The 288,358-nt window shown below is 45.6% G+C and overlaps 1 protein-coding gene, 1 long non-coding RNA gene and 11 other non-coding genes across 14 annotated transcripts; 2 read left to right on the top strand and 11 right to left on the bottom strand.

The window, feature by feature from the left end:
• Positions 1–110,213: 110,213 nt before the first annotated feature.
• LOC142770398 (uncharacterized) lies at positions 110,214–279,855 on the top strand. 2 transcript variants are annotated; one of them, XM_075872681.1, is made up of 4 exons: positions 110,214–110,505; positions 199,484–202,202; positions 263,761–264,843; positions 277,417–279,855. In XM_075872681.1, the coding sequence occupies exons 1-4, from the start codon at positions 110,381–110,383 to the stop codon at positions 279,709–279,711; spliced, it is 6,222 nt and encodes a 2,073-aa protein (XP_075728796.1). In that variant the 5' UTR covers positions 110,214–110,380; the 3' UTR covers positions 279,712–279,855. The 2 variants fall into 2 exon arrangements, with proteins under 2 accessions (XP_075728796.1, XP_075728799.1); XM_075872684.1 differs by lacking the exon at positions 277,417–279,855 and adding an exon at positions 266,784–266,851.
• On the bottom strand, positions 119,775–119,847 carry TRNAT-CGU (transfer RNA threonine (anticodon CGU)). The gene has a single exon. It is a non-coding gene; the product is annotated as a tRNA-Thr (tRNA).
• On the bottom strand, positions 120,229–120,301 carry TRNAT-CGU (transfer RNA threonine (anticodon CGU)). Its single transcript has one exon. It is a non-coding gene; the product is annotated as a tRNA-Thr (tRNA).
• TRNAT-CGU (transfer RNA threonine (anticodon CGU)) lies at positions 121,137–121,209 on the bottom strand. The gene has a single exon. It is a non-coding gene; the product is annotated as a tRNA-Thr (tRNA).
• TRNAT-CGU (transfer RNA threonine (anticodon CGU)) lies at positions 122,045–122,117 on the bottom strand. The gene has a single exon. It is a non-coding gene; the product is annotated as a tRNA-Thr (tRNA).
• TRNAT-CGU (transfer RNA threonine (anticodon CGU)) lies at positions 122,499–122,571 on the bottom strand. The gene has a single exon. It is a non-coding gene; the product is annotated as a tRNA-Thr (tRNA).
• TRNAT-CGU (transfer RNA threonine (anticodon CGU)) lies at positions 123,407–123,479 on the bottom strand. The gene has a single exon. It is a non-coding gene; the product is annotated as a tRNA-Thr (tRNA).
• TRNAT-CGU (transfer RNA threonine (anticodon CGU)) lies at positions 124,315–124,387 on the bottom strand. The gene has a single exon. It is a non-coding gene; the product is annotated as a tRNA-Thr (tRNA).
• Positions 124,769–124,841, bottom strand: TRNAT-CGU (transfer RNA threonine (anticodon CGU)). The gene has a single exon. It is a non-coding gene; the product is annotated as a tRNA-Thr (tRNA).
• Positions 125,223–125,295, bottom strand: TRNAT-CGU (transfer RNA threonine (anticodon CGU)). The gene has a single exon. It is a non-coding gene; the product is annotated as a tRNA-Thr (tRNA).
• Positions 125,676–125,748, bottom strand: TRNAT-CGU (transfer RNA threonine (anticodon CGU)). The gene has a single exon. It is a non-coding gene; the product is annotated as a tRNA-Thr (tRNA).
• On the bottom strand, positions 126,129–126,201 carry TRNAT-CGU (transfer RNA threonine (anticodon CGU)). The gene has a single exon. It is a non-coding gene; the product is annotated as a tRNA-Thr (tRNA).
• On the top strand, positions 165,280–169,968 carry LOC142767906 (uncharacterized). Its single transcript, XR_012885138.1, has 2 exons — positions 165,280–167,181; positions 168,453–169,968. It is a non-coding gene; the product is annotated as an uncharacterized LOC142767906 (long non-coding RNA).
• Positions 279,856–288,358: the final 8,503 nt, after the last annotated feature.

The raw sequence follows: 288,358 nt of genomic DNA, 5'->3' as shown, positions 1-288,358 counted from the left end.
AACGAGGCCACTTTCAAAAAGATTGCGCGTGTTCATGTGAAACTGCCACTCATACAGCCGAAGTTTTGTGCGTGGCTTACCACAATAAGCGACCATTTGAAAGCCGAGTCGCACCGTTGCGACCCTCCCCCATTTTACAAAAGTCGCTCATGAGGGATCCGCAGATTGAGATTCTCGTGAGAGGCAAGTCCTGTTTTGCACGCGTTGACACATGTGCGGATGTTACGGTGGTACGAGAGAATGAAGTGTCCGCTGAAGTTATAGACCAGAGTAGGGGCACAATAAGGCTAACAGACGCTTTCGGTCATGATGTTACTGCACGTCTGCTGTACGTACCTCTGGCTCTCCCAACCTCGTCGGGAAGCGCTGCTCAGACTGTAAAATTGCGATGCGCAGTGACCGACCAGTTGAATACGGGTGTGTCGGTATTGCTCAGTCCCGCTGATTATGAGTGCCTTCGCCATCACCGGCAACAGCCACTGCGCGACCTAAATGAAAGTAATAAGGGAGAAATCAGCTGTTCAAGACAGGGCATTACACCGAAGCAGTATTCACCGATGAGAAAGCCAGAGCATGTGCCTCGAGGTTTTAGCGTTAGTGCTAACGCCCTGCAGCGCACAGTGGAGAAACAGAACGGCCGAGCAAGGAAGCCGCAAACTATTAGGTCCGCTTCGTTTGTAGAGCAGGCGCAGTTGAACAGTTGCAATTCTGCTGCGGAATGTGGTGTGGACAGCGAGCGGCTTGGTCCATTTCGTGGAAATTATCGCGACGGGGAACAGGAACGCGATGAGCGTCTGGCTGATGTGCGGCATCAGGTGAAAAAGGGGTCGCACGTCAAGAGAACTGATAGAAAGCAGTTAGACCAGAAGCAGCCATGCCATTTAGTGAAACGAAAGTCGTACCGAGACAAAGTGCTAACACACAACGACTCTTCCGGTGGTAAGTCGTCAGGAAAGATGAGGAAGCACGTTAGCGCATACATTGCCAAAAGCGTCTGGCATTGGGTTTCAGCGGTGGAACGAGGGGGTTCTACGTCTTGCGTATTCTCCATTTAAAAGGAAAAGTTCCAGATTAGGACCATCGCATGCTCGACTGAAGTGTAAGATGAAGCCGTAAGTTCTTTGGAGAATTGAACTACCGTATTTGTTGAAGGTAATTTGGTTTGGTTTGTTTTTTAAGGTTTGAAACAGATATTTTTGTGTAAGCGCCGCGGAGAGAAGTTATTTCAGTAACTAGTTTTTTGCTTTCTTTTTTTAGTGTTTAGGTCTGGTGTGTTACCGATGAGTGGTGACATTGTTAAAGGCTTTAGTGAAAAGTCGGCGATTTGTCGGTTGCAGTGGTTCGAAAGTGTTGAACACGCTGCTGTGCAACGTAGAGGCACAAGTAGCGCTTGATTGAGGTAGAGGGCTTGGCGTTGTTTTCTAAGTTGACGGCAACCAACCCCAGCAAAGATTTTTGTTTCGCCACAGACGCATCGGAAAGGGCAATTAGAGGTTGCCTCTCTGAAACGATAGGTGAATGTGAAGGATCAGTCACATCAATCAGTAAGAGGCTGTGCCAGTCGCAAAGGGGGTGTCCACAGTTGAAAGAGAGGTGATGTGAAACAAAAATTGTTCGCAATTAGGGCGCTCGGAGCGAGGCTGCTGATGTTCTTTCGCGTTTCGGCTGATCCTTGGATTCAGTGATTGTAACTGTTTGGTGGCAATAGGATGTTTTGTCTGCTTAATATGGCTTAGTATTTTTTCTATTAATGTTGTTGTTGTTATTGATATGTAGCCATTGAAGCAGTTCATGTGCATTGAAAACTGTACAGGAGTTTGCATCGCACGTTTAAGTGTTATGCGTGATGTTAATTGTGTCAAACACACTAATAGTTCCGGTGTGATGTGAAATTGTTTTTTTTTGTTGTACCAGACATTTTTTTGTTGTGTTGTTGTTGTAGATATGCGAGCTTGCATCTAAGTGGTAGAACTACTTTTAGGCGTAGTTTTTGTGTTCTATAGGAATAATTTTGTAGATAAAATAGGGTAGCGTTTGGGACGTAAGTTTATTATCATTTTTTTTCTTGGTGCGATCCATTCAGACTGAGGTATACCTATAGCGCTGGGTCCGTCGCTCTCTTTGAGTGTGCTATGCGGGGCCTGGAGGGCGCATGGAGTGGGTCTGCCATGTTGGGACAATGACCGCGTGGTGTTGTGAATTTAAAAGACAATATGCCGCCAGACTATCCACGATGCGTGTGCCCGGTGCCAAGCTATTGCGAAGTGACTAGTGCTAAGGACTTCATCCTAAGTGCATTATTCAGTGCTGTGCATTACGAGAGTGCTTTCTGTCGGAGGACTATTTGAGGGCATTATGTATATATGTTGCGGTGTCTATTTCGCAGAAGGACGCGAAAGTTCTCCTGTTGAGATGGAAGTGATAATCGGTTCACGCATGTGCGTGCACCGAGAGTAAGTTTATTTTGAGCAATTATTTGTTTGTTTTTGTATCGCGTTACTGGACATCGAGTATCCAGTAACACTCTTGAGGCTGGAGGAGTTAATATGAGGCACCAATTACGGCATGTTGGGTGTAGCGCAATCAATGCGGCTGATGTAGAGCGCGTAGCCAGTTCCCGACCCGTCAACTAAGGAAGCTGACCGGTTCCGCGAAGGCGAACGCGGAAGACCCGAGCGCGGGAAAGAAAAGAGATTTCTTCGTTCACACGGTTCACAAGCGGAGCAGTCAAGGTCGCCCCCGTTCGGGATCAGAAGGACAAGCTTACTCGGAAAAGCGTCTGGCAAGAGGCAGGTCAGGCGCCACCGTCCAAGTTTAAGCCATTGTTGGCATGCACGCGTGTCATTGAGAATGACGCGGGGACGCGACCACTTAACTGACCGAGATATAGTGGCGGCAGGGAAACGACCATAATCGCCCCCGCTGTTGTTAGGATGTCGGGGCGCCTCGCTGTCGCATGTACACCTGGTAAGCGCACAGAGCGCAACGGTGTACTCACCGCTCTTAAGGACGCTTCTACGAAGCAACATTTAATGAGAGAGCCGACGGGGCTCGAGCGTGAGAACGGCCACCGAGGGAAGTCGGCCGACAGAGGCAGCACGGCCTGGCATGGGAGAGAGTGTCACACGCGGAGAACCTATCCCTTTGCGTGTTGTAGTTGGTAACGTGGTTTTTACCAAGGCAGTGTCTATAACGAAAGTGTTTCTGCAATTGGTTGTGACGATGCGAGTCCGAACATGTGATTGGTTTTTGTGAAGACTCTTTGTTCGACCAAGCGTTGAAAAGAGGATGGATGAATTCGAAATGCGAGCGGATGTTCGGGCTTGGACTCGGGTGGTAGCCTGAGGCCGCAATAAAGCGTCTCTTCACCGGAGTACGGCTCTTCCCTCGCGCTGCCACCATGCACTCGAGTCATCGAGGGGACCCATTCCGAACATCAAACATCTTCCCTCCGTAGCTAGTGTTGAAGGTATTAGAGGAGGAGGAAATTAACTGATGCCACCAAGGTACTTGATGTGACAGGAGAAGCAGTGGGAGGAGCAGAAGGTGGCTAAAAAGAAGCTGAACTCGTGTTCAGCTTCAGAAACAGCCCTCAGCATGCAAAATAACATCGGTAAAGATACCAGGGGAAGCATAAATAAATGCAATGCTTCAGGAGAACACCACCTGGAATACCTTAAAACAAGCCTCCTGACTACTAGGAACATGAAGCAATGAACAGTACACAGACAAGGAAGCGTCCGGCACCGGTCACTGATGAAGCATCAGCGAGTGCGCCAGACACGACAAAGCAAGTGTCTTCATGTGGTTCACGTGTCGCCTCTTTTGGGGACCAAGGGACGCGCCGCCTATGCCAGCGTCCTTAAAAAGGTATTGCTGAAAGGGCAAAGGAGGTAAATCCACAGGTTGCCCTGTGGCTAAAGGTGACCTACAAAATTTCAAGGGCTCATTCAGCAAATCATTGATGGCAAACAGCGATGCAAACTACTGGTATGTAGCTGCTGATGTAGTTTTGTATGTCAGGGAATATTGTTTGAGAAGGCAGCATGTTCATAGCAAATGTTGTGTGCATTTCTAAATAAAGGCTGAGCTACCAGTCAGCATAGCTCTGTGCTACATATGATTATATTCCACGTCACCTGCTTGTATCAAAACACTTTTTTAAAATGCAGGGCATGCGAACACTCACAAAAGAAGTGAGGACACCATGCCCTACTTTTTGAATGAATACTTATCAACTAGTTCAGCTGTACGTTATTACTATGGCACAATTATTATTTACACCTTTCGATTCCCTCAGTAGAGTGGTGTAAGTTGGCTTGCTGAAGGTAGATCCTTCATCAAAACATGAAGAGTCGTTCTAACAGTTTTCATCAAATATCTCAATTCACACTCATGCGAAACTCCACATAGTTTGGCAGTGATGAACAAATTAAGGTCAAGGAAAGGCAGTAACTGGCCGTAATTATTAATGTACGGTAATTAAAGCAAAATCACAGACACAAGAGAGAGCACAAGGACATGCAGGTGTGTTCATCCCATTTATTGTGTCTTTCTGTCTGTTCTCGCTAATATACCTAGGCAGATAAGGCACTACCAATTAGTCAGACAATTTATTTTGGTCAAACAATTGATTTTTTAAGAAAAATCAGCTTTGCTGTACCATTGTTGTATGGTAAACAGTATGCTTAAATTGAACAGATGCCCAGAAATGATTGTTCTGACTAGTGTTTATGCAATTAAGCTATACGGCATGACAATTTCTTCAAAATGCAACGTGGAATCCCAATGAATGGTGCCTGTAAAACATCCATGCTACCATTTAGATTTATTTTTTTTTGCCCTCTAGCTTTCTGTATGTGGAGATTGGTCACAACGGAAGTAAGTCAGATAGAGGCATATTCAGCTGACGCAAGCTGCAACCCATAATGACCAATGGCACCCTTGAAATTCCACCAGACGCCTGTCTTGCAAGTATTGGCAACATGCCGTATTTTTTGTTGGTGACGAGGCATTTCTTCTAAAGACATACATGATGAGGCCATATTCTAAGAAAAGTAACTGGAGATATCATAAAGGTACATTTCGTTTATAGTATAGCCGTGGCTTTGACATTGTTGAAGCAATGGTCCAGTTCAGCATAAATTGATCACTTGACAAATTTGCTTGCTTCATACTGCATATTAACCGCACATTCATTTCGTCAACATATATGCGAGTGCATACCTTATAAATGAGTGTTCTTTTGTTATTGTACCAGCACTACTGAGAACCTTGAATTCAAGCCTTGAAATGCACAATAGTGCCTCAAATATGTTCGTTCGAACAGAGGTTTCTGCACAGCTTTAATGTTTCATAGGTCAAGCTAATATTGTAAGAAGCATCAGAGGAGCTTTGAAGTTGAATGTCAATTCTGTGTTTCAGATATCTGTATTAGAGCAGAAGTGCAAATAATTGGGTGCAACTAGTTTCGCTAATGCCTACACACTAATGGTGCTTTGTACTTATAGTACTTTAGCTTCATTCCAAAACATGTATTTTCTTACAGGTCTTTATCCTGTTGTCTCTGGAAACACCACAACTTCTACGACCCAGTCTTCCTCTATACAAAGTGGTGCAACCAGCCAATTTGAGGAGCACCACCAAAAAAGGATATACAATTATACATTGAGCAGGGCTCGAAGAGTAGTCGAAAATTGTTTAGGTATACTCGCACAGAAGTAGCGAATTCTTCGTCGGCCATTTAAAGCAAAAGAAGAGAACATAACAAAAATTGTGTCTGCCTGTGTGGCTTTGCAAAACTTTGTTCTGAAGGAGTCACCTGCATCACGAAATAGGTACTGTCCTCCAGAAACTACAGACAGTGAAGACTGGCAAGCCAACCGTACAGATGGGAGCTGGAGAAACGAGGGTGTAGTCAACGGTGCACTGACTGCATTAGCCAGCACAGGTGGAAACTCGGCAAGGTAAACATGGCTTAGGTACATGTTTTATTTCGCATGCATCTCAGGTATAGTCATATTTGAAAGCACATTGAGAAATTGTTCTGCCTCAATATCACAACCTTCTTGAAATACCTTTTGCAGGCACGCTCATGCCGCTCGTGATAAGCTGTGCAGGCATTTCATAACACAGGGCAAGGTGCCATGGCAGGTGAAAAATGTGAAACAGTGCAGATGGTAACCAGTCAAGTAAGTTTACGCCTTCTTAGCACATCTCTGTAGCATGGACAGCATCACGGCACAACAATACTACACAACAAAGGTAAACAGCATAATACAAAAGAAGAGCTATTTTTTAATGTTGACGTTTCACTGCCTTCATCATGATTGGCTATCAGATGAAAAATCACTTGAAACTATGCATGTCTGTATTAAAACGTGCAAACATATCTACACAAATATGGCCAAAAACAAATTAACTTTTAAAAACAGGCGACACCATCCGAAGTAATGTGAGCAAACTAATGTTGTATTATGAAAGCACAACTTGTGTAGAATCTGAGCAAATTCAGGCTTTATTTGCATTCCAAGTACTCCAATTTTTTGCGATCCCTAACCTCCTTCACTTTATGGTAAGCCACATTTTGCACCTCACGCATTGTGTCTAAGTGGTCGTCTAAAGGCAGCGTGCGAAGCATGCCAACTATCGTGAGTCTAAAATGATAGAGGACGTCTTTTTGTTGTTCTCGGTCTTGGCGTGCTGTTTTTAGATGGTCTAAACATGCCGCTGCCACATCCAAAGATGTAGCTGCTTCATTGGAAATCCTGCAAATGAGAAGATGTGTGTTTTTACAACGTTCTGCTCCGAAATAGGTCACAGCTTACGTCTTTCGGTTTTTTTACCCTCTACGACACTTCCTGGGCCTTGGTGCACTGTAAAAAACGTAAATTAGAAAAGACATTATCTATGATTAGAACACACCATGTGCAGCAACTACTACAGTGTTCTTGCCTTGTATTTGCCTCCACTTTTTCTGTTTCAAGGACATCAGTCTCTTGTTGGCTGCATGGTTAATTTTCAAAATTATTAGCTGCGAGTGCCTTACAAACCCACGAGACAATACTTAATGCTCTACTTATAAATGTCAGCCAATATTACATGCTAAACCATTACTACGTTTCAGGACTGTCGGTGGTTTCTGCCTGACGACCGCTAAGGTCTGACGTGCTGCTGCCGCACATATTGAGGTCGTAGTCGACTTCAAGAATGTCACTGTATATAAATTCTTCAACTTCATCTTTGGCCTTCGTCTTCTTCCTTGTAACATCCTGACCTGCATCAAGAAAAAATAATCTCCTTTTTCATATTTACTCTAACAATGTTCAAATTGCTCTTACCAGATGTATGCACTTGAAATAAATGAGTTCCAAATGCAGTGCGTGCTCAAAGTGCACGTGAGGTCAGCACTGCAAAAGCAATTCTGACCTGCTATGTCAGCACTGCAAAACCAGTGCTGACATAGCAAAATTTGTTCAAGCTTGCTGGTATACTACTGGTATTATTGAAACAAATTTTACATTTACCAGTTCAGGCTTGCGGCTCCTTCGACGGTGGTCAATGTGTCACTACTCAAATTGAGCACAACTGTACATATTGCACAGCAGAGGAAATCAACGTTCTCTAAAATTACCTGGGTACAGTATGACACCACTAACAGTTTTGCAACCACGGATACACTTTAAGGTTCAATTCAAGTTACTTACCCTGTGGCCTGTTTAAAACTAATGTTACTGCATGTGCTGCAAGAACAGATGAAAAAACATAAAATTATTGTACTTATCCATAAAATGCGTCGAGTTCACACTGCACATGTGGCATATGTGATGTCGCAGCATTTGACGACACTAACTAGAATCAACAATAACTTAACGGAACGCTGTGGAAGCTAGGAACTTGGTGAGACGGGTAAGGACATTCACATGGGCTCTAAAAACTTTCTACATTATGGGCACCATGGCCTCGAATTGCCTCCACTTCACGGAAGGAATGTCTGTGGCTCCAGCCCCACTTTTGTTTTATCCTTAATTTTTGTTTTCACTCTAGTGAAACTATTCTTTTGTTTTTTATTTTGTTTGGCACAATGCTGCTGAAAATGAAGAAAAACATTTTCACAACTTAGTAAGATGTTGCACAGCTGTGCTACCCAATCTGAAGCAGTGTATGTCCTATTTTTTACAATCGGAAAGCAAAGCAATTTAGATCTTTTTTCATGCATAAACTGGAGTGAATCGGCAGTCTCACTTAAGAAAACTAATTATCTTTTAATTTACATGCCGCATCATCTCTTTTGCCAGTAGCCCGATCGCAGGTCAAGGCTGGAAAAATACTCATTTCCATGCAACGAATCTAGTGCAACATCAAATTGTAAGAGAGGGTAAACATCTTTGCGCGTTATTTTGTGCAGTGCCCGGTAATCAACGCAAAAACGTACCGTTCCGTCTTTCTTTTGCACCAACACAAGTGGTGAAGACCTTGGACTCGAGGAAGCACGTATGATATTCCGTCGAATCATGTCTGATACGTTTTTCTCGATTATCTTCCTTTCTGCGAGAGACACGTGTTATGGGCGCCAGTGAATAATTCGAGAGCCGTCAGTCTGAATTGGGTGAGTCGCAGAACTTGTCATACCAAGGACAGCAGAATGAACGCCAAACAAAGGGTGATGTCTGTTAATAAATTCAGCAATTCTCGACTCTGGCCTGCTGTCAGATAAGGGCTTATCGTCACATATAGAGGAGTGGGAGAGTTGAGTGGCGTGCTTGGCTCTGGTAGGTCCTCTTGACTTGGAAGGGCGAAATTGCAACGGGATGCGGGTCAATGGCGCATGTGACTGTTTATTCACAGGGCAACAATAAAGGTTCGGGGGTCTGATTTAACGCAGTAATAAAAGCAGACCCTTCAGAAAAAATTGCCCGCAGCTTCCCTCGGGGGAACACTGAGGAGGATGCGGAGCATATAATTGGTTAACGGGGTGTTAAAGTGCGACTTACTTGGGTCGATGGCTAAATTGGTTAACGTGGTTGTGAAATGGGGTGTTAAATTGCGGCTTACTTGGGTCGCTGTCTAAATTGGTTAACGTGGTTGTAGGAGGGGTGTTAAATGAGTGAACACGTACGACACGTATGCGAAAGGGCGTGCGACGAACTTTGAGCACGATGGCTTTTTGGTCGGTAAAGTGAAGAGTGAGTGGATCGGGAAGCGAGCGTTGGGCGTGGCATACTGCTTGGCGCGCCACGCCGCTACCTCGGCGCGCTTGCGCTCGCGGGCAGCATCGGGATCGGCCTCTCGTCGCCGACGCTTGCACTCGGCTTCCCGTTTTCGAAAGTCCGGGTCCTCTTGTCGACGCTTACGTTTCAAAGCGGCCGAATCCGGTGCTGCTGCTCGACGCTGACGTCTCTCAGCGGCTTCACGTTCTCTAAGTTGAGAATCTTCCGCTCGACGCCGACGTTTACGTTCGGCGTCGCGAGCTCTTCTCCGCGCTGCCTTGTCTTCGGACGACGACTTGGTTGCGGTTCCGCCAACACTTTGGCCGGTGCTGGTCGAAGGGACGTCGATCATTGCGACCTCGGACGTCGACGCGCCGTACAAACCAACCGACGAGCGGCAACTGAGCGAGCGAGCACCGACCTTGAGTATATATACAGCGCGACGGCGCATGCACTGTCAGCTGTCGAATGTTCGAGAAGGGGGAGAAGCGCAACGGCGCATGCGCGCGCGTCAGCTGCCGATGTTCTCGAAGCGTGACGGCGCATGCGCGCTACATTATACAGCTAGCGAATGTTCGTGAAGAGGAGAAGCGCACGCGGTGTGTAGAGGAGGAAGGGTGCACAGATGGTGGAGGAGTGAAGCGCGCGCGGTGTGTAGAGGAGGAAGGGATGCACAGATGGTGGAAGAAGGAGGAGGAAGCTTGCGGACGGCGCCGCACTACAAGCCTCGAGTATTAGATGCTCCGCATCTAAAACGAACAAGGCCTGGAATGATCATAATGCCTGCATGTACCGTATGGCCATAAGGTAGTAGAAGCACGTTGCCATCCACAATGTTGTTGCAATCAATGCTAATTACTTCTTCTAGGGATGGCCAAAGAACCTAATCTGAAGTGGTGACGAAACGAATGCGCTCTTCTGGCACCGATACAGAAGAGTCGGTGGAATTGAGGTGGATGAGGCGCTGACAAGATATAGAAGCGCCTGCAGACGACAGAAAATCCCTGCCAGAACGAGTTCGTGGGTACACTCACAGAGAACTGCAACAGCAATATGTTGCAACAGCAACAACGTCTATGAAAACATGAACTGTACACTGGGCGAGTGGGCGACAAATAGCGTTCGTCGCAGCACGGAGAGACGGGCCCGAGTAAGGTGTTGTTACTTTGCGGAGACGGAAGCAAAGGTCAGAGCGAATGTAGCAAATACCAGCGCCAGTATCCACTATAGCTTCGACGCGTATACCTTCTACTAACACTGTTAACAAGTTCAATGGTTTGTCTTGAGGAATGGCAGGCTGTCCGGTGGATGCAGTTTCACCTCCTAAAATTGCATTGGAGAGTTTTCTGAGTGGGCATTCAGAACATTGGAGGTGGGTCGCAGAGGCGACACGGAACGGTGATTGGGACGTGGTGGTGTTGGATGGAGCAGGATTGTCTTGCACTGCAATGTCAAGTGGTAGTAGAACACGACCCGAGCGGAGCTGCAGTGGTAACGTGCGAGGAATACCCGTAGTATCTCTTAATTTACATGAAAAGTGGAAGAAAACGCCACCATATACATCTATTTGTACATTCATGTGTGTGAGTGTTGCGCAGACTGCTCAACGGTCATAAATTGCAGAAAGGAGGGTTGGTAGGTTCAGCGTTCTATGCCGTATTGAGGCAAAATTAGAATAAGCTGCAGCGAGTCATGAAATCTCCTGCTGTGCCTGCGGACTGACGCCGTGAGCAAGCCACCAGATATGGCGACTGTGCCGAACTTGCGTGGTTTTTGAACGCCGAATTTATATTTTTCTAGCGGAAACGCAGTGATTGCCCAATAAAACGCGGAACTCCACAAAGCTTCCGAATTAGGTGGAGACGCTTTCCGCGTACTGATATCGAAATATCTCGTACTGGCTGTTGAAAGGCACGCTACGGAGAGAATTTAGAAATGGGGTTTTTTAAGCAGAGTATTGCTTACGCTCAGCCAGCCGCACATGTAGCGTACCGAGAGAGTGCATGGAACTGCATAGATATTGGGTTCTTGACGAGCGACACAACGAGCTTGAATGCTCACATACACTACACTTCCTTGAGCACGTTTGTGTGTCTGACCAGACGGAGTTCAAAATTTCCCCATGCAATGAACGATGGGCTGTGCATTTAACAGTAACTCCCATGTCCGCTGCTATATTCATCCACAGCTCCTATTTGTACTCCACTTCCTTGTATCGCGGATGGCATTAGTCAAAGAGCACCGGGTAGTGCTTAATAGCGTCGATTAAAAGCTCCGCGGAGAAGGCTGTTTGCTCGGATATGGTTGACGCCATTTTGAATAATCTCAACCCGACATTTACTTCAAGAATACACCAGCGCCACCACAGCGAGGTGTTGTGATTGGCTGCGGAAAAGCGGCGACCCGCGGCAGGCGTTAAAAAATAGCTCCGAGAAATCGACCATGCCGCCTGTTTTTTCTCCCGCTTTCGCCGCCAGGCGAGAAAGTTTTCGCCGCTTCCCGCGTTGCCGCCTCGCCGCTATGGCAGCCCCGCCTTCGGTGTGCACGAGGCTTAAGCCTTCCTCTTCTAGTCCCAAACGGGGGCGATCTTGACGGCCCCGCTCGTGAACCATGTGCATGAAGGAGTCTCCATTCTTTCCAGTGCTCGGGTCTTCCGCGTTTGCCCTTGCGGAACCAATCAGCTTTATTAGTTGATGGGTCGGGAGCTGGCTCCGCGGTCTGCATCAGCCGCAACAATTGCGCTACACACAACACGTAGGTATTTGTTGCCTCATACTAACTCCTAATCCCTGAAGAGTGTTAGGTAAATAGGCGCAGCGAGATATATACATATCGCGCGAATGGTCCTCCGAATTAAAACAGTCTCGTAATGCACAACAATAAGGAACACACTCTGAATGAAGTCAACCACGCCAGTCAGTTCGCATTGACTTGAAACAGGGCACGCGCACCATGCATAGTATGGCGATATTTTGTCTTTTGAATTCACAACACCACACGGTCATTGTCCCAACATGGCAGACCCACTCCATGCGCCCTCCAGGCCCCACATTACACACTTAAAGAGAGCGACGGACCCAGCGCTATAGGTTTACCTCAGTCTCAATAGAATACACAAAGAAAAAAAAATATAATGAACTTCACAAATGCTACTCTATTTGATCAGCAAAATTATTCCTACACAACACATCTACTACACCTAAAAGCAGTTCTACAACTCAGAGGAAAGCTCGAATCTCAACAACAACACAACAAAAAATGCCTGGTGAAAGAAACAAAATATTTTCACATTACGCCGGAACTATTAGTCCTTTCGCCCCACTTAACATCACGCATAACACTTTCACGTGCGATGCGAACTCCTATACAGTCATTTAACTAACAGAAACTACTTGAGTGGCTACATAACAACAACAACAAAAACCTCAATCATAAGAAACAGGCAAAACATCCTATTGCCACTAAACAGTTACAATCACTGAATCCAATGATTGTCCGAGACGCGAAAGAGCATCGCAGCCATGTGCAATGCGTCTTTGCTACGGATTTTTTTTCACATTCGCCTCTTATTTAACTGTGGATGCCTTCCGTCGCAACTGGGTCAGCCTTTTACTGAAGAATGCCATTGATGATGCAAAATCACCTATCGTTTGGGAGAGGCAATCTCTAATTGCCTTTTCCAATACGTGCGTGGTCAGACAAGTTTTGCTGGGGTTGGTTGCCGTTAACTCAGAAAGCAACGCGAAGGCCTCTAACTCAATCAAACGCTACCTGCTCCTCTACGTTTCACGGCAGCGTGTTCAACCCTCTCGAACAGCCGTTATCGATAAATAACCGACTTTTGACTAAAAGCCTTCCACAATGTCACCACTCTTTGGTAACATGCCATAAATAAACACTAACAAAACGAAAAACTGTTTGCAAAAATAACTTCTCGCCGTGGCGATCACGTGAAAAAAAGACTGTTTCAGAACATAAGATCAACAACTCAGAACAAAAATTACCTTCAACAAACACGGTAGCTCGATTCTCCGAAGAACTTACGGCTTCATGTCACACTTCAGGCGCACATATGATGGTCCTCATTTGATCAAAAGTGTTGTGGCTCGGGCGAGTTGGTTATCCATGAACTTAGCTTCTATTAGCGCGGCACATATGAAAAGGAAAGAGGAAAGAATACAGAGACGTCAAGACAGGTAGGCGCTAAAAGTTGGAAGTTTAGCGCCTACCTGTCTTGACGTCTCTGTATTCTTTCCTCTTTCCTTTTCATATGTGCCGCGCTAATAGAAGCTAAGTCCTCATTTGATGACTTCTATTTTCGAACAGGGAATACGCCTGACGTGAAACCCTTTCGTTCGACCGCTCAGCCCCAACGCTAGCCACTTTTTAACGCACTTTTTCGTTTTCTTTTCTGGGAAGTTACCACCACAAAGCTGTCGTGCACTGACATTTTGTCTGGGCGCGACTCTTGCCCTACTGACTTCTGTAACTGCTTCCCGTCTAATGGCCCCTTACGGTAGAGCCCACCAGTTACCTTGACGTGCGACTCTTCTTTCACCTGATTCCGTGCATCGGCAAGTGACTCATCACGTTCCTGTTCTCCGTTGCAATAATTTCCACAAAATGGACCGACGTATACGTCGAGAACGACGTATCACGTCGAGTTCAGTTCTCGACGTATACGTCGAGAACTGAACAGCACGTGATAAGAAACGTATGTGGACGTACACGGACAGTTGGTTTCGTTCTCAGTAGTGACAGTGGTTCTTCCTCTTTTTTACTTTCTTTCTTTACTTTATTTTTCCTTTTTTAGTTCCCTCTCACTTTCGCAAACATGTTTTAAGGCGAGAGGGACGCGGCAGAAACGAAGTTTGGAAATCCATGTCAGTATAACTCATCCCCTGATGAAGGGAGGACCCCTCTGTTGGGAAATAAATATATTTTTCCGTGTTGACAACGCTCCCGTTGTGCCATATCCCATACCTATATATCTATCTATATATATATATATATATATATATATATATATATATATATATATATATATATATATATATATATATATATATATATAAGCAAGCTTACTGAAATGCAATGATATTACTCAAAACCTTACTCAAAACCTTCTTTGTAAAGCCGACTATAGAAATTCAGACTCTTTTATGGTCATACAAATAAATACACATATTTAGTGTTGAATAGCTTAAGCATCTCGGTTATATCAATTGGTTGCTCAGTGAGTCGATACAGCAAGGGTGCTTGGTAAGCATACGTTTGTGTAGACACACAAAACACATTATATTGAAAACAATAGTACCCGTACTAGGGCACACGTCTCATGCAGGATGCAGACGTATAAATATTTCAGCAACTTAATTTGCAGTTACACTTGGTATCGCGAAACCATGCGAGTTCAGCCTCACCTAGTTCATTTCTAACATTCTGATTATACAAAAATAACAGAGCTGCTTTGGTAGACATTGTTTCCACTTATTGATAAATATCTTTTCCCACCTCCTAAAAGTAGACATATATTGGCATATGATAAATGTCAAGAACATGTACCGCAACACAGGTTTTCTCTCAACTGAAAGAAAACCATTTATTATGATATTTCATACATTTTATCTTCAATTCTACTACAGTTAGAGCATTATACCGCCAATATCCGAACAGGTAAGGTCAGTGGCTGAAGAAAGTTGATTAACAGATCAGCCCTCACCCCATGAAGCTTCACCACATATTAAAATTTCAAGTTTTATTTTTCATCATCTGTCTAGAAAATCGAGACTGCATCCATTTCTCAAAAACACACTCTTCACAACAAAATGTTAATGGGAGCCGACAGGTGGAAATACCTCAGAAAGGCTGACCAACGTTTCAATAGGATAAACTTCAAGGGTGCCTAGCCTTCTCATCCTTGGCATATTAGTTTCAAGGGGGTTAGTGGAGACTTCATCTCCTGGTGGTGGCATGTGTCCCTGTTGGCAATCGTAGTCTGAAAAAAAAACTATAAAGCAGAGGAGTGCAGTTCTTGCTTCATTTCAAGTTGACTGGTAGTGATTCAAAATGTTCTCGGAGGGTGGAGAAACAAAGAAAGAAAAAAAGAGGAAACACACAAAGTAGGAGCGATGTGCTGCCAAGGGGTGGCCGCTACAGACACTAAACAATCAAACAGCTTGAAAGTTCGAAGCCAGCAGACGGTCCCCGCGTTTGGCCATCGCAAAGGGTTGCCGACGATAACGGCCTATGCTGTTCTCAAACATTTATGAATGGGACTCATAAGAAAGCCGTTACAAAAAGGCGCGTGAGAGAAGCGGGCGGCTACTTTTAAATGCCAAAATGTCAAAGGTAAGCGACACCAGATATGTTTGGAAGAGCATGTGTTTAATTGGGAAAGTCATTGGTTAAAATATGCTTCAACTACCCCCGTAGGTAGCCCACTCAACAGAAACACCTAAAGAATTTGGCGGCATGTTGGTAGAGAAATAGAGAAACTCAGAATGCAAACGAAATAAGCATCAATGAGAGAATAACAAAAAGAAAAGAAAATGAAAAAAAGGCAGGTTGAAGGTAGCTGACACGCTAGAGTTAACAGACGAGGAAAGGAAAAAAAAGAGATGCAGAGAAACTTGTGCGTTGGAAATGACATAAAGATGCACGGTAGGAGTGTTTTTTGAAGCGACAAAAGAGGAAAGAAAGCTGTGGTTGAAAGGTTCTGGAAAATAAAAACTTCGTAGTTGTGTGTATATAGACACATGTATATCTATATTTATAATATAAAAAAAATTGAGAGAATATCAATAGTACAACTTGTAGTCTTGGAGCGATTCCATGTAATACCGGTTATGTCTATTTGAAGGTTGAACCTTTGTCGTTTCTTAATGCTGTCGTAATTATGCTAAGGCTTTCAGCGATTTCAAATTGTGACGTGCTACATTGAATCGTGATTGGTGTAGATGCTTACATTTGTGTATCACATATCATTCAATGTATTTCCTCTCTCATGGTGAGCAGAAATGTGCAGAACATAAAGCTTTGCTTGGTCAAAATTGTGGCCCTGTTGGTTGAAGTGACTAGCTACTGCTTTCGGTAAATTGTGTTTTGTGTCTGCACAGTGGCCGTTCAGTCTTACTTGAATTGGTTGCCTAGTTTTGCCTATATATTGTTGTCTACAGGTGGCACACTTAAGACAGTAAATTAGGTTGTTTGAAGTGCAGATGAAGATCGATGGGACCTTGCGAATGTAGTCAGATTCTGTGCTTTTTAAGTTGTTAGCCAGCTATATACTTTTACGGGTGGAGCATCTGGGCCGGCCACAGGGACCAGACGTCCTATTGTTTGCTTTAAATTTTGCGGGAATTCGCAATGCGTGACACGTGGCATTTGCAACGCCAACTTAGTCATGCTTGTTCACGCAAACTTAGACTAGGACGTCTGATCCCTGTGGCCGGCCCGGGTGCTCACCGTGCAAACATATACAGCCGGCTATCAACATAAAAAGCACAGCATCTGACTACACTCACAAGGTCATATCGAGCTTCAGCTGCACTTTTAAACAACTTAATATACTTTTCTGAGTGTGCCAGCTGTAGCGAACATTATATAGGCGAACTGGGCCGCCAATTCACGTAAGACTGAATGGCCACCGTACAGACACAAAGCACAATTTACCGAAAATAGTAGCCGGTCACTTCCACCAACAGGACCACAATTTCGACAAAGCAAAGCTTTACGCTCTACAAAATAACTTCCGGTCACCACGAGAGAACAAATAAATAAAATCACACTTTATACACAAATTTATGCCACTACACCAATCAGGAATCAATGTGGCACGTGGTAATTTGGAATCGCTGAAAGCCATTGCATAATTGCTGCCGTATTTAGGGATTAGAAACGTTCAACCTTCAAATAGACATAACTGGTATTACATGGAATCACTCTTAACCTACATTTGTATTATTAAAATTCACTCAGAATTTTTAATATTTTATTTATACATATGTATGTGTCTATAATACATACTAGGAAGTTTTTATTTTCTAGAACCTTTCAACCTCGGCTTTCTTTCCTCATTTGTCGCTTCGATAAACATTCCTACCATGCATCGTTAAAGTCATTGCCAACCCACAAAGTTCTCTTCGTCTCCTTTTTCTCCCTCGTCTGTTAACGCTAGCGTGCTACCTACCACCAATCCACCTTTTTTTATTTTTTATTTTCTATTGTGTTTCTCTCGTCGTTGCTTATTTCATTTGCATCTGAACTTGCCTATTTCTCTGCCAACATATCGCCAAATTCTTGAGGCAATTCCGTTGAGCGGGACTTCTACGGGGATAGTGAAAGCATATTTTAACCAATGACCTTCTCTAATAAACACGTGGTCTTCCGAACACATCTGGTGTCGCTTACCTTTGACATCTTGGCATTTTAAAGTAGCCGCGTGTTTCTCTCTCGCGCCTTTTTGTAACCGCTTTCTTATGAGTCCCATTCATAGATGTTTGAGAACAGCATAGGCCGTTATCGTCGGCAAACCTTTGCGATGGCCAAACACGGGGACCGTCTGCTGGCTTCGAACTTTCAAGCTCTTCGCTTTTTTTGAGTCTGTAGCGGCCACCCCTTGGCAGCACATCGCTCCTACTTTGGGTGTTTCCTCTTTGTTTCTTTCTTTGTTTCTCCACCCTCCGAGAACATTTAAAATCACTACCACTCAACTTGAATTGAAGCAAGGTCTGCACTCCTCTGCTTTAGTTTTTTTTTTAGACTACGATTGCCAACAGGGACACATGCCACCGCCAAGAGAAGAAGTCTATACTAACCCCCTTGAAACTAATATGCCAAGAATGAGAACGCTAGGCACCTTTGACGTTTCTCCTACCGAAACGTTGGTCAGGGTTTCTGAGGTATTTCCACCTGTCGGCTCCCAATATCATTTTGTTGTGAAGAGTGTGTTTTTGAGAAATGGATGCAGTCTCGATTCTCTAGAAAGATGCTGAAAAATAAAACTTGAAATTTTATTATGTGATGAAGCTTCATGGGGTGAGGGCCGATCTTTTAATCAACATTCTTGAGGCACTGACCTCACCTGTTCGGATATTGGAGGTAAAATGCTCTAACTGTAGTATAACTGAAAATAAAATGTATGAAATATCATAATAAATGTAATTTCTTTCAGTTGAGAGAAAACCTGTGTTGTGATACATGTTCTTGACATTTATCATATGCCAATATATGTCTACTTTTAGGAGGTGGGAAAAGATATTTATCAATAAGTGGAAACAATATCTACCAAAGCAGCACTGTTATTTTTGTATAATCAGAAAGTTTGAAATGAACTAGGTGAGGCTGAACTCGCCTGGTTTCCCGATACCAAGTGTAACTGCAAATTATGTTGCTGAATTATGTATACGTCTGCATCCTGCATGAGACGGGTGCACTGGTACGGGTAATAATGTTTTCAATATAATGTGTTTGTGTGTCTACACAAACGTATGCATACCAAGCACCCTTGCTGTATTGACTCACTGAGCAACCAATTGATATAACCGAGATGCTTATGCTATTCAACACTAAATATGTGTATTTATTTGTATAACCATAAAAGGCAGTCTGAATTTCTATAGTCGGCTTTACAAAGAAGGTTGTGAGTAATATTGCATTTCAGTAAGCTTGCTTAAATATATATATATATATATATATATATATATATATATATATATATATATATATATATATATATATATATATATATATATATATATATATATATATATATATATATATATATATAAATGAGAAAAAACAGACAAATATTGCCAAGGGAAGAATGGGGGAAGTTATTAGAACGAATTGTAATGTAAATGTGAAGAAAGAAATGTGGGTCAAAAGACAACTTGCCAAGGACAGGAACCGAACCTGCGACCTTCGAATAACGCGTTACTCGTAGGTCGCACACACTTTTCAACACCCTTTTAGTAGGTTGTATCTGACAACACCCCTAGGGTGTCCCTCTGGCGACAAGCTAGTTTACACCCTTAAGGATGTAAAAAGTTTACTGTGTTGGTTGAGGCCCATGGATATTGCGGAAGTAGCCGCCAATTTCAAAGAAAGCCTCGCCAGCAGCAGGCGGGACGGCTACCGCAATGCAGGGCCAGGAAATTTGAATTCTAGGTCGCCAGCTAAACTATTGGCTACTTCTAACTTTAGCCCTAATTCATGAGTATGTTTTTGCTGCGGAAAATTGGGCCACTTTTAAGAAGATTGCGAGTTTTCCCGTGATACTGCTGCTGATACAGCCGAAGATTCATGCGTGACTTCCCAGAAGAAGCAATCATTTGAAAGCCGAGCCACACCATCGCGACACTGCGGTTATGAAAAACTCGCTGATGAGAGGTCTGCAGATCGAGATTTTTGTTGCAAACAGCCCTGTTTCGCACGCGTTGACTCAGGTGCGGATATCGCGGTGGTACGGGCGAATGAAGTGCCCAATGAAATTGTGGTTCATAAAGGCACAATAACGATAAAAGGCTCTTCTGGGCATGGTATTACTGCACGTCTGTTGTGTGTACCTCTTGGTCTTCCAACCACGTCGGGAAGCGCTGCTCAGCCTGTGCAATTGCGGTGCGCAGTGACTTCTGATCAGCTAACTACTAGTGTGCCGGTATTGCTTACTCGCGCAGACTACGAATATCTTCGTCGTAACTGGCTAAAGCCAATGAATGATGTAAATGATGGTAATGCGAGCAAGATCAACTGTATAATAGGAAAATAAGACTGGAGCAGTATTCACCGACGAGAGAGCCAGATCATGTGCCTCGAGGTTCTAGCTTTAGTGCTAACGCTGTGAAGCACACAGTGGAGAAACAGGACGGCCGAGCAAGAGAGCTGAAACCAACTAAGTTCGCGTCACTTGACAGCAGGCGCAGTTGAGAAGTTCGTGGACAGCGTGTGGCTTGGTCCGTTTTGTGGAAATTATTGCAACGGAGAACAGGAACTCGATGAGTCACTTGCCGATGCACGGAATCAGGTGAAAGAAGAGTCGCACGTCAAGGTAACTGGTGGGCTCTACCGTAAGGGGCCATTAGACGGGAAGCAGTTACAGAAGTCAGTAGGGCAAGAGTCGCGCCCATGGAGACAAAATGTCAGCGCACGACAGCTTTGTGGTGATAACTTCCCAGAAAAAAAAAAACGAGAAAGTGCGTTAAAAAGCAGCTAGCGTTGGGGTTGAGCGGTCGAACGAAAAGGTTCTACGTCAGGCGTATTCCCTGTTCGAAAATAAAAGTTATCAAATTAGGACCATCATGCGTGCGACTGAAGTGTGACATGGAGCCGTAAGTTCTTCGGAGAATCGAGCTACCGTGTTTTTTGAAGGTAGTTTTTGTTCTGAGTTGTTGATCTTATGTTCTGAAACAGTCTTTTTTTCACGTGATCGCCACGGCGAGAAGTTATTTTTGCAAACAATTTTTCGTTTTTTGAGTGTTTATTTATGGCATGTTACCAAAGAGCGGTGACATTGTGGAAGGCTTTCAGTCAAAAGTCGGTTATTTATCGATAACGGCTGTTCGAGAGGGTTGAACACGCTGCCGTGAAACGTAGAGGAGCAGGTAGCGTTTGATTGAGTTAGAGGCCTTCGCGTTGCTTTCTGAGTTAACGGCAACCAACCCCAGCAAAACTTGTCTGACCACGCACGTATTGGAAAAGGCAATTAGAGATTGCCTCTCCCAAACGATAGGTGATTTTGCATCATCAGTCGCATTCTTCAGTAAAAGGCTGACCCAGTTGCGACGGAAGGCATCCACAGTTAAATAAGAGGCGATTGTGAAAAAAAAGTCCGTAGCAAAGACGCATTGCACAAGGCTGCGATGCTCTTTCGCGTCTCGGACAATCATTGGATTCAGTGATTGTAACTGTTTAGTGGCAATAGGATGTTTTGTCTGTTTCTTATGGTTGAGTTTTTTGTTGTTGTTGTTGTGTAGCCACTCAAGTAATTTCTGTGAATTAAATGACTGTACAGGAGTTCGCATCGAACGTTAAAGTGTTATGCGTGATGTTAAGTGGTACGAAAAGACTAATAGCTCCGGCGTAATGTGAAAATACTTTTTTTTATTTTACCAGGCATTTTTATTGTGTTGTAATTGAGATTCGAGCTTTCCTCTGAGTGGAAAAACTGCTTCTAAGTGTAGTAGATGTGTTCTGTAGGAATAATTTTGTTGATCAAATAGAGTAGTGTTTGTGAAGTTCATTATAATTTTTTTCGTGGTGCCATTCGTTGAGACTGAGGCAAACCTATAGCGCTGGGTCCGTCGCTCTCTTTAAGTGTGTAATGCGGGGCCTGGAGGGCGCATGGAGTGGGTCTGCCATGTTGGGACAATGACCGTGTGGTGTTGTGAGTTTAAAAGACAAAATACCGCCACACTATGCATGATGCGCGTGCCCTGTTTCAAGTCAATGCGAACTGACTGGCGTGGTTGAGTTCATTCAGAGTGTGTTCTTCTGTGTTGTGCATTACGAGACTGTTTTATTTGGGAGCACCATTCGCGCGATATGTATATATGTCGCTACGCCTATTTATGTAACACTCTTGAGGGAGGAGGAGTTAGTATGAGGCAACAAATACCTACGTGTTGTGTGTAGCGCAATTATTCCGGCTGATGAAGACCGCGGAGCCAGCTCCCGACCCATCATCTAACAAAGCTGATTGGTTCCACGAAGGCAAACGCGGAAGACCCGAGCACTGGAAAGAAAGGAGACTCCTTCATTCACATGGTTCACGAGCGGAGCCGTAAAGGTCGCCCCCGTTTGGGACTAGAAGGGGAGGCTTAAGCGTCGTGCACACCGAAGGCGGGACTGCCAAAGCGGCGAGGCGGCAACGCGGGAAGCGGCGAAAACCTCGCCAGGCGGCAAAAGCGGGAGAAAAACCAGGTGGCATGGCCGATTGCTCTCGGAGCAATTTTTTACTGCCTGCCGCGGGTCGCCGCTTTGCCGCAGCCAATCACAACACCTCGCAGTGGTGGCGCTAGTGTAATCTTGAAATAAATGTCGGGTTGAGATTATTCAAAATGGCGTCAACCATGTCCGAGCAAACAGCCTTATCCGGGGAGCTCTTAATTGATGCTATTAAGCACTACCCATTGCTCTTTGACAATTGTCATCCGCGATGCAAGGAAGTAGAGTACAAAAAGGAGCTGTGGATGAAAATAGCAGTGGACTTGGGAGTTACCGGTAAGTGCACAGACCATCGTTTATTGCATCGGGAAATTTTCAACTCCGTCTGGTCAGACACACAAACGCGCTCAAGGAAGTGTAGTGTATGTGAGCATTCAAGCTCGTCGTGTCGCTCGTCAAGAACCCAATATCTATGCACTTCCATGCACTCTCTCGGTACGCTACATGTGCGGCTGGCTGAGCGTAAGCAATACTCAGCTTAAAAAACCCCATTTCTAAATTCTCTTCGTAGCGTGCCTTTCAACAGCCAGTACGAGATATTTCGATATCAGTACGCGGAAAGCGTCTAATTCGGAAGCTTTGTGGAGTTCCGCGTTTTATTGTGCAATCACTGCGTTTCCGCTAGAAAAATATAAATTGGGCGTTCAAAAACCACGCAAGTTTGGCACAGTCGCCATATCTGGTGGCTTGCTCACGGCGTCAGTCCGCAGGCACAGCAGGAGATTTCATGACTCGCTGCAGCTTATTCTAATCTTGCCTCAATACGGCATAGAACGCTGAACCTACCAACCCCCCTTTTTGCATATTATGACAGTTGAGCAGTCTGCGCAACACTCACACACATGAATGTACAAACAGATGTATAAGGTGCCGTTTTCTTCCACTTTTCATGTAAAGTAAGAGATAATATGGCTATTTCTCGCACGTTACCACTGCAGCTCCGCTCGGGTCGTGTTCTACTACCACCTGACATGGCAGTGCAAGACAATCCTGCTCCATCCAACACCACCATGTCCCAATCGCCGTTCCGTGTCGCCCCTGCGACGCGCCTCCAATGTACTGAATGCTCACTTAGAAAACTCTCCAATGCAGTTTTAGGAGGTGAAACTGCATCCACCGGACAGACAGCAATTCCTCCAGACAATCCATCGAACTTGTTAACAGTGTTAGTAGAAGGTATACGCGTCGAAGCTCTAGTGGATACTGGAGCTGCTATTTGCTTTATTTGCTCTGACCTTTCCTCCCGTCTCCGCAAAGTAACAACACCTTACTCGGGCCCGTCTCTCCGTGCTGCGACGAACGCTATTTGTCGCCCACTCGCCCAGTGTACAGTTCATGTTTTCATAGACGTTGTTGCTGTTGCGACATATTGCTGTTGCAGTTCTCTGTGAGTGTACCCACGAACTCGTTCTGGCAGGGATTTTCTGTCGTCTGCAGGCGCTTCTATATCTTGTTGTCAGCGCCTCATCCACCTCAATTCCACCGACTCTTCTGTATCGGAGCCCAAAGAGCGCATTTGTCTCGTCACCACTTCAGATTAGGTTCTTTGGCCATCCCTAGAAGAAGTAATTAGCATTGATTGCATCAACATTGTGGATAGCAACGTGCTTCTACTACCTTATAGCCACACGGTACATGGAGACATTCTGATCATTTCAGGCCTTGTTCGTTTTTCTGAAGGGTCTGTTTTTATTACTGCGTTGAATCAGACTCCCGAACCTTTATTGTTGCCCTGTGGATAAACAGTCACATGCGCCATTGACCCGCATCCCGTTGCAATTTTTGCCCTTCCAAGTCAAAAGGACCTACCATAACCAAGCACGCCCCTCAACTCTCCCACTCCTCTATCGGTGACGATAAGCCCTTATCTGACAGCAGCCCAGAGTCGAGAATTGCCGAATTTATTAACAGACATCACCCTTTGTTTGATATTCATTCTGCTGTCTTTGGTATGACAACTTTTGTGACTCACCCAATTCAGACTGAAGGCTCCCGAATTATTCACTAGCGCCCATAACACGTGTCTCTCGCAGAAAGGAAGATAATCGATGAAAACGTATCAGGCATGATTCGACGGAATATCATACGTGCTTCCTCGAGTCCATGGTCTTCGCCAGTTGTGTTGGTGCAAAAGAAAGACGAAACAGTACGTTTTTGCGTTGTATACCGGGCACAGAACAAAATAACGCGCAAAGATGTTTACCCTCTCTCACGATTTCATGACGCACTAGATTTGTTGCATGGCAATGAGTATTTTTCCAGCCTTGACGTGCGATCGGGCTACTGGCAAAAGAGATAATGCGGCATGTAAATTAAAAGATAATTAGTTTTCTTAAGTGAGACGGCTGATTCACTCCAGTTTATGAATAAAAAAAGATCTAGATTGCTTTGCTTTGCGATTGTAAAAAATAGGACATACACTGCTTCACATTCGGTAGCACAGCTGTGCAACATCTTACTAAGTTGTGAAAATGTTTTTCTTCATTTTCAGCGGCATTGTGCCGAACAAAATTAAAAAACCTATAGGATAGTTTCACGAAACTTAAAACAAAAATTAAGGACCAAACAAAAAGTGGGGCTGGAGCCACAGACATTCCTTCCGTGAAGAGGAGGCAATTCTAGGCCATGGTTCCCATAATGTAGAAAGTTTTTTTAGAGCCCATGTGAGTGTCCTTACCCGTCTCACAAATTTCTTAGCTTCCACAGCGTTCCGTTAATTTATTGTTGATTCTAGTTAGTATCGTCAAATGCTGCGACATCACATATGCCACTTGTGCAGTGTCAACTCGAAGCATTTTATGGATAAGTACACTAATTTTATGTTTTTTCATCTGTTCTTGCAGCATATGCAGGAACATCAGTTTTAAACAGGCCACAGGGTAAGTAACTTGAAATGAACCTTAAAGTGTATCCGTGGTTGCAAAAGTGTTAGTGGTGTCATACTGTACCCAGGTAAGTTTAGAGAACATTGATTTCCCCTGCTGTGCAATATGTACAGTTGCGCTCAATTTGAGTAGTGACACATTGACCACCGTCGAAGGAGCCGCAAGCCTGAACAGGTAAATGTTAAATTGGTTTCAATAATACCAGTAGTATACTAGTATGCTTGAACAAACTTTGCTATGTCAGCACTGCTTTTGCAGTGCTGACCTCACGTGCACTTTGAGCACGGACTGCATTTGCAACTCATTGAGTTCAACTGCATACATCTGGTAAGGGCAATTTGAACATTGTTAGAGTAAACCTGAAAAAGGAGATTATTTTACTTTGATGAAGGTCAGGATGTTACAAGGAAGAAGACACAGGCCAGGATGAAGTTGAAGAATTTATATACAGTGACATTCTTGAAATCGTTACAGACCTCTAGATGTGCGGCAGCAGCACGTCAGGCCTAACGGTCGTCAGACAGAAACCACCGACAGTCCTGAAACTTAATAATGGTTTCGCATGTGATTTTGGCTGACATATATAAGTAGAGCATTAGGTATTGTCTCGTAAGTTTGTAAGGCACTCGCAGCTAATAATTTTGGAAATTAACCATGCAGGCAACAAGAGACTGATGTCCTTGAAACAAAAGAAGTGAAGGCAAATACAAGGCAAGATCATTGTAGTAGTTGCTGCACATGGTGTGTTCCAATAATAGAGGATGTCTTTACTAATTTAAGTTTTTTACAGTGCACCAAGGCCCAGGAAGTGTCGTATAGGGTCAAAAAACCGAAAGACGTAAGTTGTGACCTATTTCGGTGCAGAACGTTGTATAAACACACGTCTTTTCATTTGCAGGATTTCCAATGAAGCAGCTACATCTTTAGATGTGGCAGCGGCATGTTTAGACCATCTAAAAACAGCACGCGAAGACCGAGAACAACAAAAAGATGTCCTGTACCATTTTAGACTCACGATAATTGGCATGCTTCGCACGCTGCCTTTAGACGACCACTTAGACACAATGCATGAGGGGCAAAATTTGGCTTACCATAAAGTGAAGGAGGTTAGGGATCGCAAAAAATTGGAGTTATTGGAATGCAAATAAAGCCTGAATTTTCCCTGATTCTACACAAGTTGTGCTTTCATAATACAACTTTAGTTTGCTGACAATGCTTCGGATGGTGTCGCCTGTTTTTTAAAGTTAATTTGTTTTTGGCCATATTTGTGTAGATATGTTTGCACGTTTTAATACCTACATGCATAGTTTGAAGGGATTTTGCATCTGGTAGCCAATCATGATGAAGGCAGTGAAACGGCAACATTAAGAAATAGCTCTTCTTTTGTATTATGCTGTTTACCTTTGTTGTGTAGTATTGTTGTGCCTTGATGCTGTCCATGCTACGGAGATGTGCTAAGAAGGCGTAAACTTGCTTGACTGGTTGCCATCTGAACTTTTCCACATGTTTCACCTGCCATGGCACCTTGCCCTGTGTTATGAAATGCCTGCACAGCTTATCACGAACGGCATAAGCGTGCCTGCAAAAGGTAGTTTGAGCAGGTTGTGATATTGAGGCAGAACAATTTCTCAATGAGCTTTCAAAGATGACTATACCTGAGATGCATTCGAAATAAAACATGTACCTAAGCCATGTTTACCTTGCCGAGTTTCCACCTGTGCCGGCTATTGCAGTCAGTGCACTGTTGACTACACCCTCGGTTCTCCAGCTCCCATCTGTACGGTTGGCTTGCCAGTCTTCACTGTCTGTAGTTCCTGGGGGACAGTACATATTTCGTAATGCAGGTGACTCCTTCAGAAGAAAGTTTTGCGAAGCCACACAGTCAGATACAATTTTTGTTATGTTCTCTTCTTTTGCTTTAAATGGCCGACGAAGAATTCGCTACTTCTGGGCGAGTATACCTAAACAATTTTCGACTACTCTTCGAGCCCTGCCTAATGTATAATTGTATATCCTTTTTTGGTGGTGCTCCTCAAATTGACTGGTTGCACCACTTTTTATAGAGGAAGACTGGGTTGTGGAAGTTGTGGTGTTTCCAGAGAGAACAGGATAAAGACCTGTAAGAAAATACATGTTTTGGAATGAAGCTAAAGTACTATAAGTACAAAGCACCACTTGTGTGTATGCATTAGCGAAACTAGATGCACCCAATTATTTGCACTTCTGCTGTAATACAGATATCTGAAACACAGAATTGACATTCAACAGCATAGCTCCTCTGATGCTTCTTACAATATTAGCTTGACCTATGAAACACTAAAGTTGTGAAGAAACCTCTGTCCGAACGAGCATATTTGAGGCACTATTGTGCATATCAAGACTTGAATTCAAGGTTGTCAGTAGTGCTGGTACAATAACAAAAGAACACTCATTTACAAGGTTTGCAACATATATGCACTTGCATATATGTTGACGAAATGAATGTGCGGTTAATATGCAGTATGAAGCAAGCAAATTTGTGAAGTGATCAATTTATGCTGAACTGGACCATTGCTTCAGCAATGTCAAGGCCACGGCTATACTATAAACGAAATGTACCTTTATGATATCTCCAGTTGCTTTTCTTAGAATATGGCCTCATCATGTATATCTTTAGAGGAAATGCCTCGTCACCAACAAAAAATACGGCATGTTGCCAATACTTCCAAGACAGGCGTCTGGTGGAATTCCAAGAGTGCCATTGGTCACTATGGGTTGCAGCTTGCGTCAGCTGAATATGCCTCCATCTGACTCACTTCCGTTGTGACCAATCTCTACATACAGAAAGCTAGAGTGCAAAAAATAAATTTAAATGTTAGCACTGTTGTTTTACATGCACCATTCACTGGGATTCCACGTTACATTTTGAACCAATTGTCGTGCCGTATAGCTTAATTTAATAAATACTAGTAAGAACAAACATTTCTGGGCATCTGTGCAATTTAAGCATACTGTTTACCATTCAACGATGGTACAGCAAAGCTGATTTTTCTTCAAGAATCAACAGTATGACTAAAATAAATTGTCTGACTAATTGGTAGTGCCTTATCTGCCCAGGTATAATAGCGAGAACAGACAGAAAGACACAAGAAATGGGATGAACACACCTATATGTCCTTGTGCTCTTTCTCGTGTCTGTGATTTTGCTCTAATTACCATACATTACTAATTTCAGCCAGTTACTGCCTTTCCTTGACCGTAATTTGTTAATCACTGCGAAACTATGTGGAGTTTCGCATGAGTGTGAATTGAGATATTTGATGAAAACTGTTACTCATGTTTTGATGAAATTTCTTCATGTTTTGATGAAGGATCTTTCTTTAGCAAGCAGACCAACACCACTCTATTGAGGGAATTGAAAGATGTAAATAATAATTGTGCCATAGTAATAACGTACAGCTGAGCTAGTTCATAAGTATTCATTCAAAAATTAGCGCATGGTGTCCTCACTTTTTTTGTGAGGGTTTGCATGCCCTGCAATTTAGAAACTGCCTCGATACAAGCAGATGACGTGGAATATAATCATATGTAGCACAGAGCTATGCTGACCAGTAGCTCAGCCTTTAATTGGAAATGCGCACAGCATTTGCTATGAACATGGCTGCCTTCTCAAACAATATTCACTGACATACAAAACTACATCAGCAGCTACAAACCAGTAGTTTGCATCGCTGATTGCCATCAATGAATTGCTGAATGAGCCCTTTAAATTTCTGTCTCGGCTTCTTGAGTTTGCTGGGCACACCTTAATCACATGTTTGCCGTATATGGCGCCCAGACAGTGTGGCATATCCTACTTCTTTTCAAAGTCTCTCGCAACCTGAAATGAGGTCATAAAAAACAATGTTACCCTCAAAGGATTTCGAAGCTAATGATTATATCAACAAGGTTTCATCGATTGTGATATAAACTAACAAGTGGCGAACATATTCATGTGTAGTGTAAATAGTGTTGGCCAGCTGTTAGAAACAGTTGTCACATAAAGTATCAACTGACACCTTACCTTTGACCGTTCATCTGTGTTGATGGAAGTGCCGCGTATGTGGGGCCAAGTACATCCCAAATTGCCTGGCGTAATTCAGAAACGATGGCAATGGCCGTGGATCTGCCCGTCAGAAAATTGAACGATGATGATCGAAGCGTCTCTCCTGCCACCCAGAATCTAAAAAAAAAACATTCGTAAATTTAAAACTGGTTTGAAACAGCCTTATTAGGTGGCGTTGCATGGTGAAGATAAAAAATAATTTCTGTGCATGACGTAAAAACAAGCAGTTCAACGCGCAAAATGTGTCTATATGAACGCTTGCCTGATTGCTAGAGCTAGCCGGTGTTCTGCAGGGATTGCCTTTCGATAGTTGGTGTCATTTTTTTTTATCCTTGGCCTGAGCATTTCCAAGAGTGTCGAAACAGCTCGAGGACATCCTCAAATAGCTGCGGAATAAACACACGTGCCAGGCAATTCGAACAACACGCACAACTCATTGCTTACAGTGGCAGACATCACTAAAGAAACGTGATGAACTCTCATTAGTTCTTAATGGGTACTCACTCTCTGTAGTATTCCACATCGCGAGACTGAAGGAGTGGAAACAAAATGTAAGCATGCCCCATAGTATCTCACTGCTGCAATACTGGACGAACTCACCAGCGACGTTGGCAGCGTCACTTTTTACCCGCTTTCAGCTGTTCATGATGCGACAATAATGAAGCGACCGTTAGAACGAAAAGTATATCGTCCTCTTCGTCCGAACTTTTCATGGCAGGCGTCGTCCCAAAGCAAAACTGGCGACACCGCTGAGTCGGAAAAGGCGCGAGAACTGCACAGCTGACTCGATTAGGGAGCCTACATGAACGGCCGTTCATGTAGGCTCCCTAGACTCGAAGTTACACAGGCGCCCTTATGTGGAGAGTAGAAGAGTCACATGATGAGAAGTCCCAAAGCGTGCCATGAGATGGCGACACACGGCGAGATGCTCCTCCTCTTCGGCCGCGCGGGCGGCCAAGCGATCCGTGCGGTCTGAACAGGGGCACGCACTCGCCGCCTCGCTGCGTAGAGAAACTCGCTTTGCTGCTTTGCCGCCCCGCCTTCGGTGTGAACCAGGCTTTAAGATTCGTTCACACTGAAGGCGGGGCGCCAAAGCGGCGAGGTGCAACGTAGAAAGCGGGAAAACCTCCTCTCTAGGCGGCGAAAGCGGAAGAAGAAGCAGGCGGCAAGGCCGATTGCTCTCGGAGCAATTTTTTGCCGCCTGCTGAGGCTCGCTGCTTTGCCACAGCCAGTCAGAACGCAACCCAGCGGAGGCGCGGTGGTGGCGCGGGTGTACGTTTCGGAGAAGCACTGACACGTCATACCGACACGTGCGCAATATCACGAGATGGCCGCCTCTTCTGCCACGTGGCCAGACGAAGGAGGCATGCGGTCTGAACAGTTTCACGCACTCACCACCTCGCCGCATCAAAAATCCCGCTTTGCCACGCTGCCTTCGGTGTGAATGAACCTTTACTCGGAAGAGCGTCTGGCAAGAAGCAGTCCAGGTGCCGCCGTCTGAATTAAAGCCATTGTTGGCATGCACGCGTGCCATCGAGAATGACCCGGGGACGCGGCCACTGGGCTGACCGAGACATAGTGGCGGCTGAGGCACGCAGACGAGCTCATTCTCCCCGGCTATACGTCATTACCAACTGTTGTTATGATGGCGGGGCGCCTCGCTGTCACTTGCACACCTGGTCAGTGCACAAGGCCTCACGGTGTACTCTCCGCGCTTAAGGAGGCTTCTATGAAGCGACGTGTAATGACAAAGTTGATGGAGCCCGAGCGTGTGAACGGCTACAGACAGAGATTGGCTCATACACGGCCTGGCATGGGAGAGAGTGTGAAACGCGGACAACCTATCCGCTCTCGTGTTGCACTTCATAATGTGATATTTACCAATGTAGTGCCCACTGTGAAAGCGATTCTGCGATTGGTTGTGATGATGCGAGTCCCAGCGTGTGATTGGTTTGTGTGAAGACCCTTTGTTTAACCGACGCTTGAAAAGAGAAAGTTTGAATCTGAAATGGGAGCGGTGGTTCCGGCTCGGACTCGGGCAGGCGCCTGAGGCTGCAATAAAGCGTCTGTTCACCGCATTACGGCTCTTCCTTCGCGCGGCCACCGTGCACTCGAGTCATCGAGGGGACCCATTCTGAACCTGAACATCTCTCCTTAGCTAAAGTAGAAGCTAGTCAAGGAAGAGGAAATTAACTATATCATTATGAAAACAGCCAGGCTAGGTAAAAGTCCTAGGCAGCGAGATAAATAGACAGACACGCCCAAATTTACCGAAGTTCGCTAAGAAATACTTTGACCTAAAAACTTCATCAGGAATATCTTGTGAAATTTTCACTGCAAGGGTGCACTTTTCTACTCAGTGGAATGACAAGCAAGTTGAGAAACGACAACAAATCGAACAAATCTAACACACAACAAATTGACGCGATACCGCATTCCGTCGTAACCAATGAAACGCAGTGCAATGAAGGGTCGATTTGACTGTTTCGCACTGCTGGCTCATTCGATTGGGTGTTTCGCCACAGCTCGCTAAGATCCCTATAATTTCGCCACGCTTGGGCGATCTGACATAGTGCACATGGTCACGGAGCAAAAAAAATTGCCCACAGCTTCCCTCGGGGGAACACTGAGGAGGATGCGGACCATATAATTGGTTAACGGGGTGTTAAAGTGCGACTTACTTGGGTCGATGGCTAAATTGGTTAACGTGGTTGTGAAATGGGGTGTTAAATTGCGACTTACTTGGGTCGATGGCTAAATTGGTTAACGTGGTTGTAGGAGGGGGTGTTAAATGAGTGAACACGTACACACGTATGCGAAAGGGCGGCGCTGGTCGAAGGGACGTCGATCATTGTGTTTGTGGATTCGTTGGAATTCATTTCACCGCGACCTTGGACGTCGACGCGCCGTACAAACCAACCGACGAGCGGCAACTGAGCGAGCGAGCGCCGACCTTGAGTATATATACAGCACGACGGCGCATGCACTGTCAGCTGTTGAATGTTCTCGAAGCGCGACGCCACATGCGCGTCCACTGGAGAATCAGGAGAATTGTAGATGTCGAACGCGGTGTGTAGAGGAGGAAGGGTGCACAGATGGTGGAGGAGTGAAGCGCGCGCGGTGTGTAGAGGAGGAAGGGATGCACAGATGGTAGAAGAGTGGGCGACGGCGCGACGGCGCATGCGCGCGCGTCAGCTGTCGAATGTTCGAGAAGCGGTGCTGACGGCGCACTACAAGGCGCGAGTATAAGATGCTCCGCATCTAAAAAAAGAAAAAACGCAGGAGGAGAAACTCCGGGCCGGCGCCAACTCGAGCGTCCACCGAGAAAACGTCACCGTGAGAAAGGAGGTTGCCGAACGTGCGCGCAGCGATTCTTGCGGCAACGCACAGAACTATTCGTTTTCCGTAAGAGGAGAGCGCACGCACCCGCAGTCTCCGACGCACCCGAGTGTTGTCTGCTACATCTTGAACCGGCCACTCGCGTTACGTTGCCTTGTGACACAAAAAGATGTTTTAGATGGAAATGTTAGCGATGGGAAGCTAAAGCTGGACGAGTGCATTTTATAGCCAATCTTCTTTATTATTCACAATTGGTATATAATGCTCTTGTATTTAATGGAAGGGACAATCTGGCCCACTCCAGATAGCAGACGATCTGATGATGCGGTGGTGCGGCTTCGCATTTTGTAAGTTTTTCGGTTTACCAAAAGGCAACATTTGTTTCTAGTTTTAATATACGCCAAAAATGGTGATCAGAGCACACTGTACACACCCGATGTTTGTGATAGAATTTTAATCACATTTTCTTCATCACACTTGAACGCACGTGAATAGACGGCGCAACATATGGGCTGGCTTCGAGAATTGGAGAACCAGCACTTCGTAGGTTCGACAATTCCAGCGCTGCTGAATATTGATGACGTTGACTGTGTAAAAGGTTGCCGATAATTGACATGGACTGCCGATGCTTTGTCCTGAACTGCAACAGCGGGTATAAGTCTTGCGCTGAAAAAGTTTGCATCTCCAAAGCTTCAGTTGACCGTAAAGGTTTGCGGGAATGGGCGAGAGCTATTGGCCGAGTGGATCGCGATCTCACAACATGCGACTACGTCTGCGAAAAGCATTTCCACAGTGAAATGGTGAAGGTGCAAATACTATACGCTGATCTTGGAGGCACGGCCATTCTTGACCACCCGAAGATGCCAAGGTTGGTGCCTGAGACAGCCCTTCCGTTTTCCCGGATGTTTCACCGCACTTGCATCCAGCGAAGAATCCCAGAGTAGGTCGGAATGTACTTCAAACTGCCGATGAAAGAAGCCCCAAAATAGTGTGTATCAAGATTCCTTAGCCACCAGCAACCAGAGTAATAGCCTTCAAATAAATATTAACTTCAAGGTGAGCTTCATTGCCCAAGAGGGGTTCACGTCTGAGCACTCGAGCACATTGCACATGAACTCTCCGCCACTGCCAAGCTACAATTCAACTACTTCTGCTAATAAAGATGGGCCGATGCAGAATATAGAGGCAGGAGCTTCTGCCCCTACAGCAAGTTGGTTCCAGCAATTGTCCGGTGAACATCCCAAACTAATGTCATACCCTGTCTGGAACCACCACTACATAAACGTTGATGGTGTCGAATGCCTTTTTTTGTGCACATGGTGAGAGCGTCAGCGTCTTCTGCCACATTCGCATTCAAAATCCTTGAATTGATGTCGTCCCACGAGGGCAGCGAGAGATATCCAGCAGCAAAATGGGCTCTGGGTTGCGAAGTGAGCCGTTTATTGGTGGAAGTACCTTGTGAAGCCGAGTGGACCAGAAATATTATTGGCATGCTTTGGGAATTTCATAACCAAGTCATTTGCCGTAGAAGTCCTGCGAGAAAAAGTTTCCCGACATCCAGTCAGAATGTGCCTCTTGTGACGAGACAGGGGCCTGGAGGCACAACACCGTCCCTGGTCTCCTTAACGTTTCACAGAGACAATGCTAAGAATGCAAAAAAAAAACTGTCCAACATATTGCGTATTCACAAGAAACGAAAAGAAAGCATAAAACTCAAAAAATCTGTTAGGTCTCTTGTTAGCGGTCCCAGTGTGCCGTAATGGTCGATAGTAGAGGTAGTTAGGAAGCAACTAGCTGGGTTGTATCACAAGAAAACTAGACCTATGAAAAGAACCAAAAGATTGAAAGCTCGCTTGAAGTGAGCATAAAAAAACTCAAATTCCTTCCAGACACGCTAGTGTTGGATCTCGCTAAAGAAGCCGGCTTTCCCGAGAACCATGTGGACTGCATGCTTTTGGCAGAGTGTTTAGCTGCCGCAAAGGTCCTGGCGAAACAAGGAAGACGGTTCACGTATGACAGGCTTCTCTTCTGCCTGCTTTTACATTTACGCTCGCCATCTGGCTACAGATGTTTGACAGAACCCAATATCTTGCCATTTCTCTGCGTGAAGATAATCAGAAAATACATTTATAACGTAGAAATGAAGTGTGGCTTCAACAGAGATTTTTTCATCGCCCCGAAAGAGAAACTAGCACCCAAATCATATTTCCAAAAGCACGGAGTGCTGCTTTTCGACGAGATGCAGGTTCGAAAACTTGCGTCGATTCCAAGACACTTACCTACGCCGAATTTGCGGACCATGGTCAGGGAGTGAAGTGTCCTAAAAGTAGCGCAACTGGCCTGGGCAATCATGCACTAGTCTCTATGCTTATTCCGTTTGGGGAGAGCTACGCTCAACCAATCGGTGCGTTTGCCTCCCGAGGCCCAACGAGGAGATCAGTGCTCAGCCAGTTAATTGGTGCTGTAGGCCATCATATTTATAGAGAAGGCAGGTACACTCATCGACGGGATTGTTTGTAATAAGCGAGCACAAACAGAAGGATGTGGACAGAAATCGGCATAAATAGGAAACTCGGATCAAAGAAAAACTTGTTTGAACACCCAATGAACGACGCAAGGATGGTTTGTCTTCTGCGACATGCCACACTTCGGGAAGTGAATTGTAACAGGCTCCTGAAATAGCGCTCTCTGAAAGTTATTGGTAAGGGGGTGGACTGGTTTTGCTATGTTGCTGTCTACAAAGAGGATTGCAAGAATGCAGAAGGCCTGAAGGTTTACCCTAAAGTAACTCATCACCTTATATATACCCATCTGATATGGAACTTATGCGTGTCAACCTGGCCACTCAGGTATTCAGCCGATCTATGACCTCCGCATTAAAATACTACACAGAAGTAGCGGTACTGCACACGGGTGCTACTGACGGCAATATTGCGTTCACCAAGCTGATGAACGACGTCTTCGAAGTGGTGAACAAGCGTCATCATAAGGAAGATCTGCGCATGGGATGCAAAGATTTAGAGTGCATCAAAAATTCCCTGAAGGGGCTCGAAGACTGGGAGCAGGAAGATTGCAGTGGAGCTATTTCCGAAGGTTTGTTTCTGGCTCCATTGACTGCAGACGGCCTCCGAGTCACCATGCTTTTGATGCTAAAACTGTCGGAAGACTTTCTGAACCAGAGTGAGTTCAAGTACGTTTTTACTGCACTGTAAGCAAAAGTTAGCCGAGATGGGAGTTTCTCCAGCACATGAGCCCACAAAACTCCCCTGCCCCAATTATTTACTCCCTGGTAGGAAGTGAACTCGGCACATGTTATCTTAAAACGCCCCCTGCTTAATCACAGAGTTTGTGAACGACATGACCTTGTTAAACTCCCCAGGGAGTTTCAGGTCACATAGTTACAAACTCTCTATAGGAGTTTTAAAAACCCTCTTTGGGCCTGACGTGTGTGTGTGTGCGTGTGTTTGCGTGTGTGTACGTGTGTGTGGTGCGCGTGTGCGTGCGTGCGTGTGTGTGTGTGTGTGTGTGTGTGTGTGTGTGTGTGTGTGTGTGTACGTACGGGCATATGTTTGCACGTCGGTGTGAAACACATGTGCTTTGTGTGGCTAACCGTGTGAACATCTGTCAACAGGCAACAAAATTATAAGTGCGGTAAAGAATAGCAACGACTGGTTGGTATTTACTGCGAACATTTCAATATATTTCGCACCGTTAAACCACGCTGCACATCGGTCCGATTCCTCAACGAAACGCCGTGAATGCCGCGCTTCAAAGGGCCGAGTAACAACAAACTTCGAAGAATAAATAATGGTAGCAAAAGTAAGCTGTTACGATCATCAGCGACTGCTCCTGGAGTTGCACCATCAAAAACTTCAAAGCGGTCTGAAGTCGGCTTCGCTCGATTACGGCAGGCTGGCCGGCAACCGGTCTGAGAGTTGCGCCGGCGACGCGCTCGCCCCGTCTCCACTGATAGTGGCTTCTTGGAGTGTCACCGGTATTTCACCGGCTGTAACATCTAAGTGGTATGAAGGCCTCGCTATGCCGTCGGTATCAAGCCGGCATCGTATCGAGCTCGCACTGCGCGCCGGCCACCGCGGCAAGCGCTACGAGCTATCACCGACCACCGGCGAGGCAAAGAATGTGTTTCATTAAAAAATGAAGGCTGCTGGGATGTATAACAGTCTTCGGCGCCTTGCGACCGCAGCTGTCAATGACTAACTACAAGGCGAGCGCCTAACGAGACGGAGTACGATCGTCGGCGACTGCACCGTAAAACTTCGAAGCGGCTCGAAGTAGGCTTCGCTCGACCACGGCAGGCTGTCAGCAACCGGTGTCTGAGTTGCACCAGCGACGCGCTCGCCCCGTCTCCGCCAACGGTGAGTTCTCAGAGTGTCACCGGTATTTCACCGGCTGCAACATCTAAGCGGTAGGAAGGCCTCACTATGGTGTCGGTATCAAGCCGGCATCCTATCGAGCTCGCACTGCGCACCGGCCGCCGTGGCGAGCTATGGGTGCTATACATGCAATGCATGCGAGCAACGGGAACAGCGACTGCGAACCGTCTCATTCTTTTAAGTCTATCGCTCCGTAGCTTAAACTGCGTGGATAGCAGACACCTATTTCTGTGCATGGGAAAAACAACGAGGCGTAAACTGCACATCAGCAAGCATTTTGTGATCGCCAGCTGTCATTCATCGAATCACTGTGCCGTACTCGTGAGTGAGGCCTATAGTCGTCGAACGCAGTAGCGGCGGTCAACCTCGGTTCATCGCTGGAGCTGCTGAATGTGCCTCGTGAATGTGTTCATGCAAGGCCGCGCGCACTTTGTGTATGATTCAGTGCATTTTACGGGTACACAAATAGTACTGCTCGTGCAAATTCAGCCTGTACGACAGAGTGTCAACTGATAAAACTTTTTCGCTATAGTAAAGATATAATAATTATTAGGCAGAAATAGGATAAAAGGCATGTGTGTTGAAGTGCTAACATCAGACCACCGCAAGTTCATACTTACGCCGTCCGTATTTATTGCTTAATTATTAGAAATAAAGGCTTTCACCAGGGCTACATGGGAGGTCAGAATTTGATGTCTATATATAACCGGTGACTATATGGCAGGTGTGTACTGCATGTGGCAAATTATGGTGTGTGCGATTGTTGTAATATTACGTGAACGTTGTGAGAATGTTTGTGTACTGTAATCAGTGTTGTGCGCATTAAATGTAATGCATATAAAATTACGCTTGCACATAGTACGGCTGCTAACGTAATTTTTTTTTCTCAGTCGATGCAAAAAATTTACTCCCATACTGACCTGAAAGTGTTCCCCAATGAATTTAAATAAAAACCCCTCTGGCACCATGCAAAAACTTCTACTGATGGGGAATAAATTTTCAACTCCCTCCGGACGGTGTTTATAAAACTCCCATCGGGGCGTGCACTAGAGAACAAGGTCATTTACTCCCATCTCGGCTTATTTCTGTTTACAGAGTGGCAAGATGAACCAAGACCCCCTCGAAAGATTCTTCGGTAAAGCTTGACAGGCTGGCTGTGAAAACGACAATCCGAGTATGCAATCGATTATGCAGGTGTACCGAAAGCTCACAGTGTACAGCTTGTTGAAGCCATCAAAGTTTGGAAACTGTGAGGTACGAGAGCAAGAATCAGCGCTGGATCTGTCTTCGTTTCAAGCTGCATTCTTGAAGAAAGATACCTTCGATTCACCCCTCACCGGAATGAAAAGGTGGATGGTTTGGTGGAAACTGAGGAGTGGGAATGCGAGGACTGCGAAGACTTGTTGCAGGAGAGTGAGAGTATCATCGAAGTTGTGGATGCAGTTTTGTACTACGTCACTGGCTTCTTGACACGTAAACTGACAAAAATGTCTCCTTCAAAAAATGCAAGCAGTCTCTGACTGCAGATGCTGCGACCTTGAAAGAAGCCTCTTTCACCTTCTGCAAAATGAGAGGTAGCCTCAGTCACCCCCAAAACACTTGTTGCAGATACTTCGCTGCGCAGAGGACTACTTTTCAAATGATATGGAAGATCATGGCATTTTCTAGGCTACAATCAACCATGTTTTGGATAACTTGAAACTCACGTTTCCCTGTGATGACTACAAAAATGACGCGCTTGCAAAAATACTTTTTTACTACGTCGGCATGCGAATGTGACAACACTGCGTGAACGAAGCATGTGATAAAGACCACACGGCAGCATCAAAGGAAAAAACTCTCCAGGCTTTGCAAAGACTAGGTATTTCAGAAATCGCCGTGTGTCCGCACCACAATTTGGGGTTCAAGCTTCGAAGAAATGAAGAAACTGATAGAGGAACGAATACACGGTCTTCACGAGGCTTTTAGAATAATTTTTGATGTATCTGTGATGTTTTTCGCTTTTGTAGCAGATTGTTGTGGACCGGGGTCTACCCAACACTTCCCCGCTGACGTGGGCAGCCGGAACGTCAGGGTTACGTTGGATCCGGTGGAGGAAACGAACTCTGACAAGATGGGCATACGAAAAACAAACAGGTTTATGGCACTATTTACATTTATTTTGCAGCATAGAGAAGTTAGGAGTTTCACGAACCACGAGCATGGTGGTTGAACCACTACATGGCTCAGAGCAACGTCCAGCACTTTCAAGCCTTCTTTTAAGCCCCTTCGGGCTCCTCCTTTTTGACTGAAGCACCAATCACACACAAACACAAGATACCGCTCTCCAGAGCATCAATCAAATACACTCTGTCCGCCGAATTGTTATTGCACTTCTTCACACAATGCTCCTCGGGTCTGAGTTTCACTGAGGAGAGGGGAAATTGGGTTCTTTAACGGAAAATTTTGGCGGTTGGGTTGCTTCTGGAAGGGCAGCCAAGGAGTAGAGATTAGACACTACCTGCACGGTCGGGCTGCCTCGCCATTCCCCAACCAAGCTAGCCTGTAGGAAAGGCTTGTAGGGCTCACGGACCGTCTTCTGATACTTTTGTCACTCCCAGACACTGGACGCCGGTTCCCAGAGAACTGGGGTTCTTGGCCTGGGAGCGTTGCCCGGCTACATTTCTCAGGGACAGCATGGCGCCTACTAACGAAGGTCACAACGCAGATCTACATTAAATAATGAAAATCACGAAGTTCGAAAACAAAACACACGTCAGAAGAGCAGACATATCAGAATAACTTTTTTTCTGCAATATGCACCAACCCCTATCACTCCCGCTTGCAAGTACACTCTAAAAAAACAGGGAGCGAGAATGAAGAAACGGGCTCCGTTTCTCCTTCGGCGCAGTGACTTCCTCCCTTTCGGGCGCTTTACCCGTCGCGCCCTCTCGCGGCAAGGACCAAAGGAGCAACGTTCCTCCTTCATCGTTCAAGTTTCTCCTCAATCACGGGGGTCTTGCTCGCGCGCATGCGCACGCCAAGCCTATAGCCGGCCACGGCCAGTCGCGAGCGATTGCTTTTACCTAAAATTGTTGTAAGCAATGCAGGAGTGACGTTTTCTTTTGTTTTATTTGTGTAGAGTAAAAGCCTCTCTTTTTTATCGTCAGGCCCTCGCACGATGCTCCGCACACTTCCATGTGTGTCTCGTGTTGTTTCATACTACCAATTTGTCACGAATACAAGGAGCTCTGCTTCCCAAGCCGTCTTGCTTTATTGATTAACTTAGAGTGTAAAAAATAATGAATTTTTTCGGCGTCGACCTACTTGGTAAGCCCACGCATTTTTAGTTTCGCACGGCACCAACAGCACTCATGAATTCTACGAGGCGCGAAAAAAAGCATCACACTTATTTTTTCAACATTGTAGGAAACCTCATACCACTGTACAGTCCATGCGTGAAAGTACGATCATATACAATTGATAGAGTTATACGTGCCACTACCGTCATATGGATGTTCTTTGCAGTTTACCCCCATTCGTATACGGCCGCCGTGGCCGGAAGTCGAACCTGCGTCCTCCAGCATAGTTACACGACACCCAATAAGGCTATGCTACCACAGCAGGTGAAAGCACCAAGGGAAACAGGCTGCGAAGTTTCACCGAGCGTTTATTCGCCAGACTAGATTACAACCATCAGAAACTTTTTAAACATCATCATAACTAAACTTTTGTGAAAAGTGAACCAATGACTTCTGTAGGTGAAATCAAATTCTCAATCGCATTGGCTTTGAATTGCCCCTCCCAGCACTGAGAAGTAGGAAGGAATTATGCACGCGAGCAGTATGCCTTTCTCGTCAATGATTCTCCTTTGTCGCGAGAAACTCAACACAAAATGCACTTCTAGTAACAGCTGTGCACAGCAAGTAAGTTCTAACGCTCACTCACCTTTGTGAAAAGAGTATTCCGATTTCAGAGTAATAACCACCACAGCCACAGCGCTAACAACAAAATTGTGGCACGCGCTATGATTGCAAGTTGACACGCGAGGCGAATTGCGAGAGGCATCTGAAGCAGAAAAGTATGCAAACACAACATTCTATAAAGTTATAGTAAACTTGCGCACTGCAGCGATAGTTCCTCCACTCAAGTATGAGAGCTGCCGCGACGCAAACAGCCACTGTCATAGCTCACGAAAAAATACCGTCGGATGCAAGGTCATCGCTTATTTCTCTCGCAAGACCCGCGTTGTAACGTACATATACACTGCTAGGACGGTCGTTACCGCATCAAAAACATTGTCATTGAAGGGCTAGTGGTGTACTATATTCATGGCTAACGGTCACACTTGTGGTACGCACGTAAAAAGAATATAAGCAAACGTTAAGACGAAACAACTAAACGAGGTCGACGTGACCACAGAACACCTACCGCGACGGAGACAAAGTTTGGTCTGCATGCGTCGCCCTCTCCAAGTAACAAGAAGAAAAAAAAACGTGACCTCCGAAATGGCTAACACGCGGCAAGTGTTTGCACTCTCAGAGGCTTCAAGAAAAAAAAGTAACTGTGGCAGTGGTCGACAGATGGCGCAGCGTTTGAAATGCCGTGGGCTTGGAGGTATTCGCCTTTGTGAAAACCTGATAAGCTCTAGTATTTATTCCGTTCATTATTGTGCAACCATTGAATAACTAAGGTTTGCCTAACCATCAGATACAATATATTTACGTGTGCGCATGTTGTGGTATTGATACAAAACGTAAAAGAAGTGTAAGAAAACGTACTTGTAACCTGTGCCACTCACGTCAGTCAAAATTCATCGCTATATAAGCTGATGCGCTTTCATAGTATGGTGTGAGTAAACACGTCGAGGTGTGGGCCATTGGTGTGAATGGTTGATTGTGCTCTTGTTGCGTACTACTTGTTAGCGTATATGTAGTGTACTTGTTGCGTAATATATGTGTACTACGTGACCATGTGTGCATGTGTAGCCATATGGATTGCATCAGCACATATTAGGCTTTCAGTGTCCGTAAGTATTCCTGAATGGGTTGATGCGTAAACAATCCGCAAGGGAGCCGTGATAGTGAGTGATGACACCGCACGTCTCGGCAGGCAACTTTTTTTTAGTTTCGTTTAGTCTCTCTAGATGGCGCCAGCTACCACCTACTTCATTGCTATGACGCTCTCACACCTCCAGCCATTTAGATAACGTTCAACATCTATCTATCAATGCTGCACTACGGATTCGGAATGGTTTCGCTGCGATCGAGTGTACGGTTTGGAGGCACATCTCGTGACCTGCGGACCCGTAAGCGCATGGATAACGTCGCTACACTATGTGAATCTCTGAGAAATAAAACAGCAAGCCTAGCATGCGCTCTTCAGGTGAGGGCTCTGCAGAATCCGTGTCTTTCGGAGTGAACGTGGCTTCGCTGACCGAACGAAACGTACTTGCTCCGTCGTTCTCTTTCGCGATGTGTTCGCCGCCACAGGTTCGTCTGCTTGTTTTTATAATCATTTCGTTCAATATCAAGCTCAGCGGAACCGTTTTTTGTAACTTTCAGTGCCGTGTACTCCTTACCAGTCGAGAATCGTTGCATTTGCTAAGCCTACTCGCTTCGCCGGGGGGCAGCCATGTTGATTTTCATAAGGAGGAACCAAGGAGGTTATATTAAAACTTCTGGAGTGGCTGAGAGGCTCCGCAGCTGAAGCCGACACCGCCATATTGATCAGGGCAGAAAACGGATGGGCGCATTTTAGCGTGCGTGGCTTTCGTGTTGATTTAGTGCTAGTAATGTTGCGTATCATGCCTCTAATTGAACAAGGCGCTTCTGAACACGTCTGTGATCACATTTTGAGACGACGATGCTGGGCTCTTGGGTAGTATTTGGCTCCACGAATCGTGTGAGGTGGACACTGGGCTCAGCTTTCGATGTTTATAAGTAGGCATGCTTCGCTCATTCGCTTATTCTCTCATATTTTAGCGACTATGCGACTGCATTCATAAATTTTCTTTTGGCGTCCGGGGGCACAATGACACTAAGAATAATTTTTTGCAGGCTCTATGTTTTTGTAGTAATGTTTGTAGGCTATATATATATATATATATATATATATATATATATATATATATATATATATATATATATATAGTGGGAGTAATAACTCAATGGGCCAGTAGTTATTCTTCGTGAAGGTATGGGATATGGCACAACGGGAGCGTTGTCAACAAAGATAAATATATTTATTTCCCAACAGTTTCGGGAGGGGTCCTCCCTTCATCAGGGGATGAGTTTTATATATATATATATATATATATATATATATATATATATATATATATATATATATATATATATATATGTGTGTGTGTGTGTGTGTGTGTGTGTGTGTGTGATATCCCTGAGTACGTTTTTCTTTCTTTTTATAGTGAAAGGTGTTACGAGATCAGAACACGGGTCATGCGTAGAGCCGTGTCCGCCGCCGCCGCCACTCGAAATTAGTATCGAACAAAAAAAAAACTCGGTAAGTAAAGAATATCAATGACACAATGAGAGTCCAATCCGGGTCCGCTGCGTGCCAACCCAGCATTCTACCACTGAGCCGCGCCAGCGCTGGAAATTGTTTCTAAACTGGTTTTAGGCAGGCTTGATGTCTGGAAACGAGTCGCATTAATATGAGTAATAAAGCGTTTTAGACCATCAAGGAACAGCGAGGCGTCACACAATGCGAATTTCGTGACGACTTCGTCGTCCAACACTCCCATCCAATAAAAAACTTGTTCTTGATCACCTATTAACTGTGGTGCATAACCACTTCACGCATATTTCTTCATCGTCATTAGCCACTGCATAAAAAGATGCACTAAACTTCAAACAAGTGTGTAGCGAATACCGCGTACGATTCTCCAATGAATGACGAAGGATAGCATAGTGAATGCTGGCCTACTACAGAAAATGTATGATTATTTATGGCACTGTGGGTACCCAGCAGTGCTCTTGTAGCATCCCAAAGAGTTTTTAGAGAAGGCTTTGAAAGACCACTCTCCCAGCTTTCACTGTGACTGTTCTGCGCGTTCCTTGCAGGTCTGGCGTGTTCTTTTTTTTTTACACGCTTGAAACGCCAAATGTCCAAGAAAAATTAAAGCAGATGTGCATTAAAGTCCTTTCCACGTTCCTTCGCCTACTAAAAATATTAAACAGGTGCTTTTGTAGCAATAACGAAACGCACGGCAAGCATCACGGCGCTTCAAAACAGGTGCCGCCTCCTTCTGCCCTGAGCAATATGGCCGCCGCGGCTTCACTTCGAGACATGGGCGGGTATGCGGGACCGTCACTCCAGAAGATTTAGTATAACCTCCTTGGGAGGAACGTGTTTCTCCGTGGATGAGGGAGCAACGTTTCTCTATATAAAGACGAACATTGGGGACATCGCCGTTCCTCCCTAAATGGAGAGTACGTCACTCCATTTTTTTAAGAGTGTAGGCTACACGACAGGACATTTGTTTCTTTATGAAAGCATTTGGCACGCCAATATACCGCAAATAATGTCTTTAGCCTATAGCATGCGAAGTTAAATAGATTGAAGAAAACAGAAATAGTAAGAGAAACAGACAGATTGGTGAATAAAAGTGAACCACTGAAGGGGTTGTGGACAGCTCCACGGCACAAAATAGTGGCGTTAAAGCACCGAGAACAAGCGCTCGAGCAGATGACAAGAGCGGGCTCGACGCTTCCCACTCCTGCAGCTCCGGCGTGGCAGTTCGGCCGCGGTTCTTTGGGTGGTGCTGTCCCGACGTCCGCCGCCACTCTTCGGGGTGACACTATCACGGCGTAAAAAAGAGCCGAGTTTTCTAACTTGTCTATTCTTCCTCCGTGCCCATAGTAAAGAGTGCATAATATACACTCGGCGCGTGGTTCAATGGGGTCACTTCTCAATAGGGTCATCTTCATGCTAGGTCATACAAGCCCTTGTGAAAATGAATTTTGAGAGTCTAATGTGCAGCTAGTGCACACCTATTGAGTAATTACATTGACATTAGACCTGCAAACCCTAATGTCTTCTAGCATCAGGTGTGCAATAGAGACTCAGATGACAACATGCACCAGGATTTCTGATGATCAAAGTACGCAGACTTTCCAGTGCGTGTCCTAATATCAACACATCACAATAAAAAAAATTCTCGTTAATCTTTTAGAGCCAACAAAAACTCAATTTCTTACTACTAAGTGTAATAATCGCGGGAATTCTAGATCCCCAAACCACTATATGATAACGAAGAACGCCGTAGCGGAGTGCTTCAGAAATTTCGACGATCTGTGAATTCTTAACGTGCACCTAAGTCTAATTCAATTACTTGCTGATCTCGACATTCACGTACATGTTGTCTTTCGGAAATCTAAAACACTAAACAGTTTGTATTCCCATAGATTTTTCGACCATGTTTCTGTAAATATAACATCTACATGAAGGGAATGTCTTCGTACACATGCTTAAGTGTAAATCAGCTAGACCATAAGAGCAATAATAATAATAATAATAATATTAATAATAATAATAATAATAATAATAATAATAATAATAATAATAACCCCGCAGGGGCGCCTGCGCAAGCAGGCGTTTGGTGTGTAGCGACACCACGGACTCGAGCTAACGGGGGAGTTTTGACTACCTCCCACGCCTAGCCGTGCGGGGCTTTGCCGTGTCCGGGGAAAAGGGGATCCTGGCGGTTGAGCTGACGCTGGGTGACTGGACCTTTAAGGCCCCCTGGCAGAGGCACCACACCCCTTTCTTTGGCCCTGGCTTCACGTAGATGGCACCCCCGGATTGACCCACCTAGGGGGAATCAGCAGTCGCCTTTTCCTGTCTCCCCCTCACATCTTCGTCTTTTCTCTTACTTCAAATCTTTCCTATCCTCTACTCTCTTCCGTTGACTTCCGTGTTACCTGGCGGCAAGGGTTAACCCTGTGTGGCTATCCTACCTTGGATACACCATATTCGGTTATAGTGGTGGTGTACAGCTGGCGTCTGCAGGACCTGTGCTTACAGACCCTGCAGCGTCCCCTTGTAGGACTCCATGGTGGGTGGCTGGAGCCACTGTCGAAAATAAACCTTTTCTTATGGCTAGTTTCTTCCCCCCACTCCCTGATCGCCCTCAGAAAAGAGGGCGGACCGATGAAGTCTTCCAGTTTTTTGGTCACCAGAGAGTATCCTTTCCCCGATTCCACGTTATCCACGCTGACACACCCGGCAAACCAGTGCGAACAATTTCGCCTTTTCTTGTTTCGAAGTCTTTGACAGAAATGTTTGGCCCAGGATATAGAGCTTCGAGAATGGCAAGTGGTGACCTCCTGTGGGAGCTCCGCGACCAGAAACATATTGAAAAATTGCCTAATCTAGTGAAATTTGGAGATACCAAATTAATAGTCACCCACACCGAACCATGAACACCACCCGTGGCGTTGTCTCAGATGATGACCTGTTAGGGCTGACGGAGGCTGAACTCCTGGAGGGTTTCAGCGAACAGAATGTCATAAACGTGAAACGAATTAGGATGAGGCGTGATGGCAAAGAAGTCCAGAGTAAACACCTGATACTTACCTTCAATTCAAGTGTTCTGCCCGACTCCGTTGAGGCTGGGTATATCAAGCTTCGAGTGAGGCCATATATACCAAACCCTCTCCGATGTTTCAAATGCGAGCGGTTCGGCCACAGTTCACAGAACTGCCGAGGCCGCCTACCTTGCGCGAAATGCAGTGCTGAAGAGCACACATCAGACGCCTGTGAAAACTCTCTTCACTGTGCGAACTGTAATGGGGAACATGCCTCATACTCGCGGTCATGCTCGCGCTGGAAAAAGGAAAAAGAAATTGTCACAATTAAAGTAAAACAAAACATTTCATTTAAGGAGGCACTAAGGCAGGTGTCCTGCCTACCAGAAACTAGCTTTGCCGAAGTTGCGCGTCAGGGGGCACTGCCACGACGGCCCCCGGCGCCTGTCTGGCACACGCGTAGTGAGGCAGCGGTGACGCCATCCGCCCTCTCGGCGGTTGCAGCCGGTGCTGCTCTGTCATCCAAGAAAGACCCACCAACCTCCGGGCTGAGGGCCGCGAAGGTCTCGTCTTTTGAGGCGAGGCCCTCAAAACAAACGCAGCGCTCGCAAGAGCGCGTGTCCAGCGCCTCGCAAGAGGCAATGGACACAACACCGAGTGTGAGAGCGCAGCCAGCGCCTCAGGATCGGCGCGACTCCGTTGACCGATCCAAAAAAGAAAAAATCTCATGTCACGGCCCCTGGAAAGGTTCTGTGAGCAAACATTCCATCCTTGAGCACACAGCACAAAACACATCTTAAATGGACACACAGATATTACAGTGGAATGTGGGAGGCCTTCTTCATAACCTCGATGATATTACAGAACTTCCTAATAAACATACTCCAAAGGTGGTGTGTGTTCAGGAAACACATCTCAAGTCCACACAAACAAACTTTCTAAAGCAATATGCCATCTTCCGCAAAGACCGTGACGACGCAGCCGTTTCGTCGGGCGGTGTCGCTTTAATAATTGATAAAAGTGTTGCCTGTAAGCAATTTAACCTCCGAACTTATCTTGAGGCAGCTGCTGTCTGAGCAGTGCTGTTCGGGAAGCTACTAACAATTACCCCTATTTACATTCCCCCGTGCTGTCAACTTTCAAAGACACAATTTCAAAGCTTCATTGATGAACTTCCTCCGCCATATATAGTCGTTGGTGATCTAAATGCACATAATCCACTGTGGGGCGACTCCCGTTTAGATGCGCGAGGACGCCTAATAAAAAACTTTCTGTTTTCGTCAGGTGCATGTCTACTAAACAAAAAAGAACCAACGTACTATAGCACTACACACAACACATACTCTTCTATAGGCCTGAGTATTGTCTCGAGTACATTAATTCCATATTTGGAGTGGTTCTTTCTCAAGAATCCCTTTGGGAGTGACCACTTCCCGATTATGTTGAAGCTAACAAAAGAAGATACATGCTTTCCAGACTTTCCTCGCTGGAACACCAAGTCAGCCAACTGGGAACTGTTTCAAGAAATTACATTTTTAGACGGAGATAAGATTGCTGATTTTAACATAGACGATGCTGTAGCATACCTAACAAGTTTTATTATTGACGCTGCAGTGAAATTTATCAAGCAAACTAACGGAATTACCAATAAACGTCGCATCCCATGGTGGAACGACGATTGTCGGAAAGCGCGCAATAGACAAAATAAAGCTTGGAGACTACTCCGAAATTACCCAACGGCTGAAAACCTCGTCAATTTCAAACAGGTCAAGTCCCAAGCCAGAAGAACGCGTCGCCTTGCAAAGAAAGAAAGTTGGAATAGGTACATCATCAGTATAAATTCTTACACCGTTGAAACGAAGGTTTGGAATAGGGTAAACAAGTTATTGGGTCGGGAGTCACACCCCCTACCCTTGGTAAGTAGCCGAGGGGAGAGCCTGGAGGAGCAGGCGGACTACCTAAGCGAATACTTTGAATACGTCTCAAGTACATCGCACTACACAGAAACGTTCTCAAGGTTCAAAGAACGCGAAGAGCGGCAACCCCTTAAATGTAAACGTCCATCCAGGGAGGCTTATAACTGCCCATTTTCATTAGCTGAACTTAAGGCATCTCTTGCGTACTGCAACAACTCGGCGCCAGGTGGCGATCGTATAATGTACGAAATTTTCAAGTATCTTCACCCAGAAGCACTAAAAACACTCCTAACCCTTTTCATTGCCATGTGGGAAGCTGGATATATTCCATTGTCATAGAAAGAAGTGATAGTCATCCCGGTACTTAAACAAGGCAAAGACCCGCCCTTGGCCGCCAGCTACAGGCCAACAACGTTAACAAGCTGTTTATGGAAACTATATGAGAAAATGTTAAACCGGCGCTTAACCCGCTTCCTAGAAAGTAACAGTATACTAGACCCCCTTCAGTGTGGTTTCAGAGAAGGGAGGTCGATAATAGACCACCTTGATTGCATAGAGACATATATCAGAGATGCATTTATTCATAGGCAGTTTGGTAGGCCCGTGTGCTCAGATTTGGGAGCACGTTAAAGAACCCCAGGTAGTCGAAATTCCCGGAGCCCTCCACTACGGCGTCTCTGATAATCATATGGTGGTTCTGGGACGTTAAACCCCACATATCAATCAATCATAGGCAGTTTGTACTTTCGGTATTCTTAGACCTGGAGAAAGCGTACGATACCACATGGCGATTCGGGATTCTACGCGATCTTGCCGCCATGGGCATCCATGGGAACTTGTTAAACACAATTGAAAGCTATCTGTCTAATGGAATTTTTCGCGTAAAAGTGGAAAATGCTCTCTCTAGATCACTTAACCAAGAGACTGGTTTTCCGCAAGGAGGCGTGCTTAGTTGCACACTCTTCCTTGTAAAAATGAACTCCCTGCAGTCAGTAATTCCAAGCGCGATGTTTTATTCCGTGTATGTAGACAATGTGCAGATGAGTTTCAAATCATGCAATTTATCTATCTGCTAACGACAAGTGCAGCTTGGAATGAATAAATTCTCTAAATGGGCGGATGAGGATGGTTTTAATATAAACACCCAGAAAAGTACTTGCGTACTCTTCTCCAACAAACGAGGGGTAATGCCACTACCAAATATTGCGATCAAGAGAGACCAACTCTCTGTGAGCAGCGAGCATGAATTCCTGGGAACCACTTTACATTCTAAGCTCACGTTTATTCCCCATATTAAACATGTAAAATTGAAATGTCTGAAAGTGATGAACCTCCTAAAGCTCCTATCACGTACGACATGATGTAGTGATCGGAAATGTCTCTTGAACTTGTACAAAAGCCTTCTCTGGTCGTGCCTTGATTATGCCTCTATAATTTATCATTCCGCAACGCAAAGTGCTTTGAAAATCCTAGACCTCGTTCAATATCTGGGTATCCGACTGGCAACCGGTGCCTTCAGGACAAGTCCGATCCAGAGTCTCTATGTGGAGTCGAATCAGTGGTCACTTCACCTGCAGCGATATAGTAGTTTCACTTATTTTAAAAGCGTACGCGCCAACATAAAGTATCCTTCTTATTCAGCTATAAACGATATGACCACTGCCATCCTCTACCATAATCTACCCGCAGCGAGAAAGCCGTTCTCTTTGCGTGTGAGAAGCTTAAGTGAGGAAATGGGTGTTCCGCTGCTAGAACTTTGTCCTATGCCCTCAACAAAATATTTACCGCCGTGGCAGTGGCAGCTCATACATTGTGACACTTCATTTGCCGAGATCACTGAACACGCACCAGAAGCACATATTAAAATGCATTTCCGACAACTCCAGTCCAACTACTCATGCGTAGAGTGACGCTTCTAAGTCGCATGCAGGGGTGGCTTATGCAGCCGTCGGACCATCCTTTTCGGAATCCGCTGTGCTGCACCCGGAAACAAGTATATTTACTGCTGAGGGTTATGCACGATTGTCCGCTGTGAAGCATATACGGAAATCAAACATGAAAAAATCAATTATATTCAAAGACTCGTTAAGCGTCGTAAATGCAATAAGATCCCTTTTCAGATTCAGAAATCTTGTAATAATTGAGCTGTATTCAGTTCTGTGTACAGCGTATATGTCCAACCAGCATGTTACTATTTGCTGGGTACCTGGCCACAGAAGTATCGAGGGCAATGTGTTAGCTGACCATATGACCACGTCAATTATATTGCGCGCAATTAACCCCACCGCTACTGTCCCTGCAACAGATCTAAAATCCTTCCTACGTAAGAAACACTGAAACCACTGGCAACGCTTGTGGGACACAGAAATAAATATTAAGCTTCATTTGATTAAGCCGCGGTTGGGTTATTGGCCCTCCGCTACAAGAACACGGCGAACTGATGTCCTATTCTGTCGCCTCAGAATAGGACACACTTATGGTACCCATAGCTTTCTTCTGACTGGCGATGAACCTCCTACTTGTGGTAGATGTGGCGGCAGGCTAACCGTCCTCCACGTCCTCCTGGAGTGTGCGGAAGCTGAAAGGGAAAGAAAGAAATATTTTGCTTTAGCATACCGCTATAATCTTCCTTTACATTCGATTATGTTTCTCGGTGAAGAGCCGCTTTTTGATGCAAAATCAGTTTTAAGCTTTTTAAAGAATGTAGTATTGAATATTTTAGCTCAACATTGAATGTTTTTAGCTCAACAGGTTCATAGCGCAGCCTCTGTTCAGAGGATGCCGCTGTGATAACAGCTTTCAACGAGCCCAGGCCTCTATGCTCTTGTTTTAAGGGCTCTGTCGAGGCACTGGTGCTCCATGCCAAGTTTTTATTTCACATACTTACCACTTTTAAACCATTTTATGTCTCCATAGTTCACATCATTTGTCATTGCCATAATTTTACTATATGTATATTTTTACGCACCTACAGCGACAGTTTTTTAGGCCCATTTACAGCCACGTCACATCTGTTTTACCTACACTGCACATCCCACAGTTCATTATCATCGCTCTGGCGCTGTTTGGCCATATCTGGCCCTTGCGCCAATAAACTCCATTATTCATTAATAATAATAATAATAATAATAATAATAATAATAATAATAATAATAATAATAATAATAATAATAATAATAATAATAATAATAATAATAATAATAATAATCCAGGGTCTCTTATGCATTTATTCACGTAAGACAACTCGAAGGCGATCGCCATCTCTTTCTTTTTTCCAATCAGTTGATGTGTTCATCCTGCCGCCCTTCGAAAACTTCCTGCAACTAATGTGGTTATGCATTGCCTCCACGGTTATAATGACACCACTTTGCGTAGCCAATCAGCCAGCCTGCAGCCTTTGGACAAGCTATGATGGGATTGTGTGCGACGTAATGACTTTATCATGTGGTGCTATAATGACACGTCATATAGTGGTGATTGCTTTTTGCATGTATCTATCGTTCCCTACATTGAAGGATGCGAGACGCTGCCAACGGTGAAATTTTACTTTCAATGGGGCATCTAAGGCTTGCAATTTCATTAGTAATCAATGATTTATTATTTATTTATTCATGTGGCGTGCCCAGAAACAATTATAAGGTTGTACATGTGCATCTAGGAATTAATAACAGTTATTATTATTAATATTATTATTATTATTAATGATGATGATGATGAGATATTCGTGCCAGAAGCGCCATGTGGAGGCGAACTTTACTGGGGCATTCGGGGTGCTTTCCAGCACCTTGCGCGCATAAATTTTGACTATGTATTTAAATCTCACAAGCATAGCATCGATCGCTTACGCTGAAGCGGTACCCCAAACAGTTGCATAGACGTGCCCATTCGCCATTTGCATGAAGGAGGATGGTTCCATTAGCCGATCAGTGGACACCGATGATTGATTGATTTGTGGGGTTTAACGTTCCAAAACCGCGTTATGATTACGAGAGACGCCGTAGTGGGGGGCTCCAGAAAAAATCAAATCTGAGCACACGGGCCTACAACATTTCCGCCTCCATCGAAAATGAAGCCACCGCAGCCGGGATTCTATTCCGTGACCTGCGGGTTTGTGGCCGAGTACCTTAACCTCTAGACCACCACGGGGGGGCTCAGTGGACACCGAGGGCAGCACACAAGATAAACTCATCGTATCATTGGAGTGAGCATATGAAAGCGTATTAGAATATCTATCATACTTTTACAACAAAAATATGGCTGGGAGCGGCAGCTGCCAAATGAGTGCCCCTCTCCCTCCTCCCTGCCACCGGTAGGTGGTGAAGAGTGAAGGCGTGATGGAGAGGAAGAGAGAACTTTTAATGCGCATTCATGCCTCTCACCCCACCACTGTTTTGCTGTCACAACGCTAGCTGTCACGTAGAGACAGCGGCGTAGATAAAAAAAACAAAAAAAACAACGAAGGGTAAGGAAAGATTTCTTTGTTGATCTCGGGGAAGGGTGACGGGGGAAGCGGGCGAATAGTCATTTTGCTCTATGTATACCACGCCAAAAAAAAAAAAAAACCGCCCGAAATGTGCGGGGAGGGGGGAGGGCAGAAAGGGGTAATGAACTCGGTGTGCCAACCCCTAGCTACACCACCACAGAAGCCCATTGCGTAAAGACGTAAAGGAACGGACACCCGGTCAGATACCTTTCTTCTCTGTAGAGCAAAAATGCATGCCATTCATTCTTTTCTACACACGAACAAAGCCGCTGCTGCAAAAGCATTGCCCTTGAGATCTGTACTTATTGGCATTGTGTTGCAGAGACTCAGAGATGGCCATTGCTGTTGACATGAGTTGTGAAACTTCTTTTTGTTATGCAAAACAAAATAAAAACAACTGCATAACTACACATATTGCAAACTAGTAATTAGCAAGGCTTCATTTGGCTTGACAAGTTATAAATACACTTGATTGTTATTTTAAAATACTTATATAGTGACTCGTTAGTGCTGCCACCTGCACACTTATTTTGGTTAAGCTTGTAAATCAGCAGTTACAATAGGCCTCGTTGTACTGCGCGCTCACCACCAGCTTCACGCAAGAACATGTGCAGCAAGTCCGTGGTTGCACAATTGCCGTGTTGATAGTTATTGCGTGATTTGTATACTGACCCTCCTTTGGAATTCGTCTACGGGATTGTTTCCGCGTGTCGGGAAGTTCTACTGCTTTGATTGAGTGGCGGATGAAGACTCGCCGTACGTTGCCTGCTCCAAACAGCCGCATCAGACGCGCGCCTTCGTATTCGCTCTGAAAAGTGATTTCTTCCTCCATTTATCGATTACTCGTGTTGTTCGCGTGATTAAATGTCGAGTGTACTTCCGAAGACAATGCTTGACCCCTGGTGTGGCAAGCAATGACTGATGATTTGACAAGCAGTAACTGGGTTACTTCATTGCGTGACAAATGGTATGCAGAAAGCGATGGCCCAGGCGGCTTGTTGGCACAGCGGGGATGACGAACCAGAGACCCGATAGGCAAGTATGTTTTGAGGTGGCTTATTTTATATCACCGTAAGAAACAGTCGCTGTGTGCGTTAATGTTGCGCTACGTGATCTATCGTTCGGTCATGCAAGCCTCTTCCCGTGCTGTGATTTCTTGGCTGTTTACTGCACGTGATTATCCTTTGATCCTTTGTAGCCCTGTAAAAGTGTCTGCTTTTAAACATACTGGTGTCGCGAGAGCAGTTCACGTTCACCCAACTCGATAGTTTGTGCGTTTTTACGCTCAAAACAATCACACGACTGGGCACGTAGATAAAAAAACGCACAGCCCGGTCAAGCACACACGAATGATGTTTTCGTGGATGTGCTCCAAATCCTTGTGCCAGAAATCCATGTAATTTCTCTATGGTTAGAATTTCACCCTAGCTGCCTCATAAATATTTTAAGAAAGCTAACTTGAAGTATACGCATTTCAGTAATCTACACTATGTGCTGAAACTAAGAGTACACTCCTAGCGCTGCATTCAAGATATGTTGATATATAGTATATATAGTGTTAGTAAAAGAATATGGGAATTCAATTTAGGTAATTAAGCTAACACAATTGTTTCAATATTTGTGTAAAAATTTGTTAGCTATATAAATCTTTGTTTTCTCCTTGAAGCATACCAGGTGCTTCAAGTTGTATTTCCGTGCTTTCTTTTTTTACATCAGTGTTGTACTGATATTGCCTACTAGCTTGTGGGACGAGGATGTATAACCTATGTGTAGCATTCAGGGATTTAGTATTTATTTTGTTTGTGAGGCAGTAAATTAGAAGCAAAAAGATCTTATCCCTATGTTTCCAGATGTTGACAGAGAGTTTCAGAATATTAATAATTTTGCGAAGGGCTTATGTATTAAAAGGAAACGTACAGATAGCTTGTGTGAACAAAAGTCAAACTACATGATAATTTGCTTCAGAGTACCAATAGTTTGTTTTCTGAATAGCTTACATTTCAGATGTAATACAATATACATGGCTCGTTCTTACACACGCCATGTGCGCATAAACCATGCACTCTTTGCAAGTATTGTTTTCATCATTTAGATCACCCACACACATGTGCATGCTCTGCATAGTGTTATTACGTAGTTTTGTGAATGCGAAACATTCATTGGCACTCTGTCAATTGTCAGCAAGAAGGGGCTAGTCCAATATTGCCTGTTTTGATTGTGCCATGATCTCTTTATTCAAGGATTTACCATTTAATGTATCAGTATACCGGGTCCCGCGCAATGGGTTGAGAGTCCTCCAGGCAGACTAAGCTTCACCACTTGGGCGACGCATCACAGCCCCTCGAAGGCCGCCTGTACCCTGTTTAGCTACCGGTTTGTAGCCGGCTGGCACTGGGGATCGAAACCCGCACCTCCCTTAGCTGAAGCGGACGCGTACGTGCAATGCCACAGCTACTGTTAATGTATCAGTATACACTTTGCTAAGACATGTTTGGTACTCGCTATCTGTGTGTGATATAACGTTTGTTGTGTGTGAAAGGAATATTTTGTGGTATATTTTATTTATGTATCAGCGATGGCAGCTGTTTATGGTCCCGACATAGAGGGCAGGTTGCGGTGCGCGATTGGAGCGGTCTTCCTGCCAGCCCTAACGAGCCTTATTAGGTGGTAGGCATTTTTTCTGTTACCATAGAGTGATATTTCGGACACATAGCACCTATTGAGGTATAGCATACACTGTCTTTAGCTTAGGTGTGGGAAGCCTATGTCCTGCACTTCAGTGCAGTATTCCTTGGACATAGAACATGCATCATTTGGTTTGTAATCCTTGAACATGGAATGTTGCCGGAGCCAAGGTTGTGACACTTGGAGGCGTCTTGATAATGGGAACAGCTGTTCCTTGTCACTGCTGTGTGAGCAAGGCAAGAGTTCTCGTTAAAGGGTTGCAAAAGGAGAAACATTCAGCGTTGTTTGTTACACATTTGGTAATATTTAGCTCAATATAACACAAGAATGAGACCGGTGCACATTAAACAAAGTGGTTTATTGCAACAGAAGCACAAAACTTTACGGAATGATGCTCACCCTGTATCTTTTAGTGCTTCGGTTGCAATTACCCATTCTATATAAAGTTGGGGCACATGCTGCGTCCTCTCTCATGGTCTTTGTGTTACATTGTGCTAAATATCACATAAGTTGGAAAGTTGGCTGCAGCGACATTCCCTCTTATAGGATTTGTTGGTCTTTTGAAGTTTCCTCCCCCAACATCTATTTTGTTTGGACTGCCATGAAATTGTTTGCAGTGAAATTTTACTTATAATCATGTTTTGCTTATTGTCGCACAGTAAAAATTTTTGCACCCAAAAGGGTGTAAAAAGGGTGCTTTTACGAGAAATCACCCTTTGCAGCACTCTTTAACACCCATAAATGGTCGATTGAAAAAAAAGCACCCCTTTGTTTGGGTGCTTGCCTCAATAGCACCCTAAAATAGGCTCTAAGGGTGCTTTTGTGCATGAGAAGGGTGTAGGTGCCGATTCATCAGATGGAATATGCAGCATAAGAAGAGCACATAATTATAATATTTAGGATTTTACGTCTCAAAAACCTCGATATGATTATGAGGGTCGTCGTAGTGGAAAGCTGCAGAGATTTTCACCATTTGGTGTTCTTTAATGAGCGCTCATATCGCACAGTGCAAAGGCTTCTACCTTTTCGCCTCCGCCTTAATTCGACTGCCACGGCCGGCATCGAACCCGCGACCTTCTGATTGGCGGCCGAACAGAGCAGCTACTGCACGAATATGTGGACCTTGCGTTAAATGACGGCCTAATTGACTTAGAATGTGTGAAGGTGCTCTCCGAATACAGCAGAATGTCAGCAGAAGCAAGTCGCGTTTCATCTATAAAGGCAATTAACTGCAATCCATGTTACGAAAGCTTTCCTTAACGTTGGTTATAAGCTGCATGTTTGCTATGGATTATATACACACAAATAATGTTCGCCCGAGTATGGGTGGGTGTGTGTGCGTGTAAGCGCGATTGTGTGTACACCCGTGCATGTGTGCGTGCGCGTGTATGTGCGAGTCCGTGCTTGTGTTAAGCGTGCCTGTGCACATGTGTACGCCCATGCATGCGTGCGTTTACGGTCGCGTGTGTGTGTGGCCGTATGTGTGTATACGTGTATGTGTGTGCGCCTGTGAATAAGTATGCGTGTGTATCAGCCCGCGCGCCCTCGAATTTCGTGTGTGTGGTGGGGGGGAGGCAGTGCTTCTTATTGTTTAAGGTCCCACACCTGTTCAGACCGGGAGTCTATATGGGAGGTGGCTTAAGGAATGGCGGTTGTCAACGCAGTACATGGAAAACAGCTGCACATTTTCGTACCTGATCGTTCCTTACGAACTCGCTGTGGTAGCTGATTAGGTCGGCTGAGGTGCTTCTATGCTCGAAAACGTGGGTTATGACCAATTCCCACGGAAAGCTGTCACTGCACTTATGCACAACCATCGTTTATATTAACAACGTTTAACAAGAACGTGCCCTGCCTTTGCTACAGGTGCTTAGCTAGCTCATTGGGTAACCATATGGAATTATGTGCTGATCATGTGGTCAGCAAAAAGTTTGTTATAACAACCTCGGCATGTTTCATGGTGCGTGACAAGCCTTCTAAACATCCGCGACTGTGGATTAATTTGTTCCAGCTTCGACTACGCAATCAGTGTTTGCGGCACCATACGCGGAAGTGCCAGACACAGACAATGCAAAAAGAAATTCCTCTGGAAAAAGGTGCAGCAATGCTTTCCCGCTAATGCCACCGAGGACGAAATACTTATTGTTTCTGGCCATTCCATGGTTCACTTTGTTTTCCGCAAGTTTTGCTTCACTATTTTTCGCCCACTGCAATCGCATTCCGTCAAAATACTCACGGAACCCGAGGCTGGTAAATAAGCTGCGTCGCTGTGCGACTGGCTGGAAGGAGAGTTGCCATTTACAAGGAGTCATTCCGCGAGGAACGGCCGTCCGCCGTATGCGCCATAGCGTTTGCTCTTCGGCGCCGTCCTGGCGGGTTTCCCGCTCCTCCTCCCCCCCCCGCTCACCCCGGCCAACGTTGCTCCCACAACGGCGGCGTAGATAAGCGAATAGTTGCGTCACCGAACACCTGCGTCGACAGCTGCGGCGCCGCCGCGGGGCTTTAGCCGCCGCCAGTGCCTCCTCCTTCTCTCTCTCAACGTCGCTCTCTCTGTCTCATCGTCTTTCAAATGCGTTGCGTTGGTCTGGCGTCTTGGTCGCTGTGTGTGTTCTAGCGAACAGGCGCATGTTCAATGGTGGTCACGCATGACACCGTGTTCGAAGTGACGCTCGGATTAAGGAATATTCATGGAGTGGCGGACACGTACAACGTGGGCCTGTTAACGGTGAGTGTACTGTTTTCGTAAATAGTAATCATACAGCGCTAGCTGGGCGCCTGCAGCAGCTCTGCCGAAGTAGGCTGCCAGCCATTTACAACAGCATACCTTCGCGGGCCTGTTGCAGATGCCCGATTAAACGTGTGACTTAACGAGTTCACACTGCTATGCGCGATGTTGTGTAAGTGCCTGCATCACTCATACAGCGAGTGATGTGATCTCTTAACAAGGGTGGGATTAGTTGCTGATCGCACATTGTCTCTACACTGCACAAAGTGATTGATATTGTTTTAAGATGTGCTTTGGGCTACATCGTAATAACATTTCTATTAATACTCAAATGTGCAACGTGCTTCTGTAGGTGTAAGCGCAAAAAAAGAAAGAAAAAGCAAAAATGATGTACAGAGGCGCACTGTACGAAATGGCTTTTTTTTTGCTTAAAGACGGTATAGTTGGAGGTGCTGATATGCCGCGATGCTCCCAGCACGTGCGCCTCAGTCTTTTAAGCTATTTAGGACAAGTGCCACCAGCAACAGGGAAAGATCTAGCAGACTTCCAAAGGCGCGTTGTTGTGGCCATTGCCGTGCGTTGTTTTCCCTCGTTTATGTTTGCTGTTTTCGTGCTTCGCTTTCATCTGCGATAATGTTCGGCGTTATAACAGAATCGAGAGAGTATACGTGACTGTTGGAGCTATGTGCGGTAGCTCTAGCATAAGCCATGGCTGCTGCAACGTAGTCGGCGTCCGCGCGCGTTGGTGTCGTTCGAGCGCTCTTACTTGCGTGATTGTGTTTAACTGAGTATTTAGGCACGGGTTACGTTTGCAAATCCCGTAGTCAATAATCGCTAATAGCGTGCCCCTGATTGCCATCAGAGGATGGGCTTGGTTGTCGAAATATTCCAGACGCTTTTTCTGAAAGCAAGCTTTCAATTTTTTTTAAAAAAAGAAGTACTTTCATACGTGCAAGGCAGTGCCTATTGCAGGCCCGCAACTCTTTAAAAACTGGACGAGCTATCACATCTTTTATCAAATTACAATGAATTAAGATGATTGAATTATAGATGACGAATTTCTGTGCTAGATTAGTTGCACAAAACACATGTTCGCAGCCCTACGCCTCGAAAACAGGCAAATAGGAAGCACAGCGTCAAATTTGGATTAGATTCCATTGACGGAGCGTCTTGTGAGAGTAGAAAGAACGAGAAAATTGTTCATTTTTGATGCCCTTATAGAGGCAGTCAGAATTGCACTGATTGGTGACTTGTAACAATTCCTCAGATTGTTAGAGGCGTGATTGAAGTCAGTAAATCTTTTACTTATTTTTTTGCAGACCTCTTCGCTAGTGCCACGCCCAAGATCATTTGTTCTCATGCAAAAGAGAAAGCAGAGATGTCTTCACTCTTTGTACATGAAGAGGTAAGTTTCTTGTGCATTTTGATTAATGTTACACGTTCGGAACGTTGTATTTTATGAATTGTTTTTCACACTGGCTCACTACCTTAGAAGGAATTTGATTCTTAGGTGAGTTCAGGCTTTCGTAAGTGCCATTTTTGAGCTGTAGTCTTACACTTCACCTCATTTCGGGAATTTGCTGTATGCTGGAAAACTCTTATCTTTATCATACGAAATTATTGGAATGTATGGGTTGTATGCTTCGAGTTCAGTGTAATGTCAATTACACGCCATTTCGAAGGATACACACTACACATTCTTTATATATGGTGCTGCCAGAACAGCACGAACTTCCTTTTATGAGAAGTCATATTTGCTCTTATTACAGGATGAGAGGGTGCCGCTGACGTCCTGCGTAGTCTACCCCCGGCCCCAGCCTAGAGCAAGCCTACTTCCTGATCCTCCACATGGATAACCGAAAAGTCTTCCGTGTCAGTAATGACGAAGAAGGAGTGACAGCACTGATGAGTTGATTTTTTTTATTTTCAACATTGTCTACGGCCGCAAGGCCTTTAACATCCACCGTGATTGAGCGGCGTTTTCTCGGCGTGAGTTTGGAGTTTATCAAAGAAGTTGTTCAGGCAGTACGACGCTGAAAATTTTAGTGTCACAATGCCTGAACAACTTTTTCTAGTGTGGTCATGGTAGATGAAAAACATTGTTATTTGTGTAAGTTATTTTGCTTAAATATAGCTGGACCATTCCATGCCAAACGTCCCAGCCACTTTGGCGACCATCTGAATTGTATTTGAAAAAAAAAGTGCTGACTTACTGCGTTGAAAACAGTGAACTGCTAGAATATTTCAGCGAGAAAAAAAGTTTTGTTCATGTGGCTGGCTTATAACTTCCTGGCATAATGCCGTCTGTGTGCTGTTTGTGGAAAATTTCGTTGTAAAACTACTGCTTATTTTTTCTAAAGCAAATTCGGTCTACCTGTTAAGTAAATGTGCTTCTGTAAGGTATTTGAAGCTCAATAATAATAGTGCAATTTTTTTGCCACATTTGCTTCCAAGAATAAAGCCAAAATGTGTTATGTTTGCATTTTTTATTGCAATATTGCACTTTGTATGAATACCTGAGCAGTGAATACTTACTCCACAGAAGGTATATTTTGAGGAAAAAATATCTTTAGACCTCTCAAGCTGCTGAAATATACGAGAAAATATCATGAATTTCACAAAATTGTGATTTTTGTCCGTATTGAGATGCAATTTGCTCCATGTTGTGATACAATGAAAACTCATCATTATACCTGAATTGTACGAAAATGAAATTTTCTCTGTAATAAAACTCTTATCGCAACAAGGACAGTAAAGAGCGCTGTCAACTGAATTTTATTGAAGGTTCTACGAGCGTTTTTATACTGAGCACAAGACCAGGGCTCATCTGCAACAACACATGTGTGACCATGACAAAATAATTTTAACCGAGAAAAGAATACTCTCTTTCGGAAAAGATAAGTGAAGGTGTACTAATGTATCGATCCTTGGCCTTCCTGATAAAGGGTTCTAAAATCTCTCATTTTTTTGCTAGCTTTTTTTTTCAAAAACCGTGTTTTATGAAACCTAGGACTACACTTACATTCTTTACGGTGCCCGGCCATGAGACTACTATAGCCCTTCTTAACATTTAAAGTATGCTGTCTTGCTTGATCATTGAAGCATTGCCCAGTTTGTCTTATGTTTACTTTTCCAGATGTTAGCGGCATCTTATACACATTAGATTGGCATTCAGTAAACCTATTCTAGTGACGAATTGTGCAAGATTGACTATTCCTGTTGCTGTAAGTACATGCACTTTTGAAAGCTTGCAAAGGGTGGAAAACAACAATGTCATATCTGCTGGCTTGTTTCCTAAAATTGTGAGACACCTTATGTACGTATAGTACCGTGTGACATGCAAAGGTGATTGGTCATTCTCTTTTTCTTTTGGTCCTGTTTCCTTTAACTTTACTTTCTGCAGGAGGGTTTCGCAAACAAGTGTGATGATGCTGTTGGGGTATTGGCTGGTGCTATCAGCCCAGGAGTGCTAAGAATGTTCTGCCTTTTCATAGTGGGCATTCAAAATTAGTAGAAAGCGGAATTGATACCACATGTACTCAGGCCACCCTTCAGAAGTCATGTTAGCACAAGGGTGAGGTCAGGTTTAAAAACCAGATTAAAAGACTAAAAGATACTGGGTATCCCAACAGAATCATCACACCCGTTTGCAAAACCCTCCTGTAGAAAGTAAAGTTAAAGAAGACAGGACCAACAAAAAACAATGACCAAAACCTTTGCGTGTTATACCACATCATGTGTCTCACAATTAAAAAAATAGCCAGCAGATATGATATTAGCGTGTTGTTTTCCACCCCTTGCAAGCTTTCAAAATTGTGTGTACTAAACAGCAACAGGAATAGTCAATCTTGCCCCATTCGTCACGAGAATAGGTTTACTTAATGCCAATTTAATGTTTGTAGAAGTATTTTTTATCAGGTAAACCAATGATCAGTGCATCACTACACGTTCACTTATCCTTTCCGAGAGGGAGTATTCTTTTCACAGTTAAGATTATTTTGTAGTGCTCACACGTGTCGTCGCGCATGAACACGTTTCTTGTACTCCGTATAAAAGCGCTCGTAGCACATTCATTAAATTCAGTTGACAGTCGGTGCTCTTTCCTGTCCTTTCTGTCTCTTCCTAAAGTTGTCGCGCTGTGACTAGCACACAACCACGATGAACCAACTCTCCCAAATTAAGCTCTTGTTACGTAACACGTAGACCGAGTTTCGTATGCAAAGAAGGAGCGGTGCTTTTAAAATTAAATTTTTCACATACAACACCTAGACGGCATTCCAGGAAGTTCAGAGGGCAGCCACGTGACCAAATATTTTTCCTCTCCTAAATATTCCAGAAGTTCACTATTTTCAGTGCAGCAAGAGTTTTTCGAATACATTTGAGATGGTTGCCAAAGTGGCTGGGACATTTGGCATAAAGTGACCCAGCTGTGTCATTAGCCATAATTATGCATTACCTTTTTTGTTTTCTGTGTGTTTTGACTCAGTTTTGTGTTCGTTTTTAGCTTATTGTGTTTCTGATCATTGTATTGGTTTCTTAAGTATTCGCTAAAATTATATGTGCGAAAACCCGTATATGTTTGCATTGACATCATTTCTCATAAGCAATTTTTATACATCCAGGAATACTAAGCTTAATCCACTGTGATTGTATACATTTGAAAACACTATCCATATATATTTTTGTGTGCATCACTTCTTGGGAACGATTGTGTACATGAAGGCGTATATAGTGAAATCATGGTGATTGTATATATTTGAAAGAATCATAAGTATATATTTGCCGGTATTTCATTCCTATTAACCGATTGTGTACATGAAGGAGTATTAAACTGGAAACCACTGGGATTGTAGATACTTGAAAGAATTATAGGGATATATTAGCGTATATTTCATTTGTAGTCTTTATGTACTTGAAGCAGTATACTAAACTGAAACCAGTGTAATTGTATGTTGCAAAGAATTGTTAATGAAGTGAAAGTGAATAAATATAATAAACATTTGAGTTGTTGCATGTGTAGTGTACGTATACGTGAACGTATATCTGGTGAAAAAGTTGTGTGGCAGAAGAAAAGTTTATGTTTTATTTGCCTATTAAATAAACGCAATATGCAAGGGCAGAAAGGCTTCATTTTCTGTAACGCGCATTGTGCATATACTGTGAAGTATATATAGATCCAGCACAAGTTAATACACGATAGTACGCGTTTATATTTTTGCCCAGACGCAATGAATGGAGCTCGACAGGTGGCGCACCATTGATAATCAGGACCACTTTCTTCAAGTAGTGTGTAATCAGTGCATGCCGATATCTATTAGTGCAGTCTAAAAGAATACTGGCACCCCTGCCATGGGCACTCAACACCCTTGTGCACCCTTCTCGCACCCTCCTCAGAGGGTGCTAAAAAAGTGATGGACATCGAAGGCACCCTTCCTTAAGGGTGTTTTTGTAACACCCTACAGTTTTTTTACATGTACACCCTATTCTAAGGGTGCATGAAAAAGCACCCTTTTTGGAAGGTGCTGAAATAACACCCTTAGAGTGTCGTCCACGGGACAAGCTCATTTACACCCTTCTGGGTGTAAAAATTTTTACTGTGCGTGATGATTGCTTTTACCTTAAATTTTTGTAGCGGAACTAAAGTATGTTTTTAACTAAGTTCTTTTTTACAAGTAGAAGTGTCATTTATTTTTTGTGCTTCCTAAAAGGACTGCAAACAACATTGATGTCTAAAAATTTAATGAATATATTTAAGCACACTTTTGCTATGTGCACACTCTGTCGCAAGAATTCGATGAATTCGTGTTCAAGCAAGTCACGGGGGTTGTTTTTTCAGCTTGTTTCTGAATATTCACGTGTATGAGCAGATTTGTGGTATTTTTAAGTTGTAGTGCAATCTTGTTTTAAGTAACATTGTCGAACATGCAAGCACTTATTCTTTTCTAACAAAGCCTTCTCAGATAATCCTTATGCCTGAGAGTTTGATCATCTGAATTAGGGACAGCTTTTTTAGGGAGGCAACACATACTCATGTTTCATCACTTTGTTTGGAACATGTTCCCACTACAATCTATGACAATATCATGAATGTGTTTATGTAACACAGCTCACAAGACATAGAGGCTTATCATACAGAGAAGCGTAGTCTGTGTGATGGTGCCTTGAATAGCCTTGTTGGACTGCAAAGTTAAATTGTTGAATGAATTCGTGCTCTTTTGGAAGTACAGTACTCACGGATAGAAACAAGACACTCGGAGCGTGTGACCGACGGTACATGTGCCGCCGCTCGTGGGTGCGCGCAGAACGAATGTGTTGCGTTGTGGTATAGGGCGATACGGGGAAGAGCTATTGAGCATGGCTAATCCTTCCGATTGCCAAATTGTCGGCCTGTAGTTCACCACATGTACACTACCAGGGCAGCGCTGCAAGGCTCACGCACATTCGCATGTCTACCAAACTGGCTCGCCGCTGCACACCACTTTTATTGCCACGCCAGCAGACGACCCCCTCGTTCGGCGTGCTTAGGCAATGCAGTAGGCATGCTGTGCAAGTAAGACGCAGGATTCAGTTAGTAGATTGTGCCTTGTGTGCGTTTGTAGACATGATAAACATCTGCACAAAAGCATGAAATGTTTACTTCGTGGTTTCTGTCTCGAAAAGAAAGAAAATGTGTGGCATGCTTTCCTTCGTGCAACATAGAAATAATGTCATGCATCAGGGTCGTTAGGGCAAACTGCGGCCTATTGTTGAATAAAAGTGTGAGAAGCTCGCTCGTTCTTCTGTGGCCGACAGCTCTGCAAATCATTGCCACGTAAAATAGCCGCACTATTCACTGCTTGGGGTGAGACAAAAAAGTGCTTAGTTATTGTTTTATTGCTGCACGGAAACAGGCCCGTGGCTGGAGCTTTTCATTTTCGATGTGACAAAAAGCTTGAAAATGTTTTTGTGCTTTTGTGCAGCTATTTATTATGTCAATGAACGCATTTCAGGCGCAACATCTTAGCGGTATTCAATTACTTACTTGCGCAGCCTACGTGCCCCATCGTCGAAGGGCGCCGATCGAAAGCCTTGTCTGCTGGCGTCACAATATAAATGGTTTGCACAGTCCCCAGCGATTCGGGCTGCATGCATGGAAAAATGCGTGAGCCTTGCAGCGTCACACTGGCAGTGTGCACTTTGTGAACTAAATGCCAACTCTTTAGCGACCGGAAGGAGTAAGCCTGCTCTTTAACTGTTTCTGCCCTCACTCTATACAACAGTGCAACATCCTGGTTCCGCGAGCACCCATGAGCAGCAGCACATGCGTTGGCGGCCACGCGCTACGAATGTCCTGTTTCGATCCGTGAGTACTGTACCAATATGTTGACCATACTGGGCATGTTGGTACGAACTTGGGAGGAAACGGGAGTGCAAGCAAGTACATGAACTGCTGCAAACATTATTCTTTCTGTGTCGGCGTCTTAGCTCATGATGCTGTTCACTCCTGAGTGTACATTTTATTTTCTCGCGGAGCTCCTACATTCACTCTAAATTGTATTATCTCTGTGACGTAAGGGTTCAGGCGATATTTTTGGCATCTGCAGGATCTAAATTAGTCATGAGTTCAACACTGGGACGTGCTATCTTCTTAAATACTTGAGTAACGCAAGTGTTTGGTCAGGTTGGTAATTCATCGCCTAGAAACTTTTGTAAGGTACGGCAAAATATCAACAGAGAAAGGGGAGAGGACACAAAGTAGTGCTAGCTCATGTTGTCGCACTTTTGATTGTGCATGTTTTTTCTACTGTTGAAAGTTTTCTTTAGAAAGAGTTCCTATCCTTGTCCTATCAAGACGTTCAGTAAATGCCAACACACCCCAGTGTAGATTCTTGTGCTTATTAATGACCAGCGATCAATTTCATAATTTGCAATACTGGCTAGTGAACATGGGCAGCTGTGCACTCTAAAACATGGAGCTAGGTAAAAATATTTCCTTTTTTATAAAGCTTTTGTCACCTCTTCTTGGTACTTTAATAATGTATTTTTAGCTATTGAATAACATTAAAAAATAATCAAGGATACAGAAATTTTTTGCTTGCTTCCTCCAATCTGTTGCTTGTAGAAAGATGTGTAGAAACGACCTGTAACTTGTTACAACATGCATATCTGTGTAATATACTGTCGGTTACAAAAAGCACAATTTTTAATTGTTTTCACTAAAGTGGTGTAGCTGTATCACCTAGACGTACCTCTATATTTCATGTGCCTGTTTGTTGCTCAATTTCATCTTGCACATAGGCGTGCGCATGAGAGTGGTGGCAGCCCCCTCACCTCAACTTGTTAACTAAGACGGGCGCTATGAAATTGGTGCTTACTCAACTAAGTAAGGGGAAGTGCCGCGGTGAACCTACCTGCCACCCAAGTGTAGGAAAACCCTGCACACGCCTATGACTTTGCACCTCTGAGAATGAGTGCTCAATATAGTTCTCTGTTAAAGAAAAGAAGAGAGATTTTAATGTGGAAGCTTTGTGTTAAACAAATTTGTGGAATATAGACCCACTGTTGCATGCCGTAGTCATACATTGGGTGCCATTGGAATCGTGAAAGGAGGTTATTCTGCAATAATGCCTTAGAGAAGCTGACTCAGCTGATTCCTCTGCTCGTGATAGCTGGCTTCTTTCCAATTACTGATCAATCGGCAGCCCTCTGAATTGTTGTATAGTGGTTAGTTTTTTTTTCAATGCAGCATGAAGTCAAGGCTATGTTGTTCGACATTAAATCCAGAGGGATTATATAATATAACTCATAAATGTATATCACTATTTAAAAAAGGCATAACTCATCAATTGTAATGACTATTTATGTGCTGCGCTAAAATGTACGCTTCACTGCCTTCTAAGTTTTTATGTTCTCTCTTGCAGGTTTTATATACAGCAGCGGTGCCACCACAACGGTGCTACAATAGACCCTAACATCAGTGCAAAGTCGAAAATTAAATACAAATGCAGTTATTCTTGGAAATGTCTCATTTGGTGTTTCTTGTTTGTTTGTACTTATAAAACAGGACTTTCGCAAGAATTGTAAACAAGGACGAACTAGCTCCATTTATTGTCCTATCTGAACTGAATTGCTTGACAATGTAATGCGTGTTTCCAAATGCAGGCATTATATACTTGCAGTATTATTTATCGGCTTGGAAAGATTCGGTCGTGTAAAAAACTATGATCTATTCGTTGGTGGAAGTGGTCTGATGGTATTTCCTTTATAATCATGTAATTTGTGCACACTTTCATATTAATAATGAAGCGATTTATTGATCAGCTTTTCAGCAAATGTTCTGTTGATGGCATAGGACCTCAATCTACCACGCGAGGTTTGATGTCAACCTAATGCATATGATCGATAGCACTTCACTAGACAACGGCTATCAGAAACTCAGAAGTCAGGACTCTATAGACTAACGCTAGCCAATGGTCATCAGAAACTCTCCTGTTGGGCCTCTATAGACTTACGCTAGACTATAGTCGTCAGAAACTCTAATGTCATAACTCTATAGACAGACCTACGCTAGACTATAGTCATCAAAAACTCTAATGTCATAACTCTATAGACTAATGGTGGCCAATCACTACTAGACTCACATTAGGTACGCATTAGGAAAGTGCATTAGACTGACATTAGACAGTTTAAAAGTTGTGCTGTGATGACATATAAAAGTACATTAGGTTTTTTCATAAGAGAGGGCCAACCATTGGCAGGCGTATTCGTGCGTACGCATGCGTGAACGCGTCAAAAGTATCGTGTCACGCTGTCATAATAAAATGACGGAAAAAAATTTTGCGACACTTAAGCATTGCCTCTAAGAGTTGAACGTGATAGTGATACTCGGCCCCTAGTGCGCCACTCAACCCCTAAGTGCATACTTATTAATAAGTTTTGTTACATACAGACAGACACACGCACGCGCACGCAGTAGACTGTACCAGCGCGCGTGCTGGAATGGTAGATACAGGCATTTGATCTAAAGCAAGAGTCGCCAGATCTCCAAGATACGCACCATGCGCTTGCCATCTCGGGGGCCGTAAAGAGCCTCACAATGCCTCACAGCAGGCAGCACATTATCTAGCATTTGCCGTTTGTTTGATCAACGCCTCTAGAAATGCATGATATGTTTTCCACTAGACGGACAACGTTGTCTATTTTTAGAGCTGTTTTAAAGTTACTGTGTGTTTTTAGCGGTGATGGCTGCACTATCCCGGCCTTTTTCGACGTAGTTGATGGCCCCACAAATGCGCCTACAAATCGCCGAATGGATTCGTCGTGACACCTGTCGAACAAAATGCGATAACGAGACTTCGACCACTACTTGGCATTTATGCAGTGCTTTTTTTTCCGAAGCAGCTGCAAGTAACATCGTGGCTTTGTGCCGAAAACAGGCAATAAAGAAAAAAACAACATCGTGGCTTTGTGGTAGGACACATGCTTGCCACGCGAACGGCGCGTGTTCGATTCTAAATGGGAGCCAAAATTTTATTCTTTATTTTATTTGCTTCTTTCTCGGTTTTTCGCTCACAACTAACGGTGTAGACGCACACGGCGGAATTTCTGCGACACGAGCTCTCTAACGCTAATGTGTTTTAAGGCCCATTGGAAATTTCGCTCAATCAACTGAAGCTAAGTCACCCGCTAACACACCGACATTTGTCTAACACAATCGGTGCCTTTCTTTTATTGCGATAGCAATTATTTGGACACTCTCGGCTGGATTTTGCCGCTGGGATCAGCGTCGATGTCATGTATCGTATATGTATACGTATCTATACATATGAAAACGCGAAAAAGAAAAAAAATTCAGGAAAAGCCATTACGGAATTGAACGTGAGACCCCTGCGTCGTCAAAGCGAGGCGTTAACCACTGAGCTGCCCCAATTTTTTTGTTTATTGTTTGTTCATAGGCGCGTACATGAAACCACAAGCACAACAAAAACAAGCAGTAACAGTCCAATACAAACTAAAATTCCCTAAGTGCTGCCAAGGGCTCTACCCTCGACAACCACTCAGGTACAATCTCCTGAGTTTTCTGCAGTTCCACAAACTTGACCATACATTCACGGAAATACATTCATGCGGGCCGTGCAACCTGATCGTAATAAAAACTCACCATACGGGCCCGGCATATACAGTGAAGGCCACATAGCATAATCAAATCAAAGGGCATTCCCTCATCGTCCTCTATCGGCAGAAATATTATACCATATGAATTTAAAGGTAATTCCTTCTTTAACGTCCTATGAAGCACATACTAAAAATATACTCCTTCCTAACAATGTAAGATAACATGAACTATAGTTTTCGGTTTCTCACAGATAAGGCAATTTGTCTCCCAAAGTGAGTAAAAACCACGATCTGCTTTAAATGTCCTGAGAAATAGTGTACCTGTGTGAAGCTTTATTGACAAGGACTTCGCGGCAGGAGCCACTTGCAGTCCCTTCACTCGTTTGAGCACATATTGCCCTTGAACTCCAGTGTACATGGCAAGATACAGGGGTTCAGGTAATACAACATCACACACACCTTTGTACAACTTTTTGCGAGTCACTGAAAACAAATATTCATTGCAAAATTTAACAGATAAAAACCGTACACTTAGAATAAACTCCTTCAGATACGCGCACAAAGCACCGGTCATGTCATTCGTGCTCCCCACATTAGACTCAGTTGGCACACTGTACGTAAAAAAGAAGGATCCCTTGTGTAGCGAACAAAAAAGAACCTTTTTTTACGACTTGGCGTACGAAAAGATGTGGTGAACCCAGCCCTCCGTGTTTCGGTTTTCAAAACAGATTAGTTCGACTGCATCTCTGCCAGTTCGAGGCCCACACGAACAATACGAAGATACGATAGAGCTTCTGTATGTTTGTCCTTGAACAATATAGGAATTCGCGCAGCTTAGAGGGGTGGGAGGGAGCGTGCCGCTCATACACGATCACCACAGACAGGCACGTTTAGGTTTCTGTCTTACACGTGATTTTCAATGAGAACCCTGACAGATAGATCTTTCAGGGTGCTGGTGCCCGCCACAAATGCACATCACAATGTAACCTTTGCTTGCCGACACACTAAAGGGAATTGCATCGAAGTCAAGCGATATTTCAGCGTCATAATGTTCGTGAATTTACTAACGTACGTATGTTTTCACATCACCCAAATCTGCTAGAAAAAGCGAGGTTTGCGTTCGGCGATGATGAATGCCGATGTTGAAAATAAACACACTGCGCATAAAAATATATCATAGGCGTCACGCCATGTTTCGGGCATCGAAGTAAATTATACCTTTAGCATCATAACCTTAGTATCTATGTTGCGACAGAAGCAAGAGCAGTCAATTTTACTTTTAACGGAATTTCCATTCAACGCACGCCTGTACCGTCTAGTTCACACAGTTACCCGAACTCACTGGTATAAGCCTAGGTTGAATGCAGATGACACGGCTATGACTTGACTTCGTAGTTTTCGAGGGTTCACACTGAAAACGTCGAACCTCCAAAGCAGATTTACAACCGTTCCGAGCAGAGATAAACACAGAACAAAGCACAATAGCACGGACATGTTGCAGTAGTCTGTACAATGCTTTCACTCGGCCGACGATCACAGTCAGGACCTTCGCAATGACACCCGGCAGACATTCGCTGGGTCTCTCGGCGTCGCTCAACGTCGGCGTGATACAGCGTCCCTCTGGTAACACTCGCAATCGTTCGAGGTGTCGTTGTCCTTCAGGATGACGATGCGGTTATTCGGGAACCTTTGGACAGTTGTTTCCACGCTAGCGCCCAGCACTCGGCGGTGCCTTGCCTTCGAAACAACGGCCAATAGGCAGAGCCAGCGGAAGTATCGTGGCCTCTGGTTGTACGGCGCCGCCGTAGGCGTAGTAAAGTCGGCAAAAATATCAGAGATTTCTTGATAACTCGCGCCTCGAGGTGCCTCTCCGCGCAACCGCCTCCGCGGCGGACGGGGTGAAGCGCCACTGACACCATGGAGGAAGGGATGCTATGGAAAGACCCTGACGTAATTTGACGTCCAAGTGCGTGCGTTCGCATGCATTGGCGTGCCAGTGGTTGGGCCTTAATGCTTTCACCGCCAAAGATGCTTCCAGAAACCGCTTCAGAAAGCCTCGACAGGTGAATTTTTGGTGGTGTGATGGAAGCCCCGGTACAAGAGACCGTCACAATCTAGTGATTCAAAGAGGAATGCATCTCGACATGCTGTAAGGGTGGCTAATAACGTGACGAAGAAAACAATCATCATGTCACTTCTGCCAAAACTATAAGAAACGCTCCAAGAAGGGTGACTTATTTTAAAGTTCAACGCGCGCAAAGCCCTGCAAGGCTTCTTTTTCAATATTCGCGCAGGGGTGACGAAGAGTCACTCCCCACCGAAAAAAATAAGGCATAATAGATTTCTCCATCATATAAATTGGTAAAATACAAAAGTAAAAATTATCCTTACCGAAGTAGTGATCTGTTTGTTTACAATATAGATTGATATAAGAAAGCTTGCACTAAGTCTGTTGGTTTCGACAGATATGCATCCACGTTTACGCTTATTGATACATCGATCTCCATCCCGAAGACTGACGTCCATCATTATTCAATAAACAAACCCTTCTGGTCATAGATGCTTGTAGTAGTTGTAAAAGTTAACGGTGAGAGCGGAACCAGAGAAAGCGATGTGACAATCAGAGAGCGTGACTGATGACATGTCAAACATGAGCTTAAGGTCGTTCGCGGCATGTTGGTTGTTTTCAACACCACTTCCCCACTAGACGGCAACGCAACGCGCGTCATGTCTTCTTTCTGAATGACTACGATTGTTTATACAGCAAAGAATTAAAGCGAACTTGTAGCCATGCAGGCAAAGCTGGTGGGTGCTAGAGAGCTATGTTCAGTACACGGTACTTTGGTATGAATGCATGCTATGAGTGATGCCTACGCTTGTGTATGGTCGCCATCGGGCGGTGGGTTTGCGTTTACAAAATTGCACTTCTATACTCGAAAAGCACTGAATAAGACGGATGCTTAAAACAACGAGCTGAAAGAACTAATCCCGGATATCGAGGTCATGATGCATTATTGCACTTCACCAAGAACACTGGTAGAGGACTGCGGTAGATATAAAAAGCTTATTTTCAAGCTGCACAAAGTATGTGACCGTGGTGCACTGAAACTATAAAGCATGTATTTATTGATTGTAAGACGGCCATATTTATCTGGGGCATATTGCCGAGAACTTTAAAGAGAGATTTACCTATTAATCCTCATGAAACAGGATTTTCGCCCTTTGAAAACTTTGTGATATCTTCTTTCTTGGTCTGCAATCGGCATGGCGCAGCATGCTGCCTAACAATGTGATGGCTTAGTACCATGAGTTCTCGAGTGTTTCTTGAGAAGCGTTGTCAAAGTACGTGTTTTGTGTAAGACAACGACTTTGATGAAGATGTGATATTTGTTTGATCTATCTCAGTGTATAAAACGCATACGACGCATGAATTTTAACTACCTTGGCCTGTGTCGGGTTTACAGTGGTGATGCCTCCAGTGAGAGGGGCGCAAATTATTTTTCCATTGTGCTGGCCTCTAGCGCAAACTAGGGCATGATTTAATTATTCTGGGTAACCTCCTTGCCTTCTGTCTTGTTGTTCTTGTCCTTCACTTATGGTCAAAGAGGCAATAAACAATAAAAAGATCGTGGCGTAGGGGATAGTGTGCCCAGAATTTGTCGGCCTAGACTTGGAGTTATGGGTTGGGCTCTCGTAGATGGGTCTCCCAGTCATGCGTAATTTTTTGACGTGATTTCCGTGATGAAAACGCATCACTGAAATATTTGTAGACCCTGCCATAAAATACCCCGTGTTAAAAAGAGAGAGTGAAACAACTTTATTAGGTCCAGAATAGACGCGTGTTAACTCAATGTCACGTTGCACTTTCCTTGAGAGAATGCGACTTTCTTCAGCAGAGGCTGGTCGGCTTCCATGGTCCTGCCAAAGGTGGCACGTTGTGTTCTTTCGCATGGGCTATTCTGTTCCAGAAGAAAATCATCATCGCCCTCCCATGTGAACGACCAAGGTGTGCTTTTGCTTGTTTAGAACAAACAGAACGAAAATAAGTTGCATCGCTTAAGAAGACTTGTCTGAGCCTATTTTCAAAAATAAAAAAAAATAAAAAAGTTACGAGATACTCGGGTCGAGTACCATATAGCGGTATAACCGATAGACCATAATAATATTGCAGTACTAAGATAGGAAGAGATTTTTCAACTGCATCTCGATACAGAAGTACAGGCACTGAAAACATATCTTTGAAGTATTATCACTATAATCTTGTCCTATCGTCAGCGTCGGAGTCTTCACTCTTAACTTGAATGGTCGTTTATCAGCTCCCATGATCCGCCGCAGTGGCGGTCACGGTTCTGCTGCTGACCAGAAGGTCGCAATTCGGATGCAGGTCGTGGCGGTCGCATGTGTGTAGAAAAGGAAATGGTAGAGGCCCATGTGCGGTGCAATGTCAGTGCGCGTTAAAAACCACCAGGTGGTTAAAACTTCCAGAGCCCTTCCGTGGCTTTGGGACGTACGATCCCAGATGTCCTACTTCTTCCAATTATTATTATTATTATTATTATTCTTACTATTTCAGTAGCTACTATTGTTTGAAGTTTAAGAACACATGTAAAAACTAAAAAATTGTAGAAAAATTCATTGCTGGTTCACAGAAGATAACATCAGTGTTTTTTCTCATAGAGACTGGCTATGTAAACGTAGCAGACAGGCACCGAAAATCAGTATTTAAAAATTGAATACAAGATTTCGAGGAATAGAGTCGTTGCTCTCTTAAGGTCAGCGAAAAAGCGGTATTCTTCAGAATGGTTCAGCCAAGCGTACAGAAATCCAGCAAAGGCATGAGCTTTGATGGATAATCTGCGAGGCAAAAAGATCATACCCACTAGTTAACTCAAATACTTTTTCGAAAAACCAGAGATAGTGGTTCATAAGTTCAATATCTTCTTCACGCGTTTTTTCGAGAATGCGCATGCGCATAAGCGCACGTGCACGCCTAAGCAATCTGTTTCTGCATTTTATTGTTTTCTCACACTATTGAAAAATATTCTTAAGAGAATAATATTCAATTTTTGTTCAAATACACAACCATAAATTAACGGGGTAGCTGTGGCCAAGCTTCGACGGAACTGTGAAGCATTGGCAAAAGTACTTATCTTTACGTTGAATGGATATTCATTCAGTCCATCAATGCCCAAGAAATTAAAAGCGGCAATAGTAAAGCCATTGTTTAAGGCAGGGAAAAAGGGTGATTTAAAAAAATAAATGCCGATTTCTATTTTGTCTATACGCTTTCAGATACTCCAAAAACTTTTGCTTCACTGAATGACGTCCTTCTTACAAAAATGTTTGCTATAAACACCCCGGCAATTTGCTTTCATTGCTCATCGGAGTGCTGTAGCAGTATTAGAAGATAGTAGTGCTGAAATATATTCAACTGTAGACAAGAAACTGTTCTGTTGTGTTCTGATTTTAGACTTGGCAAAGCGTGCAGCTGATCAATAGTCCTTCGTATACAACCTAATGACACCAAGTCTGCCAGTAAAATATCCTCGTCAATGAATAAGAGAAAGGAAGTGTATACCTAAGGGCTCGTTTTTCCGTGTTTTAACACAATAATAATGAGATCTAACAGACAGTAATGCCAAGAAATGTATAGGGGAAGTTATTAGAACCAATGGAATCTAAATAAGAAAAAAGAAAAGCTGGTGAAAAAATAGCCAGCCGTGAGCAGGAATCGAACCTTCAACCTTGGAATAACGCGTTCAATGCTCTAACCACTGAGCTATTACAGCGGCCTTCCTTTCATTCACTTTTTTGGGTTTATATGTGAATTTTGAAGTAGGAGTGTCAGTCAGCGCCATCTATAAGCCAAGCGACGAGTGTGAAACACTCTTGTATGCGCATGTGTGGCGTCACGTAGCACGTGAACTTATTACGAGCGGGCAGGTGATCGATAGTCCTTCGTATACAACCTACTGAAACCAACTCTGCCAGTATGAGATCCTCGTTAATGAATAAGGGAAAGAAGTGTATACCTAAGGGCGTGTTTTTCCGTGTTTTGTCACAATAATTATGAGATCTAACAGACAGTATTGCCAAGGAATGTATAGGGGACGTTATTATAACCAATGGAATGTAAATAAGAAGAAAGAAAAGTGGGTGAAAAAATAACGAGTCGTGAGCAGGAATCGAGCCTACGACCTTCGAATAACGCGTTTGATGCTCTAACCACTGAGCGATCTTAGCGGCCTTCCCTCCATGCACTTTTTGGGGTTTATATGTGAATTTAGAAGTAGGAGTGTCAGTCACCGCCATCTATAAGCTAAGCGACGAGTGTGAAACACTCTTTCATGCGCATGTGTGGCGTCACGTAGCACGTGAACTTATTACGAGCGGGCAGCTGATCGATAGTCCTTCCTGCTCATGGCTGGTTACATTTTCACCCCCTTTTTATTCTTCTTATTTACATTTCATTGGTTCTAATAACTTCCAGTATACACTCCTTGGCATTACTGTCTGTTAGATCTCATTATTATTGTGTCAAAACACGAAAAAACAAGCCTTTATGTATACAATTCTTTCCTTTATTCATTAACGAGGGTCGCGTACTGGCAGACTTGGTGTTATTAGTTTGTATACGAACGACTATTCATCAGCTGCCCACTCGTAATAAGTGCAGGTGCTACGTGAAGCCACACATGCGCATAAAAGAGTGTTTCACACTCGTCGCTTGGCTTATAGATGGCACTGACTGACACTCCTACTTATAAATTCACATATAAACGCAGAAAAGTGGATGGAGGAAAGGCCGCTGTGATAGCTCAGTGGCTGGAGCGTCGAACGCGTTATTCGAAGGTCGTAGGTTCGATTCCTGCTCACGGCTGGTTATTTTTTCACCAACCGTTCTTTCTTCTTATTTACATTCCATTGGTTCTAATAACTTCCCCTGTACATTCTTTGGCATTACTCTCTGTTAGATCTTATTATTATTGCGTGAAAACACGGAAAAACGAGTCTTAGGTATACACTTCTTTCCCTTATTCATTAACGATGGTCTCGTACTGGCAGACTTGGTGTTAAAAGGTTGTATACGAAGGACTATTGGTCAGCTGCCCGCTCGTAATAAGTTCACGTGCTACGTGACGCCACACATGCGCATAAAAGAGTGTTAACACTCGTCGCTTGGCTTATAGATGGCGCTGACTGACACTCCTGCTTCTAAATTCACGTACAAACCCAAAAAAGTGAATGGAGGGAAGGCCGCTGTGATAGCTCAGTGGTTAGAGCATCGAACGCGTTATTCGAAGGTCGTAGGTTCGATTCCTGCTCACGGCTGGTTATTTTTTCACCCACTTTCCTTTTTTCTTATTTACATTCCGTTGGTTCTAATAACTTTCCCTATGGATTCCTTGGCATTACTGTCTGTTAGACCTTATATATATATATATATATATATATATATATATATATATATTGCCTCGAGAGGAAACGATAGACAGGAACTCGAAGTGGACTCAGCCACATCAGCGAGCAGTCATTCACTTCTTCTCTCTCGTCTTCTGCCACCAACACAGCGAGGCATTGTTACCATCTACCTAAAAAAAAGAAGAAGAAGCATCGCATGAATACCGCGGCTCCGAAAAACAATGAAAGGTAGTCAAGAATGTCTGTGTCCATTCAAAAGAAAAACGGACGAGATGACAAATAAAGAAGGAAGAAAAAATGTACCATTGTCTTGATGGCTATTGCTACATCACATAGTTCTTGACTTGCAGGCTACGCGAATAGTAAGGTTTCATCCTGAAGACGTGAACCACTTTCGAGGAGCGTGGTCTACGAGAATAGTGTGACGTGTCTGCTGGGACAACTTCGTAGTTCACTTCACCGAGGCGTTGCAGAACTCGGTAGGGTCTGAAGTACCGACATCACAATTTTTCTGAGCGTCCACGTTCACGTATAGGAGTCCAAGCGCAGACTAGGTCACCGGGTACGTAAATTACTGTTCTGTGGTGGGTGTCGTACCAGCGAGCATCTTGATATTGCCGCGATAAAATGCGAAAGCGTTCCAGCTGCCGAAATACATTTACGTCCAGTGTAATCGTGTCTGGCAGAGTTGCTTTCAGCATGGTGTCAAGTATTGTGGTGACTTTGCGGCCGTAAACCCGACGAAAAGGAGCAAAGCCGATTGTTCTCTGCAGAGCCGTATTGTAGGCAAATGTTATATACCGGAGGATTTCATCCCAACTCTTCTGATCCTTGGCGACATGGATCGAAAACATATCTGCCATCGTTTTGTTAAGGCGTTCGGTTAAGCCGTTAGTCAGCGAGTGGTACGCAGTTGTTTTTCGGTGCGTCGTGCCGCTCAGCAACAGGATCTCTCGGAACAACTGTGCCGTAAAAGCAGTACCACGATCTGTGATGGAGACAGCGGGAGTACCATGGCGGAGAACGATGTTTTTAATGAACAAGTCAGCCACCTCGGAAGCAGTTGCTCGCTGGGCGGCTTGTGTTTCGCACTATCTTGTCATGTAGTCGGTGGTAACCACAATCCAGCCGTTACCAGCCGTAGACTTCAAAAATGGGCCAAGTAAGTCTATCCTGACGTTTTCAAAAGGTGCGTGAGGAGGTCGCAAAGGTTGAAGCAGATCGGCTGGTTTTGTTGTTGAATTTTTGCGGTGCTGACAGGCTGTGCATGTCTTGACGTACTTCCGGACAGTTTTCGTAAGTTTCCGCCAGTAGTACTTGTCCTTTATCCGCACCTGACTGACCTGAATGACAAAATGACCTGACAATGGCTCGTCGTATTAAGCACGCAAAATATCATCGCGGAGAGCAGCAGGAACAACGAGGAGGTAAACAGTTTTCGTTGGATGAAAGTTGCGCTTGTAGAGGATGTCTTGGCGTAGACAGAAAGATGGCAAATCACGCGCGAACTAACGTGGGGGCTGTGGACGACGTCCCTCAAGGTATTCGATAAGTGGTTGTAATTGTAAGTATTCGCGTTGCTGCTCAACCAAGTTTACTGATGCAAGAATAGCAAGGAAGCTCAAGTCTTCATTCTTGCTGTCCGCGACGACCTCGATGGGTGCGCGGGAAATACAGTCAGCGTCGGTGTGTTTCTAGCCAGACTTGTAAACCATCGTTATATCGAATTCCTGTAACCAAAGACTCCATCTTGCGAGACGGCCCGAAGGATCTTTCAGATTCCCTAGCCAGCAGAGAAAGTGGTCGTCACTGACGATTCGGAAGGCGCGTCCGTACAAGTAGGGGCTGAATTTCGTTATGGCCCATACAACCGCCACAAATTCTTTTTCAGTCGTCCAGTAGTTCTTCTCCGCAGATGACAACGTGCGGCTAGCGTAGGCGATGACGCGTTTCTCGCCATCTTGATATTGCACGAGAATAGCTCCGAGGCCTACAATCTAAGGCAAAATTATCCGAAAAGGGAGCAACGGAGCCCAATACGCACGCGCGATTAACGGATAGACCGTTGAGGAGCAACCACAGAGAGAACGTGCCGCGCCATACCAAGGGATGAACTGCCCGGGCATTGCAGGCAGCACGAAAAGTGTCGCCGAGTTGACCATCCCTCCTTCTCCTCCCTTCTCCTCGTCTGCTGGCTCAGCCTTTCCCCAAATTTAGCAGGCGACGGTTGGCATTGCGTCGTGCTCGGAGTGCTCGACCATGACCGCCTGGATTAGACGGTCTAAGAATTACGACCTGATGCTTGTGTGTACGCTTGGATGAGCGTGGGCTGCTGCTTTTGCGTTTCGCTGCACCCATGAAGTCTGAAGCAAGTCTCGACACGTCACCACGCCACGCTGTATATCTCTGGCTTCAAGACAGTCACGACCAACACACGACAGCAACAGTTGGGAAGGCCAATATGGCGGCCGAGAAGACAACAGGCCTATCGAATATATACTTCACTTCGACTCAGGGCAGAAAACAGCGCTGGATTCTAAGGCATGTAGGTTATCATTCTTTATTCTACTCTACTTGTCGCGTGTGCGATACGGATCACGCTTGCCGTTAACGGGCTCGGTTGTCTTCTATATCGCACGCACGAAATGCATCGCGACGGTGAACTTTGGCGCCTGCAGTTCGCCTTTGCTTTGCCACCGCCTGGAAATTGGTCGCCATTGCTGTCGGCCTCCCGTTCGTTCGCTCGTCGAGTGCTCGCATGTCATCACCGCCGCGATGAGCTCCGGGCAGACAATATTGGGCTGAGACCTCATCGCTGTGTTGGGAGTCGTCAAAAACACCTTGCGGGTTCTCGCAAAGAGCTTGGTTGTAGTATGTCGCATGCTGTAAGTGCACCAGCACGGGCTGGCGGGGCTTTCGCTAGCGTCGAAACTCACTGAAAATTGGTGGCCATTGCAGTTAGGTTTCCCATCAGCCGGTCGCAAGCAGCTCGGCGCCATCCGTTGGCCGCGGCTGCGGACTCGCGTTTGCGTGCTGCAATCGCTCGAGTTTGTAGAAAAGGGTCGCATTACCGTTGATTTCTTAGGCGCTAGCTCCAAACCAGCTCGGCGAAGTTCGTGGCGGCGGCCAAGCGTACGCTCGCTCTCCTGTTCGAAGTTCGCTGGCGGCAGACACTCCGCGTGCAGCGTCGTGCTTCGTCTAGCGTTCGCTAGCTCGAGCTGAACGACGTCGATCGCTTAAAACTCGCTGACTTGTTAGCGACACGGTGGTTCGCAGAGTCGTGGCTGTGGCCATCGCTCCTAAGCTGCGGCGCTACGGGGATCCAAACGAGTCTTCGGCGATGTGTTGACGATGTTATGATGTGTTACATCTCGGTGAAATTACTAGCATGTCATATCTCACGTATGTTTTCATTTCACCTTGGATGTATTTCTCATATGCATTTGTATTCAGCGTCTGTCACGTGTGACTCACTATTTTACATACTTATTGTGCAGCCGTGGTAACACACCGTGCTGAAGACTGTGTCGCTGGCGTCTGCGATGCCTGTCATCCTTTTCTTTCGTCAAAGCAGCTTCAGAAGACTGCGCGGGTTGTGAAGGTAAAATTATTTTGGTGTCATGTTTCACGGCTTGTTTTTATAATGAAGTGCACGTTCTAGTAATATGCGTGCATCTTCATCTTCTGTCACGTGTGTATAACTATTTTTACTATATTATTGTACGTGCAGCCATGGCAACACAACAGGCAGAAGGCTGCGTGCGCTGGCGTCTGCAATGCCTGTCATCTATCGCTTCCGTCGGAAGAGTTCCCCAAGGAGTGAAGAAGATTTGACAACGAGACTGGACTTGTACACTTAACCATGAATTCACCTAAAAGAACGGAGAAACTTCAAGTGTATGAGAAAAATAAAAGATTTAGATGTCTCACTTTTGTCTTTCGTTGTTGCCGTGACTGCGACGGCAAGTTACACATAGGTGGCTAACTACTTTTTCGTGTGTTCTTTTCCTAGGAATTTGTTGCTCACTGCGCAGAAAAACAGGTGAAAAAGTATTAGGCCTGGCGGAAAATAAAAGAAAATCAATGTTTGAACTGGGGACAAAAAGTTTATTCGATTGGAGTATTTGAGTGGATCAACCATTTGTCCGGCAAGGTGCCACTGTGAGAACTAACGGTTGCCTGGTAAGATGTAAACGTGGAGACTAACAGTTGTTATATAAGGTGCAAATGTGAGGACTAAATGTTAGTCCTTTGGGGTGAACTGTGTGACTACCGGTTACTCACTAAGGTGTAAATGTGAGGACTAATTGTTAGTCTCTGGAGTTCATCTGTGGGGACTAACTGTTGGGCCCAGTGTCGTTAGTCTTTTAAAAAATTAGTGGTTGTGGCAGCCTCATTGGTCCCCAAAAGGACGAACCACACACCCTTTTAACACACTTTTGCGACTTCTGGGTCTGATTTGGTGTCGAAGTGGCCAAGGATTGCTGGCGTTTGTAGGCGTTGTTGAAGGTCACGGAAAGCGTGGGATTTTTTGGGGTTCCAGACGAAAGTGACGTCGTCCTTGACGAGTTTATGTAGAGGGTTTGCGACTTTCGAAAAATTCGGCATGAAGTGACGGTAATAAGCTCAAAGGCCCAGAAATCGGCGTACATCATGCTTTTTTCTCGGTATCAGGAACAAAGCTACTGCCATAGCCTTATCAGAATTGGGGCGAAACATCACTGCTGCTGACAATGTGGCCAAGGAATTTGAGTTCCTCATATCCAGAATTACACTTTCCTGGTTTCTGAGATAGGTCGACAAAGCGAATAGCCACAAGAACCACCTCAAGCTGCCCAATGTGCTGTTCAAAAGTCGTAGAAAAAACGACTACGTCGTCCAAATAAGCTAAACAAGAGTGCCACTTCAGGTCACATAAAACTGTGTCCATAATTCGTTCGAATGTGGCTGGAGCACAGCAGAGGCCAAAAGGGAGAACTTTAAATTCATACAGACCGTCAGGTGTAATAAGCGCTGTTTTTGCTCGGTCCCGTTCATCTACTTCAATCTACCCAAATCCGCTACGGAAATCCATGGAAGAGAAGTAAAAGGCGTGTCGCACGTGATCCAAGGAGTCATCAATACGAGGAAGAGGATGTGCGTCTTTTTCCGTTATCTTCTTCAGTTTGCGGTAGTCGACGCAGAATCGTAATGGACTATCTTTCCTTTTGACCAGAACAACTGGTGACGCACAAGGACTAGTCGATGGTTGAATTACGTCGTCGTCGAGCATTTGTTTCACTTGGTAATGAATAGCATCCTGCTCCTCCTGCGACACGCGGTAAGCATGTTGGTTTAAGGGTTGGACGTTGGGCTCAGTGATAATTTTGTGCTTCGTTAGAAGAGTCTTCCGGACTTTCGAAGTAGTGGCAAAACAGGCCCTGAAGGATGAGAAGAGACTGAGGAGCCTTGCTCTTTTAGGTTCTTCTAACTGGCGATTGACGTTGAGGCGACTAGTCACGTCAGTATCGCAGCTGTTATCAGCCGAGATCGTCGTAATGAAAGGGAAGGCGTCCAAATCATCCAATGCATCCATGTAAGCTATGGTTCTGCGTTTCGCAAAATGCCTGTGTTCGCCACAAAAGTTAGTAACTAAAACCGCAGTGTGGCCATTTCGGAGTTGAACGAGACTTCGAACAATGGCGACTTTCTGATCAAGCAATAACGTCCGGTTACTTTCGGCGATGCCCGTAATCGACTGCTCCCGTGGACACTCAACAAGCACGAAGATGCTACGGGGAGGTGGCAATGTGACGCAATCATCGACTACACGTGAGGTCACGCCACGATGTTCTTCTGGATGTCAGAATCTGGAGAAACACAGGTGGCAAAACTGAATCACGCAGATTAATTATCGCTTCATACTTTTGTAGAAATTCCATGTCCAAAATGACCGGCCGAGAACAACTGAGCAGTACAAAGAGTGACGCTACAATAGCCGACGCACACACCTGAAGCCTGGCGGTGCACCTTCCTAAAGGGGATACGAGGTGTCCTCTAGCGGTGATTAGTTGAGGGCCGTCCCACGTTGTCAGCACCTTGTGTAGACGGGTAGCCAATGAAGAACTCATCACTGAATAATCAGCTTTCGTGTCGACAAGCGCTGTCACTAGATAACAGTCGACGGAAACCATAATGGCAGCGGACGTTCTGTTGGCGGTTTCAGAAACAGGCTTTAACGGCACGTCGTAAGGCCGCGGCGGAGGCTATTTGTCAGTTCGCCTGGCAGTGGCCTCACCTCCGGAGGTCGCCGTTCTCAGTTTCCTTGGCGTGGGCTTGCGCCACTGACACCAGGAGGCCCAAAGGCGGGTCGGGCGCGGTGCGTTGATGCGGACGGACGGGGTGATGATGACCATGACTGTCCTCATGGCGGGACAGGAGCGTGATGACTACCTTCCAAGTAATGCGCAATTTCTTGTAGGCGATCACCATAGTGAGGACAACGGGCATCTGGGTTAAATCCGCTTAGGCCTATTCGTCGGTAGTAACAGTCGCGGTGCATGTGTCCAACGTCGCCACAATGGTAGCACAAGGGACGATTGTAGAGGGTGCTCGCCAGACGGTGGACTTCCGCGGGCCAGGACGAGAATCGGCCTGAGAATGCAGGCGATGGGCTGGATTGGCAAAACGTCTGTGGGTCCCAGAAGGTGGATGAGCAAAATGTGCCGTCGATAGCGTAAAGACGCGTAGGGCATCCGCGTAGGAAAACGTGGGAGGTTTGACTTGCGAAGGTGGTGAGGACTGAACGAACTGCCAGATTTCGTTATGAATGACGTCCGCAAGAGCAGCACTACTGGGAGGAGACGCTGCATGAAATTTCCGAAGTTCTTCCGTACAACTTATCGTATGAGTTCTGTGAGTACCTCCCTGTTATCACCTACTGGTACAAGCGAGCACGCAGAGGACGTGGCCGTCTGACGCTCATACTGCGACAACCACTGCCAAAGCATGCGCTCCATAATTGTGGCTTCACGTATGCACTCCGACACAGTCGTAGGAGGATCTGCCCGGAGCTCATATTGTCTGCCCGGAGCTCATCGCGGCGGTGATGACATGCGAGCGCACGGGAGGCCGACAGCAATGGTGACCAATTTCCAGGCGGTGGCAAAGCACAGGCGAACTGCAGACGCCGAAGTTCACCGTCGCAATGCATTTCGAGCATGCGATATACAACACGACTGAGCCCATTGCCGGCAAGCGCGGTCCGTATCACACACGCGACAAGTAGAGTAGAATAAAGAATGATATTCTATTTGCCTTAGAATCTAGCGCTGTTTTCTGCCATGAGTCAGACTGAAGTATAAAGCCGATAGGCCTGTTGTTTTTCGGCCGTCATATTGGCCTTCCCAACTGTTGCTGTCGTGTGTTGGTCGTGACTATCTTGAAGCCAGAGTTGAAGCGCGGCGTGGTGACCTGTCGAGGTTTGCTCCAGGCTTCATTGGTGCAGCGAAACGATATAGCAGCAGCCCACGCTTATCCAGGCGTACACACAAGCACCACGTCGTAATTCTTAGATTGTCGAATCCAGCCCCGCCGCGGTGGTCTAGTGGCTATGGTACTCGGCTGCTGACCCGCAGGGCGTGGGTTTAAATCCCGGCTGTGGGGGCTGCATTTCCGATGGAGGCGGAAATGTTGTAGGCCCGTGTGCTCAGAGTTGGGTGCACGTTAATGAACCCCAGGTGGTCTAAATTTCCGGAGCCCTGCACTACGGCGTCTGTCATATTCATATAGTGGTTTTGGGACGTTAAACCCCACATATCAATCAATCAATCAGATTTTCGAATCCAGGCGGCCGTGGTCGAGCACTCCGAGCGTGATGCTACGCGACCGCCGCCGGCGAAATACGGGGAAAGACTGAGCCAGCAGAGGAGGAGAAGGAGATGTGGTCTGTGGAGAAGGAGGGTTGGCCACCTTGGCAACGATTTTCGCACTGGCTGTAATAACTGGGCAATTCATCCCAGTGGAGACTGAGTGGTTTCGCGCTGCACGCTTTCCTTTGTGGTTGCTCCTCAACTGTCTATCCGCTCATCGCGCACGTCTATTGGGCTCCGTTACTCCTTTTTCAGGTAATTTTGCCTTAGAGTGTACTAAAAAAAGCTCACAAAAACTCATGTTCTAAATGGGAAGTACTCCGTGCTCTGCCGTGCTCTGGATACATGTATACATGTACAGATCCGGGGCATGATGGTGCCAAAAAGGGCAACGGCCACAACCAGTGGAGTGGCTTATTGGGCGAGCTGGTTCAGAAGTCACGAGTCATATGTGCAAACAAGAATCGATCGAATGTGGGAGGGGAGTAGTTTCTTGTATATCGTTATTGCATCGGAAATGCTACGTCGCGCAGACTGGCCGATGTTTTAAAAACATATTATTGAATAACAGACCATATGGCCTAATCGAGTGGACGCCTTTTCTGAGCTTTTGTGGATTGCAGGGACGGCGGTTGTGCACCCTTGGTAACAAAAGCCGTGGTGCCCTCAAGATTGAAAGAGGAAGTTGTGCGAGAAATTTAGGAAGCGTTTTTGATTAAAAAAACATGTTGAGGCAAGCGTAGCGTGGCCCTTTATCTCCTTGCATGAAACAGAGAGATCACTTGAGTGCATGCTATTAAAATAATTTTTGTTTACTCGTCTGAGTTGTAACTTTGATCAATTATATATGTGTGTACTTTTCGAATAAAATCAGCTGAGAGTTCGCACTGTGTTTGTGTAGTTCTTCTCTCCTCTTCGTTTATTGCGCTAAGTCTGCCGTAAGAATCGACCAATTGGCCCAACAAGGCACTCTGCTGAAGTTTATGATTTGTTTTTTCGCTCTTTTCAGTTTTTCAACCTCTTGTTAATTAATCTCGCTTTTTTTTGTGCCCATTCACGCTGCGTGGTTCTGCGGTGCTGCGATGGCTCTTTGGCAAGTTAGCAGGTACGCCTGCCCAAAGGAGGATTGCTTTGTGGATGGCTTGAATTGTTGCCATCTCACTCAAAGCAGATTTGCTGGATGTTAACGCCAGAATAGTCAGAATGGTGCCGACAGGCTCTGTTATACGACCATTTCTTGCGTTCCGTATATCAATGAGCCGGGGTTGGCAGGCCTCCCCTGTTGCACAAGGAATGAAGTAGAAGAATGTTTTGAATACCTGTGGAATGTTGTGCAACCCACATTGCCTTGGGTGAAGAAGAAGGTTGCTACTTCGCGAAAACTCGTGATGTTGGGGGGTGCCGTCTTGAAGGGTGAGAAAGTTTGGAAGACAATGAAACTCGTGACAACGTTTTCTTTAGGTATCGTCTAAAAGCTGCTGAGACCTTGGTGATGACAAGAATGGGGAGTGATCGGGTACCGGAAGCGGAGAAGGCTCGTTGTATTGCTGAAATCGCTGGTGTCATTTCGACGGCGGGTCACAAATCGCAAATTCCTTTTCGTGGTATCGTAAGGAACATGCACGGCCTTGTCAACTGCTTCGTCAAGAGGAATATTAGGCCTTTGATCGCAAATGAAGAGGGGATCTTCGCTCTCCTGACAGAAGGTCTGTCCTAGGGGAAAGCCGGTGAAGCAGTGCACAAGCACCTAAAGGCGTTCGATGGTAGGCGGGTGAACGTTAAGAAAAAAATGGTAGCCCTTATGCAAGAGATGAACCCCGATAGCCTGTGCTCAGCGCTGATGAAGGTGAAAGGTACAGTGTTAGAAATGTTTTTTTTTCACTGGGCAGACACATAAGGCTGAGTACCCTTTTTGCATTACTGTGTCAGACGGGGGACTTGGCAGAGCTAGGTATCAGAAGCCGCATTCGTCTCTGTGTGGTGGACCCTTTCCGGTTGAAGAATTCAGAATAGGTGGCCCAGTTTCTACTGGAAGGATCAGTAGAAGTACTGTCAGGGTTCAGCGAAAATGTGGAGGACCTCTTCTATTCGTTGCCACATGACAGACGTCGGGTGTGCGTCAGGGATTGCATTCAAGAGGATAATGACAAACAATGGTTAAAAAAAAAAGTCTGCTGTTTCGACGGGTGTCTTACTCTAGCTCCTGTCTGTGTACTTAGTGTATATTGGTATTATTTGGAAAGGGTGATGTTTTTAGTTTCTTTCAGTACATGAACAGAAAATACAACGAAGGCAGAAGTCTTAGGAGTTGGACAATGGGTCTTTGCTCCGAAGGCAATGAGGCACGCAGGCCATCATAAGCACTTAGCAAGATACACTGGATAGGAATGAGAAGCGAAGATAAAAAAGGTACACATGCAAAATATAACAACGCACACATTGACATTAGTGAATTGATACGTGGTGTTAACGTCCCAAAACAGCGACATGATTTTGAGGGACGCTATAGTGGAGGACGTCAGAAATATCGACTAGCGGGGGTTTTTTACCATGCACTCAAATCTGAGCACACAAGCACACAGAATTTTTGCCTCCATTGAGAATGCAGTCGTCGAAGCCGGGATTTGCGAGTCAGCAGCCGAGTGTTTATTCACTGCTGGTATATACACATTAATCTTAGTGTTAAACGTACTTGAGCAGCATTGGCTGTAGGTGCTCAACACCCATATATAAAGCAAGAAGAAAACCTAAAGAAAGAAATCACAGAGATGCTTGAGTCAAAACAAATATATACGTATAGGACATATACCCACACTGTTATATTTGCATTAATAAAACATAATATACAACATTGGCAAGTAGGAAGAAACTAACACTCGAGTAAATTCAATGTTGCTTTGTATTAGTAACCTGTGGATCATTGGCTTGGAGATTGTGCCACCTGTATATAGAAGGTGATCGATCTTGTTTAGGAAGGTAGGTATCTCAAAAGATGCGTGTTGCTGTCTGTAATTTATTCAAATCTTCGGAGTCATTTTCCCGTAAGTACGAATATCATACGGTTTACCACGGCGACCTTGCGAACTATATAGTCTATTGCGGTTAAGATGCTGATAGATTTTAAATAATAAATCTGATTGGCACTGAGGATAAGTTATATCGGAATTAGCGGTTCGGTCCCAGAGTCCCGTATGAGGCCACGGAAATCCTCAAAGGTTCTCAAGACCGTCTTTTGCAAAATAAGCAGTTAGTTTGCACTGTGGTCCCCCACCCAAGCATGCAGTAAGCGAGTCGTGAATAGAAGAGTGTGCAATAAAGTGCGTTTTTCAGCCACAGTGGTGTGAAAGAATTTAACCCTTATAGGCATACAGTACTTTTACTTAGTTCTAGCATTAACTTCATATGATCATTCCAAGACAAGGCTTCTAGAAACCACACATCTGGGAACCTCTGAGACTTACCTCGTTCTAATATATGACCCTGGTAGACGATAGTCATGGTAAAATTTCTTCGCTTACCCACGGATGTAAAGAGTATTTAAAGTGACTTGTTTGCGTTTAAGAACAACTTCTAAAGATTTAGCCATGACGATAGCTCGTTCATAAAACGATTTGCATTCCGTTCCTGATCGAGAAGAACCTTAGAAAAATATGTTACTATCGTGCGCGTAAATTACCAGTTCGAGGTATCCGGAATGCGGCAAAGATAATTAATATAAATTACAAATAGAAGGGTACCCAGAATGGATCCCTGTGGCACTCCTTTCTTCACTACAACGTATTCTGGTGGCTCATTGCTTGTGCTCATAAACTGGCATCGATTTGTTAAATAGCATTGCATTAACTCATGCGCAGTTCTCGTATACCACATGCGGTTAAATTGTGTAAGAAGACGCCATGACATGCGGTATCCATCACTTTGCGTAGATCTATGACTAACCGAACTGTTGCGAACCAAGCTATGACTAACCAAACTGTTCCAAGTCATCCATTATGTCATCTTTTATTTGCAGTAATGGATGTTTGGCAGGCTTGTTTTACAGCGAAAGCTGTTATTAGATCAATAGACTTCCGTCACACGCTGCCGTGGTTGTCCGCTGCCGCCGCCACCGCCGCCACCCTCTCCGGTGTCTGTAACCACATTCCGCGCGGTTAAAAAAAACTAGTAATATTGACACAGTGACCTCGAAGCCAGGTTCGATGCGTGTCCGCCTCGTATTTTACCATTGTGCTATGCCCGTTCATGGGACTTGCTTAGAAAAATTGCCTTAGGCTAGCTAGATTTCGGGAAAGCAATTGCAATAAAGTGACTTATAAAACGTTTTGAAACAGCGAAAGAACAAGCAGTCATAGCACAATGCGAATAGCGTAACGAGTAGTTCGTCCACCACTCCAACCCATTACAAAAGCTTGTTCTAGTTCGTCCGATGGAGGTGGAAATGTTGTAGGCCCGTGTACTCAGATTTGCCTGCACGTTAAAGAACCCCAGGTGGTCAAAATTTCCGGAGCCCTCCACTACGGCGTCTCTCATAATCATATGGTGGTTTTGGGACGTTAAACCCCACAAGTCAATCAATCAGTCAATCAATCAGTCAATTGTTCTAGTTCGGCTAATAACTGTGGTGCATACCCACTTCAGGCGGAATTTATCATCGTCGTTAGGCACTGCATGAGAAGTTGGCACGAAATTTCTTGTAATGAGCGGATACCGTGCTTATAAAAAATGACAAAAATAGCATAACGAATGCCTAACTCCAACTGTAAAATTTTTATTTTATATTACCGTAGTGGGTATTCAGCAAGTGTGCTTGCATCAGTTACACAACGAGCGCTTATAAAAGGCCCTGAAAGGCTGCTCTTCTAGCTTGCACTGTCACTGTGCTGCGCTTTTCGCGCAGGCCTGGCGTTTTTATTTTTTCGGAAGCCAATATGTGCATTTTTCATAATATTGTTTTTATCAAAAAAATCCTCGAGCCTCTTGCTCATTGCAGGTTCATATACTTTCGACAGAACAGGTAGCATTGATGTGGGATGATATCTGGTCATGAGTCATTTCATGCCGAAATTCCCAGCCGTTTTGGCGACCATCTCTAATGGATGGATAAAAAACTTTTATTGGGGTCCTGAAAGATTTCACCCCCGTTTTGTAGGGGTAGGATTACGGGCCGCTCCCACGTTGGGACGGGGAGGCCCAGCCTCACCGCCGCCTCGTGGGCCTTCTGGACAGCCTTGAGTTGTTGTATGAGAACCGGACTCGTGAGCTATAAATGAAAGGAGTTCTCAGAAAATTCCTTATTTTTTCTTTGTAAAGAGGGGCACCTCCAGTATGAGTTTGAAAAAAAAAGCCCTAATTTACTGCATTGAAGACAGTAAAGTGGTACAATACTTCCAAGAGAAAAAAGTTTTGGTCATGGAGCTGCCTTCTGATCTTCCCTGAATGTTGTATGGTTATTGTTTGTGGAAAAATCTATTTTAAAAGTACCGTTCTTTCTTTCTGCATAAAATTTGGTTTACATGTTAAGTAAAGATGCTTGTGTAAGGTGCTTGAAAGTCAGTAATATTAGTGAAACTTTTTAGCATAAACGCCTCCGAGAATTCAGCCAAATTACGTTGTGTTTGTATTTCTTCAATTGCAATACTTCACTTTGGTTGAACATTTTGTAGTGAATACTTACTGCACAAATATTATAGTTCAAGGAAAATTGTTTTGAGACCTCTCAAGCTGCTAAACGTTATGAAAAAAATCAGAAATTTCGCAAAATCATAATTTTTGTCCATATTGAAAAGTAATATGCACCATTTGGTCATCCAAACAAAAATAACATTTATATTTAAATCAAAAGCAAATAAGCAGGTATTTGCATATGCGAAATATTATCATTACAGTTTCTGCTTTCCCATTGACGGCAATAGGTGATATCAAGGTGGCAGCTGTCGCATGACCGATTGGGAAAATAGGCGGCGATAGAAAGCTCAAAAATGTTTTCTTCCTTGAAACAAAAACTGTATTGATAAAATTTCCCATATAAAAATGCGGCCCATTTCTGTTGATTTAGGTGTAAAGGTGACTTTTATTGAACCGCCACATGATGCAAATTGCGTCTCAATATGGACAAAAAAATAAGTTTGCAAAATTTGTGATTTTTTCTCAAAACGTTAGGCAGCTTGAGAGGTCTAAAAATATTTTTTCCTCAAATTGTACTTTTTTCAGTAACGATTCACTACTCCCATATTCATAAAAAAGTGCCGTACTGCAATGAAAAAAATGCAAACGCAACACTTTTTGGCTGAATTCTTGGAGGCGTATATGCCACAAAAATTGCATCAGTATCACTGGGCTTCACATACCTTACACAAGCATGTTTATTTAACACATAGACCAAACTGTGTATAGAAAGAGCAACACTGCTAAAATGAATTTTTTCCGCAAATAACACCCAAACGACATTCCGAGATGTTCAGAAAGCAGCCACACGACCAATTTTTTTCTCTGGAACCTTTTACCATTTCAATGTTTTCAGTGCAGTAAATAGGTAAAATTTTTAAAGACGATAGCCTTTCTTAGGCTGCTTTGACGCAAACATTTTGGTCTGTCTGTCTGTACGTTTGTCTGTTTGTACGCTCCAACATTACCTCAAAAGCCACCAAAGATACCTTTAACGACCGACGCCATCTTCAGCACCCGCCAATACTGCTCGAGTTTCAGCGTTGTGATGTTTGTTGGTGAGGTTCGTCGCGCCGCAGAGCGTGTGACGCGTTGCGGATGGAGGAGACGGTATCTGACGTTAACAACCCACACTACAATTGTATTTGACAGCATACACACACGAAATACATAAAGCGGCAGCGTACACTACTAGTCAATTGTCTCACGTGGCGGTGCTTGGGGGCCAGGAGGCTGTGGGCTGGTTGAGTCCCTGTGATGACGTAATCGTCGTCGGGTAGATGTCCGGTGTGGAAACGACGTAGCAGCAGCAGGGGTTAAGGGCCGAGTGAACGAACCGTCGCTCGGTAGCCGGTAGCCAGACAGGGCTCGTCCGCGCCAGGCCAGGACCTTGCGACGCTCGTCTCGACGGCGGTGGACAATCTGGAACCTCGCGCGTAGGTGCGGGTTCTCCGAGAGCAGCAGGCCGCGTCCCAGGTCTTGCCAGGCGAGGACCGTGAGGCGCTCGCTGTCCCGAAGACAGGCGCCCTGTGTATGCGAACCTCGCGCGTAGATGCGGGTTCTCCAACAACCTGCCGCCCGTTCTGCCGGCGTTCCAAAAAAAAACTGTCTCGCCTGCGCGCGCCCTTCTTAATCTTCTCTGCAGCCCGAGCTCCTTCGTTTTTCTCGCCTTCCAGCGATCGGCCACTCCGTCGTCTGCTCTCGCTTTCCCTGCTTCGTCACATTACCCCCCCACTTAAGAAGGTTCTTCGCCGTGAAGAACTTGCAGCTGCCACTGGACCCCTTGGGACACCGTAGTACACGCGCACTCGGAGCACTGCACTACACTTCCGAGCCCCGCACACTCGGCACACATAAGAGACACAAAAGTTGTCACCAGTGTTCAGGGCCCCGCACACCCGACACTCTCAAAGGTACTCGCAAGACGAGATGAAAGTTGGTCCGTCACGGTAAGTAATGTGCACCGAAAAAAAAATTCCATCAATTATACCCGACACTGCGAAATCCTCAAGCCGTGTAGCGATGATGTTCATGCGCTTGGCAACCGGCTCATATAGTCTGCTCCTACATTCTCACTGCCTTTTATATATTCAACGCTGAAGTCGTACTCCATGAGTATGAGGCTCCAACGTAGAACACGGCTGTTGATGTGTTTGGCGGAGTTGATGTAAACGAGAGGCTTGTGGTCGCTTTGTAGTATGAACGTTCGCCCGAACAAGTAAATATGAAATTTCTGGATGGCCCACGTGAGTGCCAGGGCTTCGCGCTCGATTGTCGAATAGGCAGTTTCTCGTGGTTGCAGTCGTCGGCTAGCGTACGACACTGGGTGTAGCATAGCACCATGCCGCTGCATAAGTATGGCACCTACGCTTGTTGACGAGGCGTCGGTGCGAAGTACAAAAGGCTGAGCGAAATCGGGTGCTCTCAAGACAGGTTGTGTAGACAGCATGGTCTTGAGTGCATCGAAGGCTTTCTGTTCCTGCACTCCCCAAATTACTTTGTTAGGGGCTCTCTTTTTAGTCAGTTCAGTTAATGGTCCTGCTATCTCGGAGTACTTGTGGACGAAATCTCTGTAATAGCCCGTAAGTCCAAGGAAAGAGCGTACTTCTTTTTTCGTCTGTGGGCGCTTGGCTGCCCGTATTTTATCAAGGTTTTCGATCTGGGGTTTGATGATGCCATTTTCGACGTGATGACCGAGGAACTTTACTGACCGCTGACCAATCTCACTTTTCGTTGGTCGAATCGTCAACCCGGATTCGCTAACTCGTTGAAGAAAGGCTTCAAGTGTGGCCACGTGTTCTGTCCACGTCTCGGTTGCAACGAGCACATCGTCGAAGTAAAAGTAAATATGGGGTATATCTGCTACCACCTTCCTCATTAGACGGTTGAAGACAGCTGGGGCGGTTTTAATGCCAAACGGCATGAAACGAAACTGATAAAGGCCTGCTGATGTAGAAAACGCTGTCATTGCTTTGGACTCTTCATGCATCGGGACTTGCCAATACCCTTTAGCAAAGTCGAACTTAGAAAAATATCGTGCCTTCCCCAGTTGTCCAAAAATAACATCAACTCGAGGTATGGGCTCATTGTCGTTCAGCAGTATCTTGTTGAGTTGCCGGAAGTCAATGCATAGACGTATTGTCCCGTCTTTTTTCTTGACAACTACTATCGGCGACTGGTAGGGAGACTCAGATGGCTCGATGATGCCTTGCTTCAGCATGTCTCTAATTTCTTGTTGAACTGCCTCTTTGGTAGCAAACGGTAGTGGATACGGCCGTATGTTCACTGGTGTATCCGTTGCGACATTCAACTTGCACTGGGTGAGATGTGTTCTGCCGGGAATGTCGGTGAATACATTCTCGTAGGTATGCAGTATTCTAGCGATCTGCGTGCGCTGTTTAGTAGAGAGTGCTTCCGATATGTTCACATCGGCAGCAGATTCTTTTTGCTGAAAAGGTACGCATGGTAGATCGTCGTGCTCAGTATCATCAGCCAGACACGCGACTGACGCTTCTTTTGTTGGCTGTGGTACCGATGGTCGTTCTTGATATTTTTTGAGGAGGTTGACGTGAAACAGAGATGTTCGCGTTCCTAAATCAATAACGTAATCCACGTCATTCTTCCTCTCTAGAACTGTGAAAGGCCCTTTCCATGTTAGAATCAGTTTGTTGTTGTCCGACGGGAGTAGCAGCAGCACCTTGTCTCCAACAGCTAAACGCCGTGGTCTAGTCTTCATGTCATAGTGCTTCTTCTGCACAAGTTTGGCTTTCTGCAGCTCCTCCTTGGCTAGACGACAAGTGTTTTCAAGACGTCTCCGCAGGTCAACTACATAGCCGTACGAGGTCTTCGTCTCATCATCTAGATGATTACCAGTCCACATCTCTTTCAATATTGACATGGGCCCTCTGACGTAACGGCCATACAGTAAGTCAAACGGGGCGAAGCCCAAACTTGACTGCGGAACTTCTCTATATGCGAAAAGTAAAGGCGCTAAGTACCGGTCCCAACTTTTCGGGCACTCTTGACACATTCGTCTTATCATTCGTTTAAGTGTGCCATTGAACCTCTCGACAAGACCATTTGCCATGGGATGATATGGTGTCGTCGGCAACTGTGTGAAGGATAGAAGCCTGCTGAATTCGCGCATTAGGTGGGACGTAAAAGACGTGCCTCGGTCGCTGATGATTTCCTGAGGTACCCCCACTCGCGAGAACATCTCCAACAGTGCTTCAGCGATCCTTTCTGTTTCAATGCTTGGCAGCGCCACCGCATCAGGATACCGCGTTGCCATGTCCACCATTGTCAAAACGTATCTATTCCCTTTTTCTGACTTGGGAGATAATGGTCCCACAATGTCAATGGCCACTCTCTTAAACGGTGTATCAATGACGGGGGTTTTACCCAACGGTACTCGCCCAACTAAGTGTTTTGGGAAAGTTCTCTGGCACGTGTCGCACGATTTCACAAATCGTGTGATGTCAGAAAGTACCCCTGGCCAATAGAACTCCTCGAGGATACGGTCTGTTGTGCGTTTTATACCCTGATGGCCCGCAAGAATTCCTTCATGAGCCATTTGCATTACACAATGGCGGAGGGCTGTAGGTACAACAAGTTGTTCAGTTTCTCTCTTCGATCTGAGCTTGTACCTCCTGTATAGAATTTCTTCTTTTGTGAAGAAAAGAATCTCGGCAAACCTGGTCTGGATGGGTTTATCGACGGCCTCAAAGCATTTCTGTAAGCTAGCGTCATCCCTCTGACTTTTCTGCAAGTCACGTGCACTCATATCTAGGGGACTTATTGTTGGTACCGGCAGGCGACGAGAACTCCGTCCGACTGTCGCGGCGACTTCGTTTTCCTTTGATTGCCTCGCAACCGAAGTGAATGCATCTGTAGTATAAGATCCAGTCAGCGATCCGTCGTCCGCTCCCACCCTAGATGATATTTTCATCGGACTAGCTGGACGTAGGTGTCTTTTCCAATCTTGATCAGGATCGGAGGCGTCACGGACCCCTTGGACGTTTCCCAGAACGACGTCATACAGTGGGTCATCCATGCAGATCGCGCGAGTCTTGCCTGAGAAAAAGGGTGAAATAATTCGCACGTCTGCCTCCGGCAGTTTCAGTACCCTTCGATCAAGAAGACACACAGAGGAAACTTTCCCCGTCAGATTGCTGACTGGTACAAGGGACCTTCTCACAATAACCGAGTCGCATCCTGTATCCCGTAAGACCGTAACGGGCTGGTTTTCAAGGACGCCTTCGGCCGTAGGCATAGACTTGTCCTCCCGCTTGATTCTCGTACGTTTCGAGCAATCAGTACCTTGCCGGGAAGCCTGTGTCTCCTGGTTTGATGCTTTCGGACCTTCTGCTTGCTCTTTCAGGCACGAGGCTTTACCGCTTCCCTTGTTAGGGCAGTCCTCTTTGCTATGCCCACTACGTCTACATTTTCCGCAGAAGGCTGGTTTTGTCCTTGGCCCTTTAGTATTTGCCCAGCAATCTGAGGCCTTATGACCGCTCTTTCCACAAAGCAAACAATGTGGTTTGTCCTTTTCCTCTTTCCGTAGTGCGGCCTGCGCTCGATCTGGTGGCTTTTTATGGTCCTTGTCGTCCTTACCTTTACCAAGGTTGACGAAACCCTGCGCCTCCATATAATGATCAGTAGCTTCTACTAGCTTTTCAATTCCTCGGCAATCCCTTTCCCGCAGGAAGATTGCCAGCTTCTCGTGGCACTGCGTGATGAATTGCTCTGAAACAATAACGTCTCGTAGAGCTTCGTACGTCCGTTCGGTCTTGGCCATCTCTTGCCAATGGTCGAAATAACCTAGTAATCGCCCAGCGAACTGTCGACCCGTTTCGCAGTCCTCAGGCTTCGCCGACCGAAACTTAGTGCGGTAGCCCTCCTCTGTAAACCGGAAGCGCTGCAACAACGTTTTCTTTAACGTTGCGTAATCCATGGCATGGTCAGGTGCCATCCTGCCAACAACACTTAGCGCTTCACCTGTCAAACAAAGGCTCAGTGAAAGGGCCCACTTGTCTTGCGGCCAATCCTGGCTCCTGGCGACGCGTTCAAAGCGCTGGATGTACGCGTCCAGCTCGTCGCGAACTTCGTTGAAGGGCGGTATGAGTTTGTGCGGACTTTCGTAGCTTTGAGGAGAACCCATGTGCGGACCCTCTACTGATTGACCTGTAGTCACGCTACCCGTTGTCGCATCTAACTCTCGGAGCTTCAACCTTAGTTCGAGAACCTCCTTTTCTGCTTGTAGCCTCGCCAGTGCCTCGGCATCAGCTTCTTTTGCCGCATTGCGTTCGGCTAAACGTACTTCCCGCGCTTCTCGTTCACGTACGCGCTCCTCATCGATCCACTGCTTTAGCCCTGGACCGCTCAACCCCAGTTCCTTTCCAATTGCTGTGAGCTTGTCCGTCTCCATCGTCAACCGTCAGACCCGCATAAGCGACGCGCTGCTCTTTTATAGGATAAGAGCGGTCCTGTCGCGCGGACGCCAGATGTGATGTTTGTTGGTGAGGTTCGTCGCGCCGCAGAGCGTGTGACGCGTTGCGGATGGAGGAGACGGTATCTGACGTTAACAACCCACACTACAATTGTATTTGACAGCATACACACACGAAATACATAAAGCGGCAGCGTACACTACTAGTCAATTGTCTCACGTGGCGGTGCTTGGGGGCCAGGAGGCTGTGGGCTGGTTGAGTCCCTGTGATGACGTAATCGTCGTCGGGTAGATGTCCGGTGTGGAAACGACGTAGCAGCAGCAGGGGTTAAGGGCCGAGTGAACGAACCGTCGCTCGGTAGCCGGTAGCCAGACAGGGCTCGTCCGCGCCAGGCCAGGACCTTGCGACGCTCGTCTCGACGGCGGTGGACAATCTGGAACCTCGCGCGTAGGTGCGGGTTCTCCGAGAGCAGCAGGCCGCGTCCCAGGTCTTGCCAGGCGAGGACCGTGAGGCGCTCGCTGTCCCGAAGACAGGCGCCCTGTGTATGCGAACCTCGCGCGTAGATGCGGGTTCTCCAACAACCTGCCGCCCGTTCTGCCGGCGTTCCAAAAAAAAACTGTCTCGCCTGCGCGCGCCCTTCTTAATCTTCTCTGCAGCCCGAGCTCCTTCGTTTTTCTCGCCTTCCAGCGATCGGCCACTCCGTCGTCTGCTCTCGCTTTCCCTGCTTCGTCACAAGCGTCCATACTTCTGCGATTGTCAAATGAAAAGCAATATAATTGCGCATATTTGAGGCACCACAACAGCACGTCGATGTTTGCTATGTGTGGCTTTATACTAGAGAAGGCAAACATAAGTAATTTTAAGGGCTAGATCGTTTATCACGCTGCGCTCTCATTGCTACGCGATGCTTAAAGAGGCAAGGGTTTCAAACGCTTTGCTAAGACGACACGGGGGTGGCACCTGCCACATCAAACTTGTCAACTACTTCCAACTTGTCTGGGAAGATAACCGTAGTAAAAAATAGGTTGATAATATGCGCCAGTGGAACGAATAACACACCGGTCACGTACTTCATCGGCGTAAGGCTATTTCGTCTTACCCTGCTGCACATCTATTTTTTTTATTTTCCTAATACTTTTTTCGATTTTGGTGCATGTCACCAAAGTTATTTTAGTCCCTCTACATCTTCAGGCTTAAGAGCTTTAGCATTTATATAGGAAGCTGCGATCTCTTCCTGGCTAATACCTGAGTTTGGAGTTCCCGTGCATTCGCCGAGCTCAGATTAAATTCCTTCCGGCACCTTTAGAGTGAGGTTCACAGCTCTCTCACGTTTTAAGTAAAGCTTTATCAGGTTACAATGGTAGATTTTCACTCATACTTTGCGTCAGAAAGCTTATGCATCACTTTGACAGGCCCATTCCAATCAACTTTTCATTTATTTTCTAGAGACGGTTTGAAAATCATTACCTGGTCCCTTGTGGTAAAGGTTCAAAATCTCGCATTTATGTCATAGTAATGATTGGTCGTCTTTGAACTCTCTGCGTGTTCTTTTCTAACAGCCCTTGCGTTTTACTTCGCCGTTCTAGCAACGTGAGACAGTATTCGACCACTGTTTGACTCTCCTCTTTTTCTTCCCACATTTATTTATCATTCTAAGTGGGGAACGCAGCGTTCTGCCTAACACTAACTCTGCTGGCGAGAACCCCGTGGCCTCATGAGGAACCGCACGCAAGGCGAACAAAGTAGCCGGAGAAAAAGCTTTTCCAGCCTTCCTGATACTCATAAGAGAGTGCGCGCAACCCTCGCTTCAGCACTGAATGCCATCTTTGGACGCTGTTTGATTGAGGATGCTGCATGGAGCTATGTTTCAGTTTTATCTCAAACTTCGGTAGAAACGTTGCAGAATGAGCTCGTGAAAATTGACCTTTTCTGAGCCTATATTTCCGCCGGAAAGCCGACTCTGGTGAAGACTGCAGAAGCGCGTCTACTATTTATGTCGAAAAGAGCTGCTTCAGAGGGGCTCTTTTTGGAAACTTCTAGGCTGGGCATAACTTGCTGAACAAATAGTTGCAACCAGACTTATATGCCGGTAGGGGACCCGCTGTGTCGATCACCATAAGTCCGAATGGCTCCGACATTATAGGTACCATTTTCAGCGGAGCTTTCCACTTTTTCCCATGCGTACCCGTGTGTTTACACGTGTCACATGATCTTATGCTTTCCTCTATTTTTGGAGCACCCCAGCCGATAGTACTCGTTTGGCAATCTCTCTGTTGTTTCGTTTATTCCTAGGTGACCAAACCAGCCCTTTCCGTGGAAGAGCTGTTCAAAAGATACTCACAGTATTTCCTAAGAACGACCAACTGATCTAGAACCATTCCTTTCTTATCTCTCTAGTGCCGATACAACAAGCCTCCTTTCTTACGCAGTGTCACGTTGACCCTAGCAATCATTTCTTTAGCGATAAACTGCAGTTTAGTTAGGCTAGGTTTACTGTCTTGCTCAGCGGCCAGCGATTGTCTGTTTACCTGCACTTGCCGGTCAACATTTTTCGTCGCCGGGGACAGTACCGGCCCTTTTCACTTGTAAGTACGTCAGCTGGCTCTCTCTCTGAATCTCCATCTAGCTCTGCTGATAAAGCCTTATGTTGCCAATCAGCTGGCTTTCTATCTAGGTTATCGACTAGCTCTGTCGATAAAACCTCATTATGCTGATCAGCTACAGGCTCTCTCTACGCCCTTGAGTGGTGATCTAAGCCAGTGTTTGTTGACATTGGGATTGTTTTTTCCGATGCCATAAACGTGACCTAGCGTGCTTTGGAACGATTCAGTGCTGGAACCGTTCCTTCTTCAAGTTTCTGACCCCACTCACGCAGTATTAATCTGTCTGACTGATTTTAAAATATTTACGGATATTGTACTGACAGTGATGTTGAGATGGCTGCCTCTGTCATGAGTTCTCTGAACGGCCCAGTGATCGTTACTTTCGCTATAGCAAGACAGACGCTGTTTTCCTCTACAGCCTGTTTGATCCATGCCACTACTTCTGTGAAGTCATCTACAGTAATGTACGACGGGTGGACAATGTCCATGTTGGCCCTACTGTCACTGAGTACGTTACAGGGTTTACCGTTATCATCCAGGTACTGGAGATACGGGCGCAAACGCTCTAAGTTCTCGTCACTTTCATCTGTGCAGGATAAAACTACATTTAGCTTTGTGCAGTTACTGCAATAAGGCCGGTCTTTTGAGAGGTATAGCGTCTTATGGGTTTGTAAGCACACTGTTCTAGACTTCCGCCTTATTTTCTGGCATAGTTGTTTCCACCTTATGATTGCTCGGTGTTTCGCCTGCGAGCCTTCCCTGAATGAAAGCTCTTTTCGCGGCCCCTTTCTACCGTCCGGCCCTCCGTACTCAACGCTCAGTTTTCGACAGTGTTTACACTGTCTTCAGTGTTTACACTAGCGACAGTGTTTACACTAGCTCTTTCTTGCACCCATAGTCTCATGTTCTGAGGTATGCGTCTATAAAACTGCTCGAGAGAGATTGTTTCGATAACCTTTTCTCTAGCCTCGTAGACTTCCGCGCCTTCTAATATCTCGATCAGCTTTGTCTTTATGCCGCAAGCATACTCCAGATATCCCTCTCTATACTTCTTTTCTCCATTTCGAAACCTCTGGCGAAGTGCTTCGGCTGAAAGGCACTACTTCTTTTAAAGTGCCCTAAAACACTTTTTGAAGTAACCATGGAATGAACTCGCTGGAAGAGCTTATTGCCTATGTAATTCAACGCCAAAAAATATTTAAGAATTCGTTTAGAGAGAGTGGAGTTAAGAAGGTTTGTCGCATGCTGCAATTGCACTCTCTATTCTCTTGTACATACGAAAGCGCTGGAAGCTAAACAGGGAAAGATAACAGGGCCACAGAAAAACGTCACGCGCGCCTTGTGACCTTCAGCACTTCAGCGGGCACACAGCGTCCAAGCCTGTGTGCCCGCTCAATATTCACTGGCGGTAGTCCTAAACCGGATATAATTTCTTGTACTCTTTTTCTCTGAAGAAGGGAAAAGTTCGCAACTTTCATTATCAGCGAGGCCATAAAATATCAAGTTACATCGCCTACTGCGGTTTTCCGATTCCTCAACTTTAAAGAATAAATCCTTTATGACACTGCGCGTATCTTCAGTTTTCTTTCTACATTCTGTCACAGCTTCTTTTATGTTTGTGAACTGTGCTATCGCGCTTTCAGTTTCAGTTTATTTCGGACATAGTTACATGACATGAAATATGTTCACAAGGCAAGGCAAAAGGACACTCGTATGTCTCCTGACGAGGCCTTCACACCGGACTTACACGTTGAACAGCCGGGAGCAAAATCATAGAAATAAGTACAATGCTCATTGCACAACTTATATAAACAAAAAGCGAACAGTAAAAAACACATTAGGACAAAATTTAGACAAAGTGTAATTTATTCAGGTTCAACAGTTTTACAAAGTTACATAAATATGCAAAATTACATAGTTTTGTGTTCAAAGCAAAATAATTGTAATTTCAAGGAGGCAGGAAAAGTAGCTTTACTTGTTTTTTAAAACGAGACATACTTGAGTTCTGATTAGCCAATTCGATTAGGGATGGGTATGCACTCAGCGATGTAATAATCTGATAATCTATAGTTTTAGTACCATAATTAGTTCTTGGTCTTGATCCCGTCAATGAAATAGTGCGAAGGTCCTATGCCACTTGTCTGTTTAGGTATTTGCTTGAGAACAGGGTGCGATCACGTTTGAATTCGCGGAAAATCATTGCTGCCAAAGAAAGCTGATATAACTCTGAGAATGGTGGCACGTTCAGACTTTTATGCAGTGAGTCAGTTGATTGGGGTAGGAAAGAAATCATTTGTAGGCTCCTTTTTTGTATAAAGGAAACACGTTCAGCATCCGTATCGTTGCACGTACCGCAGACTAGGTGACAATATGTTAAGTGTGAATGAATAAAAGCGAAGTACAATAGTTTTCTAACACGGAACGGCAATAAATAATTTAGCCTGTATAACATAGCAAGAGATCTAGATAGCTTAGCACCAACATACCTTATGTGCTCAGACCAGCTGAGGTCAAACCTAAAAACGACTCCCAAGAAGCAGCAAGAGTTGACGGGCGTTGTTATGTTGCTATTGATACTCAATTCTATGTTATGAAGAAGTGGTTCATTTTTTGGACGAAATATTACGTACTGTGTTTTCTTTACGTTTATTTTGTTCACATTAAGCCAGGTATGAAGTTCGTTTAGCCCTATATTAGCACGGTGCTCTAAAAAATTTAGATCTGGACCAGAAAAGAAAACGTTAGTGTCATCGGCGTACATAGCAATGGCGGGAGTAAAAGAAATGTTAGCAATATCATTAATATATAAAAGAAAGAGCCAAGGACCCAAAGTAGATCCCTGTGGGACCCCAAAGTTTATTTCACCTACGTCTGACTTTAATTCCTGACGCTGTGTATATTGCATTCTGCCTTCGAGGTAACTCTTTAATAATGTAAGGGCCAGTCCACGGATACCATATGTCGTTAGCTTATGAAACAAGATTTGATGTTTGATCGAATCAAACGCTTTTCGAAAGTCAGGAAAAATTACAACTGTAAAATATCGCTGTTCCAAATTACTAAGTATCTTTTCTTTAACCTGCAGTAGAGCAGACCTCACTGATTTTCCACATTGAAAGCCGTACTGGTGTTTCGAGATATTTTTAACTTGAATAAAATCATACAATCGTTTATGAATAATACGCTCTGCGATTTTTGAAAAAAGGGGCAGTACCAATATTCTTCGATAATTATTCAGGTCATTTTTACTGCCACCTTTATGACTGACAGTAACACGCGCAACCTTCATTTTCTCAGGCAAAATGCCAGTCTCCAACATTCTGTTGCAGATATAAGTTAATGGGGCGGAAATGTCACAGATAGCAGCTTTAATCGGCGAAACGCTGATTTCATCGTAACTGGGCGAGCACGTGTCTTTCAGTGCGAACACCGCAGATGCTATCTCTACATCTGAGGTGGGTGTTAAAAACATAGAAACCTTGTAGGCTGTAGAAATGTAGGAAACAGCAGATTTCGGAGATGATGCTACGTTAGGGCCACGAAAAGCACCTGATGTCAAAAATGCATATTAAACTGGTTTGCAAGTGTCGTGCCAGAGATGGCTGTTCCATTTATGTGTAGTTCAGTAGGTATACGTGGTCGTTCAATTCCTATAGTTTTGGTAACAGCACCCCAAAGCCGTTAAGGGTTATTAATTTGCGGCGAAATCTTATTTTGATAATATGCATTTGTTTGCCTTCTTTAGGTCCAAGCTTAATTTATTCCTATACTTTTTAAACGCGACTAAATCTGCCTCATTCTTTGTTTTCAAGAAACGAGCGAACATGAAGTCTTTTTCTTTAATGCGTTTAAATAATGACGGTGTGATCCACTCTTTCCTAGCTTTTCTGTGCTTCTTAGCCTTAACACGTGGAAAAGCGTAAATATAGTTCTCATTGATTTTTCGAATAAAGATATCATAGGCTTTTGATGTATCAGATTCGCGGTACAATTCAACCCAGCTATTTTTACTCATTAAGGAACACAAGTTCACTTCTCTTCACCTCACTTTATTACCTTAAAGACCCCCTGGAGGGGGTATTACATAAGAGGTGGGAAACTAAGAACAAATGTAATACATGTACAGGATCAGTATACATATTAACAGGCGTAACACCTTGCCAAAAAAAGAAGACAAAGTGGGAACCAGTGGCACAAAAAGGAACAATGTAATGTATTCAAATTGAAAAGAAACTAGTGACATTTTGTGTGAATGTTGAGTGGCACATTTTGGTGGCGAGATCAGTGGAAAGGCCATTCAAGTCGGAAGCTGCACGAAAAAAGAAGGAGACGGAAAATGTCGTGGTACGGGCGCGTGGCCGGCCGACATGAAAGGAATGAGTGGTGCGGTGAGATGTGCGGGCAGGAGGCAAGAGATAGAGCTTGTGGAACAAAATGAGGCTGGCAACTCGGCGACGAATGATAAGGTTTGAAAGATTAGACTCTTGTTTAAGAGATGAAATACTCACGTTATACGAATACAAAGAATGAATGATTCTAGCTGCTATATTCTGGAGGGATTATAGTGCAACGGTTAAGTATGCTTGATGAGGGCTCCAGAAAGGCGACGCGTATTCAAGTTGGGTGTGAATTAATGATTTATATGCTCGTAGTTTTACAGGAGAGGGAGCATGACGTAAGTGCCACTTTAAGAACCCAAGCGATCTGTTAGCTGAGGATATGATATTGGTAATGTGGACGCGCCATGATAAATTGTTACTCAAAGTGACTCCCATATACTTATATGTGATGACATTTTCCAATGCAACTTAACCGATTTGATAAGAATAGGTAAGGGGGCTGAGCCAACGGTAAAGCGAGAGGGACTTGCAGTTATTAGGGTTTAGTGTCATTAGCCAACGATTGCACCAGTTAAGCACATGGTTAATGTCATCTCGCAATGCAACTTGGGCTGATGTGTTAGTAATAGTACGGTATATTACGCAATCGTCTGCAAACATACGAATATTGCTGGATACACAAAAAGGTAGATCATTAATGTATATTAGGAATAATAGGGGTCCAAGAACAGATCCTTGCAGGACGCTTGATGTTACTGCCAGAGAGTAAGAGTTATGTCCATTAACGGTAACGAATTGGTAACGATTAGTAAAAAATTCTTGAATCCATATTAAAATTTTAGGGTCTAAGTTTAATTTCGAAAGTTTTAACATCAGGCGGTTGTGGGGTACTTTGCCAATGCCTTTGCAAAGTCAAGAAAAATAGCGTCAGTCTAGGTTATTGTCCAGGTTAGTGTGCAGATCATGAACGAAAAGGGCAAGTTGGGTTTCACAAGTAAATTTTCTTGAAATCCATGCTGTGAGGAATGAAAAAAGTTACTAGTGTCCAAGAAGTGCATGACTTTGGTGTAAATGACGTGTTCCATGAGCTTGCAAGGCACGCTTGTTAAGGAAATGGGGCGATAATTGAGAGCACATGATCTATTGCCTGATTTGAAGACTGGAATGACCTTTCCTATTTTCCAGTTTATTGGTAGGTTACCTGTGGATAATGACTGACAGAACAATAAGGCAGACATGTGCTTGGTATTTTTCAGAAATTTTGAGGTAATATCATCTGACCCGCTGAAGAAGAGAGATTGGGTTTGTCTATTAAAGATATTATTCCGGAAGTAACGAAATCAATACTGGGCATTACAGAGACGATGCTAGACGGAAAAATCGGAAGGGGACTGTTAGTTTCGTTTGTGAACACAGAAGCGAATACTGAGGTAAATATTTCTGCGCATTCAGAATCACTAACTTCCCCGCCCGAAGGATTATTCAATATAACTCCTGGAATGCTCTTAGGGTTAATTACCTCCCAAAATTTTCTAGGGTTATTTACCAAGATCTTCGGAAGATCAGTATGAAAATATGTTCTTTTTGCGGTTCGAATGGCATTATAGTAAAAGGTTTCAGCTTCGTTATACCTATCCCATGCGCTGGCGGTAGCTGCGTGTTTAGCTGCACGAAAAAGTCGTAATTCAAGTTCGCAATGCTGGTGGGGTTTATTATCCGACGCGCGTAATTAGATTTGATACTTTTTTTAGGGCGAACAGAGCAAAAAATGGCAAGTGGTCACTCACTCCCGACGAAAACACACCAGACACTATGTTTTCCGGATGAAAACTTGTATAACAGACATCAAGCAATGTGGCAGATTGTTTAGTGACCCTTGTGGGCCGATTAACGACATTTTCACACCCATAAGACGACTTTACCTCAATAAGAATTGTTTTAACATTGCTGTTTGCAAGTAAATCTATATTTAGATCACCAAATATTATCACGTTGCGTTTGTTGAGAGCAGTGAATTCCAAAAAAACACTCAACAAGTTCTAAAAATGTTTCTACATTACCATGAGGAGGACGATATAATAAAAGAACAGCGAATCTGTTAGTAACAATACAAGTTGCTTTATAGGCATCATTGATAACAGTAAACTCATGAACAATGTCATAAAGCATGTTTGCTTTTACATACGGGGCTACACCACCTCCCCGTTTATTTTCACGGAACATAGAATTGTTGTTGTAACCAGGAAAATGCCTGGCATCCATATTGGATCTAAACCACGTCTCTGAGAAGCCAATGATGTCAAAGCAGTATTTTATGATTTGCAAATTTGCCTCACATTCCTCTGCTTTGTTTTTAAGGCTTTACGCGTTTAAATGGTATAGGGAAAGGGTGCCATTAGGAGGGTGACTATCGTTGCTTATTAAATTATTAAAGAGGTATGCATCATAGTACGACGTCATGGCTACTGAAGATTACAGTCACTTCTTGCTGCTCTTGGCAGCAGTTCACGAGATCTTAGCTACATCGTCTTCTGAGACGATCCTTATCGCATGGGCGTTAGGTTCTTTTCTTGCAAAGATCCTGCCCTTGGAAGACCACACGAAGCGATAGTTTGCTTCCCTAGCTTTTTCTTTAGCAAGCCACAGCAATTTTTCGTTCAGGACCGTCAGATTGGGAAAAAACTGAATATTGTCTCCAATGTATTTCAGACTACCACGTTTTGCAAGCCAAGCATCTTTGGTAGCCAACGCATGAAAGCGTATTATTGTAACTGGCACTTTGTCTTTGTTTTTGTCGAGCGGTAGACGATGGAGTGTTTTTGAGTTATTGTCGCTTAAGGGTGGTAATCCAAGCCTTTAAGCAAGGTTGTACAATTTTTCACGAAGGTTCTCGTTTTCGCTGTAGGGCAAGCCATGAACCTCCAAGTTGTGGCGTCAGCTATACTGCTGCAAATCGTTCAATTCTTGCTTTAGTTTGGTTATTTCTTGTTTTTCTTGGCTATTTTCGACAGCATCGACTCTTTTTCGAAGGCTCTGAATGTCCTTCTCATGTCTTGTAGATACTTCAAGCAACTTATGCTTTTCTGATATGTATTTCGCTGACTTTTCAATGTTTGCTACTGTTTGTTTTAGAACGGACAGGTCGTCTACTTTTGTTGTAAGTATTAAATGGAATCTATTCGGGACTTTAGCTCTTGTATAGCTGTGTTACGTTGATTCTGTGACGTCTCAATAGCCTGTAGTTTGGCCTTTATGCCTTTCTGGCCACTCATAATTTGATTTAGTGCGCCTGCCGGTGACGTTCCAGGGTTTAAATGAACGTCATCCCAGAGAACAAAAGTAAAAAATAAAACGCGTATCTGCGTAGTAAAACAAAGCGACGTCCGGTATCACAACACACAGCACGACACTTTAAATTCACGCTTTAACTAAGAGCGTGACCGGCACCACGAATACATAAAGAGTGAAACCCTCATTTGAACTACTAAAAACCTGCGTTAGCAGAAGAAAACGCGTGAGTGGCATGCTGATGTTGGTGCCGGCGTCACGCCGCGTTGCTGCACTGAACCAGTCCAGCATTTGTACACGGTAGACACGGCTACACTTCTAGTAGACTGTACCACGGCATTCATCGGCCCAGGGTTTGTTGATCGGCAGTCTACACTGTCCAAAATGGGTGGCCAAGCATTCACCGCAATCGACGTGATCCTGGCGTTCGTCCTCAGCTCTGCATAGTGTAGTCGCCGATGTATGATGCTCAGTGCCTGTGCTGCCATTGCGATGATGTGCATTCGCGACGGAGCAGTAGATAACCTGCGTTAGCAGAAGAAAATGCGTAAGTGCACGCTCATGTTGGTGCTTGCGAACACCCCCATTTGGTATATTCATTGGGTATCTCATAGGTAGAAATAAATGGGCCCTGCGTTCGGGTGCAATTTGGTTTTTCCTGCTGCAAACAGGCTTGGTTGGACTTGCGCGGCTGTTGGTAAGAATTCATTAAAGCAAAGCAAGCGTGGTACCACAGGTGTGCTATTGCGCACTGCGATAAATAGGCCGAGTGTGGCAGGGGAGTAATTTATCATATACCGTTATTGTACAAAACATTTCATGTCAAAAATGCAGGCCGGTGTTTAAATAACCTATCGTTAGACCGTAGCTTCATTGATTTGGACACCTTATTCTGAACTTTCTTTCCATTGCAGGGGGGGCAGCTGTGCATCCTTGATATCAAAAGCTATGATGCCCTCGAGATTAAAAAGGGAAGTTGCGCGAAAAATTTATCAACATGTTTTTTATCAACATATCTGGCGACACATGCGTAGTGAGGCCCTCTATTAAGTAGCATGCCACTGATATAGACTACTAATGCGCATGCTGCTAATAAAATTCTTCTTTGCTGATGCGCCTTGTCACTTTGATCAAGTGTATATGTACGGGTTCTTTTCAAATGAAATCACTTGATAGTTTGCGCAGTGTTTGTGTAGTTCTTCCCTCGTCTTCTATTTTTTTTTGCGCTGAGTGTATACCATTAGGCGAAAATCAGCTGATGGTATTTGCTACCGCGTTAATAAAACAGTGCTTAGTTCGCACTTATATCTCGTATACTTGTGTCTTTCATGCATCTTGTTTTGTGTGCAATCAGTGCGTCACAAGTGTCAGCGCTTAGTCAGATTCGGGATTAATTTTTAATTTTTTATTTACAGATACTGCAGGCCCTGCACGGGCCCATGCAGAATTGAATACAAGAAATATAAACTGGAAAATAATACATATACAAAATACAGAAATAAATACAAATACTAATTATAACTACGATATGAATATAAAAGACGTCATCGTAGGGAGCTCATCAAATTTTTATCATTTGGTGTTGTTTAACAATACACGAAACATTTCGCTTCCATCGCCTCAGCATTTTGCCGCCAAAAAAATGTGAACGCCACCGACAGGATCCAAGCCATGACATACGGGCCAGCAAGCGAGTGCCATAACCACAACACAGCCTTGGGGGACAAAACTACAATTGCACATAAAATGGGAACAGATTAAGGCACGCACACAGATATGCAGTAGTTATGTCTGTGTCATCATTTCGTCCTGCCTTCGGCGCTTTTTGTTTTTCATTAGCTAGACACCATCAACTCATTCAAGCACATTTGTCGAGCACGGAATACTACATCATTTGTTGCTGACCAGGACATCTTTTGAGTTCATCCGCAACAGGTAGAAAAATACTTTGAGAAACAGCTTCACATCATATTAGAATATATTTTTGTGTGCCCGTAACGTTTCCTTTCGGACCCTTCATTTCTCAGTTATTCAATAAAATGGTATCCGTGGCTGTGTGCGTGGATGAAACCAATCGGCCATTCAGATAAACGTGTTTCTTATCCGCCAAAATATACACATAAACGTATCCTAAATTAAGGTAATATTTGATTTTTATTGTCATACAATAGTATATTGGGAAAAATTCTGTTTTTGAACGGTTAGTGATGATCAAAATATACTTGATAACTCTGTAGCGTTTTTGTTCCACAAGGTGCCTTATTCTAAAGATTTGTGAAATTTCATAAAATCACTCAGTTCATGAAATAATCAAGAGAGTTTATTTCCAACAGTGGTTTTTAGTGGTCACCTTAAGTAAAAAGCGGCAGAAATGCAGATTGCATGTACCTGGAGGCCCTATACAAGGCTGTGTTAACATACATTTTCGTCAACAAACGTGTCTATAGTAATGAAACAATATTTTCATTGCATCACAGACAAATTAGGAAGGTGCGAAATCCGGCACGTATGAAAAATACACTCTAGACATGCGAATGCAGAAAGTTAATTGTGCAGAAAAACAATCACGCTGGAAAGTATCTTAAAACATTCTTGCTCTTGGTGTTTTTATATTACTACATAAACTTCTAGCACAAGTATTCACAAAAAGATATTACTATATACAGTGAATGAAATTGTACTAGCAGAAGCTGACAGTTCTGCTCAGTTTAGTTTATATTTGGCACATTCCCCATAGTGGGTGTGAGCCATAGTTAACAGGTTACCAGCAACAACACTACGATTTTCATGGTGGCGCTACCGATGCCACATCAGGGAGAAAGCCCATCTTCATTGGCAGTGGATGAGCCGTTGAAAGCATCAATTTACAAAATAGGCTCTGCAACAACGAAAACAAAAACAAGGGCAGCGGCAGGATATAGCACAAGATTAACAGCAACTGTGAGCCTGTCGTCCCGAAAGCATCATCAACTTTTTGACAACATTATGCATCAGAATGAGCACATAGAAGATGTGGAGGTTTTACCGGCAGAATTCGTAATCACGCTCACAAACTGAACAAATGTGTTTAAAAAGGCACCAGAGAATGAAGTATCACATAGGACGGGCGTTGCTAGGATGTTGGGGACTTTTTGTCGTGTCTGTGTTTCACAAGATGTTCGAACCTATTGCCAAAACTAACACTTTGTGACTATTGTAGGTTCTGAGGGGCAAGAAGGGGTTAATCAGTTATGCTTTGAAGAAAAGAAATGTCTTCGTGCCAGCATATAAAAAACATAGAGCAGCATGGAGAAAGACGACGAGGAAGAGTGTGAGTCGCCAGCGGCTCCCCGCTTGCACGGACCCGTTGTTATGGGCGCCTGGTACCGACGGCAGCGACGGACCCTGACGCCGACGTCTCGAGGCATTTACCTGTAGCTGAACAGCCGCCCGCTGCCGACGTTGACACAGCTGGGACACAGGAGGTGGGTCACCCATGGCGGCGCAGCAACAACAGCAGCAGCAGCAGCAGCAGCATGCCGCTGGCACGGTATCGGAACCAAAGTTGACGCCCCTCACCCACAGGCCAGTGGTTGCAGATGAGGCTGGTTACCACTACAGGTAAGGATGACTGCAATTCTTTTGGCTGAAACGCTCTTCTAATAATGCCAGTGGTCGTTCACGTTTAACAAAACAGACTTCACTCAACCAGCTCTGTTGATCACGTCTAGTTTTTGTGCACACATGGCCCTATAGGCTGCCATGGCATGAGGCTTTTTTAGTACAATAGCGAGTTTCACACGAATGATAAAGCGTACAGGGTGAGTGTGCGAAAATCAAGACCACCGAGGGCTTTTAGGAAAGCCTTTGCTCGAGAATAATTATATTGGGACAGCTCCACTTTGCACAGCAGTAGGAGATTTCGCAATGTTTGTCGAGGGCAAAAAGAAAAAAAATCTCCTTACGTGCTTGAGACAAGAAGGTTGGCCCGAACAAAACTATTGTAGTTATCTTGGTGGTCATGAAATCGTACGTGGTCAGAGATACGATTGAGTGATGCCGTATACCGCTTCCCCGGCTTATGATAGCACAGTCATACTCGCGTTAAAAGGTTACAATACACAGTCCTGTATGCGCATGATTTATATCCATGTGTCCATGAGTTTTTTCTTATAATAACCTCTTTTTATAGCACTGTAATACCTTTTATTTGCAAGAAATATTTTGACATCGCCTTAAAGTATATGTCCAAAAAAGGGTGTGAGCCTAAAATATTATTTTCATATCGCTTTTCTATAAGCTTCCACGAAACCTACATATTTCAGGTTGAATCTAGCAAACGCATCTTCTCTTCAAGTTTTCAAGGCTCGGTAGATAAGGCTGCACTAAACCCCGCTCACGACGTGCATAGAGAAAACGTGTAACGTCACGCTGTTATTGTTTCGAATCTAATGCCATCTTTACCTAGTCGTTCTGGAGCGTTTTAGAGCGCTCTCGCAAACGGCGATATATTCGGCTGGTTAAAAGAAAACGTAGTACACTTCCCGTTCGGCTAAATCTTTTAGATCGCTTGCCTCTCTCATCGAGCGCTCTGAACTGCTACGAGCCCTATCTACGGGGCAGTGCGAGCGCTCCCGGTCATGGCCCCAAATCGCCCGGTAACCCATAGGTGACCGGGGTGGCTTGACCATGCAGTTTCCGACAAATATACCCATAGAGAATTAATTGGACGTTACCGCAGTCTGTTCGATGTTTTTGAAAGATGCCGTTTGAACACTGCCAGTGAGGGTATATGTGCCTGTGAGTCTTGTGTTCGGTGGTGTTCAGCGAGGCTTGAGCCTAATAAGTGAACACGACTGCGCAATAAAGCTTCTCTAAAACAAAATATTTACAAGCGAAGTCCTTTCATATATTTTAAAATAAAAGTCCACTCGCCTTGACAGCATCACCAAACGGCGAAAGAACGATACAGACGACGAACAGGGGCAGAAAGAACGCTGGCTTTGTCGTCTACCTGCCACGTTTAGTGGCCGTTCGTTACATTTTATGCTTCGTAAATTCGTACATTGACGCGGAAATTTTATTGTTAATTACAGCTTGTTTTTGTGCAATGATAGAGAATGGGTAGCTCTGTACGTGCTTCTTGATGCCCAAATCGGCTATTTTGACGCAAGCAAATCATTGGAGCCCGATGTGCTTTCAGATGATGACTTTATACGTGGGGTTCACCGTGCCAAAACCATATGATTATGAGTGGAGGGATTCACGAATTTTGTAGATCCGGGGTTCTTTAACGTGCACCCCAATCTGAGCACACGGGCCCACAGAATTTTCGCCTCTATTGAAAATGCAGCCGCATCGCGTTTTGAGATGTTCGGGCCCAACGTGAACAATACAAGTCGGAGTCAAGTTCGAAGTTCACATATCCTGGCATTCGAATGAGTTTAACTACTTGCTGTGCCCTTTCCTTCTATGGAATAAGAAAAATAAAGGAGAGAGCATGACGTCGCACAGCCAGCCGTGGCAGGTTAAGTCGTTGCGGAGACAGCAGTGTGGGCCCAACACGTGACCTTTTCTGTGAAGATTACGCAAGCAACAAGACTTGCCGAGACTTCAAGGTATGGTGGCCAGTAGCTTTTTATGGAAGAGTGCTGGTTGGGCGCAGGCCGGCCAGCTCAGAAACGGATCACCGACGGTCAAAAAGAGATTCAAAAGTAAATAGCAACCGAGGCTACTGAAATATACCTCGTGGTCTGATAAATTCGATACGTGTTGGGCCGACACGGTCGGCTTCACTTGTGTCAAGTAATGCTCCCGTCTTCTTTACTGCTCCCTCTTTAGTTCTAGATAAATGTAGGAAACTCTAGAAGATTGATAGAGTGTTGATAGCTTCGGCTGAGCTTCGACATGGCTTCGACTTAAAACAGGATTTTTGTGTAGACACGTGGTTTCGTCTGCGCCAGTTTTCCCCCGGAAGTGTGTTTCACGTTATGCTCCGTTCTTCTCGGGCAACAATGCTCTGTCTCCGAGTTCAGGAAAGTAAAGCCGCTATACCTTCGGAAAAGTACAGTGCTCTTTTTATCTGCAATGCTTTCTTTTCTCGATCGCTCGAAATCAAACTGCAAGCTCATGGTGCGTTACAGGGGGCGCCACTGTCGCAAGCAAAAGAAAAGAAATTGGCCTGAATCCGCATGTTACACTACAAATGTCGTCGAAAGACAATAGTATTGCGTCTGGAGAGAGAGAACAAAACGTTTTGTTGATGTTCTGCGCCTGAAAATCGGTGAATAAAATTATAGAGGCGCTGCGTTAGACTGCCTCGAGCGAGTAGCGGAGGCGAAAGAGTGCACTGAGGAACGTTACACACGAGCGCCATCTGACAGATATCTTCGAAAACACAGGCGTGCGCCCCCGCGGTGAAACATGCGCGCCAGTCTCGGAGATGACAAGGTGTAGAATTCAAAGCGACCGGCAGGTTCCAGCACCGTGTCGTCGTAGCAAAGCATTGCAAACGCTTACTTTTTTGAGCATCGCGTTGCACGGTCAGCGCAGTGCGATAAACGCTACAATCCTTAGAGTTACTTGTGTGTGTCTCTTTAGTATAAAGGCAGACATACAAACATGAACGTGTTGTTATGGCATCTCAGTTATGCGCAATAATTACTTTTTAATTGACAAGCACACAACTATGAACGCTAAACCTTGAGCGATATTGGTGGGCGCTGCAGATAAGGTTGGTTGTTTGGTGCCGTTTCAGTTATAGAGAAGGGCGGACAAACAAACAAATTTAAAGACAGACAGCCGTGCAGACAGACCAAATATTTTCTGCTGAAGGTCCCCAGAAATGACTAGCGTCGTTGAAAGCAACGCACCGAAGAGGTGGCGGCGAGGGGGAGAGCAGATGGTGGTATTTTTACGAAGTATAGAGGCTTTTCAGGAAACGCTGTATCTGTCGACCTCTTGTCGGAAGACGGAGGCGACCAGCCGGAGACACGATTAGCGTCGTTGTACATGAGCAAACCGGCTTCGGCAAGCGTAAACAAATAGAGACGTTGAAAATTTGGCAGTCACATGCATATTTGTACGTGCCTTTTTCCAACAATTGCAACACACTTGATTGTGCGCCAGTCAGCGACACGCCATTCCCCTTGTGGCAAATTTATGTCTTTTTTTTCAATTCGCTTTGTCATTTCACGTTGGCACATTTCAATTTTTGTCTGAATATGACCATGCCTATTTTTAATTTATTTTAACGAACAGCAGCTCAGCTCTACGGCTATCGCAGGAGTAATTACAGTGCGATAATTAACGAAAGCCACAAATTTGTGGGATACAAGCAATCTCAGCTCAAAGAAATACGGAAATCCCCAAGAACACTGAATTGTAAACATCGGGGACAATTTGAACACGATAGGGTAGTCGGACCCCACATTCTCAAATGCTATCATAAATTTATTTCAGGGTGCATGCCTCAGTCGGGTCGCAAAGAAACGAACCTCTTTGCGTGTATCATTGGCTGAAAACTACCCTGAAACTCTTACAGCATGTCAAGTTGCGCCGAGCCCACTATGCTATAATCGTTAGTTTTCCGAATCAATGTAGAACCGCCTATCTCTGCCGTTCATTAGACAGAATAACGACGCTCTTTTAGGAACGCTTTGCTCCACACCGCAAGCGTGCAGAATGTGACGCCGCTCGCACCCTGCATTGAGAGAGTGTTCATTCATGTCAATCTGTACATTGCCATTTCTTCCTGTTCGCTTGGTGTAATCCTCGGGTGGGCCTTAGTTTACCGCCATCATGATCTGTGCACGCGCTGATGTTGAGCTTTTGCTATTGTGCAATGCCCCTTTACGTGAAGCTCTTCAACAGCAGCAGAAGTGGCTCGGCCATGTAGATAATAGCACTTCCGCACTTTTTCCCGTTTTTTGCGATGCCAATGCTACACGCTTTTCGCCACCGCCCGATGTCTTAACGATCTGTAAGGGTCTATCACTACCTTTCGCAACGCATGATATTGCCGCCGGCAGCAGCAATATATTCATTTTCAATCCTTTCTCTGAATCTGTTACGCTGTTAGTAGGTGAATGTCTCGTCGTCATCTCTGTTTGACGTCCCGGATGACTACTGCGGCCCACCGAACGCCCTGTAGATGCTTTGGAAGTCGTCCTGCGATGTGTTTTCCAATGTTATCGCCGACACACTGATGCCGAACTTGCCGACCTACTTATAGGAGCGATGCTTCTTAAGGCATGAGCTGAGCGTCCCGTTGCAATCGTATGTAACCACCTCCCGTTAGTTCTTGAACTGGCAGTTCAGTACGGTACCTGTACATATAACTAAATGCATGTACGCTGAGAATGATAAATGGCTCAATACTAGCGGACGTTACTTGTAGTATAATAAATAGTAAAAGTCACAGCATATTCAAGGAGTGAATGATGATGAGTGGGTCGAAGCGTCTCTAAATCCATCCGCGCTTCCGGCAGTTCGTTCGTTCCTGCTTCCATGCGTCCATGGAACTGTCCATGCGTCCATCCATTTATACTGTCCATGCGTCCAACTGTCCATGCGTCCATCCATTTATACATGCATCCATCCGCCCATCTGTGCGTCCGTATATTCGTGCATCCGTCCATGCATTCATCCATGCATCCGTCCGTCCATCCGCTCGTGCGTCCATTCGTGTGTCTGTCCGTCCATGTGTCCGTTCCTTCTTTCTCCCAAGCGCCCATTCGTCCCTTCATTCGTACATGTGTCGTGCGTGCGGCCATTCGTCCGTGCGTCAAACAGACGGACAGACGATGAACGAATGCGGCCACCAGATAATTCATGGTTTGCCGATAAAAAGTATGATACGCGTAAGGCAGCGGCGGCTCGCACTAGTAGACGAAACTCCGATATCTGAGCGCGTGAGAAAATAGGAATGACATTACAAGAAGACATTGGCGACTGCGTGTTCGTGCGCGCGTTGAAAAGATCAGCCGATGAACTAGGCTGCAGAGCGGCGTGCGCGCAAGGCGGTGGCGGATGGCGCTCCAAGATGGAACCCCGATGTGCGAACGCGCTAGGCAGAGGTGTGGCGTGAAGCTGCACGGCGGTGCCGACAAGATCCCGGCGTACGAGAACGGGAGGCTGAAGCGGTGGGGCAGTGGCGTGAGGACCCGGCTTCAATCCACTCCCCATCATTCACCTTGTGAATATACTGTATTTTTTTTTCTATATGAGTTACGGAATTCTTTTGATTTATCACAACCTGAACAGCACCGCACGTCACAAGTGCAACACTACGGGGACACCGGTCTTCATCATAGAGCTACTGTGTCAAAGAACATACTGCAGCTCGCTGAATAGTGCCACGTCATTAATGAACTAGTCGAAGATGTTTCATAGATACAAAATTGGACAATCTCACAGACACTTGGCATCTGTCATTGTGGTGCGCAATAACGATGCATCTATACGGTGTCACGTAAACTCGGCGTAGCGTGAATACGCGCAAGGGCATTTGTACTTTGGCAACCACTAAGGACGCCATCGACCCTCTCCTAGAGCGATTCATTTCGTCCCTGGACATCCGGTCTGGCCACTGGCAAGTCGCAATGACTGAGACAGACTGCTAGAAAACGCATTAATTACAGTTGACAGCCTTTACGAGTTTCACATCATGCTAATTGGTGTGCAGTGTGGCAAATGAAGATTAATGAAAAGAAAACGGTTGCTATGACCGTTACGCGCAAGCGGCTTCCTTTGAAACACTCGTATTCCATCAATGGTCAAAAACTATCGTTTGTTAAAACCTATAAATATTTGGGGGTTGTATTAAGTGCAGATTTCAAGTGGAATGAGCATGTTGCCTACATTGAAAAGAAAGCTTTACAGAAACTAGCATTTCTAAGACGTTCTTTGCGCAAATCTACTCCAAAGTTAATATAATTGCGTATAAAACTTTTATCCGTCCAATCCTCGAGTACTCATCTGTGGTTTGGGACCCTTATAGCCAAGTAAATATTAAAACATTTGAAATGATTCAAAGAAAAGCAATCCGATTTGTATATAATCGTTACAGTGCTCTTACATCACCCAGTTAACTGTTAAAAAAAGCTGACTTGGATACATTGCAGGCAAGACGGCAACACGATCGATTAAAGTACATGTTTCTACTTTATTACGACAAGCTACGCATAGACAAGCACGCGTACATAAAAACGGTTCACCGCCGATCAACTCGTTCCGAGCATCCAAAAAAACTGAAGGAATATTCCTGTCAAACGAAAGCCTTTAAAAACTCATTTTTTCCACGCACTGTCACTGATTGAAATGCTCTTTCTGCCGATCTGGTGAACTGCGAGACCGTTCAGTCGTTCGTGGAAAAACTTAAACACCAGCAACCCACTTGACTTTGATCTTTCTTTGCGCTTCGCCCTCTATTATTTCACCGCGCATCCTGAACAGGCTTACATTTATGTTCCACTTTCTATCACTTTTCTCATATCAATGCGTTGTATTTTTGAAATGTTGCGGATTTTTGAACTGTTATATGATGTTTGTTTCTTAGTTCAGAGTGTACAGATGTTTGTCATCATAGTTTTTTTTGTACGTATACGCGTAAACCACTACAATTGTGTAAGTACTAGCGTTTTACTTTGATGCACTAGTTCTTGATGATATAGCTTTACGTGACGTGTTTCCTTTCCTGTTGTATATTCATATGTTTCCTTTTTTGTATCACCCACCCCTGCCTAAGGCCTCATGTGTGAGGCTGGCAGTACTTCTGAAATAAAAATAAAAATAATTGAGCTCTGCATTAAGCCTACCACGTTTGAACACCTTATGGATATTACGCTATGTGACCGCAAATTCGCAATGTACCTGTTAACACTATGACGTTGTGCTTTTCTCGCATGATTTCTTTACACCCCTGCTTCGCCTCAGGCATGTTTGGTCTTTTAATTCCGAGAAACTCTGGCCTTCGGCTCAGCCTCAAGAAATCTGTATCATGGGGTGTACTTATCGGTACTTAGCCGTCGCCCTTAGTTTACAGTAAGTTTATTGACAGCATAAAGCTTCACTACCCTCATTGCAATGAGAGACGATGCACGTTATCCCACATGCTCTGGCAATGCACGGCGCTGCGCGATGGTGAGCCTCTCAGCACAGAGGACGTCTGGACGACTCCAGACACCAGCTCGGACCGGGACGTCCTAATACGGGCTGTCTAGAGGTTCCGCAGTTTGAGAGAGCGGCATGCTCTTCCTGTTCCGACATAAGTGCGGCCTTCTGCTGACCCTCCTTCTTGAGCTGCATGGCTCTTCGGGACAATTTTTGAATAATGTTCGTTGGCTTATTGACTGACAAAATGGTAATGAGTGCAAACCAACAAAACTGACAGGAGGGGGCTGAAGAAAAGACACAGAGTGCTCTGTGGCCTGTCTATTTTCTCCTCGTGTCGATTTAGCTGATTTGCACACATAATGATTCGAACAATTACCGCTTTTATCCATGGGATTTCACCTTATATTCTAAAACTTCGGGTATTCCCTGAACCTTCTAAACTTCGTGCAGTGGCGGAATTCCCCAAATTGATGATCCTGATGGAGCTTCGCAGTTTTCTAGGGTAACATTTTAGGTGGTATGTTGGCAGTTTTGTTTCCATCATGTCACCAATAACCCACACTCGCGGCGTGGTCTTCTCCTTCTGGCCTCCTGTATGAATGTCCCCTTCACTAGGCTACGCAGCCTTCTCACCACCCCACCTATTTTTCACCTCTTTGATCACACGGCACGTAAAGGGATACACGCAGAGGCCAGCGGCATCGGGTTTCGCCATGTCCTCGCTCAACAAAAGCCCGGTAATTCCGAATATACCGTAGGCTACGCAGGTCACACGCTGACAAAAGCCGAAACAAGTGACAGCGTGACGAAAAGAGAGTGTTTAGCTACAACGTGGGGTTTCGAAAAGTTCCGGACTAGTATGTCAAACAATCATATAAAATGCCGAGTACCAAACAGGCCTATCAGATTAGAACAAATGGTATGGTACTCATAGTATGACGATTACACGGAATGTGTAGGGAACGTTATTAGAAGTAATTGTAATATTATGTGAAGAAAGAAAAGTTGATGAAAAAACAACTTGCCTTGGCCAGGAACCGAACCTGCGTCCTTGAAGAACGTGTTTGATACTCTAACAACTGAGCCGCTATGGCGGCAATCTACCCGTCTACTTTATGGAATAAATATATATATATATATATATATATATATATATATATATATAAGGGAAAGAAGTGTATACCTAAGGGCTCGTTTTTCCGTGTTTTAACACAATATTAATGAGATATAACAGACAGTAATGCCAAGGAATGTACAGGGGAAGTTATTAAAACCAATGGAATGTAAATAAGAAGAAAGAAAAGTGGATGAAAAACTTACCAACTGTGAGCAGGAATCGAGCCTACGACCTTCGAATTACGCGTTCGATGCTCTAACCACTGAGCTATCACAGCGGCCCTCCCTCCATCCACTTTTTGGGGTTTATCTGTGAATTTAGAAGTAGGAGCGACAGTCAGCGCCATCTATAAGCCAAACAACGAGTGTGAAACACTCTTATGCGCATGTTTGGCGTCACGTAGCACGTGAACTTATTATGAGCGGGCAGCTGATTAATTGTCCCTCTTATACAACCTAAACACACCAAGTCTGCCAGTACGAGACCCTCGTTCAATGAAATAAGGGAAAGAAGTGTATACCTAAGGGCTCGTTTTTCCGTGTTTTAACACAATATTAATGAGATATAACAGACAGTAATGCCAAGGAATGTACAGGGGAAGTTATTAAAACCAATGGAATGTAAATAGGAAGAAAGAAAAGTGGATGAAAAAATTACCAACTGTGAGCAGGAATCGAACCTACGACCTTCGAATTACGCGTTCGATGCTCTAACCACTGAGCTATCACAGCGGCCCTCCCTCCATCCACTTTTTTGGGTTTATCTGTGAATTTAGAAGTAGGAGCGACAGTCAGCGCCATCTATAAGCCAAACAACGAGTGTGAAACACTCTTATGCGCATGTTTGGCGTCACGTAGCACGTGAACTTATTATGAGCGGGCAGCTGATTAATTGTCCCTCTTATACAACCTAAACACACCAAGTCTGCCAGTACGAGACCCTCGTTCAATGAAATAAGGGAAAGAAGTGTATACCTAAGGGCTCGTTTTTCCGTGTTTTAACACAATATTAATGAGATATAACAGACAGTAATGCCAAGGAATGTACAGGGGAAGTTATTAAAACCAATGGAATGTAAATAAGAAGAAAGAAAAGTGGATGAAAAAATTACCAACTGTGAGCAGGAATCGAACCTACGACCTTCGAATTACGCGTTCGATGCTCTAACCACTGAGCTATCACAGCGGCCCTCCCTCCATCCACTTTTTTGGGTTTATCTGTGAATTTAGAAGTAGGAGCGACAGTCAGCGCCATCTATAAGCCAAACAACGAGTGTGAAACACTCTTATGCGCATGTTTGGCGTCACGTAGCACGTGAACTTATTATGAGCGGGCAGCTGATTAATTGTCCCTCTTATACAACCTAAACACACCAAGTCTGCCAGTACGAGACCCTCGTTCAATGAAATAAGGGAAAGAAGTGTATACCTAAGGGCTCGTTTTTCCGTGTTTTAACACAATATTAATGAGATATAACAGACAGTAATGCCAAGGAATGTACATGGGAAGTTATTAAAACCAATGGAATGTAAATAAGAAGAAAGAAAAGTGGATGAAAAAATTACCGACTGTGAGCAGGAATCGAACCTACGACCTTCGAATTACGCGTTCGATGCTCTAACCACTGAGCTATCACAGCGGCCCTCCCTCCATCCACTTTTTTGGGTTTATCTGTGAATTTAGAAGTAGGAGCGACAGTCAGCGCCATCTATAAGCCAAACAACGAGTGTGAAACACTCTTATGCGCATGTTTGGCGTCACGTAGCACGTGAACTTATTATGAGCGGGCAGCTGATTAATTGTCCCTCTTATACAACCTAAACACACCAAGTCTGCCAGTACGAGACCCTCGTTCAATGAAATAAGGGAAAGAAGTGTATACCTAAGGGCTCGTTTTTCCGTGTTTTAACACAATATTAATGAGATATAACAGACAGTAATGCCAAGGAATGTACAGGGGAAGTTATTAAAACCAATGGAATTTAAATAAGAAGAAAGAAAAGTGGATGAAAAAATTACCAACTGTGAGCAGGAATCGAACCTACGACCTTCGAATTACGCGTTCGAAGCTCTAACCACTGAGCTATCACAGCGGCCCTCCCTCCATCCACTTTTTTGGGTTTATCTGTGAATTTCGAAGTAGGAGCGACAGTCAGCGCCATCTATAAGCCAAACAACGAGTGTGAAACACTCTTATGCGCATGTTTGGCGTCACGTAGCACGTGAACTTATTATGAGCGGGCAGCTGATTAATTGTCCCTCTTATACAACCTAAACACACCAAGTCTGCCAGTACGAGACCCTCGTTCAATGAAATAAGGGGAAGAAGTGTATACCTAAGGGCTCGTTTTTCCGTGTTTTAACACAATATTAATGAGATATAACAGACAGTAATGCCAAGGAATGTACAGGGGAAGTTATTAAAACCAATGGAATGTAAATAAGAAGAAAGAAAAGTGGATGAAAAAATTACCAACTGTGAGCAGGAATCGAACCTACGACCTTCGAATTACGCGTTCGATGCTCTAACCACTGAGCTTTCACAGCGGCCCTCCCTCCATCCACTTTTTTCGGTTTAGCTGTGAATTTAGAAGTAGGAGCGACAGTCAGCGCCATCTATAAGCCAAACAACGAGTGTGAAACACTCTTATGCGCATGTTTGGCGTCACGTAGCACGTGAACTTATTATGAGCGGGCAGCTGATTAATTGTCCCTCTTATACAACCTAAACACACCAAGTCTGCCAGTACGAGACCCTCGTTCAATGAAATAAGGGGAAGAAGTGTATACCTAAGGGCTCGTTTTTCCGTGTTTTAACACAATATTAATGAGATATAACAGACAGTAATGCCAAGGAATGTACAGGGGAAGTTATTAAAACCAATGGAATGTAAATAAGAAGAAAGAAAAGTGGATGAAAAAATTACCAACTGTGAGCAGGAATCGAACCTACGACCTTCGAATTACGCGTTCGATGCTCTAACCACTGAGCTATCACAGCGGCCCTCCCTCCATCCACTCTTTTGGGTTTATCTGTGAATTTAGAAGTAGGAGTGACAGTCAGCGCCATCTATAAGCCAAACAACGAGTGTGAATCACTCTTATGCGCATGTTTGGCGTCACGTAGCACGTGAACTTATTATGAGCGGGCAGCTGATTAATTGTCCCTCTTATACAACCTAAACACACCAAGTCTGCCAGTACGAGACCCTCGTTCAATGAAATAAGGGAAAGAAGTGTATACCTAAGGGCTCGTTTTTCCGTGTTTTAACACAATATTAATGAGATATAACAGACAGTAATGCCAAGGAATGTACAGGGGAAGTTATTAAAACCAATGGAATGTAAATAAGAAGAAAGAAAAGTGGATGAAAAAATTACCAACTGTGAGCAGGAATCGAACCTACGACCTTCGAATTACGCGTTCGATGCTCTAACCACTGAGCTATCACAGCGGCCCTCCCTCCATCCACTTTTTTGGGTTTATCTGTGAATTTAGAAGTAGGAGCGACAGTCAGCGCCATCTATAAGCCAAACAACGAGTGTGAAACACTCTTATGCGCATGTTTGGCGTCACGTAGCACGTGAACTTATTATGAGCGGGCAGCTGATTAATTGTCCCTCTTATACAACCTAAACACACCAAGTCTGCCAGTACGAGACCCTCGTTCAATGAAATAAGGGAAAGAAGTGTATACCTAAGGGCTCGTTTTTCCGTGTTTTAACACAATATTAATGAGATATAACAGACAGTAATGCCAAGGAATGTACATGGGAAGTTATTAAAACCAATGGAATGTAAATAAGAAGAAAGAAAAGTGGATGAAAAAATTACCGACTGTGAGCAGGAATCGAACCTACGACCTTCGAATTACGCGTTCGATGCTCTAACCACTGAGCTATCACAGCGGCCCTCCCTCCATCCACTTTTTTGGGTTTATCTGTGAATTTAGAAGTAGGAGCGACAGTCAGCGCCATCTATAAGCCAAACAACGAGTGTGAAACACTCTTATGCGCATGTTTGGCGTCACGTAGCACGTGAACTTATTATGAGCGGGCAGCTGATTAATTGTCCCTCTTATACAACCTAAACACACCAAGTCTGCCAGTACGAGACCCTCGTTCAATGAAATAAGGGAAAGAAGTGTATACCTAAGGGCTCGTTTTTCCGTGTTTTAACACAATATTAATGAGATATAACAGACAGTAATGCCAAGGAATGTACAGGGGAAGTTATTAAAACCAATGGAATTTAAATAAGAAGAAAGAAAAGTGGATGAAAAAATTACCAACTGTGAGCAGGAATCGAACCTACGACCTTCGAATTACGCGTTCGAAGCTCTAACCACTGAGCTATCACAGCGGCCCTCCCTCCATCCACTTTTTTGGGTTTATCTGTGAATTTCGAAGTAGGAGCGACAGTCAGCGCCATCTATAAGCCAAACAACGAGTGTGAAACACTCTTATGCGCATGTTTGGCGTCACGTAGCACGTGAACTTATTATGAGCGGGCAGCTGATTAATTGTCCCTCTTATACAACCTAAACACACCAAGTCTGCCAGTACGAGACCCTCGTTCAATGAAATAAGGGGAAGAAGTGTATACCTAAGGGCTCGTTTTTCCGTGTTTTAACACAATATTAATGAGATATAACAGACAGTAATGCCAAGGAATGTACAGGGGAAGTTATTAAAACCAATGGAATGTAAATAAGAAGAAAGAAAAGTGGATGAAAAAATTACCAACTGTGAGCAGGAATCGAACCTACGACCTTCGAATTACGCGTTCGATGCTCTAACCACTGAGCTTTCACAGCGGCCCTCCCTCCATCCACTTTTTTCGGTTTAGCTGTGAATTTAGAAGTAGGAGCGACAGTCAGCGCCATCTATAAGCCAAACAACGAGTGTGAAACACTCTTATGCGCATGTTTGGCGTCACGTAGCACGTGAACTTATTATGAGCGGGCAGCTGATTAATTGTCCCTCTTATACAACCTAAACACACCAAGTCTGCCAGTACGAGACCCTCGTTCAATGAAATAAGGGGAAGAAGTGTATACCTAAGGGCTCGTTTTTCCGTGTTTTAACACAATATTAATGAGATATAACAGACAGTAATGCCAAGGAATGTACAGGGGAAGTTATTAAAACCAATGGAATGTAAATAAGAAGAAAGAAAAGTGGATGAAAAAATTACCAACTGTGAGCAGGAATCGAACCTACGACCTTCGAATTACGCGTTCGATGCTCTAACCACTGAGCTATCACAGCGGCCCTCCCTCCATCCACTCTTTTGGGTTTATCTGTGAATTTAGAAGTAGGAGTGACAGTCAGCGCCATCTATAAGCCAAACAACGAGTGTGAATCACTCTTATGCGCATGTTTGGCGTCACGTAGCACGTGAACTTATTATGAGCGGGCAGCTGATTAATTGTCCCTCTTATACAACCTAAACACACCAAGTCTGCCAGTACGAGACCCTCGTTCAATGAAATAAGGGAAAGAAGTGTATACCTAAGGGCTCGTTTTTCCGTGTTTTAACACAATATTAATGAGATATAACAGATAGTAATGCCAAGGAATGTACAGGGGAAGTTATTAAAACCAATGGAATGTAAATAAGAAGAAAGAAAAGTGGATGAAAAAATTACCAACTGTGAGCAGGAATCGAACCTACGACCTTCGAATTACGCGTTCGATGCTCTAACCACTGAGCTATCACAGCGGCCCTCCCTCCATCCACATTTTTGGGTTTATCTGTGAATTTAGAAGTAGGAGCGACAGTCAGCGCCATCTATAAGCCAAACAACGAGTGTGAAACACTCTTATGCGCATGTTTGGCGTCACGTAGCACGTGAACTTATTATGAGCGGGCAGCTGATTACTTGTCCCTCTTATACAACCTAAACACACCAAGTCTGCCAGTACGAGACCCTCGTTCAATGAAATAAGGGAAAGAAGTGTATACCTAAGGGCTCGTTTTTCCGTGTTTTAACACAATAATTATGAGATATAACAGACAGTAATGCCAAGGAATGTACAGGGGAAGTTATTAAAAACAATGGAATGTAAATAAGAAGAAAGAAAAGTGGATGAAAAAATTACCAACTGTGAGCAGGAATCGAACCTACGACCTTCGAATTACGCGTTCGATGCTCTAACCACTGAGCTATCACAGCGGCCCTCCCTCCATCCACTTTTTTGGGTTTATCTGTGAATTTAGAAGTAGGAGCGACAGTCAGCGCCATCTATAAGCCAAACAACGAGTGTGAAACACTCTTATGCGCATGTTTGGCGTCACGTAGCACGTGAACTTATTATGAGCGGGCAGCTGATTAATTGTCCCTCTTATACAACCTAAACACACCAAGTCTGCCAGTACGAGACCCTCGTTCAATGAAATAAGGGAAAGAAGTGTACACCTAAGGGCTCGTTTTTCCGTGTTTTAACACAATATAATGAGATATAACAGACAGTAATGCCAAGGAATGTACAGGGGAAGTTATTAAAACCAATGGAATGTAAATAAGAAGAAAGAAAAGTGGATGAAAAAATTACCAACTGTGAGCAGGAATCGAACCTACGACCTTCGAATTACGCGTTCGATGCTCTAACCACTGAGCTATCACAGCGGCCCTCCCTCCATCCACTTTTTTGGGTTTATCTGTGAATTTAGAAGTAGGAGCGACAGTCAGCGCCATCTATAAGCCAAACAACGAGTGTGAAACACTCTTATGCGCATGTTTGGCGTCACGTAGCACGTGAACTTATTATGAGCGGGCAGCTGATTAATTGTCCCTCTTATACAACCTAAACACACCAAGTCTGCCAGTACGAGACCCTCGTTCAATGAAATAAGGGAAAGAAGTGTACACCTAAGGGCTCGTTTTTCCGTGTTTTAACACAATATAATGAGATATAACAGACAGTAATGCCAAGGAATGTACAGGGGAAGTTATTAAAACCAATGGAATGTAAATAAGAAGAAAGAAAAGTGGATGAAAAAATTACCAACTGTGAGCAGGAATCGAACCTACGACCTTCGAATTACGCGTTCGATGCTCTAACCACTGAGCTATCACAGCGGCCCTCCCTCCATCCACTTTTTTGGGTTTATCTGTGAATTTAGAAGTAGGAGCGACAGTCAGCGCCATCTATAAGCCAAACAACGAGTGTGAAACACTCTTATGCGCATGTTTGGCGTCACGTAGCACGTGAACTTATTATGAGCGGGCAGCTGATTAATTGTCCCTCTTATACAACCTAAACACACCATATATATATATATATATATATATATATATATATATATATATATATATATATATATACATATACATATATATATATATTGTCGCGGTTGAACGTAAGCAGTGCACCGAGACGAGATCTGACGGCGTGTGTTTTTATGTAGGAGCCAAGAGCAGGAGAGCCAAACAAAAGCACGTCGTCTTCTTCAGTCTCCCTGTTCACGAGACTGTTGGCGCTTACACCGTCTTCGTTCTTGGCTTTGGGCGCGGCATTTACCTCCCCTTAAAGAGAGCATCGCCCCGATGCTATAGCTGAGCCATTGATTCGCGCATAAAGTCACTTTGTAGAAGCGATGGTGCCTCGCAGAGTCACTCGCTGACGTATGGCGTAATTCGCAATACGCAATACGTGTACAAGCTCAAGTTGGTGCTGGTGACGCCTTGTACTGTTTGGGCTATCCGGGACGACTTCATAGGTAACGTCACTTAGTCGTCGCAACACTCTATAACGTCCGAAGTACCTTCTGAGCAACTTTTCGGATAGTCCCCGTCTTCGTACAGGCTTCCACACCCATACCCTGTCGCCGGTTTTGTACGTTACAGGTGTATGACGTAGGTTATAGCGGCCTGCGTCGCACTCTTGCTGTCGGTATATTCGCAGACGTGCGAGCTGCCTGGCTTCCTCTGCGCGTTAAGTAAACGCGTCAGCACTCGTTTCGTTGTCATCGCATTCGTGGGGCAGCATCGCGTCCAACATTGTTCTTACTTCTCGTCCGTGAACAAGGCTGAATGGGGTCATCCTTGTAGTTTCTTGTTTCGCAGTATTCTATGCAAACGTTATGTAAGAGAGAATCTGTTCCCAGTTTTTGTGTTTTGTGTTCGATGTCAACATACATTGAAATCATGTCTTCCAGAGTTAAGTCCCTCGGTCAACCCGTTGGTTTGTGTATGGTAAGCTGTCGACTTGCGATGAATGGTACCGCTGAGCACCAACACATGATCTAAAAGCGCGGCCATGAATGCGGTTCCATGATCTGTTATAACAATCGATGGCGCACCGTGTCTCAGCACAATGTTATCTATGAAAAACTGCGCCACCTACTCTGCTGTGCCTCTCTGGATGGCTTTTGTCTCGGCGTAGCGAGTAAGGTAGTGGTCGCTACTATAACCCAGCGGTTACCAACACTAGAGGTGGGAAGTGGGCCCGAAAGGTCCATTCGGATCTGGTCAAATGGCCTTGTCGGAATCTGGACAGGGTGTAGCAAACCGGCTCGTTTCGTTGAAGGTGACTTGCACCGCTGGCAATCGAGGCAGGTCCAAACATGATGCTTCACGGCAGCGGTGAGTCTAGGCCAATAATATCTTCCTCGAGCTCTGCTCAGTGTGCGCGTGTAGCCTAAATGTCCAGGTGTTATCTCGTTGTGGCACGCTTGCAACACCTCAGAACGAAGAGTGGTAGGGACGACAAGCAGGTAGGTGGACCCGTCGGACGAGAAGTTCATTTTGTAAATGACATTGTTTCGCATGCAGAACGACGATAATCCTCTTGTAAAGGCTTTGGGCGCATTCTGGCTTCGTCTTTTTAAATAATTATTCAAGCCAAGTAGCTCAGGATTGTCATGCTGGTGATCTGCGATGGTTGACGTGTCGAGGATTCCGAGGAACGCTGTCTCTTCATTAAAAGAAGCAGCCGACTCTATTGGTGATTGATATAGGCAGTCGGCGTCCGTGTCTCGTTTTCCCGAATTATACACCATTGTTATATCTAACCCCGTAGTTTAAGGCTCCAGCGTGCCAATCGGCCGGAAGGATCTTTCAGACTTGTTAACCAACACAACGAATGGTGGTCACTGATAACCTTGAATGGCGGCCGTACAAGTATGGGCGAAATTTCATAAGTGCCCACACCACGGCGAGGCATTTCTTTTCACTGGTCGAGTAGTTTGCTTCTGTGCGTGACAGAGTTCTGCTTGCGTAAGCGATCACTCTTTCCTCGTCGTCCTGGCGCTGCACAAGCACAGCTCCGATGCCAACATTACTGGCGTCAGTATGGAGCACTGTAGGGGCTGTCTCATCAAAATGGGCAAGCACGGGGGTCGTCTGTAGACGTTTGCGCAACTCTTTGAAAGCAGCTTCCTGTTCGTCGCCCCAAACAAATGTGACGTCATCCTTTGTGAGACGAGTTAAAGGTCACGCAATGCGCGCAATATCTGAAATAAACCACCGATAGTATGCACAGAGACCCCAATAACGCCTCACCGCCTTTTTATCTGATCGTGTTGGAAACTGCGCGATGGCGGCAACATTCTCGGGGTCTGGGCGAATTCCTGCGTAACTGACGACATGGCCAAGCAACTGCAGTTCCTTAAAGCAGAAGTGGCATTTCTCCGGCCTGAGCGTCAGGCCTGCGGCCCATATGGCCTGCAAGACCATTTTCAATAGTTCAAGGTGATTTGATTGATTTGTGGGGTTTAACGTCCCAAAACCACAATTTGATTATGAGAGACGCCGTAGTGGAGGGCTCCGGAAATTGCGACCACCTGGGGTTCTTTAACGTGCACCCAAATCTGAGTACAAATAGTTCAAGGTGTTCGTCAAACGTTGTAGAAAACACAATGACGTCGTCAAGGTATACTAGGCAGGTTCTCCATTTAAGCCCAGAGAGAACGGTATTCATTAGACGCTGGAAAAGTAGCAGGCGCGGAGCACAAGCCAAATGGTAAAACCTTAATTCGTACAGTCTGTCTGGCGTCACGAAAGTGGTTTTTTCACGATCCCTAGGGTCTACTTGGATTTCCCAATATCCGCTCTTTATGTCCATGGAAGAGAAGTAACGTGCGTTTCGAAGCCTGTCGTTCGAATCGACTATGCGGAGAAGCGGGTACACGTCTTTTTTGTAACCTGATTTAGCTTTCGATAGTCCACACAGAAACGCAGGCTGCCGTCGTTCTTCTTCACTAGAACAACCAGTGATGCCCAGGGGCTTTTCGACGGTTGAACTACGTCGTCTTCAAGCATTTTTGTTACCTGCTGTTCTATCGCTTCTCATTCTTTTGGAGCCACGCGGTACGGATTTTGATGAATCGGTCTAGCCGCGTCCTCTGTGATGATTCGGTACTTGGTCAAGGACGTCCGGCCAACTTTCGAGGTCGACGCAAAACGGTCGTGAAACTCGTCTAGCAGCACAAGCAGGCGTCCCCCCTGTTGCTGAGTTAAAGTAGGGCTGACGTCAAGGTTAGGTGCTTCGTTATGTGGGTCTTGTGCAGGTGCTGCTTCAAGTGCGGAAAAGCAGTCACAAACATCTGCGATCTCGTCGAAATGTGCCAATGTTGTGCCTTTTGGAAGGTGTCGTCGCTCGGAGGTGAAATTGGTCAACAGCAAGTTCGTTCGGCCGTCGGTGACGCTGACTATTCCTCGTGCTACGGAAATCCCGTGAGTGAAAAGCAGTGAGGTTAGTTGGTCGGCGACTCCTTCACCATAGAACATTACGTCACATGCTACTGAAGCGAGGATACATGATCGAGACGGCACGACTATATTGTGGTCTTTGAGACGAAAGGATTTGTGCTCTGGTGATGTAGGATCAGTCAGACGACCACTCTCGTAAATTTAAACCACGCGGTCCGGGATGTTGATTATTGCACCATGCTCCCTGAGAAAGTCCATTCCTATAATTAAATCTTTGCAGCACTCTGGGAGAACAATGAAAGTCGCGACTAAAGAAGAATCTTCAATGCTGACTCTTCTTGTGCATCTTTCAGTATGGAGCAGCAATCGACCACCCGCTGTTCTTATATGTGGTCCTGTTCATGGCGTTTTTACTTTTCTAAGATGATCAGCCAGCTTGTGACTTATTATAAAAAATCAGCACCCGTATGGGCTAAGGCCGTAACTTGCTCTCCATCAATAATTACATTAAGGTCGGCGCTCACCATTTCGTCGTTGTTATTATTCGCTGGCGTCGAGTCGTTCTGTAGTGGCAGTACTGGGGACTTTTTATCGTCTTGTGGTCGGGCTGCGACCTTACCCCGAGAGGTCACCTTATATAGTTTCCCCGGTAAGGGCTGGGTGACCTTGTTCCCTGAAGGTCAGCAAAAGTACGTCGATTCGGTGACGATGTCTGGGCAGTGGATGGAGAGCGTGACCTGTGGGCGGAATTGCGCTGGCGATTAGGAAGCGACTCGTGATAGGGAGACCACGTTGTTGAAGGTCCTCGAAAACCAGGGTCATCATGGCGAATAATGTAGTCGGCGTTGGCACGGCGACCGTCGTACCCTGGCCGAGACGGGCGAAGTGATGTGTCGCGGTACAAACAATATCAAGCTATATGGCCGGCACCACCACAATGGAAGCAGAAAAAGCGCCGATCGACGGTGCACCAAGCGTCCGTTCTGCGAAATCGTGGGCGTCCTATTTCCTCTCGTGGTGGTGAGTAAGGCGCGGTAAGTGGTGGCTGGTGGCATGGAGACATCGGAGTCATGGGCCGACGTCTTAAAGCCTCCTGCAATGGTTGCGACGAAGGTGCGGCTGTAGGTGGCTGGTAGTATAATGTAATAGGTGGGATGGGTGGTGGACGGCGGACCGCGTCGGCATTACTCAGTTGACGCTAATCGCGACCGAGACAATCTGCTGAAAAAGCGTGCCTAATTTCGTCACGAACGACTGCGGAAACGGCGGTCACTGGTGTATCCACTGGAGCATTCCAAAGCTTCTGAATTTCTTCTCGGACAAAATCTCTGATCAGGTCATGTAGAGAGCCCTGATTGTCCAGAGTCACTGAAGCGGCGTTGATTGGGGTAGTAGTGGACGATCGATCATATTGCCTTAATCTTTGGTGCAGAGCAGGCTGAATGGCAGTGGCTTCTTTTATAAAATCGGCCACGGTAGTTGGGGCATCGCGCACAAGCCCAGCGAACAGTTGTTCTTTCACGCCGCGCTTAAGGTAGTGCTACTTCTTTTGCTCGGACATATTGGGATCAGCCCAACGACAAAGGCGCGTCACGTCTTCAGCTAACATTGCCAGAGTTTCGTTAGGTTTTTGAAGGCTTAACTCGAGCAACTGCTGAGCCCGCTCTCGATGGTCGACGCTAGCAAATGTGTCAATCAGCTGCAGACGAAACTCATCCCATGTGAATATACGGCCTTCTCGATTCTCAAGCCACGTGTGATCACTGTCATCGAGATTGAAGTACGGGCGGGCGAGCTTCCGTTGAGTGTTCCACTGGTTGATGACGGCAACGCGTTCATAATGCTCAAGCCAATCTTCAACATCTTCATAAGGGGCACCACTGAAGCGATCAGGCACAAGCGGCTGAAGGAGTGTTACCTGGGCTGGATTGGAAACGGGGCTGCCTTGTATCCCTTGGACCAACTGTGGCTGGCTGGCGGAGGCCATTGGTAGAGGTTGAAGGAGGTCAGCTCAGAAGATAGGCCTAGCAACCACCGATTGAAGCGGTGCACTGGTGTCGTAACAGGTGGCTGCATGTCGGGACTTGATGAATGGCTCCCAGATGGGGTGTTGAGCATCGGCAGGCTTGCTACCCCGCAATCCACCAGTGTCGCGGTTCAACGTAAGCAGTGCACCGAGACGTTGAGTCCGAGAACCGACGGCGCGTGTTTTTATGCAGGAGCGAAGAGCAGGAGAGCCAAACAAAAGCACGTCGTCTTCTTCAGTCTCCCTTTGCACGAGACTGTTGGCGCGCACATCTTCGTTCTTTGCTTCGGGTGCGGCAATATATATGCTATAAACGAGGGAGCGTCCGTCAGCGCCGCCAGTAGCGATGATGGCGGTGAGTATGGAACCCTCTCTCTTGCGTACCTCCTGAAGGCACAAGGCTACTTAAAGGAGACCCTCGCTAAGAATGAATATATATATATATATATATATATATATATATATATATATATATATATATATATATATATATATATAATCAGGGTGTAGGGTACAGTTTGTTGGAGGTCAGCTTTATAATAATTGGGAGATGGTACGCGAAAAACATAAAAGAGAGAAGAAGAAAAGAAAGAAAAAAAATGATATGAGAACATGAGTTGGACACTCCCGGTTGCCCCCTTTCAACCCCTTTCTCTTTTCTCCTCCCTCTTCCTTCCCTCTCCCTCCTATTTTTTGTTTTTTTTTTCTTAATTTTTTCTGACGTTCTTCTTTAGGATGTCCGCGGTCTGCGCATCCTTCCTTCCACAAACATATTGTTCCCGACCTGATGGCGCCGCGTGGCTCTGGTGGTTTGGTATGGGAAAAATAGCTTTTTAAGAAGTTCAAGCCTTTAACTGCTCAGCGCCTCGTAGACATCTTTGTTGAATGAGGGGCGCCGCGTATTGTCGCAGAGGCTGGCAGTGGGCGCACTGTCAATTATGGCCCGCTTCTGGACTACGCATGCAGTAGGGGCCACCCGATTGTGCACAAAGTTGTTTTTGGGCATGTCATGCTAGGCACGATTGATTGGATAGTAAGGTTACAATATAAAAAGACGACAGCTGTATTTAGGGAGAGCAGTTACACTTGGAAATATTTTCAACTGTCCAGTGCCCATCACAGCTGCAGTGCCGTTAACTCAGTTATTGTTCTCATTATTGCTGTTATTCTTTTCTAATGCTATAACTGCAGCAAGTGCACCCGAATTCTCATTTATTCCTTTATCGAGGGTGTTAAATCGGTGGATGAGGTCTACCTCCGGTTGATGAAGTTCTCGGTTTGATTTAAATTCCGTTTGTAAGAGTGTTACTGATCGTTTGTATACTGCATGGTCGGGAAGGTTGAGATGTTTTGATAGAGGTAGATTTGGGGCTCATTTTGAATGAACTCTGTGATTATTAAAACGAATCCAAAATGTTGTTTCTGTTAGTTCAATATACTGCATACTGCGCACGTTGAATTCGAGTAGGTATACCACATTAGTGGAATCGCATGTTAGGTTTCCTCGTATCTTAATCAAAAACTTGGTTTGTGTGCTGGTTGCTTTCTCTCTCGCATCGCATTACAAACAAAACGTCGTGACTTCAAGTAAGCTCAGCATAAATTATTATGGTGTAAAGTATTGATTTGAGAGTGAACAAGTGTGTCTTTGCGGTTGTGTTGTCGTCAGTAAACGACGCCAGCAGTGGATGGGAATGCGCGTTTCAGACGTTCACTTTGCTCCAGAATGGTGTAATGTCGTTTAAGGGTTTTGTTTACATTAGGGAACTTCATGCTGTAAGTTAAGAAAAGGGTTGTTCGTTTTGGGTCTTCTTGTGGTGGTCGTTTGATAAGTAAATCATCACGCTTCTGTTTTCTAGCTTTCTGAACGGCGTCATAAATTACATGTGAAGGGTATCTTTGTTTATCAAGCATAGGTTTTAGCCCCTGTGAGCTCATGCCAAAATCAGCGTCCCTTGAGCTCTTCAGCGTTTCCTGTCAAAATCAGCGTAGCTGCCAGAATTGGAGCGGCTTCGCTGACGGCCGCCCTCCTTCGCTGGTTTCCCTTCACGCAGAATCACTTTGTCTGCTACAACTGAAACCAAGGCTACTACTCTTGCTTTAAATGCTACCATCAGTCCCCCCCCCCTCCTTACTGCCGTGCAAAAGAGAAACCTCTCAAACTTTTCTCAAAAGCACAGCCTTTCGTTTAAAGTACATTCCAAGCTTCTGGGCCACACTTCCGTTGCAGAGCACAGCATTGAACCGTTGGCAGCTTCATTGTACGTCGCCATCCAAACTGTCTGTCTTCGGCGGAACAACAAACCATTGAAGAAAACATCGCCGACATGCAAAAACGGGACATTATTCAACCATCATCCAGCTCTTGGTCGTCTCCTGTGTTGTTGGTCCGGAAAAATGATGGCTTTGTCCGCGTATGTGTTGATTACGTCACGCTCAATAAGATCACGAGAAAAAGATGTATATCCGTTGCCGCGCATAGATGATGCTCTCGACTCCCTACAAGGCGCACAGTATTTCTCCAGTTTCAAACTCTTCCGATCCGGATATCGGCAAAAACCTATGCACGAAACAGACAAGGAGAAAACGGCCTTTACAACGCCTGACGGGCTTTACGAGTTCAACTTCATGACCTTTAGCTTATGCAATGCTCCGGGAGCATCCGAGCGCATGATAGACACTTTCGTACGTGGTCTTCAGTGGAAAACTTGCTTATGGTATTTAGACGACATCGTCATTTATTCTTCCACTTTTTCTCAGAACCTTAAGCATTTGGGCGAAGTTCAAACGTGCATGTACAACGCTGGCCTTCAGATCAATACAAAAAAATGCCATTTCGCTAGCACAAGCATCAAAATATTGAGTTATTTTGTCAGCAAAGACGGCGCTCGACCCGGTCCCAACAAGGTTGCTGTCGTAATTAGTTTTTCTCGTCCAGGCAATCAAAAACAAATGCGAAGTTTTTGGGCCTGGCTTCTTACTTCTGCCCCTTAATCAGTCACTCTGCTGCCATGGCGGGGCCGTTACACAAGCTTCTGATGTCGGGAATGGCCTTCACTAGGACTGACGAGTGCGAGTGTGCTTTCCAAACCCTTAAACGGGCTTTGACATCTGAGTCCATCTTTTGTCACTTCAATGATGGTGCACCCCCTTTCCTGCACACAGATGCCAGCGGCCACAGAATCGGCGCTGTCCTCCTCCAGCGCGACGACACTTCACGTGATCGAATAATTGCGTATGCCAGATGCGCACTAACACCTGCGGAGCAGAACTACTCGATAACAGAACAGGACTATTTCGCTGTCGTTTGGGGCCATCTAAAAATTTCGACCTTGTCTGTATGAGCGCCACTTCCCTATGATTACCGACTACCATGCTCTATGCTGGTTGTGCTCGCTGAAGAATTTGTCTGGGCGCCTAAGTCACTGGATATTTTGTTTTTCAATAGTAGACTTTTAACGTTGTGTACAGGCCTGGCAAACAGCATCATGATGCCGACCCTCTCTCTCGCCACCCTCTGCCACTTTCATTTTCAACACCCATCCTCAATACCCCTCAATTGACTAAGTGACTTCCTCCTCACTCACGCTATCATCCCTGGCAGTTGCTGGATCGCCATCATTCAAACAGCGGCGCTGAGTTTGCAACGGGCCAACATAATGACCCCTACTGTACCCGCATCATCGGTTACTTGAATGGCTCGCCTTCTCTACCTAACGCCAGACTATGTCATCAGTTATGACAGTTCAAACTAGAGAACGATGTACTGCAGCGCTATACATACAAAGCGGATTCTACACCACATCTCCAGAGCTCCGTTCAGGCCACCGCTTAAATGACCTGGGTTCGATAATGCCACAAGACGTCCAGCCCAGCACAACAGCTTCGCCACCGCTCCCACCACCAAGAAACCCTTCTCGGCTGGTGACCAGCCATCAAAAGGATCCTCCACTGTTCGCAGGGCTTCCGGGTGAGGACGTTGAAGAATGGCTCGAGGAGATTGACTGCGTGAGTGCAATCAGTAACTGAAATGAGCCTGCAAAACTCACCCACATTGCATTCTACTTGAGAAGCATCGCAAAGACGTGGTTTTTTAACCACGCTACAGATTTTCCGACATGGCCCGCCTTTACACGTCAGCTCCACTAGATTTTCGCCAACCCGTCAGTGTCCTCGGATATCGCCAAGAAGACGCTTGGTGCACGTGTTCAACGCCTCGGCGAGTCTTACACCTCTTACATTGAATATGTTTTCGCCCTCTGCCGCCGCATCGACAACTATACGGCGGAAAATGACCGTGTGCGCCCCCTGCTCAAAGGTGTTGCTACTGTCACTTTTAACGCGCTTGTGGTGCACAACCCCCCGAACGTAGCCGATGTTGTTGCTGCCTGTCTGTGCCTTGACGAGCTTCAGAGCACTCGGGTGCAACCTGATATGTCTGACCTGAGCTCGAGCCATGACACATCAGAGCTGCGTGCATTGATCCTCTCTATCATCCGCGAGGAATTGTATGCACTCGGCACCTTGATAGTTGAACGACGCTGCCTGCAACTAGTCTACGCGACGTCGTGAGGCAGAAACTGCCCTTGATGACTGGCACACTGATTCCGAGCTCACATTCTGTGCCCATGCCAAGTTATGCTCACGTTGCTGCGATGACACCCGCGCCCCACCAAAGCCTGGCTTCGATGTCTGGCACGCCTGTTCCGAGCTCACATCCTGTGTCCATGCCAACTTGTGCTCAGGTTGCTGCTATGACACCTGCACCCGAGCCACGCCCAGTGCAGCTACCAGCATCTGGAATGCATGGTTTGCTCCACTTACTCGCACCACGAGCATCTACCCGGCATCTCTACCACTTGTAGGACGGCGTCCAAGACCCTCAAGACTTCTTTATTGTCTCGAGTACGTACCCCACAATCCAAACTGGAGAACTGAAGTAATGATGATGGCTATGTATGTACAGATGAGAAGATGTGACGCATAAATCATGCTAAGAATACATATATATATATATATATATATATATATATATATATATATATATATATATATATATATATATGTATACCAAAAACAAAAGTGATGCTGGGTCCGGGAAAGATTATCCGTATAGGGAAGAAGACGCACGTACGAAGTGATTTTATTTACGTTTCGGCCGTGGGTCCGGTTTTCATCAAAATTTTTGATGAAGGCCGGACCCATGGCCGAAACGTCAATAAAATCACTTCGTACGTGCGTCTTCTTCCCTATACGGATATATATATATAAATATATATATATATATATATATATATATATATATATATATGCGTCACATTGATGCGTCACATCTTCTCATCTGCATTGTTATATATATATAAGGGAAAGAAGTGTGTACTTAAGGGCTCGTTTTTCCGTGTTTTGACACAATATGAATGAGATCTAACAGAAAGTAATGCCAAGAAATGTACAGGGGAAGTTATTAGAACCAATGGAATGTAAATAAGAAGAAAAGTGGATGAAAAATAACCAGCCGTGAGCAGGAATCGAACCTATGTCCTTCGCATAAGAGCATCGAACGCATTATTCGCCATCGCCTTTGCGATGGCGAATAATGCTTATTAGAGCTTATTAATGCTTAATGCTTATTAAGTGCTTATTACAAACAACGGCACATGCGGCACGAGTGTTCGACCACCACTGGCTGTGCACGACAAATGCGTACGGTCGCTGAACTGCATGTATTCTATTTATTATTGCGTGTCATTTCACGAAGCTTTCTGTGCAGTAATTCAACTCCGTTTGTATAGCCGTTGTTCGGGATGCATAAGACCTTCAGTAAATTGGTAGTTGTCAGCTTTGAACGCAATATATCGGCGGTCACGTAGTTCAATAGACGAGAGTGGCACATCTTTCCTGCACGCATACTATACTGTTAAGGAACACGGCAGTGCATGGTAAAAAATTGTTAACGGCTTGCAGCCCACAACCAATTCCGTCCTACAGTAGGAGCTTCCTCACAGTAACTATTTATAAATCGCACCTCCTGAAGAACTGCACTACGACAAAAAAAAAGAGGACAGCTTGCAAGGGAGAACTGCTGGATCTGTCGATTGCTTTTCGTCAAAGCATTGTAGAATGTAGACTCGAGATTACTTCGCCAGCTAGCCTTCGGTTCCTTCAGCCAAGAATCAGTTTAGTTGCGTGGAGAGAAAAGTGAGAGCAAAGTAGCTAAAGCTTGTATATCATAAACGTACTTGCAGGATCATTTAATTCACGCTGCGTGCTCCAACCCAGTGCTCCCGCTGGTTTATGAAGCATATCGTCAGGGTAGAAAATGAAACAGCTATGTTTCAGGTGCATAGTTCCTATAGTTATTGACAGAGCTTACAATACAGCAGTTCATACGCGACAATGGGAAGCAGCGCTTACAACTCGATACGGCTCCACTGATGAGTGGGCTGCTGCCCAGAGAACGCTTATTCCTATCGTTCGCTCATACACCATGGTACTAGCAGCTCAATGAACAGTCCCCAAACTTATATTGTTTTCTTACGAAAGCCTACGCACTATTTATGTGTGAGAAGCATAAAAATTGGAACATTGTGAAGAAGGAAATCAGTAAAGGCCACAGAATATAAAATGTAAAATGAGTATACGAAGTTAAGATGTAGAACTTGAATCAATCTGTTTTGAAGTGTAAAATATTTAACACGAAGTCTTGTATTTGTTTGTGTGGGACACCTGAAAATATACTGACGGCTCTTCCACCTTGTTTCGTGCGAAGAAATTCACAGAACACGCTGGTACTTGCGCAATAGTCGCATTATAGCTGTCAACGAAGTTGTTTGCAAGCTTCAAGTCGCCGTGGCAGATACGAGTGGTGCGGCGGCTACACTGCACCTATACACCAGAACGCAGCAAGCTCAGTGCTTGCTGCCTTATTGAAAAGCGCGTTGCGCCGTCTGTTGAAAGTGCGGCGAAGCAACATCCCCGACTGCCACGCGAGCAGACGCTCTGCAAATCAAACGCAAAACTTAACTACCCGAATCCGGCTGTAAGTACGTTTCGCGCTGTCCCTTGCCTGGAGTTTAGTGCTGATTTTATGTGAAACGTCGAGGAGATCTTCCTCGGCAGTCAGGAATGTCTGCAGCACGTGCATTGCAGACTGCGGAAACACTTCATCAGGTAGGTACTATCTGACTGAAAGAAACGAGAACAGCGGAAAGCGTTCACTGTGGCGTGCTTTGGCTGTGACAATGCAGAGTTTGTGGTGTAAGCCGACGTTAACGTAGCGCAAAAATCTGGCTCCAGCTTACGCTTTTGTACCACATGTTTATCAATCGACAGTCCTGCCGGGCGCTCGGAACACACACGCTGCGCAAAAGTGTCAGCTGGAACAAAATTTTAAAATTCTACGGTGACGCCGGCCGAAAGCACATGTAGATTCATCTAGGGACAGTCAAGGCATGTCGCAGTTCGACTGAATCGAAAGCCATTATTTCCGCACCGTTCACGTCTCTTTGCTTGTGCGATAGTAGGCCATTAGAGCTCGCAAACTCGCAAAACACCACACAGGTGCACAATTCCCGCAATGCGCTGTGAACTTCACAGACATTGCTCAGAAATCTCTCTCTCTTGCGCTGGTTGTTGTCGCATCAGATAACAGCGCAGTGGTTCTCAGATGTGTTAACAGGCGCGTTCTCACATTTTAAACTCCCTGAGTCACTGCTTGCCATGCTAGTGAGGCGCGCCTTGGCAGTTGCAAACAAATTATGGCGTCTCTGGGAGCGAGGGTATACCGCCGAAGGCGCCTGGGTGCGAGTACGCGAGGGGCAGTTCGCGCAGTGGTGCCATGCGAAACACTAGCGGTGGTTCGTGGCGTTGGTTTCGCGCATTCACCTGTTCGAGGGGAGAGTGCAGAGATGAAGAGAGGGGAGATGAACAAGGGGGGAGAGGGAGGCCGACGCTGTTGCGAAGGGTAGTTTTGACGGCGATGTTGGTGATGGTGGGCTGCTGCCTAACGGGCTTACTCCTAAAATGCTCGTGGCGTTGTGCTGCATTATACCAGTTTCCCAATGCAGGACCTCGCGGTACTTGCTGCAGGTCATTTGCAGAGGCAGTGTTTAGCCTTACGAGAAGCACATAGCTTTTGCCTTACAAGAGTATTCTAGTTCACTATACCGTGAGGCTGAATTTGTCAGCTCACATTTCCTCATCTAGGTGCCCACGTTCAGTCATGCCCTGTCAGCAGCATCACCTCTTTTGACGTTCAAAATGTCGCTAGTCTTGAAGACGACTTTCTGGAGCAGGCAATGATCGCCATTCGCGACGTCGCAAAGCAGTTTCGCTTTCATGCTTTGCAAAACAAATATTAAAAAATTAACACCGTTCCGAGCAACAGCCATGAGTTGCCTAAGGACGCACGCTTGGGCCATGCTTGATGCATGGGCCAATCGTGCTATAAAAACCTCAAAGACCTACAAAGTCCTAAAGAAGCTATACTACAGAGTTTTGGCTGAAGCTTCATTCTGATATACTGGATACGGTGTAGAAAGTGTCAATGTAACGAATGCGTGCCCGTGGAGAAATAGAATACGTTAGATTTCTGCAATACCAATTGCGTGGTCTCCAGGTTATCCTTGAGTATTGCAAATGAGTTCCACGGAAACCCGTAGGTGGCGGAAGCGTTAACAAAGAGAAAGAAGACAGCCACCCAATTGTAGCTTTACGGGACTGTGGGACGTCTATGAGAAGACGTGCCAAATAACCAAAACTAAATCTTGATAATTTTTTTTCAAAGAGTCAAAATATTTATATGTTGAAGTTAACCATATATTCACTTTAGGCTTATATAACACCTGGATAAATGGTTGGTTGCCTAAATTTTTGGTCGAGTGCCATATATGGGAGCGTATCGAGGTAATCTGATATCAGAGCACGGAGGAAAGAAAAAGGTAAGGAGAGGGCATGCCCAGCCGGCGCAAGGCGTAAAAAATGTGGCGGAAATCACATCATGGCGGCCATAGTCAGTAGGCACAATGGCGGCGTTGTTATGGTTACGTGTTGCGCAGTGAAGCTGGTCTAGCAGTGAGCGGCCGCGGCTGGCGGCGGAATGTGTGCCTCCCCAGGTCTCGTGCTGAGCCGTGGCGGACAATATCTGTGCTCTGCGCCGCGTTATTGGTTACGCAGTGTTATTCTGGTTGTTACATTACTCTTAGCAACGTTTACAAATCTCTTTGTCCATCACGGAGTTCCAACAGTGCGTAGAACAAGTGCATATCCATGTGTCGTGCGGCGGATGACGCGGATGAAGCAGTTAGTGTTCAGCGAAATGGCGTTGGGCACCATGACGAAGCTGAATGACGACGAACGCCTTGCAGGTCAGTGACGGTTGAGCAGTGCTCCTGCTTGTGACAACGGACGACGCTGTTGAGCCCAGCAAGACGCCGTGAGGATCATGTGCACATACGTAGTTTCGTGTTGTGTGTGTGTACAGTAACAACTTGCATGTGCGTATTAAAACACATTTTCTGTTCCGCTTGGTACACTCTCCACCAGCATTGCATGTAATCTCAACGTAACAGCAACCCCATTCAACTGTCACTAGCACCGTGCTAAAATTCACCACGGTCGCAGAATGCTGACGGAGGTGAGTTTCACGCGGAACACGGACACAGTGGCAGGACGCTGCGTCAGTCGCGTGGCGGAATGCAACCGTAGAAGGCGCACGACCGATTGTGTTGTCTGTACAGTTGCTGAATTAATGACGTGAAAGCACTCGCCGTTGTCAGTGCATCTAGCGCGCGTTCTTTCGTAGTTGCTTCGTTGTCAGCGAGCTGTTACTCTTTGTTATTACTCGGACGAAGCGATTTCGCTGAAGGTGTCCCGCTGGCTCTGAGTGATTAGCCCAGTTCCATTAGTTTCGGATCGTCACGACACACGCGCTGCGCAGCCAACGTGCTTTCCGAGCCAGAGAGGGAGTCGCGCTTTCTGCTTCGCATTCATATGTAAACAAGAGAGGAGAATTTGCCTACTCAATATGGCCGACTTCCGGCTTCATCGTGGCTTCACAACGAGTGACGTCAGGGCCTCTCCTTACCTTTTCCTTCCTCCGTGTATCAGAGCTTGTGTGTAGTTCACCGCATGGCCGGGTCAAAGAGGCATCGTTCAGTTCAGCGTGGTGGTTTTGTATGTACCTTCCGTACTTCACTTATTGCATTTTGTGCTGCTCACCGGTATGATATTCCACAACTGAGCTAGCTTACAGATTGAATAGATAGCCGCTCCCATGACTGCAAACTGCCTTCGTTGGCACACGGCCGGCTGGCTCTCGCCTATGCGACACGTTAAGCAACGAGACGCTGTACTAGAGTGTCTATAGGTATTTCCAGACACTGTAGCTGTACTTTACGATGGCGAAAATGATATCGTCATGATTTCTCTCTCCCTGCAATGCTTTTCCACGAATAGGCTACGTGAACTTTAGAACTAATATGATTTTCTACTCTCGAACAGCTGGGTCACAATTTCATCTGCGAAGTTATTGATGCATATCGCAAGTACAGTGCTCAACTCGGCTGTCTATAACGACGGAGCGTCGTGCGCGAAACAGCACGGGCGACATCTGCAGTCACGAATATGCCACATCTGAGCATGCGCGGCGCCAGTGATGTGCCTGCCTCGCAATACTGATCCCGGTTTATCGCCGCAGATGTAACCGCCGTTTTGGCCGTCGAAAGCGTTCTGAGCGATTCCGCAAAAAAAAAAACAAAAAAGAAAGACGAAGTAAACCATTGTCGCTGTGATATATCACGAAGCGAGACTATTTTACTTTTGTGGTTGTTTTATTTCAATTTTGTATTGTTGACAGCGCTTCGACGGCCGAAGCAGCCATCGCGGCCACGGATATAAAGAAGGGTGGAAACTGCAGGGCAGGCACATCATTGGCACAGCGCATGCTCACATTTGGCGTATTTGCGACTGCAGATGTCGCTCGTGCTGTGCCGCGTGCGACCTCCGTCGTGATATATATATTATGAGAAAGAGCTTTATTCGAGGCGAACTCAAGCTGGCACACCCTGATGATGATATCTACAGATGAGGAAATTATACAAATGATGATGACACGTCCAATTGATAAAGACGAGTCGGTGACTGCGCTCACACCAATCCCCGTCATGCTGGAAGCGGCCTCCTGGCCGCGCGATAGACAATATTAGGAATTGCGTCGGGTGTACAGTTTCAGCCGAGAAACGTGCCCAATTTCTGTCTCACGGCAACGGTGGTCGGAGGGAGCGTTAAGGGGTGAGATACGGTAATTAACGGGGGACGTTTGTTCAATCACCGTATTGGGTCCTATAAAAAGACTGAGGAATTTTTCACATAAGCCGGGCACATGCTCGGGAGTCCACAAAAGAACTTCGTCTCCTGAGGAAAAGATGACAGCACGGTGTGTTCAGTCATAGCGAGACTTGCGAGGTTCCTGAGAGATGCCGGTGTTTATTCAGACCAGATGACGGCAGTGCTCGAGGCGAGATAAAAATTGTGTGGATAAAGGGCTTGCTGAGGTAGCAGGAGCCGAAGGGAAAGAGACGTCCAGAGTTACACTTGGAGAGCGGCCATGGACCAGAAAACAGAAAGAAAAGCTGGTGGTGTGTTGCGTAGCTGTATTGTAGGCGAACGTTACGAATGGCAAAACGGCGTCCCAGTTCGTGTGGTCAGAGTTAACGTACATGGCAATCATGCCCGAGAGGGTACGATGAAAGCGTTCCGTCAAGCCATTTGTTTGAGGAGGATAAGTAGAAGTTATTTTGTGGATGGTGTTGGCAGCGCGTAGAACCTCAGCAACAATAGAGGAAAGAAAGACCTTGCCGCAGTCACTAAGCAGAACACGTGGAGCTTCATGACGTAAATTGTGTTACGCAGAAAAAAATCTGCTACTTCAGTGGCTATACCAGCGTGCAGTGAGGCAGTTTCCGCGTAACGAGTGAGGTGGTCAACAGCCGTTACAATCCAACGGTTTCCGTTGGAGGTAACGAGAAGGGGGCCGTATAAGTCTATCCCGACGATTTCGAATGGCAAAGCGGGACAAGGAAGAGGTTGGAGAAAGCCAGAAGGAGCAGTAGTGGGTCGTTTCCACCGTTGTCATAAGGCACACGAAGGAACATAATTAGCAATCGCGGATGAGAGGCCAGGCGAGGTGAACTGACTGCGTATCTTGTCGTACGTTTTGTGATAGCCGAGATGCCCAGCAGCAGGATCATCGTGGATTGTCCCAAGAACCTGGCGTTGTAGACAACGTGGTATAACGGGGATCGATTGGTTTTCTTTAACGTGGTAAATATAGCGATGTAAAACACCATCGTGAAGCTTGAATTGTTTCAGTTGTCGGCGAAGTCGGGCGTTCGGAGGAGTGGATGTACCTTCTCAGCGTGCTAATGTAGAGCGGGTCAACGCGTTGAGGCGACACAAGGGTAGAAGGGCAGCCGGATCTTAGCCAACTGAGACCTGCGATGGGTAATGCTGCGGTGGAAATTGGTGACGGTGGGCTATTACGGTTGGGTAGAGAGCTGCGAGAGAGAGCATCAGCATCTTGGTGCTTCTTACCAGACCTGTAGACGACATCAAAGTTGTGCTCTTGTAAACGAAGCACCCAGCGGCCAAGACGACCCGATAAGTTCTTTAGCGATGAAAGCCAGCACAATGTGTTGTAGTCGGTGACGATTGTGAAGTGGCGGCCGTGGAGGTATGAACGAAATTTTTGTACCGCCCATACAACAGCAAGGCACTCTTGTTCGGTAATTGTATAATTTTTCTCGGCAGCAGTCAACGCACGACTGGTGTAAGCGATGACACGTTCGCGTGCGGTGTTGTCACGCTGCAGTAGAACGGCACCGAGACCATGACCACTGGCGTCAGTGTGAAGAATTGTGGGTACACCTGGATCGAAATGACAGTACCGGGTCGGATGTCAGGGCTTGCTTCAATGCCAGAAAAGCCTTTTCACAGTCTTCAGACCAGACGAATGCCGTGTTACTTGCGAACAGTTGATGGAGCGGAGAGGCAAGCCTTGCGAAGTTGCGTATGAAGAGCCGAAAGTAGTATGCCAAGCCGAGAAAACTGCGCAGGTCTTTTTGACGCAACGGACGGGGAAACTCGAGGACGGCGGCAAGCTTTTCAGGATCCAGTCGAATACCGTCTTTGCTGACTAAGTGCCCTAGAACCTTGATCGTCTTGCTTGCGAAGGTGCATTTTTTCGGATTCAGCTGTAAACCAGCTTTTGCAAGGCAACCCAGGACTTCTTCAAGACGTTGTACATGTTGCAAAAAGGTATTGATTGATATGTGGGGTTTAACGTCCCAAAACCACTATACGATTATGAGAGACGCCGTAGTGGAGGGCTCCGGAACTTTAGACCAGCTGGGCTTCTTTAACGTGAACCCAAATCTGAGCACAAGGGCCTACAACATTTCCGCCTCCATCGGAAATGCAGCCGCCGCAGCCGCGATTCGAACCCGCGCCCTGCGGGTCAGCAACCGAGTACCTTAGCCACTAGACAACCGCGGCTGGGCTGTTGCGAAAAGGTAGACGAAAACACTATGATGTCGTCTAGGTAGCATAAGCAGGTTTTCCACTTCAGGCCACGCAGTACGCTGTCAATCATACGTTCGAAGGTAGCAGGCGCATTACAAAGTCCGAAAGGCATCACGTTAAATTCATATAGCCCATCTGGGGTGGTAAAGCTGTCCTCTCTTTATGAGATTCGAACCCTGGTATTTGCCAGTAGCCCGATCACATGTCAAGGCTCGAAAAGTACTCTGCGCCTTGCAACGAATATAGTGCGTCATCAATTCGTGGGAAGGGATAAACATCTTTGCGCGTTATTTTATGCAGTGCCCGGTAATCAACGCAAAAACGTACTGTTCCGTCTTTCTTTTGCACCAACACAACTGGCGAAGATCACGGACACAAGAAGGAAGTCAAGACACCACAAATGCCAACTAACAAAAGACGATATGCACGATACGTTTAAGTGTTTTGGTTGCATGCAGGACCAAGCAATCATTTAGTATGGTTTTTCTCAGCCTGTAAATTAGTTTTTTTGATTGTCAGTTGTGGGTGGTACTTGTATTTCACACATAAAACGGCAGCTAAGGAGAGCAAGCAGTGCTGAGAGGTGCATCACATATCTTGTTTTACCCGAAAAATGGTAGCAAAATTTTCATTACAACCCAAGCGACCGTAAACAGCCTTTCCAAATAGCTGTTACGAGTGAATGAACAGACAAGACTGAAAAAACTAAAGCTCAAGAGCCGCAAAATAGAAGTGGCTTCTAGAACTGCATTGTTTCATCATTTGTAACTGTGTCACTCTTCTGGCAAAACTAACACCATCATTAATACTACGTACGTGGATAATATTTATTACCCACTTCCTCATGTTTTGTTTGTCTCTTATGCTGCACTTGTTAGTTGCTTAAGTAAATCACGTTGAGCACAACAGGGTAATACACGCAGTGATGTGCATGTTTTCATGAAGTTTTTACTGTACATTGTAGTCCGGTACTTCATATAGGTGCTAATGGAGTCATGAATGTTGCGTTGAAGATACACGGCTGTCTGTCTTTGAAGTTGGCATGAAAGAAGGGGACACACTATTAAAGGTTCATTCCTGTGAATGGTGTGTGTGTGCATTATTACTTGAGTGACTTTTAGACTATATGCAGCTGGTTAAGCAGAAAAAACAGAACAGAACACATTGTTTAAGCTGCTGCAATTTACCACAATGCACAATTTATTCCTCCTGACAAATATTCGCCGTGTGCAGATTTACACTGTCATCTACAGGCCGTGGTGGCTCTATGTGTTAAAGTGGTTTCCTTGCTGGTTCAGTAAAAGTGTGTGGGTGTATGATTACCAGCCACAGCCATAAAAATCCAAATTGTAATCTGAAGGGAAGAGGAATGGTGTAATCGCCAGGCTGAGCATGGCTCAGAATGTTGGCGTTGGACAAATTCAGTTATTGAAATGTGCTTTATGATGTCAGGAATCAAATATTGCTGGCGAAATGGTAGGTGAGAATTTAGTATTCAAATTAGAACCAGCGCTAATTGTGTATATGTTTAGAAAGCATGACATTTTACAGACGTGCAGCGCTTACACGTATTTCTGTTCTAATTAAGTAACCTAACATGTGCAACATACGATTGCTATCCTGAGGTGTACGTAACCGGCGCGATGCAGTATCATGAGAAATGACTGCATGCCCACACGGTTTTAATGAAGGAGACGGAAACGATCAGTGGTTGTGATTGAGCACAGGATTAATGGGTTCTGCAGCGACGGGAGGTCACCGCTCTACGTTTTCTTAGCCGTGGAGCGCATGGGCAGTGGGCCGCCGATGCCTTTTAATGCCAGCGTAGCTCAACTTGATCCACACTGAATTTCACTTCGCGCCGCTGCATGTGCGAGCTGTTCCTCGGTATAGCTCACCCGTGCTATATACGCACGCTACACGCGTCAGTTTTCGCTTCTAGACGAGTTTACATATCAGTGCATGCCCTAAAACCTGCAGCGCTGAAAATGTACACGTCATTTTTGGAGGACACAGAATGACACAGACAAATTAAGCGTAGGGAACGAAACGCCAATAATACTGCACGCCCGGTAGTCGTGGTTCAACGCAACTAACCAAGGGGCACAATCAAATAAATGAACTGCAGGAAATACGCATCTGTCACGCCAAAACTGAAACCGAAATAAGTTTATCGGGGACTATTTTGGTGCAGTACCATAGCTGCGTCCCCGTAAGCTCTATCACAAAATGGTGTTAAAAGGGTGTTCAAGACTAATAAAAAGGGTGTTAATAAAAAGGGTGGTAAATGACTAATGGGGCTGCCACAACGATTAGTCCCTTCTAGAACTAACGTCACCAGGTCTAACAGTTAGTCCCCACAGGCAAGCTCAAGAGACTAACATTTAGTCCTCACCTTCACCTTAGTCAGTAACCGTTAGTCCTACAATTCACCTCAAAGGACTAACATTTAGTTCTCACATTTACACCTTACCGGGCAACCGTTAGTCCTCACAACTGCACCTTTCCGGGCAAATGGTTGATCCACTCAAATACTCCAATCAGATGAACTTTTTGTCCCCACTTCAAACATTGTTTTTTGTTTATTTTCCGCCAGGCCAAATACTTTTTTCGCTCGTTTTTCGCGCAGTGAGCAAGAAATAGCGCAGAAAATAACACGCGAGAAAGTAGTTAGCCACATATGTGTAACTGCTTTCACAGTCACGGCAACAACGAAAGACAAAAGTGAGACATCAAAATCTTTTATTTTTCTGCATACACTTGAAGTTTCTCCGTTCTTTTTGGTGAATTCATGGTGAAGTGTACAAGTCTAGTCTCGTTGTCAAATCTTGTTCACTCCTTGGGGAACTCGTCCGACGGAAGTTATAGATGACAGGCATTGCAGACGCCAGCGCACGTAGCCTTCTGCCTGTAGGGTTGCCATGGCTGCACGTACAATACTATAGTAAAAATAGTTAGACACACGTGACAGAAGATGAAGATGCACGCATATGACAAGTACATGCACGTTAATATTAAAACAAGCGGTAAAATATGAGACACAAACAACTTTACCTTCACATCTCGCACAGTCCTTCTGAAGCTGCTCTGACGAAAGACATGGATGACAAGCATCGCAGACGCCAGCGCAGACAGTTCAGCACGGTGTGTGCCCACGGCTGCTCAATAAGAATGTAAAATAGTGAGTCACACGTGACAGAGGATGAATACAAATGCATATAAGAAATACGTGCAAGGTGAAATGAAAACATACGTGAGATATGACATAGTAATAATTTCACCGCGATGTCACACATCGTCAAAGACTCATTTCGATCCCAATAGCGCAACAGCTTAGGAGCGGTTCCCGCAGCCACGACTACGCAAACCACCGTACCGCTAACAAGTCGGTGAGTCCTAAGCGAGTGACGTTTTCAGCTCGAGCAAGTGAACACGAGACCAAACACGGCGCAGCACGCGGAGTGTCTGCCAGCAGCGAACTTCGAACAGGAGAGCGAGCATACGCTTGACCACCACCACGAACAGCGCCGAGCTGATTTGGAGCTAGCACCTAAGAAATCGACGGTAATGCGGCCCTTTTGCACAAACTCGAGCGAGTGCAGTGCGCAAACGCGAGTCCGTCACCGCGACCAACGGACGGCGCCGAGCTGCTTGCGACCAACTGACGGGAAAGCCACCTGTAATGGTGACCAATCTTCAGTGAGTTCTGACGCTAGCCAGAGCCCTACCAGCCCATGCCGGTGCACTTATAGCACGCTAGCCAGAGCCCTGCCAGCCCATGCTGGTGCACTTATAGCACCTAGCTCTTTACGAGAACCCGCAACGTGTTTTCGATGACTCCCAACACAGCGACGAGGTCTCAGCCCAATATCGTCAGCCCGGAGCTCATCGACGCGGCGAAGACAGGCGAGCACTCGATGAGCGAGCGTACGGGAGGCCGGCGGCAATGGCGGCCAATTTCCAGGCGGTCGCAAAGCACAGGCGTACTGCAGACGCCGAAGCTGACTTTCGCGATGCATTTTGTGCGTGCGATATACAACACGACTGAGCCCGTCGCCGGCAAGCGCGATCCGTACCACACACGCGACAAGTAGAGTAGAATAAAGAATGATAAACTACTTGCCTTAGACTCCAGTGCTGTTTTCTGCCATGAGTTTGACTGAAGTATATATCCAATAGGCCTGTTGTCCTCTCGTCCGCCATATTGGCCTTCACAACTGTTGCTGTCGTGGGTTGGTCGTGACTGTCTTGAAGCCAGAGATATACAGCGCGGCGTGGTGGCGTGTTGAGACTTGCTCCAGACTTCAAGGGTGCAGCGAAACGCAAAAGCAGCAGCCCACACTCATCCAAACGTCCACACAAGCACCACGCCGTTGTTTTTAGATTGTTGAATCCAGGCGACCGTGGTCGAGGACTCCGAGCGCGACACAACGCGAACCATCGCCGGCAAAATACGGGGAAAGACTGAACCAGCAGAGAAGGAGAAAGAGGGCTGGTCACCTTGGCAACGCTTTTCGCGCTGCCTTCAATATCCGGGCGGTTCATCCATTTGGAGCGTGTTTTGAGAGTAAGTGGTTTCGCGCGGCAGGCTTCTCTCTGAGGTTCCTCCTCCACGGTCTATCCGTTCATCGCGCGTGCCTATTGGGCTCCGTTACTACTTTTTCGAGTAATTTCGCCTTAGAGTGTAGCTTTCCCTTCATTGCCACAGAAAGTTGTCCCCGAGTAGAGCATGTTTTTGCCTTCGTTGTGGTATCCTTATTGCAAACACCCTGAAGTTTCTCTCGCGTACAATGCTGCCTTTTTTTTTCCGAACCCGAAATGCCAATGCCGACACGGCCGACGTCGGCACCATGCAGAATTTCAGCTAAAGGAGCTTTTTATTGCTGTCACGTCAAAATGCTTCCGCACCCCAGGCCAACGCTTCCTTCTGTCGGAGTATATGACAAAAACTCTCTGAGAAAATAGGCTTGATTTAAAAATAGGAAATAACTTTCGTTATAGCAGTGTTGCGTACAGCGTCGTAATTTATTGACGTCCTTGTGCGGGCGCATATCGATAATAAAAAAATACAGCATATCCACGGACTGACTGATGATGACTGGGGCGAAGCATTGGTCAGTTCGTCCACACATCCGTCCGTTCATCGGTGCGCCCTTTCGTTAGTGTGTACGTTCGTGCGTCCGTCCGTGTGTCCTTCAGTGCGTCCATCCATCCGTCTGTTCGTGCGTTCGTTCTTGCGTCCTTCCATGCGTTCTTCCGTCTGTGCGTCCATCCATCCGTCTATCCAACCATGCATCCGTTCGCCCGTCTATCCATGCGTTCCTTCATTCATCCATCCGTGCGTTCATCCATGCGTCCCTCCATCCATGCGTCCACCCCTTCGTTCATTCGTCCGTCTATGCGTCCATCTGTCCATGCATCTGTCTGTCTGTCAGCCCGTTCATCTAGCGAACGCTCCAAGTACCACCATCTCGCATCTTATATATACGTGCCGCCACCCAGCGAACATTCTAAGGACTAAACGAGAGGTTGCTACCTGCTACTACTTCTACTACTACTACTACTACTGCTACTACTACTACTACTACTACTACTAATAATAATGATAATAATAATACAGCTACTAACACTTACATCACGGATGCATGAACCACGGCTTAAAGAGCTTCGTCCCTAAACGTAAAGTGTCCCCTAGCGTTGTGTATCACGTTTCCTTTTGCTTGTTCATCATAAAACTACACAGACGGAATCAGTATTGTAAAATCTGCACTGGTTTATTCCACCAACAATTATCACACAGCAGGAGAATCTTGGAACGTTGTTGCTACGTAGTACATGTATCGGGGACGACCAATCTAAGCTAGGCCCCACAGAATAACCTTATGCACGCAGATCGGAGTCACTCCCCTGTGAAGTGTGGGTAAGCGTGACCCGACAAGGACGTAGAGGAGACTGACATGGAGAGTGCACTACTTTCGTCCTCAGTGAGTGCCGCTACTTCCGTCCCCAGTCAGTGCCTTGAACCATCCTCTGTCAGTGCTATCTGTTGCATCAAGTGAGAACAGCTGAAGTGGCGAACACAATCTAGACGTGCCGCTAGGCGCAGTGCCCTAGGCATTCTACAGTAACTATATATGGTCCCTAGAGGACCAGAGTAGTGCAATTGTTTTCCAACGTCGCCAGTGCTGCAAGCAACCATGCATTGTGGAGCTGCTCAAGCTCAAGCCAATTTCGCGTGTTCCGAAAGCACCGTCGCATTGGCGCGAAACATCGCCAATCAAATTCAAAGTGAATTAGTCTGGTCTTTTCACCTATTTTGAACGTGCGCATGGATGCGTTTGGGTGACTACGGATCAGCTCAATGTGCGCACCAGGTTTGCAGTTCTACCATCATAGCCGTCGGAATGTTACAATCACTGGCTAAACTGGTAAAAGACGTTTTACCAGTTTTGCAAGCTGCTGAGTGCTCCTTCGTTTGTATTGTACATGCCAAAACAGAGCTGCACTGTCCTTTGTTGCGCATTCATATCTGTTCAAACGGAGCCTGTTGAGCTATTTTCAAGAAAACGAAATGTATTGATTCGCCACTGATGTAGCTAAAAGGGCACAGTTTTTGAATTTTATGAATATTACAGCAAATACTCTTATGACATCACAAGGGCCGATTTCGGCACTGTAAATGTTTGCCGCTGCCGGTGTCCATGACCACTACTAAAAAAGAGAGATAAACCTACGTAAAGAGATATGTAGTTTTTGGGAATCCAAACCTAGTCATTTGCCGGGCAGTCCTGTACTCTACAGCAAAGCTACACCAAATCTTCGAGCTGAACTATAAACTGACATTAGATAGCCTGCATATCAGGTAGAAATTTGGTTTACACGTGTAATTAATCTTTTTAGAACAGTGAAGTAACAACCATGCGTCACATAACATAAACTGTGAAAAAAGCGGACCGCTATGCTCTTACGCACTTCAGAAGCCTAAGGCATATCTCTTTAATGAGTTATATTCACCGAAAATAATCAGGTAATTTAATGTATTGTCAAGGTCAACGAATGTCGCATTTCACCAGCGTAACGTGAATACTGAATGTCCCCGCTAGTTATTCAGTTGTAAAATCCGATAATTCATGAAATGTGAATATCTCAAGACAAACGAAGTTGACTATGTTCGCTCTGCACTTTGCGTCACTCGCTGAGCAAGAACGTTGCTTTTTTTACCACGCTATTAAGTAAGCTCTTACGTTGCACGTTGTTGGCAATCGAGCAGAAAGCGGGTCTTCAAGCTCTGCAAAAAGTACGTGAAGGATGCAAGCCAATTATGGTAATATGCAACACAGCGAAAAAAAACGAGAACAATAGGGGAGAGCTTCTAACTACAAAAACAGAGGGCTACTTAGCAGCATAACTGCTGTTACTAGCCAAGCAAGCAGGCGAACCTATGTGGTACTTCGGTCCCATAGAGGCCATGTACAGTTGCTCATAGGATGGATCGATGGATGTTTCGATGTATACTGCTGTGCACTTTAAATCGGATGGAGGCTCACGCCGCATAGCCATAAAGTTAAGTACTATCACTGTGTATTAGAGGATTGAATTTCACTCGCGCCTCGATTGCAGCCACCAATCAGCTAGCCTCCTTCTGGTTATTTCTACCCATTTGAAGTCTATTTTGCCTTCAGTGTACCTAAACCCCAATGCTTTAAAAAAATCGGCACTATTATCTTTGACTATAGAACGGAGCCTTTTACAGAACATTACCAGAAGTTCAGCCGTTCTCTCCTCCTCTCCACAGGCACTACATACCGTGTATGTGCCTTCGTATTTTGCTCGGTAAGTCTTGGTCTGCTATACTCTGGTTCTGGCCTCGAAAAGCAAAGAACTACCCCGAGAACTAACGTAGATATTTTTCCTTGAAATGTCCTGCTTAAAAGTTCGGTAGGTCTCACGTGATGATTTCTTAAGCACTTCCATCTTTTACATGTTCCTCTCTGTTTCCTTCACCTTCTTCTTAACGAATGTTTCCTTTTGGCTTGCTATTCTGCTGTTGTCTAAATACTTGCTTGACAGTTTTCGAGTTCACTTCCTCCATTTAGTATCAACATTATTTATGTACTAGTAAATAAAAACTTTTTTAGCTCAACGCTCCTCTCCCATTTTTCTGAATCGCTCCTCCAATCCTACCTTGCTGTTAGCTTCCCTGAACTCAAACGATGTCCATCCCATGTCGCCCTGTACCGCATGACTTGGGGTGTTCCCGTGGGCACCCAAAGCAAGTCTACCTATGCCACGTTGTTTAATTTCCAATCTTGCTCCAACTTCTGACTTCATGCACAAGACCGCATCGCCGAACGTCAAACCCGGGAGCATGACACCTTTCCAAATCCTTCTCACAACGTCATACTTATTGTATTTCCACAGCGCCCTATTTTTCATTACAGCTGCATTCCTGGTGCCCTTAGTGAATACCTATTTTTCGTGCTCCCTTAGATACTCAGCCCCGTTATTTATCGATACGCCCATATATTTGTATTTATCCACTATTTCTAACACGAGTTCATGTATACTATGCTCACTGCCTTTTTTATCCTTCATAATCAAGATTGCCTATTTTTTCTCTATTGAACTTCAAATTTAACCCATCTCTCTCATTACCACAAATGTCTATCAATCCCTGCAGATCTTTCTTGTCGGCTAGTAATACTATATCATCTGCATACATAAATGCTGGTGATAACTCTTCAATGTGTTTTTCTTGCTTGGGGAAAGAGAGGCTGAAGCCCAGTCGACCACCTCTAATTTGGCTTCTAGTCCCTGGAGATACAGCATTAATAACAAAGGTGACAAGAGACATTCCTGTCGAAGCCCGCGTTGTATCTCTATAGGTTCAGGTACCTGTTCTTCCCATTTCATAACTACCTTGTTACATTTGGAGGTGTCCTTTAGAAGATTAGTTATTCCATAATATACATCTAGTGTGTCCAGTATGCCCCTCAAGTCTTCGTGAATTACACTGTCGTAAGCTCCCTTGACATCCTAATATGCCAGCCATAGGGGCCTGTGCTCTTTTTCCGCTGTTTCAATACACTGCATCAATGAAAACAAATTGCCCTCATACCTCCTTCATTTACAGAACCCATTTTGTAGTTTTCCCAGCACCCCCTCATTTTCCACCCTAGTCTGTCGTCTTTCCTTTATTATCTGCATCACCAGCCTATAAACTACTGATGTCCCTCTTGTATAGCACGGTTGCGCGCGTGTGCTGCCGAGTGTGCTGTGTTTATCTCTCTTCCCTCTCTGCTCTCTATATTTCATCTCCGCCATACGCCTCCCATGCGCAAGGTAGCATACCGGCTGCCTATGTGCTGGTTAACCTCCATGCCATTCTTTTCCTCCTCGTTTCCTTCCTTCCTTCCTTATAGGACGGTAGTGGTTCATATCAGCTTTGTCCCCCTTTCCTGCATAGATCATGCTCTTCCTGCTTGGTTTCCACCCATTGGGAGGTTTACCATTCATTATTGCTTTGCTCGCAGCCTCTCCTAATGGCTGCTCTGAGTTTGGTCTTAGTTTCTTTATTAGCATGATTGGGATGCCGTCAGGTCCTGTTGATGTGCTATTAGGAACCCTTTTCTCTGCCCTTTCCCACTCTCGTTGTCCCAGGGGAGTCACTGAGCTAATCAATAAATCCTCATCTGGTACGGTGCAAGCAGCATCTTCTTGGTGTTTAAACTTTTCTGCCACCATTGTTTTCATATATTTCATTGCCGCATCCCCTTCTAGTCTGGCCCCTTGAACTGTAGTTATAAACCTGTTTCATGCTTGTCTTATTACTCAGAGAATTGAGATGGTTTCAAAACTTAGCAGCTGCCTTTCTATCCTTTTTGTTTACTTCCGCCATCCATTGGGTTCCCTTTCTCTTATTCTTGTTACTGATGAAATCGGACGCATCCCATTTTCTTTTCACATCATATTCTGGTTTACCCTTCTGTATGGCATACCTGTGTAGTTTGGAGGCTTCCTGACGTCTTACTATTTCTCTCTTAACTTCCTCACTCCACCATCTCTTGGGTTTGTGTCTGCTCTTCTCGGTTGCTTTGACTCGTACTTTAGCGAGCTCTAACTCAAACAATCGAGTTTTATTTGTGTTCGTCCACTCTCTTTTAGTATCCTCGGTAATTATGTTCTCAATATCTTAAGTTGCTATTTCTATTCGCCTTTCTGAATAAATATTACCGTGTGGTTGCTCGTAATGCCACCTTTTCAATTTTATTTTTCTCTTTCTAAACTCAGCTTGATACATTTGTGATCACTACCTAAGCTTCTGGACCGATATTTATATATGTTCATCACCCTTAACCGATCATACATCCTATGTGACATTATTGCGTAATCAATCCTCTACTGCTGCCTTGCTACCTCCCATGTTATCTTCCCTTCGCATTCCTCGGTGTTGTTGCAAATGATGAAATCATGCCTTTCACGCGTATCCATTAGCGTTCTGCCTGTCGGGTCAGTATATCTCCTATTGGGCGCATTCATATCTTCTAATATAACTACCTCTCACTCTTCTCCTAGTTCGTCAATGTCATTTTCTATGCACTACACAATTTGTTGGTTTTCCTCTCTGGCTTTTGCACTTGTTCACAAGTATACAAAACTCGGGAGCGTCATTTGCCCTTCCTCTTTCCCTTTTAGCCACAAATGTTCCTTGCATCCTGCTTGACCCTTTGCCATTCTGTACTTTTATGAATGAATGCCATAATACCACCCCTTTTTTACTGCCTTCTGTTCTAATACAATATTTCCATGCGTAGTCCGGATCGTAAGGTAGTTGTTCAATGTTCCTACGATGTGTTTCTACAAAACCATGCACCATCGGCCTCTCCTTCCTAAGATTTTCTTCTATTTCTTCCCACTTCAGCCTTTTCTTGCCACCCTGCATGTTAATATAACCTACGAAATTGGCTCGGCCCTCGTGGCTCCATCGAGCTGTGCTCCGGACTCTACCTTAGACATTGCAGCAACTTTGGAATCGTATCTGTCCATACCACCTGTCAGAGTTTCCGTGGTTGTTTCCTCGTTACTAGCTATCATGGTCCCCGAAGGGGCCGCGTGCTCCCCAAAAAAGCCACTTCACGTCCTTCTCACCTTAATGTACGTGCCGCCTAGCTTCATGCTCGCGGCTTTACTGGCATCAATGAATAATTATCAGTGTTGATTTGTATTCCTTTGCATTTTTTTCTTGTGACTATGCTCACTTGGCATGACCTATAAATAACTCACCATGACCAAGCCTATGTGGACTAATCAACAAGGTCTCCCAAGAATCTTTCAGTTTACCAGGTGCGGCTTAACGCAAAGCTTAAATTCTTTTTGTGAAAGTGTCTTCACGTGGTGACTAAGCAATGCAGCTATGGTGAGTCAAGCAAAAAGTTTCGTTACTAGCATGCAGACTGGCAGCGATTGAATATACACGGCCTCATGCTGGACAAGTCGGCAACTAACCTCGCATTTGTTGGTGCTGTCGGTCGGACGCCAGCGTTTCAATTTTGCTTCTGGCTTACTTCTTCGGTCACTTTTACGAGTAAGCGGGTGCACGTGAACGCACTGGCACACAGCAGCCTGTCATAGTGGTCAAAGAATGAATCCCAATAAATTAAAAACAAAGTGTTCACAGCACCGTTCCTGTGCTAGTTTCTGCGCGCTTCGCACGCTTTCAAAACACTATGGTCGCCAGGCGGCACGGAGTCAACCAGAAGATTTGTCCATCCTGGAAGCGGAGGCGCGCACACGTTGAGGCACCCTGCGCACAGAATATCTACCCCATTAGAGAAGAGAAACCGTACCTATGGCTGTAGTATCAAAATATGGGTTGCGATGGCATACGTCGCTAATAGACATCTGCATCGTTAGACAGCCGCAATTTTTTTGTTGCTCATTGGGCTGCCTACTGCTGGATCGCGCTGCCTTGCTGTCGCTCTCTGTGGTACTTTTTTCTAACTGCTAAATCGTGGTTCGCTTGTCTATTTATCATTAGGTGACCAAACTATAAGGCACTAAAAATCTATGGACCATCTCCTCGAAGGAAACACTGATGGTATATGAAGCAGCAGCAGTGCGCACGATGTCAACCCGGTTCACACGGACGTACACACGGGTGCTAGGAGAACGGTTTGAAACAAATTTTTGTGTGGGGTTTACTCGAGGTAACGTTTGTTCGAAACGTAAAGACACGGAAGGCGAGACGGTTTCAAGACTCTTGCTCTCGGCTCCTTTCGCTCGCGTCTCGTCGGCGTTACCCGCGAGTCGTCTGTATTCTCCAACGAGATTGGCATTCTTGACTCGTTCCTCGTCAGTGTCGCTGGTCTTCCACTGCCGACGCTTGCGTTCGGCTTCCCTGGATCACGCCTCGTTGGTGTTGTCGTCGCCAATTGCGAACGTGATCGGGTTCGCTAACCCTTGCAATGTCAGCGACAACCGGGAAAGGTGCGCCCACAATAGCGGTAAGCATGCCACGACGGCCACCCGCCCGTCGGCGCAGTCGCGCGGCAAGCAGCGGCGCGCTGTCCACAATGTCGGCGCCGCGAGATTCCCGAGTTGCGCCCAGCGCGCGCACTCACTGGCTTGCGGCTTCTCACAGAAAGAGAGAGGTGACACGGGTGAGATGGCCCTGCCGTGGTGGTCTAGTAGCTAAGGTGCTCGGCTGCTGACTCGTAGGTCGCGGGATCAAATCCCGACTGCGGTGGCTGCATTTCTCATGGAGGCGGAAATTTTGTAGGCCCATGTGCTCAGATTTGAGTGCACGTCAAAGAACCCCAGGTGGTCGAAATTTTCGGAGCCCTCCACTACGGCGTCTCTCATAATAATATGGTAGTTTTGGGACGTTAAACCCCACATATCAATCAATGAATCAATCAATCACGGGTGAGATGATGCCCATGTGAGGAGTGGGCTCGAGCATCGCGAGTGGTGGAGAGGGTGAAGCGAGGTAGATTACACGTGACGACTGGCGACAGGCTAGAGAGCGAGTGACGTCAAGGCGCGTGCACAGCGAGGGATGACGCGCGATCTACTTAGCACCGCCCCGACACCTGCGGCTTGGGGAGCGCGATGCGGAAGGAGGGACAGCGTTACACAGGCTAGTCAAAGAGCTGCTTCGCTTCAAATAAACTAAGTTTGAAAGCTACGCCATAGAGAAAGTCCGGGTGGTGTTCGCAAGAACTTGTGGCAGTGTAGTCTGATTTTTCTCCTGCGGCCGGTGCAAGTTGTGATTGGCGGTGGCGACATGTGAGTGCTTACCGCGAACGGGGTGCTGTATTCACACATCCCGTCTACGGCTGTCTTTGGCACTGCATAGTTACTTGTACGAAAACGCGTTTGTCATTTATGAAGAGTAGTGTGGAACAACAGATTCATCCAGAGTGAGGTAAGCCGACGAATTGCTCCAACAACGGCGACCGCAATGATGGCTCCGCTTCACTCAATTTGTTTGTAACTTTATTTATTTACTTGGTAATTATGAATACACAGTTGCCGGAGTCAAGTTCAAAGTACAATAAACAACTAGATAGGCTCATGTTTATAGTGATGGGTCTCTTTCAACCTGCGGGGACGGGCTAGTAGAAGGACGATCGTAAAAGAATTTCTGGTGTAGCCTTGCACGTTATCCGAGAGGTCGTATTGTCATGCAAATAAAACTTACCATTCCAAACTATTACTATTACAAGCGGCAGTATTTTGTGGATTTGGCGGAGATGCTTTGACTGAGTATTATATATTTGTCTGACAAATTTACACTACAGCTACAAACAACAATTACAAAATTTCGAGGACACTTGAGCTTCGCCTTCAAAAGTAGCGCGTGTTAGCTGAGTCGGACTCTGTGCGGATCACCTTCTCAATTATTAGCCTAACGTCGGTCTCGGTGCGTGCCTCAACCGTGCTGTGATGAAACCGTACAGTAATTGGCGTTTGGAACTATCGTATAAAGCCTACTACAAGTACAATTGTGAAGTGCCAAATAAGCCATAATCGCTCCTTTGCGAAGCAGCGAGGGGCGAACTGCGTGGGCGTAAGTCAAAACGCGAACATATGTTTGTAACGAGTGGGCGTTTGAAACAGTCAGTCGTAGCGCAGATTGACGCCTGGCGCAATCCTACGACTCTACTACGTAGCATTGCGTGCGTTAAAAAGATTTCTTCAGCTTGGTTTTCTTGTGGACATATTAATACTAAAAACTTCGATTAGATGCCATTCTAATTGTTTTTATTATGTGTCTAACATTGGCATGTCTCTGGGGTAGATCACCTGATAGCCATGCAATCATTCTGGGTTGGATTTTCAATCGTAATGAAGTTGTTTATTGCATATTTTATTGAGAGCTTTGTGATTTTTTGGTCCAGGAAAAGGTGCTGTTTTTTCTCTCACAAGCGGAGACGCCAATACCGACGCCGACATCAAAGTTGCTACGAAACGATTTCATTAATGCTACGACGTTCAAATATTATACATTGCCTAATTATAAATCTGCGTGAAGAAACAAACGTTTATACGACAGCGTAATTTGAAACCACGACCAAGCCACACACTGATAGGTAATTGTAACCTCCAAAAAAAAATAACCCAGGAGAGTGTCCGGGTGAGCAAAACATGCTGAGATTGTGCTAGTCCTTCCGAGGTTTCAAATCTGCCATGTTGAAGATATTCCTTTGCATGCCATATTGTGTTCTTCCGTGGGGTATAAACCAATTATTCTTCAACGTGGCAGGCCTCCAAAGAACATCGACGCAATTCAAAAGTCAGCTGCAAGCTTCGCCTCACCAAGATTGACATCTTACGCAAAAACTATGATGTTCACTTTGAGAATGACGACATCGTAATGCACTACCGTGATCTTTTGATGAACAAGAAGTTTTTAGCTCCCTCGAAAAGCGTAGACTTGCGCCTTGTACCCTTCCGAAGTAGTCACCAGCAATTCCGCCCAAATATTGAAGCAAAAATGTTCACAACCAAGGCACCACATCCCCCGTTCCCCCCGCCCCCTGCACCATAAATGCACACTGGCCAGTTTGAAGGAGCTGCCAGGAATAGCACAGCAATTCGCGGAGATATCAGGTACCACCGTCTCAGCGCAAGCGTGGATAAGTGGTTGGCGGCGCGTAAAGAAATACACACACCAGCGCTTCGTTGCGTGCGATCTGGGCCGATTGTGGGCGTACAATTCCGTTGACTAAAGTTTACCGTTAATATCTATGCTGTTCGCTACTGAATCGGTGCACGAACCCTATGCGACATTAATATCATCCGCGCGTGCAGCGCACTCTCCCTTTCATAGGGATGCTCGCCCTGGGTGACTCCCTTCACGCTTTCGCACTAAATCACATCTTTGTGTTGTTTCTACGTGTTTAGCTTGTGTTCCGCCTGCTACGCACTGATGTAGCGTGAATGAACTACTTATTTGCATCTTTGTCATCTGTATACAACAAAAAAGAAAGAAAGAAAGATCACGAAAAGCCCGCATACCCGTGTGATTAGTTCGGTACTGTTATTAGCAGCCTATGCGCATATGAATTTTTTCTCAATCTGTTCACCATAAACTGTGCGATAGTCAATATTTCTAATCAGGAAAGCTTAGTGGTTGCCAACGCTTTACGCTACACTGGGTTTACCACATGTACGATCATGTTTTTGCACCAGTAAGCATATAAATATCTTATATAGCGGTTCAGCAGAAAGCTTTCATCGACGAATTACGTGCATGACAGTGCTACAACAAAGGCCTGGTTACTGGGAGAAGCTTGTTTTTTTAGACAAACAAGACCACTGCCTTTCGTCGGTCACTAAAAATTCCACACAAAGAGTAAATACGATGTAAAAAAGATAAAATTTCAGTGAAATCATATGACATCATATGTAAGGCATGCCGTCTGATTTATTTTCAGCGTCTTGGCTATATAAAGAGTTCTCAAATCTAAGCACACGGTTGCACATGGTAACTATGTTTTAAGTAAGTACCGATGTGTCGCAATTTATGTGATAGTATTAGTTTTATGTTGTGGTTCCACGGCCAGATAAACATAACTAAGGCTCCTAGCATGATCGATAAAATACAGAGCCGTAGCTGTACACCTTTTTACAGCAGCAAATCAATGGCCTAAGCGTCTTTTTTTTTACAAGCGAGTCTCGATAAAATGCTGCATTCACAACACACCATTTAATAGTCCTCATGTTTGGGAGGATGCCAAGAGCAGTTTGTGATGTGTTTGAAACAAAAAGCAGCACCTACTCTGAAAATATTTTGGTCAATAGAGGGTAGGACAATAATAAACACCACTCTGGAAAGTTGCGTTCGCCGATATTATTACTATCCTTTAGCAGCTGTGCAACACCAAATGCTTTCAGACTTCGTTTCAGGCATGCGTAAATACATTTAGACTCGCGGGGACATGACCGGACAAATCACACTTATATAATGTGCATGACGTACGCACACATACAAACATGATGTGGCCATCACACGACGCCTGGAGCAGTCAACACTTCGCCTCCTGGGCCAGTTGCCGCCAGGTGGCTACTCTGCTTGATCTCACGGCCAATACGAAAGGCACGCGATGTACAATGCTGCCGATACTCAGAGTAGACTCACATTGACTTTGTATTGACAACTGACGCACTGCCTCAAAAACGGCAGGTTTTTTTCTTTGATATTTATTTTTCCATAAACCGACACAGTTGTGTATATGTGGCCATGTTTTACCAGTGGGCAGTTCTTTCAAACATTAATTTTATATTACAGCTATAAATATTTTGTAAATCGCACTTTTCTTATTCCTGAAGCTTGGACTAGTTAACGGAGTGTTGCACATGCCGCTGTCCATTCTTGAGTAACACACCGTGAGTGCACTACATCTGTGGGTACTTTCGCAGAAAATAGAATAAGTGATAACTTGCAAAGTGTGCCTATCATCAATCACAAATACCCCTGGGGCAGCCACGCCCACACCACACAAAAGTGCACTGTACTCCGATGAGGTGTTTTCATAAAGGCTGCTTGCATCCGCACTCGTGAGGCCTCCTTTCTACACAGAAAGCACTTGCAAAAGCTGTCTGGAAGCATTTGACCAAAAGCCCATCACTGGTGACCTCTTGTGCATTGTGCTTGAAAAGTTGGAATGGTTGCTACAAATTTTTTGAGTTATATTGCTTATGATGAGAACGTGACAGCTAGAGTAAGGACGTTTTACGTTTTGATTAGAAAATGTCATTTTTTGGAAGAAAACCAATCACGAGCTTTCTGAAAATGTGGAAAGTGCTAAAAAAAGGCGCAGTTGATGTAACATTTTGAACTCTGCTCTCTGTTGATAGCCGACACGAAGGCTTGTGTGGTGAACTGTGTTAAGCGTAGGTACTGTTTTTTTTTGGAGAACACCTTCTTAAAATTTAGTAGGAAGCAATAGCATTCCTCTTCTAGACTGTTTTTTTTTGTATTCTATAAACTTGACTTGTTTGAGGCTTTTACAGACGTTTTGGATAGTTTTCCGTATAGGCAAGACGGCCATGGTTGAAGTGTCAGGGGTCGTCATAACTACGCTGAAAATGTTCATTCACCTAGAAGCTCCAGTACTTGGAGGTTCAACGCAGTGCATAGAATACAATTACAGGCAAGACATCAATTCATATACTTTGAAAGAGAGACGCATCCGAGCCACTCTATACAGGCAAACTAGTGTGTATTCAAATAAGCAGTACACAAATGCTACGCGAGAATGTCAACTAAAAGCCTGAATAATGTTTAAGTTTAGTAAAAGCACTACAAGAAAGTTGCCGTGAGAAGCATCGCGGTTGGCCGGCACGGCACGCCGCTGTAGCAAACGATGCGCTGAGAGTAACGCATTACCTGACTGCAGCACCGTTAGCTCTCGCGACCGCCGTTTAGCCCATCCTCCTCCGCTAGCCGAGGAGCAGAACTTTGAAGCTTACAGTAATGTAGTAACGTTGACCAAACTGATCTCGACTGGCAAAAACGACATCAATCAAGTAATGTTTGCATCATTTATTTTCCGCGCCGAAACTGGTGCAAGCGATACATACAGTCAGGACCAAACAAAATGAGTGACTCAAACATATGGAGACTTTACAACCTATGTGTAAAGTCTATTGAAAGCTAACCAATATATGCTTATAAATCAACAATGAGATCGCTGAACAAATGTCACTCACATTGTGTTCGCCGTTCGTGTTTTATAGCTGTGTAGCTTCAGGACAAGGGTGATCCTCTCGAAGTTGTGTTGACCTTGATGTGAAGTGAGTGCATGTCGTGAAAGCGGGATTGAAACTTGCACAATGCCGATAAAGAGATAGCGCATTGAGAGAGCAAAGTATTTTTGCTAAATTTGCTGCGTAAGCAACCACAGATTCGCGTACTTCTGGGGCCGAATTCACCAAACTCACCAAAAAATTTTTGCGCAAGAAAAATTTTGTTGCGCAAGTTCATTCACAAAAAGAAAAAAAAACGTCGTAAGAGGCCATCATTGTCGCTTCGGCCACTGCAATAAAGCGCGCTGTGACTGCCCCGGGAATACGCCAGCGATGGTGATGCAGTTGCTATATTTGCTTACATAACAAAAAAGTGCTCGTAGATAGATTCGCGGAAAAAATTTTGCGTAAAAACAGCGTAGCTAAAAAAATGACAAGAGTGGCCGGACCACTTTTAGGAACAGTGTGGCTACTTTGAATCTGCTGTCGCGGCGGTATACTTTGGTGCCTTGGCTGGTTTTCAGTTCATTCTCGACCATTTAGGGCTGCCTGGCGACTGCTGGTGCGTTTTTATTTATTTCGGCGCTGTGAGTTTCATGTGTTGTTTTCCTTGTATGCAATAGATAGTATTTACAACCACCGTAGTCAAATAATTTCGGAGTCGCTGTAATTGAAGAATGCTAATGGGCGTTAATAGCGTAAAATTATTCATGTAGAGATTTGCGGTTGGATGAAAACCAATGTGCTAGGTGAATGGTCGATGCATTCGTACGCGGCAGGACACTAATCAACCTTATTCGTTATGTTGTTCTGATGCGCCCCACCTCATCCAAATAAAAGTACAATTCAAGATTCTAGCCACATTGGAAGAAATTATCACCAAAGAGGTTAATAGGAGCACATTACTTGCATGCTATTGGAAATAAAAATACAGCGGAACTTTTCAGTTAGTGGTTCAGCCTATTCTAGCTGTGGTTGTTCTCTAGTGTACTTCAATTTGCTCTAACCGTCCAATGGGCACGATCTCTGAAATGCACCTGTGGATACACTTTAGCGCAATTGGGCACGGGCGCGTACTTTGTAAACCGAACCGTATAAAGGGTGTGCGTGATTACGCATGAAACTACAAACCAATTAAGCGTTTCCACCTTCAATGTTCAGAAACTGATAGGGGCCGGGATATTAGGGCAAGCAGTCGGGATAAAATGAGCCTAGTAATTTTTAAATGACACCGTACGGGTGCAACCCCTCACGATGCTGGAGCAAACCTCGGCTGAACTCGTCTCTGCGACAATTTCCAGCCGTTAAACTTTGCGCACGACTATCAATCAAAGGTAGAGCGAGCCACAGAAATTCATTTTGCGTGACGCAGCGACCACTTGAACTGGGAAAAGTTGCGTTCCGAAGCCGAAACGCCCGTTGCATGCTGTGACCGAAACATACGACAAACGCAAGCAGACGATGGCTTGGCGGACAGACGCCGCTTGTGATTGGTTGTGAAGCAATACCCTCAAATCACCTCACTCCGTGACGTTGCCAAAACACTTCTTTCATCTAGCACGCCTGTCGTGTTCGTCATATCAGCCCCATCGCACATAAGCGCAAGTTTTGTCACGCTGTGAAAAATGCGCAAGTACATACTAAGAGCTTTTTTACGTGCTGCGCAGTTGTCGAAAACAACATGGTGCTGTAAGCAGCGTATTGGTCAGTGCGAATTTTAACAAACGCCTCTTGCTTGAGTTTCTTCAGTGTTTAACTGGATGTGTTGCGATTACCACTGCTTCTTTGGTGATATTACGCGGTGTGAAAATCAGCGGCAGTATATCGTTATACGGTGCCGGGAAGCGAAGCGTGTGCCTCGGTGTGTTTATCATGCGAGATCGTCGCCTGTGTATCAACGACAGCTAGCACCCGAGAAGTCTGCAATGTGTGTTTGTGCACTGGTAACAGTTATTTCGCTTCACTATCTGGTCTCCCAGTTGGGTGCTGCATGACATTTCGGATTGACAGCGTTTTGGCACGTTACTTTAGGGACCCCAATTACGTACGGAAACGTATGAATTACCCGCTGTGTTCGGTTTTTGCTTCGCCACTGGTTAGCTCGTATATTTCTATTTTCTTGTGAGCAGTCTAGTGTTCGGGAGTGAAATGATGTTCGTTGTGAACAGTGGTGCTTTGTTGACGTTTCCTAGACTTGTGAAGAGGCTGTACTCGTGTGACTAAAAATTTAAAGACAGTGATCATAACTATTTTGCCGTGCAAAGTTGCGGTGGCGGGGCTTTGCGTTTTTGTTTGTTAACTCGTCACTTCTCCTTTTTGTGTTAACCACAGTCCAAGTGCCGTGCTGTGAAGAACCGAAGCTGCGATGTGCTACATTTTGTTGTGGATCATGTTGCTTCGGCAGCACGCCTAAACTGTTTTACGGTAAGAACGTAAGAGTTCAATGTACCAACGAGAGCCCGTGAACGTCAAGCTTCCCTCTGGCCCTCGGAAAGAGCAAGGATTTCACCGGTGCCTTGCTTTGAATTAAGTTGTAGGACAGTACCGGCTAGCTACAGATTTCCGAGATCGTCTGGCATCGTTTTGCACGGCACTAGAGCCTTGACAACAGCGGCTCATGGCCAGTTCTTACACTATTTGAATGAACGTTCACGCTTGACCAGCCTTTCATTGCTATGTCATCGGCAGCTTCCTGTCTGCAGATGTTCGTTGCCTAAAGGCCCCAATGCAAACTTGGTACCTGATGACCCTGACTTTTACTAAATGCTGCCATCGGTGAGTTGACCTTGCGGAAGTAGATTTGTGGCTACTCACACAGTACTATAACGTGTGCGAGTTTTCCAGTCCAGCAGATGTATTGATTGCCTATGTTAAGTTCAAGCATGAAAAATGTACTACTGCTGTTATATACATATATTGTGTAGAGGGGGCAAATAAATCATCAGGTTTTTGTGATTTGATAGAAGCGAGCTCTTGTTTTAATATTAAGAGGGCCCTGTCTATTTAACACGTTTGATAGTCGGAAATGTAATGTAAATTTATTTTCCAAGAGCGAGGATGCACTTGATGAATTTGTTATTAAAAAATAGTTTTATATACGATTACCGTGTGGTAGCATTATACTTCTTCTGGACCTACATAATGCGGTATGTAAATTTTACATGTGGCTTCAGTTTGTTTCAAAGTGATTATAGCAGATTTGAACACTTTGACAAAGTGACAGCTTCGTCAAATAAGTATTAGCAGTGAGTACATTTAGTGATTGTTTTTAAATATATCGTTTATGATCCTTCACAGAGTGCTGAGTTTGTTAAGGTCCTGTGATGTGTCGGTTGCACGCTCTGAGACACCAAGCCTTCTTATGACTTGGAGAACCTATACAAAAATAGGAAGGACACGTGCTCCCTAAATGTGCAAGTCTGTGTCACTGCCGGGACTGTAGTCATTCAGCGGACCTGGAAGTGGCCTGTATGGCAGCCTCATGTGTAAGGACTGTGATATGCCTGGGAGCTTCAAGGACACCAAACTGCCTAATGGCTGATTGCAAGGTTAATTTTTTTCAAATACATACGAATATGTAAACACCACTTACATTGCGCAAATTGAAAACCCAAGCATGGTTGCTTAAATAGGGTACCTGTATTATTTTCACACATATTGCTTATTGAACATTAATAGAAGTAAATTGCGAGATAATTGAAAATATTGAAAGTGGAAAGGCCTGAAGCTTAGGAATGAAACTCCAATCATCTGATTCTGAAAAGCTCGTTCTTTTGATCGAGCACAAATACTTTGATTCCACATTGAGCTCTCGAGCTTGTGACTCATTCTGTGGAACAAGTGCTCTGCAAAGATATAGCAAGTGGGTGAAAATTGCTTGGCTGTTCACAACTTGCTATGAATAGACCTTTTGTACAAGCCTCAGACGACTTAAAGCCGGTAACTCCGTCTCTTACTTGATGTAGCTTTTTCTGCCTCAGTGCTGTGGCGTGTTGTGTTTTAGCCGAACGTGTTTATCACGATTGCATAGTGACCTATTTTTTTTCTGCAAATTGAGCCTGAATTAGGTATACATTGTTGATCTCTAAAGGTGACGCTTGGTGTGCCTCCAAGCTATGGCTTCTCATCTCCCTGTCTGTGGCTAGCCTACTTGTGCAGCAGTGCGATGCAGCCAGCACCCATGCAAGCCAATCATACAGCGCTCCTTTGGCGTTCTGTGCAGGACACAGCATATATATCTAGCAAGACACAGATATCAATAATAATGGTGGGTGTTGGTGGTACCTGTAGAAGCCCGTTGTGTTTGTTGCGTATGATTATTTCCCCCAACGAAGTGCATTTTTGAAAGGTTTTTTTGGAATAACAAATATGAACAGCAAGCACACTCACAATCCACAATTGCTTTGTGTCTTCTAGACTGCACGCCCTATGCTGACCGGGCTATGATAGATAGCTTCGAAGTCATGAACATTAGCTGTTGTCCTGTAACGCAGTCTAACTTGTGTTCCCTAGTCAACTTATTTGTGGTCGGCCTCTCGCACCGGCTGTAAAGTCGAAATAGAAGATAGTTTATTGGCTTATTATGCCTGGCAGAAGTTTCTTGCCCTCACATAAAATATTGTAGTACCACCTGTTGTATCGTTATAAAATATATTTTTAGTCTTGACCCTTTACGTTTGTGACTTCCTTTCTTTCTATTCTTTTTGCATACATCTCATTGGCTGTTGAAAATACGACATCTGTAATTATGAGCACATATTTACCATATGTACACTTTTGCATATAGCATGGTTGTAACGATGGTCTGTACTTTTCTCAGTTCCAGAAGTAACAAGGGATCAGGTGCTCCACGGTCATGTACAGTGTGTCACGAACAGAGTACAGAAGACTAGCAAGTAGAAAGGGACAGTTAGAGACTGTGTTTACCTGAAAGTTCACGACAGCAGAAAGAGAAAATTGTGATGTCTGGAGCAACTTGAATTGTGTACATAGTAACATTCTGTGCAGTTGCAGTTTAACTTCTTAGCAGTTCATTATTCAGCAGTTTCTTTTTCGCTTGAGTATTCGAAATATAATTATTTTGCATGGAAGATGCTAAACTATGACACTAGTTTAAAGGCTGCTGTAATGCTAGTGGGCAAATAAATTTGAGCTCAAGTTTTTAACATGCATGTTAATCAAAGTGCCTACGTGTTTCTGCATTTCACTGCCATCAATTACGGCATCCATGGTCAGCAATGATAACAGTGTTTGCATTCTTTGTAGTGCAAGAAGTAAAATCATTGATGCGGTAATCTTGCACTTACTCGAAATAATCCTTGAGTATACACACATCTGTAGAAGAATAATGATGTCATGTGTGTATAGGTTCTAGGAAGTGCTTCTACGTGAAATATTTTACTTGGAAGGAGGAAGATTATCATTACTCTTAGCATATCTAACACTACAATTTAGTGCTTGTGTAACTTTATCCCACTGCCTGCCTGTCCTTCAACAGTCTACTTTTTTGTTTCTACTGTGTAAGTGTGACTTTCGCTCGGATAGGTTTGTCCATACTGTAATTGTGTACTATGTAAATGACTTATCATCTATGCAGCTTTCCTTATATTAGAACTAAAGGTATCTATTTGACTTTATATGTAGCTATATCTTGCAATTAGTTCACTTTTTCTTGGTGCCTGTACCATTGTTTAGCCCTGCAAAGGTACTAGTATGCTCTAAATATTGAAGCTGGCATATTACATCTATTTTGTTAGTGGAAGTAACAATGTGTTTATAACCAATATTACTATTCTCAGATGACCTGTAAAAACTTTATGGAAATGTATTTACATTTTTTGAACTGCGCGAAGGTAAATCTTATGTTCTTTTGTTGTGGTCCCTGTTTCATGCAAAAAAACCTAATTACTTTGTAGTGGCATAGTATTAGTTGTGAGTGTAAACATATGTGCTCAGCAACATTGCAATTGAGTACATCAGCAAGACATACAAGCAGTGCACTGAAGCATCACTTCACATACTTGGTGTATATTCTTTGCCCACCAGTGAACCAAATTTTTTTAAGCAGACTAACAGACAGCTGTATGGAAACTGTGCTGATCTTGAAACTTTGAAGACTTTTGAGGAGCGTTTTGGGGAAATTAAATCGGGTTCATAGCTGTCAATATTAACACTGTTTGCACCGAGGAGCTTGGTAGCTTAGAATTGTATTATTCATGTACTGGTGTATAATTTCTTTGTGCTGTGCAGACTTCGCAGACCATGTGTCCTACCAAGCTTCGTTACTGTGTTGTGAACGAGCCGAGCTGTGCAAATAAACAGATTATTATGGCAGACATGTACCAAATTGTGATGCATAGTCCTTTTCTTTAGCATGACTTCGTCGAGGGCTTTCTTCTTGTGTTTACTTGAAAAGCTACTTAAAACTGGGCAGCAGCAGAAACTACGCATGAAGATTTTCCAAGATAGTTTCATAAACGCCGAGTTCAGATAACAGTGCTGGGGGATTCCTCTCGTATGTTACTTTCTGTATATTCAAAATGAGTGTATTAGAATTGTTGTTATATGGCCGTTCATGTTAATATTCACACCTGATTGTATGTATGTATGTATGTATGTATGTATGTATGTATGTATGTATGTATGTATGTATGTATGTATGTATGTATGTATGTATGTATGTATATGTGTGTGTGTATGTATGTATATGTGTATGTATATGTGTGTGTATGTATGTATGTATGTATGTATGCATGTATGTATGTATGATGTATGTTTTAAATCAGATACGTTTGTCATAGATGAGTAAGTTTGGCAATGATTTGGCTGAATTTATTTCTTTTTTTTTCTTCTGAGCCAACATACTTTTCCAGAGAGAGAGAGAGAGAAAGACTTTATTCAACACAACGGGCTGGCAATTTGGTATCGGCGGCTTTAGGTGGCGGCGCGTAGTCCCTGGACTCTGGTGGCTTCCTCGGCCTGCGGGATGGCCCAGAGTTGGTAGTTCAGCTCTGGGCTTTGGAGGGCCGCCTCCCAGTGGCGGCGACGCTGACGAAGAAGGTCCCCCGCGGCTCCCGCAGCCGCGGGGTGGCGGCAGGAACGAGTGATCTCGAGGCTCCCTGTGATTTCGTATTGACGGCCGCTATAAGCGCTTTGCGTTTGGTGGCGTTTTCATGATTGTTGTCGCCGCCAAATTTCCAGAGCATGTGGCTCACCGTTTCTCTGAGCCCGCTCGCTTCACACATATTGGTGGGGTATAGGTTAGGGTAGCAGTGGCGTAGAATGACCGGGCTAGGGTAGGAATGGGTTTGGAGGGAGTGAAAGCTTACGGCATCGCGCCTGTTTGATTTCTCGTGCGGTGGCGGGAACCTACGCCTTTCGATCCTATATTGTTGGGCAATGTCACAAAACGTTGTAGGACGATCACCCCATGACCATTCTGAATCTCGTTGCTGCGTGCCTATCAAAGTGTCTTGATCCAGCAGATGCATCGCCCCATTCTCGGAGTCAGAAGCGGTGGCCACGTAGTGGGCCGTGGCTCGGCGAGTGAGACCTCGAGTTGCGGCGTGGGCCACCTCGTTCCCCGTGAGAGGAATGCTGGTTTGTGCCGGGGTCCATAGGAGGAAAACCGTTGGAATTTGGGGTTGTGAGCGTGACTTCGAGTCGCCATATCCGCTCTTTGAAGGATGCGCGCCGCTTCCCACGAGACACGAACGCGCGTGAAAGCGCGGACTACCGCCTGCGAGTCGCTTATCACAATCTATGCATGGGGCGCTGCGGCGAGTGCTAAGGCTACCGCGGCTTCTTCGGCCGCCTCCGTGTGTCCCGTCGTCACTGCGGCGATCGCGAGGCATTTGCCCTGATGGTCAACGACCACAGCTGCGTGGGCTCTTCTCTCTTCTCCATACCTCGCGGCAACTGCGTATACCACGTCTACGCCATACTGTTATTAAACTTCTTTTGAAGCTGGCTAGCATACTCGTTACGCCGTCTGATGTGGTGCGTCGGGTGCGTATTCCTAGGAGTCGGCGGTACGATCAACTGGTCGTGGACTGAGGCAGAAACCTTCACCTTTTCTCCTTGCTGAGCGTTATATCAGATGCACAGTGACTCAAGGCTGTGTCGACCCGTCTTATATTTTCTTAAGCGTTCGTATTCCGGAATGGCATGGGCCTCAATTAACTCGTTGAGTGAGTTGTGAAGGCCTAGTTCTAGAAATCTTTCGGTGCTCGCGTTGATCGGGAGGCCGATAACTCTCTTAAAAGCCTTTCGTATCATTCAGTTGATTAAGTTTCTTTCTTAGCCTATCCACTTGAGGTAAGGGGCAACGTATGTTATTCGGCTTATCGTGTAGGCCTGCACGAGACGAATCACGCAGTGCTCGCGCAGACTGTTACGTCTATTCGTGATACGACGCAAGAGTCTGATCGCGTCGTCTACTGAACGGCGTAGTCGGTGCACAGTCTCACCATTAAGGCCATTTTTGCCTGTATGTGTAAACGCAGAATTCGAATTCTGTCTACGTGTGGTATGCGAGTGCAGTCTTCCAACAGAACGCGTATTTTGAAGGATACCCTTTTCTCGCCACGTGGGGCTTTGAGGCCTCTACTTGTGGGATTGCAGATTAAAAGTTCGAACTTGGTTGCTGAGCATTCGCGGCAAAATTATTGCAAGTAGTTCTGAACTTAGTCTACTCCCGCCAGTAGCGTTCTCTCGACGTGACCGTAACAACGTCCTCCGGGAACCCAGAGGGTGATGTCATCCGCGTATATACTGCAATACAGTCCGGGTATTTCCATTAATTTCTCTGGTAGCCCCAATAGCACTGAATTCAAAAGTAATAGTGATATTACGGAGCCTTGTGGCGTGCCCGTCGAGCCCATCTCAGAATCTTGTGACTCTTGGTCGGCGATCACGACACTTACGCACCTGCTCCCAAAAAAAAAAATCACGTATGCAATTGTACAATTTTCGACATAGGCCTAATGCCTCAACTTGTTTTAGTATGTGTTTGATGGTATGAAATGCCTTTTAGGTGCGAAGCTCCTTATGGCGTGTCTTGTGCGTCCCTCGTAGTACGTAACTACCAGTGGCACATACCCGAAATAGGTATAACATTTGACCTCCAAGGTGGTGCCGGTGAGAGATTTCTTCTGTGCGTTGTTTAACAATAAAAATAGTGCTTAATGTACATGCAATGGCTGCTAATGGGGCATGCGAGACAGGAGCGTTCGGCTTTTAGTCAACGCGCACGCTGCCATCCCCATTAGCAGCCATTGGCATGTACACTGAGCACTATCAGACAAGAACGATTCCTAAATTATACTCGCTCGGTTTAACCTCCTTAGTTTTAGAAAGGTTTAGCGAGCATTGATCCGCAGAGCCATGAATACAATGAACTAGTATATACCATGAATGAATTCGAGGTGGTTAAAGGGGGGAAGCAGATACGAAGCGCAAGCCGTAAGAAATTAACAGCTGAATCCTCCTGTCTCTCATTTCACATTAGCAGCCACTGGCATGTACATTGAGCACTATCTGACAGGAAAACGTTCCTACGTTATACTCGCTGGGCGTAACCTCCTTGGTTTCAGAAAGGTTGAGCGAGCATTGGGCCGCAGTGCCATGAATACAGTGAACTAGTATATACCATGAACTCAAGGTGGTTGAAGGTGGGAACTAGGCCCGAAGCGCAAGCTGTAAGAAAGTGTGCGTGTGCCACCTCTCGTTTAGTCCTTGGAATCTCCACTGAATGGCGGTGCTTCTATACGGGGAATATGGGGTAAAAAGTTGCGAGATGGTGGGACTTGAAGTGCTGAATAGATGGACGAACGGACGCACTGACAGATGCATGGATGGACGCATGAATGGACGCAGGGGCGGATGCATGAACGAACGCAGGGACGGGCGCACGAACAGACGCATGGACGGTCACAAAGACGGACGCATGGACGTACGAATGCTTCGCCCCACTCTCCATCATTCACTCCGTGGATATGCTGCCATTTTTTTTAATATCCAGGCCAAGAATTCCCTTGGTGGAGCTGGTAGTGTCGTCACCAATGTGGTGCTTTAGCTGAAGTAGGGCATCCTGTGGGGAGAAATTGCGGCGTATTCCCAGCATGTTGTGCGGGAATGCGTCATGGTCTTCGAGAAAATCGGTTATTCTAATGAGAACTGCATGCTCCATTACTTTTCCTAGAGAGCACGTAAGCGAAATGGGCCTTAGATAATTGAGCGCAATTTGCTTGCCTGGTTTAGGTATCATGAAAACTCGAGCTCTTTTCCACGCTTCAGGAAGAGAGCCGTCTCTCCAGCACTCGTTGGCGTAAGTTACCACTCGGGAGTTTGACGCTTCGTCAAAGTTTCGGAGAGCCTTGTTGGCAACACTCACTGGTCATGGCGCCGACTGGGAGTTAATTTTGAAATGGACTGCCCGAATTTCTGCCTCGCTAAAGTAGGCGTCTACTTAACCATTAGCGACTCCATCGTAGTCAGTGTGTTGCGCACTGGCGCTGTCTTCCGTAATAAAGTAAATGTCTCGTATTGTGGCGAGGATATTCGCACCTTCATAATCTTTGACAAGTCTCCGAGTTTTATGACCTTGGGCGGCCCGAGTCTCCTCGGGATCTAACAGATGCCGGAAAACACGCCAAGAACCCGCCCCACGCATCTGCTTCTCCAAATCATTACACATGTCTTCCCGTTGTGTCATGTATACTTTGACCGCGTGTTCTGCGATCTATCTGTCTAACTGTGTCATGCGTTTTTGCAATGGCCTGTGGTGTCTTTGGCGCTTCCATCTTTTAAGTAGCGCTTGCTTTGCTTCCCACATATGTAGCAGCCGGCTGTCGATTACTTTAAGCTTCGCCTCGGGCAGAATGTCGCACGTTGCTGCATCTAAGTCCCTATTGAGCGTCGCAGTTCATTCGTCTATATTCGTCATCGGCGCGGCAACGCACGCGCCCTCCTTCTTCTCGTTTTTTTTTTCCGGAACGCGTCCCACTTTACTAGTGTGAGTTTACGGCCGTTGCCTTTTGAGCATGCTCCAAGAACGCTCGGGCCCGTGTCAATTATAATCTCTATTCGCAACTTTCACCGCCTAGAGAGGGCACTTGTGCAAGCCCAACATGGCTGTCGTTTGGGGGATCGTGCAGCTGGCGCGCCGGCAGCCGCCACCGGTGTGCCCGTCACTTCGACCTGTGTAATATTTTCGGCTGCAGCCACTGTGTTGTCAAGGCTTTGCTGAGAAGGTCATTGACTCTAGCATGTTGTATATCCCACGCTGCATGTTGAGAAACGCGTGTGCGGCGTATATTGATGGGAAAGAAGTTCCGAACGCCGGGAACATCGTCTGCTGTGGCGTACAGCTTTGTGAACGCTGCTCATGCCATGGCCGGGGAAGATCGAGCGGGCGCGCTCGTGCAAAGCAGGAAACTTCGCCTTTGACTGCACGGTGCCTGCACAGCGGCATCCAACATATTTCGTGATTCTTCTACCTCAGCAAGCAAACAATAAAGATTGAATCATTGCATCTACGACTCAGTACCTATCGGACTTCACAAACATCGTAGTAGAAATTGCCAGCGAGAAAATATAAAACACCAGCAAACAGCCAAAGTGAGGTCGACTGAACGATGGCATGGGCTGGCTGCGTCAGCAACCCGAAAAGGGCAGTTACGACGAATGCCGCATAACGACGCCACTATCCCTGAAAGTTGCAAATTAGCGAGCGGTCACTCCCCAAGTCCTCTAGCCTGTTTTGCCAAGACGCAGCGGTTACATTCGATACGAACGCAAGGTCTCCCAGCGTGTCTGCCCTCACGCTATTGCCCCTGTGTGTTGGATCGGTGGGGTTCACGACGAGTTCAAGCCATAGGTCTTGCGGGTCTTCCCAAAGATGTTTGCCTTTAGGCGTTTCACGCATGTAACTCCAGGGCCTGTGCGGCGCATTAAAATCACCCGTGGCTAGCAGAGGTTCCCCGCTGGCGTCTGCGCTAGCCATCCGGCGCAGCTCCCCAAATCGGTGCTACAATGTGGGTTTACTGTATACGTTAAGAACAAAACGTCCTCGCCCATGCCTAGGAATTAATTCTACGAAAACGTGTGGTGTATTCGCACATTCAAGTACACGCCGCGCCACTGTGACGTTACGTCTGTAGTAAAGAAGAAAGACGTGTATACCATCAGCTCAATTATCATCACCACAAGAAAAAGGCATGAGATCGGCTATCGAGCACCGTCATCTGGGTCCGCCTGCGTTTCTTTCGAGCTGCCACCCGCTTGCTCAGTTCCATCAATAAACCCCCTTTACATTTGGTGTATCGTGCTGGGTAACTACATCACCTACGCCCTGGAACTCCGATCCCGCATCCTGCCGTCGACCATGCAAGTTGACGCTGTTCAACAGACAGCACCTCTCGCGGCCGCTACTTGCACCGGCCCGGTTCACCAGCGAGAACCCCGATATTTTTGGGTGCCGAAGACTAGGACATCGAGGACTGGCTTTCGTCCTAGGAAAAAGTCCGTGGACCAAGCAGGTAGAATGATGCTGCTCAATTGAGCACCGCCAACTTTCACTTAGCTCATGTGGCGAAGCTGTGGCACACAAACCACGAATCGAAGTTCGAAAACTGGGCCGCTTTTAAGCATGCAATATCTTCGGTTTTTGGTCGCCCAGCCGTGCAGAAGTTGCGCGCCAAACAACGCCTGCGTACATGGGCACAAGGGCCTGGCGAAGCGTTTACCGCCTATATTGAAGACATGCTCGATCTCTGAAGGCGTGTTGATGAGCGAAAGTTCAAAGATTCCGCATAATTTGAAAGGTGTCGATGACGGCGTATTTCAAATGCTCCTTGCAAAGTCTACTGGCACGGTGTCTGAAGTGGTAACTCTGTGCCAGAGCTACGAAAAACTGCGACGGAAACGAGCTCTCATGCATCACCCATAGCATCCTAACAAACCACTCGCTGTACTGGACGTTATGCCTGACCCCTCCCGCCTTCTAGCACAAATGATAGACTTCGTGCGTGAGGAGGTCGCACGTAAGCTTTCCCTTCTGCTGTTTTTTTTTCAGCGCCAAGAGCTCCCGCAGTAGTAGCAAGTGCGACCACCGACCCCGTTAGCTCCCTTGTTCCGGCATGTGCTTCAGGACCAGATTGCCGAGGCTATGCCGGTGCCCTATCAGCAGCAAGTTGTCGCCGCGACTCTTGTGCTGATGCAATAAAGAGGCAGCAGTCACGCCAGCCCTTGCCGTTCAATAGATTGCCGCATGTTCCCGCTCCTACTCAGTCTTTCGTCGCATGGGCTCCTCCCCTCGCTACCACAGCCTCGACTCAGCCGTGTGCAGCATGGGCGGCGCCCCTCGCTGCAAATGCCTGGCGAACGTGCGATAACCGGCCGATCTGTTTCACATGCGGCGGCCTTGGCCATATATCCCCCAATACTGCCGTCGTCGCGTGCCCAGCTACACAGATCCCCGATCACAGAGCAACTACATTGACCAATTCCCTTCTGGTTATGAAAGTTCGGATCATCAATCAAGCACGTCTTCCCGTGACTATCCTGCAACATTGTCTCGTCGCTCACCTTCACCCAATCGTCGCTCCTTGTCACCTATGCATCCACAAGCCCCTAAATATATAAAAAAACTAGCCGTCGCTGTTCAGGAGACAAGAGCTGTGCTATCGAAACGTTCAAGTATTTGCGCTTAGCCGTCAAATATCGTCGAAGTTTTTGTAGACGGTGCCCATCCATACCCTCTTGTAGACACTGGTGTCGCTGTGTATGTTATAGATGCCAAACTTTGCCGTAAGGTCCGAAAGGGGCCCACGCCGCTTTATATGATGTCCTTACGTGCAGCAAATGGAGAACCTGTTCGTCCTATAGCCGCCTGAACTGCCCGACTCACGATTGCGGAGAACAACTACATTGTTGAGTTTATCGTCCTTTCCTCCTGTTCTCATGACATCATACTTGGCTAGAATTTCCTATCGCGTAATCGCGCCGTTATAAATTGTGCCCGTTCCGAACTTGAACTGCTTCCGTTGTTCGACCAGCCCTACGACCACACGAATTAAGCCGCACACAAGCTAGTTGTGAAAGAAGACACTGAAATTCCACCGACAACAGCTGTTTTGCTCCCCTTGGTCTCCGACGGCATGTCGATGAAGTAGCATTCTTTGAGCCACCAAGCCTCTTTCTAAGTCGGAAACCACTTCTTCTCCCTTATTCGGCCCTCTCAATTTCTGATGGAGCCAGTGCTCTCTGACTTATCAGTCTCTTTCCGCATACCATCAAACTGGCGAATCTCTTGGGTGTGTACAGCCCATTGGTGATGAAGAAATTTTTACCGTGCAGCAAGAATCAACCGGAAGTGACCTCACCGCCGTCAGTGCCCTTAACCACTCTGATCTACAGGCTTTGAAAGTGTTCAATTCGGTGATCGCCGACGGACTGTCACCATCTGAACGATATGAACTCTTCCGACTATTTTACCCATACCACGAGTCTTTCGATATCGTTCAACTTCTACCACTCTACATTACATCAATACCGGCTCCCATGCGCAACTACAGAACGCCAAGTTATTTCCGAACAGGTGGATGATATGCTTCAACGCGGTGTAATTCAACCTTCACAAAGTAAATAGAGTTCACCTTTAGTGCTCGTTAAAAATGATGGTTTCGTTCGCTTCTACGAGAATTAGCGGCGCCTAAATAAGATCAGTCGAAAAGACGTGTACCCTTTACACAGGATTGACGATGCCCTTTATACTTCACAAGGTGCCGAGTTTTTTTCATCACTAGATTTGCGTTCAGGGTACTGGCAGGTCTCCCTTGCAGATGCTGATCGACCCAAAACAGCCTTCAGGACACCAGACGGTCTATATGAGTTTATTGTCATGCCCATCGGCCTTGTTAGGTCTGGCCCGGAAATTCGTCTGGTCAGACGCCATTGCGCGTAAGTCGATCTACTGGGGAGGCCCTCAATCCCTTCGGCGGCCAGTCTGCCAGACGCTGTCAAAGATTTGAGCAATTACCCAGACAATGCGGCAATCAAAGGCGAGTTTCCGACTTTCAAATGCGGACCCTTTCCTCGTCTCTTTAAGCAGCAGTGGTGCCTGATGACCTCGGTGATTCATCTGGCGACGGGGAAGGTGTTGTGACCAGCGCCAAAGCTGACAGGAGAGCGGCGCTCCTTTTATTCCCCAATCAAGTAGACGACCGGCCGGCTGTCTATGCTCGTCAGGCATTGACCGTGCTAGCCGGAGAATGAGACGTCGTGTCGCCAAGACGCCGTTAACCGTTCGAGAGAGGCCAACAAAAACAGCATCTTCCTGGAAGAGACCGCGGCGCCCACCGCAAATCACCCCACTAATTAAGCGAACAAATCGGCGGACCCTTTGATGTATGCTGTCAGAATCGTGGAACCTCTCGACTAGCGGCACAGACACCACGAGAAAGAGCCCTGCTGGCGCCACCTTGCAGTGCAGTGTTCACGACTCCATATTGGACGTTCATGTGAACCGTGCATGCTCGTCCCCCTCACCTGTTGTGTGTGTGTGATTGGTGTTTCCCTCGGAGAGGAGGAGCCCGACAGGACTTAAAACGACGCCGCAGAGTGCTGGACGTCGCTTTGAACCATGTAACCGTTCAACTACCACGCTCGCGGTTTGTGAAACCACTGACCTTTCTTTGCTGTAAATAAGTGTAAATAGTGTCATAAACCTGTTTGTTTTTCGTATCCTCCTGCGATCCCCCTTCAACCTTAACAGGCTCTGCAATGCGCCTGCCACCTTCGAGCGCATGATGGACTCGGTTCTTCGGGGTTTGAAGTGACAACTATGTCTCTGCTATCTCGACGATACTTGCGTCTTTGCGCCAGAATTTACAACACATCTCGAGCGCCTGAAACACGTCCTCACGTGCCTGAAGAATGCGGAGCTCCAACTCAACCTCAAGAAGTGCCACTTCGCTGCTCGACAACTTACGATTCTCGGCCACGTCGTATCAAAGGACGGTATACTTCCAGACCCGGCTAAATTACGTGCTGTTGCCGACTTCCCCAAACCAACAACTATGAAGCAGTTACGGAGCTTCGTGGGGTTATGCTCCTACTTTCGCCGGTTCGTGCGCAACTTCGCCTCTATAATTGCGCCTTTGACCGAACTTCTAGGCAGCGCCACTGGTATTTCGTCATGGTCTTCTTATTGTGACCAAGCCTTCTGTACCCTTCGTCGTCTCCTCACTTCACCACCAATACTGCGTCACTACAATTATAGGCCGCAACTGAGGTACACACCGACGCCAGTGGTGTCTGTCTCGGTCCGGCTCTAGCGCAACGCAAGCCAAGATTCAACAAGTATGTCATCACCTATGCCAGCAGAACTCTCACGAAGGCTGAATCGATTTACAGCGTCACCGAGAAAGAATGCTTGGCGATCGTTTGGGCGCTTGTCAAGTTCCGCTCATACCTTTATGGCTGTACTTTTGATGTAGTAACAGACCACCACGCATTATGCTGGTTGTCTTTGCCCAAGGATCCATAGGGTCGTCTTGCCCGTTGGGCTGTTGGATTTCAAGAATACGAAATCCACGTTGTATATCATTCCGGCCACAAGCATAGTGATGCTGATGCAGTGTCGCGGGTTCCGCTATCCCAGAACATTGCATTTGCTTCCATAGACAACACGTTGTCAGCTCTTGACGAGGACACCAATTCTTCTGCACAACGCAATGATCGATGGATCACTTCACTTCTTGATGCGTTATCCAAGGCACCGACACTTCCAACCACTCTAACCCTGCGCCACCAGGCTCCGCAATTCAATATTCGGGATGGCCTTTTGTACCGGCGCAACTATTCAGCAATTGGTAGGAAATGGCTACTAGTCATTCCGCGAACGGTGCTCTCTACTATCTGCGTGCCGTTTCATTCCGACCCGCAATGTGCTCACGCCGGTGTTTTCAGGACCTACGAAGGCCTACGAAAAAGGTATTATTTGCGTGGAATGTTCACCTTCATCTGCCAGTTCATTCAGGGCTGCCACGAATGTCAGCGGAGCAAAAACCCGCCACATCCTGCAACAGGTTCATTGCAGCCACTTCCATGCCCAGACCGCTCATTCGAGCGCGTTGGAATTTACCTCTAAGGACCACTACCATTGACAACTACAGGCAACCCATGGGCTATAGTGGCTGTGGATTATCGTACACGAAACTCTGAAACTGCTGCTCTACCCAGAGCTGCAGGACAAGACGTCGCAACTTTCATACTCAATCGTTTTGTACTTCATCATGGTCCTCCTCGCGAACTCCTTAGTGACCGTGGGCGTGTTTTCCTCTCCGATGTCATCCAAGCAATTCTTCAACAGTACCATATTTTACACCGGAGGAGTACAGCCTATCACCCACAGACTGATGGTTTGACTGAGCGATTTAGTCGTACTCTGGGGGACATGCTCGCGACGCATGTCGCTTCTGATCAAACAGACTGGGACCTCGTTCTTCCAATTCTGACATACGTGTTTAACACCGCTACGCGAGTCACTACCGGGTTTTCCCCATTGTTTTTCCTGTGTGGTCGCCAACCACCGCACACCATTGACACTTTGCTCACATACTCGCCAGATCTCTCAGAATGGACGCCTGTCTTGGAAGCCACTCGTTACGCAGAAGAGTGCCGCAAGCTAGCCAAGCGGCTTACTACAGCCGACCAACAGTGCCAGAAGGAGACCCCTGACGACGACCACCGTTCTGCACCAACGTTCGTTCCTAGAGCACTTGTATAGCTGCATGTACCACCCTGCGCCCCTTGTGTGTCACCCTAGCAGCTGTCTAATTATCATGGCCCCTACCGCATGGTCGAGCGTACCTCACCCGTCAACTATGCCACTGAACCCCTCACCCCACCGAGCAACCGTCACCGGCGTAGACGTGATATTGCTCACGTAAACCGTCTCAAGCCCTTTTCGACCCACTTGTTCCCGCGTGTGGGATTGCCAGGATGTCTTCATCTTTTTCACCGGAGGTAATTATAGTGAAGAAAAAAGACGTGTATATCATCGGCTCAACTATCATCACCACAAGAAAAAGGCACAAGATCGCCTATCGAGCACCGTCATCTGGGTCCGCCTGCATTTCTTATGAGCTACCACCCGCTTGCTAAGCTTCTTCAATGAACCCCCTTTACACGTCTAACAAGCACGGCGACGACCGGCGCCATAGGCGGTGAGTGCGACGGTGGCGACCGTGGGCGCACCGACAACGTGAGCAGAACGCCCCGCCGCCGACGCCCCGCGGCCACCCCCAACAACCGGACATGTGCCGAGCAGGATGTCTCCCGTTGTTTTCTCTGCCTGCTGTCGGTTGCTGCCGCGTTTATGGCTTTGTAGCCAGCAAGTTTTGCCGAATAGTTTGTCTTCTGCAAAATGATAACATCAAGTTTCGTTGCGCAGCCGCGAATATATTGCTCGAGATTGCTCCGCTTCCTATAACCCCGGCAGTTCCTCTGCCAGATCTTATACGGCTGTTGGCTAGTGTCAGCTGAATTTGCGTCTCTGCGTCTGTCAGCGTGCTTTCCTGTTGACTCGGTTGCTGTTCAGCGTACGGCTTGCTTATCGTTCTAATTGGTCTGGCCCCTGATAGCGGCAGTCGGGCTTTCATGTTTCTATGCACGCCACGTGCTCGTTGAACCTTTGAGCCATTTGCTCAGACAGCTCAGTTATCGCACTGTTCAACATGTCATTCATCTGAGCCACATGCTTTGCAAAACGCTCATCGAGGTTGTTTACTATATTATCGTTAATTTTGTAGTTGCTCATAGTGTTCACATTGCCAGTGGGGGGGTTAGGGTCTCGCAGGATCTAGTGCAATAATTTTCGCGGTACTCTGGTGGTCGTTTTGGCCGTCTGCCTCTTCCCGCGAAGCGCTCTTATCGTTCGTGTCCATCTCCACTGCCACGAGTCACGTCGAAGTTGAGGACCGAAGCGACGAAGGTGAAAGCTGCGTCACCTGTTGCCATGAAGGTTGCGATTGTGGAGCCTCGCCTTTTAACATAGGATTTTCCGCTCTGAGGATAGCGTTTTTGCTTGTAAGCTCAGAAATTATTGTGTGTAACGGTCCTAGGCGTTGTTCTAGCGCTTGCTCTATTGTTCTTCCGAGTTCGCTTCTACCACCGCCACCGACGGTGGGACCAAGAGAGCGAACTGCGAAAGCGGCACACCGGCGGGAAAAGTAGCAACATCCGCCCACCGCACCTGTTGCTCAGTGCTCCTGTGCCCTTGTTGAGGCTGCCGCCGTGTCTGGTGCTGCTGACTTCGTGTGCCTTTGTTAAAGGCTGCGGGGCCTGGATAGGTACCACCACGCGTCTTCGACGTGCTTCTCGGCGTCGGTGTGCGGCAGCGAGAGCGGAACCAGCGTTTGCTCCTGCCGGCTATCGCGTCTCGGCTCGTAGAACAACTGGTTGGGCCGGCATTACACGAATTATTGTCTAACGGTGGATAATGACCTACGTGACCTGTGTTCTCTCCTGTGCCGATGCTGCTGTTGTATCTGCTACCGTACACCTTGGCCGCTTCCTTTTATTCTCATCGTCTTCACTCTTGTCTGCGACGCTTGACTATGTACGGAGTCTTGTATCTCGCTTTGGAGCGGTGGTCTTCTTTGATGTGACCTTTGCCACACAGTTGATACTGCGGCCTACGTTCGATGGTCAGACGGCGGGTTGTTGCTTCCAAAGCCACGGCATATCTTGTCCTTATGGTTGGGGCACATGTCAGAGCGATGTCCCAGCCTGCCCCACTCATAGCACACGTCGATGTGCTTCCCTCACAGGTAGCATCTGACGAGAATAGGTCCGTAGTACACGTGCCTGGGTACGTGAAAGCCGTCAAATAATAAGATTATGTTGTCTGTGGTGCCCTTGCGCTTACCGTGCAGAACTTCGGGGTAGCGCTGCGTCACTAAGGTATTAACAATGTCTGCTGGGCTCTCATCCTTGGAAATGTTCCTAATGAGGCCTTTTGAAGCGTTTTCTGGGTAAGCATCTTGAAAAGCATTTGCAGCGAGCACTTTGCCATCGATGCATAGCTTGCTGTTGTCTCCGTAGCGTGTGGCTCTGTTTGCTGACGGTGTGCTGAGCACAACGGCGTTTTGCATAACATTGAGGGGGATGCTATCTTCTCTAGCTGCTTCTCGGCCAATATCCGCCACTTTACGTAGGCAGCAAGAAAGGTGATCCATTCCACATTCGGCCCCGTTGAAGTCATCTCTAGGGCGCACGATGATTTTGAAATCATCGGGTGGTAGTCCTGGCATTGTACTCACCTTAGCTGGGTGCTTCGTTTGACTTGCGAACTTTTAGGGGTGAAGCTTCTTATAGCGGCACCCGTTCGTCCCTCGTAGCAGTTGTAGTAGTGTGTACTAAGTATAACATTTTGACTTCTAAGATGGTGCCGGTGAGAGATTTCTTCTGTGCGTCATTGAACAGTAAAAGATAGTTCTCAATTTACATGCCAATGGGTACTAAGGGGAAATGAGGGACAGGAGAATTTGGCTTTTAGTTAACGCGCACGCTGGGAATTATTTATTGTACAACAAGGCATAGAAGACAAGAAAGGATTGCTACGTCATACTCACTCGGCGTAACCTCCTAGGTTTTAGAAAGGTTTAGCGAGCGTTGGGCTGCAGTGCCATGAATACAGTGAACTAGTATATACCATGAACTCGAGGTGATTAAAGATGGGAAGTAGACACGAAGCGCAAGCCCTAAGAAAGTGCGCGTGTGCCTCCTCTCATTCAGTCCTTGGAATGTCCGCTGGATAGCGGTGCTTCTATATCAGGAAAATATGATGAAAAGATGCTAGACGATGGTACTTGGAGTGTTGAATAGGCGGACGATAGGAGTCACAGACAGATGCAAGGACGGGCGCATGGATGGCTGAACGGACGATTGGACGCATGCATGGACGCAGAAGCGGATGCATGGACGAAAGCAGGGACGGACGCACGAAAAGACGCACGCACGGACGGGCAGATGGACGCACGAGTAACCACACAGACGCACGCATAGATGGACGGAAGCAAGAACGAATGAACGGACGGTTGCTTCGCCACACTGTCCATCATTCATGCCGTGGATATGCTGCCATTTTTGTTTTACTGGGAAGGGAAGGGGTGGAAATTTTTTTCTAGTAATACGCACCGTGGCCGCGGCTGGGGCTATCCCCGTAGTCGATGCGGCAGCAGTCACTTGCTGCGTCTTCACCTGCTGCTTTTGCGCCGACTTGGACGCGCCATGGGGTTGTTTTGTTCTCTGGACGCTTCGTCATACTGCTTTCTCGCTGAAATATTCCGGTCGAATCTCTTCTCCATCTACCTCTACGACATCCATTTATCTTTTGGAAAGGCCTAGTGCGTTTTCGTTGGAGATCGGTAGCTCCGAGGAGGTCCGACGACACGTCAGGCTGGCAGACCGTACCGCCACAGCGGCCAGGCTATGGCAGAGAACGTAGAGACGCTGGACTTGGTGTTCGTGCCAGCGTGGCGGAGGAAAAGGCTTCGATAGGTGGCCAATAAGTGGGCCCACCTGGCAAAGCTTGGTGACAGAGAAGTCTTTCAAACTTCAGCTGATTGACGGAGAGAATGCTTTCCATGATGAGTTTGACAAACCACCAAAAACAGAGGAAAGTTACGGAGCCAACGCAAAGCACGTCTGCCCTCCATCGCCCCCTGGCAGTATCCTTATACTTTTGAATTTGTTTTTACTGCAGAAAAATAAATGTAGACTTTTTCAAAATATGTGCATTCGAAAAAGATTTTACATCTGCCAGCGTACAGTCATGAGCGAGAAATCGGGTGAAATAGAACCGACCAGGAAAGATTAGTTTAGAGCCTAGCTCCTATTCTTGCATATCTTGCACACATTGCGTTGGTCGAATATGTCGATTTGTACATATCAATTTTAATCGGAATAAACTACCTATCACCTGCTGTTGTATATGAGTGTGATATGTAAGCATATTGCAATACTGTTAGCAATTACTATTAAGGGCACAAACCTAGTCAAGCTGAATACACGGATTTTGTCCATGCACCTTTTATTTGTACTAGAACTGTGGTTAACAAAAAAATCTTCGGTCTGAAAATTTACTGTTGGAGCTGTTAGTAAGGAGGTGTCGGGACCTGCCGCCACGTCCGTGACTGTGCCGACCTTGGGTAGCGTGGTCCCGGCTGGAGCCATCCGGTTGCCGGGAGATGACGAGTCGAGGATCCGGCGTAGATGAGAAGAAAACGTTTATGTACATTATTTACATGTTGAGAGTAGCATAGAACAGCGTGGAACAGATGAAGCACACCTGAGCGTCTCTGCGCTCGCGTTTCTATATCCTGCCTTCCCAGGATTCACTGTGAGGGAAGAAAAGTCAGTTCAGGTCCCTCCAATAGGATTGTGCTTCTCCACTCCGATCCTCTGCAGACTAGTGCGCCAAACCAGTTTCTAGAAAAGTGCAAGGACACGCACACCCAGTGGGACAGGGAAGAGCAATATGGCACCACTGGCTCAGCTAGCACCTTGCAAGCCCCGAACACAATGCACCAAGGCGTGGTCGCTGGCCCAAGAAGGTAGAAAGCGTGCTCATGGTATAAGTCCACATTCGAGGCCCATTGTTTGGTGCACCACCCAAAGGAGGAGGCGGAAGCACAGACGGCAAAGGTCCCTCCGTATATCAGGTACAAAGGGTTTTTAGGTCCGCGGGCCCAGCAGACTCACCGCACCACCACTGTTAATTTAAGCCGCTCGGGAATGTCGCTCCCAGCATAACAGAGCCAAAGATACAGTATCTCCTTATGATGCAAATCAATTTGCCATTGCTGTCCCGCTGTAGACAATCGGGGACCCTTTCAGCAGAACTCGGTTAGCTGCTATATCGTTCTTTTTAACCAATGACAGCGGCATTACACTGAAGCGCGTAACAAGACAGGTAGCGATAGAGAAGAGACAAACGAATCACTCGGTTTGTGTGTTGTCTCTCTGTTCAATCTTTTTTACCTTGCTGGATGTGATGGTTCCAACCAAATTAGCACGAAAACGTGTCCGGTTAACTTGGACGCAAGCAATTATCTCGCTGCATGTCTAGAGTTTCTTCAAAACATCGTCATGACTGACGGCTGGTTGATGATTCAAACACATGAAAAGTAATATACCAGTTATGATATTGTTATTTCGGCACTGGGCACTCTTTCGATAACAGAAGATGGAGGGGGGAAGTATGGACCCTGAATTGTGTAATTTACGAAGGAGCAGGGCTGAACGCTTTTGGGTCAAAAGGGTAGTGGAAGAGGGCGCGAAAGCCACTTTCTCAAGAAATGAGTACTCGCCGCCACGCATATTCTCAGGCGGGACTACCTCTTAAAAATAAAAAGTGCTTAGTGAGACTGCGAATCAAACCCACTACTTCCTAGATTGTAGTTGAATGCCGTAACCACTTGCGCACTGCTTCAGTGCTTGAGATTAGAGCTTGCCATTGCAGCTTTTACCCTATTGCTATATATCGTCAATCCTTCGAATGGCGTGAAATGCAAAACGTCCGTTGAAACTTGGTCAAAACAGAGAAAAATAATTACAACGCGTTTACCCAAGGGTACTAAAAGGTACAGACCCACAAGGGTGGCTGTATAATTACAGTCTTGATGTTGGAATAGCCGGCTCTAACCTAAGATACCGTCCTATATTTTGCAATATATAAATAAATAATGAAAATATATCGGCGTGTGACAACGTTAATCAACTATTCTGAATTCAGTGTCACTAGTGTCACTGTCACCTAATGAATACTCAGTTTGTTTCTATTACCGTTATTTAAAAAAGATTTTGCTCATTAACTAACAACTCTCCTAATTAGCATCGATTTTCACATCTAAAGGCAGCCACACTTCATCTCGTTTTCTTTGTGGCTGTCGCTCCCATGAAACGCATTCTACACTTTTGTATGCTCTTGAAGCATCTGACGCTGTTTTGCGGAAACTTTCTCTGACGTCTGCTGGGCCAGAAAATTGTCTTTATTATCTATCACTTCGATTTCAGGCTTCCGAAGAGACGAAACGAGAGTCTCTCTCTCTCGTTTTTTTAAGTTCTTTCAGCGTGTGTGGTAACGTCTCTAGACATATATACTGGTATTCACCTTTTCATAAAAGCCTCTTCGGGTGCCGCCATAATCCTTCTTGGGCCACGCAAATTGGCGCATCCCCTCAAAAATGCACTGACAACGCTGCGCCCTTAGCCTTTGTACTCCTGCGCGCAGCTCATCATGGCAGTGTTTTTTTTCCTTCCCGTGAAAAGGTGTATACACGATCCTTGATTTGTTTGCTCGCTCAAACACCGCTGGACGAAATCTGCACCGTGTTTTGTGAAAAGTATTAGCACTGAAACACCTCCTGACGAGCATCCCTCGTTTTACATAGACACATATCTAAGCATAAGCGTATGCACAGTCTCGCATTCCGGCTTTATCAAAATGCTGCACTGCATGGAACCTGCGAAATTGCGCACGCAAGTTCATTTGATTACTGCTGTTTCGCATTTCTGCAGGACTTGTCTGTAGGCACAAAAGCCGATCCTGGGGCTCGTAATTAGATTATTGTAAGAAAGGCAACCTTTTACATCGGTAGCTACAATACACCCTTACGTTTGCCACATATACCAAGCTCGATTACACCGGATTAGTTGAGTAGCAGCGCAGCTTCATAAAAGTGTAAGGTAACAGGTCGCGTTAAACAGGGGAAGACAATTGGGGTACATTTTCAAACATTGCATGCATCAATGTTTGCGTGGCTTTATTGATTGGGTGCACCTGGAGTGTTGTTCACTTGTACTTGGCAAGAGAGTGCCTGGATTATGGCTTAAGGCCACCGAAGAATTTCTTTCTTGGCTACGGTCATTAATGATACACGAGTGCTTGGTACTAGCGCTTGGCACCAGGCACCCAGGTGTCCATTACAACGTGGCATCGCGTAAGCGCTGGAGAAGACACCTGCGGAACTGAAAGTGAACAGCAGCAAATCATTGGCTATTATCGTATAACCTCGATTTTAGACGCTTTGCATGCTACTTTGCTGTTATCAGCACACACTTCTTTCTTTTCTTGTCGTTTCATCGGCTATTGTGTGTTCTCTTCGCCCAAATAAGTGCCGAATAAAATAAATTCGTTGCCGTGCTATCGTTATCTCTCGAGATAAGAGAATTCTTGGCTAAGAAACTGCGTAGACAAGAGAAAGCTTTGTGATTATGGGCCCTGATTATTTGTCGCTATAGGCCTTCCAACCTCGGCCTTAGGGCGGTGCGCCGCGCGCGTTTGGCCGCCTTTCTAGCGAAAACCGGTCGCTCGGTACCCTGCTTCCACCTTCTGTCTCGGCACGTTCATGCGCTCTTCACGCGCCGTTATCTGGTCGCCCTCCACGTGCAGTGTCCCCTGTGACTTGCTTCGAAGGTTTAAAAAGATTGTAAAAACGTTCTCATGGTGTAAATCTTATCATAACCGAGAGTGAGTCATTGATAACCTTTGTGGTACCAAGCAAGTCAAACCGATACCTTTGAGCGAGTGCTATGTGTATGTCGGTGATGAACAGCCACTTTTCTATCAAATTAAAAGTGAGGCGACGGCACAAATTTTATATGTGTTACAGGTATAGCACGCATTTGCATCGGCATTCGTGTTTTCTCGGAGATATTAGCATACCACCACCACCCTTTCCCCAGCACAGGGTAGGCTGGCTACCCTGTGCTGGGGAAAGGGGTGAGGGGAATGAAAGATGTTAAAAAGAAATGTAGCGAAGATGGGAGAAAATAAAAAAATGCGACAGAGGAAAGGCAACATCAACGAGTATAAGACAATAAAGGCTGTCTCTGAGGCCAGTTGTCCGCAAAAAGCGCAGTAAAGCTTTCAAAGCCTTCTGGGCTGAGGATGGGCTCGGCCAATGACCCAGAATCTTTTGTTCCGACAAAAGCCGATAGTCTAGTCTATCCAAAGCTGCAGTGATTTCTTGTCTTTGCACGTTGAAATGGGTGCACTCGAACAGAATGTGTGCGATGGTTTCTTCGCAACTGCAGTAAGTGCATGTAAAAGAGCTGGCCATCCAAATGAGATAAGAGTATGCGTTCGTGAAGGCCACTCCAAGCCACAGGCGGCATAGAAGAGTCTCCTCAGCTCGAGATATCCTTGGGCGACGACGAAGCTGCAGATCGGGATCCAAGTTATGCAGGCGCGCGTTTGTGAAGTCTGTTGAGTTCCACTGTACCAGTGTGAGGTCACGTGCAAGCGAACGAAGCCTTGTAGCTGCATCGGTTCTTGAGAACGGGATGGCTGTGTGTTGGGTACCATCGTGTGCAGATCTAGTGGCCTCATCTGCGCGGTCATTGCCATATATACCGCAATGACCTGGTATCCACTAACACACTATGCTGTGCTGTTTTTCGATTGCTTGGTGATGAAGAAGCCTTATTTCAGCTACTAACTGTTCATTAGGTCCATGGCGAAAGGGTGAAATAAGACATTGAAGAGATGCCTTCGAGCCCGAGAAGATAGACTTAATTCCCGAAGGTTCTTTCACTATAAACTCCAGAGCTGCACGTATGGCTGCAAGTTCTGTAGCTGTCGACGACGTCAAATGCGATGTCATGAATTTGATTGTGATGTGCCTCGCGGGAATAACCACCGCCCCTGCAGAGTCTACTGAAGACACCGAGCCGTCCGTGTAAATGTGAAGGCGTCCGTTGTGCTTCTCTTGCAGGAAAGTAATGTGGCCTGTTTCAGGGCTATATGCGACGACTTTTTCTTATTTTGGATGCCAGGAATTTTAAGAAGGGCTTTGAGTGGGTGTAGGCACCATAAGAGTATCGGCGGCTGTGCTGCATGCGTGAAGTGCAATGGAAGCACTGCGCAATGCTGAGCTACAGTTGCGCTGAACGCTGAGTGGGGCCTGGAAGTTCGAAGTGAGGCGAGGTGATGAGATGGAAGCCGAGCGAAATGTCTTATGTGCATTCTCAAAGCGTCTACACGGATGTACGCGTTGACTGGATAATCACGCGCAATGATGACTGTCGCTGCTGTAGACGCGCATGTCGGGAGACCAAGGCATATTCTCAGGGCTTGTGCTTGGATCGACTGGAGGACGCGCAAGTTTGTTCTTCGTATCCCGCAAAGCACGGGTAAGCTGTATCGCATATAACCGAGAAACAGAACAGTGTAGAGGTGGAGCATTGCTCGTACCGATGCACCCCACGTTTTTCCAGCAAGAAACCTGAGTACGTGGGTGATCATGGTGAGTTTACTTTTCATGTGGGTGATGTGAGGGCTCCAGGAGAGGTCGCGATCAACTATGACTCCGAAGAATCGGTGGGTCTTCACGTGGTGGATCGTGCATCCGTTGATTTTAATAACATATGAGCTCATAGCCTTATGCGTGAATGCTATAAGCGAGCATTTCTCTGATGACAGCTCTAGTCCCCGTTCTTCTAGGTACTTTGTCGCTATTGTAGCCGCTCTCTGAAGCCGGGCATGCAAATAAAGGCGTGTTATGGCTGACGCCCAGATGCAGATGTCAGCTGCATATATTGATAGATGGACAGATTCTAGAAGTGCGTCAACCAGGCCGAATAGCGCTAGATTGAAAAGTGTGAGACTGAAAAGAGTGTTGTAGTGGATTTTCAGATGTTTCAAAGTGCTTGCAGAATGAATATTCAGTGGTAGTCACCCTGTCGCTAAATGGCAGTCTGGAAAAACAAGTGACATCAACAGACATTTATAGCCATAACCAATAATGTAAGTTGTTCAAACGCAAGAAAATAAACCTAGTGAACTTGTAAACACCAGTATGTTATACATATAAGTAATGGTCCATAATAGCGCGTGTTGTATCACTCGCAGTAACTTCTTTAAGGCGTGTTTCATGTAGCAGTTATCTTCCACGTTGTACACAGCTGCTCCGATGTCAGGTAGGCCAGCAGGCTAAAAAAAGTCACTGCTTTGCCGCAAAGGGAAACAATGAACGCTAGAGCAACAAATTCAAAGGTCGCGCGCATAATGGAAAGCAGAACGAAACGTGCCCCACATTTCTCATGCGCAAATGACGCACGAAATGTACTCACAGGTACAGATGGGCGCGAATAAACGTCTTTATTGTTACTTCCCTGTGTCTGAAAAGCACACGCTTTTCGCAAATGAAAACTTCAATGATTGCCGTGACCTTTTTGCGCCTGGTAACTACAACAGAATCGTTCTAGGTAAAGCCCGCGTCCAGCCAATCAATCTTCCCCGCGACATAAGGGTGCGTGAGGGAGCCTCGCGTCTCTGCTCTAACTGGGGCAAAGTACGCGTGGGAGATAAGCGCGCACGCCGCCACGCGATGTGGCGACCCGGGCTCATTGCGCCATCTTGCTGGAAATTCTCGGAACAGAGTATTCCCTCCCATGCGTGTCAGCAGAGGTAAGTGGTAGTTATAAAATAATTGGCCCCGTATCTGCATGTTACACGTCAAATGTCGTCGAAAGACGATAGTCTTGCGTCTGGAGAGAGTGAACAAAGCATTTATTTGATGTTCTGCGCAAAGAAATCGGTGAATGGTATTCTGGCGGTGCTGCGTTAGACTGCCTCGAGCGTGCAGTGGAGGCCATTAACGCATGGTCACGTCAAACGTGAGACATGAGTGCTATCTGGGAGTCATCCTGGAAACCAGACGCGCGCGGCGCGCGCCTGTCCCAGCCGTGATGAGGTGTCGAAAGCAAGGCGACGGGTAGGTGCCACCACCGTGCCGTTTTAGCAAAGTGTTGAAAACACTTGCCGTTTTGTGTAAGCGTTGCATGGCCAGCGCTGCGTTATAGAGGCTACGATCCTTAAAATTAGTTATGTACGCCTTTTCTAGTAAAATATACACATACACAGTATTGACGCGTTTTTATGGAGCCTCAGACATGCGCTGTAATTGTTTTAAAAGCGGAGCATTGCTTAGTGAACTTCGGCGACTTAGAGTCTATCTATCTATCTATCTATCTATCTATCTATCTATCTATCTATCTATCTATCTATCTATCTATCTATCTATCTGTATATCTATCTATCTATCTATCTATCTATCTATCTATCTATCTATCTATCTATCTATCTATCTATCTATCTATCTATCTATCTATCTATCTATCTAGCCACCTACGACTTTTAGTTCTCCTGACCGTTTCGATAAAGGTATAAATACCAAACTGGGTATGGCATATTATGACTGTATGAAGAGCATATTTGACTAGCCACAACAAGAAACTCATGACATGTATGTAATGAATGTTATGATATACATTTCATGGTCTTGCAGCTGTTGCGGTTGTTTTGTTCACATGGCATGTTGCAAAACTGGTATGGTATAGCATGATTGCGTGGCGAACAGAAGCGACACACCCTCACATAAAAATTATGACATACGTGTCATGTAACAGCATGACTACACGCCGCACTCATGATGCACTCGCAACCGTTTCGCCAGCATCACATATACAGAATTTGGTATTACAGTACGTGAATAGATGACGAAGGTATGTGACTGGCGAAAACAAGGTAATCATGAGATAGGTGTCATGTAACAACATGACTACATGCCGCGCCTATGATGCGCTGGCGGCTGTTTCGCTAGCTTCACTTATTCCGAATTTCGTATTACAGGACGTGAATGGACGAGAAAGGTATTATACTGGTACAAATAAGATAATCATGAGATACGGATCATGTAACAACATGACTACATGCTACACTAATGATGTGCTCGATGCGTTTCACTACCTTCACATGTACCAACCTCAGTATTACGCGACGCGAACGGATTACATGGGTAAATGACGCTTCGAAACATGATAATCATGACATGCGTGTTATGTAACAACATGACTACATGCCACACTGATGATGCGCTCACAGCCGTTTTGCTAGCTTCCCATATGCCAAATTTGGTATAACGTGACTCCAATGGATGACGAAGGTATGTAACTGGTGCAAACATGATAATCATGAGATGCGTATCATGTGAGAACACGACTACATGCCACAGTCAAGGCGCCAATACATTTCGATGTGACGTGGAGCGTGTGCTCGCCGGCGTTCATTTCGTCGCGTCACGCCAGTCTTGCTACGCCAGCCGCTGGTCCTGTTATATACTAGCAGGCACGCCTGCGCTGCGTTGCTTTGACGCATGCGCGTTTCAGCGCGTCCGGCGTCGCTCCGTCATGAAAAGAGGGGGACGCAGTGTTGTGTAGATAACGCATAAGCGCGAAATGCAACATGTCGCATTTCGCGCCGGTTGTCGTCGAGCCGTGCCGACGGACGCTGGTCGTGCCTGGCGTCAGGCTTTAGAGAGCTCGGGTTTGACTAATGTGGCGTAGCTGTGCCCAGCGTGCACGCGCGTCAACGCTACATTGGAGTATACTTGGCTGTTCATGATGTTCTCGCGGCCGTTTCGTCAGCTCCACATATACCAAACTTGGTGTTACGTGGCGTCAATGGATGACGAAATATATGACTGCTGCAAACATAATAAACCTGACACGCTTGTCATGTAAGAACATGACCCAATCCGCAATCATACCGCGCTCATGGTCATTTCACTAGCTGCACATATGCTAAATTTGTTATCACGTGATGTGAATAGCTGACGAAGGTAAACGACACATGCAAATATGATAATCGTGACACGGAAGTCATCTACGGCATCATTTACTGCCACCTCGTAACGTTGTGGTGGTTTGAAAGTTACATATCAACATTTCTCACTCGTGCTTCACATCTCATCGATTCCCACTGTACGTGGGATCTACCAAGTTTTTTTAATTGACAATCGCACAAGTATGAACGCTGAACCTTGAGCAATATTGGTGGACGCTGCGGATAGGGTCGGCCGTTCGGAGTACCGTTTGGTCATTTAGGTGCCCTTTAGGGCACCCTTAAAGCTGGACAAACAGGCATGTGTACAGGCAGACCAAAATTTTTGCGTCGAAGGTCCCCAAGAAACACTATCGCCTTTAATAGCTTGCCGTTTGAACGTTGAAGGAAGTGCTCTTTGGTAGCTCAGTGGATACCGTCACGCGTTCCTGACACTGAGGTCTTACTTTTGACTGTAGGCGCCGGAGTCTATTTCTTGATTATTTCTAGCGTTCATATATATATATATATATATATATATATATATATATATATATATATATATATATATATATATATATACGGTGCCTGACATCGACGCCGACGTCGACGCCAGTGGCAAAATTAAGCTGAGGGTGTCCATATAATTGCTATCGCAATTTGATTTAAGGACGGTTTTTTGGTACACTAAAATGAAAGTGTTTTAATTATGATGTGATGCTATGGAAGTGCGTCTATGGTAAACTAGCTCGCAGGATCTTTTTACTGATATATGGCCTGTTACGAAGATACATGTGAGGCGATAGCGATGATGCATTTGCCTTCTTTCATCGCAGCTGCCTGGTTTGTGTTACTTGGCAATAACATTTAGAATACACTATTGAGTCAGTAACTGTCTCCCACACGAAGCAACGCCGGAAGCAACTAAAGTTTTTTCGTCGTTGACACAATATGACTTGATGAAAATATAATATTGCAAAGCACCGCCGCCGTGTGAGCCCTAAAGTCATCAACAAAAAACTGAAGTGATTTTACTCAACGGTTTGTATATTTTTCAGTTTAAAACAGGTGTTTGCCCGATGAAAGCATCAATGGTTGCTCCGTTCTCCCGAAGTCAGCTAAATGCACTTTGCGATAGCATTTGAACGAGTCAAAAGAAACAACGATGACGAATGTGTGATCTAGCAGTGGTTCGAAACATATACAGTGAAGCAAAGGAGTGCGAGACCCATTCGAACGCACCGCGAGCCGTAACCTGCCGTCGCTACCCTTGGCCGCCATATATTTTGAAATCGGAATGATGACGATATAGGCTCGTGACAACTACGGGTTAGCTGGAGAAAAACTATTACAAAAAAATGATTACGCAGCACAACACTAGGCAAAACTACCTTGTACAAAAAGCAATTTTTGTTTAGCTTGTAGCATTACACAAAGATGTAGTAATCAATTTTTAGAAAAGGTACTTAGCCCCATTGAGGGCGCCCATAAAAAAAAAGTGCAGTAGAACGTAAGGCGGCAATAATGCGATTATTACAGTGAGGTCAGTAGGACCACTGTGGTTCTTTCGAGCTGAAACGCACCGTGGTTTGCCCTACGACTAGGCGAAACTGAGTGCGCTCTCTCGCCGTGGACGTCAAACTCTGCCATGCGGCGCTGCGAAAAACACCGACAACAGCGCTCTTAATGCTGCGCTGGCCATAACTGGGAAGTGCAAAGTGAGCAGTCCTCATGATAACCTGCATTGGCGCTCCTCTTCTTTATGTGTTCAGGCGCGATTTTCTGAAAAAAAAAGGTCTTGTAAGCTTTTTCCGTCACTTCTGTCTCACTTCAGAAGAGTATGAAGCTCATATAGTAATTTTCAGCTACATTGCAAAAGAAACTTCAGATATTATGGTGTGCTACAAGTTGCAATATAAGTGCAAGCGAGCATCGCATGACATTTATTGCAATACAGGCACTATGAGGTGCGTTCTTTATTGGCTAAATGCAAGAAATTTGGGCATACACATCATGCCAGAGCGCTCAAATCGATACACAAGTGGTACGAATCTCGCTTTGTGAGACACGAATAGCTCCGGCGATTTTCGTCTTCGCACTTCCAAGTATATCATCTCGTGCTCGTTGAACTGTTTTAATACGCATTATAGAATGTTCTGTTGATTGTTGTCTTTCCTTTGTAATACTTCAAAATCAAAGGTGGATATACATACGTGTCTCTTTTCTCAGAACACAACAAAAAGCAAAACCGAGGCCTCCGAGGCAACTCCGGCAATTGCGAAGGCAAACGAAAAAAAAAAACGTGATCGTGGTCACGAGTAGCATTTTTCGATTTACCTGTATGACGTACGTGCTAGCACTTGCATGTTAAAGCCGGAACGTAGAGTCTTGAAAGCCTACTTATGCGATGCTGTGTGGTGGCGACCACTTGAGATTATCGGTAGTTACGGCATGTGCGATGCTCACCGTGCGCGTCACCAGCCTACTGTTGCACGGCGCATTGAGTTGACTATTGCAGCCTCTATTGAGTTTCATGACAAAGCTAACAATGATTGACCACGAAGGCAATTGAAAAAAATATTTGAACAGAAGACCTACATTGTAACACTTTCTCATGTAACCAGGTGTGGAGAACGCGAAAATTCGCTTACCCAACAAGTTTCCAACGCCCTGTATCCAAAGTTATCACCGTTTCGCTTTGTGCCAGCTACGGAAACAGGTAAAACTGAAGTCCTTTACGTTCATGGCTATACAAGTGTGGCGTTGACGGAGGTGATTCTTCATAAAACACGGAACTGTTGCTTCTGCTTTTGTTTTTGCCGTCAATCTGACGAGTGAACCAGCAAACATTTCATGGTGGTTCAGCGACGCGTCAGGCGAGAGGAGAGAATTTCGTAGCTGTTTTTTTAGTGTTTCAATTTAAAGCACACCTGATATTAAGCTCAATCGTTTTTTTTTGCATGCGCTAGTGGCACTTGGTTGCGCAGTAATTTGTGCAAAGAAGTTGGAATTTGCATTACCCAAAACAGCCCCGAGGTAGCGCTACGTGTCGGCGAAACTCCCGAGTCAAAAAGCCATGCACTGGCACGCTGCAGCGCTCACGTTTGGTCAGGCGTTAAGCAGTGCTATACCTTTTAGCATTCATTACTGAGGCGTAGCGCGGACCATAAGAAAATTCTATGTGACTTGTCGCGTCAGACCAGTTAGAACGCAAGGTCGTTGCCTTAACTCTCTCATACTAAAACATCACTTCCCATAAAAAAAAGTACCTTTAGTTATTGTGTGGCTGCTCGTGCGAAAAATTCCGTGTATTCAAGAGTTGGAAGTAGTGAAAATGAGACGCCGAATGTGTAGGAGGGCCCCTTAGAGAGGTACGGCAGGGTAAATATTGAATTTTCAATTTCGACCCTGAAAAATTCCCTCTACTCTCAGAATTAACCTTTGGAAGGCCGACGTTGACCAGCTGCTCCCAGTGGCTTATGCCGAGCCGAAGTGCACCACGCGCACTCCGGAGTAAGCAGTATGTGCACGTAAAACTTTGTTTTTCTCTTTCCATTTTTTATAAATTCTCCAAACAGGCCTTTTCCGGGTAGGCGGTTTGCGCATGCGCGCCGGCCTTGAGGAGTGCACGCACCATGACTTTTGGTGGCCAAAGCGTGACGACACGTGTGGACCAAGCGACGCCGGGTGCCACAAACAGGAAAATACCCCCAAGTGAGGCGTGAACACAAGCCTCCGAGAATACCTACCGGCATTTGGCCAACAGTTTCCGAGTTAAAGAGCCACAAGTTTTGGTTTCGGAAATCTCCACTTGGGGTGCTGTGCGGACTATAAAAAAACGCCCAATCAATGTAATTTTTCTAGAAAAAGTATTGAATTGATTTCTTTGAAACTTTTTGTGCGTGAGCTACAAAAAATTGGAAACAATCTGAACTAAAAATTGCTGATTTCAGAAAAGTTAAAGCTGTAAAAACTTACAAAATAATACGCACCTTCTGTGTACTTGCGCATGCAGTACTTTTTTTACAAGCACTTCATAGAAATGGATTATTTTTTAAGTTCAGGTGTCACATATGAGCCCGTGCAATAACATGGCTTATTATCATTAGATTTCGTTTGGTAATTGCAGAGAAAAAGTTAACTAAATAAGTGAATCTCCTTTAAAAATTGCGAGTGGGCTTTAGAAAGAATACGCAACCCATGCATAAAAAAAGTGTCCTTTGACACACAGTGAACTTTTCTTTGTGCACCCGTAAAACTTCATTGCAATTCTTGCAACCATTTCGAACGTATTACGCTAAAACAGACGTATACCATATACCTTAAAATAAAACTTAAAAATAGACAGTCTAAGCTTACTATATAGACGGAACAAATACGGCAGGAGTACGTGTTAAGCAATGAGTGACATGACTTCAACAGTGTGAGCGTCGCAGAAATTAGGAAGCGCATTTCTGGCAATGAAAATAGGAAATGCAATAAGGTTAATTTATTTTCAAATTGACACTGTCTGGTTATTGTTCGAGCATGCGCCCTTGTCACGGCCCCTGGTTGATTTTCATGAGGCTGCACACCAAGCAACGCATAAACCAACGCAGTTAGTAATTCATCGCCCCTTTACATACCGAGTGAAAATGGTGGTGTTATTCCGTTTAAATGATCGCTCAGAAACATGGCGGCACTAGATTGTGATTGCACGGTTCACGCAGCAGGTAACCAGGTATCCTTGGCACTTTCTTGGCTGACCTGCTTGCGCAATCGCTGCATTCATTCTCTCCGTCATCACATATCGGCAGCTGGCCATAGCTTCACGTGGCAATAGGTCAGTGAAGGAAGCTTTATTGGAAAAGCAAAAGGTCCACTAACCTGCATTGCCATGACTTGGGAGTCTTGAAGTTTTGATGACGTTGGAGGCTTCAATTCTGGGTGACATTTTTTAATTATTTGCGCGCGCATTCATGTGTTATCGAAGAACCAAACACCATGGTAGCTCTAGAATGTGGCTACGTTAAGATATTCTAATTTAACATAGCATTGAAAACCTGATCATCATTTATTGAATTATTATAACTTTATTAACAGTTTAGAACATTTGCAATACGCTAGTTGTAACCGCTGACAAGATGGACGTACATCTGCCCTACCAGTAGAGCTAATTTTCAACGCAATGTTTCCAGGTGGGACATCCAGGTGGGTGACACTCCATCTGACCTTGACTGGGGTGATGACATCATCAAAACGGACAAGAAACTGTCTTTTGAGAAAGATGTGCGAGTGCAGGAGTTTGACAAACACCAAGCATCGGATGTTGTGGTGCACATGAAGCGCCGTCCTGACACGAAAGAGGTAGCTGTGCTGCCGGATCGCCCAGATCCAGAAACACTGAAGAGAAAAAAGCGCAAGAAGAAGAAGAAAAAGAAGCGCCGTCGTAGTAAAAAAAAGCACCGTGTTAAGCTTGGTAAGCCAATCCGTCATCGTGATGAGGACGATGACGCTGACGAGGGTGGCGGTGAAGAAAAAAAACATCACAAGAAAAAACGCCGCCACCGAAAGAAAAAGCACCCTAAGAAAAAACATCGCAAAAGAAAGCATAAGAAGAAACACAAGAAACATCGGAAAAAACAGAAGAAAAAGAAGCACAAGAAGAAAAAAAGAAAGAAGGGCAAGAAGAAGAAAAAGAGCAAGGAAAGCAAGGAAAAGAAAGCATCGCCACCCGCAAGCCTTGCTCCTGCCGTAAGCCCACCCTCACGTGCGCCGTCTGCTCCCGCAGATCAGGCGCCGGCCGTGCCTGTGAAGCCACCAGGAGAAGAGATAGCACCACTGCCACCGATGGGCTTCCCGGATGGCATGATCATGGTCACCACTGAGCGTTCCTCATCGTCCCTTGGCGGGGAGCCCGTTACAGAGACAATCCGCATGGTGGGCTCCCCAGAGACATTCAATAGGTTGTCGTCGCAGGAGCCGCCAAACTTGCAGCAGCTTATAGCAGTATCAGGAGGGCAGCCACTTGGACCTTTCGGACAAACTACTTCCCAAGATGAGCTGCCGGCGCAACAATTCAACGTGCAAGCTATTCCCCCAGTTCCCACAGAGGCAGGCGTTGTCATGGAGCCGGGATTAACAGAACAGGTAGTACAGGCTCCTGGCGGCCCACAGATCAAGATACGCACTAAAACAGAAATAGAGATGATACAACCAGAAGAGGAACCACCTCCGCCTCCCCGCCATGGCATCGAGGCAATTACGCGGCAGCAGATCGAGGAGTTCCCGTCCCCGGACGGTGGTGAGCCACGTTATTCCACATCGCAAGAGAACATCATACGGCGGATAGAGCTTCCGGGTGTCTGCCTAGGCCGCCGTCGCTCACGGCGCTTTTATGGTGCCAATACCCGTGGCATTGATATCAGCCCCGATGCACGTATAATTCGCACGACGTCGAGAAAGGTCACTGGAGCGGACGGTGCACCGCGAATTGACACAAAAGTGGCTATAAGTCCACCGCGGGAAGGTTACCAGGCGACGGCCGGAATGCCAGTACCACTACAGGCACCCGGGGCAGCACTGCCAGCGGCAACGAGTAGCTCTGGTTCTGATGTGCAGGAAGAGGCTGCGATTCTCAACCAGCTCAGCATGATGGTCAATAGTCGGACGAATCACGAGCTTAAGAGGCTTCGAAGTGCTGAGCGCCGAAGGGCCCGCCGCGCTCGCAGACAAAGACGACGCCGGCGTCGGGCCGCGAGGCAAGGTCGACGTGCCCTCAAAGGCTGGGAAAGCACCGGGGACATACCAATCGAGCGGCTTCAAGAGCAGCAGGCCCTGACCTCTGGCATGCTGAATATGGCTCATAGTCAGCTATTCAACCCTACAAGCTACATGCAGCTGCCCACGTCCAGATATCCTTCAATCGCGCCGGCGGCGAGTGTAGCGAACGCACTGCAACAGTGCTGCCAAATGCTCGAGAACGTAGCTGATGAGTTCCGAATGATGCCGCAGCCAGCGATCTCTCCTTCTCTCAATGGTTTGCCCCAAGCCTCCCGGAGACGGTCACGTCGCAACAAGTCCAAACAACGGCAGGGTTCCTGCATAAGTACGGTCTGCTCTTGGCTTGGCCTAAACGAGGGCGATGCTGAACCAATGAGAAAGCCTAGCGCTCGACGCAGGCAACGGCGAAGGCGTCGGCGACGGCGCCAGCGTTCTTCTACGACCAGAGGGCGAAGTTCTTCAAGCCGGTGTCCATCCTCATCTGGCTCCACATCCGGCAGCTCATCGTGGACATCATCGGTGTTGGGAACCTCGTGGGATCGCAGTGCGTCGACGAAACACCAAAGCAGTCGTTCTTCACTTTCCGGCACAGGTAGGGGCTCGAAAGAGTTCGAGTTTATCACCCACATCACGACAGTGGACCCGAGAAAACTGCGATCAGGCAAAGTATATCGATTAAAAGGCGCAGATGACCCTTTTTCCAGTGACACGGTTACCACAAGAAATTCGGTAACTCTCTATCGCGTGGCGACTCAGCAAGACCGAGTGGGCGACTGGGATGACGCAGAGCGTCACGAGGGTGTTCCTAGACTTCATGAAAGGCTCGTTGAAAGGGGTGATGAAGGTGACTACGACGGTGACGGCAGTGGCAAGGGGTGCCGGCGGAAGCGCAGCCGACCGAAGCGTCGCCACCGCCAGGATCGAAGCTGGCACTCGGATGGCACGTACCGGCGCTACTACCCCACGTACTGCGCGCGTTCGAGCCAGTCATACGATCGGGTGCCATACAGGTTCTCACGCTACACGGCAGGCTACAATGACTACTCTCAGCACCCGCTCTCGGAAAGGGTTCATTCACAGGCTCGCATTGCTCTCGGAGATGCAAGGTTGTACATCCAGGTGGCTGCTCCTGCGGTGAGTGTACGAAAGGCTCACAAGTTGCTGCTTAACAGGACTCTAAAGGGCACAAATTTTTAACTTATTAGTTAAGTACTATTGCACAGTGCCGGAAACATAACGCTTAGCACGATGAGATGCTTGGTAAGTAAAAAGTCTCGCGGAAATAAAATGGCGGTACTGACGCGACCTCAAGAATTCCGCACCAAATCGTAACATGAAATCTTAGAAGGCGTCAACTCGTTTTCACGTAGCTTCCAATCGATAAAACTGAGGTAATGGTAATCTCTGGATGCCATAGGCTTGGCATATGAAGTTTCCGAAAAGTTCGTCAAGGCAATGCTACAAAAATACTGAAAACACAATTGGCCAATTCTTTCGTTGTGCGCGGAGATTTTGGCACGAAATTCTAAAATTAAGCACCAACCTTAATTTTTTCTTTTAATAATGAGGTTGCTTTAATAATGAATGATGAACTCCTTCAACAATGGGGGCAGTTTTTAAATTCAAATGAAGTCATTGTTCCCTTCAGTGTCCCTTTACAGTTGCTTCTGAAATGGTTTATAACTGTCTTTACAGCTGGCATATCGGATCGTGGTTTGTGGAGGCGAGTAGATTGAAAATGTTTTAAATAACAATAAGAAATCTATGAAATCGCGCTTCTGCTTAAAAATGTCATCTTAGGTAAGCAATGTCATCCACAGGCAGCATTACTATAGCAACGAGAGGTTTTGAACTAGTTGGTACCTTACGCCACATAGAAGCTAGCCCTCGTCCGTGTTTGTTAGCCTTACTCGCCTGCAATGCTTTATACCTACTATTATTGATCCCTCCTGTAAGTTCATTATTACCAGCAGCGGATTCCTGCATTCATATAAATTTAGTTTTTACCTAGTATTCCTGCTCTTAGAACAAGCTCTAAAAGATGTTCCAAGTGCCATATAAAATGAAAGTATTTTTGTATCATAGTTTACAATATTCCACTTCAAACATTTTTTGTAGAATTATTGAAATGCTTTTTGAAGGTTCCTAAAGGTATAACTGTTTGCTTCAAGAATAGCTATACTTTTTCACGCGAAGACATCCTTACGTTTTACAGGGTGTGACAACTGACCTTTCGTGGCCCAATTTTTTTTCGGCATGACAGATAACTGAGCCTACGTAGTGTTTTTGGCTTCTCTGGTTAATCCAGAAAGCAAGTAGTCATTTTTCAAGCCGCAATTTTCTGTTTAGAAACACAGATATAGCTTTCCTTCAGAAACGGTAAGAATAGAGAGCGACGCCGCCAGCTCTTCTAGAGATTTTAGTTGCTATCATTGTTCTACTTTAGCCAAAGTTCTTTTACCTATTCTTAGCTTTCTTTACTTTAGGCTTTTCAAGTATTTTTTAAAAGAACAAGCTGTTACAACTAGATTGTGTGTCATAATGAATTTTTTCTCCATTTGTACCTCGTTGTGTGCACCTGTGCCCAAGGTCGCCAGTGCCTCTGTCATTGGTGGCTTGTGCCGGAGCCATTACTCTCTCAATACACGAGCCGACCCGAGCCTTCAAAAAAGTCGCTATTATGCTTATCCGCACCGAGTAGCAGGGCACGTCATTTCGGAAGAGAAATGTAGTTAGCAAAACTATGTCGCTCTAAAAGCCGAGCGACCTAGTAACAGCGTGCACAATCGCATGAGTACGCTGAAGAGTTGCTCAAGGCAAATTGAGAAGCAAATAATCGCAAACGTTATGCCACCTAATTTATGCTACTAACATAGACCTATAAGTAACATTTTATGCAGCAATAAAAAGAATCAAATGATACTTCAATATTGAGAAAAAAAACTGGGACTCGCTGTCGGGATTTCGTGCAGACAGGTCCAACGACAGTGCATCTCTGGCCGACTGGGCTGGCCCTACGCCATCTCCTGACGCTCGTGTCATTAGTGTGCTTCCTGTCTTTGTGTCGTCGTTCTGTTCTCGCAGTGTAACTGTCGTCAGGCTGACAAAAGCTCTCGCCGAGTAATGCCCCATCCTCGGACTTCTGCGACTGTGCCCACCTTTCCTACCTTCTCTTTACTTCCGCCGTTTTCTGTAGTTCGCTGTTCCTGCGCCTTGCTCTCTCCGTCCTCTCTGTATCTTTTTACCTTTGAATCATATCGTTTTAATTCCTCCTTTACCCCCATCCCTCGTGAGCTACTGTTGAGGTGTCGCACTCTGATGCAGACAGTTACGGGGCTAACTTTTCTCTTCTTTTATCTTCAAGAATCGCATAAGAATACCAAAACAAAAATCGTGGACCGCGTACAATCGAGAATCACGTGGTCGAGACACCGGATCGGTCATGTTTTTGCCCCGGAGGCGCCAGATGTCACTTTTTGGGACTTTCAATGGAAAATAAAATATAATCTATCTATCTATCTATCCATCTATCTATCTATCTATCTATCTATCTATCTATCTATCTATCTATCTATCTATCTATCTATCTATCTATCTATCTATCTATCTATCTATCTATCTATCTATCTATCTAGCCACCCACGACCGTTAGCTCACCTAGTCATTTCGATATTGTTATCGATACCAAATTTGGTATGGCGTAACATGACTGTATGACAAACATAAGTGACTAGTCATAAAATGAAAGTCATGACATGTGTGTAATGAATGTCGTGATTTATATTTCATGGTCTTCCTGCTCTTGCGATGGTTTTCTTCACATGACATGTTGCGAAACCGGTATGGTATGCCATGAATGCATGACGAACACAAGCGACAGACCAGCCCATGAAATTCATAATATACGTGTCATCAAAACACATGAACACATGTCACACTCAAGATGCGCTCGCAGCCGTTTCGCTAGCTTCGTATATACTAAATCTGGTATTACGGGGCATGAATAGATGACAGAGGTATGTGACTGTTGCAAACATGATGAGACGCGTCTCACGTTATAACATGACTCCAAGACACGCTCATAATAGGCTCGCGGTCATTTCGCTAGCTTCACTTATGCCAATTTAGTATTACGAGACGTGAATGGAGGACGAAGGTATGAGACTGGCGTAAGCGTGATAATCATGAGATGCGTGTACTGTTAAAACATGACTACATGCCACACTCAAAGCGCCAATACACTTCGACGTGACCCGGCGGCATCCGTTTTATCGCGTGACGCAGGCGATGCCACGCCAGGCGCCGATCTGCCTCGCAGTCACGCGCAGCGCTGCGTTGTTTTGACACATTCGCGCTTGAGTGCACCCGGCGTCCCTCCATCACGAAGTGAGGCAGACGCAGTGCTGTCGGGGTAACGTCGTCTGCGCGAAATGCAGCCTGCGTCTTTTCGCGCCGGTTGCCACCGGGCCACGCCGATGGACATCATCGCGGGTCGCGCCAGGCGTGAGGAACAGAGTTCTCGCATTTCCCAAGGGTAACTACGCTGCGCCCAGCGTGCGCGCACGTCTACGTTGCGTCAGAATAAATTGGGCCCTTCATTATGCACTCGCAGCCGTTTATCTTGCTTCACATACACCACATTTGGTAGTATGGGACGTGAATAGACGACAAAAGTATGTGAATGGTGGAAAAATGATAATCATGAGATGCGTGTCATGTAACAACATGACTACATGACACGCTCATGATGAGCTCGGGGCCATTTTGCTAGCTCAACATATACCAAATCAGCTATTACGTGACGTGAGTAGACGACGAAGGTAAATGCGCGTTCAAATGTGACAATCATGGTATGCGGGTCACGTAAAACTGGACAACATGCTACGCTCATGATACGCTCGCGGCCGTTTCGCCAGCTCCACATATGCCAAATTTGGTATCATGTGACGGGAACAGATGACGATGGTAAATGACAGGTCCAAACGTGATGATCATCATATGGATGTTATGTACGGCATCGTTTACTTCCATCTCGTAACGTTGTGCTGAGTTCAAAGTGACATATCAACCTTCCTTATTCGCGCTTTGCATGTCATCAATTTCCCCTGTACGTGGGTTCTGCTTTTTTTTGTGTCTGAGCTGAAGTGGACAACATATGAGACATGTTCGCAAGCATAAGTTTCAGTAGGCTTAAACGAGGAGGAGTTGTTTTGTTTAAGCATCAGCAGGCCCACTCTAACCGTATTTAGTTATGTACCATGAGCGCAGCGAACAGCATATTTACATAACCTGAGTATGTGTGTGCATGGCCTGAAAGTTTCATTCATGAATCCATGGCAGTCTTGGAGAAGAAACGTAGCTTTTGTGTCATTGTTAGTAAATTTCTTTTTGTTTGTTCTGACCCTTGCGCAAGAAGTGCTGATTAGTATGTAGTTCCTCGGTAAACGGCTAGCTCACACATCCAGAATAATGCGGTGTCGCATATGAGTTCTCATGCCTGCTTATTTGAACGATAAGTAAAGTCACATGATACAGTTAGTGCAATTTTTAATATTCTGCGTGGTCCTCACACAGACATAAAGCTCCTGCCAAGAGATTGTTTTTATATATGAAAAATTTAGGACAATCTCTTGCTTTGATTTATGAGTTCAAGCTTCATCTACCACTTTTTGGTACCAACTGTCAATACATGTTTTCAGACCAGCTGCGTTCATACTCACGCATACTCAGAGCTTTCACGCTCACACTGACGCCTACTGTCACGCGTCTTTCGTTACTAATGCACCCACGCCAATCATTGAAGTGTGAGTACGTGCACTCATGTTTGTGTACGTTGAGCTACGCATTCATATTGTGAAGAGATTCAAAAAGCACTGGGATCCTTTGCTACCCCACCGAATTGCTGGCGATTTAAAAGCGCGTCTTTCGCTGTTGATGTTTCTTTTACTATAAATACATCACATGCAGACGGCGTTATGCCCTCCCCCTTGAAAAAAAAAACAGCTGAAAAGAGAAAAAAGAAAGAAAAATGGCCCCACCTCGATGCTGCAGCATAGGTGTGTAGAAAGGAATGAAAATAAAATAATAAGAGATAAAAAAGTACAAACTGATCACCAAAAAATGAAAAAAATATGAATGAACAAGCGAGTTCACAACGATAGATGGATGGCATAAACAAAGGTCGGTAAACGGTGAAAGAATATTACGAACGCGCAGTGTACGGTTTCAATTGCAGATCATCAATGATATGCGGGATCAGTCGTGTCGTAGTCTATGCCCGCAATGTTGTGTCCACGACCACTTCGTAGTTCACTACACTGGCGCGCCATAGCACCTTATACGCGCGAAAACACTGACTTAGTAACTTTTCACTTAGGCCAGGGTGTAGAACTAGTGTACACACCTAAACTTTGTATACAAGGTTTGAACACCTTCCTGTAGCGCATGTTATGCCATCGCACATCTGCCTGTTGCTGCTTGCTGACTGGTCACGTGATCTCGCGAGCTTCCTCCGCACGCTCTGAAAACTTCTTGTCAGTTGTCGATTTACGGCACCTTGACAGGGTAGCATAGAATTCAGCATTGTCTGAACTATGCGGCCGTAGGTAAGCTCAAATGGCAGAAATCGCATGTTCTCTTACATGATGGCATTATAAGCGAAGGTCACGTAAGGCAAGATACTTTCCGATGTTTTGGGCGGTAAGTCTATGTATATTGCAATAATGTCCCCGAATGTCTTCCTCATTCGGTAAGTTCCTTACTATGTGGATGGTTGGCGGTCATTTTTCAGTGTCTGGTGTTGCTTAAATGAAAACCATGGTCCATAAGGCATGCCGTGACTGTGTACTTCTGTCCTTTATCATGCTTGTAGAAACACCGTGATTTACCACAATTTGGCGCATGAAACATTGTGCTACCTAAGAACCCGTAGCTCGTGCAATCGTCTGAATCTCAGCGTAGCGTTTTATAAATAGTCGGTCGTGAGAGTCACCCATTTGTTGCCCTCACAGGGAGGAGAAATGGCCCGAGAATGTTCATGCCGACTTTCTCAAAGGGCATGCAAAGTGGTTTCATTCGCTGAATTAAACCTGCCTGCTTACGTAACGGTTGTTTTCGTCGCTGGAATTTACGACAGGCTTTAGCATACTGTTTGACGCTCACTGAAAGTCAGCCAATACCACCTCTCGCTTACTGTGGCAGGTGATCGTGAGTAGCGTAGGTAGCTAGACTTGGGTTCGTTGTGCAGCGCCTTCTTTATTTCTGAAAATGCCTGTGCAAACGCGCGCTTCTCGATGGGAGCCGTCAGTCTGCCTTAGTTCAGGAAGTGGTCGTGATGCGGCGTGACATGAAGGGTAGCGCTAGAGTAACTGTATATGCTACCTTTATCTAACTGAGTAGCGTGTTTCTTTTCCAACAACGCTTGCAACCATGCACGGTAAAGAAGCTCGTACACAGGCCGCACCACCAAATATCTTCACTGTCTCTCTGGAATAAATCAAGTGCCTATCATGTGCGCTGTCGCTCGTTAGCTACAAACTGTTTTTTCTACTTTCTTTAGATTTAAAACCTTAAACTTCAACAACAAAGTATTTGCATGAATTCTATATAATTTTCAAAAAGCTACTGAAATAATTATTGCTGTAGGCTTAGTGGAGGCGGGGGCGCTCTTTGAAACTCGTAGGGCCTATATTTTGTGTTTGTGGTTATTTGCCATCATCCGAATAGACTCAGAAATCGTTTTGAACTTCCATGGCACAGTCCCGAAAGCAGGTGTTTCTTTTTGTTCGCTGGTCTTTAACGCGCTAGGCACGTTGACTGGCGTTCGGTGACAGACACCTGCAAAACACCTGCAAAAACAAAGCGGGGCTTCGCCGCGTTACTATGTTCGCTAACCATGCAAGATTACGGACCTATGCGCTAACTGCTCCCGTAGAGAGCGTTTAATTATTCGATAGGTAGCGCTGCTCGCACCACACAAGCGTCTGGACGCCCCCCCCCCTTCCCCCCGAGGCGAAAGATGTGTTTTCCACTCCATCATACGTTTGTCAGATTTTTTTTGGGACGGTTTTTCAGTGGCGCGAACTAATGCCGCCGCTGCATAACAATGTTGTTAAAGTCGGCGCATGCAGTAGCATTGCGCTAATACCCTTTGGTTGCCCCATTGGTTACCCGCCTAGCGCCACAAACGGTGATATGCTATCTAAATATACCGTATATTTTACAGAGCCAGCTTCACGGCCAAGATTATGAACACGAGGAATGCAAGACGCCACCCCACGTACCTGTACACAAATGAACAAAAAATTGCTTCATGTGATTTCCATCGTGAGGCACTACATGCTGGGCTCTCAGCCCCATGACTGCAAAGCACTCGCGAAGATTAGTCGATGGGCGAGAGCAAGACACGGCTAGAGGAGAGGGTGGTGAACAGCTGAATTAGATGCTTCTGACTAGCATATATAAAACAGGGGAAGCGCTACCCATGGCAAGCGAAGTTGACGTCGCCTCGCAGGTCCAGGAGAACGAGAAGGAAGTAAACACGGTCGTTCAAACGGGTGTTTTTTTATACAGCACGGCGTTTTGCAGGCAAAACTACGTCAACTATAGGAACAGAGGTCGTGGTATGGCTGTGCTGCGATGATTGACGATCGGTATAATCTCAGCGACATTTCGCTAGCGTACGCTAGTCCGATGAGCTCATAGCGCCCAGCTAACCGTTGTCACTGTCTGCTCCCTGACCAACGAGAGGAAGGGCTGCGTCCGATAGTGTCAGCATCTTTATTCTTACGGCCGTGCTTTTAAAGGATGGTGACGTAGAATTCCTGCAGGAGTGAGTTCCACAGTTCTAGTCGTCTAGAAGAGTCGCGCATGCTTGCCAGCAAATAGAGGATGGTCCGTCACTACATTGAAAAGGTAGGGGCGAGATTTGGCGATGGCCCACATGACTACGAGACAATCTTGCTCGTTACTGAAATAATTTGCCTCGACAGTAGACGGCAGATGCTTGCTATCCCTTGACTCTTTCCGTGCCACCCTGACACTAAGAATAACGCTGAGAATGATTCTGCTGGCGTCAGTATAAAACCTCTATATCGGCATTGGCGTTGAAATTTAATGTGGTTTCGTTGTTTCGCAAATGCCGCATGTCGTTCATTCTCCGAAACAAAAGATGTGCCAGGTGTACCGCTATTTGCGAAAAGATGTGAATAAACCCACGATAGTTGGCACACAAGCTAAGAAAGCGCAGGGCGGCTTTCTTACAAGCCGGAGCTAGCAGTGCAGCAGCCGCGTAAAGCATTTTAGAGTGCACCGGATACCATTTCCGCTCTCTAACTGCCCGAGAAACATCTGCTTTTCATAACTGTAGTCAAACCTATGTGTCTCAAGTGCGAGGTCTGCCGAACGCATATACCGACTGGATGTGAGGTCTGCCAATCGGGTGAAGGTGTTGTATGTTCATAATCTGGATTTTCTGTTGAGCCGTGAACTCTGCCCCAATCATAAGGAAGACACCAACCTCTTCACTGACGGGCGAGCCAGTCACAGAATGAAACTCGCAGGATGGACTTCTACCGGATAAGCCAAAAGCTACGATGATGTCGACCGGCACGATGACGGTCGCTGTGTACTGCTTTGCAACGGTCATGATCCAGCCACTGAGAAAACCACCGAGCTTCCATTGAAAGCCTGGTGAAGACCCTGAAACTTGGCTTTGGAGGTTCAAACTGGTCTGAACCTCTAACTACTACGCGTAAGACTAGCTACGTCATGTGAAAATTTACCTTGAAGACGCACGTGGAAACTGGTTCGAGAACCGGGAGTCCACACATTGAACATGGATCAATTTCGCAGCGCTTTCTCTTAGACGTTCAAGAGCGTCGTCAGAAAGGCAAAGGCCGCAGCCTTGCTGTTGCCAGAGCTCTAAATACTGAATGCAGGCGTGGCCGTGTTCACATAAAAAATTTGCAGATCCCACGTACAGTGGGAATCGTTGATATGTGAAGCACGAATAAGAAATATTGATATGTCACTTTAATATCAGCACAACGTTACGTGGTGGAGGTAAATGATGCTATACATGACTGATTATCCTGTTTTTTATGTTTGGATGTGTCGTTTACCCTCGTAATCTATTCACGTCACGTGATACCAAATTTAGTATATGTGGAGCTATCGAAACGGCCACGACCATGCTATTAGTGTGGTATGTTGTCATGGTATAACATGACACGCGTGTCAGGATTATCATGTGTGCACCAGTCATATATTTCGTCATCTATTGACGCCAAGTAACACCAAATTCGGTATATGTGGAGCTAGCAAAACTGCCGCGAGTGCATCATAAGTATGGCATGCCGCCGTGTTGTTACATGACACGTATGTCTTGATTATCATGCTTGGATGTGTCATTTATCTATGTTATCCGTTCACGTCGCGTAATAACAAGTTTGGTACATGTGAAGCTAGCGAAACGGCCGCTAGTGCATGATGAGCGTAGCATATAGTCATGATGATACATGACACGCATCTCATGTTTGTCATGGTTGCTCCAGTATCACACCTTCGCCATCCATTAACGTACATGTAATACCAAATTTGTTACATGTGTCGCTAGCAAAACGGCCTGGAGCGCATCATGAGCGCGGGATGTTGTACTGCCGTTACATGACACGCATGTCATAATTTTCATATTAGGGTCTTGCGTTTGTGTTCGCCGTGCCATCATGCCATACCATACCAGTTTTGCAACATGCCATTTTAACGAAACACCAGCGAGAGCTGCAGGAATATGAAATGTAAATCGTGAGATACATGTAATGATTTTCATGTTATGACTAGTCTAATATAATCTTCGCACAGTCATCTTATACCATGCCCAGTTTGGTATTGGTACCATTGTCGAAACGACCAGGAGAGCTAAAAGGCGTAGGTCACTAGATAGATAGATAGATAGATAGATAGATAGATAGATAGATAGATAGATAGATAGATACGCTCAAAATCGCTGAAGTTCGCTAAGAAATGCTTCGCATTTGAAATTACTCGAGTGTTTAGCCACTGTTTGAAATGGACGTCCCTTTTGTGAACAACAAAAGACGTCGACGACTGGAAGAGATACTCTCATGCAAGTTTGCGTGTGTGGAGTTTGTAGCCTGTGTGGCATGTGGATTATTTCGTGTGAGTAAATTATCTTTATTACAAGCTCCTATGTGCCTTAAGAACGCCGCGAAGACAACACCACTCTACCTGATATGCACGAAGACAAAAGTCAGCTTCCTCATGAGGGCAGTAAAGAAAAATCTTTTCACTGGGATTATGGGGAAACCCCCCTTGACTATCCAAGAATTCGTATAACAAGTGACTACCATGGAGAAGACACTGAATATGCGCACCCGACGTACTACCACTGACACATCTAGGAAAGCCCAGCCCTTCACGACTCTAGCATTGATGACTTGCGCACAACCATCCGAAATAATACGCTTGAGGAGCTCAAGAAGCTCTTTTTTACACCGTGTTACAAGCTGCCACTCTAGCGTCGCCAGCGCGAAGTCGGCGACGGGAATGACCGCAGGTTGGTTCGTTCCGTACGCAAGCAGAGACAGTGAAGAGATCAGAGACGTGAGAAAACAAAACAAACTTTACTCTAGTGATATCGCAGCACACGGGATCTAATACAACACTTCAATACAACTAACAAAATACATCGACACTTGATACAACTAAAAAGATATATAACAGAAACAATAAATTAGCTTACGAGAGAGAACTATTACAAACTACACAAACTAACAAGACTAGAACGACGGAGGAGAAAGTTCGAAGAGATAAACAGGTGAAGGCATACATGTGATGACCGGCAGCGTTGTGTCCCCGACGATCGGATGCGAGAAGTCGAAGCGAGTTCTGGCACGACTGCGATGTCGGCGGTGTTGCAACGCTGGTGGCTCCGGGAGGCTAGTGCTTGCAGGTGACTTCGAGCAGGTTGAGCTAACTCGAGGCGAAGTCCCGATGTCTACGTTTCAGACGTTAATATCGCGTCACAACTAGACGAACGGCTAAGTTTAGGTGGCCAGCCGATACAGAGCCACACTAAAACTTCTAGAAGAGATGCTTGTTGATCTGTTTCTACACCATCTTGGTCAGCGACTAGTCTCCCCAGCAGGGCAAAATCCTGCGCTTAAATCCCTCTCGTGTCTCCTCACTCTCTTCCTTGGGGACAAGAAACCTCTACATGGGTCCAATCATGTGCGTCTAATTGATGAAAACTCCGCCTCGAAAATATTTTGACCCCACCCCTTTTTAATAGGGAGAGGGCCCGCAACTGGCGAGAGTGACAACCTGTCGGGTTGTTGTCATACGGCTTGGCCACCAGAGCGTTTTCCACGCTTTTCCCCGTGGGAACGGTCAACCACTTAGCTCTCAGTCGGTGCATCTTGTAGTCTAATCCTTGTTCGGGGTATACCGCGGCCTTCTACGACCTTGCAGACGTCGCCACAGTTACAAAAGGATTAACCGTCGGCGGCGACGTTCTAAGGAGAGCACCCCATTTTGCCCTTCTCGGATCCCTTTCATGCGCCGCCGTTTCTCACGGTTAGTCGGGGAGTACGGCGCCCGTTAATTGCCGTGACGCGGTGTAACCAAAAATAGCCGTCCGTGACATTGCCCCTCCACTTTCAGAATGTTATTCATAACATTTGTTCACACGGAGGGAAATTTTTTCGACAACAAGGAACAAAACACCACCAACAAGGGAGGCATGAGGACTGTCCCTCTCATACACAACATACATAGGCAGAGTGCACCAAAATAACAACAAAAGGAAAAGCAAACAATTGTTAGAGCACCAGCTTCATTTACACGCAACAATATCAATGCGCCATACAAACAAGAAGAGGAAATAGGCGTGTACGGCAGCCATCAATACAGAATAGACTGCACGAATGTATACTACGAAACAACGGAACAGGTGCGCTCCTCTACTGTAGTGCAATCCTTCAATGTGCATTACAGCAAGTAAAAACAACCAATGCACCAAGCAACAAGAAAATAACTCAAAATACACTTCTTATCAAATGAAATACGTACATACAAACAGAGCACAACCAACGGAAGGAGAAAAAAAACAACATGCTCATAGACCTCAAGAACTATATCCGGCTCAAGTAATCGGCTCCCACGTTTTCGCTACCCTTAATATGCGTAATGGTGAACTGGTACTCTTGGAGTAGTAAACTCCATCGAAGTACTCGAGCGTTCAGCTGTTTCGCCTGTTGGATATAACTCAGAGGCTGGTGGTCTGTCTGGACACAAAAATGTACTCCATATAAGTACATGGAGAATTTCTGAATTCCCCATACCAACGCGAGACATTCGCGTTCGATGGTACTATAGGAAGCCTCCCGTGGGAGCAGCTTTCGGCTGGCATAAGCTGTGGGGTGGAGCTTGCCTTCGTGGGCCTGCATGAGCACGGCTCCGAGACTTGTGTCCAATGCGTCCGTTCGAAGTACGAATGGTTGGTGCAAATCTGGTAGCCGTAGTATCGGCTCCGTTGAGACACGTTGTTTGAGACTTCGAAAAGCCTCCTCGTGGGCTGCTGTCCATTTCACTGAGTTAGCTTCGCCCTTCCGAGTTAAATCTGTAAGGGGAGCGCTGACTTCTGCGTAATTCGGGATAAATTCCCGATAGTACCCGGTCAAACCGAGGAAGGCGCGCACTTGTCGCTCAATTGAAGGACGTGGTGCAGCTTCGATCTTGTCGAGTGTTTTCCCCAGTGGTTGCAATCCGCCCCTGCACACTCGGTGTCCCAAGAAGTCGATTTCTTCTACACCAAGTTCGCATTTACTGGGGCGCACTGTAAGCCCGGCCCTCTGTATGCGCTCAAAAAGCAGTCCCAGAGACCTCAGGTGCTCTTCCCATGTCTCGGTGGCTACCAGTACATCATCGTAGTAGTGGTCCACACCGGGTATACCTTCTGCAACCTTCCGCATCAACTTAGCAAATACAGCAGGCGCTGTCTTGATGCCGAATGGCATGAAGCGGAACTGATATAGTCCCGATGTCGTCGAGAAGGCCGTCTTCGCTTTGGACTCTTCGGTCAGCGGGATCTGCCAATAGCCCTTCACGAAGTCGAGCTTCGAGAAATACTTCTTCTTTCCCACTGTAGCAAACACCGCGTCAGTTCTAGTCATAGGTTCGGAGTCAGCCACCAGAACGTTGTTCAGGCGTCGAAAATCGATACACAGTCGATTTGTCCCGTCGGGTTTCTTTACCAAAATGACTGGCGAATTATAAGGGGACTCTGATTTCTCAATGAAGCCGAGCTTCTCCATCTCCCGCACCTCTTTCTCTACACCTTTCCGCGTTGCAAAGGTAAGAGGGTATTGTTTCACGTGGACGGGGTTACTCGTGGTGAGTTCGAGGTTGCAGTGGACCCAGTCAGTTTTGCCCGGGACATCCGACAAAATACGAGCTTGTTCTTTGACAATTCCTTGCAGCTGTCCGATCTGCTGAGCGTCCAGTTTGTCGGAGAGCTTCACGTCTTCTTCCCCTTCTACTTTCAGCCAGTCAGGGGTTGGAATATTCTCGTCCTCGCTTGATTCCACAACACCAAATGTCACGTTGCACACCTTGGTGGAGGGGCTGTCCCTCTCCTCGTATCTTTTTAGTAAGTAGGCGTGGAAGATTTTTCTGCCGCCAGCCGTGTCTATGACGTAGTCAGCTTCACCTTTCTTTTCCCGGACTTCAAAAGGGCCCTTCCATTGCAGCAGCAGCTCGTTCGTGTCGGTTGGAAGTAAAACCAGTACCTTGTCTCCGGGGTTGAAACTCCGCTCCTTCGCCTTTCGATTGTACAGCTTCGTGTACCGTGCTCCGGCTTTTTCCAACTCCTCGTGTGCCAGGCGGCCAGTTTCCCCCAAACGGTTCCGAAGGTCAAAGACATGCTGGTACGTCGTCTTAGCTTCTTCAGTCAAGTCGGCGTTCGTCCACAACTCCTTCAGTATCGCCAAGGGTCCCCTCACATGGCGGCCGTAGAGAAGCTCGAAGGGTGAAAACCCCATACTGGCCTGCGGAACCTCCCTATAGGCAAAGAGGAGAGGTGCCAGGAAGCGGTCCCAATCTCTCGGTTTTTCGGCGTACATGCGCTTCAACATTAATTTCAAGGTGCCGTTGAATTTTTCCACCAAGCCATTCGCCATGGGGTGATATGGGGTGGTGTGGAGCTGGCGCACGGAAAGGAGCCGCGCTACTTCCTTCAGCAGGTCCGATGTGAAGTTCGTGCCACGGTCGCTCAGTACCTCGCGGGGGACACCAAATCGGGAGAACATCTCGACCAGGGCTTCGGCCACTCGCTCAGTTTCGATACTCGGGAGCGCTACTGCGTCTGGATACCGGGTGGCATAATCCATTAAAATCAAAATGTATCGGTTCCCATGCTTTGAGGGCGGGTGAATCGGTCCCACTATATCGATCGCCCCTCACTTGAACGGGGTGTCGATTATGGGTGCCCTCCCCAGTGAAACATGTGGTACACGGCCCTTTGGTACGGTGCGCTGACAAATGTCACATGAGGCGACGAACCTTTTTACGTCAGCTGTGATGCCTAGCCAAAAGAACTCCTCCGAGATCCGGTCCTTGGTTTTCTGCGTGCCCAAGTGTCCTGCCATTATACCATCGTGTGCGGTTTTAAGCACAGCTTCTCGGTGGCAGCGCGGAACGACTAATTGGCGTACAAGCCGTCCGTTGGCCTCTGTGTACTGTCGGTACAGCAGTCCCTGTTCTTGTTTGTACTCGATGAATCCCTTTTCATTTCGGCATGTTTGCTTCCTGCCAATCTTCTCAAAACACTGTTTGAGTGTCGCATCTCCCCTCTGCTCGCAGCCATAGTTATCTCCCGGCAATCCCGCCGTGGTCCCAGGCGTACGAAGCTTGGCAAATTTTCCCGGCTGTGCATGCGCTTGGGAACGGGTTATAGCTGCTGCCACAGGCTCTTCCCTTAACTCTTTTGTCGCGACTGGTTTTTCAGTCTGTTTTCTGGGATCATTAGGAGGTCTTACGCCCTCGATATTGCCCAGAATGAGGTCATACAGTGGATCTTGCAGACATAGTGCTATCAGATTGCCAGTAAAGTAGGGGGTGTCAACCTCAATCCGTGCTTCGGGCAGCATCCTCGCTGTTCCGTCAACCAAGTAGACGAGTCTGCTTGTACCTGTCAGCTCGTCTTCCTTCACCAACTTCCTCCGCACGATTACTGTGTTGCACCCCGTATCCCGCAACACTGATATGTCTGTGCCTCGGAGGATCCCTGTGGCCACTGGTAGGTTCTCGGCCAGATTTTTCGGTGGTGTAACCCTTACGGCGTTGACGACGGGGACTTTTTCGCCATTCCTAAGCTCGACATACCCGTCGCATATGGGATCCTCACGCGTTTCCTTTGGTGCGTAGAGGCAGGATGCCTGGAGTGAGTTATTTGCTCCTGACCGGCAGTCGTTTGCCCTATGTCCTTTTTTCCCCCACTTGAAGCAGACGATGGCTACATTAGTGGCAGGTCTGTTGCGACACAAGTGCGGTGGGTGATTCCCACGATTGCAAATATAGCACCGTGGTAGTGGTGAGTGGCTGTTGCCTCCTTTTTCGTATTTCCCCTTTTCGTCCTTTATGGGACAATCTTTCTTTGTTTTCGCTAGGCTTGCTCCACCCTGAGGTTCCAAAAACTGGTCTGCCAACTCAAGCATGTCTTCCAGGGATTCCGCCCTTTTTTCTTTCAAATATAATGCCAGGTTCGAACCACATCCATTCAAAAACCTCTCTTTAATCAACAATGCTCGGAGGGACTCGAATTCTGTCTCAGTTTTGGACAGCTCAACCTATCTATCAAAGTAATGTTTTAAGCGAGCCGCGTACTGTGTTGCTGTTTCACCCCCTACTGGCCTCTCCTTATTAAACTTGTCTCGGAACCCATCCGCCGTGAAGCGAAAGCGCTTCAAGAGGGCGGTTTTAACCTTGGCGTAGTCCGCTGCATCTGCAGGCGGAAGCCTGCCATAAACACTTAGCGCCTCTCCTGTAAGACATGTCGAAAGCGCCGTCACCCATTGGCTTTCAGGCCACTTTTACCCTCTGGCGATGCTCTCAAACCGGCGTATAAACGCATCTAAGTCGTCCCTTCCTTCGTCAAAGGTGACGAGCAGTCTACCTGCGTGTATTCTCAAACTCGGCTCCTCCCCGGCATCGCCGTGCTCACTGCTGGATCCGCTCACCCTGCTACTCTCACTGAGGCGAATCTTTAATTGAAGTAACTGCACTTCCCGTTCTCCGGCTTCCCTAGCCGCTTCCCTTGCCGCTTCTCGTTCTTTCTCCCTTTCAACGCGTTCTCTCTCCTTTTCTTGGTGCTCTCTCTCCTTTTCTTCGCGTTCTTTCTCCTTTTCTTCGCGTTCTCTCTCCCTTTCTTTTTCCTTTTCCTCCCGGGCCAGTGCCCGCTCTTCTCTAGCTAACGCCTGCGCCTGTTCCTGCTGCTCCTTAACCCATTGTCTCAGTTCGGCGCCCTCGAGACTTAACTGTTTACCGTGTGCGATCCTTTTATCAAAAACCATACACTCCATACTGCAAATTATCACTATAATGCCCCTATAAACCCAGCGCAATCATATGCAGGGTGCAACCGCTTCCACTATGCGGCTCTATCACCACGCTGTCCGCACGGTTCTCGTTCACCCCTCACCGTCTTACTCTTGTACGGAACGTCCTGTCTCGCGGACGCCAGTTTTGTTACAAGCTGCCACTCTAGCGTCGCCAGCGCGAAGTCGGCGACGGGAATGACAGCAGGTTGGTTCGTTCCGCACGCAAGCAGAGACAGTGAAGAGATCAGAGACGTGAGAAAACAAAACAAACTTTACTCTAGTGATATCGCCGCACAGGGGATCTAATACAACACTTCAATACAACTAACAAAATACATCGACACTTGATACAACTAAAAAGATATATAACAGAAACAATAAATCAGCTTACGAGAGAGAACTATCACAAACTACACAAACTAACAAGAGTAGAACGACGGAGGAGAAAGTTCGAAGAGATAAACAGGTGAAGGCATACATGTGATGACCGGCAGCGTTGTGTCCCCGACGATCGGATGCGAGAAGTCGAAGCGTGTTCTGGCACGACGGCGATGTCGGCGGTGTTGCAACGCTGGTGGCTCCGGGAGGCTAGTGCTTGCAGGTGACTTCGAGCAGGTTGAGCTAACTCGAGGCGAAGTCCCGATGTCTACGTTGCAGACGTTATTATCGCGTCACAACTAGACGAACGGCTAAGTTTAGGTGGCCAGCCGATACAGAGCCACACTAAAACTTCTAGAAGAGATGCTTGTTGATCTGTTTCTACACCATCTTGGTCAGCGACTAGTCTCCCTAGCAGGGAATAATCCTGCGCTTAAATCCCCCTCGTGTCTCCTCACTCTCTTCCTTGGGGACAAGAAACCTCTACATGGGTCCAATCATGTGCGTCTAATTGATGAAAACTCCGCCCCGAAAATATTTTGACCCCACCCCTTTTTAATAGGGAGAGGGCCCGCAACTAGCGAGAGGGACAACCTGTCGGGTTGTTGTCATACGGCTTGGCCACCAGAGCGTTTCCCACGCTTTTCCTCGTGGGAACGGTCAACCACTTAGCTCTCAGTCGGTGCATCTTGTAGTGTAATACTTGTTCGGGGTATACCGCGGCCTTCTACGACCTTGCAGACGTCGCCACAGTTACAAAAAGATTAACCGTCGGCGGCGACGTTCTAAGGAGAGCACCCCATTTTGCCCTTCTCGGATCCCTTTCATGCGCTGCCGTTTCTCACGGTCAGTCGGGGAGTACGGCGCTCGTTAATTGCCGTGACGCGGTGTCGCCAAAAATAGCCATCCGTGACACACCGCCAGATGTTCTTTGCTAAAGTAGTAAGTTAGGAAATCCAACAATAATTCGGTGTCGCTCAGCCAGCGCATTACAGTCACCAGCTATCGATTATGCTGCTCCAACCCGACGCCATGCTACCCCTCTGCGCCCTTGTCAAGAAGCGGCACCGCTGCAGTTCCTTTGCGACACACCGCCACAACAACCATCGCCATTCTGCCCGAAACCACGCAGGGGCGCCTGCGAAAGTAGGCGTTTGGTGTGTAGCGACACCACAGACCCGAGCTAACGGGGGAGTTTTGACTGCCTCCTACGCCTGGCCGTGCGTATCTTTGCAGTGTCCGGGGAAAAGGAGATCATGGGGGTTGAGCCGACGCTTTGTGATTGGACCTTTAAGGCTCCCCGGCAGAGGCAACATACTCTTTGGCCCCGGCTTCACGTAGACGGCGCCCCTGGACTCACCCAGCCAAGGAAAATCAGCAGTCCTTCTCCTATCCCTCCCTCTCTCTCTACATCTTCGTCTTTGCAATCACTTTTTACCTTTCCTGTCTTCTTGTTTCTTCCTTTCACTTCCAATTTTCCTGGCGGCGAGGGTTAACCCTGTGCAAATAGCCTACCTTGGTCTAGGCGCATTGGGTTACAGTGGCGTTGTACGGCTGGCGTCGGCAAGTTTTTAGTTTTTACGAACTTGTAGCGTCCCCTCGTTGGGCTCCATGGTGGGTTGTCGTCAACGCTGCTGAATAAAAATAAAACCGGCATGCATAAAGCATTCCCCTCACTGAGCAATCGTACCGGCTTGAAGCAGGTACGCACCGATGACATAAACTTTTTCAACAGGCCAACGGAAACATTTCCTCACTTTCATGTTATCCACTGTGAAAAAACTGGAAAGCAAGCCAGGACCGTCTCTGCTTTCGTAGTGGCTAGATGTCTTACCGAAACTCTTCGCACAGGATACATGGTAACCAAAATGGCTAGCGGAGACCTTCTTCTCGAAATCTGTGACAAAGAACAATTTAAAAAGCTAGACAGTCTCTCAGATTTCGGTGGCCTACCAATAACCAAACACCACATAGATCAATGAACAGAACTCGCGGAGTGGTATCTGACATGGACTTGACTTGACCGAGACTGAACTTTTGGAGGGGTGGAAAAGCGAAAGTTTGACTAATGTACAGAGAATTATTATCAGATAAGACAAAGGAAACACCAACGAAAGACCTGATACTCATGTTTGCTTCCAGTAAATTGCCAGAAACCATTCAAACAGGGTACACGAAAACTTCAATGAGGCCATACATACCAAACCCCTGTCGTTGCTTGCAATGTCAGAGGTATGGCCATGGCTCTAAAAGCTGTCGGGGTCGCCAGACCTGTGCACAATGTGGAGCCCTGGGCCATGTGTCTGAGAACTGCAAAGAGCAGCTCCACTGTGTAAACTGTAAAGGAAACCAAGCTGCATATTCACTTTCCTGTCCATACTGGAAGAAAGAAAAGGAGATAATAATGGTGAAAGTGAAAGAAAACATTTATTTTAAGGATGCTAGAAAAAGGGTCTCGCCATTTTACGGCCCAACGTATGCTGATGCGGCGCGTCAGGGGGCACCGCTGCACCAGCCCCCGTCCCTCCTTCCACTCGCGCATAGCGAGCCGGTCGTTGTGGCACCTGCCCCCAAGGCGGCTGTAGTCCAGACTACACCGCCAACTTCCGAACAGAGACCGGAGGCCCTAGGGTCCTCAGGTCTCAAACCCTCACCTCACCAGGCGAGGCCCAGAATTCGAACAACCAGCTCGCACGTGCGGGCGTCCAGTGCCTCCTAGGCGGCAATGGATACGTCGTTACCCTTGGTACCGAAAGAGCGGCATGGCTCCTTAGAGCGCGTCAAGAAAACAAAAAAAGCAAATAACGGAATCTGGTGATGGCCCTCTTACTTGAATTCAATCTTCCCGGCTAAACAGCCACTTGCTTTTTGTACACACAGGACTACTTTACATTCATCATTAACACTCAAATTATGCAATGGAACGTCAGGGGCCTTATCAGAAACCTTGACAATATCCAAGAACTTTCACACGAACACTCACCAAAAGTGCTGTTTACAAAAAACACACCTGAATTCAAAACACACCAACTTTCTTCGTAAAGACGTTATTTTCCGAAAGGACCGTGATGATGCCATGACATCATCCGGAGGTGTTGCCATTATAGTGAATCAAGCGATTGCATGCACACACTTTTAACTACAAACATCTCTTGAGGCAGTGGCTGTTCAAGCTGTGCTTTTTGACAAACTCGTAACAGTTAGCACTTTTTACGTACCTCCAAGCTATCACCTACAAAAGCATGAATTCCAGTCCCTCATCGATGGACTCCCGGAACCTTTTGTTCACCTTGGAGACTTGAACGCGCATAGCAGGCTATGGGGCGACTCTCGTTGTAACGCTCGAGGTCGACTGATTGGACAGTTTCTTCTCTCTTTCAGTGCGTGTTTTCTGAATCGAAAGGAACCAACTTATTATAACTTCGCTAACAATACTTATTCCTCAATAGACCTAAGCAAAGTATCTCCATCACATGTACCTCTACTTCACTGGAAAGTCATCACTAATCCCTACGGAAGTTACCACTTTCCCGTAGTTTTAAGCACACCTACATCAACTGAATGCCCTCCACAGGTTCCCAAATGACAATTAGGAAAGCCGATTGGGAACACTTTTATACTATCACTAATTTTAGTTGGCACGACATATGTACTTTAAGCATTGATGCTGCTGTCGACTACTTCACTTCGTTTTTGATTGATGCAGCGACAGAATGCATCCCACAAACGAATAGACACCCTGGAAAATGACGTGTGCCATGGTAGAACTCTGAGTGCCGAAAGGCGTGCAAGCAGCAGAACAAGGCTCGGAGGTTGCTTCGGAACTCACCGACAGCCGAAAATCTTGACAGATTCAAGAAAATAAAGTCTTAAGGCAGGAGAACACGTCGGCAAGCCAGAAGAGAAAGCTGGCAGAAGTTTTTGTCAGGGATAAATTCATACACACAGGAGACTAAAGTCTGGAACATGGTCGGTAGGGTAGCAGGAAGACAAGCACACACACTCCCACTGGTAAACACACAGAGTGACACCTTGGAAGATCAGCCGAACCTCCTCGGTGCACACTTTGAGTGGGTGGCCAGCTCCTCGCACTACACTGATGCTTTCCAAAAATACAGAACAAAAATAGAAAAGCAAAAACATGAACACAAATATACGAATCACGAGGCGTAAAATCAAGCTTTCAGCTTAGCTGAGCTCCAAACATCACTGAACTCCTGCAGTGATTCCGCTTAAAATTCTGACCGTGTGGTTTACGAAATGTTAAAAAAGCTACCAATCGAAAATCAAAATACCTTACTTTGTACAATGCTATTTGGTTCTCTGGCACTATCCTTAGTGCCTGGAAAGAGGCTATTGTTATTCCCATTTCGAAACAGGGCAAAGACCCTTCTTTAGTTTCGAGTTACAGGCCTATTGCGTTTACAAGCTGCCTGTGCAAACTTTTCGAAACAATGATCAACTGCCGACTTGTATAATTTCTTGAAACAAACAATTTGCTCGACCCATTTCAGTGCGGGTTTCGAAAGAGTGGATCCACCACCGATCACCTTGTTCGTATCGAGGCACAGGCTTTTTCGTATCAAGCTTTCGCTCATAAGCAATTATTTTTTTCTGTGTTCCTTGATATCGAAAAGGCATATGATACAACATGGCGCTTCGGAATACTTAGAGACCTGTCCCACCTTGCCGTGCGTGGCAGAATGTTTACTATTATCGAAAGCTACCTGTCCAACCGGACATTCTGAGTTCAAGTAGGCAGCGTACTCTCGCAAACATTTGTCCAAGAAACAGGCGTGCCGCAAGGTGGTGTACTTAGTTGCACACGTTTTCTCATCAAAATGAAATGTTCGCACTCGTCCATCCCTCGCATTATGTTTTATTGTACATATGTCAATGACGTCCAGCTTGGCTTTACATCTTGCAATCTGGCCATGTGTGAGTGCCAGGTTTAGCTTGGTTTGAACAAAGTCTCCAATTGGACTGAAGAAAAGTGGTCCCGGCTGAATGCACAGAAAAGCACGTGTGTCTTGTTCTCCAGGAAGAGAGATATCCATCCCGATCCCGGTATCGAACTGCAAGGGCAACGTCTTTCCGTTAATACCGAACACAAATTGTTAGGCGTAATCTTGGACATCAAGGTAAACTTCATACCACATATCAAATATTTAAAAAACAAGTGCATAAAAGCTATGAACGTTCTAAAAGTGTTGTCTCACACTACGTGGGGAAGCGACAAGAAGTGTTTAATGAATATGTATAAAAGCCTCGTACGTACCCGCCTAGACTATGGGGCAATATCTTATCAGTCTTCGACACCTACTGCCCTTAAAATGCTTGATCCTGTTCATCATCTAGGCATCCGCCTCTCTGCGGGTGTTTTTCGCACTAGCCCCGTAGAGAGTCTGTACGTGGAATCGAACGAATGGTCGCTCCACTTACAGAAGTGTTACTTGTCTTTTGAATATTATCCTAATGTAAACGCAGACAAGGGTCACCCATCACATTCCACAATCAATGACATGTCAAGCCTTGCTGTGTTTGAAAAACGGCCTTCTATGAGACAGCCCTACTCACTCCGTGTGAGGGGCTTAGAGAAGGAAACCGGTGTGCCACTCGAACACCGCTTGATGGCTCCCGCGGTATGCCTGCCACCGTGTCAGTGGCACGTCATAGATTGCGACGTGTCTTTCTAGGAGGTAAAAAAGCATGCACCAATCACACATATCCAGGCATACTTCCTTGAACTACAACATAAATACACATGTCCTGTGTTCTTTACGGATGCTCCGAATTCTAACACTTTTGTCTTGTACGCAGCCGTCGGCCCATCCTTTTTGGAAGCCGGCGTTCTGCATTCTGACACAAGCATTTCCACCACCGAAGCTTATGCCATACTTGCGGCCGTTAAACACATCAAGCAAATAAAACTACAGAAGGCAATAATATATACAGATTCTCTAAGCGAAGTAAAAGCCCCGGAGACACCTAAAACGAACGTAGACCGCACCCTTGTCTCGCTTTATTTACTCCTATGCACAGTGTACTTATCCAAGCAGCACGATGTAGTCTGATGGGTGCCTGAACACCACGAAATACAAGGCAACGTTTTGGTGGACCAGCTAGCTGGATCTGCTGACAAAACGGCTAGCAATACATCGATACCAGTTCCTGCACTCGACTTGAGAGCCTTTCTAAAACGAAAGCAAAGGGATTATTGGCAAAGCACATGGGACACACACACACAGGCAATAAATTGCGTATCATCAAGCCGCAACTTGGTCATTGGCCGCCAATATTGAAATCACGTCACACAAGTAATACTCACAAGGTTAAGAACAAGAGATACATACACTGCACATTCATTTGTTCTGTCTGTTGGCGATCCACCTTTGTGTGAAAGATCTGGAGAACGCTCACCGTACTTCACATTCTGATCTAGTGTAACGACTTAGACACGCTAAGAAGTCAACACTTCCCATTACCCTACCGACAGCAGATACCCCTTCACCCTGCAGTGTTTGTCGGTAGGGAACCACTTTTTACACATAAATCATTGTTAGCTGTTTTAAGAATGGTTCATACTTTTCATATTATATACCCGGTAGTTCCGTAACACGGCCTCCGCTGTGGTGGCTACACTCAACAAAGCACTTGCCTCACGGCTATTGGACGCAAGGGTGTGAATGATGGAGGCACTTGTGCTAATGCCATACATGTCAATCATCGTTATTATTTTCACAAACTTTTGTAAAGCATTCATACCACACATTTTTCACATCCTGGTCATGTTTTTATTACTTATATGTTTTTACCCCCTTTAGAGCGAAAGATTTACAGCCGTATACAGCCGCTTATCACAACCATTGCCCATATATCTTGTAACAAGAACTGGCGCCCTTTGGCCATGAAATGGCCCTTGCGCCCCAAACATCAAACATCATGATCATTCTTACCGAAAATTGACAACACACTCTAAGGCAAAATTACCCGAAAAAGGAGTAACGGAGCCCAATAGGCGCGCGTGATTAATGAATAGACCATTGAGGAGCAACCACAGAGGGAAGCGTGGAGCGTGAAACCAAGCGATGAACCGCCCGGGCATCGCAGGCAGCGCGAAAAGCGTTGCCAAGGTGACCAGGCCTCCCTCTCGCCTCTGCTGGCTCAGTCTTTCCTCGTATTTTGCCGGCAACGGTCCGCGTTGCGTCGCGCTCGGAGTGCTCGACCATGACCACCTGGATTCGACGATCTAAGAATTACGACCTAGGGCTTGTGTGTACGCTTGAATGAGCGTGGGCTGCTGCTTTTACGTTTCGCTGCACCGATGAAGTCTGGAGCAAATTTCGACACGTCACCAGGCCACGCTGTATATCTCTGGCTTCAAGATAGTCACGACCAACACACGACAGCAATAGTTGGGAAGGCAAATATGGCGGCCGAGACGAACAGGCCTACCGGATATATACTTCAGTCTGACTCAGGGCAGAAAACCACACTGGATTCTAAGGCAAGTAGGTTATCATTCTTTATTCTACTCTAATTTTCGCGTGTGCGACACGGATTCCGCTTGCCCGCAACAGGCTCGGTCGTGTTGTATATCGCACGCACGAAATACATCGCGAAGGTAAGCTTAGGCGTCTGCAGTTCGCCTGTGTTTTTTGACCACCTGGAAATTGGCCGTCATTGCCGTCGGCCTCCCGTACGCTTGCTCATAATGTGCTCGGCTGTCTTCTCCGCCGCGATGAGCTTCGAGCTGATGATATTGGACTGACCTCGTCGCTATGTTGGGAGTCGTCTAAAACACGTTACGGTTTCTCGTAAACAGCTTGTTTGTAGCATGTCGCGCGCTGTAAGTGCACAAGCACGGGCTGGCGGGGCTTTCGCTAGCGTCGAAACTCACTGAAAATTGGTCGCCATTATAGTTGGCTTTCCCGCTAGTCGGTCGCAAAAAGCTCGGCACCGTCCGCTGGCCACGGCGGCGGACTCGCGTTTGCGCGCTGCACTCGCTCGAGTTTGTGGAAAAGTGCCGCATTACCGTCAATTTCTTCGGCGCTCTTCACGGCGGTCGCCAAGCGTACGCTCGTTCATCCGTTCGAAGTTCGCTGGCAGCAGACACTCCGCGTGCAGCGCCGTGTGTGATCTCGCGATTGCTTGCTTGAGGTGAACGACGTCGCTCGCTTAGGGCTCGCCAACTTGTTAGCGGCGCGGTGGTTTGCGGAGTTGTGACTGCGGCCGCTGCTTCTAAGCTGTTGCGCTACGGGGATCGAATTGATACTTTGACAATGTGTGACATCACGGTGAAATTATTAGCATGTCATATATCACATATGTTTTCATTTCACCTTGCACGTGTTTCTAATATGCACTTGTATTCATCCTGTGTCACGTGTGACTCGCTATTTTACATACTTGTTGTGGAGCCGTGGGCACGCATCATGCTGAAGACTGTGCGCTGTCGTCTGTGATGCCCGTCATCCATCTCTTTCGTCAGAGCAGCTTCAGAAGAACTGTGCGAGATGTGAAGGTATTGTTATTTGCGTGTCATATTTAACGCTTGTTTTTACATTAACGTGCACGTACTTGTCATATGCGTGCATCTTCATCTTTTGTGACGTGTGCCTAACTATTTTTACTATATTCTTGTACGTGCAGTCGTGGGAACACAACAGGCTTCGTGCGGTGGCGTCTGCAATGCCTGTCATCTATCGCTTCCGTCGGAGGAGCTCCCCAAGGAGTGAAAAAGATTTGACAACGAGGTTGGTCTTGTACACTTCACCATGAATTCACTTAAACGAATGGAGAAACTTCATGCGTATGTTGAAAAATAAAAAAAAATTTGGTGCCTCACTTTTGTCTTTCGTTGTTGCCGTGACTGCGAAAGCAGTTACACATAGGTGGCTAACTACTTTTTCGCGTGTTTTTTTGCGGAAGTCGTTTGTTGCTCACTGCGCAGAAAAACAGGCGAAAAAAGTATTAGGCCTGGCAGAAAATAAACCAAACACAATGTTTGAAATGGGGATAAAAAGTTGATCCGATTGTAGTGTATGAGTGAATCAACGGTTTGTCCGGCAAGGTGCAAGTGCGAGGACTAACGGTTGCCCGGTAAGGTGTAATTGTGGGGACTAACAATTGCTCTAATTGGTGAAAGTGTGAGGTATAACTGTTAGTGCTTGGCGTGAACTGTGGGACTAACGGTTACTCACTAAAGTGTAAATATGAGGATTAAATCTTGGTCCCTTGAGGGGATTAACTGTCAGACTCAGTGCCGTTAGTCCTTAAAGAGATTAATGGTTGTGGGAGCCCCATTAATCTCCAAAAGGATGAACCACACACCATTTTAACACCCTTAGCCTTAGATTGCAGGTACGCACCCAAAAAGACAGTCGTTTGCCGTGCTCCCATAACATCCTCCTCTGCTACCACTGCCGCGGAAGATGGGCACACGTTCCGCCGCGGCCGGTACCATGAAACAGGGCTGAGTGTTTTCGCAATCAACGCGACACTTCTACAGTGAGGGTTGCGACATCGTTGAGTACATTGCAGGAGCTCAGAAGAGACCCCGACAACCTTCGCGTTAGCTGTCGCCAAGCCACTCCATCTCAACGCATCACAGTCAGTACGCCAGCCCGGCTCTGGGCTAATCTCAGAGCCCTTACCCGAAAAACTAAAGGCAGCAACCGTCGGAGGGGTTCTTGCTGTACGATGAACTACCAATGATTCTTCGCTGATGACAATGTCACGATGATATCTAAAGAACACGCCGAAAGCAAGATGGAGCCCTGACGTCGAAGCATTGCAGCTGGAAGACCTGATGACGCTATGTACAGCAGTGGAGCAAACCGATGCAGCCGTGATCCGACACTATGACCCAACGACAACACAAAACGGCGAACTACTGTCCTCGCCATAACAATCGACGGCCACAACGTCATCACTCTAGTCAGCACTGCAGACGATTAATCCGACGTCAGTGAACCGTCCACCACAAGACTGCTTGGAAAGGCCTCAAAAATGGGACAGCTAGAGGCCGTCATACAACGATAGCACGAGCAAGCACAGAAAGTCACCATCTGTACCTCGAGTTGACCTGCGGCATTTATATTTCTTCAAAATTTCTCCAGGGACGTGATACTCGAGATGGATTTGTCAGACAACATGGCCCCATCCTTGACCTGAGTTCTCCGTGAATAACATTAACATACAAAAAAAGTGTTGGCACCCCAGACCAAGGCGGAGAAACATGATCTGAACATAACAGAAGAGCAGGTACGTCACCGTTCCGTTTCGCTCTGGCATCATAATTTTCGTTAGAACTTAATTACCCAAACAGCTTAGGCGTCATCAAGCGCTATCAGCACTTGGTTATGAACCATCAGGCCGGCGTCGCAAGAGGCATCGCCGAGTTGCGGGATGGCAAAGGAAACGTAGTGCTGACAAAGTACAACGATGATGTTGGCAACTTATACCCCTGTCAAACTGGATGTGCTAAAGTCATTAGATTAAATGTCACTCGCAGCTACAAAAACCATTCGATACGGTGTGGTGCTCTACACAAAAAATGATTGTCATTCGTTTATAATATCAGTGTTGGTAACTCAGAAAAATATTGCTTGATATTTGAGCAAGGTACCTGTAAAGTTTAAAACACATGTTGTAAGTCATTCTAAAAGACAATAAGACATTTTAAAAGGCATTGAAGTCATTCGAATTGCTTTTTAAAGTATATCCGAGATGTCACTTCGCTAAATAAATACGTATACAAATTGTGCATTATAGAATACAAGGCCACCATATGCCAATAAGACTCATTTATACAATAACAACAGCCGACAGAAGAAAGAAGAGGTAGTTGAAGCAATGGCAGAATAAACCAAGCTGTGTTTTCGGAACCGCGTCTCAGAGTACTACAGTTACTGGTGACCCTGGAATACGAACGCGACGTTTCATGGAGTAGCTTGAGAATCTCCACGGCCTCGGCCCTGGTACCGCTGCCGCTGCATCTGGCCAGGCACCCGCTTCCGGTGTTGTTGGAGGTACTGGTATTTTAACGCTGCCGCAGTTGTGTCTTGCTGATCCCTCCTTATGATTCATTCAACTCGAGAACAAGTTCCACATTCATCGCCTCACATCAGAAGTTCGCAAGCATGAGCTACTCATTGAAGCGTTGCCACTACAGGCACTGGCCGAAACACGCTTCATCCTCGTGGACCCACCTGGTGAAACTTCCTATATGTCAGTCAAACAGACTCTTCTTTACCAACTCGTTCTGCCTAAGCATCGGCGCATTCAGCACCTCCTGTGCAACGAAGAGCTCGGCGACCACCGTCCCACACAGTTTCTACGTCACCTGCAACACCTACTTGGGGACCGGCTGGTCAGCTCAGAAACATCCATACTACGTAAGTTCTTTCTACTGCGTCTTTTGCCTACCGTGCGAATGGCTCTTGTCGCAGCTCAGGGTAAGATTGCGAAACTGGCAAAAATGGCCGATGACATGATGGACGTTGATGCGACAGGTATAAACGCCGCCCGCACATTTCTGATTCCCGAAGCAAACTCCCTTCGGGAAACGGTGAAAGATCTCACAGCTGAAGTCACCAACTTGCGTCTACATTTGCTGAGCACTCGCAACCCAAATGACGAGCCTCCACCACGCCGACTGTCTGTCAAGTCGCCTGCTCAGCAACGGCCACTCCACCAGCCCGAGCACCGCTTTTCATTGCAGATTACATGCTGTTATCACCAGCGTTTTCGTGTCGCGGCTCGCAAATGTGTACCACCCTGCTCAATGCGCATGTGAAACGCTAAGGCCGGTCGCCGATAATAGCGGCGGGCGATCAAGGCACATAATCAAGCCGCCTTTTTAACGTGACCAACAGAACCACAGGTCTTCGCTTGCTAGTGTACACCGGAGCAGAAGTCAGCATAATCCCAGCTTCCAGTTCTGACCGGCGTCTTTGCGAGAAGTCAACTCCTTTACAACCAATCAATTCTTCTGTCATTGCAACTTACGGACAGAAGTGTCTGACTGACCGTTGATTTAGTTCTCAAGAAGAAGCTACAGTAGTTATTTTGGATAGCAGACGTACGCTACGCAACCTTAGGCGCCGATTTCTTAAGGCATTTTCATCATCGTTCATATGATCCGCCGTCATCTGGTGAATAGCTATACCGGTTTATCGGTCAATGCTTTTCCGTCACGCGCTACAGTGCTTGACCCCACTTTCATGGAACCACCTACGTCACAATTTATATCTCTGCTCAACCAGTTTTTGGAGGTTAATACGCAGTCTACAATGAACAATACCCCAAGTACACCGTGACCCACTGCATCGTTACCACGGGCCCACCTGTCCACGGCCGCCCTCGCCGACTTGGCCCTAATAAACTTCAAAACGCTCGCAACGAATTCAAGCATATTGCCACGTTCCATTTCCCAAGTTTTTGTTATCGTCCCAAAACACCACACGATTCTCAGCGCAAACCGCGCCTGCAGTTTTCGAGAAGGTTCCGAACTGTAGTAGATCATTTCGATAAGATCACGCCAACTGTGCGAACGGTACAGATTGTTCTGGAACCTACGCCACCGCCAGCGATAACGCTAGAACATTCGACGGCAAGAGTATAAATGCCGACGCGCTTCGCCGCTTGTCAGTTGTTTGTCGAAGGCCGACGCTCCGTTCGCCGCTATCAGTCCGAGACTGCTATCTGTGCGAGACTGCTGCTGTAATTGGACTTTCCGTTTACCGGGCACAGGTTCACCCAAATAAACAGTTAAATCCCAACACGAGGTCTCCTGTCTTCGGCCACGTTCCGACCCCGTGACATCTGGTGGAGGTGCTCCTTCGTTCATGTACCGGACGCCCCCGTCAAGCCGTGAACCCAGCCCACGTCGCGGAGAAGACACCGACGCCAACCAGGAGCAGCGAACAAGCCGCCGACAGCAAAGGCTACCACCGGAGTACGGGCTCCTACAAGAAAAGGCGCGGAAGACCAAGGCCATGACCGCGACTGCAGCGACAATGACAACCGCAGCGTCCCAGCCCACGATGGTCTAGCACCAACCCAGGGAACCACCAATTTTCCATGGGTCATCGTTTGAAGACCCGGAGTCCTGGCTAGAAACAAACGACCGTGTGGCCGCCCTCAACCATTGGGACCATGATGAAAAGCTGCGTCGTGTGTTCTTCTATTTGGAAGACACCGCAAGGACTTGGCTCGAAAATCGGGAGTCCACGCTCCGAACGTGAGTGTTTTCTGCGACGCATTCCTGCAAACGTTCGCGAGCGTCGCTCGCAAAGAGAGGGCCGCTGCTTTATTAGAGACCCGGGTTCAGCTACCAAATGAAAATGTCGCCATTTTCACAGAAGAAATGACCCAACTATTCCGTCACGCTGACCCAGACATGCCTGAGGAGAAAAAAGTTCGTTTCCTCATGCGTGGGGTCAAACAGGAGCTCTTCGCGGGACTGATGAGAAACCCACCGAAAACCGTCCAAGAATTTGTAGCCGAAGCGACCACTATTGAAAAGACCCTGGACATGCGCACCAGACAATATAATCAATCAATCAATCAATCAATCAATCAATGAAACTTTATTTTCATGAATAGATATATGTAATTACAGGGAATATTTGGACCGATAGCCTAAAGTGGCTAGTGGACAGTCCAATACAATGTGCAATATAAAAAAGTGTACAGGTCAGCTCTGAGGTAACAACATCAAAAAAACAAAAAACAAAAAAACAATCATATAATACAGATAACACAGCAAGACATTTTTTCCTGCAGAAAAAAAATACAATGAAAATCGAATCAAACACACACATGCTTACATGTCTTGACTCCACAGAAAAAATGATTTACATGCCATGCTGAAATTACGTGCCGTTTTAATCTCTAGGGGAACCGTGTTTCATATTTTTGTTCCATTAAACTGTATCAGTCTTTCTCCGTAAACATTAAAACATTTGGGCAGATTGAAATTACCATTCGAAGCATGTCGCTTATTGCGTTTAGGAATTGAAAAAAGATCAGCAGGCAAAGGTGAATTTCTATTATTATGTTATTTACTAAAACGGCAATTTTGTAGTCACGCAACATAGGAACCGAGAGAATGCATTGTGATTGGAAAATATTCCTTACTGATTCATCTTGGCTTATGATTTTCAGTGTACGCTTTTGAAGTCGTGCAATCGTCGCCTGACTGTAGACTGCGCTGCTTCTCAAGCCAGTAACTCCGGAGACCTGCGTGAAACGATCCGAGCGATCGTGCGGGAAGAGCTGCGCAAGCTGTTGCCTTCGGCACAGCCCCAAGTGGATTCAATCGCCGACATTGTGCGAGAAGAATTTCGGCAATCACTTCAAATTCCCCACGCACCGCTGCCCGAGCCGGAAGCTATGAGCCACACCGCTGCACTGCGCCACAACGCTTCTCCCCGTCCACGCCAAAACGCCGCCCCGTCACACATCCGTCGACAGACGCCACCGCCGCCACCACCCCTACCGACGTCATACCGTTCACCAGCGACCCAGCGCAGTGCACCGAGGAAGACTGACGTCTGGCGCACCCCTGACCATCGCCCGCTCTGCTACCACTGCGGCGAGGCCGGACACACATACCGCCGTTGCCATTACCGACAGATGGGACTGCGTGGCTTCGCCGTCAATGCACCGCGTCCACAGAAAGGAGAACGACCACGTGACATCGCCGACTACATGACAGGAACTCGGTGGACACCACGGAGCCCTTCGCGTTCCCCGTCGCCCAGCCGCCGCACTTCACCGCACCACCGGCAGTACTCTGGCCCTACGCGGGGCCGGTCTCCTAGCCCGTATCCGGGAAACTAAGGGCAGCAACCGGTGGAGGTGCGGTTGCTGTGCGACGAACTACCGAAGATCCTCCGACGACGACGCCGCCGCGACGGAGCTTTCCGAACACAACGCCAACCAGGCAAAGCCCTGACGGCGAAAGCTCATTTACGGAAGGTGGCCTGACGACGCAACATGGAAGCAGCGGAACAAGCCGACGCAGCCGTGACCCGACGCCACGCCCTAACTGTAATGCGAGACGGCGAACTAGCGACCTCGACGTTCTTATCGACGGCCACGGTGTGACCGCTCTCGTCGATACTGGAGCCGACTATTCTGTCATCAGTGGGTCGTTCGCCGCGAAGTTAAAGAAAGTTAGGACAGCTTGTAAAGGCCCTGGAATCCGCATAGCCGGAGGCCATCTCGTAACGTCTGCAGGAATCTGCACAGCGAGAGTCACCATTAACGGCCGTATTTATCCTACAGACTTCGTAGCCCTACAGCGTTGCTCGAGAGATGTCATCCTTGGCACGGACTTCTTATGCCTCCATGGTGCTGTCATCAACCTAAAAACAAAGTCGATAACGTTATCCACAGAAGAAGCACTACCGCCACGCACGTCGTCAGGACACCGTGCCTTGAATGTGCTGGAAGAGCAAGTCACGATTCCGCCTCGCTCAAGCGTCATTATTTCAGTCGGCGCTCCTAAATCACCTGACTTGGAAGGCGTCGTTGAAGGCAGTCAGCATCTGCTGGTCACCCGAAATATTTGCGTCGCAAGAGGAATTGCAGAGCTGCGGGGAGGCAAAGCAATGGTTATGCTCACGAATTTCAGCAATGAGTACAAACATGTGAACAAAGGAACAACGGTCGCATACATCGAAGAAATTGTCGAAGCCACCAGTGCTTTCGCCCTCGCCGATTCTGCGGAACCTGCTCAGAGGAACCAAGCCCCTCCCATAGCTTTCGACGTCAATCCCAGGCTTCCGAACGATAAACAAGAACAGCTCAAGGCCTTGCTCCTGCAATACGAAGATTGCTTTTCGTCGTCATCGAAAATTCGGCAGACCCCAATCACGAAGCATCGCATCATAACTGAAGAAAATTTCAGACCACTCCGTCAGAGTCCGTACAGGGTTTCGACGCGAGAACGTGAAGCCATGAAGAGACAAGTTGATGAAATGCTGTGGGATGACATTATCCAGCCGTCCAAGAGTCCATGGGCATCCCCCGTGGTGTTAGTGAAGAAAAAGGATGGGACCCTACGTTTCTGCGTCGATTATAGCCGCCTGAACAAAATCACAAGAAAGGACGTGTATCCTCTCCCACGAATAGACGACGCACTTGATCGGCTCCATAACGCCAAGTACTTTTCGTCAATGGACCTCAAGACTGGCTATTGGCAAATCGAAGTCGACAAAAGAGACCGAGAGAAGACGGCGTCTATAACACCAGACGGCCTCTTCGAGTTTAAGGTGATGCCCTTTGGCCTTTGCTCAGCGCCTGCAACTTTTCAACGCGTTATGGATACAGTACTGGCAGGATTGAAGTGGCAGACATGCCTTGTGTACTTGGACGACGTCTTCGTGTTTTCCTCGAGTTTCGACGAGCATCTTCAGCGCCTTGAAGCTGTACTTCAAGCCATCAAGACTTCCGGACTCACACTGAAGCCAGGAAAGTGCAGATTTGCGTATGAGGAGCTCTTGTTTCTGGGGCACGTTATCAGCAAGTCTGGAGTTCGTCCCGATCCACGGAAAACAGCCGCCATCACCGACTTCCCGCCGCCCACTGACAAGAAAGCCGTGCGCCGATTTCTGGGACTGTGCGCCTATTATAGGCGGTTCGTGAAAAACTTCGCCCGCATCGCCGATCCTCTCACTAACCTTACCAAGGCCGACGTGGAGTTCAAGTGGGAAACACCACAGGAACACGCTTTCCAGGAGCTTAAACATCGCCTCTAGACGCCTCCGTTACTTGCCCATTTCGACGAATTCGCCGAGACAGAAATACATACTGACGCAAGCACCGTAGGTCTTGGCGCCGTTCTTGTGCAGAGGTCTGACGGACTTGAAAGGGTTATTAGTTACGCCAGCCGATCGCTATCCAAAGCAGAAGCAACTTATTCCTCAACAGAAAAGGAGTGCCTCGCCATCATCTGGGCTACGTTGAAATTTCGCCCCTACCTCTACGGCAGGCCCTTCAAAGTTGTGAGCGACCACCACGCCTTGTGTTGGCTAACCACCTTGAAGGACCCTGCAGGTCGCCTCGCACGATGGAGCCTGAGACTTCAAGAATATGACATTACTGTCATTTACAAGTCCGGCAAAAAACACTCCGACGCCGACTGTCTCTCTCGTGCGCCTGTCGACCAACCGCTACCCGACGACCCGGATAACGACTACTTCTTGGGAACAATAACTACCGACAACTTCGCTGAACGACAGCGGGCCGACCCGGAACTTAAGGCCCTAATAGAATACCTCGAATGCAGGACCGCCGAAGTCCCGAAGGCATTAAAGCGAGCACTTGCGTCGTTCTTTCTACGAAACGGTCTTCTACAAATGAAAAACTTTTCACCGCTTCGAGCTAAATACCTCCTTGTGGTGCCTTCAGCTCTGCGACCAGAACTCCTGCAGGCCCTGCACGACGATACGACGGCAGGGCACCTCGGTGTTTCTCGCACGCTCGCGAGGATACAAGGAAGGTACTACTGGCCACGTCTTACCACCGACGTCACTCGTTATGTGAGGACATGCCGGGACTGTCAGCGACGCAAGACACCGCCGACAAGGCCAGCGGGACTTTTGCAGCCAATTGATCCACCTTGCCGACCTTTCCAGCAGATCGGTATGGACCTACTGGGGCCGTTCTCGACGTCGGCTTTCGGAAACAAGGGGATTGTGGTAGGTACCGACTACCTCACCCGCTACGCCGAGACAAAAGCCGTGCCAAAAGGCAGTGCATCCGAGGTAGCTAAGTTCTTCGTCGAAAATATCGTCCTACGTCACGGCGCCCCGGAGGTCCTTATCACCGACAGAGGAACGGCATTCACTGCCGACTTAACTCAAGCGATCTTGGCATACAGCCAAACAAACCACCGCCGGACGGCAGCGTACCACCCACAGACCAACGGCCTCACCGAGCGGCTTAACAAGACCGTCGCCGAGATGCTGTCAATGTACGTCGATGTCGAACACAAGACGTGGGACGCCATTCTTCTGTATGTGACCTTCGCATACAACACGGCGGTGCAGGAGACGACTCAGATATCTCCATACAAATTGGTCTACGGAAGGAGTCTGGCAACGACGCTCGATGCCATGTTACCCAACGTCACCGACAAAGAAAACCTCAATGTGAGCGAGTACCTTCAACGCGCCGAAGAAGCCCGACAACTTGCGCGTCTCCGTATCAAGAATCAACAGACGACCGACAGCCACCGTTACAACCTTCGACGACGCTTCGTGGAATACCAGCCCGGTGAACGTGTTTGGGTGTGGACGCCGATACGCCGACGTGGACTAAGTGAAAAGCTTCTGCGACGGTACTTCGGACCCTACAGGGTGGTTCGACGTCTCGGCCCACTTGATTACGAGGTTGTCCCCGACGGCATCACGAACTCTGAACGACGCCGATCGCGACCTGAAGTCGTCCATGTCGCGCGCCTCCAGCCGTTTCATGCGCGTTAACAAACTGAAACAGTGTTTTTTTGTACTATTGTTGTATCGTAATTTATTCATTGTACTTTCCTGCATTATTATTGTACCTTCATCTTTAGTTAAAGCATCGGGACGATGCCTTTTTTCAGAGGGGGGCAATGCCACGTTCCAATGCCAAGCTTTTGTTATCCTCCCAAAACACCTTACGATTCTCAGCGCAAACCGCGCCTGCAGTTTTCGAGAAGGTTCCGGACTGTAGTAGATCATTTCGATAAGATCACGCCCACTGTGCGAACGGTACAGATTGTTCTGGAACCTACGCCACCGCCAGCGATAACGCTAGAACATTCGACGGCAAGAGTATAAATGCCGACGCGCTTCGCCGCTTGTCAGTTGTTGATCGAAGGCCGACGCTCCGTTCGCCGCTATCAGTCCGAGACTGCTATCTGTGCGAGACTGCTGCTGTAATTGGACTTTCCGTTTACCGGGCACAGGTTCACCCAAATAAACAGTTAAATCCCAACACGAAGTCTCCTGTCTTCGGCCACGTCACGACCCCGTGACAATATGTTACAGCTGCAGATCATCCGTCCGTCATCAACGCCGTGATCGTTGGTGCTACAAATGGTTCCAAAAAAATAATGACCGGTGGCCCTGCGGTGATTCTCGGGCTCTAAATGCAGTCACCAATCCAGATCAATACCATTACCATATATTCAGGAGTTAACTGCCTTTTTAACCGGCACAACAGTATACTCAAAGGTGGATCTCGTGAAAGCTTATTCGATTCCCGTTGAGCCTTTCGAAATTCTCAAAACTGCAATAATAACTCAATTTGGGCTCTATGCGTACTTGGCAATGCCTTTCAGTTTGAGAAATGCTGCTCAGATATTTCAGCGTTTTATAGATAAAGTCACAAAAACTTGCCGCTTTGCTTCGCCTATATAGACGATCTTCTGGTAGCCAGCAAGTATGCTGAAACGCACAAGGCACATCTCCGTGAGCTTTTCACTCGACTGCATGATTAGGTCTTGGTCATCAGTGCCGAAACGTGTCAGTTCGGAGTTTCGGAGATAGCGTTTCTCCGATGTCAGAACACTAAAGATGGCATCACTCCTCTACTTTACAAGGTTGAAGTCATCATCGACAACCCGCCTCCCGCGTCCACGCGTAGTCTGCGACGTTTTCTCGGACTCGTCAATTTTTATCGCCGATTCATCCCCACATGCTCTACACTGCTGTAGCCTCTGGAAGCACTACTGTTGACTTCGAAAAACGAGTGCCGTACTTCCCTGAAACACGGTCACGGATCAAGCTTTTGCCACCGCAAAGACTGAACTCGCCCAGGCCACACTCCGGCACCACCCTTCACCAACTGATCCCACTAGCCTCATGGTGGATGCTTCTGCAGAAGCAGTTGGAGCTGCTCTTCATCAATGAATCAATGCCGCATTGACTCCAATTTCCTTATTTTCCCGCAAGTTAAGCGATACTGCGCGCCGATACAGTACTTTCAGGCGGGAGCTTCTTGCGGCCTACATTGCAGTGAAGCATTACAGGTACATCCTTGGAGGGCGACAATTTGCTAATCTTACTGACCGCAAGCCACTTGTTTCGGCTTTACGTTGCTACAGTGCCACGCACACTCCTCGAGAGTTTCGAAACCTTGCTTTTACTGTCAAATTCACAGCAGACATACGTTATGTAAAAAGCAGTTTATACAGTGCAGCGGATGTTCTCAGTTCAATTACCACCAATGCCAGGACCAGCACTACCAAAATTTTGTTTTCTTCGCTCGCAGAGGCACGGATATTATACAATTTTGACGGTTTACTTGCGATGTTATACAGTATTTGTGTATTCGGCAAAAGTGAAGCTCGCTGTTGTAAGTTTCACTGAAGAAAACGGAAGGTGTGGCACCGCAAAGAATGCAAGAACTAACTCTCCTTCTTCACTGTGCAAGTGAAGGGGATACTTCAACGTGACGACCGGCTCGATTGGTACGTACAAAAGCAGAAGAGTGTGTGCTTGCTTATGCAAGTTTCCTGCCATTGAAGGAAGCACTTAAAATTATGTGCAGATGTCTAGTTCTTGAGGTATTGCCGGGTCGTTGTCCCAGCTTTGTCGAGAAAGCTTCAAGGAAATAGATCGTTCGAACGCGCTCTATGAAACCGAGGACGATGCGCTTCGGGAAGGTGGTAGCAGCAACCGCGACAATAATTCCCAAGAGGTCTTCACGATCAGTGATTCTCACAAGACCACGAGTGACTAGATCTGGCTGTTTAAAGGACGCCCTATTTTTTTCGAAATTAACAAGCACAATACGTTTGTGCTCCAATATATTTATTTTTTTTAAATGTATATACGGTGTGAATTAGTGCTTTTACACAATATTTCGTATATGCGTTGGCGAAAGCCCTGCGTATTTTGCGCATCCCCTTCTCGGGGTCCCAAAGACGCGAAACGAAATTGGGAGAACCTTAAGCTTCGTGTTTCAAAGTTGAACGCGATAGCGAAATCCGTCCCTTAGTGCCCCCTTCAACCGTTAAGTGCATACTTATTCATATGTTTTGTTACATACACACGCACGCGCACACATACGCACACAGTAGATTGGTCCAGCATGCTTTATTTTCGCCGAATAGGCCTGTCTTCGTCGTGACACCCGTCGAACAAATTTCGTTAAAAGGGCCCTGAAACACCTTTTCAATTAACCGGGGAATGGATTCACTGGAAGAGCTTATTGCCTCAAGAGCTCTACGCCGCGAAAATTTTAAGAATCCGTCCAGTGCGAGTGGAGTTACAAAGGTTTTTCGTATGCTGCGATTGTATTATCTCTTCTCTCGTCCCAACAAAAGCGCTGGAAGCTAAGCAGGAAGTGGTGGCAGGTGCAAAGAAACTACATCACCCTTGCCTCGAGACCTTGAGCAATTTTTTTCTTCAAATGTGCGGCTTTTTCAGTGTGATCGCGCGTGCACGCGTGGACAAGTAGCAGCCTTCCGCGGCTATCTCGGTAATTTTCGGTCACAGACACACAGACGACTTTTTGCTCCCAACTAACGGGGCCGACGCCGGCGGCGGGTTTTCAGTGACACGAGCTCTTTAGAGCTATCGCATTAAAACTGCGCAAGTTATGCGAGTAAATTCGGTATCTCTGCATAATCTAAAGCTGACCTAATGGGTGTTTTATAAGCATTGAGTTTTTCCGCAGGGGCGTCAGCGTAAGTAGGCGTTTGGTGCGTAGCGACACCACGAACCCCAGCTAACGGGGGAGTTTCGACTCCCTCCCACGCCTAGCCATGCGTGGCTTTGCCATGTCCGGGAAAAGGGGATCCTGGGGGTTGAGCTAACGCTGGGTGAATGAACCTTTAGGGCCTCCAGCAGGGGCAATACACCCCTTTGTCCCCGGCTTCACGTAGACGGCACCCCTAGGCTGACCTACCCAGAGGAAATCGGCAGTCTCCTTTTCCTGTCTCTCTCTCCCTCCGGATCGATGTTCGTCTTTTCTCTTTTTCAATCGTTCCTGTCATCTCCTCACTTCTGTTTACTTCCATCTTCCAGGCTGCAAGGGTTAACCTTGTGTGTATGTGCCCTCTCTCGGTCACACATTATTGGGTTATAGCGGCTTTGTACAGCTGGCGCTGGCATGCCTTTATTGTTGTGCTGCCACGTCCTCATGTTGGGCTCGACGGTGGGCAGCTGCATAGCTACCGAAATTATATGTACTTTATGGCCTCTTTCTAATTTGCAAAACTGTCGGATCGTCCTCCTCCTAAAAGGAGGCGCACCGAATCAACATTTAATGTATTCATAAAGCCAAAATAAATTTTCCCGCACTTCCATGTGATCCACTGTGTGATACAAGCAAAGAAAGCAAGAACCACCTCTCCGTTTGTTGTTTCCAAATGCCTCACCAGTACCCTTGGTCCAGGGTATCAGGGTACCCGTATGGCAAGTGGGGACCTTCTTCTTGAAGTCCAAACAAAGACCCAGTATGAACACCTGACAAAACTCATCTATTTTGGAACCACACCTGTATCTATCACACCACATCGTTCACTGAACAGTTCCCGAGGCGTAATGTCTGATCAAGACTTAATTAACCTGACAGAGAGTGAGCTCTTTGAGGGCTTGAACGAACAGCATGTAACGCATGCACAGAGATTTAAGATTAGGTGTGACAACAAAGCAACCCCGACAAAGCACCTCATTCTTACATTTTGCACAAGTACACTTCCAGAATATATTGAAACAGGCTACTTGAATTTAAACGTCCCATTTTATATCTTCAACCTCCGCGTTGTATTAGGTGCCATTGGTTCGGCCATGGTTCTCAGAGCTGCCGCGGCCGTCAAACCTGTGCAAAGTGTAGTTCGCACGAACACGCTACAGATGAATGTGAAGAAGCCACTACCCACTGCGCGAACTGCGATGGTGGACACCCCGCTTACTCTCGCAAATGCCCTACATGGAAACATGAAATAGAAGTACTCACACTGAAAGTTAATGAAAACATCTCGTTTGGCGAGGCGCGCAAGCGTCTACTAATGCAGGGTCCTTCGTTCGCGGAAGTGGCACGAAAGGGGGCAGTGCCACCCAAATCCGCGCCGCCCGCACGTATCACACAAAGTGGACGGGTGGCAGCGCCATTCACTCCCTGAGCGGAAGTACCACAGGCTCTTCCGCCATCAAAAGGCTTGCAGGCCGCCGGACCTAAAGCCCCAGGGCCTTCTGTGTCCACAGATAGCCTTAAGACCTCCGTGCCTGGACGCGTGAACCGCCAGCGGGCATCCAGCACCTCATCCGAGGTGACCCCCACAGCAAGACCAACGATGTCTTCGGCGCTGAAGGACAGGCGCGGCTCTTTGGAGTGCGCTATAAAATAAAAAAAAACATCATTACGAGGAATAACAAGGGTTCTTGACTTTACGCAATACTTTTTAGTACACACAACACTAATTTACACTGATAATGGATACACAAATAATACAAAGGAACGTCAGATGACTGCTTAGAAACCTCGACGATAACCAGGAACTCTTCCAGAAACATTCCCCAAAAGTGCTATGTGTACAAGAGACACACTTAAATTTCAGAAACACCAATTTTCTACGTCATTATGTATTATTCAGAAAGGAGCGCAATGGCGCTGTAGCGTCATATGGCGGTGTGGCCAATATATTTGATTAGGGCGTAGCATGTACACACCTACCGCTTCAAACATCCCTTGAGGTAGTGGCTGTTCGAGCAGTTCTTTGAACATACTTGTCACCATCTGCTCCTTTTACAAACCTCCACAGTACCATCTCGAAAAGCACAAATTTCGGTCACTCATACATAAACTACCAGAACCTGATGTGGTCCTTGGGGACTTGAATGCACATAATGGTCTATGGGGCGAATGTCGCTGCGATGCACCAGGTTGCCTAATCGAACAGTTCCTCTTTTCTTTAGGTGCGTGTCTCTTGAATAGAAAAAAGCCAACGTACTTTAGCCTCACCAACAAAACCTACTCATGCATAGATTTCAGCATTGTGTGCCCATTGATTGCATCCCTGCTTCAACGAAAAGTAATCAATAATTCTTTCGGAAAAGACCACTTTCAGATCATTCTCAAAACACCGCTAGGAAAAGGTTCTTCACATGTTCCCAGATGACAGACAGACAAGGCTGACTGGGAACAGTTTCACAACACTACTCGTTTAAGTTGGACTGACCTATGTAGGTTAAACATAAATTAAGCCGTGCAGTACTTCATAGCTTTTCTTACTGACGCATCAGCCAAGTGCATACCTAAAACATCGGGTATACATGGCAAGAGTGTCCCATGGTGGAAGGCTGGGTGTCGGAATGCGCGAAAGGAGCAGAACAGGCCATGGAGGTTGCTTCGGAATTCACCGACAGCCGAAAATCTTGACAGCTTTAAAAAAATAAAGTGTCAAGGCAGGAGAACGCGTTGGCAGGCAAGAAGAGAAAGCTGGCACAAGATTTTATCAGGGATCAATTCATATACATATGAGGCTAAAGTCTGGAACATGGTTGGTAGGGTAGCAGGAGGACAAGTACACTCACTCCCACTCATAAACACACAGGGTGACAGCCTGGAAGATAAGACGAACTTACTTGGTGCACACTACGAGTAGGTGTCTAGCTCGTCACACTGTACCGAAGCTTTCCGAATATATAAAGCAAGGATAGAAAAGCAGAAACTAGAGTACAAGTGCACAAAATACGAGGCATACAACCAACCTTTCAACTTAGGGAAGCTACAAACATCACTAAACTCCTGCAGTTATTCTGCCCCAGGCTACGACCATGTCGGGTATGGAATGTTGTAAAACCTGCCTCTCAAAATGCGAAAAACTTTACTCTCCCTATACAATGCTATCTGGCTTTCTGGCACCATCCCTACTTCCTATAAGGAGGCTAATGTTATCCCTATTTTAAAGCAGGGCAAGGACCCTTCCTTAGTTTCAAGTTATAGGCCCATTGCACTTACAGGCTGGCTTTGTAAACTTTTTGAAAAGATGATTAACCGCCCTGTTTTACATTTCCTTGATACACACAATCTGCTCGACCAATTCCAGTGTGGGTTTAGAGAGGGTAGATCCACCACCGATCATCTGGTGCACATTGAGGCAGAGATCCGACATGCTTTCGTCCACAAACAATACTTTTTCTGTGTGTTCCTCAATATAGAGAAGGCATACGACACAACATGGCGTTTTGGCAAATAAGAGACTTGTCTCACCTGGGTGGGTGCAGTAGAATCCTTTCCATAATCGAGAGTTACTTGTACAATTGGACATTTCGTGTCCTTGTGGGCAGTGTTCTCGCCGAATCACTTGTACAAGAAATGGGAGTACTGCAAGATGGTGTACTTAGTTTTTTATTACTTTATTAATTTTTATTACTTTTGTAGTACTTTTTATTATCAAAATGAATTCCTTGCACCTGTTCATCCCCCCCAATATGTTCTATTGTGCATGTGTCGGTGACGCCCAGCTTGGCTTTAAGTCATGCAACTTGGCAATGTGTGAGCAGCAGGTTCAGCTACGTTTAAACAAGGTCTCCAAATGGGCAGAGGAAAACGGATTCCGACCGGACCCACAGAAAAGCACATGTGTCTTGTTCTCCCGAAAGAGAGGTATGCACTCAGAACCTCACATGCAACTGAAGGGTCAACGTCTGTCTGATAATACCGAGCATAAATTTTAGGCCTAATCTTGGAATACAAGCTGACGTTCATACCGCACATCAAGTATTTAAAAACAAAATGTTTAAAAGCCTTGACTGTTTTAAAAGTGTTGTAACGTACTACGTGGGGTAGTGACAGGCAGTGTCTCATGAATCTATATAGAAGCCTTATTCGCACCCGCTTAGATTATGGGCCGTTGTTTACCAGTCTGCGACTCAAAGTGCTTTTAAGATGCTGGACCCTATGCACCATTTAGACATCCGCCTTTCTACGGGTCTTTTCGCACCAGCCCCGTAGAAAGGCTTTAGGTTGAGTCAAATCAGTGGTCGCTTCATCTGTAGAGAACTCACAGGTCCTTTGTATATTTCCTTAATGTGAAAGCAGACAAAAAGCACCTCTCATACTCCACTAATAATGATTTGTCGAGCTCTATACTGTTTCAAAACAGGCCTCCGATGAGGCCGCCCTACTCAGTTCGCCTCACGGGTCTAGCTGGGGAAACTGGTGTGTCACTGGAAAACAGTGTATTGGCTCCTGTAGCATACCCGCTACCTTGGCAGTGGCAGACTATAGACTGCGATGTGTCTTTCTTAGAAATTACAAAACACGGGCCCATCGCCCATAACCGACCATACTTCCTGAAACTTCAATACAAATACACACGTCCTAGGTTCTTTAAGATGCCTCCTAGTCTAATTTCTCTGTGTCCTACGCTGCTGTCAGCCCATCCTTTTCGGATGCTTGCCTCCTACATTTAGACACAAGTATCTTCACAGCGGAAGCTTATGCGATACTTGTGGCCGCTAAACACATCAAGCAACTACAACTACAAAAAGCAGTTTTGTACGGACTCTCTGAGTGTGGTAATGGCTCTGCGCACTCTTAAAGAACAAAAAACCCTGTCCTAGTCTCACTTTACTTCGTTTCATGCACACTCTACACGCTCAAACAACATGTTGTAGTGTGCTGGGTGCCAGGGCACCGTGACATCCAAGGCAACGTGATGGCGGATCAGCTTGCTGCATTCGTCCACGAAAGCACTGCCACTAAACCCATATCAATCCCGGCCCTTGATCTTAAGCCGTCTCTCAAACGAAAGCTCAGGGAGTACTAGCAGAGCAAGTGGAGTAGACACACCAAAACTAACTACACGTTACTAAGCCACACCTTGGCCATTGGCCGCCTGTATCGAAATCACGTCACACAGAGGTAACACTAACAAGGCTCAGGATAGGACACACATACACAACACACTCATATCTTTTTTTCCGGTGGCGATCCACCATTGTGTGACAGATGTTGTGACGCACTAACAGTTCTTCACATTTTAATCCAGTGCAAACAATTAAACACTCCAAGAAAACAACACTTTCCATTACCCTACCAACAACCTATACATTTACACCCTGCAATGTTCGTCGGTAAAGAACCACTGTTCACTCATAAATCGTTGCTAGCTTTTTTAAGAGATGTCCGCTTTTACCATGTCATATACTTACGCATTGCGTAGCGCGACCTCTCAAGAGAAGCTGCTGCTGCAGTGGCTACATTGAAAAGCACTTGCCTTGCGGCCCTTGGACATAAGGACGCTGGTAAAACACTTCTGCTAGTGCCAAATCTTTTTACACGTGTTTTTATTGTCAAAACCTTTTGTCACCCAATTTTACTCTACATGTCACGCCACTGTCATAATTTTAATACTTATGTTTTTTCGAGCGCTTATCGCGAGAAATTTTGAGGCCCCCATACAGTCACGACACATATCATTGTCCACATCTCTAGTCATTGAAATGTCACTCTTTGGCCATAAACTGGCCCTTGCGCCGTAAAGCGCTACACTTCGTTTTCTTCTCAACAAATGCAGCTTGCTTAGAACATTTTGATATACGTTATTTATATGATATTCCCAGTTTAATTTCGTCGGGAAAGTTACCACGAGATATTAGACTACGTCGCACTTCCTCAGTGGGCCGTTATTGATGGTGTACCGATACTAAAGAGGTTTTCTTTTATGCGCTTTGGAAGTACTAGCTGTTTTAGTTGCATTTGATTACATTTCCCATTTGTTGCACAAGTTTTGTATAGAAGCTAAGGAGTTGCTTAATTCTATTTGATCGTCCTAGCTATTTACTGCTCTGTAAATTACGCAATCACCAGCAAATAATCGTGCTCTCTACAAGTGGATGAATGCATGATTGACTGTCATTGATGTATATCCGAAATAGTAGTGGTGCAAGCACTTAACCCTGTGGCGCACCAGAATAAACGTCAAGTTAATCAGACACACAAATATTCCCCATAGTGCACTGCATCCTGGTTTCCAGATAGCTCTAAATCCATGAAATTGCTGTTTTGTGTGAACCAATGGCATTTATTTTGTACCTAGGTCTTGATGGGGGACTACATCAAATTCTTTTGAAAAAACTTAAAAAAGTGCATCAACTTGGCTTCTATCATTTATTGCTTCAGCTATATCTTGACTTATCTCAGATTGTTGGGTGATAGTTGACAGTCCTGAACGGCAACCATGCGGCTGGTTGTATAGTAAACTCATCATCATCACCATCATCATTATCATCATCATCAGCCTGACTACGACCTCTGCAGGACAAAAGCTTCTCCCATGTTCCACCAGTAAACTTGGTCCTGTGCTTGCTGCTGCCCATTTATACCCGCAGTCACATCTGCCCACCTAACTTTCTGTCTCCCCCTAACCCGCTTGCCTTCTCTGGGAATCTAGTTAGTACTCCTAATTACCAGCGGTTATCCTGTATACGGCCTACATGCCCGGCAGATATCCATTTTCTCTTTTTGATTTCAACTATGATATCCTCAACCCCCGTTAGTTCCCCAATCCACTCTGCTCTCTTCTAGTCTTCTAAGGTAACACCTACCATTTTTCTTTCCATTGCTCGCTGCGTCGTCCTCAATTTAAGCTGAACCCACTTTGTAAGTCTCCAGGCTTCTGCTCCATAGCTAAGTACCGGCAAGATGCAGCTGTTATATACCTTCCTCTTGAGGGATAGTGGCAATCTACCTATCATGATTTGAGAGTGCTTGCCAAATATGCTCCACCCCATTCTTATTCTTCTAGTTACTTCAATCGTGTGGTTTGGCTACGCGGTTAATATTCCCTAAGTAGACATAGTCTTTTACAACTTGAAGTGCACTATTACCTATCTCTAAGCGCTGCGCTCTGCTGAGGTTGTTGTAAATTACTTTCGTCTACTGCACAATAATTTTAAGACCCACCTTTCTGCTCTCCTTGTCTAACTCCGTAATCATGAGTTGCGATTTGTCCCCCGACTTACTCAGCAATGCGACGTCATCAGCGAAGCACAGGTTACTAAAGTACTCTCCATTAACTTTTATGCCTAACTGTTTCCATTCTAGGCCTCTGAACACCTCCTGTAAGCACGTGGTAAATAGCGTTGGGGAGATTGTATCCCCCTGTCTTACACCCTTCCTGATTGGTATTCCGTTGCTTTCTTTATGAAGCAATATGGTAGCAGCTGATCTCCTGTAAATTTCTTCCAGAATGTTTATATATACTTCATCGACACCGTGATTTCACAGTGTCTGCGTGACAGCTGATATTGCTACTGAATCAAACGCCTTCTCGTAATCTATGAAGGCTACGCATAGTGGTTGGCTATATTCTGAGCATTTCTCTGTAACCTGATTAATAGTATGAATGTAGCCGATTGTTGAGTATCCTAATTGAAATCCTGCTTGTTCCTTTGGTTGATTGAATTCTAGTGTTTTCTTAACTCTCTTAGCAATTACCTTTGTAAATAGCTTGTAGACTATGGAGAGCAAGCTGCTCGGCCTATAAATCTCCAAGTCCTCGTCATCTCGTTTTTTATGTATTAGGATGATGTTAGCATTCTTCCAAGACTCAGGTACTCTTCCCGTCAGGAGGCAGCTCGTAAACAGGGTAGCTAGTTTTTCTAACACAATCTGTCCTAAGTTTTTCAGCAGATGTGATGTTACCTGGTCCCCATCAGCAGCTTTACCTCTTTGCATGCTCTCGAAGGTTTTTCTGACTTCGTCCATTATTACTGGTGGGGTGTCATCAGGGTTAGTGCTTGTTCTTACAGTATTAAGGTCGGTGTTATCCCGGCTACTGTACAGGTCTTTTTAAACCTCCTCCGCTATTTTACACTATCCTTACTATATTGGTATTTATTTTGCCTCCTTTGTCCCTTAGTGCGTACATTCGATTTCTGCCTATCCCAAGTTTCCTCTTCACTGCTTTGATGCTTCCTCCGTTTTTCAGAGCGCGTTGAATTGTCTCTATGTTATACCTTCGTACACCGAATACTTTACGCTTATGAATCAACTTAAAATGCTCGGCCTGTTCTATTTTGTCTGTTGTACTTGAGACTTTCATGCTTTGACACTTTTTAATGAGGTTTTTCGTCTCCTGAGACAGCTTGCCATTGTCCTGTCTAAGTGCCATACTTCCAACTTACACTGCACACTTCGTAATGATACTCGTCAGAGAACCATTCATTGCGTCAACGCTAACGCTGGCTTATTTGATAAGAGCTGAGTACCCGTTCTGAAGTGACACTCTGAATCCCTCTAGTTTCCGTCTCAGTGCTAGCTCATTGATTGGCTTCTTGCGCATCAGTTTCTGTTATTCCTTCTTCAATTTTTGGTGAATTCGAGACCGTACCATAGTATGGTCACTGCATCGTACCTTGCCAAGCACTTCCACATCCTGCATGATGCCTGGGTGTGCACTCATTATAAAGTCTATTTCGTTCTTGTTTTCGCCATTAGGGCTCCTTCATGTCCACTTACGGTTTCCTCGTTTTCGGTAGAAGGTGTTAAAAATCTGCAAATTATTGCGTTCTGTGAATTTTACTAGTAGCTCTCCTCTGACATTTCTAGTACCGATGCCGTAATTTCCCACTGCCTGGTCTCCAGCCCTTTTCTTCCCTACCTTTCCATAGAAGTCTCCCATTAGTGTAGTATACTCTGTTTTTACCTTACTCATTGCCAATTCCACGTCTTCATAGAAGCGTCATCATGGCTGGATAAAGGGACTTAGCCTGTACCACCTTCATCTTGTGTCTCCTATTGAGTTTAATTACGATACCTATCACCCGTTCATTATTGCTATAGTGTTCCTTTGTGTTGCAAGCTATGTTTCTGTTAATAAGAAACGCCACTCCCACTTCTCTTCTGTCAGCCAAGCCCCGATTGCAAAGAACGTGCCTATTCTGTAGCACCGTATCGGCCTCGTCTGTCCTCCTAACCTCACTGAGTGCTATTATATTCCATTTCACACCCTCTAGCTCCTCGAATAGTACAGCTAGACTTGCCTCACCAGATAAGGTGCTTGCGTTAAACATTGCCAAGTTAAGTTCCAATGGCGACCTGTCCAGATCCAGATATTCTTAGCACCCTCTACTGCGTTGCAGATTTGACCGCCGCTGTAGTCAGTTGCTTCGTAGCTGCTGGGGACTGAGGGCCGTGAGTTGATTGGCGTACGGATGTTGGAGGTAGTGGCCAGATACTGCACCAGGGTGGCCAATATTTCTCTTGTGAGGGAGTGCGTCACCAGTGATGGTCACCGGTGAGGCCGCACCCCAGGCCTCTTATTGAAGTTCCATCACCACGCGGATTTTTTTTATCCGGTTGAGAACTGCGCAGCACCGGAATAGGAACCACGGACCTCTTGAATGCGAGGCGGATGTTCTAACCACTACGCCATCGCCGCTTCCGTGGAGTATATTATCATTCCCTGAATATAGTATGATAGCCTTACAAATAATTTGTTCAGACAATTAGAGCAAGCACACGTTAATAAAACTGCTCTGTGATTACTAACTTCGTGTTTAGAGCCAGACTTATGCATAGGTACAATTTTCGCGAGTCACCAGTGATCCGGTATTACCAAAGTTTTCAATGATGGCTTGTATATTACGTACAAATAACTTGACATCCAAGTGGTGTTTTTTTTTGCAAAAGGCATTTGTTGTAAGGCCGGGACCACAATAATTTTTTTACATCTAGTTTTTATAGGAGGCGATAAATTTCTTCTTGAGTGAGATCTATTTCTGGCATTGGATTGTCGCATTAATAATGAGGCAGGGCGTTTTTGGTAAATAATAAAAAAAACGCGATAAACTTTTTGCTATGACATCAGGCTGTACAGTGGTTTTGTTCGCGACAGAAATATGCAATACTGTATGCCGCTCCTCGGAGAGGTACTGCCAAACGTTTTACGGATTTTCAGTCATGCAAAAAAAGCTGAGTGATCGTCAAAAAAAAAGGTTTCTTGGCTGCTTGAATATTATCTTGTAGTGTGCGTGCAAGATCTTGTAGACCACGTGTGTTTTAAATACGAAGCAATTATTGGCGAACTTCGGCGACTTTGGGCGTATCTATCTATCTATCTATCTATCTATCTATCTATCTATCTATCTATCTATCTATCTATCTATCTATCTATCTATCTATCTATCTATCTATCTATCTATCTATCTATCTATCTATCTATCTACCCACCTGGGACATTTAGCCTCCTGGCTGTTTTCATAATGGTATCGATACCAAACACTGCATGGCATAACATTGTAGCGAGAGAGGAAGACGGGACGGCGGCCAACGTGGTCGTGTCATTCTCTCGCCACTTTATTCCACGCCTGAATCGGAGCCGCGTGGCTTTCCACGTCCGACACACCAAGTGCGCTGGCTTGTTCTAATTCTCGCGCAGCTCGAGCTAGCATCAGCTGCACGAGAGGCGCGGCGCGGTGATCAAAAAATGATGATGGTGATGATGGCACCACAGGGCTCCCCCCCTAGCGCTTTGTGCGATTTGAAGGCATATGAAACACCACAACACCGCAACATGATTGCATGTAGGACATATAAAACTAGTCATAACATGAAAATTATGATGCGTATTTCATGAATATTAAGATTTATATTTCATGGTTCTGCTGCTCTTGCGGTGGTTTTCTTTACATGGCATGTTGCAAAACTCCATGGTATGGTATGACATGATTTTATGGCGAACACAAGTGACAGACCCTGACATAAAAATTATGACATGCATGTCATGTAACAAAATGGCTACATGCCACGGTCATGATGCGCTCGCGGCTGTTTCGCTTGCATCACATATACCAAATTTGGTATTATGATACGTAAATAGATAATGAAGGTATGTGACTGGTGTAAGCATGATAATCATAAGAGACGTGTCATGTAACAACATGACTGCAAGCAACGCTCATGATGCGCTGGCGGCTGTTTCGCTAGCTTCACTTATACCAAATTTGGTAATACGAGACGTGAATCGATGACGAAGGTATGATACTGGTGCAAACATGATAAACATGAGATGCGTGTCATATACCAACATGACTCCATGCAATGCTCATGATGCGCTCGCGGCCATTTCGCCAGCTTCACATGTACGAAACTCAGTATTACGCGATGCGAACGGACGACATACGTGAATGACACATCCAAACGTAATAATCATGACAAGCGTGTCATGTAAGCACATGACTACACGCCACACTCATGATGCGCTCGCGGCCGTTTCGCTAGCTTTACTTATGCGAAATTTGGTATTACGTGAGGCCTATGCATGACAAAGTTGTCTGACTGGTGCAAACATAATAATCAAGAGTCGCGTGTCACGTGAGAACATGACTACACGCCACACTCAAGGCGGAAAAACATTTCGACATGACGCGGTGCGCGTGCTCACGGGCGTTCATTTTGTCGCGCCAAGCCGGCATTGCCACGCCAGGTGCTGGTCCTGCCATATACTCGCAGGCGCGTGCCGCACTGCATTCCTTTCACGCGTGCGCGTTGCAGTGCGTCCGGTGTCCCTCCGTCACGAAAAAAGGGAGACTCAGTGTTGTTTGGGTAACGCATCGGCGTGAAGTGCAGCATGTCGCATTTCACGCTGGTTGCCGTCGGCAGCTCCGATGGACGCTGGTCGCGCCTGGCGTCAGACTATAGAGTGGTCGAGTTTTGCTAACGTAGCGTCGCTGTGCCCAGTGTGCGCGTGCGTCAACGCTACATGGGAGTATAATGTGCCCATCATAAGGCGCTCGCGGCGGTTTTGCATATACGAAATTTCGTGTTACACATATACGAAATTTGGTGTTACTTGGTGCCAATAGATGACAAAATATATGACTGGTGCACACATGATAATCCTGACATGCGTGTCATATAAGAACACGACAACATACCACGCTCATAGCATGCTTGTGGCTGTTTTGATAGCTCCACATATACTAAACTTGGAATCACGTGACGTGAATAGATGACGAAGGTAAAAAACACATCCTTACGTGGTGATCATAACCAAAAGTCTTGTACGGCTTAATTTACCTGCACCTCGTAAGGTTGCGCCGATTTGAAAGTGACATATAAACTTCCTATTTATGGTTCACATATCATTGATTCCCACTGTACGTGGGATCTGCCTATCTTTATTTTGCGCTTCTTTTTAATTTTCCTGTTTATGTGAATGATCACGTGCGAAACCTGAGGATTTTCTCTATTAACTCGCTTTTTCCAAGAAGGATTGCAGTCTTCTTCACAAAAACATGCAATTTGCTCAAAACGTAACCATAACGTATTCACATATTGTATTAACAAAAACTGGAAAACAGTTATCAGTATATTGCGAGGTTTTTTCTGTTGATATAGATTAATCTTTGATAAAATGTATTGAAGACATTACGCGTTCACTGTTGCCTAAAATCGGGCAGCAGAATACGATTATTTTGTTGTCTGAACAATCACTTTCAGTATTCACAGTAATATCATGAAATAGGCTGCTAACAAATATCACATCAAGAACAGAACTTGAGGAACCTACTATTTTGGTTGGCTCAAAAGCTAGTTCACCTAAAAAGAAAGTTGATGACATATGCAACAATGAATCAGCCTTTTTTGTGTCGGTATTTTGTGTGAGCGGTCAGTCCAGTAAATTCCAGTTAAATTAAAGTCACCTGCGATGATAATATTAAAACGTTAGTTGGTGTGCGGTGCAACGTAATCATGCCCGACATCGAAGTACTCAGCCGGAGCATTTAGAGGTCGGTAAACTCCGCGCAGGAATATACTGTTTTCGTGAAAAGTAAGTTTACACTAGACACTCTCATTACTATGTATGCTATCTAGAACGGCGAATTTAATGTTCTAATTAGAGTCAACAAGCACTCCTCCTCCACTTGATTCTCTGTCTTTGTGGATCAGCCGATAATAGGACCGTAATACACCTGAATCCTAGATATTTTCATGAAGCTATGTTTTGGCGATAACTAAACGTCAGCTTGATAGGCTGCAACTGTGCATTCTAGAAGGCTGAGCTTATTTACTACACTGCGAGCATTCATCAATAAAACTCTGATAGTTTTACCACTTTGTTGCCACCTGTTCTTATGAGTTGTCGGGTCAACACGTGTGGAAGGCGTTCACTTTTGTTCAATTCTTCAGCCCTCGTGCTCATTTCAGATAATTGTTTCGCCGTTTATTTTCAGGTTATCGAATGCCAGTGATACTTTCCCTTTTTGCTTTGTGGTTTCTGAAGAAGGCCACACTTTAGCACGTGTATCACGTACCACCTTTGAAAAATTCTCCGATAATAAAATTGTGGTGTCTTTCAACATGAAGCAACTCAACAAAATTTTATTTTTCTTGGCAAAGTTAAATAGTCTGATGATCACAGGCCGTGTTCAGTTGCTTTGCTTGTGGCCTATTCCTTGAACTTGTTCTATGGACGTAACTTATATTTCGTAGAATATTTCCCAATATTTGATCTCGCACTTAAAGCGTTTTCACATCTTCGTCAGAGGCCTCATTTAATCCGTTAATGACTAGGTTATTTCGTACACTTCTATTTTACGAGTCATGAACCTTCGATTTCATTAACTTTTATTGTGCCTCTGTAGATTCAAAAGATTCCTTACAATATACTATCTTTTCTTCACATTTTTTCCGTAGTCTTCTTTCACTCTCAGTGACCGATAATTTTTCCTGCATATCTGCAACTATTTTTTCCACCGGCTTAGGATTTTAAGACAGTTGCTGCAATGTTTCTTTGTTTGTTTCGCTCCTTTAGAATGCGAATCATTATGTTCCGCTGCGAACAATCGTCTGAATGAGAGTCAGGACCGGGGTTTTGTTCCACACATACGGATATTAGTAACAGCAAGCGAACAACAATGAAACAGTCCCTCAAAGTGGCAAAACGATATTGTGTGCTTGTATCACACCAGAAGTTATGATTTAGCGTATGATTAGAGAAGAAACGTATTATAACAGAAGAAAGTGGTCGGAAAGTTCTTCAGAGGCGCATCGAGTTTCGACGCGAGAACGCGAACCCGTAAAGAAACCAGTGATTGATATGCTGTGCAACGCCAAATATCCAGCCTTCTAAGAGTCAATGGTCGTCTCCCGTGGCGTTCGTGACGAATACGGACAGAACCCTACGTTTCTGCGTAGACTGCTCTCGCCTGAAGAATATCACGAAGCATGAAGTGTAATCTCTCTCACGCCTAGATGACACCCCGAACCGACTTCACCACGTGCAGTAGTTTTAATCGTTGCCCTTCAAGACCAGCTACTGGCAAATCAAAGTCGACTAGGCAGCCCAAGAAAAGATTGCCTTTAAAACCCCAGATGGCGTGTTCGAGTTCTAGGTCATACCTTTTAGTCTTCTTTCAGGCCCGCGACATTCCAACGAGTTATAGATACAACTCTGGCCGGTTTGCCGTGGCAGACTTGCCTTGTGGGCGACGTGGTCGTATTTTCTCAAACACTTCTAGCATTATGCTGCTGTAATTCAAGTGATCAACAGATTTTTGTTTTCCCTGAAGCCATAAAAGTGCCATTTCGCGCACGAGGAATTTTTTTGCATCAAGAGATAAGTGAGTCCAGAGTACGCCCCGACCCACAAACTACCACTGCCATTGCTATTTTCTCGCCACTTACTGCAAAAAAGAGCAAAAAGACCGCTGTGATGTAGTTTTTCGGCCTTTGCGCCTATTACATACAGTTCGTCAAAAACATTGTCCGCATCGCCAAGCCCGTACTAACGTCGAGTGCAAGTGGGAAATGAGGCACGAGAAAGTACTTGAAGTACTTGAACGACACCTGCAGATGCCTTAGATTTCTGATACTCTCGCACTTGAACGAATACACCAAAACAGAAGTACACACAAGCAGTCTAGGACTCGACGCTGTTGTGAAGAGAACTAACAAACTAAAAAGTGTGATCAATTATGATAGCTTGTCACTTCGAAATGCGGATGCGACCCATTTCACAGAAAAAAAAACAGTGCCTGTCCACCCCTTGGGCTGAATCAGTTTCACCCCTATCTTCATGACAGGACATTCAAAGCTCTGAGTGATCACCACGCCTTGTTTTGTCTAGCTACCTTGAAAAAACATTCAGCTCGCCTAGCACGGTGATGCTCGAAACTTTCGAAATTTCACATGGTCGTAGTTACGAAGGCCGAAGAAAACACTCTAACGCCAACTGCTTGACCCGTGCACCTCTCAACCCACTACCACCAGAAGGCAAGGAAAAGTTACTCTTGGAAACTATAAGTGCCGATGACTTCGCGAAGCGGCAGAAAGTCGGCCCGGCGAAGTTGCGTTTGGCGGGCCACCCTTATGCCGCGGCCGCCAGGACGGAAGAAAGACAGCCGCCTCATTTTGTAGAGATAAGGAGCAGCACCAAGATGCCCTGCTCTTTCCTTGTGCCAGGCACTGCGAGACTGAAATTACTGTACGGAGCACTGCTGTCTTTCAGGTTCGCGCAGAGATTCAACATGTGGCGTCTTCGTGCCCTGGTAAAAGCCACAGTGCCCAGCTTGCGCTGATTACGGATGTTGGACCATCACGCTGTGCGTTTCCGACTGATGAGCCACTGATGCTCATATCTGCAGCAGATGTCCAGACAAGGCCTATCAGAGGCGCCTTGACCGCGACTGCCGTTCGAGAAAGCATGGGTGGTTAGCCAGAGCGGCGAGATTACAGACTGGTTTCACCCCGCTCAAGCAAGATTCGCCGAAAGAGCCAGCATCGCCGGGACCATACACGTGTTTGGTTTGTGCGTTTGTGTATGTGTGTTTGCTGCGGGCGGTGCCGGGATAATGACACTCGTGTCTGCTGCGGGACATGTGATTGGACAGTGCCGTGTGGACCTATTCTCTGATTTTAACATATGGGGAGGCGAGACTGTATTTAATCAGCCCCTTCGGGCTGCTGAGTGCTTGTTCAATAGACAGCTTTTATCAATGTAGAGCTTTCAATGTAAAGCTTCGGGCGAGAGTGCCCGTGCCTTGTACATAATGTAAATGAACCCTCTCGACGACGTTCAGCCTCCTCCTGCCTTGTTATCTTGATCCCGGATCTCCGGTGCCGCAAACCCCGGTTGCAACAGCACTCAGAGGTTTTATGAAATGCTTAGAGGGCAAGACCTCCACCGTTCCGAAGGTATTCAAGAGAGAACTGGTGACATTGTTGTTGTGAAACGGCGTTCTCGTCAACGACGTCTTGCCCTTTCCAGCGAGACACTTTCTTGCGGTCCTTTCAGCAGTGAAAAAAGTTGGAAAGCCCTACACGTGACCCCATGGCTGATCAAATCGTAGGTTACTGCACGCTCACAAGAATAAAGGAAATGCGCTACTGGCCACTCATGGCGGTGACGACGGCATGTGCTGACGTCGCTCGCAGTAACATCGGGATTCCATGACGCTGTGGCTATGCCGGCTTGCAGAAATAAATGTATTGTCGTAGCCACCGATGACCTCAACAGCTACACTGAAACAAGGGCCATACCTAGATGCAGTGCTGTCGCGGTAGCCAAGATTTTGTTGAAGAAACAGTGCTGTGTGATGGCGCTTCAGAATGCCTCATCGCCTACCTAAGTACTGTTTTTACTGCGAAGCTAGCTCAGGAGATTTGTAGATAGAGCCAAACACCGCTCGACCGGACAACCACCTACCATCATAAGACCAACGCGCTCACAAAGCGTCTAACAAAGGCCACCGATGACCTGCTCTGAGTGCTTGTGTTGCTACAAGTACGGCAATAAAATATTTCTCCTTGAAGGTGCCGACTGCTGCCTTCATCAATGTCACGACCACGTGACAGTGTGCTCTTGCGTTTGTCGGTAATAATATCTGGGGCTTTTCATACCAAATCAGATGTGCCGTAGAAGAGATATACGGAAATTCGGAACATCTGGTGTTTTTACGTGCTCTGACGTCGCACAGTACACGGGCCTCTACCCTATCGGCTCCGTCAAAACGTGACCGCAGCAGCCGAGATCGAACCCGTGACCTGCTGCTCAGCAGCCGAGCACCGTAAACGCTCCGCCTCCGTGGCAGACGGCCATGCGTGTATATGTGGGCAAGTATATAGATAGGCGTGTGTACCGAGCGGGCAAGGGGGGTGCTTAAGGTTTGAAGAAAGTTGCTGCAACGTTTTCTTCTTTCATAAATGATCACAGGCATCAGCCTGTGCTGCGCCCATCCACACTGAGAAAAGTATGGGGGGCGGAACTCGCCCATTTTGGCTACGCACTAGGAAGCATTGTCATGAGGCGAAATTTTCATGCAGCGCAGCAGTCCCGTATTTATATTATAATACTCCATAGCATAACTGTCACACGCTTCTGCTGAGAATATTGTCTTCTGTCTTACAGCCACGCGCCGCCGCCTTTCCGCGTTGCTGGCAGCATATACGACGCCGTTGCTCCTTGCGCTTGCGTATTGCAGAGGAGTCTGCCGCTGAGCAGGGTCTTTGTAGTATTAGGTCTGTTATGTCTTATTCTGTTGTAGCTGCCCTAAAATTAACGTTACAAGTGACGCGGTTGTAGGCTTCGTGGACCGAACAAATGCTATACCTTCTTCACAAAGTTCGATTCGTTGTAAGGGAAATCGGATTGATGCAGCTTTTTATTTTAGCTGCCATGAATTGACGCATGTGCGGAAGTATCTGAGGACGGTCTGAATGGTAAAGCTAAAAACGGTTTCAACTTTAATCACCGTTTCCTGCTTCTGCAAGGCTATATTGTCATACGTGTTTATTGCTGTATAATAATGTGCAGGTGTTATCCCACAGATATTGTAAACAGTGCTCACCGCGGATTGTTCTGCAACGCTTCTTCGCGATTGTTCAAGATTATAATAAAAAGATAACGCACAGGACGAAAATAGTCGAGTTTATTCGGGAGCTTAGGGTAGAACCAGCACTCGCACTATAATATTCGATGGCGCATGTGTCAATGCCGACGAACATGAGCGCAGGATCACATCACTCTACATCCGACGAGTGTTCACGCTGTTTTCAGCGTGAATCGCTTGCACATTGTTCTTTAAAATCGCAGTCACAGGTTCGCCCGAATAGAAAGTTTATTCTTGACAATCTTGAGACTGCTCTCTTCGTTGACGTCATTGCCATGTGATAATATTAGGTAGCTTGCATTGATCGCGGTGGTTCGGAAATATGGGATAAGGTAGGCAGGTCGATTCGACCGCAGTGGCAAGTCCAGCTTTTAAGCATGCTTCAAAACTTGATGCCGGGGATATAGTCCACAGTTTTTTGGACTAAAAAGATGGGTCACTTCAGAAGGCTTCCCTGTTCATAATGATTTTTTTACTTTGGCCACTCCGCAAAGAGTTCATATGCAGACAGATGTATATACGCATAAACGGCTCAAAATTGTTTTATTTCAATTGAAAATATTTATTAGGTGCATAGGAATCCATTCCGTTAACTGATATATGTAGCTGCTTCTAACGTTATAGGAGGGAAGCCTCTTTGATTTACGCTCATGAAGAGACACAGTCCGAAAATGCGGAAAACACTTCAGCATAGTAGTGCACTGTTAGGTGTGCACACGTTCCTTTCAAGCAGGGAAGTTTTCCCACATTCAATTGTAACCTCGTGTAACATATAGACTATGTTATGGTACTTGAAAGTTTCTCGTAGCAATGGTGATGAATTTTTATGAAATATATGCAGCAGTGGATTTAATTCTGTTTTATGTGTTTTATGTAGTCATGCATACCTAAGTAGACATTACGCAACGAGTCAGTGTCATGGCACTTGGTAAATAGCGTTACGAGCAGGTTTTGGTTATGACCAATTTAGACTAATCAAAAGCAGCTACTGTCAAATATAGACGCAAGCAAAGCCAATTGCTTCAGCTTCGCAATCCCCCAAATTTTGTTATTGCCAGTTGCCTAAGGCTTGTTTACTAGGAGGGGCTGGAGCACAGAGACATTAGCCTTGATTCACCACGTTCATTCTATAACTGTAAAAAGTATCGAGACAGCGAACAACACTTAGCATGCATTTACGAGTCATTACAGTTCTCACTACCGGAACAGTGGTGGTTTTTATGAAAATAACTTTATCATACATGTGATTTTCTGCTCAGGAAGACATTTTTTAGCGAACTCTGACAGAAAAAGATTGGCACTATGCTTATACTTTGGCCTTCTCTGAAGCAATTTCCTTTGTCAAGCACATGATTACAGGATTAGGACGTTCATGTAATCATCATAACTATAACGTCGAATTCAAACCAGTTTGCAGATGAATAGGCCAGCCAAAATAAAGGAACATTGTAATAACTTATAAAGGCAAGATTTATAGGCAATAAAAATAATTTTTATGCACCAAAAACGAAAAAACTGGCAGCCAAAGCTCTAATGATCCGTAATGAAGTTGAAGTTTATTTCAGGCAAAAGCAAAAAAAAAGAAGAAAGGTACAATTTGCCTAGAGGACCGGCGAAAAGGCATAAAATTCACAAAGCGCCTGCCCCCTGTAAACCCAAAACCCACCAAAATAACACAGTGCTCAGTGTAAAGTAAAGAGTCAATAAGAAATTGAGCATAAGTAGGTTTCTAAATGCAAAAAATCAACAGGAAAACATAAATAAGCAAAAATTTGCGCAGGCAATGAAATCAATAAAGCATATGCGTGCCCGACAAATGAAGCAAACTGTAGAGGACATAAACAAACACTAATGTAAGACATGTCAAATACCTGAAGAAACTTTAAATTTGAATACAAGGTTTCAACAATCAAAAGACAACAACATCAATAAGGAATATGTTTGACCGATAAATGAAACACAGTTTGGATAACATAACCAAACGTTAATGTGATTTACACAAGAAAATACTTCGGGGAATATGAAACAAAGCTGGTGACGGTGATTACGTTTGTGTAAATAGGAAGTGTTCCTGTATCTTCTTTTTAAAAATGCCATATGAGACTGTATTGTCAATTAGAGAAGCTACAATCGGTTGTTCGTTCAGGAAATGCGAAATTCGATAAAATAGTTTTTGTGTGCCGTAATTTGTACGTGATTTCTCATATGTATACAACCTGTGCCGTAGGTTGTGACTGTGATCTCTCGGTAGATGCCTCTGATAAAACCCTGATCGATCAGTTCGTACCTGTTTATAAATAAGCATTGCCAATTTTTGTTTTATGACGTTCGTTACCGTAAGTATTTTATGTTCCTTGAAGAGAGGCACGGCATGATGCCTGAATGACACCCCTGATATTAGTCGTATAGCTTTTTTTGCAAGGTGTGAATTTTGTCAGTATTTGCTTTAGTCGTACTCCCCCATACAAGAAGACAATAATGGAGATGTGAGTGAACAATAGAATAATATAGTTGTTTTTTCAACCACAGAGGGAGGAGTTGTCGCAATTTGCAGATTATACCCGTGGATCTGGAAACCTTGGTACGAACGTGGTTGGTGTGTAAGGACCAGTCTAAGTATTCTTGAAAAAGTATCCCAAGAAATTTATGCGCTGTTACACTTTCAATTTTCTGCCCTTCAAATATTATTGTGGGCTCGCTTGTGATAGCCTTATTGCATGGCCGGAATAAAACATATTTTGTTTTTTTGGTGTTTAATTCTAAATTATTACACTTAAGCCAGTCAGATAGATGTGTCAGCCACAGGTTTGCTTGTTGTTCAAGGTGATTGAGGGAATTACCGGCGAAGAATATATTTCTGTCGTCCGCGTAGAGAACATCGGGTGTTAGCGGTATGTTAGGTATATCATTGATATGAATCAAGAATAGCAAAGGCCCTAAGATTGATCCTTGTGGAACGCAACAAATGTTATTACCTACGTTTGATTTAGTGTCGCCGAGACTGGTGTACTGTTGCCGATTGCTTAGATAACTTTTTATAAGTTCTAGAGCCTTTCCTCTAATTCCATATGAAGGGAGTTTCCGTAATAAAATATGGTGCTTAACCGAATCGAACGCTTTTTTGAAGTCGAGAAAAACCCCTATGCTAAGTAATTTATGTTCAAAATTGTCAGGTATTTTTTCTTTAATATCCAGTAGTGCTGTTTCAGTAAATTTTTTCTTTTGGAAGCCATACTGTTGTTGTGTTATCACATTTTCTTGCAATAAGTAATTTGAAAGTCGTAGGTTGATAACTTGCTCAAATATTTGAGAGAATATAGGTAATAATGAGATAGGCCTATAGCTATTAAGGTCATTGTTATTACCGCCTTTAAAGATGACAGATACTTTCGCAATCTTTAGCTCATCAGGAAAAATACCTGAACTAAGAATTGTGTTGTGTTAATCGAATTGATAACTTGCTCAAATATTTTAGAGAATATAGGTAATAATGAGATAGGCCTATAGTTATTAAGGTCATTTTTATTACCGCCTTTAAAGATGACAGATACTTTCGAAATCATTAGCTCATCAGGCAAAATACCTGAACTAAGAATTGTGTCGTAGTCATCGCGCTATAATTATCAGTCTCCAACAAGCCCAGCTTTCACCCCGTCGAAGAGGTCCAGTGTTTATGACACCCGACTGCTTACCCGAACATCGCTGGATCGACTCTCGGCTGTAGCGGCTGTATTTTCGATGAACGCGAGAGTATTTAGGGCTCATGTACTTAGATTTAGTTGCAGGTTAAGGAACCCCAGGTAGTATAAATTTACGGAGCCGTCCACTATGGCGTCTCTGATAATGTTATCGTGATTTTTGGACGTGAAACACAATTTATTAGTATTAGCCTAGCTTTCAATCATGTCCCTTTCTGCAATGGTACAGTTCCCGAATAATTGAACTATAGCCAATGTCGCTCTTAAAATTGCCTACCTGAGCCTTCCAGCAACGCAGACGATGAGGTTTGCGCATCACTATTGGAGGAGTGAGTTACATGATGGTGCTCTTGCTGTCTCGCGAAATGCGTGAACGTATACTTCGGGCCTGATTTACTCTTCCAGTACATCATCTTAGTTCATGACCTGTTCGATCCTCATATACTACCATGCGGGTGATGTGTGTACTATGCTAATTCTGATTTTGTTATAGTGCCATTATCGAAGTTTGTTCTGCATGATGCTTGGTTTTGCATTCTACACATGCAAAAATGGGGCTGCTTTGCAACTGTCAGCCTTCAAACACGAGCGATCACCGGTTTTCCCTAGGGAACTCTTGCTATTATCCTTTGTGCTCCTGCTATTATCATATCGACGTGATGACGCCGACTCGAAAATAAACTATCATCAAGTGGTCCAGAATTACCTTCTAGTTTTTTTACAAATGCTGCATGCCACCCTGCTCGGCCCCGAGTAGTGAACATCTCTCTGCATAGAAAATATTCGAAACAACAAAAACAACCACATCCCAATAACTGTGATGGAGAGGTACAATTGTTTTCATCAAAAATTTATTCTCCTCCGACTTAAGCATGCCTATCGGTTTTCTAGAATGTTTTGCTGAAATCATGCTTTGCGATTTTTTTTCTAATACCAAACTTTCTTAGAGATTAGGTGGCTAGTAATAACGCTGGAACAAGTTATAGCAGGGCGTACAATGGCTACCACGGCTACTGTACTCGTCAGCGACAGGTATAGTTCATCACTGAAGTCAAATCAGCGTCAGTGACATAATCTTCAGTGAGTAGAAATTCAAGTTTGCATTGCTGCGCGAACTCACACCAACATTTTATTTTACTCGCAAGTGCAGGTGGTACCGGAGGTTCAGCCACTTCTGGCCGAGGACTTGATGATGGTGGCCCAGCAGGTATCGGCTCCTTCTATTGTCCCCACTTGCGTGAGGCCAATTATTTCTACCTCTACCGAAGTGATGACACCGACTCGGCGAGTAATGAGTGCCACCCAGGTGGTTAACGCAACTCCACAGTATCAGATGGGGCTTATCCCACCACCTTCCACTGTACACTCACAGCAGAGTCTGGTCTCGCTGGCCACAAACCAGACCTACGTTCCTTGCTCCGCGGCGTATCAGAACTGCCAGGCTGACACGTACCTCACTCCTCCAACCTTAACGTCTCCATCAGTCGCACTGTTGCCGCAAGTCACCTCAGTAAGGCAGACACAGGTTGTGATACAGCAGGGGCCGGAAGAGGACATGCAAGCAGATATGCCTCTTTATGAGCAAGACGTGTTTATTGAAGAACCACCATTGATGGCGTACGAAACACCGCCTACTTGTGCATCACAAGAGTGGGCATGCGAGATTGATGGTGCATTTGGCGCCATTAGAACAACGATCGAGGAATACTCTTCGCCAGTTCAAAATTGCACGCAGCAGCCTGTGTTTATAGAGCAGCCTCAACCTCAGTTTGTTGCCGCAGTGAGCACTTACCAGTCTACCGAGCCTGTGCTGGCGTCTCCACTCCAGTATGTCGTCTACAACAATCCGTACAATTATTATGGAACTATGGGCAACGCCGCGCACCAACCCATGTCGGTCATGATGCCTAACACATCTCCGTTGTTGAACCCTTTGTCCACGTACACGGCGTCAGCGCCAGTGCTTCGTCACATGTCTCGCACGTACACAGAAGAAGAGTACCTCACAGACAGCTCTACAACTGATAGCTACGGTGATTTTGATGCTCTATATGCCCGCGGTGGTTTTGCTACCGGTGCCACGGCTGGTTTCACTGCACCGGTATCCTACCTAACATCTACCACTGGCACACTTGGGACGTCAACTTATGACAGCGGTCGCCATGTGCCTATTATACCAACTAGAAAGCCAGCCTACCTTGACAGGCGGCCGCTCACGCCACGAGACCCTCAGGTACGTGCTCTGTGATGTATTTGCCGTAGGAAAACAGTCTTTATCAAATAAATTTCACTGTTTCGCGTGCAAGAAGCTGTCCGCGTAGTGGCCACGCACGTAGCGGAAAATGATGAAAGATTTTGCAAATACACTTAGTACTCTCAAAGCAATTGTAGTTGTATATATTGGCCACAGCTCGAAAAGACAAAAACAGCGGCCTGTTGAATGCATGAAAGCCATCAAGTTTCAATATATATGAAATGCACAAATTGTTGCTGCACGTCAACTCCACCATGAACCAAAATCCATGGAGCTAGTCTGGATCAATTAAATTATTTGTGAAGTGGTGCTTTCATGAATGATAGCTCGCATATTTATTGATGAAGATATTATCACAATAAGGCTCGAGTAGTTATCGCACATTGCTTTACGTTTGCGTGTATGTTCGACGCTAATTTGTTACCTTTAGGCTTTGCGCTAGAAAACCACAATATCAACCTATTTATTCATAGGGGAAGGATAAAATTCAGAGGCTGCAAGTTTAGCAACTCTCGAATCGGGCGAAACAGTTTTTTACGTATTTTACTTTTAAAGAAACAGATAGGCACCATCAATCGCACGCCAACATTAGGCTGTCAACTGTTGTATTTCAGAATGCTTGCCTATTTACTAACAACAATCTGCTTCCGCGCATTCACTCAAATTTAGTTACTTCCCTGTGACGTGTCTTTCTGGAATCCCGCCACGCTTCGTGTGCGCCGGCTAGGATTCGTTTCGATTTGGCCCTTGATATTTGTTTATGAATATTGCGAGCTACGCGGAACTTTCTTTGTATTCAAAATAATAGGTATGCCCTAAAGTGACACGAAATACAACATTACATTATAAAGTGCTGTATTCATGTCAAATGGCCCAGTAGACGTGGTGACGGGTAGTTGTTGGTATTGTCGAATTCGTCTGTTTGGCGGATGGAACTTCTCAGATTATTTACCACAGTGATGTTGACAACTATCTGAACGACGAGGATTTTTCGCTAAACCTGCAAAGTAGTGAAGGCGGCAAGTGTAATATGGGCGTTGAACGATAACCGACAAACTCACGAGGAGTGAGTTGCACGTGCTCAACGTCATCAAGTGCGTTACTGATTTTTCATGCTAGTAAGTCACTTAAGTGTATTTAATGTACCTTATCTTTCAGTGAAGCCAATATTAAAGCATTGTTTTCCCTGTGCATTGAACGTAGGGCAATTACTCTAAATGTAATGGGGCACGCCGAATGCCGACAACATTCTCGCTTTCGCCCAGCGACGGAATATTGTTGGAGCGATGAAATGTGCAATCACATCTGCAATCCAGTCCTCTCGGCTAACTTCTCTTGTGCTACCGGTACCTTACGAACGGTGTTGTTTGATGTCTTTGAATTCTGATGTTGCGAGAAGCACACGTCTGTATGCTTCCAATTATTCATATTTCGATTGCGCTGAACAAACCCTTAATAGCAGAGTGCGGTAAATGGGATATAGTTAGAGTCAAGGCATCGCCATGACACAAATAATACTGGATGCGATTTGAAATGCTTGTGTACTGTTGAATAACAAACTCCGTGTTACAACAGCGTAAGAAATGACGACGGCGTAATATGTTTGCAAATGTTTACATCCATCAAACATGCGGTGCGTAGGAGCAGCAATGTATGCCTTTATATGCCGCTAGCATGCATTAGCATGCCACCAGATGTACGATCATAGTATCCCGCTAGCATTGGTTTGTCGCAATTCGTTAGTGGCATACTAGTAATGCTTATCTGTCAGTCAGGCTCGGTATATACCTAAATACGGTGACGCATATCATCAAGGAAGAAAAAATAAGAACAGAACAAAAAGGGCATCTTTTTATATTGCTCTAAGCATGTACCAAAAAGTTTTATTAATTCTGGTGTTGTCACTCCGGGTCCCGCAGGTCTCATTTTGGTACTGAGCTCCCGAAGTAGGATTCATCTGTCAAAACGTTAAATGAGGCGCCCGTAAGGACGACAAAGATTTATTTACAAGGTTAGTAATGAAAAAGTTGACACAAAATGATCAAGTACCTAAAAGCTCATTGAACGGAACGTACACAAAAAGCCTTCTGTCTATACAGCACCGCCTTATCAACCCCGGGCGCATTTTCTGTATCTTCGGGTAATAAAGTGCTTGATAGTTTCAGTTCTACACCCACGATGAAGGGTTAAGACACAACACAATGTACGCGGGGAAGGCACAATCCAAACAATGGCCAATTAATGTCTTGAACGCAGCACGCCAACGTTTTGCACACGACACCAACATTTTGCGCACGTCCGATTATCCTAGCTGGTCTGTGTTCCAAGAACTCTCTCAGTAAGAGGATGATGTTCGAAAAGACCGACTCACGGTACATGTTCCAAACCTGTCTGCGTTCCGGTAAAACGCTGTGTTGGTCTGACAGGTTTTTCGTCAAACATGTCACTTTATGGAGCCACTACAAAGGAGAGAGAGGGAATGATGAGTGGTCCAATAATCCCTCATCGTTTGCTTGAAGTTACTCCGTAACAACTGTAAGTTTCCGGGGCTTCACTCTTTTTGAAAGGTGCAGCTGCTACCAGTTTCGTTTGAGCTGCCACCCCTAGCAGCAAATACCACTGTGGCTTTGAAAACAACCCTGTCGCCTTTTTACTTGCTCGGAGTGCCTTTCTAGCTTGTGTAAAGTAGAGATCTCGATAACCTTTCTCGTCTCATGCGTTTTCATAGTGCTGAACCAGTCTGATAAAACTTTTGTTCATGCTTGATAGGGAGATGAAAATCAACGCCTCCTAAATGCACACTCATTCGGCGAACGCGTCTTGAATTTTACGTGAGATTCACAGCCACCGAAACAATTTTAATGCTGATAATGCTTTTAACACTCGGAACTTACGACTTCGGAGTGCCATTCAGTTCATACGTACAGTGTAGTTGATGCAGTTTTTTATAGGACACACGGGATTTCTCAAAGTGTCGTTCATGCACAGTGACGGAGCTGAAATATCACCTTTCACACCACGGCAAATAACCAACTGTGAGATTCCATGGTTTCGGAGAGTATCTTGGTGTCATGTACACTTCAGTGCAGCTCATGCCCATGCAGGTGAAAGTGGCTTAGTCTGTACGCTCACAAATCATCTTTTTATGCTAGCAAACGGGTTTACCATCCTCCGGGTGCCATCTTGAGTTGTAGAGTTAGCCATCTATGCTTTTGAGCACTGCGAATGCAAAAACCGGTTTCTAATAGTCACCTAAATAGAGCATACGGTGTCGCTTGCATGACTCACCGTAAAGGGGAGACCTGCGAGAGGGCACACTGGGGCCTCTAACAGGAGCAATGAGAACTAGTGTAGACACCACCGACCACGGACATGCTGTGAGCATAAGAAGCTTGGCTAGCAAGCTCGTAAAAGTCTTCCGCTTTCCTCGTGGTAGGGCAACTACAGGCAAAGGAGCCTGATATATGAATATATCCAGCTGAAAACATTCAAGCACCATATTCCTGCTTCCACTGAAGCATCAGGTACTCAGTAACTTCCAGCTTACAACACCAATGTCACAGGGCCGCATGAAGTACTCTCTGCTTACTAAAATGGTCCGACTCTACGCTTCAAAGCAAAAGGATCCATGCCTGCAGCCGGCGAAGTGCTACCACCACTGGATCCTTTGGGCAGAGCGCGAAGGCGAAAAGGTCACGTGTCATCAAGCAACCTCTTACAGGGCGTGCGGCAGGAACAAGAAATTTTGATACTTTTGATATAGATGTTTGAAAAACACAGCATATCCACAGATTGCATGATGATGAGCAGGGCGAGGAATCCGTCAGTGCTTTCACAGTTCCATTCATCCGTTCGTTCTTGCTTCCGTCCGCTCATGTATGGGACCATCCGTTCGCCCATGCGTCCGTTCGTGCGCCCATCCATCTGTGCGTCTGTCCATTCATGCGTCCATCCATCCATCCGTGCGTCTATTTGTCTGTCTGTCAGTTCCTTCGTCTGTGCATCCTTTCGTACATCTAGTGAACACTCCAAGTACCATCATCTCACGTCTTTTCATTATATATTCATCATATAGAAGTGCCGCCACCCAGCGAACATTCCAAAGACTAAACGAGAGGGGGCACGGCCGGACTGGAAGAACAGCAGGCGCGCACTCTCTTACGGCCTGCGCTTTGGGTCTAGTTTTGGCCTTTCACTGCCGCTAGTTTATGGCAAGCCGGCCCAAACCTTGCAAAAGCTTGCTGAAACCAAGGAAGTTACGCGCAACACTTCAACGTGGTAACCTTTAGTGCTCAAAGTGCGTATTTATGTTCCAAGATTTTTTTTGCTAGCATCAAATTGAAGGCAAATTTTAATGGAGATTTAGTCACTGATACTTTCTCTGTAGAATATTTATTCAGGAACAACTATCTATTTAGTTATGATAACGTGCGTGCGTTTCCTACTTAATTCAAAACAGTGCACGCATGCCGCTCCTCTAGTCCGGCCGTGGCGGCGGCTACCTGCAACTACTACTACTACCACCACTACTACTACTACTACTACTACTACTACTACTACTACTACTACTACTACTACTGCTGCTGCTACATACATACATACATACATACATACATACATACATACATACATACATACATACATACATAAATACATACATACATACATACATACCTACATACATACATACATACATCACGGACCCACGACCCATGGCTTAAGGAGCTTCGCCTCTAAAAGTAAAAAAAAAATCGATGCGCGCGCCGAGGCACCGTGCAAAGCGTATGTTGCTGTGGTACAGGTCGGCAGTTTTTATGGAAAGCTGTGACTGCCGCAGTGTTGTACTAACCGAGTAACATTGATTCGCATTAAATACACATTAGCTTTTAGGGGCGAAGCTCCTTATAGCGGCACATGTTTGTGCATCGTAGTAGTAGTAGTAGTAGTAGTAGTAGTAGTCGTAGCGTGTAACCAGTCTCACATTTGACCTCCAAGTTGGTGCCGGTGAGAGATATTTTCTGTGCGTTGTTGAACAATATAAAATTCGCAGCGTGCGCGTTAACAAAAAGCCGCATTCTCCTGTCTTTCATTTCCCCTTAGCAGCTAAGACATGTACATTGAGCACTATCTGACAAGAAAGATTTGTTACTTTATACTCGCTCGGAAACCTCCTTGGTTTTAGAAAGGTTTAGGAAGCGTTGGGCCACAGTGCCATGAATACAGTGAACTAGTATATACCTCGAACTCGAGGTGGTTAAAGGTGGAAAGTAGACACGAAGCGAAAACCGTAAGAAAGTGTGCGTGTGGCTCGTCTCGCTCAGTCCTTGGAATTTCCGCTGGATGGCGGTGCATATGCGTAATATATAATGAAAAGATGCGAGATAGTGGTACTTGGAGTGTTGAATAGATGGACAAACTAACACACAGACAGATGCATGGACAGACTCACGGATGGCTGCACCGACGGATGGACGCATGGAAGGACACATGGACGGACGCATGGACGGATGCATGGACGGATGCATGGACGAACGCAGGGACGGATGCACAGATGGACGTGTGGACGCACGAACGGTTGCATGCACGGACGGGCGAATAGACGCACGGATGTTCACACAGACGGACGCATGGACGGATGGAAGCAAGAACGAATGAACGGACAGATGCTTCGCCCCACTCTCCATCACTCACTCCGTGGATATGCTGCCATTTTTGAAAGTGCTGCTCTTGTTGCTTAAAAAAACTGAATCTGATTGGGCACCTCATTCGTAGAAAACACTGAACTCCACAGTTTTAGTAGAGTCTACTAAAGGAACAATCCATCGCAGGCCTCAAACGCATTGTTATGCTATCGTGCGAGCAATCCGTGGTACAGAGACCACTGGGTAGTCCCACCTCCGCTTCAGTCGCGTTCGCCACCAGCGTTTGCGTGGTTTTACTCACGAGTATAAGATACGATGTGCAGGGTGACATTAATAATTATGACGTTGTAGTAAACGTGACGACGATGGCAAAGCGAGTCAAAATTGTTCATGTAGTTCTATAGCATTATTATGCTCTATCAGTAGTGCTTCTGTTCGTCTTCATGATCTTATCAGATTTCCGATAGAATTAGTACTTCTGTTAGGTATGAAGATTTTCATTTCGGTCATTTTCTCTTTGAAATGTACTTTGGGCTAGGGTAAAAGGAACACTACTAACGCTCCAAGTTGTGCTAGTTCCTTCTGCATGACGACGACGTGGATGAGCCTTAAAGTCACATAAAAGAGAAGCACTGGCTCTGTTCAGATTTTTAAACTGCTCAATGACAACTCTACTGGCATACACTCTAAGGCAAAATGGTGCTAAAAAGGTTTGTGGTTCGTCCTGTTGCGGACTAATGGGGCTGCCACAACCATTAATCCCTTTAAGGGCTAATGGCACCAGGTCTAACAGTTAGTCCCCTCAAGGGACTAACATGTCCTCACATTTACACCTTAGTGAGTAACAGTCTCACAGTTCACCCCAAAGGACCAACATTTACTCCTTAGATTTGCACCTTATAGGGCAACTGTTAATTTTTACATTTACACCTTACCGGGGAACCGTAGTCCTCACAGATGCACCTTGCCGAACGAACGGTTGATCTACTCAAGTAGTCCAATCGGATAAATTTTTTGTCCCCAGTTCAAAAATTGTTTTTTTGTTTATTTTCCGCCAGGCGGAATACTTTTTCCGCCTGTTTTTCTGCGCCGTGAGCCACAAATTCCACAGAAAACACGCGAAAAAGTAGTTAGCCACATATGTTGCCGTAACTGCTTTAACAGTCACGGCAACAACGAAAGACAAAAGTGAGACATCGAAATCTTTTATTTTTCTACATTCACATGAAGTTTACCCATTCTTTTAGGTGAATTCATGGTGAAGTGTACAAGTTCACTCTCGTTGTCAAATCTCTTTCACTCCTTGGGGAGCTCCTCCGACGGAAACGATAGATGACAGGCATTGCAGACGCCAGCGCACGCAGCCTGTTGTGCTCCCACGGCTCCACGTACAATAATATACTAAAAATACTTAGGCACACGTCACAGAAGATGAAGTTGCACGCATATAAGTACGTGCGCGTTAATATAAAAACAAGCGTTAAAATATGACACACAAATAACTTTACCTTCACATCTTGCACAGTCCTTCTGAAGCTGCTCTGACGAAAGAGATGGATGACGGGCATCGCAGACGCCAGCGCACAGTCTTCAGCACGGTGTGTGCCCACGGCTGGACAATGAGTATGTAAAAGAGTGAGTCACACGTGACAGAGGATGAATACGGATGCATTTGAGAAATACGTGCAAGGTGAAATAAAGACATATATGAGATATGGCATGCTAATAATTTCACCATGATATCACACACCGTCAAAGACTCATTTCAATTCCCGCATCGCAACAGCTTAGGAGCGGCGGCCGCAGTCACAACTCCGCAAACCACCGTGCCACTAACAAGTCGGCGAGTCCTAACCGAGCGACGTCGTTAAGCTCGAGCAAGCGAACGCGAGACCAAACATCGTCAGCCCGAAGCTCATCGCGGCGGCGAAGACAGGCGAGCAATCGATGACCGAGCGTACGGGAGGCAGACGGCAACGCCGGCCAATTTCCAGGTGGTCGAAAAACGCAGCCGAACTGCAGACGCCGAAGCTGGCCTTCGCGATGCATTTCGTGTGTGCAATATACAACACGACCAAGCCCGTTGCCGGCAAGCGCGATCAGTATCGCACACCCGACAAGTAGAGTAGAATATTGAGTGATAACCCACTTTCCTTAGAATCCAGCGCTGTTTTCTGCCCTGAGTCGGACTGAAGTATATATCCGATAGGCCTGTTCTTCTCAGCCGCCATATTGGCCTTCCCAACTGTTGCTGTCGTGACTATCTTGAAGTCAGAATTATACAGCGCGGCGTGATAACGTGTCGAGACTTGCTCCAGGTTTCATGGGTGCAGCGGAACGCAAAAGCAGCAACCCACGCTCATCCAAGCGTACACACAAGCACCACGTCGTAATTCTTAGATCGTCGATTCCGGGATGCCGTGGTCGAGCACTCCCAGCGCGACGCAGCGCGGACCGTCGCCGGCAAAATACGGGGAAAGACTGAGCCAGCAGAGGAGAAGAGGGAGGCCTGGTCACCTTGGCAACGCTTTTCGCGCTGTCTGCAATGCCCGGGCGGTTCATCCCTTAGTTTTGCGCTTCACGCTTCCCTCTGTGGTTGCTCCTCGATGGTCTATCTGCTAATCGCGCACGCCTATTGGGCTCTTTTATTCTTTTTTCGGGTAATCTTACCTTAGAATGAAGCGTTTAAAGTTACAAGCTTCTTATAAGGGGGGGGGGGCAATATTGTTGAAGTTTTATTTTTAAATTTCGCGCGGATATCTCCACACGAGTTTTGTAACTTCGTGACACTGGCTCAATGAAATCTGCTGAAACATCGTAAGCTAGGTCTTTGACACACACATATGACAATGTTCTCCATTTTCAGCGAAGCTACTTAGGACGCACTATAGACGCCTTGAAAGGCCCGGACGTCATGATGTTTTGTGTGGAAATCTCAAGATGGCGTCTCCACCCGCATTTTATTTTCGCGCGTTTACTCTTTTAGCAAGCGTGATCTCGAGGTAAGAGTTGCTTTTCAGTGACCGCGAAATTGTATTAAAATATTGCTCGAAAAATTGTCATTGTCATCTGCGGATACAAAAACCTTGCATACGAAGTCTCGAGAAATTTCATCAAGCTAATAATACGAAGGCGGGGAAAATGCATTTTGAAGCTTTGATGTCACGCGCCAAGATATGCGCCCGAGATGTGAGTATGAGACTTCAGCCTCGATTGCCTCCTATAAAAACGAACTTACGGCCGTGTATAACTTATTGCTTTAGAGATCTCAGTACAGTCTGTCAACATAAACCAACTCAGTGTTTCACTTGGTGTGCCTTTAAACACGTGGACAGAGATGAAATGAGAGACATACAAACTTTCAGTTGGGTTGCTTCAAAAAACGAGGGCAGCATAGCACACATGCGTGGAAACAGGTGAAACAAAACATGCACACTACTGATAATTTCCCATGAGAAACCAATCTTCCATCATAAAATGTGATTGCGGTTATTCAAAAACCTAATTTTGCACGTTTTCGAATGCTTTTTACAGCAATTCTTAGTGTTGCCAAAGAAGTTACCGAGTCCGTATAGATTGAAATTGCTAACCCATCTTTGCCATCGAGCGGTAATAAGACAATCATAGGCTGCATATATCGTTCACCGTCATCCTCTGTTCCCGATTTCTGTTCATTACTTTCATCCATTTTCAACAAGTTATCTCTTGAAAACAAAAATGTCGTCATCGTAGGTGACATAAACATCAATCTTCTCGATGCAAGCACCTCCGCGTATTCTGATTACACTGCGTGCTTTCTAGGATTTGGCTACGAATCTCTAATCTCGGTTCCTACTAGATGCGTGCTTGGTGCGTCCAGTTCTTTAATCGATCACATTTTATCAAATTTCATTCCATCAAACGACTGTGGCGTCCTCGAAGCCAGCTTAACTGACCACTTCCCTGTAGTTTGCCGATTTGAATGTGCCATACCTAATCAGTTAAGCTTTTTTCAAAACACTATATTGGATAAAACAAATTTCGTTAAGTGTGTAGAAGCCATAGAATGGTCTTTCTTAGAACTGCTTAGTGATCCTGAAGATGCTTTTAATTCTTTTTCATCTGCCGTCAAAAAGTGCTTAGACGATTCTACCAGCTTTGTCAAATGTCGCAAGAACTTTGCGGCCCCTCACAACCCATGGCTCACATCTGGCCTATTGAAGAGCTTGCGAAGGAAAGACAATTTATATAAAAAGTTAAAGAAACGGCCTTTCAATGCTGCCCTGCGATCGCGATATAAAAAGTACTGCAACCTACTTAACAAAGTCCTTGAAGAAGCTAAAAGAAATTATTATACGCACAGGATACATAACCCTGGTAGTAACAGCAAAGATCAATGGAAAACAATTAATTCATTTCTAAACAGATCAGTAAGTAAGCCAGCTATAACTGAATTACGGTCATCAGAGGGTGTTCTTAGAAATGCAGACGACATTGCGAACGCCTTCAACAAGTACTTCTGTGCTAACACTTCCCTCTTGCCTCATGATTACCAGCCAACAATTAGGAAATGTCTTCAGTCTTTTTACCTCTTTCCAACAGGCCCAGATGAGTTGGTGGAAATAATTATACACATGAAAATAACAAGTGCTGGTCTCGATAACATTCAGCCTATTCACCTGAAATGCATCTCTCACGTGATCTCGACCCCCTTAGCCTATATCATTAATCTTATGTTTAAAACTGGCATCTTCTCATCACAGCTTAAAAAGGCCAAGATAATTACAGTCTTTAAAAAAGGTGATAGAACTTCTATTAGTAACTACCGACCTATTGCCATTCTTTCATCTTACAGTAAAATCATAGAGAACTGTATTGAAAAACGATTATCTAAATATCTAAATAAGTTTCGTATTTTATCCACTCAACAATTTGGTTTTCGTGCAGGCTATTCAACAGATTTCGCACTTCTCTCCTTTACCGATTATAATAAACACGCGCTTGACTCTGGATGTTTTGCAGGAGCATTGCTGATTGACCTCTCTAAGGCATTTGACTCCATAGTTCATAACATACTATTAGGTAAACTCAACTCAATAGGTGTCGTCGGTAGTGCGCAGGAGCTGATTAATAGCTACTTATCTAATAGACAGCAAGCTGTTTGTGTCTCTAACATCCTCTCCACTTTTAAATCTATTGACAAAGGTGTGCCGCAAGGATCCATACTGGGCCCGCTTTTATTCTTAATCTATATTAATGATCTAACCTTGGTTTTAACACACAGTCAACCTTTCATGTACGCAGATGATACAACTATAGTTACTAAAGACAAGTCTATCGATGCGCTAACTAATGAATTGTCCTCTGACTTCTATAACATTCAGAACTGGTGCACAGCTAATGGTTTAACTATTAATACCAAAAAAACACAGTTCATTGTCTTCCATTCTAGTCATAACCCTCTTTCACCTACACCCGCTATTACTATCAACGGCCACAGACATCTTAGTACTACTAAGTGCACATTCTTGGGAGTAGTTCTAGATGCTCATCTCAAGTACCATCATCACATTTCACTTATAAGACAGAGGATTGCTCATGGTATCAGAACACTAATTAAAGCACGACCATTCTTCAATTTGCTGACTTTGCTTAAACTGTACTACGCCTTCATCCACAGTCATATCACGTACTGTATCACGTCATGGGCGAATACCTATCCATCTCATATCCTTCCACTCCAACGTCTCCAAAACATAGCCATTCGCATCCTAACATTCAGTTCACCGATCTCCTGCGCATCCCCACTTTTTCAGCAACATAATGTACTAACAGTGTGTAACTTATTTAAATATAAATTGGGGATTCTTGTATTTAAGTGTCTTAATGGTACCATAACAGTCAACGTTTTAGAGAAATTTCAATTGTTAAACTTTAATCCTACCAGGTTTGCCTCAAACAACAACTTTTTACTACCACATGCACGCACTAACTACGGCAAGCATACTACCATATTTGCAGCTATCTAATTTTGGAATTCAGTACCACTAAGCAATAAACAATTGTCATTAGCTGCTTTCAAAAAAGAACTTAAACACCTCATCTCGCAATCATAACTCATCTTCATTTATATATCGGCGTTCTCTTACATTTACAGCTATTACTGTGTGCGTTATTTTCACATTTATTACCCATGCACATTGGAGTTCTTTTAATAGCTGTATATCATTAATTAACGTCATTTCGTTCCCGATTCTACTGCCATTTTTATTGTATGTTTCGTTGTTTTCATAGTTATGCACAATTACTGAACATTCTTTTGTTACCATTTTTACTGGAATCTTTTATTGCATATTTGCGTTGTTTTTGTTACTATCAATAATTACCTAATCGCTTTTTTGTTGCCATTTTGTTGTACTTATCAACATGTCATTTTCTAACAGGAGGTCCCCTTTCAGCCTTGTGCTATGGGACCTCCTTCTGTATATTCTACCTCAATGCGTGTATATTTTTTGCGACAAATAAAAAATAAATAATAATAAAAAAAATAAATAATTAAAGCTACAAAATTTAAGGTTGCAGTGATGAAATTTCGCGTCGCAACAAAAGCACTTTGGGTAGTTTGTGTCAAAATGACCTAGAGAACTCTTGAAAATATTGCATTATCTTAGATGCTCATAGAGGTATCGTTTCATTTCTGCTATATGGTATACCTTACCACAAAAAAGTGGAATGTTTAGCTCGAAAAGAGTGTAGTTTGTGGTGTTCAACTTTCTTGTTTCCGTAACACGCAGAATAATCTACGCATGAAAGCCAGCTCAGAACGCGCATTTACAGCACTGCTGGCATGTTTTGCTCTCTCAAAATGAAAGAACTCCATTAGGCATGGATTGATAAAACGATTGTCACAAGTCGTGTTTTTCTTATGCAGGCAAAATCGAGCAAACTGGCTCTCGGCCAGACGTGCCGCACTTACGATCGCTGGATGGCCGACCAGGCTCGATGTGAAGCAATTCGGGAGAATCGCAAGACGGGCTACCAGGTGCACATCATCGTCGCCTTCCTTATGCTGCTGGCGACAATCATCGGAGCACTCGCCATTCTGAGCGTGTATGGAAGACGCCGGTACATGGCAGTGTTCGGTGACACGGACGACTTCAACAGCACAATGAACAGCCCCTGGTATCGGTACTTCTTGCGAAGCTTCAATATGAATAGTAATAGAAGCACAGCTATGCAGGAGGCATTCGGTTTATGCAGAACTCCTGAGTGTAGCAGAGAGGGCGCCTATATTGCGGGGGCTCTGAACTGGTCTGTGAATCCCTGCAGTGATTTCTACAGCTTCGCATGTTCCATTCCCACGAGAAGCGCAGACTATCGTGCGGCAGACTCCTCAATCGTCAGCGAGATTAAAAGCGCTATTTTGAAAATACTTCGAGAGGAACGGCGCTTCATCGACAGCCCCGTTTCGACCGCACGACATCTTTGGATCGAGTGCATGAACGTGAGTGCATTACGTTCACTAAAGTTAAGCCCCCTTCTGTCTGCTTTGGCAATTACTGGTTTGCGCAGTTGGCCATACGAAGCTGATGAAGGGAACACTATCACGACAGTTTGGAACACCTCCGCAAAGATCCTCCGGTACTTCGGATTACCGACACTGCTTAATCTGCACCTAACAAAAGTGTCGAGAACATCAGACGCCATTGTAATTTTGGACAAATCGAGTGCCTTTGGAACTCTTGATGATTTCAGCGACAACAACTCCATCAGCGAGCGTGCACGACTGCTTTATAATTTCATGCGCCTCGTGAACCCCAGAGTACCTCAAGGTTTGGCAGACGAAGTCCTCGAATTCGTGCACTATGTGCTTCGTCTGACTGAAAGTTCGTCTAGTGAAAATAGTGAGGAGCAAGTCAGAAGCCTCGGAGACATGAGCCTCTTCCAGCCTTTTATTTTTACCGCACTGAGCGATGCCCTCAGTAATATCTCTGGGGAGCCTGTCCTTCTGCTGCAGTCCTCCAACTATATCAATGACCTGATAGAAGCTATTAGGTTAACTCCTCCACATGTAACACTCAACTATTTAGGTTACATTCTTGTGGACCACATCAAACCTTTCGTTTTCCCTACTTTCTGGGACACTCAGAACCGTGACGAGATCTGTCTCGATGCTGTTGACAAAGCTTTACCTCGCATGGTTCATTACATTGCATACACAAGATTCAAATCCACACTTGAAAACGTTGCCATACGCAACATTATCGATGACCTCAAACATGAACTCATGACAGCCCTTGCTAAAACGTCATGGCTAGATATATCGACCAAATCTCAGCTACTTAAACGTCTCACGGAGACACAGATCCACGCGTTCTTCCCGCACTGGATGAGTAACACCCAGGTGGTGCGCGAATTCTTCACGGACCTCCCGCATGTGATTGCAGGTCATGCGCTCGACTCATACCAAGCTATTCGCGAGCACACGTTCCGCACTTCACTGATTGACCATTTCGACAAAAATGACCTCTGGAAGGGTAGCGTTTTTGACACACAATGTTCCGTCGACCGAGAATCAGGAAATGCCTATTTCCCAGTAGCACTGGTCAACGTCACCGGCCGTGCGACGCAGTTCTTCTTGCTCTTCCAAATACCGCGCATCGGTTCACGTCTTCTGCAGTGTCTGATATCAACGCTTCTTCAGGGAAGCGTGAGTATTGGTGGAAGCGCTGGCTCTGAAGATAACGGAGTTGCTTGGTGGTCTCCCACATCACGCCAGAGTTACCAGGCTCGAAAGCAGTGCTTCAGTAGCCAACGACCACAAGTATGCGACAGCACGGGAAACATAGGCGATGCCGTCGCGCGTCACCGGCAACAAGCGTTGCTGAAAGAAATTGCCGAGGCTGCTGCTGTAGCTCCAGTGCTGAAACTGTACAAAATGTACATAATGTCCCGAAGCAGACATCGCACGGACTACCGCTTCGAGAACGCAGAGGGCATCTCGACGAACCAGTTATTCTACGTGTACCATGCACTTAGCCTATGCCAACCACAAAATTTCATGGAACCGAGCTTGATTAGTACAGCATCTTCAACAGGTTTGTGCACCCAACCAGCAAGACGCCGAGTGAACTCTGCGCTGATGAATGATCCAGAGTTTGAAAAAGTTTTCGGCTGCAGCCCTGGAACCAACATGAATCCAGCAGTGAAGTGTAGTTTCTACTAGTTCGATAGAAGAGTGCTCAATTAAGTTGCTTATTTCATTCACTCGTTTAAGCATGCTACCTCTAACTTCGCCCTGGTTTCTCACTTTTTTATTTTGAAAGCGCATTTTCCTGACGTGGGAGAATAAAGCATTCACAAATTTTAATTGTTTTTCACCAGGCAGTATTACCAGAAAGCCTGAATACTAGTATGCATTCGCTCACTTTTCCAACTAAGGTATGTTAATGGCTACTTTTTCGTTCCTATATTATGCTCTTGCTGGGCAATTGTGTTCAAGGTTACATGTATACGAGTGTAACACAATCTATAATTGATCGTGCTGCATAAACGGGGCACGTCGTCATAACCGTATGTGCGCAAAGTATACCAACAAAAATTTGTTTTGAGATAGAGCTGCTATCGCCCACAGCCTCATTCTGGTTAAATTCTATAGGTGAGAATGAAAGTTCTCCTGAAATACGTATACTGATAAATAAAAGCGAAGTAAGCTGAATGTTGAAGTACAGTATTTTACACATGCAGGGAGACAATGTACTCAAATGAACGTTCGAATCGAGTCAATGCATTCGAAGGCCAGAGAACAGCCCTTGTCCAAAATGAAGTTTCTCGCGCTGCACCTCTAATACATGAAATGCTCGTGGAGGATCACTCTGTTGCGGTAGAGTTAGTGTGTCCATCAACTCGAACTGCAGCATGCTAGCCATATGAAACAAATAAGAGAATCGAATAGCGACTGATATTCGACGTTGTTTGACCCAATCACCGTGAAATAAGAGATACTATGGAGGCTTCACTTTGATGGCTTTCAGTTTCGTACAAGCTGACACATCTCAAAAAGGCACCACACCTGGCAAAAGTGACTGAGTGCAGCACAGCAGCGGCTTGAAATAAAAGGGCAGTGTAGATTACGCGTTGCAGCGGGGTACTTAGGCCAATGTCTTGGTTGGAGCGTAAGCGTGTGCGTGTCCTAGTCTCTACTATTCTCGTAATAAAAACCAACTGTCGCATGAAAGCGCTATTTTTGTCCAAAGAGCTTTGTTGCGTTTCATTATAATTGTGTTGCCACCACTCTAAATGCAGACAGAACCACAAATACTAGAAAAACTGACAATGATTTATTCAGAATCAGAATCCACTTCACTTCCAACAGATTTGTTTGCGATCCGCCAGGCAAAAAGCTGTGCAAACAGCTTGACGGGACCTGAAGGTCTGCAGAGTGCACCAATTTTAGCAGATTCTACACTTGTGTAAACACTGTCAATAAAAACAAACAGCATACCCCGAGGAAAATCTGTCACATACACGAAACATTGCATCACCGGCACAACATGATGCGCACAACATAAAAAATTATATCTTCATCAAGTAATCAAGCACATCTGATATGAACTCACTGAGGGGCACTGAAATTTATAGGGGTTTTCAAGAAGTTATAAAGAGTTGGTATGCAATACTCTAGTCTAGCTGTACCGTAGTTCGTGCGTGTATGGAACCGCCGTTTGCGTGTTACGAATGCTGTAGTCATGACGAATGGGTTCTTCATGTTTTGGGAGCTTGTTTTTATATGTAAAAACGGAAAGTTTAAAATCGTATAACTTGGAGGCATTTAGCACATCATGTTTATTCATACGTTAAACCCCACACATCATCATATGTAATAATGAGTAGGGGAGCAGGGGATAGTCTTCAAAAATTCTTTGCACCTTCTTTTGCAGCTGTTCTATTTGAGTTTAGTTTATAAGCCACGCATCGAATTCATATTCTAATACTTTGGACAAGGTGGACAACACAGAATCAGCCTGTAGTTTGCTACTCCACTCACAGCTCCGCCTTTGTATACAAAGATTACACGTGCCACTTTAAGATCAGGAATAAATATACCTGTTTCTTGCATTTGATTCAATATATATGTTAATGAAGGAGCTAGGATAAAAAAACACGTGCTTAATAAGGACGGCGCTCAAGCCATCCAAGCCATTAGCGACATTACTTCTAATTCTGCGAATAAAATTCCTCACTTCTCCTACAGTAACCGAGGAAAGAGTAATTTAATTTGCTAGTGCTGGACGAGATACCACCAGTGCGTTTGTGTAACCACAGTGGTGGATCAGAGGTACGTAGTCACCGATATTGGAAAGAAACTCGTTCATTCCTGTTGGGGTTTCTACATCCGTCTTGTGTTAAGCAAAAGTTGCAATGTAATTATATTGGCATTTTACTTTGCAGCTGTTTGATTTTTTTCTGTCATAGCTTTCTCAGATTATTGTATGTTCTACCAAATTGAGATCAATAGTATTAAAGTTTTGGTTTCTTTATTTCACCGTTTAGTTTCTTGTGGAACGATTGTAATTCTACAAAGAAGATAGCAACACCAGATGGAACGAAGCAATGGTAAATTTTGTTTTTTGCTTTTACTTTTCTTGCAGGCGGTTCGTAATCCAAGGCTTACGTAACCTTTTGCTTTGTCTCGTACTGCGCACCAGAAGAAAATGGTTTGTGTAGCTAGCTGCAATTTTTTGAAAAAAAAAACGTAACGCAGGGTCAGTATTGCTTTTGGTGAACATGCTTTTTTACGTTATCATTTCTATGTCTGAGTAAAATTTTTCAGTGGAACGGGGTTGATATCGCGATAACTCGAGTTTACAATGTTTGCCTGCTCAGAGGGAAGGGGGCTACTAATATAAAAGGAAAGATTGAAATATGGTCACTGATATTAAGGGTGAAAACAGGTGATGAACACTGGTTTGTAGGTGAGCTATAGTGACACAGATGTCGAGAAACGTTGCGCTAATTTCAGTAATACGATTGGGCATCTTGATTACATTTGTGCAAGCGAAATTACGAAGGACGGATTCAAAATGATCAGTGCGTGCGTAATCACCGAGCATATATATGCTCAGCTCACCCATTACTAAAAAGGCTTCATGCATTAGTTGAAGACTTGACAGCAATTTCGATAAACTAGGAAAATTCGAAGTTATGACCTAAACTATAACGACACCACTGAGGCTTACTACGAGACACTCAACACTGGGCGTATACACGTAAGTTCATTAACAACGTCACATGCAATAAAAATTTCGATTAACAGCTCTATAGCTCCTCCACGTTTTACAGATCGCTATTCATATTGTACACTAATATTTTTGGTGAGTTGTCGCTTGAAAGAGCCAGGATTGTTTCAAAACAGTGGCACCAAATGAAACCGTTAAGCTATTTCAAAAGAGAGACAGGTTTTTTATTGTAATTTTAATGCTACGAGCGTTTAAGTGGAATGCAGTGGAGGTAGCTTGTGACCATTTGACACCTGCGTTGAAGCCAACAATCATAGTACTTTCAGTCTTCCGTGTCAGCCTTAGCTTAGCCGGATCATATACTAAAGACAAAAGTGTCAGTGAAACCCCCAACGCAGCGTTTTATCAAGATCTTTTTGGCAGGCAATCTTAAAGATTTCCGATGTTTCAGACTTCCTTGCCAAAATTTTCGCACCGCGTGTCTAAATGAACCTCCACCCTACTTCCCTCTTTTTTGCGTTTGCCGCTCCTAGTAACTGCTTAGCCTGCCTAGTGAAGTGTTCGTTGATATAAACAAGACCATTTGAACCAAAACTAAATGTCGCCGTTGTCATAAGTGCCTTTCTTGCTTTGTTTAAAAGAACATTTCGCTTGTCTCATCGTATAAAACGCACTACAATGTTTTGCACACCTGGCCTATTTGTTACCACTCTGTGGCGAATTTCAATAACGTCACGAACAAAAGTTTTTCCCATCGCCAGAAAAAATTTACGGAGAGTGTCAGAAAGCTCGCCCTCATCAAGTATGACTTTGATTTCGAGATTATTGACCCTTGAATACAGTTCTATTTCTTCAATTTTTATATGAGGTCTCGTATTTCCAGCTTCAAGTTTTTCGTCGGTCTTTCGCTTTGCGACCGCGTCTTCACACCGAGCCTTTATTTCTGAGAGGAGCGCACTGGCAATGTCACAGACTTCGCTACAATGTTAAAGAATCTGCTTGACGGACCGAAATTCAGAACGGATTTTGCGCTTGAAATGCTTGAATGCCTTACCCAGGTTCTTCCTGTTTGTCATGGATATTCAGATGAACATCGTCCCTCTTGTCTTGCAGCAGTGCACGCAGTAATACAATTCAAACACGTAAAACGAGTCTCACCTGTGCAAAAATTGTTTTGGTTAGCATTTTGCAGACCACACACACTGCAACCAAAGTGAGCGGGATATGTAGGGCTGCAGTTCGTATATGCAGGCAGCGTCGATTATCTTTGTGCGCCGCAGCGCATACTCAGGAGGCGTAGGTGGTCACAGCAGATCCTAGGAACAGCAGTGCAGGGTTTGCCGACGCAGGTGCCGCTTGACCTTGTCAGAGCCCTTCTCGCACAGTTACAGCTACGTGAAACCGATGGATCGCGCCGAAGAATTGTGCACCTGTGCCAAAAAAGTTTTCGTAAGTGTTTTGAAGACCACATGCACTGCTGCCAAGGTAAGCGAGATACGTAGGGCAGTTCGTATATGTAGGCCACGCTGGTTATCTTTGTGGGCCACAGCGCCGTTGTACACAGCTGATCCTCGGAACGGCAGTGCAGTGTTTGCCGACGCTGGTGCCGCTTGACCATGTCGGAGCCTTCTTTGTGCAGTTACACCTGCTTAAAACGGATGAACCGCGCCGAAGGTTTGTGTACCTCTGAAAAAAACATTTTTGTAAATGTTTTGAAGACCACATGCACTGCTGCCAACCGCATTTACGCATGATCAGGCTCCGTAGCGCAAACTAGATGAAGTAGTTTGCGCAATGCAGGACAGCAAAGCCAGACATCAGGGACACAATGTTGTGTTCTGTACGTGTCACTTCTTGATTGATTGATATGTGGGGTTTAACGTCCCAAAACCACTATATGATTATGAGAGACGCCGTAGTGGAGGGCTCCGGAAATTTAGACCACCTGGGGTTCTTTATCGTGCACCCAAATCTGAGCACACGGGCCTACAACATTTCCGCCTCCATCGAAAATGCAGCCGCCGCAGCCGGGATTTGAACCCGCGCCCTGCGGGTCAGCAGCCGAGTACCTTAGCCACTAGACCACCGCGGCGGGGCACGTGTCCCTTCTTGAAGCGTTCATTACTTTTATAGCGTGCGGAAAGAAAGTTTTTCATGATTAGCAAGTATTAGGTCACTCTCTTCACTCTTTTAAATACGGGGCATACGAACACGGGCAGAAGAAGGAACACTGCGAACGTCCACAAAAAACTGTAGATGCGCACAACTTCAGGAAGCAAAGAAGGCAGGCGCAAATAAGTTTTTCGGCCTTTTTAGACCGTTGTGCGATTGATTGGAAAATGTGTGGGTTTTAATGTCCCAAAACTACCATATGAATATGAGAGACGTCGTAGTGGAGGAATCCGGGAATTTCGAACACCTGTGGTTCTTTAACATGCACCCAAATCTGAGTACACAGGTCTACAACATTTCTGCCTCCATCGGAAATGCAGCCGCCGCAGCCGGGATTTGATCCCGCGATCTGCGGGTCAGCAGCCGAGTACCTTAGCCAGTAGACCACCGCGGCGGGGCAGGCCGTTGTGCAAATCGTAAGTTTTTAGTAGGTGTTAGTAGTGCCCTCACTTCCTTCTTGTGTCCTTGCTTGCACGTCACGTCCTTCAGAATGATCAATTTGTGCCAACCACAGTGATGCCAACCTGAGTCGCCCTGTTATACTTGAACTGAGCCCTCAAAACGCCCTAGATTGCGTTAGAAATCCGTTGACTGACTTTACACCGTCGCTCTCCAGCTAATTCACTTTTGACAAAGAATAAGCACGGGTCGCTCTGCGGTTCAATTTATCTGAAACCCATTCAACAAATTAGAAATATTTAACAGCCACTGAAAATCTTTATGCTAGATATTCGCTCAATAATTGTACCTAAGATGATGCTTGTAGATGGCGCGAGTTGCGAGACGAATGACGTTTTCCAAGTTCTTTCCCATTCACTTGAAGCACAGATTTGATTGTCCGAGTGAATGGTGCAAGTCTCTTGTGCCTTTATTGTGCTCCCAGCCTTTGAGGTACTGGCTGTCAATTTCTATTTTTCTGCATTTGCAATCAATGTTGCATGATTGTCCCTAGTGTGCTGGAACCCTTGCCCACTGACCGTCAGCTACACTAAAAAATTTTTACATCCATAAGGGTGAATTTGTTTTTTTCCACGGGCAATACCCTTGTAGGATGTCTATGAACACCCCAAAGAATAAGGTGTTCAGAAACACCATGAAACCATAGGGTGTAAAAAAACGTCACTCCCTACATTATTAGGTGTTTATGTACACACCTAAACTATGGGTGTTGGATGAAGCTAGACCCTTGCGAGTGGGGTGTAACACTAAAAACCCCTTGAAACAATATAAGCATACCTGATCAAATGAAGTGCAATTAACATGACAATAAAAGCAGAGACACAGGAGGTGACGCTTTCTCTTGTGTGTTGAGGAGAGCTGTTTGTAGCACTTCATTTCATCAAATATGCATGACCAACTGGCCCAAGCCTCAATTTTTCTCAGGGAGAACCATATATGAACCTTCTCTGCGGCTGACAGGAAAGAATGAAGATACTGATGTCAACCACGGCACGTATACCTGCATGCATGCAGCTGGTAAAATAAGGTGCCGTGGTCTTGAATGAGCTGCATAAGACCAGTGTATATATGTGCAGGTAGACTGGACCGAAAACGACAAAGTAGGACGCGGAATGCGACCACACATACACACGCACACACACACATACACACGCGCACACTCACACACACATACATACAAACACACGCACGCACGCACGCACACGCACGCACGCACGCATCACATCACAGTAGTGCAAGCAAGTAACCTGTAGCGTAAGGTTCAACCGAACATAAGGCCGAAGCAAAAAACAATTAAGCCCACATGTTCACATCTGCCTTTAATATAGAAAAACTGCAATTCTGACAAACAGGACTCTGGTGATTTTGTGCAAAATTTTGAAATATCTCACGTGACCAAGTTCTTTCTCTTTATACTCGAAATTCATTGTTTTCATTAAAACAAATCTCCACAACTTTCATAAACATGCGCGCTAGTCGGGCAAACGACTGAGACGTATAGCGTTGATTGACACCTATACAATAGAAAAAAAACGCGTAGAAAGAGTAAGCGAGTTTCTGGAGTCACATTCGCAACCTAATATATCTCTCAGTACAACTTTGGACACTAAAATGAGAACATTCGACAAGGTAGTGTAATTAAGGTTGTATTAAAGTAATGTCTTTGGTATAGTTCTAACTGCAAAACCACTCGTCACTGCTGCTTGCACAATCATCTTCAGCTGCTGAGATGACTGGTGCCTTCGAGAGAAGTGGGACGAAGCTTTTCTTTGGGAAATTAAATCCAGGAAACCTAAAATAACTACACAAGAAACAATGACCGAAATATCACAAAGAGTGCAAGTTGTATGCACCCTGCATAACTAACTGCTTTTATATGAGTAAGTATAAATTGAGTGCATAGCAAGCATATTCAGTGGCATCGGGCTCCACTGCCGTGGGAAATGCTAGAAAAGGTATGCTGAGCAATAAACTTCATAAAAAGCGCGCTGTAGCAGAATTTACCCTTTCAGCTTGCTCGCGCCGGCAAATAAAAAGCGCAGCTTCAAGTAGATAATGTTTAATTAGCTGTATAAATCGACCTAAGTGAATGTCAAGTTCTATGCTACAGTATGCATCAACACTGCTGCATTTGTATTTCTGCATATCTACCGTATGGTACTCATTTGATTAGTTTATTAAAAAGAATACAGTGCGACGCGCATCAACATAAACATATTTTATCTGTATTGCACAAAAGCACAATGCCACTAAGCATACATGACGGTATGCACATTGAAAAGGTGTTCAGTGCAGGTAATTTGTAAAATTAAGTACTGTACAGTTATGTATTAAAATGCGAATGATATTAGTGTTCTTGAACTGGGTCACTTTGACATGATTATATAATAGAAGAATTGGCTATTGGGTCATTCCACATGAGACGTCTCAGCCATTTTGGCGATCATCTCAAATGTATTCGAAAAAAAATCGCGCAGATTTTACTGCATTAAAAGGTTACTGCTAGAATATTTCGCAGATAAATAATTTTTGGTCGCGTGGCTGCCTCCTGAACTTCCCAGAATCTCGTCTGGATGTTTGTGAAAAAAATTGTTTCATAAGTAGCTCTTTTTATTCTGTGCCAACTTTGGCCTACAAGTTAAGTGAAGGGCTTGCGTAAAGTGTTTGAAGCTCAGTAATATTATTACCATTTTTCGACCACATACGCCTAAACTAATTTAGCCAAAATGTGTTATATCTGCATTTTTTATATCAATACTGCACATTGAATAATTTTTTGAGAAGTGAATACATAATCAACAAAAGATATATTTTGAAGAAAAAATATTTTAAACCTCTCAAGCTGCCAAACTTTACGAGAAAAAAATAGCGAATTTCACAAAATAGTTGTTTTGTCTATAGTGAGACGCAAGTTGCACCATGTGGTGGTTGAATTAAAATCGAGTTTGTACCTAAATTGAAAGCAAATAAACAGATATTTTGATGTGCCAAAATTTGTCACAG

This window comes from Rhipicephalus microplus, chromosome 1 (assembly GCF_043290135.1).
Source record: "Rhipicephalus microplus isolate Deutch F79 chromosome 1, USDA_Rmic, whole genome shotgun sequence".
Classification (NCBI taxonomy): Eukaryota; Metazoa; Arthropoda; class Arachnida; order Ixodida; family Ixodidae; genus Rhipicephalus; species Rhipicephalus microplus.
The sequence above is the reverse complement of the archived record's forward strand: the minus strand, read 5'-3'. Positions and strand labels throughout refer to the sequence as shown.

Bases quoted from the DNA above. Each gene is read 5' to 3' on its own strand.
- LOC142770398 (XM_075872681.1), top strand. From the start codon at position 110,381: ATGGCGGCGCAGCAACAACAGCAGCAGCAGCAGCAGCAGCATGCCGCT. The intron at 202,203-263,760 runs GTGAGTGTACGA...TCGCAAGTGCAG, and splicing joins TCCAGGTGGCTGCTCCTGCG to GTGGTACCGGAGGTTCAGCC. The intron at 264,844-277,416 runs GTACGTGCTCTG...TTTCTTATGCAG, and splicing joins TCACGCCACGAGACCCTCAG to GCAAAATCGAGCAAACTGGC.